Raw genomic sequence first — 287,310 nt, 5'->3', positions numbered from 1 at the left:
AAGTCAAAGAGGAGGTGATTCAGGCTATCCAGCAGTTAAATGTAGATAAAAGTCCTGGTCCCGACGGTCTTCCGACTGAGTTTTATCAATTATATATAGATGAAATGTTAAATCTCCTCACACATATGTTTAATGAAGGTCTGCACTCTGGCACTTTTGGTGACTCTTTTTATGAAGGTGTGTTGCATTTAATATTTAAAAAAGGAGACAAAACAGATATAAACAACTACAGACACCTGACTATAATGAACACAGATTATAAAATATTAGCTAAAATAATAATGAACAGATTAAATGACACTTTAGAAAATATTATTGAAAAAGAACAGACATGTGCAATTAAAGGACGTCTGATGTGGGACAACTTGTGCACATTGAGAGAAACATTACAAAAACGAGACTTTTTCATAATCGGGCTTGATCAAAAGAAAGCCTTTGATTATATCTCTAGAGACTACCTGTGGTCTGTGTTGGAAGCAAATGGCTTCCCTAACGATTTTATCCATATGATACAATGTCTGTATAGAAAGTCATGTGTTCGTATAAACGTCAATGGTGTACTGATTCTTTTAACGTAGAAAGAGGTGTAAAACAGGGCTGTCCACTGAGTGCTGCTTTATATATCTTGGCGATCAGCCCATTAATTAAAATAATAAATGCTGACCCTTTGATATCTGGTAAACTTATAAATAACAGTTGTAATGTTAAAGCAATGGCATATGCCGATGATGTTACCGTCATCATAAAGAATCAGTTAGAGATGGATACTTTACTCAACCATTTGTGCCTCTATGAACTGGCGTCTGGTGCTAAATTAAATCATGAAAAGACTGAAGGAGTTTGGATAGGAACAGAGAGTAAAAAACCTCACTTAAATATTCAAATAAAAAAGGAAATAAAAATTCTTGGTTTGACTCTCTGTAATAATGATTGTAGTGAACGAAATTGGGATGAAAAACTGAATATTGTTAAAGAAGAAATTAATAAATGGAGAAATAAAGATACTAATTATAAATCTAGAATTAATATAATGAAAACATACATTCTATCCAAACTCCTCTTTCTTGCCAATATATTTCCACCAACTCCCAGCATATTAAAACAACTAAACAAACAATGTGTGAACCTGGTCTGGGGAACCACTAGAGAAGTCACGAAACGTGACCTTTTATTTAAAAGCAGAGAGTATGGAGGCCTTGGAGCTGTTGATTTGAGTGTTAGATTGATGGTCGCTTTTGTTAAAAATGTGTCAGCGGCCATCTCTAGAAAAGCACCCTGGGTCGGTCCTGTTAAACATTGGGGGAAAAAAACGGGGCAATGCAAGACAACACCCTTATTATAAATTATTATATTCAGATTTTTTACATGAACACAGATGTGTACAAATAAACTGGGTAAGTGATACAAGTAAAACAATTTCTAATAAAATAAATGATTTTAAATATGGTGGTGTAATTAAATATAAAAATATCCTGGAGAGAGATTATATGAAAGTGATTAAAATAATAAATGACAAGAGATACTCAGAGAGCATCAGGGATGTCCGCTGGCTCATTTCAGTTTCCAGCCTCCCTGTACGAGCTGTTGTTTCATGGAGCTGTTATGTCACAACTACAAAATGTCCAATGATTTATTGTAATGAACAAGAGACACAACAACATCTGTTAATTGACTGTTATAGATCGCAGCAAGTGTGGAATATTTTACACGGACTTGGTCTATCTTGTGACATCAATTATAACTCAGTAACTTACGGACTCATAACAGAAAATATTCCACAGAAACACAAAGAACTGTATCAACTGGTCATTATTATCACTTCATACAAACTTTGGAAAACCAGATGTGCCATGTCCCTCCAACAGACTGTTATAGACGGAGACATGGTAATAAAACACATCCAGGCTGATCTCCGGAGGAGAAGGACATTAGACAAGAACCAAATTCTTCCGTGGAACATTTTGCACCTTTAATGCACTCTATTACGTGCAGCGTGTTTCACTATTTGTACTTCATTAATGTAAATTGTATTTTATTGTGAATCAGAGGTGTTTGTCATGTCTGATTTTCTGTGTCTTGACACATGTTTTGATTGTGCAGTGTAATCTTTTGTATGGAACTCAATAAAGTATAATTTAAAAAAAAAAAAAAAAAGAAAAGATTGAAATCGTAGACCAAGCTCTGGAGTTTTGACTTATGAAGTGAAAATGGGTCACTACTGGACTAAACTCTTAACGCGTGTAGAGGAACATGTTGTCATTTGTCGTTTAATCCGTGTTTTGGATCAGGTTATTAAAAACAAAATGACTGTGAATCTTGCAGGTTTGAACAGAGACGTTAAAGTAACTCGATTGGAATGCATGTTGGATATACAGTATAGGCCAAAAGTTTGGACACACCCTCTCATTCAATGCGTTTTCTTTATTTTCATGACTATTTACATTGTAGATTCTCACTGAAGGCATCAAAACTATGAATGAACACATGTGGAGTTATGTACTTAACAAAAAAAGGTGAAATAACTGAAAACATGTTTTATATTCTAGTTTCTTCAAAATAGCCACCCTTTGCTCTGATTACTGCTTTGCACACTCTTGGCATTCTCTCCATGAGCTTCAAGAGGTAGTCACCTGAAATGGTTTTCCAACAGTCTTGAAGGAGTTCCCAGAGGTGTTTAGCACTTGTTGGCCCCTTTGCCTTCACTCTGCGGTCCAGCTCACCCCAAACCATCTCCATTGGGTTCAGGTCTGGTGACTGTGGAGGCCAGGTCATCTGCCGCAGCACTCCATCACTCTCCTTCTTGGTCAAATAGCCCTTACACAGCCTGGAGGTGTGTTTGGGGTCATTGTCCTGTTGAAAAATAAATGGTCGTCCAACTAAACGCAAACCGGATGGGATGGCATGTCGCTGCAGGATGCTGTGGTAGCCATGCTGGTTCAGTGTGCCTTCAATTTTGAATAAATCCCCAACAGTGTCACCAGCAAAACACCCCCACACCATCACATCTCCTCCTCCATGCTTCACAGTGGGAACCAGGCATGTGGAATCCATCCGTTCACCTTTTCTGCGTCTCACAAAGACACGGCGGTTGGAACCAAAGATCTCAAATTTGGACTCATCAGACCAAAGCACAGATTTTCACTGGTCTAATGACAATTCCTTGTGTTTCTTGGCTCAAACAAATCTCTTCTGCTTGTTGCCTCTCCTTAGCAGTGGTTTCCTAGCAGCTATTTGACCATGAAGGCCTGATTCGCGCAGTCTCCTCTTAACAGTTGTTCTAGAGATGGGTCTGCTGCTAGAACTCTGTGTGGCATTCATCTGGTCTCTGATCTGAGCTGCTGTTAACTTGCGATTTCTGAGGCTGGTGACTCGGATGAACTTATCCTCAGAAGCAGAGGTGACTCTTGGTCTTCCTTTCCTGGGTCGGTCCTCATGTGTGCCAGTTTCATTGTAGCGCTTGATGGTTTTTGTGACTCCACTTGGGGACACATTTAAAGTTTTTGCAATTTTCCGGACTGACTGACCTTCATTTCTTAAAGTAATGATGGCCACTCGTTTTTCTTTAGTTAGCTGATTGGTTCTTGCCATAATATGAATTTTAACAGTTGTCCAATAGGGCTGTCAGCTGTGTATTAACCTGACTTCTGCACAACACAACTGATGGTCCCAACCCCATTGATAAAGCAAGAAATTCCACTAATTAACCCTGATAAGGCACACCTGTGAAGTGGAAACCATTTCAGGTGACTACCTCTTGAAGCTCATGGAGAGAATGCCAAGAGTGTGCAAAGCAGTAATCAGAGCAAAGGGTGGCTATTTTGAAGAAACTAGAATATAAAACATGTTTTCAGTTATTTCACCTTTTTTTGTCAAATACATAACTCCACATGTGTTCATTCATAGTTTTGATGCCTTCAGTGAGAATCTACAATGTAAATAGTCATGAAAATAAAGAAAACGCATTGAATGAGAAGGTGTGTCCAAACTTTTGGCCTGTACTGTAGTTAGGTCCCAATCTGTACATACACCCTGGGATGTGTTGTTACAGTCCACATTGCAACTTGTAAAAGACGGTTCGGTGGCCGATGCATTCTACAAAATCATTAAAGAGATGAATGCATCAAACGTAAGCCATTTGGTTACTCTGTACGCTTTGTTTGTAGACGCAGTGTGTTGTCTCGTACTTGCGGACACCTTGACTGAATTGAGAAGGTTGCATTATTATATTCACATTATCCACGGGACCTCTGCCATGAATTTGCTCTTGTCTGCTTTAGATAAATGCTATGTTGTTGTTTGTAACTGTGTATAGCTCGTATATCTTAAATGTTTTCAACATGTATAGCTCATATATCTTAAATGTTTAAATCATGTATATAGCTCATATAACTTAAATGTTTGAAGCATGTATACCTCATATATCTTAAATGTTTGAAGCATGTATACCTCATATAACTTAAATGTTTGAATCATGTATAGCTTGTATTACTTAAATGTTTGAAGCGTGTATACCTCGTATTACTTAAATGTGTGAATCATGTATAGCTCATAAAACTTGTGATTTGTTTTTGAATCATGTATACCTCGTATAACTTAAATGTTTGAACCATGTATACTTTGTATAACTTAAATGTTTGAATCATGTATACCTCGTATAACTTGCGATTGTTTTAAAATAAATGTTTTGGTAAGCGAGCGGTTGTGTTCATTATTGATTCAACATGTCGGAGAAACGTGTCATGAAAAAGGTTTACTACGACCCGTCTCACCCGGGTAGTTTAGGAGGAGTCGAACGACTCCACAGGGCCGTACAAGATGAGATGGGGAAAAGAGTAAACCCTGACCGAGTCAGAGAATTTTTAGCCGAGCAAGATGCATACACTCTGCATAAACCTGCCAGAATACATTTTCCCAGAAATAGGGTTTTTGCACTGCGATCTCTGAACCAATTTCAAGCGGACCTCTGTGACATGCAAGCCTTGACCAAGCGCAATGACTGTTTTAAATATCAGTTGACGGTCATCGATGTGTTTTCAAAGAAAGCATACATGCGAGCGCTAAAAAACAAAACGGCGTCCCAAATCACTAGGACATTTGATTCTGTTTTAGACGACAGTCAGACCCCTGAAAAGTTACAAACAGACGCGGGTAAAGAATTCTTTAACGGAGGGGTATTCCAGAAAGCGGGTTTAGTGAAAACTCTGAGTATGTTAACCCTGAGATGAGGGAAACTCTGGGTTTTCAGTTCCAGAAAGAGAGGTAAATCAAACTCTGAGTCAATCACCATGGCAACTGAGTCTGTGAACATAACCTGCTCGCTGGCAGGTTTTCTTCAAAAAACCCTGAGTTTTTCTCTGTCTCCTCCCTCTTGCACGCGGTTTCATTTCCTCATTCATTCAGTCCCTGTCAAAGCTTGTATCGAAGCGAGTTAATTAGCGGAGATTTACCGTCTGTCACAGTTTAAATCCTGCTGGATATTAGTTTGTTACTCAGGACTGTCTTAAGTTACTGAATTTATGCACATCAATCATTTCTTCATCAGTTTTTGTCTTTACATTCAAATATTACACAGCGAGAATTCACCCTCAGCTCAGAATCAAACCTCTGTCCTTTTATATGAATTATTTTTTATAACACTGCACAAGGATCAGACTGTCAGTCTGTTAGAGCAGCTCCCACATGTTTATTGCACATAATGTGTAGGCCTAATTATTTAAATTTTAAAAATCGGTATGAAGCTTTAGACACGTAGTATCAATGACTAATGATCTCTATCACTGATGTCATTGGTCGCACTGATGGAACATAATTCCTACAGCCTAATATTGGGGATTATATGTTAATATTTCTGAGTGAGCATTGGTGTTGCATTTCACTGTCTTTGAATTTACTACATTTGTAGCTGAAATAAAGTCACTGAATGCTGTTGAGTCAAGATACAAATAGAGGTGCAGCATTTTAAAATCTACTGTATTTTAACCTCAACGTCTTTTCAAGTGCAAATCACCAAACATATTATTACTGGGTCAGACTGTGAGTTTACAGTCATGTCTTTATGTCTTTGATCTATAGCCTAGCCTATATGTTTTAAATCTTCTGCCTCCTGTGTTTTTCCCCATCAGATTAAATCTGAACAAATATATTATGATATATTATTAATATAATGTAATGTATCTACAGCCTGATACACAGTCAGATTCCACCACTTCATCTTCATTAAGGAAATGTAAGTCTGATAAATGATGAATAAACATTTTTATTAACTTTATGGTTAACTTATTTACACTTTCCTCGCTCTGACTCAGGCTCTTCTTTTAAAGATAAATGTGCACCGTCTGCTACACATGCATTAATATCTCTACATCCACTGGATTAAAATGGAGGCGCTGTCTTTTATTTACCTGTTGCCATGGTGAATCGTGGAGTCGGAGCTCCATTGATAATGGCTTTTTATTGTCGGCTTAACTCAGAGTGAACATACTCAGAGTTGACTGAACTAATTCAAATCAGCTGTTCTGGAACCGGATACTCAGAGTTTCCCATCTCAGGGTAAATCAACTCAGAGTTCAGGGATAGACTCAGAGTTTGTTGAACCTCCTTCCTGGAATACCCCTCAGGACTTTTAAGGCACTGATGGATAAACGCGGTATTAAACATTTCGCCACGGCCAGTGATCTGAAGGTCTCGGTGATTGAGAGATTTAACCGTACGTTGAAAACTAGAATGTGGAGATATTTTACAGCCGAAAACACCCACAGGTACGTAGACGTCCTGCAGGACTTGGTTAAAAGCTATAATAATGGCTATCACACGAGTATAAAAATGGCGCCTATGCAAGTGACGTCCGAGAACACCCTGCAAGTTTTTCAAAACCTGTACGGCTCGATCCCCCTGAGCTTCCAAGAAAAGTTAAAGATGAATTTTAAACAGGGAGATCTGGTGAGAATATCTAAAGTGAGAGGCGTATTTGATAAGAAATATGAGCAGAGTTATACCGACGAGGTGTTTACGGTGGCCGAGTGCGTACCCCGAGTACCCCCCATTTACAAACTGAAAGATTATGACGGAGAACCTATCTGGGGTACGTTTTACGAAGTGGAGCTGCAAAAAGTAAAGATACCACGAGACAAGAGCTACGCGGTGGAAGAAATTTTGGACCAGCGTGTCGTCGGCAGAGAAAAACAAGCGTTGATACGCTCAAAAAACTGGCCCAAGAAATTCAACAGCTGGGTCAAGGTCGGCGAGCTGAAAAATCTATAAGAACGCGCCGTACGTCAGATTCGTATTCATTTCATCATGTCTCAGATCTTTGGCGGTTTTACATTACCCTGCTCTCCAACGCCAGCGCGCACGTATTTAAAAATAATACCGGTTCCAGTTTCCACGTCAACTTGGCGCAACATATTTACTTGGAGGGCCCGTGGCAAGTGGCCTTGACAAAGATTTCATACCCGCACATGTGGCATAACATTCCTCAAGACGCGGCCTACTTTGAGTGGAGAAAGAAACCCGCGACACCCAACGGGGAGACCGTAGTCAACCGTCAAAGGTTCAGAGGGGGATAATACACCAACTTTGAGCAGCTCAGGGCTGAGCTAAACACACATCTTAGAGTCCTCGACAGCGACATTTTTTTAGCGTTTAACAACATCCAAAAAAGATTTGAATTTCAGGCAGGCGGTCAGTATCATCTGCGCATTTGTCTTACATATTGGGCATGAAATCGGGAGAATGGTTCACGTTTGACGCCAGGTTGGCACCCCACCCGGCCGATATAAAAGCGGGGAATTACCACCTTTACTGCTACAGTGACGTGGTAAGTCATCAGCTCGTAGGCGATGCCTACCCTCCGCTCTTGAGGACCGTCCCTATACAAGGGATGTACGGAGACGTCATCATGCAGTGTTTTAATCCCGCCTCGTATCTACCGGTCATCAAGAAACACATTGAAAGTATCCACGTTGAGATTAAGACTGATCAAAATAAGCCGGTAAACTTTATCTTTGGCAAGACTATCGTGAAACTCCATTTCAGACGCGCAAAGACCTCGTTGAAACCATGACCCCTTAACACGATCCTCGTCGTTTTGTGAGCTACTATGAAAACCAAGCGGGCAGAGCTCTCCCCAGTTTTTACGGCTCCCCCGTCATGTACGGATGAGGGATAGGGTCTATATTTTCAAGATTATTCCGTTTTGTGTCCCTTATCGTGAAAAAAGGTTTTGCCATCGCTAAGCCTCATCTCAGGTCGGCTGCTAAAAACATAGCCTCGGAGGTCATAATCCACGCCGTAGGTAAAATAACGGGTCGAAACTCTGATCAGACGTTTTTGGCTATAAGAGTGAGAAAGAGACCTCCGGGGGAGCGCATTTCACGAGGATCTAAAAAACGGAAAACAAGTCTACCTGGAGCCCCTCAGCAGCGGCGATAAGGTCCGACAATATCTTTTAGGAAAAAACAAAAACAAATACAAAACAAATACAAAAAACAAAACATGACTCTTTTACATTACAAATCAGCCGAGTGCAGCATGGCGGAGCTGGATTTATTTTCAGCCCCCATGACGCAGCTGTCTATAGACGAAAAGCTCTACACAGAGATTTTGCCTTTATCGGCCATTACCGACTCTGGGCCTGTAGAGTTTTTCATTCCCGGAGACAGCGAAAAATATTTGGATTTGAACGACACCTTGCTACACCTGCAACTGAAAATTACCAAAGCGGACGGTAGGCACCTGGATAATGATGCGCCCGTAGGCCTCGTGAATTATCCTCTGAATACCATTTTCAGTCAGTGCAACGTTATTCTCGGCGATAGATTGATATCGCAATCCAGCGCCACTCACCCGTACAGAGCCATGATCAAAACCCTCCTCAACTTTTCAGAAGATTCTCTAAAAAGTCAGTTTACCAGTGGGTTATTTTACAAAGACACGGCAGGCTCTATGGATTCTGTGGTGACAAATAATGGACCTAACAAAGGTCTGGTGAAGAGAGCTTGGTTCACTGCTAATTCCCGCGAGCTTCACCTGTTGGGCCCTCTCCACGCCGACATACTTTTCTGCGAGAGGCTTCTCTTGAACTCTGTGGATCTGAGAATTAAACTGACCCAAGCTAGCGATGCCTTCTGTCTCATGCAAGCCTCTAATGCTAATTTTAAATTAAAAATATCGGGCGCTTCTCTGTTTGTCAAGAAAACGACCGTTTCCCCCGCGGTGTGTCTGGGTCACGCGGCGGCCCTGTTGAGGGGTAACGCGCTCTATCCTTTGTCCCGCGTCAACGTGAAAACGTACTCCATCCCGGAAAATACTCGATTATGTAATCAAGATAATCTCTTTTTGGGCACGATGCTGAAATATATAGTGTTGGCTATGGTGAACCCCAAAGCCTTTACGGGAAAAAATGACCTGTCACCCTTCAACTTTGCTCACAACGATGTGGAATACTTGGCCCTCTGTCAGGACGGCAGACAGGTGCCCGCCAAAGCTTTCCAGCCTCAATTTGACCAAGGCCAGTCAGTCAGAGAGTTTTACAACATGTATACGGCCACGGGAAGACACCTGAAAGATTTGCCACTGGGCATTGACAGGGGTAACCAGGGGTACTCGTTGTTTGTGTTTAATCTCAACACGGCCGAAGATGCAGACGCCTTGTCCCCTGTCTCCAACGGGTGCTTGAGGTTGGAAATGAGATTAAGAGTTCCCCTGCCGCATACAACCACTCTGATCGTGTACGCGTGTTATGAGAGTATTTTGGAGATCAACTCCAAACGTCAAGTGCTGGTGGATTATTATTGAGAAAAGAAAGAAAGAATATGAATAACCACCAACTGGAAGGTGTCATGCGACATTTACTGGGAGATGCGTTTTGCGGCATGTGGGCTTCGGACCAACTACCAGCGCTGACGTGCTCATTCAGGCGTCCCGCCTACATGATTGTCAACACGCACCCTAGTCATCAGCCCGGAGAACACTGGCTAGCACTCACTCTGGACCAAGACGGGAATGCCACTTTTTTCGACTCGTTCGGTCTACCACCCAAAAACCGTGTTACAATTTTTAAAAAGACATTTTTCTGAAAAAATATCAATGTTTTACGAGGATTCAACGAGCAGATTCTTTATACCATACCGCCTGTTCCTTAGAAATGTTCAAAGATTGTTACAGCTTGTTTAAGAATTAAAAAAAAGACAAGACAAACATCAATGTTGTTGTTGTTATTGTACTACTCTTTTATTAAAGTAATTATCACGCCGTATAATTAATCCAACGAGCGGCCGTTTTCCACTTTTTTCTTTCACTCCTTTTTACCGGCGTAACCCATTCCTCCTCCTCCTCCACCTCCTCCTCCTCCTCCTCCACAAATGGAATTAAATCTTGTTTTTTCCACTTTCCTTTCTCCCTCTCGACCGGTGCTACGGCCCCTCTTCTCCTTCTTCCCCTTCTTCTTTGCGGTTGCGCTGAGGAAGATTTTGCAGTACCTCGCAAGCCGTCTCATCCAGTCCTGCCTCTTTCTCGTCCTTTTCTTCATTTTCATCTTGTTTTTCTTCTGGCTCGTCAGAGTCGCAAGGTAGGCCTCTTGCCGTCTTTAGGTAAAGTCGACGTTCCTTCTCCCTTTGTTTGACCAGGGTGAGGTATCTTTGTAACAGAGCATTATATTTTTTAATTTTTTCATAAGGATTAAGCCCCCGTTCGTTTAATATATTCCTCATATTTGCATCTAAATCATTTTCAGCCGTACATCTCATGGCATGAGATTCACCGTCGTTGTTGTTGCCCAAAGTCTGACTCATACAGCTCAGCTGTTGAGGCGTGACCAGAAACATCTTTTGAGACTTTTTTTTTTTTTGTCTGATTAGCGCCTATTAATTAGTCCTCCTAGAAGCTGTCAAAAGATGGGCACAACCGCCGAAAGCAGAGGCAGTACAAACCCTCTGGACTGGGTCATCAGAGCTCGGCACTTGGTTTTTAGGCTGGCTTTTTTATTTGCCAGCAATTTGATAATTTTCTTTTGCCTTTTGAGTTTTTGATATTGAGCCCTGGTCAGGGGAATGTTTCCTTTTAAAACATTTAAAGAGAGTTCGCACAAAGACTGAAGAAAGTCGGAAGAGCTGTGGTTAAGAATATCTTTACGCCTCTGAGGTGTGGCGTGACACAAAGCACACAGTAAAGGAGCGTTCCTTTTTAAACGCGCAGACATGACGAGGAGGATGATGATGATGATTCAGGAAGACCGTGATTTAGGTAGATAGACGACGGGCCACTGCTTCGGTAACAACCCTGATCTCAGTCTGTATTGTTCTGGACAATTTGGGGTGAGATCTACGATTAAATAACCGTGAGCGTCTCTGGTGGCATCTTCAAAGCTTTCTGAAAAAAAAGTTTTTCTCAAAGGAAAAATTTGCTGAGCCAGTATATTTATCTGTAACCTATCTCTGGGGTTTTTAAACAAGACCAGGTAATTATTGTTTAAGCTGATGGTCCGACTGTGTTTGCCCCGATGAAAAACATTTTGCGTCAACATCATGACGCTCATGTTCCTGTGGTGTCTGTATTGTGTAAATCTTGACTACTTCGGGATGGTTGGAGGCCTGAAAAATGACGTTGTCCAGGATAATCAAGTGACTTTGATCGGGGGGAAACAGGTTCTCATCATCAAAAGAATCAGGCAGGCCTTCAACAAATTTAATCTTTTTATTCATCTTTTGCAGTTCACTGTACATAGGCTGGAACGAAGTATATATCCATACAATATTTTCAGGCACCTGAGACAAAACATCTTGACAGTTTTCCAATACACTTTTTACAAAATAAGTTTTTCCACAACCGCTAGGTTGACATGAGAAAGGCACTCACAGTCTAGGATCAAAGTCAATCGGCCAGTGGTCTGCAGAAAACATGTCAATAGCCAAACGGCAACATTTCACCTGTGGAAAGCAGCTGTCTCTTGTCAAATACCACACGAAACCTTTTTAAAAATGACGAGTTTTTAAGCAGAAACCCGTTTTTATCCCTCTTTATGCCGTGTTGAAGAGTCTCAGTAAACCCCTCCTCCTCCTCCCTCTCCTCCGTACGGTGGTTTTGCAGGTAACCCTCTACCAGCTCTTTGACGCTGTCAAAATTAATTTTTTCATAACATTCATAACATAACATTCGAGTAATGCCCTTCACCCGCAGCACGGCTCTTTTGTTTTTTCTGGTCAAGTAGGCGTAACTTTTAGGACCCGCCGCAGCAAACTCCTGTATGGTGTCGCCCCCCAACTCGTCAGTCAAGTCTCCCAAATAATTACCCAGTTTGAGCTCCTTCTCTCCCTCTTTTGCAACATAAATTTGAGAGTCGGTGTCGAGGTAAAGTACCTGATTTTGCAATTGATGCAAATAGTCGTATAACTTTAGACGGCTGTAGGCTGTGGTGAATGCCGCGATAAACATGTTGTCCGTCTTGTTGGGGGGTGCGATATACCGAGCGCCATGACACCACTGAATCAGAGCCGTGGTCCCGTTTAGGAAGGAAAAGTATCTGACTTTGTGTTTTTCTGAAAACATGTAACTGAAAAACTCCTCCGGTTCTCTGACGTCTGGTTCAGGTTACTTCTCTGGGCAAACTTTCCCCATAAGCTATTTAGACAAAGCTTAGCCACCTGTCTTTTAGCCGGGTTTGGTTGAATTTTGTCCGCGTCCAGCAAAATGCCCTGATTTGCCCCGTAGTCTGCAATGTACTTTTCTCTACTCTCCTGATCCGAGGCCTTGGCGGGGTAGCCCGAGGCCTCCTGTTTACCCTTGAGAAAAGTGTGCATGTACTCTACAAATACATCGTCGCTGCGTCTATCAAAGCGCCACACCTCTGTGATCTTACCTAAGCGGTACCCCAACTCCAAGGCTTTGTTAAATTCGGGAGTGACCCAAACCCCCATCAACGCCCTGGCCTCATCGTCGTGCGTACACAACCCGGCCTGAAAATTAAGATTGGCGCACGTTCGACAGAGGGTGAACCCCAGTTTTCCCCGAGGGTATTTTGTAGGGCAACATGGGGAAAAACAAACCTGGAGGCGGGTAGACAACGGCCCTGATAAACCCAAAGTAGTTTTGTGGCTCTTTGAAATCTCGGTAAACTATTTCGGGGTGTCCTAGAGGATAGGGAAAGGCGCAGTTAACGTAGGGATACAAGGATGTCACGTCCACGTAGTGTACAGTTTCGTTCACCGCCGCAGTGTACCTCAGCCTCACGGCGCTCATTCTACCGCTGTACAAAGCATTGCGGGGTGAAAAAGGTCGAGGGGTTTTGGCACGCTTGAGAAAATCTTTCAGAGGCAGATGGAATTTTTTCAACTCGAGCCAATCGTGTTCTCTCATCACGTTCACCTTGAGACCGTGGACGGACTCTAATGTCTGTATTCGCGCCACAGTGGAGGTGTGCACCTCGTCAAACGGTCTGCCCGTCAGAGGGCAGGTGCCGTGGGGCTGAAAGCAGGACGGACAACCGTGATAAAAACAATCCAGAAACTCCCAAACTGTTTTTCACCCGCGTTCAACACGTGCTGAATAAAGACGCGCTCGGTATGTGCCACCCACTCTAACCACTGAACGCCGCCGTTTGAGTAGGTTTTGCGACGTCTTCAATAGTCATGGTGTTCACAGAATAGCCAGGGTGTTGGGACGTAGGAAATTTGTGCAAAACACTTTCATGCAGACCGAAGCGATGGTGGCACAACTGAAAGGGTCCACGCCCGTTTCATCGATGTAACCTTTTGAAAATGTCGCAGGCTCGCACGAGAATATCCAAGTCGTTTTGACAGTAGCGGACGGCTTCTTTCTCAAAATTGAACATGCTGTGACGCACCGTCTCGTACCACACTTCAAATTCTCTCTTGCCCTCTTTACTCATTTGTTTGACGCCGTAGGCCTCTGGCTCGGGGTAGGGGCCTACGTACTTTAAATGATTTTGGGAGCTAAATCGATGGGGGAAAAAACGTTGTTTTTATCGGGAAAACCTAGGGCTTTGGGCAGAGCCGACAGAGGGCACGTCAAGAAACTGAGACTGTCGATGTGTCTGTGTTCGTAATCGGCATCGGTGAAACGTACGACTTTGCTTCCCTGCATTACAAGCGCCTCGGGCTTCAGGTTCAGAGACAGCATGGCGTTGAGCACAATGTATCCGTCAAATCCTCTAGCGTTGTGAGCAATAAAGACGGATTTTCTGTACAGGGGTCGTTTGAAATGCATAATAAACTGTTTGGCACAATCTACGCCCTGAGCATTCCACCTTTTGCCGTCGAGCATTTTTGTATACATCAGAAAAGGGAAATGCGCTCCCGACGAGTCTATGTACATCTCTAAATCGTAGAAAATCAATTTCTCTGTATGTTTTGTCTCGACGGGTAAATGCTGTATGTAACACAGGTGCTCCTCGTTCTCATCTTTTTCTACGGTTACTCCGCAGATTTTACATTTAACTTTTGGACACGCGTGGTGTTTACCGTTACCGTTCATAGCCATGTAGTATAGCATGTTGCATTTTTTGCGTCTTTTAATCAGCTCGCAATTACTGACGTATTTTTCAGCCATGGGCCTCTTTACGAGCTCTTTGTGTTTGGCTAAATACGACGCGGCAACAGCACGTTCTGTTACAGTCGACGCAAACTACAGGACGGAGCTCTCGCTCACTACAGGAGGGGTCCGAGTAAACGGAGCAATGACCCTCGCAATAGTGACACGCGATGGAGGTGTACCCCGTGTAGCAATACATGCACACGTACGGCGAGCCTAGGAAGGATTTCAGGCTCGTTATGCCGTAGTAGTGTTTTTCAAACAGAAACATAAACACCGTCTTTCGTCTTCTCTGTGAATCAGTAGCAAATTTAGATAGCGTTCGAGCGTCGTCAGTTCTGTAGAACACTACAATTTTGACGGTCGGACGTTGCACGTTGTACATTTTCTAAATGATTTACAGCTTGGTCTATTGCGTTGAAGACGCTCGTTTGATTTTGGGCACTTTGATTATTATCAAGTCGGGTCTCGGTTTGCAAATGCGTGTCATTTGAGGTCAAGGGTTTGGCGGGTATTTGATTTAACAAATCTTGACATTGGCTTAACGTATTTAAAACAGCTTGCGTATGATTAAGTTCGGCGATAGCAAAATCAATATCTCAGACTGGGTCAGGGATAAAAGAACTGACGGGGCTTTGTTCTCCGATTAAAGAGTCGTACTGCGTGGGTACGCTGTTTGAGGACGAGAGTATTTGATTTAACGAGACATGACATTGATTTATGGTGTTTAAAATGCTTTGAGAATGATCAAGATCTGCGATAGCCATATTGATGTCTGTGAGTGGGTCGGTGATTTCTACATCTTGTCGTGCCTCGCATAAAGACTGAGCGGGTTCCCGAGTTTCATTTAATACATTCTGGTTTAATTCTTGTATCATCACATCAAGTATTGAGGGACAGCGGTTGCTTTCATCCATGGTTACAGAAAATAAAAAACAAAATTAAAAAAACAAACAACAACAGCAACAACAACCCAAACTTACACTCAAACACCAAGGGTTAGCACAAAGAGGAACTCGCTCATGGCCCTTAGCATAGTACCAACAAAAAGATGTATTTTCTTTCTCCCTCTGACAGGTTGCGCGTTTGAAATTATGCATACATTTTCTGGGTCTTTTTGCTGAAAAGAGAGAGAGAGAGAGGATTATTCATTATTTTATTCAAATTGAATGCTAAATTAAATAACAAGTAATAAATATGAAATATACGTTTGTTGGTTAGATATGTATTCCATATCTATATCACTTTCTTGCTCCTCACATAAAGATTGAGTGGGTTCCTGAGTTTCATTGAATACATTCTGGTTTAATTCATGTATCATCAAGTACTGAGGGACGGTGGTTGCTTTCATCCATGGTTACAGAAAACAAAAATAAAAATAAAAATAAAAAACAAAACTTACACTCAAACACCAAGGCCCATCACAAAGAGGATTTCGCTCATGGTCCTTAGCATAGTACCAACGAGAAGATGTATTTCTTGTCTCTCCCTCTGACAGGTCGCACATTTGAAACTATGCGTACATTTTCTGGGTCTTTTTGCTAAAAGAGAGAGAGAGAGAGAGAGAGAGAGAGAGAGAGAGAGAGAGAGAGAGAGAGAGAGAGAGAGAGGATAAGATAAGAAAAGATACACCTTTATTGATCCCATCATTGTGAAATTCCGGTGTTACAGCGGTCAAGGGGAAAGAGTCAGATTAAAGATTTCAAAATTTAAACTTGAAAAACTAGCCATGCCAAATAAGTACAAAATACAAGAAACAGCGATAAATAACAATTATAATAGTAATAATAATAATAATAATAATAATAATAATGAGAAGCGGTGAATGAAAATGAGCTGTGGATAAAAGGGAGCGCATCTAGTGAAATTTGAATATTTTAAAAGTCATTATTTTATTCAAATTGTATTCTTAATGAAATAAAAACAAATAATAAATATGAAATATACGTTTGTTGGTTAGGGGGAACGTTTATGAGCCGACGCATGTTTCACATTGGACCTATATCACATATGCAATGTACATTTGTTGGTTGGGGGGGGGCGTTTATGTGCCGACGCGTTTCCCGTCGGACATATATCGATAATGGTCCGACTTCATGTTTGTAGCATTGCAGCGTGAAGCCGATCCTGCGATTTTATTTTTTTTAAAAAGAAAATAAAAGGTTTTTTGACTCATCAATTTTATGACCGTTGAGAGAAACACTTGGTCGTCCGTCGCTGTTGCTGCTGCTGCTGGTGCTGGGTGTCTGCCACCTCTTCCTCCTGGGTGCAGAAGAATGTAGCGTTTGTACAGGAGGGCGTGTACCGTCCTTCGCATGCTCCGGAGCGGTCTGAGATGATGGTTGGACCGGGTCAGCTCTTTTAACCACGTCGGCTGTTGAGGGAATTGGCGCCAGAGCAGAGTGCTTAGTTTCTTCGGCCTCTGCTTGACGAATGATTTCGCTCAACTCTTCCAGATCATCGACCGTGACTGTAAAACAAACAAAAACAACAGAATATATTGTGTATTAGATGCGTAAATGTGTATGAGATGTGCGTTAACAACATCAACAAGTCTTACAGTCGGACAGGTTGTTATACTCTGGGCTCATGAGATAACCTTCATCCGTTAGATTGATGATGTCTGTAAATAGAAAATAATAATAACTTAACGCATCGCTGTGAAACTTAAAGGACAAGCATGGAGGTGGAGGTGGAAGACGAACCCCGGATTGGAAGTGGGAGTCGAACCTGGTTGCAGTCCGGCAGAGAGTGGGTTCTGTTGAGCAAGCAGGTTAAGGGGCTATTTACAACGGGGTGAGGTTTGCTACGTGTTGTGCTCATCTCTATATGTGTGTGCGTGTGTGTGTGTGTCTGTGTGTATGTGCGTGTGTCTTTCAACCATTTCATTCATTTATTTACTGCATTCAACTGACTGAAAACTAAGAACAATATTACTGTTATCTTGAGAAAAGACCTTTTAAAGGGAAAAAATACACGATGTGTCAATTTTTTATAACAACATGAAATGCCAAGAGAATAACACTAGAGACTGAAGTTAAAGAATTTGTCCAGTAGATGGTAGCAGAAAACCATGACTTGGGTTCCAGCCCTGTGACAGGTGAGTTCAGGAGTGCTGGATCTAGTTTATCTGTAGGTACAGTTCTGTGGTCTGTTCTGCACTTAAATCACTTTAATACTTGGCTGCTGCTGCTTTTTATTATTGATTATAGCTAGGATGTGTGGTTTATGTGGGGTTTTTTTTCTATGTGATGCCCTGACCTTTGCACTGCTTTTAACCTAGGAGCACACCATTACGTTTCCTTGTACCCTGTACTAAGAAATGACAAATAAAAAACCTTTGACCTTTGACCTTTGAGTTCCTCACCTACCAGGTGAGCATCCATCAGTCCACCCATATCTGGATTGAACAGTAACTGATTATTCTTGTTTACTGCATTCAAATGACTGAAAAGTAAGCAACAATATCCGTCAGCATGATTAAACAAAATTCTGTTGACTTGGATGGGATTTTTGGAGCTGGGGATCCACTGATGCAGATTCACGGAACTCATTTTGGAAGTGATTCAAGTTAAACTTTATTTGAAATTTAAACAAACTGAGTAGAGTATAAACTAAAAATAAATAGAAATATCAAAAATAAATTGGAATAAAATTGACACATTTAGAACTATTTAAAAATGTAACATTTAAACAAAGCTATAAGTACAGAGCTAAAATTAGTGAAAAACTGAAACAATTGACACATTTAAGTGTTTAAAAATCGACTCAAACACACAAACAAAAATCACCGTATATACACAAAAAGGAGCTTTTACATATTCAAAACCATCACTGCCAGCAAAGTGATCCACCTTGTGCTGTCCTTACTGACCCAACCAATCCAAGTCCAACCCCTCACCTCCAAATGAGTGCCTTCTGACACCGTAGTCCCACAGTAATTCCTGATTCACAGGAATGTCCTTTATTGCTTCTAGTAAGATGGTGTCTCTTGGTCCATCTGGAAAGTTCATCTTGTACAGCACAGGCATGACATTAGGATTCTTGCGGGAGTGATTCATTCTCCTCCCATAAGTGTCTTTGTCAGGGTGACATTCACAAGGGAAGGTCTGTGCATCAATACAGCACTTTACACCTTCCTTGTTTTTGAAAAAAAAAAAAGGTATCCCATCCCTCCCTGCTGCCCTTCATGCATTTTCTTTCCTTCGGCTTCAGTGATGAGTTTCCCATGGTAGTCACATATGATGTCTCCCTTGGAGAACGGCATGGTCGTGTTGACACCTGCATAAAAAAGAGTAGAGCAATTTAGTTCCTGTTCTTAGCAAGCTGTGTCCAGCCCCACCTCCCAATACAGTTCTGTAGGCAAAATTGCTGACATGCTCACCTTTGCCCTTTTCACCGCCAAAGTCCTTCATGTCAACCCCCTTCCACCGCTGTTCGGTTATGGATGCTATAATGGTCTCATCACTCTCTATGGGTACAGAGACGGGAGGGGACCAAGCCTGAATGACATCATAAAACCGTGGCTCGTTTGATACCCAGTTTTCTTTCTGGACGATACTGCTCACTTTGGCCTCCGTCAGCGGCTGTCAGCCACACCGAGCTGTAAGAAAACATGCAGGACATTTGGGTTGGAGAGAGACTGAGTCAGACAAATGGACAACCAGACTATAGAGAATTATAATGTAAAGGGTACACTAATCAATTTCACATAGATAATCTGTTTGCTGAACAAAAAACAAGCCACATGTTTACCTAAGATGTACTGAACTCGCTGCTTTTGCGCCTCCCTCCACTTGAAGTAAAAATTTCTCTCGGCTCCGTACCCTCGGCTGGCCATGTCTGAGGCTTTAGGGGGCCTGGCGTGGACAGAGATGGGGAAGTCCTGTAGGAAACGGTACCAGGAATCTGCCGCCAACCGTCTTTCCTGCACCAGGGACAGACTGAAAGAAGTGCATGTGTTCAGGTTAATTTTGTTGCCAGCCCGTACGGATGCGTGCTTCAACAGGAAACCGTTCCTACAGAGACCACATACAATGACAACACTTACCTGCCTACCGCACTGGCCCCTGCCTGCATTTCCAACGTTGCGCTTGATGGCGGGGTGACCCCGCACTGACACTCCGGAGCTTTTCACAGCTGTGTATGAAAAACAAGAGAACTCTGATCACTGAGACAAGAGATTTGTGCACGCAGGTGAGGGCTGACATGATGTGCAGTTTCCATGAAGCCGAAAGTTTGGCTGGCCTTTGCAAATGTATACTCACTGCTTCCACAGGCATTCCAGGTCACTGCTGGGGTTCGCAACGGGAGCTCCTATGTTTCCCAGGAAAAAACGGCCCTCGTCATCTGTGTCTCCCGATTGCTTCTTCAGGCACAATGGCCGGACAAAGGTGAAGTAGCACTTTAGCCACTGTGGGTAAAGACTGGAAGGTTAACAACAGTTAAGCACTCCTTGACAGATTTTGCGTTAATGGTCGTACAACCACGTCACAGCATGTGTAGTGTAAGAGTTAATCCCTAATCAAGTAAAAGTGTTATACTGAATAAGTTGGTTAAGAAACAAAAGCCACATAACCATCATATAACCATGTTTTATGTATAAGTTCTTATAAAACTGATTGAGATGCATCTATATGTGTTAAAGCACTGTTATACATGTCAAAGTGTTCACAATACAGAATTATGAGCTGACATTGTATCCACACACTAAAGAACACACATATAACCTATCATGTTCTGTATATTGATAACACACACACACATTCAAAAGTTTGTATTACCTGATGCACATCTAAAGGTTCACATTGCATAAGAGCACGAGGGGCTGCATAAAGAAAGTCCCTAAAATTCACATGTTTTTTTTAAAAAAAAAAGTGAAACCAAATCCAAAGCTAAGGGTGGGAGATTTGGGAAATTCCAGGCTCAAAATGAAAGTGATACACCATTAAAAACGGGCCTGTTCATGATTGGACAAAAGGAAAAAGGTTGCCACCAATAGATTTGGATCTGAGTGGGAAGGATTAATAAAAAGAGGTGGAGACTCTACCCAGTCTCCACCAGCATAAAAGCAAGTGAACAGAGAGCGAGTTTTCAGTCCGGTTCCGGGGCTTGACTCATGAGTTGTATGTGCTGAAGCTTGTGAACACATTAAACTCAATTGCATCGGACTCTGCCTGTCTCCAGTGTTTCTTTGAGTATTAAGTAGCTGAATCCAAGGTACTAGATCGACATCAGAGGACAACTGAGAAGCAACGCTGAGGACAAGGTCGGGAGCCTCCAGGCCCAATTCCAGGCACCGACTTTTGCCTCTTCACATGCCAACCCACCTCTTCCTCCTCTTCCCTCAAGATGCAGCCCGACTGCTCCTCGAGCTGAATGAACACACCGCCCTTGACCGGCTTCCTGTCATTCCACTTGCTCACCTGTGAGAGGGAAGCATTAAATCTGCTACATTAGTGGCAGCTGACCTTTCGTTCTATGGGAGAGTTGTAAGGTGCTCTACAAGCTCTACAAAAACAGTTGTGATACTTACCAAAAAGTGGGTGAGGTCTCTCTCCCTTATTCCCTCACCCAGGTTCAGCCTCCCGCAGGTCTCCTGCATCCAGGGCTTTGCCACCTCTAGCAAGTCCTCTTGCTAGAGGTGGCAAAGCCCTGGCAAAGCCCTGGGCTTTGCCACCTCTAGCAAGAGGACTTGCTCAGCCCTTGCAGAGCTCACTCCACCCTCACATCTGAAAGGCAGGAAAGAGTCAGACAAGCACTGAACAAAATCACTTAAACAAATGTCATTGTCACATATATATACACACTTTGGGAAACCAACCCCTCTTGTGCGTCCTCGGCGAGCCTGGCCCGTGTGTGGAGGACAAAAAAACCCTTGTCGGTGAGCTTGTTGGCCAGGGCGTCGCAGGCCTCTCTGTCTTTAATGACAGAGAGCAGCTCCTGGTAGTCCCAGGTCCGGCCAACCGCGCTCCACCTCTTCTGGGATTGCTTTGCCCTCCTCAGCTCCTGCTCCCTCTCCTCCTGGGTGCTGTTCCGCATGCATTTGTTTTTGAGGTGGCTGGACAGCATCTTAAATGGCTTCTCGCATAGAAGGCAGTAAACAACACGCCTGTCCAGATGCTTATCCTCCCTTACGCACATGAAGAGAAAAGAAAGGGAAGTGAGTGGGAGCATGATATTGCTAGACAGTGTTGCGATATTGGTGGGACCTGATACCTATAATATAAATAAATACAGATATGTATACATATATACATATACATACACACACATACAAATACAGAATATCTGTATTGCACAGGTGCATTCGACAAGTGCCCAAAACTGCCTCTTGCTGAAAATGTCTCGTGTCAAATATGTCATTTAGGCTAACTGCTGTGACTGTTTATAAATACATGTCTGCTCACTTCTTCACTTTGACCATCAGACCATCTGTGGTCAAAATTTACATCAGTCACATCTGCATTAAATAAATTTTTGTTTGTTTGTTTGTTTGTTTTTTTCTTATGTGGATAATGTCAAATCTACTTTTATCTTTTTTTCATCAGGCTCTAACAGGGGTTCTCAAACTTATTTCTCGAAGTTCCATATCTAATAATCATTCAAGGTTAGAGGTCCGGAACAATTAGCAATAACAATAAAATTTAATTAATTCACTTTTTCACTCACATCTAACTTTTTTCCAACTAACTTTTCACATTTAAGCAATATACAAAGTGCAAAACCCTACATTACACCAGAAAGCTGGTGTTTTAATTCTGAAGCATTACTTACTGCATGTATATTTAACTTTGCCTAATAGGCCTATCATTAACATGCACACTTACCGGTTACTGCTCTCTGCTCGCTCAGTGTCAGCCCCATTCTGTGATGTTGCCATAACTTCTGACTTCAGCAGAGGCTTGATGAGGAACTGATCATTAGACACTGCTGCACATACTATGATATGGGAAGGCCCTGCAACATATATGATATGGGAAGGCCCTGCAACATATATGATATTGTAAGGGCCTACTACATATATGATATGGGAAGGCCCTGCAACATATATGATATGGGAAGGCCCTGCAACAAATATGATATGGGAAGGCCCTGCAACATATATGATATGGGAAGGCCCTGCAACATATATGATATTGTAAGGGCCTACTACATATATGATATGGGAAGGCCCTGCAACATATATGATATGGGAAGGCCCTGCAACATATATGATATTGTAAGGGCCTACTACATATATGATATGGGAAGGCCCTGCAACATACATGATATTGTAAGGGTCTGCTACATATATGATATTGTAAGGGCCTACTACATATATGCTATTATAAGGGCCTACTACATATATGATATCGTAAGGGTCTGCTACATACTACCTTTTACAATAAGAGAATACCCCACACTTAGTACATTCAAAGCTCATCTCAAAAACTGGCTTAAAACCAATCAACGTTGTAATCATCGCTAATCAGTACAGTTATGCGTGGTGCGTGTCTGTATGAGTGTAGACCTGCACCACATTTCTTTTCAATTATCATACACTCATCCCTTTTGTATTTTGTGTCCTGAATGTTTTCTGCCTTGTCAAATTTGATTGTATTGTATGTTTGGTTTTCTTATACGGTACTGATTAGCAGAACCCCAGTGGCTTGGCCTATTCCAGGCGGCAGGAATGGACTGACCCAACTGGGCAAACAGATTTATTTATATAGTATACTACCTCATATTACGCACTTTAAATAGGCAACCATGCACTTCATAAACTGATACTGTAAATTGGCACTTTGCACTTCATAGACCCATTAGCTGCTATGTTTGAATGTGAGATCCCCTGTTTTTTTTTATTGTTGTTATTTCCTACTTAAATTGTGTATTTTTGTTATCTGCCAAGGGACTCCGAATGTGAATTAGCGTTGCGCTAACTTCGGCACATTTACAGTGTTTTTACTGTTGTTCATTAATGTGCATTGTCCCTTTTAAATAAATAAATAAATAAATATGATATTGGTAGGGCGGCACGGTGGTGTGGTGGTTAGCACTCTCACCTCACAGCAAGAGGGTTGCCGGTTGTCAGCATGGGTTCTCTCCGGGAACTCCGGCTTCCTCCCACAGTCCAAAGACATGCAGATTGGGGACTAGGTTAATTGATAACTCTAAATTGTCCATAGGTGTGAATGGTTGTTTGTCTCTATGTGTCAGCCCTGCGATAGTCTGGCGACCTGTCCAGGGTGTACCCTGCCTCTCGCCCGATGTCAGCTGGGATAGGCTCCAGCCCCCCCGTGACCCTCAAGAGGATGAAGCGGTTAGAAGATGAATGAATGAATGAATTAATGATATTGGTAGACCATTCTGCACTTATGGCATTGGAAGACCATGCTGCACTTATGGTATTGGAAGACTATATCCCTGCACTCATCCCCATGAATCTATTCAAGAGAAGAAGTAAGAAGCCGTTTTAGCTTTCCTGCAGCGGTGCACGTCATAGTATGTGGAGCAGCTTGTAGCCCCAGAGCTGGATCATCACTTGTGCTGCCCCAGCAGATGTGCTGCTGCAGGCCTGCAGTGTCACCGGTTGACCTTTGACGTCTAAACAGCTGTAAGTCGGGGACGCAGGGGTCCACCGGCCCGGTGCCGACTGCTCCAGAAAGCTACTGTAGATGGTAGCAGAAAACCATGACTTGGGTTCCAGCCCTGTGACAGGTGAGTTCAGGAGTGCTGGATCTAGTTTATCTGTAGGTACAGTTCTGTGGTCTGTTCTGCACTTAAATCACTTTAATACTTGGCTGCTGCTGCTTTTTATTATTGATTATAGCTAGGATGTGTGGTTTATGTGGGGTTTTTTTTCTATGTGATGCCCTGACCTTTGCACTGCTTTTAACCTAGGAGCACACCATTACGTTTCCTTGTACCCTGTACTAAGAAATGACAAATAAAAAACCTTTGACCTTTGACCTTTGAGTTCCTCACCTACCAGGTGAGCATCCATCAGTCCACCCATATCTGGATTGAACAGTAACTGATTATTCTTGTTTACTGCATTCAAATGACTGAAAAGTAAGCAACAATATCCGTCAGCATGATTAAACAAAATTCTGTTGACTTGGATGGGATTTTTGGAGCTGGGGATCCACTGATGCAGATTCACGGAACTCATTTTGGAAGTGATTCAAGTTAAACTTTATTTGAAATTTAAACAAACTGAGTAGAGTATAAACTAAAAATAAATAGAAATATCAAAAATAAATTGGAATAAAATTGACACATTTAGAACTATTTAAAAATGTAACATTTAAACAAAGCTATAAGTACAGAGCTAAAATTAGTGAAAAACTGAAACAATTGACACATTTAAGTGTTTAAAAATCGACTCAAACACACAAACAAAAATCACCGTATATACACAAAAAGGAGCTTTTACATATTCAAAACCATCACTGCCAGCAAAGTGATCCACCTTGTGCTGTCCTTACTGACCCAACCAATCCAAGTCCAACCCCTCACCTCCAAATGAGTGCCTTCTGACACCGTAGTCCCACAGTAATTCCTGATTCACAGGAATGTCCTTTATTGCTTCTAGTAAGATGGTGTCTCTTGGTCCATCTGGAAAGTTCATCTTGTACAGCACAGGCATGACATTAGGATTCTTGCGGGAGTGATTCATTTCTCCTCCCATAAGTGTCTTTGTCAGGGTGACATTCACAAGGGAAGGTCTGTGCATCAATACAGCACTTTACACCTTCCTTGTTTTTGAAAAAAAAAAAAGGTATCCCATCCCTCCCTGCTGCCCTTCATGCATTTTCTTTCCTTCGGCTTCAGTGATGAGTTTCCCATGGTAGTCACATATGATGTCTCCCTTGGAGAACGGCATGGTCGTGTTGACACCTGCATAAAAAAGAGTAGAGCAATTTAGTTCCTGTTCTTAGCAAGCTGTGTCCAGCCCCACCTCCCAATACAGTTCTGTAGGCAAAATTGCTGACATGCTCACCTTTGCCCTTTACACCGCCAAAGTCCTTCATGTCAACCCCCTTCCACCGCTGTTCGGTTATGGATGCTATAATGGTCTCATCACTCTCTATGGGTACAGAGACGGGAGGGGACCAAGCCTGAATGACATCATAAAACCGTGGCTCGTTTGATACCCAGTTTTCTTTCTGGACGATACTGCTCACTTTGGCCTCCGTCAGCGGCTGTCAGCCACACCGAGCTGTAAGAAAACATGCAGGACATTTGGGTTGAGAGAGACTGAGTCAGACAAATGGACAACCAGACTATAGAGAATTATAATGTAAAGGGTACACTAATCAATTTCACATAGATAATCTGTTTGCTGAACAAAAACAAGCCACATGTTTACCTAAGATGTACTGAACTCGCTGCTTTGCGCCTCCCTCCACTTGAAGTAAAAATTTCTCTCGGCTCCGTACCCTCGGCTGGCCATGTCTGAGGCTTTAGGGGCCTGGCGTGGACAGAGATGGGGAAGTCCTGTAGGAAAGCGGTACCAGGAATCTGCCGCCAACCGTCTTTCCTGCACCAGGGACAGACTGAAAGAAGTGCATGTGTTCAGGTTAATTTTGTTGCCAGCCCGTACGGATGCGTGCTTCAACAGGAAACCGTTCCTACAGAGACCACATACAATGACAACACTTACCTGCCTACCGCACTGGCCCCTGCCTGCATTTCCAACGTTGCGCTTGATGGCGGGGTGACCCCGCACTGACACTCCGGAGCTTTTCACAGCTGTGTATGAAAAACAAGAGAACTCTGATCACTGAGACAAGAGATTTGTGCACGCAGGTGAGGGCTGACATGATGTGCAGTTTCCATGAAGCCGAAAGTTTGGCTGGCCTTTGCAAATGTATACTCACTGCTTCCACAGGCATTCCAGGTCACTGCTGGGGTTCGCAACGGGAGCTCCTATGTTTCCCAGGAAAAAACGGCCCTCGTCATCTGTGTCTCCCGATTGCTTCTTCAGGCACAATGGCCGGACAAAGGTGAAGTAGCACTTTAGCCACTGTGGGTAAAGACTGGAAGGTTAACAACAGTTAAGCACTCCTTGACAGATTTTGCGTTAATGGTCGTACAACCACGTCACAGCATGTGTAGTGTAAGAGTTAATCCCTAATCAAGTAAAAGTGTTATACTGAATAAGTTGGTTAAGAAACAAAAGCCACATAACCATCATATAACCATGTTTTATGTATAAGTTCTTATAAAACTGATTGAGATGCATCTATATGTGTTAAACACACTTTGGGAAACCAGCCCCTCTTGTGCGTCCTCGGCGAGCCTGGCCCGTGTGTGGAGGACAAAAAAACCCTTGTCGGTGAGCTTGTTGGCCAGGGCGTCGCAGGCCTCTCTGTCTTTAATGACAGAGAGCAGCTCCTGGTAGTCCCAGGTCCGGCCAACCGCGCTCCACCTCTTCTGGGATTGCTTTGCCCTCCTCAGCTCCTGCTCCCTCTCCTCCTGGGTGCTGTTCCGCATGCATTTGTTTTTGAGGTGGCTGGACAGCATCTTAAATGGCTTCTCGCATAGAAGGCAGTAAACAACACGCCTGTCCAGATGCTTATCCTCCCTTACGCACATGAAGAGAAAAGAAAGGGAAGTGAGTGGGAGCATGATATTGCTAGACAGTGTTGCGATATTGGTGGGACCTGATACCTATAATATAAATAAATACAGATATGTATACATATATACATATACATACACACACATACAAATACAGAATATCTGTATTGCACAGGTGCATTCGACAAGTGCCCAAAACTGCCTCTTGCTGAAAATGTCTCGTGTCAAATATGTCATTTAGGCTAACTGCTGTGACTGTTTATAAATACATGTCTGCTCACTTCTTCACTTTGACCATCAGACCATCTGTGGTCAAAATTTACATCAGTCACATCTGCATTAAATAAATTTTTGTTTGTTTGTTTGTTTGTTTTTTTCTTATGTGGATAATGTCAAATCTACTTTTATCTTTTTTTCATCAGGCTCTAACAGGGGTTCTCAAACTTATTTCTCGAAGTTCCATATCTAATAATCATTCAAGGTTAGAGGTCCGGAACAATTAGCAATAACAATAAAATTTAATTAATTCACTTTTTCACTCACATCTAACTTTTTTCCAACTAACTTTTCACATTTAAGCAATATACAAAGTGCAAAACCCTACATTACACCAGAAAGCTGGTGTTTTAATTCTGAAGCATTACTTACTGCATGTATATTTAACTTTGCCTAATAGGCCTATCATTAACATGCACACTTACCGGTTACTGCTCTCTGCTCGCTCAGTGTCAGCCCCATTCTGTGATGTTGCCATAACTTCTGACTTCAGCAGAGGCTTGATGAGGAACTGATCATTAGACACTGCTGCACATACTATGATATGGGAAGGCCCTGCAACATATATGATATGGGAAGGCCCTGCAACATATATGATATTGTAAGGGCCTACTACATATATGATATGGGAAGGCCCTGCAACATATATGATATGGGAAGGCCCTGCAACAAATATGATATGGGAAGGCCCTGCAACATATATGATATGGGAAGGCCCTGCAACATATATGATATTGTAAGGGCCTACTACATATATGATATGGGAAGGCCCTGCAACATATATGATATGGGAAGGCCCTGCAACATATATGATATTGTAAGGGCCTACTACATATATGATATGGGAAGGCCCTGCAACATACATGATATTGTAAGGGTCTGCTACATATATGATATTGTAAGGGCCTACTACATATATGCTATTATAAGGGCCTACTACATATATGATATTGTAAGGGTCTGCTACATACTACCTTTTACAATAAGAGAATACCCCACACTTAGTACATTCAAAGCTCATCTCAAAAACTGGCTTAAAACCAATCAACGTTGTAATCATCGCTAATCAGTACAGTTATGCGTGGTGCGTGTCTGTATGAGTGTAGACCTGCACCACATTTCTTTTCAATTATCATACACTCATCCCTTTTGTATTTTGTGTCCTGAATGTTTTCTGCCTTGTCAAATTTGATTGTATTGTATGTTTGGTTTTCTTATACGGTACTGATTAGCAGAACCCCAGTGGCTTGGCCTATTCAGGCGGCAGGAATGGACTGACCCAACTGGGCAAACAGATTTATTTATATAGTATACTACCTCATATTACGACTTTAAATAGGCAACCATGCACTTCATAAACTGATACTGTAAATTGGCACTTTGCACTTCATAGACCCATTAGCTGCTATGTTTGAATGTGAGATCCCCTGTTTTTTTTTATTGTTGTTATTTCCTACTTAAATTGTGTATTTTTGTTATCTGCCAAGGGACTCCGAATGTGAATTAGCGTTGCGCTAACTTCGGCACATTTACAGTGTTTTTACTGTTGTTCATTAATGTGCATTGTCCCTTTTAAATAAATAAATAAATAAATATGATATTGGTAGGGCGGCACGGTGGTGTGGTGGTTAGCACTCTCACCTCACAGCAAGAGGGTTGCCGGTTGTCAGCATGGGTTCTCTCCGGGAACTCCGGCTTCCTCCCACAGTCCAAAGACATGCAGATTGGGGACTAGGTTAATTGATAACTCTAAATTGTCCATAGGTGTGAATGGTTGTTTGTCTCTATGTGTCAGCCCTGCGATAGTCTGGCGACCTGTCCAGGGTGTACCCTGCCTCTCGCCCGATGTCAGCTGGGATAGGCTCCAGCCCCCCCGTGACCCTCAAGAGGATGAAGCGGTTAGAAGATGAATGAATGAATGAATTAATGATATTGGTAGACCATTCTGCACTTATGGCATTGGAAGACCATGCTGCACTTATGGTATTGGAAGACTATATCCCTGCACTCATCCCCATGAATCTATTCAAGAGAAGAAGTAAGAAGCCGTTTTAGCTTTCCTGCAGCGGTGCACGTCATAGTATGTGGAGCAGCTTGTAGCCCCAGAGCTGGATCATCACTTGTGCTGCCCCAGCAGATGTGCTGCTGCAGGCCTGCAGTGTCACCGGTTGACCTTTGACGTCTAAACAGCTGTAAGTCGGGGACGCAGGGGTCCACCGGCCCGGTGCCGACTGCTCCAGAAAGCTACTGAAAAGCCCTGTCACATATGTCAGAATCACAACTGTAAGACATTGTATGCAATTGCAGGGCCCTCAAGTGTTACCTACCGAGGCCCTGGGTATTTTTACATCGTGACCTCTTGACCTTTCATCCAAATGCTGTGTGTGTGTGTGTGTGTGTGTGTGTGTCTGTGTCTCTGTGTCTCTGTGTGTGTGTCTTTGTCATAGTCACGCTTAAAGGTGGGCAGTGACTTTCAGCAGGCCAGAGCTGTCCCACATGTGCAACCAGTCGTTGCAGCTTTCCGCAGCCAAATCCTAAGTGTGCCGTTGCATGGTATCGTATGTGTTAGTGCCCGTCGAATGAGATCTTGATCATCACAGGTGCTGCCCCACCAGATGTGCTGCATCTTTGCACCTTTGACGTCTAAATGGCTATAAGTCGGGGACGCAGGCGGCCACAAGTGTTTTTGTACATAAACATCCCCTGCTGGTTTTGAATAAAGTTCATGCTTTCTCGAGTAATTCTGGATGTTTGTGTAACATTTTCACATGATCTGTGTTCCTGTTGTGTGAGCATCGAAGGGCAAATGTTACCTTTTTTGTAATTATGTTGGTGACATCCTATAGCATGTGTACATATATGTGTGTGTATATATATATGTAAGGGAGTGAGTTTATGTTCACCAGCAGAGGGCGGTATTTATGTTTCTGTCCTTTTTGGCCCACTGTAGTTTTGAGTGTTTTTGACCCTCCGCAGCCACCGTAGTTCACAGTTTGTTTTGTGTCTCATAAGGTAAGGGGGGTTTCCAAACACTCTACTAATGAAACCACTTTATTTAAGTCATTAACATAACTGTCTGTTATAATTTTATTAAACACGCCAGTCCCAAGAGTGGTTATGTTAAAGATGGGACAATTCCTGTAATTTTTATCTTGAAATGTGTTTATACTGATGCACTAACCGTGTGGAGCTAGTTGTGTTGTATCTGGCTAATCAGTAATTGTAACAGAGGCAGCTGAAGTTTATTTTATTCTGTATTTGATATTTAGTTTAATTCAAGTGTTAATATGTGCCTTGGAAACTGAAGACAGTTTGTTTTGTGTCTCGTAAGGCCAATAAATGAGGGAAGTTTGCTCCGCCTCAACCATCAGTTTGAGTCCTGTTTCCCTGTCTCCCCTGCCACCCCGGTATACTTCACCTAACACAACGCAGAGACCTCGTTGGGGTTTGCTGCCTGAAAGATAGGGTTACATATATATATATATATATATATATATATATATATATATATATACATACAGTGGTGGAAAAAAGTTTTCGGACACCCTTAAAATTTTACACAATCTTGAATATTATCATGAAATATTTGTGGAAAAATCTTTTTTGTGTTTCCAAAGGTGTGGCTGCATTAGACAGATACAAACAAATACAAATTATATTTTTTTGTTTATTGTTTACAAGAAAAACTAACAAAACTAAATTCTTGACAGTTTCAATATGTCAGTTCTCAACATTGTCGGTATCAAAGTCAACAAATAACAGAGAATGTGTTCAAAACTGAACAAAAAATAAATAAACCATCACATCATCAAATTAATATTTAGTAGTCCTGCCATTGGCACGTAGTAGAGCTCTAATCCTGGCTGGCATGTTCCCCACGAGCCTTTCACACTGTTGAGGGGTAATCTTGTCCCATTCTTCTTGAATTACTGCTTTTAATTCTTCTAAATTCTTTGGTTTATGCTTTGAAACAGACCTTTTGATAATCCACCACAGATTTTCAATGGGGCTCATGTCCGGGGATTGAGCTGGCCACTCTAAGACCTGGATACTGTGCTCCTGCAGCCAAGCTCTACTGGCCTTGGATGTGTGGCAAAGGGCATTATCTTGTTGAAACATCCAGCTTTTACCTCGACGGAACAGTGCACACGCAGAAGGGAGCATGTGGGTTTGGAGAATGGTACAATACTTGGTAGAGTTCAATGTGCCATCACAGACAGTGAGATGACCAACACCAGCAGCACTCATGCATCCCCAAACCATGATACTGCCTCCACCATGCTTGACAGTAGGTACTGTACATGCTGGAGATAATGCTTCGCCTGGCCTTCTGCGTACCCTCACATTAGTAGGAGGAATATAAAGCTGGAAATTGGACTCATCTGACCACAAAATCTTCTTCCAATTCCTGGCTGTCCAGTTCTTGTGTGCCTGGGCCCAACGACACCGGGCTAACCTCTGTCTCTCATTGATCAGGGGCTTCTTGATAGCCTTGTAGGACCTTAAGCCATGATCTAAAAGTCGGCCACGTACAGTGCGGGTGGAACATTGGACTCCAGTTTGGTTTGACCACTGCTGCTGAAGCTCCTGTGATGTCATTCGGTGGTTTTGCCTGCACATGCGGATCAGTATGCGGTCATTTCTTGCTGAAGAAACCCTTGGACGCCCAGATCTTGGTTTGTCTTCCAAGCTGTTGGTTCGTCTGTATTTCTGCAGAGTGTATCCAACTGCTGAAGGACTGCATCTGCACTTCCTGGCTATCTGGTGGCAGCTGTACCATTCCTGGCTGAGAATCTTTATCTTCAGGCATGTTTCCTGCGTTAGGTTCCTTGTTTTAGCCATTTTTGTGTCTGAAGAGCTTTCAAATGTGCTGGCTTTATGTAGACACGAAGCTTGGCAACAAAAATTGTGTCTTTTAATAAAAAGAATGACCTTCATCACTGGTACCAAAATGACCCAATACTCAAAATTTCTTATGTATTTTTATGGAACCAATCAATTTTAAGTTTTTAATGGCTTTTTTTAGGATTTATTTAGTATTTTGGCTGTGACTGTACTAAAAGAAATTGCACTTGAAGACCTAAGAGTGATTCTTAATGCAATATTTCACAACTGCATGGGGTGTCCGAAAACTTTTTTCCACCACCACCATATATATATATATATATATATATATATATATATATATATATATATATATATATATATATATATATATACGTATATATATATATATAAAATCTGGAAAAAAGGCCAGTGTAAGAGGTACCTGCTGGACGGTGATTGTTCAGAATGGCTTTGTGCAATACATCCCCCTTCTGATTTCTAACCCTTTGTGGATGCAGTCAACAGCTCCAGGTGTCAACAGGTAAGTGAAAAAGATAACTGCTTAAATTATATCACAGCATGCAGATGCAATTTTTTGAAATGTTAGTATGGCAGAGGGGATGAACCACCACGAGTAAATTGATGGATTGATTGATTGATTGACAGATTGGGTACTTTTTATTTATTTACTAATTGAAATAAAGTATGATTAGCTATTCCTTCAAAAATAAATAAATAAATAAATACATTCACATTCAAAGACATTCAGGTCACTCAGGTCATCTCAGTCTTCAGACAGCTGGTTGGTCAGCCTGCGTTGTCTGGCTCGGTTGGAGGAATGACCTGCAGCCCACACGGCCCTTTGTGGAATCGTTTTTGACGTGTCTCTGGTAGTATGAAATGCATCCCGTGTCACCTGCTCTCTGTCTTAAGCATTTACTTGTTTATTCATTCACTCCCTCATTTATCTATTTGTTTCTTCTTTTAGCTGCTTGTATGGCAACAAATGTTTTCATCCTCATATCTGGCGATAACAATTATCCCACATATCATTATGGAATGTTTCACATGCAGTGAACATTTTTTACGCATGCCCTTATCCTGCAGTAGCAATGTTTGTCTAAACCCTTTGTTTCTCAAATAAATTACTTTGAGAAAAGACAGTGGCTTGTGTTTTTCACTTTGTTTTGTAACCCTTTCTATGTCAATATAATGTTAACAAGACTTCAAGGCATTGTCCTTTTTACCAAAAACATTTATTAAAAACATTATTCTAAACACCAACAACAACAACAACACGTGTGAACAACACAAAACAACAGCAACAACAACAAGAAGTGTGAAAAATACAAAGCAAACAACAGCAACAACAACAAATGTGACAAATACAAACCAAACAACAACAAGTGTCAACAATGAAAAGCAATCAACCACTGAGAGTAACAACAAACAAACAAACGTAACAGGAACTTAACAATAACGGTCTTCAAAGATTACACCACACGTCTTTTCAGTCATCCAACCAGACCAGGTCCATGTCTCCGCCTTTGAAGGACCCCCGTCTCACACCATAGTCCCAACACAGCTCATCGTTGACGGATATTTCTCTGCCACTCCCAGAGTGCGTTGGATAACTTAACAGTATATTCAGACAGTGTTAAGAACCGTCCAGTTTGTACCAAAGTGCACTCCGGCACTGAATGCACTACTCACATCATCTTCCTCCATTGTCTAAAACAAGCTGACAGAACTTGCTTGCTAGTTCTAGCCAATGTCTGTGGAGGATTGTTTGGCCTCCAGGCAAACCCCGCCCACCAAAAAATGTCATTTTGTTTACTAACAGTAAAACAGTCCATATAATATTCTCAGTGCCACTGAGGTCCACAGGTCAGCCCACAGGACAGAACAGGCAATAGGCTGTCTGCCCCTCCAAAACCAGAAATGCACTGAGATTTGTTACAAATTGTAAAACCCTCGCTCCTCACTGTACACTTTCTTACAGGGCTGGTTGGCCTTCCTTGACCTTTCGGCTCAGTCACTGGTATTTCTTCATTTATAAAGCCATACTGGTTTAACTCCCTTTGTAGATTTGTACTTTGATTGAACAGAGATCTGACTGCAGCTATAGTCTGAGATCTCAAGAGTTAGGTTTATTGTCTGTTCCGAGTGCACAGACTTGTGCTGGGAAAAAAAGCTTTCATGTACTCTGCTCCTCTCACTTAGAATAACCTTTGAAAAGATTAGAAACTACATAAATTGGTCTTTCTGCCTGATTTTAAAGCTTTCATAAGAACAAGGCTGTATGAGTCAGTTGGGTCGTGCGTAGGTGTTCCACTTTGGTTTCGCTGTGAATTATGAGGATGATGGTCAGAGAGAGTGGTGGATAAAAACACAGCAAGCCAAAGAACGAGCTGCTGCACAGCTACAGACTCTCTTCAGCAGCTAACCCTGTAGCACAGTAACATACATGACCACCGAGCTGGAGAATGAGCTGCTGCGCAGCAACAGACTCTTGCCAGCAGCTAAGCCAGCAGCACACACATAGTTACAATGCACAAGCCCCCTGATCCAGGGCATGAGAGCCGCTGCGAGGCTACAGCCTCTCGTTCAGCAGCCAACATTAGCACAAAGCACACATCCACAGCAGTGAGCAGCATAGCTGATTTGGTCAGACAGATTGAAAGGTTTGTTGTTTGTTATGGCTGTTTAGCTTGTGGTTATATAATTGTTGCATCAAACAGAGATGTTTAGGTTTATTCATGTACTTATTGGACTAAAAGAGCTCAGAGAGCTTGTGGGACTTGGGGGCCGACACAGTGAGTGGAAGAAACAACACTGATGCTTTGCTCTCTAATATTTGTAGTAACATAGTTTTTAAATGGTACACGTCTTTTCACATTTTCAACAAGTATTATCTAACATGTATAATGTGTTAAGAAATAAATCACTAATTTTGCTTTACCCAGACTTTCACAAGTCTGTTACAACCAAAATGTAATTGACTGCTGCTAGACTGCTTTGTACAAAAAAACAAAAGCACAGATTATGTTAAGTTTTTATTCATTTAAAATTGTAAAAATCAAGGAAATTTCCCTGGCATTTCTACTTTTTTACTATACTGAAAATGTACCGAACTGTGACACCACTGTATCGTATCAAACCAAACTGTGAATTTTATGTACCGTTACACCCCTACTCAGAAGGCACCCAAATACATCTGTCTACTGTATTATACGCCATAAACACATATTTTCAATGACAAGTTTTTTGTTAAGTGATGAAGATTTTACAAAGTCTAAAACTACTTATCCACAATGGCCTATACACTGTATGTATTCACTGCTGAGCAAAAACCTCATAAATTGGCCTTTTTGTTTGTTTTTATGTATATTCAAGGGCCAAGTGTTCCTAAAAATTCTGCAATCTAATGAGAAATTATTTAAAACCAGAAACACTGAATAAAGCTTGCTTAGCAATGTGTCAGTTCTTAAAAGCAAACATTTCTCCCCACTTACAAAAGTGAGCATGTTTATGTAGTCATACATTCAATAAGTGCTGGACATTTTTGTAAAATTTTGCAGGACTTAAAGCTTTGATTTTAACGTTATTGTCAGGCTTTTTTCATGTATTCTGTTCTAATTTAAATAAAATTACTCTGAAGTTTGTCTGATAAATGTATTTGGTTTTGTTAGTGTTTTTGTTGAGCTATGGCGATCTCTTGTGCACCTTTATAGAAGTTAAGCTGGGTTCTGGCAAGTGGTACATTTATAATGAAAATGAGAATACCTTCGTCTGATATATGGAGGGGAACTAGCTCTCCTAACAAGACAATGATTAATGAAGTGCATTTGTCAGCTATTACAATATGATTTAGAAAGTCTATATTAAAACCATATCTTAATGATAACTGTTGAAATGGTAACTGACAGCCTTGGGCAATGTCCTCATCAGCATGTCCTCAGGATCCCTATGGCCTGAGGGCAGAAGCTCTTCCTGAGTCTCTCAGTACCTTCTTCACAACCTCAACAGGGAGAAAGGTTTTTCTAGGTAGCTGGAATCTTTAATGATTCTCTTGACCTTATTCTTGCACTACCTGATGCATATATCCTTTAGGCAAGGCAGAGCAACACCTATTGTATGTTCAGTCGAATGAACCACTCTTCACAAGACCTTGCGGTCCTGTTTCCGTACCAGGCACTGGCGTTAATTCCTCAGTATTTGAGGGGATACCCAGAACCCCATTGCAGTTGTTCAGGTGACAGCACGCTCTATAACTTATCTAATTTATGTGGAGTTGGAAAAAGTGTTGCGTGATCATCCACCATTTTGCCCTATGCATGGTGACCTGTTGTATTCTCCTGACAGCGAGATCTCCAGCTGTACTGGCACAACAACCTCCATCACTTGCAAACATGTTACAGAACTGCTATGAAATGTGAGCACATATGGTCAGCTGGAGATGCATGATAGGCACAGGTGTGAACAGAGATGTGTCTTGGCTGTTCACTTGTGTTTGGCTCACCAAACTGCATGTTAATACCAGATCTAAACAGACCTCAGCAAGATGGCTGCATGATCACTCTTTCTGAGCATTGGTAGTGATTCTGCACTGTGCCCATTTTTGAATGATGTATAAACATGATTCAGAGTAATTAATGTCCTTTTGACACAGTCAATGTGTTGATAGAAGTCAGGAATAACCCTCTCATTGTAGCATCAGGATTACCAGTCTGCAAGTTAAAGTCTGCAAAGATCAGACAGGGCAGCTTCTGTTTTCGCTTGAGGTGGAATGCAGACCACTGTTATAATGACAGACAGTGTTTGAAGAGTTGCTTTCTCAGAAGCATTAAATCTGTTTTGTGATGGTATTTCTGGACTGTGGGTGTACAAGTGCAGTGACAGTTACCATTCAGATACTGGTTGGAAGGCTAAATATAAAATATAACTAATATATTTAGTGTTGTGTCCAAGGAGCTGGAGTGAAAACAAAGCAGTCCGTTTCCAGACATTTCATTCAACCACTGTCTTTTCATGAGTAGGCTATACTGACACAGGCTCACAGTGAGCTGATTGCTCCTGGGGACACTGGGAGATTGACAGGCATCCTGCAAGGTCATCACAGCGCCACAACAGAGAGACAGTATGTGCACTCCCAGTCCTGCCCTGCACACTGTTGGATTGTGCACTATGGGTGTGGTTTCTACCCCATTTAAATGTGGCCTACAAAACAGCATGTGGCTCTTTTGTCAACTTGAACCAACAGCTTAAACAAGAAGAAAATTAGGTACCATAGCACAGCAAGGGATGATTTTTTTTCATATGTCTGGATCCTCAAGTCATTATCAAGTAGCAGATTATTAATGCAGCACTCTGGTGAGGGGGGCATGTTGTTCATGTGATATTAAAGTACTCATGAAGGTGCTCTTGTCGTGTTTATAAATGTTTATAACCACACTTGAATTCTTCCCTCACGGTTTGAACAAAAAATCTTGATGGCACATACAGGCCTAAATGCTCAGACTTAATTAAGCCTGCATAGAAACCAGTTTCATTACCAACTAAGATGTGCAAGTTTAGAAAGCTTGCAAGATGACAAATACACATTTCTAATATTTTATTTTCAAGCAGTTTATGAATATGAGACTATGTGAGAAATGCATTTCTTTTACAAATAATTAAAAAATATATTAACAGTTGAATGCACTACGGTTGAATTCAGTACACTCAGTTTTTGCTGCCACAGCCTTACTTGGTCTAGTGAGAGCAAAAGCTTCTGATGGATTACGTTAGTTAATTTTAGCAAACTTTGGATAATTATATATGTGTAAAAGACATTACAGAGTCAGTTTGCTGCCTTAATAACACTCTGCTTGTTCTACTGTTACACCATGTTTACAATGACCCCTCAGGAGAGGACACATTTGTTGTTTCCTCTTTGTGGTCACACTTTACATGTTCTCACGCAGGTTGCGTAATGATGACGTTTTTAAAGTTACTGAAGTGAACGGATGACCTTGTTTATCTTCTTGATCTTTATCTCAGAAAAAGAAGGGAAATTTGATGTGTCATCTTATGATTGACGCAATACTGTTCAGCAAACGTCACATAGGCTCCCATACACGTGGAGGCTATTGTTCACACGCACATTCACACTTGTATGCTAATTATTCAATCAGTCGAATGTGCATAAACACAGTGAACCATGTGAACCACACCGAGGTCAAGAGATTTCCTTGAGGTAATTCGAGTTTAAAAAAAACAAAACAAAACCCTTTCTAGGCAGAGAATGTCTAAAGGTGCTAACATTAACTGCTCATTACTAAACTATTGTGGCTAGCTCCATTCTGTGACATTTAACGTTTTAAAGCCTATATCAGCTACATTACAATCTTCATCGTATCCCAGCTGCTGGGCAATCTCAAGCCATAAATTGTCCTTTATTGTTGAGGTAGTCATACAGTATTGGGAGTTGACAAACCAAGTTATCAAGTTATCTCAAGTTATCTGCAGATGATCGTCCCCTAATGAACCCTACTTGGTCTTGGTGTATTATTGTGGGGAGTATACCATTCAGTCTATTTGACAGTATTTTAGCAAGTATTTTACCATCTATATTTCCTAATGTAATGGATCTGTAACTGCCACACTGAGGTCTCTATTATTGAATCGCCAACGTATTGTTTGTCCAGGCTTGTCCAGGACAAACACTGTCCAGGCTTTTTATTATCATATCAACTGGTGCATGACCAGAAAGAACAATATTACCAATAGAGGCATTCTGGATCTGAGTAATGAGGCTCTTGGACATTAGTATATAATCAGTTTGGGAATGTGTTGGATGTGGACGGGAGAAGAAAGTAAAATCTTTCCCTAAAGGGTGAAGTATATGCCACATATCTCTTAAATTCAGCTCTTCCATGACTGTATCAACAGCTGTACATGTTTGACATACCCCTTGTCTGTCCCTGGATCTGACCAAATGAGTGTCCGTGACCTGATTAAAGTCTCCACCAAGAATAATATTATGGTTCCCGATGGTTCTTATGACATTGCAAATTTCATGGAAAAAATCGGGAGTTAACACATTAGGAGTATATATTCATGATGGTGACTCTATGGTTATCCAATTGTGCATCGAGGGTTACCCATCTACCTTCCTGGTCAGTGAGGCTTTTATGGACAATTAGACAAGGATGCTTACACCTCTGCTTCTGTTGTTATAGGCACTCGAATGACCAATCCATCCTTCCTCAAATTTTTCAGATATCTCTTCACTTCCATGGTTTCCTGTATCATAGCAAAATCTGATCCAAATTGTTTCAAATGACTGATTATTTTCTTACGTTTAATAGGGTGATTATAATGGGAAATATTCCATGAGAGCACCTTTATAAGTCCCATATGTAGTTCTTTTGTTTGAATACACTTTTGGGACAACCCATATTGTATGGCATAGTAATGTGACAAATATCTCCACTGATCATTACACTTCACGTTACTTATTTCCTGCAGTATGTTAAGCCAGCATGAAGGCGTTATAGTGGGGACCAAAATGCATGGCATGCACCTGACCTGCAAAGCAGGCTACCTTTGCATCATCAGCCCGTGGAGGTCTGCTCGCAGTTCCGTATATTCGGACACTGCGAGCTTGGACCTCCCGGACCAAAACATCAGTTTCTTCCTGGGAGAAGTTTGGCCGTCTGACGCTGCTGCTCTCTTCTGCCATGGCGAATTGAGTAAACTCACATTACGCCTTCGCGTGGCGCATTTAAGGGCGAGGAGAGGGGCTCATTTGATTGGTGTGATGTGTGTAAAACCCACTCCACTCCCTTTCTCCTCCCTCTTTCCAACATGCGCAGGTAGGAGGGATAGAGGTGGGAAAGAGGAGTAGCTGCGCCAGCGCACACGGTGTGCCAAACTTGCAAAATCCGCCTGGCCACACCCAGTTGGCGAAGCGCAGGTGCACTGCGCCTCCACCTCGCCCGGTCTGCGAAACTAGAGGCCAATATCTTCATGCGAGCTGGATAAAGCAGTCAAAGCTGCACACCTTTCTGGTAAAGGGCTTCCTTAGTGGGGTTAAACGCAGCTCATCTTTTACCGAGGGTGGTACTCAGGTCCAGGTAGACTCGGAGGTCACGTCCCTCGTCCCTCATCTGATATTGTCTGGCCCATCTCAATACCAGCTCTCTGTCACAGTACCAGTGAAAGCACATTACAAATGGCCTGGCAGGCTTGCCGGCTGCAGGTTTAGGTCCAGCTGAGGGGGAGATGTCAAGATGTCCGGGCCCACAATGTCCCTGAGTAACTCGGATACAAAAGTAGTGGGGTCTTTGCCATCTTCACACCCTTTTGGTACAGTATCTCACATAAGTGAGTACACCCTTCCCATTTCTGCAAATATTTCATTATATCTTTTCATGGGACAACACTATAGAAATGACACTTTGATATAACTTAAAGTAGTCAGTGTACAGCTTGTATAGTAGTATAGATTTACCTTCCTCTGAAAATTACTCAAAACACAGCCATCAACATCTAAACAGCTGGCAACATAAGTGAGTACACCCCACAGTGAACATGTCCAAATTGTGCCTAAAGTGTCAATAGTTTGTGTGCCAACCATTATTATCTAGCACTGCCTTAACCCTTTGGGCATGGAATTCACCAGAGCTCACAGGTTGCTTCAGGAATCCTCTCCCACTCCTCCATGATGACATCATGGAGCAGATGGATGTGATGCTGCCACCACTATGGCATGCTGAAGCATCATGGTTTGGGGCTGCATGAGTGCTGCCACCACTATACTTGACTGTAGGCAAGGGACAGTTGTCTTGGTGCTCTTCACCAAGGTGCCACACATGCTGAAAGAGCACCAAGACAACTGTCCCTTATATTATATTACATCATTATCATTATTATTATTAGTAGTAGTAGTAGTAGTAGTAGTATTATTAACATTATTATTGTTATTATTATTATTATTATTATTATTATTATTATCTTATATTAGGTAAGATCATTTTTCTAGCCATTCAGCTCCTTAGCAGAAACAGTTCGTAACTGTGTTGTTAATGGCAAAATCAGATCACTGGCATCTGCTTGTGTGAAGCATTAGTTCTTCTCTACACTCGCAGAATGTACATGCTAGTTGGCCTACGGTTGTGGTCTTTGCTGTGCGTTCAAGTGCAGCTTTTTGGCTTTTGTCCCCATTGGTTCTTTGGTGTTGGTTTGGTGTGTCTGGGCCCTAAGACATTCCCCCATTTTGGCAGCAAGCTAGCTATGATCTGGAGGTATGACATCATTATAAATAAAGCATTTAATTGGTCAAACATATATTTCTACAGGTGGAAATCTGCTGAAACTGGGTTCCTTTCAAAGATTTTTACCCCACATTAATGTTTTGCAAGGATGTGCAAGCATTCAAAAGAACCTACAAAATCAGTTTTTATGGATTTTCATGCAAATTTTTCAGATGGAAATCCATGCTTGGTGTGAAACAGCTCTTACCTTTCTATGTATTTTAGAAATGTAATACATTATAAAGGGAGAAAAAGCATCTTTCTTTTTTATATGCAATTAAAATGTGTAATCACTGCTGGCTATGCGTTACATTTTTTATAGCTACGTGCAAGTATTACCCACCCTGGTTATTACAATGTAATCCAATATAATTAGGTGCATTTTGTTATTTCATATCCTTTATTGTAACCCAGTTTTGCTTCTCTTTATTCCAGACACACCAGAAATATGAAATGCAATAGTCCCAGGTTTGTTGCATGGATTTGGAATTTACTGAGCAGAAAAGTAAATCTGGTAAATATTTAATGATGTAAAGCCAAAGAATGGGGGCCAGTTTCAACACACTTATCCTCTCTGCTTCAGTTTTGTCTTCCTGTTCTCCTCATCTCCTCTCATCTCCTTTTCAACTGTGACCTTTGACCCCAGCACGACCTAAATTTAATATGACTTCCTGCTGGACGACAGCAGCAGCCAGGAGCAGCTGATACTGCCAAGATTAACAGACACACTCACATGCATATGCATATTCTGGCTCCTTCATCACACACACACAAACACTCATCTAGAGACTACGCTCTAAATACACACATTCCACAATTTTCAAGGGCTCCGGTTCACACACACACACACACACACACACACACACACACACACACACACACTTCCAACATCATAAGTGCCTCCAGAGGAAGGATTCTGTTACAAAAACAAATACGATGACACGCAGAGAACACTTTTGTTTTTACACAAACGCAGTTTCATTTACAGCTCCTGATTCACCTGACAACTGTGTTTATTAATCTTCTAAAACCAATAAACACTAATAAGTTACATCCAGCCCACCATATCATCACACCACTGCACCAATAACTCAAGTAAAGAGAAAGAATACTGTTGTTGTTAATAAAATAAAAAAAAGCAGAATCTGTCAAAAGGAAAATGCTACAACTTATTCTGCACTTGCATAAGTTTGATTTTTACATTTTTCATCAAAAGATAAGTTAAGGAAGGTTTAAACCATTATTACTAACATGTAACCTGCTATAGTGTTTCTATTTGTGAAGTCTTGGTGCAATTAGCTTGATGACAAATGCAATCTTTGAATAGTCTAATAGGTTTACAACTGCTAAACAGCTTTTGTCATGTTGATTGTCTTAAGACTGATCTGATAACCGTGTGTTATGAGTGGTGGTTTCCGGTTCGTAAACCTGCATTTATTGATTGCTACATTTACATTTTATCAACATATTAGGGTGATTTGGTTAACATGTTAGCAAACAGTTGCTTATTTACACCTCCACCAGACACAGCATAACATTTTGGGGTGGCTGTGGCTCAGAGGTAGAGCGGGTCATCCACAAATCAGAAGATCAATAGTTCAGTCCTCCAGTCTGCGTGTCAAAGTATCCTTGAGCAAGATACTGAACTCCAGATAGCTCCCGATGACGCTTCCATCTGTGTATGTGAGTGTGTTAAGAACTGAGTGGTACCTAGCCTCGGCCACCAGTGTATGGTAGTGTAAAAAACGCTTTGAGTGGTTGGAGTGGACTAGAAAGGCGCTATACAAATGCAGGTCCATTTACCATTGTCATTTATTTGGCGTTGGCGTGTTTGCGTCCACCTGATGAATGTAGCCTAAGTCCAGGATTCATTCTCTTTTTACCTCTTGTTTGGTCTCTGCCAACTCCGGAAAAAAATATGTGGCAGTTTATCAGCCAAATGATCCACTATGTTCACCAGCTGGTTGCTAGGCTATGTTCACACTTCACATAGATTCAGATTTTTTATTTGGCTGTGGCCAATATCAGATTTCATTGTGAACTACTCATGGACCTGAACTTACCCACAAACATAAAAGAACGATAACAAAGAAGTCACATGCAGTATGTTGTTATACGGAAGTAAAAATGGAGGCCACTGATGCCAGTGTGTATGGTTTCATTTATAAGTTGATGTACAAAGGAAGCCAGTAAATTTGTGAACAGACAATAAAAAGGAAAAGCATAAACAAAGCGTCATTTTTATTGTAATTTTTGTGAAGCAATGGCTGCCACTTCTGTATGGAGGGGTGTGTGGATGCAGAGTTTGTCCTTACACTCAAAAATAGATATGTTGATTTCAAACATTGTAACTGGCACTGCCCACATACCTCCAAGTGTCCTCTATGTTGGCATGGATACATCCACTAGATGACACCAGAGGGGACAAATATGGCAATGGTGGAGGAGGCCATAATAATGTACCTTTTAGCAGAGGCAGCGTCATAGACGGCAGTGGTTTGTGGGGCCATTGAATACATTGCAACATGTGGGTAGAGAATTCTTCACTATATAATCTGTTCATTCCACTGTGCCATTTGTAGAATGTCTTCATCGTGTATGACAGTCATGTTTTGATTGAACTGCGCTTCACTGCCCCTACAATTTCTGGTGGTACTGCTCCATTTCATCGGAACCTGTAAGATTTCAGAAAATACTAAGGTGGAAAACGTGTATGCGCAAAAGGCTCTATCCATCCATGTCCATATACTTATCTTACACTGAGTATAACTGAGCCTTAACAACTTACTGTCTCTCCACTGACTACCTCCAGCACAGCTGTCTTCCATGTTTTTATTCACCAAGTGACTCTGGCCAGCGTATAACTGACCCTTCACTAATGATGGTGATGGTCAGTCAAGCTGTCTGGCTTGGAGCCCAGACTGTCATTAACTGTAATCCCTGAGAAAATATTATCGAATATTTGGAAAAAAGAAAAAAGTAATCTCAGAGAGAAGCAGACAGAGGGGTCTGCAATATGCATCTGAAGGATAAAAACAGGATGTTAAAGTCACAGTTAAACTTACAGCCTTTAACTACAGCCAAACAGATCCCAGTGCAAAACTTAACCACCATGTCACCTAGCCATCAAGATAGATGACGATGAATATAAAGGGAGAACTCAATTTTCAACTGGCTATTTGTCATCCCATTGTGTGCAGATGAACAGTGCTTTGCTGCCAGCACTGGGACCTCTGCAAGCAGACAAGTGGTGAGCTCCAGGGGAAGCCAAACGTCATTCATCTGCACACACAGTGATGCCATACAGCTGGTTGAATATTGGCAAAGTTTCCCTTCACAGGTTTCTGTGGAGCAGGGTAGATCTATTCAGTGATTCAGTGTCATAATCATCATAAAGCAAAGCAGCATATGAAAAGTTACACATTCAGCAGGCTGTACCTTCCATAGCTAGATAGCTGGGTAGCTAGCTAATGTTAACCCTTCACTTTTCAGGGTTTAATTTTGGGATGGGGATAAAACTCCTTTCAACCTCACCAGACAACAAGTGTTCGTGTGACAGGGGAGGGACACAGCGAAAGGGTCAGTTGTGACGAATGTAGAGTGACGTAAAAGGAATTCTGATATGACTCTACAGACTGAAGTCACTGTCTAAAACATTAGACCTGCATCTGATTTTGGACCACATATGAAAGTGGCTGTTATAAAACAAATCTGTCTGCCTGTTGTTAGGTGCTGGGCAGGTAATGAACAGTAGGTTTATCTGAGCTTTCACTGAAAACAGCCTCTGCTGGAAATGAGGTTGATGACAGCAGTGAAATAAAATGCATTACCACACACTGATTATGTAAAAGGTTGCAAGCACTGCAGACAGCAAAAATATTTGTAGTTTAGTCTTAAATATTGCACTCGTCAGAAGCTCAAGGCAGACTTCCGTCTGTTGACACTGCCAGCGTCAGAGAGAGAGGGCTGAGGTCACACTGAAACCACAGAGACAACTGAGTCACACACACACACACACACACACACACACACACACACACACTGCACTGTGCTGCTGCTGCATGTGTCTACACAGGGGCCACACATACCATTAAAAAATTAAAGGTTGTCCTTTTTATTATACAGTTTAGTATGAAAATATTCACATTTGTCACTTTAAAGATATCTCATTTTAACATTTATCACTATGACAAGATGCTTTGACCATAATACTATAGGTCTATAACAACTGAAGGTTTGACCATATTATATCTCTGTAAAAATTACATTTTCCACCATTAAGTCAGAGTTAATTCATATTTTTTTTTAATTTTGACCGTATGTTATATTTCCACAACAATTAAAACTTTGACAATAATTTAACATTTTTATAACATTTAAAGTAATGTTATTCTCTGATAGAAACTCAAGTTTTGAACATATCATGACTGTGGAGGATTTTGTTGAGGTTCTTTAAGTGATGAAATTTTATATATACTCCCCACACATAGATCTACAACACAAGTTGTGAACGTATAGTAGCTGAATAACAAATGGACTTACAGATTCTTAACAATATAAAATTATGACAATAACAATATGGCCATTCCCATGCATGCAAATAGCAATATGTAAACATTAGAGGTTGTTTCCCTTGATATTTAGTCTCTCGTGGCACAGATGTATGCCAATGTTAAAAACCACAGACTGCCCGTTTTAAAGCCTGTCACATGCTGCACATCTATCTGACACCAACATGAAACTTTTAAGTCACCCAGAGCCATTTGCTTTTAAAATGGTATCATTAGTTAAAATGACAAGTACTTTTCAAAAATACTGAAAAATAAATAGTAGCACTTTTTAAAACACATGTAACATATTAAAACCATTTAAGTTGTGGTTAAAGTTGTGAAATAAGCAAAACAGGAAGGACGGTCGGGTCAAATGATTAATGATGAAATTAGTGTTTAAAGCAAGACTGCGTAACTTTTGTCGAAAGAAATAAACATCCTTTTACTATTAAATACACTGAGGAGTTTTGTTTGCTACAGCCTTACATGGTCTGGCATGACCACTAGCTTATGGGGCTAATGTTAGCTACCCTGTATTGTCAGTAAACTTTAGGTAGCTATTGCTAACAACCTTGACAGAGTAAGATAGCTGACTGGACAACTCTTGTTCTGCTGTCACTCTATGATTTAGCATTCACCATTAGCCTTTACTTGTCAATTATTTTTTCGCAAAAGTTACACAATTTTGCTTTAAAGCCAAAGATTTCTAAAGAGTGATCCAGGGATGGTCATTTTCTGTAGGCCAACACAGATGTTAGCATGGTTCCCTAGTCAAAAAACCTGTGAGATTTTTCCATTGGATTTTGGATTATTGCAGAAGAAAGTCTCTGTGGCAAACAAATGTTTACACATTTTGTTAAGTGAGATAATTCTCACAAATAAACACCACCTGTATGATTTTTGAAGCATGAATGCAATCACCAGAAGTAAAAGCCACCGGTGGGCTATAAACTACTACTGCGACTACTACTGCGTGATGACGTTTTGTTGTCTCATTTAGCCGCTTGTTAGCAACCACCTTTTTAAGACACAAGCTTCAAAATTCATTAATGGGGTATTTACTGATGAATTTTATATTGTTGAAAAAAACATGAAAGTCTGTTAAGCAGACCTTGTTTCAGGCATCTAACCAAAAACACATTCATAAAATCCATTGAGTTTAACACCTAGTGGGAACTGAAAGTGCAAAAATGCTAACTCATTTCCAGGGTTTGGGTCTCAATCCTGGGGCACTCGATAATCAATGCTACTAGTAAGTCCATGGACATTACATCATAGATACAGTCTGTGTTTATGGAAACGGCCAAGAAAGGTCACATCCAAGTGGGAAAATTTAGCATTTGCTACAATGCTGAAAAGTTGCTGTGTGGCTTTCTGTGCATCAAATAAACCTAAAAATCTAGCATTAAAGGGTATTTTATTTTCTTTTTCTTTTTTTTGCATGTTTTTATGTCTAAGTGATCGATGGGAAGAACATTTTTTTTTAAAATTGGTCCACTATTGAGAGAGAGCAGCATTCGAGCCAAAGCAACACAACCACTCAGGAAGTATTCACACTGTCAATTTACATCCACTAAAAGTGCCCACTAAAAGTGTTTGTTTTTGCCACTGACAGGATCAGATTTCTATTATAAGTGTCTGACAAGATTATTGAAAGCATCCCTATAGACATTTTTGTTAAAGAGTATGATCCATTTTGTTCAATCAGAAACTGTCATGATCCTGTTTTCAGTTAGTTAAGTCACCCATTTTGTGTTCATGTTTTGTGTCTTGTCCTGTACTTCCTGTTTTATTTTGAAAGATTCACCTGTCTCTCCTTGTCCCCGTAGGTTTTACTTCCTGTCTGGCGCTGTCACACCTGTTTCCTGATTGTTCCTCCCCAGCTGTGTCTCATCACCCCCTTTCACCTCATGTATTTAATCCTCATGTCTTCCCCTGTCTCACTGCCAGTTCGTCGTACGTTACAGTCTTCGTCCCAGCACTCTTTCTTGTCTCGTCTTGCCGGTAATAACAGTTTTGTCTTTGATCTAGCTTTTGCCTCACGATTTGGATACCTTAGCCTGTCTTGTTTGATTCTCTGTGTACCGAACCCTGCCTGTCTTTTGGTAATAAACCTTGCTCTTGTCAAACCGGAGAAGAATTGAGCCTTTGTGTCCCTTCTGTGCCATGTTTATGATAGAAACAGCCCCAAAATTGCTTTCTTCAAACCCACCAGACTCTATTTAAATAAACAGTAATTGTATTATCTTACAACACACTTCATTTGAAGGCAACAGAAACAAAATAAAAGTTACAGAAAATGGTTTGTCTATCCACTGTTTTAACAATCACAAGTTCTGGTTTGGTTGACATAAACCTGTAATTCACCCAGTTACATGTGAAAATATGCTGACTCGATACACGCTAAAATTAGGCTACTGTTTATTTAAATTCAGTCTGGTGGGTTTGGCTTTGGCAATATTGGAGCTGTTTTTTGATAAACAAAAATAATCTAACGCTTTATCTAAACAGTGTTAGACTGTTTAGCCACTGGTTAAAAAAAAAATAAAAAATCATCCTCCGAGGACCTATTGTTCTTGAGGTTGCAAATCCCTGGGTGATAACATTACAGCACATTGTCAAAACATGGTCACATTGAGTAATAGCGCTGCTATACTGTCTGGTAATGTCCACTGAATTCACAAAAGCATGCTAGTCTATTACATCGTGGCATTAATGCCTGTAGGGTATTTATATTATGGTGAGTTTAATTAATCATAATCAATGTAGTAGTTTCTCATGTGACTAAACAACGACTGTATCTATGCTGAACAAAATACTGTAGAAGGTTGACAGATTTCTGTCATATTCATGTACAACTTTAGTACTTTAAACTTTAATGTCATTAAGTCCATTAAAGTCAGTAGCTGTATAGCTGCACCATCATTATTCCACCTTTTACCTGAGTGCAAAGCGTTGACGCACTGTTAAAAATAATTAGCTACCAAGCACAGGATGTGTTCTTAATGCAGTTGTGATATGCTATTAGCAACACTTCAAGTAAAGCTGTATGTTTGTACTGATACTGAACACTGTGTTGTTACTTCATCTCACTGAGTCAAATTATTGTGGAAAATCTTGTAGTCCTTTTCTTGGTTGTATAGCAGATAGAAGTGGATGGATTATGCTGGAAAATTAATTGATTTCTTTCCAATATTAAAGGGTTTAAATATAAAGGGTTATTAATATAAGATCAAATTCAGCTTCTCACTCTACAATAAGAAGATGAATATGTCCAAAAGTTAAATGTGACATTATAGATTGCTTTTAGGAAGAGAGAAGAATTAGCATTATGGAGCTTAAATGGCTGCACTAATACTGACACACTGACATCTTTTTAAGGGAACACTGGTACCACTTTCTAATAAGTTCCCTTTACCAGAAAAGTTGTAAGTTGTAACTAATAGGGTTATTAATGTTTTTCTGTCATGTTTACTGTCTTAATGTTCTGTCCATGATCCTCCTCTGTCACTCAGTACAGTGTCACACTACTCAGATCAGTGGTGGAAGTAATCAAGGTAATTGCTTTTAAATAACGATGAAACACAAGTTTGTCACAAGACGATGCTGTGGAGAACAAAAAAAAAAGCTCAGTTTCAGCCACAGTTGTCAAAACTGCACCATGGCCTGCGCTATTTTCCCCTTCAGACACTTCTCAATTTTATTTCTAAAGCCCAATATCACAAATCACAATTTGCCTCACAGGGCTTTACAGCATACGACATCCCTCTGTCCTTTGGACCCTCACAGTGGATAAGGAAAAACTCCCACCAAAAAAACCCTTTAATGGGAAAAACAATGGTAGAAACCTCAGCAAGAGAGACTGAGGATGGATCGCTCTTCCAGGATGGACAGACGGACAGACATCTTAAAGCTACAGTTCATGACTTCTATGAAAATAACTGAGGTTGTCATATTTGCTGAAACTGTCACTACATCCAGTATTATGTAAGACAAATGGTCTGTGAAAAAATTATGTCCCTCCTCCTAAACCTATTACCTCTAATGGAATTTGCTAGAATCTACCATGGCTGGAGGAAAACAACCAATCAGAGCTAAGAACTCTCTAACACAGCTGTTAATCATGTCAATCACTGCTCATGAACTGCAGTCAAACTGTCAAAGTGGGCAGCGCTGATCAAATATAAATCAAGATTCTGTTACTGCATTGCCTATTCCTCACCTCAGATCTTTTCAGAAACATACTTTAGTGTACTGTTTAGCTGTAAAATGAGAAAGTTTGTGACCTGGCAGCTATGCTGGAAACAGTTGAGTGGAGCACTGCCCTGCAGCCAGAGCAACTTTCCCATTTTAAAGCTCAACAACAGTACACTAAAATATGTTTCTGAAAACCACTGAGGTGAGAAATACGCATTGCAGTTCATGCAGATTCATGTCTAATCAGTGCTGCCTTGTTTGACTAACTGTCAAAACTACTGTTTGTTCTACTGTGTGGATTTAGTTGATATATACAGTGACAGTTTCTCCCTAACCCTTACCCTTTATGTAAATTACCTACTGTAGCTTTAGTTAAACACCATGTTTAAACAAGTAATGTTATGGTTATAGTTGCCTATTTTTGTCCTTGCAGGTGGACTGACATTATTTTCTCTATCCCTGACCATACATTGATACCATATTTGAGGCAACCCAAACATTTTTAATGGTTTCTTACAATTGACCTATAAAGCATCAATAAATAAATTTTTAACCATTCATAAAGCCATTACTTACAAGCACCTTGGGGAAAGGGTACCTTATTAGAAAGCGGCAGCATAACACAATTGTTTTAAAGGAAACTCCTTTAAGGATCAATAACTGTGACCTCCTGACGCATAGTAACCTCCTGTCAATTTCAAACTACACCTCCAATTTGCTCCTATCCTAAACCAGACAAATGTAAACAGGGCATTTACAGTGGCAAAGCAGATGCCAGATTTATGTTGAGCTCTCACACATTGGCTGTTGTTGTAGTAAAGCGAAGATAAATCACTTTTGAGAGAGACGAAACGGTTTTCAGTCTAATGCCACTGGACGATGATGATGATGATGATGATATGATATAATCTGATATGATGATGATGATGTAAACATAGCTTGGTGGGCGGCAGGCTCTCAGGGCCACTGCTAGACTGTGCCTTTACAAGCAGTCTTGCTCTATTGATCCCACTGCTCTGAGGCCTGTACTAGCGCAATTTGCTCCTCGGACTGTGTCAGCTGGAATTCTTGTCAGTCTCTTCAGTCCTCTCTGTGTCTTGGCTCTGCCCTTCCATGGCTATCACACAGCTGGGCTTTCCATCACTGCCCACATATTTGTCAGAGTGTCTATCATTTTGGACAATTAAGGTGTGATAGTTTTTTCATTAGTCTGTGTGATTAAAATTGTCTTTTTGCTGGAAGTGTCTGATTTTGAGTTGAATGTGCTGGTGTGCGTGAGTAGCATCACAGTTGGATGACCGTTGTTCTCATCAGTTGCAACCTCATGGGAATCGGTGGCTGGGTTGGCAGGGCTGGCATTGCCACGGCGAAGGCAGCAGCACAGTATCCTGCCAATAGGCTGGAATATGGCTCTGTACAAGCCATGGCGGGCACTTTCACTTACAAAGCAGTACAGAGCAGGGTCAGCCACACAGTTTAGGGTGGTCAGCAACAATGACAGGTGGTAGTAGTTAAATATTCCTGGAAGATAAGAATACAGGCCACATGGTCAAGATAAAACATTTTCATCCTTAGTCACTATATTACTTTGCAACATTACTTTGTACCTGTGATGAAGTCACAGTCCCGCTCAAACAGGGTGCGTACTAACAGGAAGACGTGGTAAGGAGAGAAGCAGACGAGGAAGATGAGGATGGTGCTGCTGACTAACTGCCTGACTCTCGTCTTCTGATCCGGCTGGGTCCCAGCGCTCCGACCCACAGCACGAAGGACACACAGGTAGCTGATCTGAACAGACAATTAGAATGAATACTTTGCAGCTGTATTTCTCCACAAACCGGTCAAGTTGCACTCACAGTTTACATCCATGTCTATGAAAACATTGGTGCTTCACACACATCTTCAACCCGGCAGCACAGAATATCTACACAATCAGCACAGTTTCAAGGTGGGCACCCAAGATTAGTGTCACCACTTCAGTATATGACCAGATGTCTCCCCTTCTGTTCCTGAGATATGGTGTTGAATAATGAAAAGTGTTTATGCAGGACATTGTGATGTCATCACTTCATCATATCGTATTAGAGATTTGTGTGTAATTTTGTCGCAATTAGCATTTGAATTCTTGAGTTATGGACAAAAACATATTTTGTAAGGACCACCAAATTCTAATCACTTCATCCTTAAGTCAAGCTTAAGTTAAGCTTTATAGACATCACCATTAGGGGCCTTACTGAGAGAGAGTGGAGAGAGGGACCACAAGTTCATCAAGGCTACTGAGCCTGCTGCTAGCAGCTAATGGTGCTAACTCAATCAACAGCACTCCTTCTCTCTCTCTCTCTCTCTCTCTCTCTCTCTCTCTCTCTCTCTCTCTCTCGTATTCTATTACTGCATCTTGCTAACTCGGCCATTCTGGATGTCACTAACTCGGCTTCTTCTCCGGAGCCTTTGTGCTCCACTGTCTCTCAGATTAACTCATATCGCAGCGGTGCCTGGACAGCGTGACGTGTGTGGTTGTGCTGCTGCCGTGGTCCTGCCAGATGCCTCCTGCTGCTGCTGCTGTTATCATTAGTCATTAGTCATACTTCTACTGTTATTATACACATATGACTATTGTCACACATGTATACTGCCAGATATTAATACATACTTTCAACATATTGTACCACAGTAGCCAGAACTATAACTATAATATTATTACTTTCAATAATGTTGTTGTAAGCTACTGTCATTACCTGCATCTCTCTCTCTCTCTCTCTCTTTCTGTCTCATTGTGTCATGCGGATTACTGTTAATTTATTATGCTGATCTGTTCTGTACGACATCTATTGCACGTCTGTCCGTCCTGGAAGAGGGATCCCTCCTCAGTTGCTCTTCCTGAGGTTTCTACCGTTTTTTTTCCCAGTTAATGGGTTTTTTTGGGGGAGTTTTTCCTTATCCGCTGTGAGGGTCATAAGGACAGAGGGATGTTGTATGCTGTAAAGCCCTGTGAGGCAAATTGTGATTTGTGATATTGGGCTTTATAAATAAAATTGAAAATTGAATTGAACAACGGTAACAGTGCTGACTGAGCCAACGGTGTTAACCAGGGAGGGAACTGGAGGATGGGCCCGATTTCATTGGTGACCACTGTGTGAGCACAGTGTACAGCAGCAGCGATGAGCTAGACAGTGAGATACACACATGCACTTACAAGCGTACATGGCTAGACTAGCTTACCACAACAAACCACAGAAAGCTAAGATTACGTAACACAGAAGTAGTGCGACTTCATTCTCTGCTCAAGATGCCATTACTACGCGATATCTTTACGCAGGTAATGGTGGTTTGTTGCCATAGAAATTAACTGAATGTCAAAAACAAAACCTTTAAAGCTTGGTGGAGTTATGCTTGGTATTACATAATGTCACAAAACTTGATGAACTGATAAGAATGAAACCAGGGTTAGCTTCTCACACTGACTGGTGCAACAAAACTAACAGGAGAGAGACGGAAATGACATTCAAGTACAGTTTGTACACATCTACACAGTCCTGACAAGAGGTCCAATCAGGCAACATACAGCACAGTAAGTGAAAACGTGTGTGGGTGAACCATCGGTGTGCTGCCACCATCTTCATACATCATTACTAATGTACAGATATCAGGCATAAAATATTGTATTACATAATGTGATTTTAAAAAACATTTTTGTAAAACAGCTATCCTACCGATAGAATAGCCAGTGGGAACATGAAGCCAATAGTGAAGCGGTAATAGTTGATTGGATACTCCCACGGCCGCATGGGGTAGTGCTCGAAGCACACTGATTGGTTCTTGCGGTCTTTGCTCAGTTCTTTATGGCGAAAGAAAACCACACCCACAGCAATCTCCTTCAGCCAGATGATGGCAGTAACAAGCCACGCTGCGCTCATAGAGCGAAGAGAAGTGAACCTGGAGACGAATAAACAGACAGAAAAGAAGAAGAGGTAATAAGCATTAGGGCCAAATTAACCTATTTAACACTGGAGGGGGAGCATTTTCATTGTTAACCTTAGGCAACCCAAACCAACTCAACAGCTAAAGTGATCATTTTAAAGCATTTTGAAACAGAAATCTTAGTGCTAAACGTTTTGATGACTGAGTGTCTTTTTAGGAGCCAGCATATGATTGAGGACCACACACGGAAAGTGCCCACACTATGACTTTTACTGACTTACTTTACAGTTTTTATGACATTTTTATATTAGCATCCAATGAGCTCGAAAAATATTGACAAAACTGCATAAGCATAAAAGAACTGTGATTAAAAAGTTGAAGAAGATTAACACTGACAGTGACCTACTGCTTGCATTTTTATCATGCCAAATCAAAATTACCTTAAAGGGTGGACCACAGCCAGGTAGCGATCCAGACTAATACAGCACAGGAAACCGATGCTGATGTAGATGTTTTCATAGAGCAGGAAGCCACAAAGCTGACATAGCCACTCCCTGTGACTCCAGTCATCATCCTGAAACAACAAGGCACGTACATGAAAGAAGACTTTAGGTAAATGTACAAGACAACAGGTGGGTGACACATGGATAAAAGCAATTGTAGAAATATCCAAATTGACAAAATGAGCCTACACTGTGTGAGTGATGTAGCTCATCAAAAACACTTTCTGATCAGATGTTCATTAGGCATTGGAGTCCCATAATCTATACAATCAGCACAGTTTCAAGGTGGACATCCAAGATTAGCTTCACAAATTCAGTGTCTGACTAAATGTATCCCCTTCTGTTCCTGATTTATGGCATTAAGTAGTGGCCAGAAAGGTGTTTTTGCAGAACATTATAATGTCACAGTGATGTTGACCTTTGACCTTTTGGATATAAAATGTCATCACTTCATCATTCTATCCTGTTAGACCTTTGTGTGGGTTCTTGGAATATTGCCTGCACAAGAATGAGATGGATGAGGTCACAGTGACACTGACCTCTGACCACCAAAATCTCATCAGTTCATCCACTACTTAAGATGGAGGTCTTTACTTTATGCTTGTAATAATGATCACATCTTTTTGTTGTTATAACAAAATAAATGAGTGTTTTTACTTTACCTGAAAGAAGTACTGTAGCCACAGTGGCAATGATGCCAGGTATAACAGATCAGACACAGTAAGGTTCATTAAATAAACTCCCAGCTCATTCTTCTGCTTCAGCTGCAGAGCAGCATGGTACAAAGAGTACAGGTTGGAGGGAACACCGACCTAGAATCAAGAAGATCATCTATTGTGATCATTTTGATTGTCTGACACCAGGCAGTTTTTTTCTTAATTACTTGATAACTAAAGCACATGTTTAGAACACTCCCCCCCTGCTCAGACAACCAAACCAGGACATTCTTCAAAACCCCAAATGAAGTTCAAAAGTTCAGTGCCTAAAATGTCAAAGTTTGCACTTTCTACAACATCTGCAACATCTGCTGTCTTTGGTGTGGTTATTGTCATGTACATAAGACACAATTCATGTACAGTATGGTCAAAGTTGGGGAAAGAGCATGGTTATGGCAAATAAACTATGTCAGGTTAGGGTTAAGCAGAAAACACTTGATTAAGGTTAGAGAAAAGATGTGGTGATGGTTTAAAAAAAGACAAATAATAATTACAGGTCTGTGATACCCTTTTCCACCAACTCAAAATGGATTCCGTTCTGGTTTGCACACCTAAATTGGAACATGTTGGTGTAGTAGTGTGGTAGTCTTCCACGTCTTCTTATCATTAATGCTTGTTTTTTTTTTGGATAAAAACGAATGTCTGTAACAAATAACAGCTCACAGGTAAACAGTGCAATCTACCATCTTGCTTCTACTGGTTACTTGCATTGTGCATTGTGGTTCTATTCAAAACTGCTTGAAATGGAGGCTAATTTGCCTGATAGCACGAATACTGAGTGGAACTGGTTCAACAACCAGAGCTTATTTGGTTGAAAAAGGGTATAAGAGGCTCCCTCTTCACCACAACAGTCTGGCGCAGTGCCTGCATCACTGCAGATGCTGTGCCAAACTGCTGATCCATCCCACGCTCCAGTCTACCCCCACTTGTGAACAAGACCCTGAGATACTTGAACTCCTTTGCTTGGGGTATTAACTCACTCCCAACCTGGAGGGGGCAACCTACTATATTCATGCCTTCAGACTTGGTGCTAACTCTCATGCAACCCCCCCCCCCCACCCCCACCCCCACCCCCACCCACACACACACACACACCCCACGGCTATCATTAGCTGGATGCATTTAATGATGCTTGCTTGTTGCAAAATGGCTTAGATTTGCTTGCATAACCTCTTTATCTTCTTGTGTATTCCTTGCAGTGCTGCTGCAGAGATCTGGAACCATCCTTAGCTCACATAAGGAGAGAGGCATTGTACTACCTAGTCCCATCTGTGATCGCAGCATCCTGTACATTACTCTGTGATTCAGTCACATAGCGTTACCAAGACAAACCTTTACTGGAAAAGTCAAAACATAATTTTTTACCATTATCCAGCAGCAGGTTGTGTCTACACAGGTACATTTTGTGCATCTAAAGATATCTATTATCTGGGCCTAGTGATAAAACATTTGCCTAAGCAAACTCAATGTTTAAATTCAGTATTTCCACATACTGCCCTGGCCTATACAGGTGACTTAACAAAGACAAGCAGAGCGCGGCAGCTGAAGTATTGAATTTAAACAGTGTTTCCAGGGCAAACATTTATTCAATCTAGGCAGAAAGTAGACATCTGTGGAAACACATAAATACTCGAAATGATGAATGTAACGAGCTGCTGGATATAACACAAAAAAATAACCTGACTTCTATTACAGCGCTGACACAGATAAGACAGCTTATGCTATTAACATTAGTTGAGGCTGTGTGTCAGTGCTGCAATGCTGTGACTTTAAGGAGGAACTGTTTTTCTGTCTCGAGACATGACAGTTTCCTGTGTCACTGTGTGTGAAACAAACCTTTTCCAATTACTTTTGCACTTTCGTAAAATATTCAGATGCCACAACAGTTTTGTGCAGGTAGTCAAGATGTACACACACTTACCAACAGCACGAGTATATACACACAGGAGAAGAGGTACTGGTGGATTTCATGGCTGATGGTGCAGTTTATGGTGTCCTCCTCTGACATGTTTAACACCATCACACTGCTCACAGTCACACTACTTCACCTTTGACATACACACACCCACAGTTATCTCTTCAAACATTTTCACACTAACATGTAACTGTAATGGAACAACACACACACACAAACACACACACATAAATCTTCATGTTGGTTGGAGCACTCAGCGATGGCTCAAACTTGTCTTCTCTGACTGGGTAGTCCAGTTTCATATGGCCACTGTGAAACACAGAAGAGGGGAAGAGGAAGTTTTTGTAAATGGAAAGCACCAAAATGGTACACAAAGAAGCCCAAATGATCAAAACCTGCCCAAAATAACTGTTGTCAACCTAAAAGTAGCCGATGTGGGTAAAGAAACACACAATTTTGAGCTGTTGTTCAGATCTTTACAAAGACTAAAGTTTCCTATATATGCCATCAGAATGTAGTCAGACAGGAACTACTTCTTTTCTACCATAACCCGGCCCTAAACCTAGTTCAGACCACAGATTGCTGACAAGAGAAGTTTAAACAGGCTTTCAGTGCGCTGTTCTGCAGTGTTCCAAACACCTGCTGGTTCACACCAATGAAACTAGATGAGACGGTGTATCATCTCTGTGCAGTACTGCTGTTCTTATTTTCAGATGTTCAGGCTTATTTTAAGACTGAATATAATTTGTTGGGGGGGTGCATAACCACATTCAGCAAGCAGCAGCAGCGTCCCACCATCCGACACCAGCACACCGTGCTAGGACTTTCCCCCGGGACACCAGTGTTCAGAACCATGTGAACTCGAGTGAACTTCATTGCCAAAACCTAACCTCTGTAGTTTACATTTATAACATCACATTACATTAAGGATGTAATGTCATTCCTGAGGCGCAATTCGTAGGATATCATAGAAACCGCTGTGTGTGCATTTTTGTAGGATATCATATGAAACGCTCCATGAGGACATGTTAAATTTATGCAGGTTCTCTGTAGATGCTTGTGAAGCTCAGATACTTGCCATACAAACATCAGTCTGCTGCAAGTGGCCATGTTTCACCATGCAGATGCACTGGGACGCATTTAGATCAGAAGCTGTAATACCAACTCAGAATTATCGACTTCCAGCTTGCAATGGATTACAGCATAATGATATTCACAATCTTTAGCTTTTTAATATGCTAACATTTGCCTATTAGTAACCACAAACTACTTCCAGTCTCCGCTGATGGAATGTCATTAGTTTTGGTCATGAACATTAAAGTGTTGGACAAAGTTTCACCTGACAATGGCGCTAGATGGACCACCAAAGTTATGACAATTCATCTTGAGGAAAATATGAACTTGTGCACCAAACTTCCTTACAATCCTGTCACTACTTGTTGAGATATTACAATGACAACTATAAAGCAACTTTAGGGGAAAAGTCAAGGGATCACCAAAGTTAATGGGATTCATCATTCAAAAAAAAAATCATGTATCCATATTCACTTATCTCACCTTCATTTAAACTATTTTTTGTGTGGTTAACACAGAGGATGAGCACTACATCAACCACATCCTGTTGCTAAGAGTATTTTCCATTTCCTTCAAATTTTACACATTATGATTAGATAAGTGTTAAAACTGCCTGTTGCTACTGGCAGTTGCTGAGGCCATTTACATTTATCTAGATGAATGTACCGCTATCATCTTGTTCAATGGCAGTGGTCTACAATTTATGCTGTCCCTGCTTGGGCACACAGATGACACATCCATTTTCAAAAAGGTCCAGACTATATTACTATATACATGGCCCTTAATCAGACATCCATTGTGATATGGCTTCTGCTTTTCAAGATCACGTCATAACACAATGACTAAAAATCCTTCAACATAAAAGCTTCAATTTATAAAACAAACTCCCACTGCTCGTGTCAACATGAGTTTTATCAGTACGGCTGAAAAAAACAGAATGTGAGAATTTTCTCATACAGGCTGCTAGACCGCATCAGAAGAAGTGACACTCAACTGCTCCTATATGGCAACTATGACAAACTGATAATGGCCGAGAGAAAACGATGACTGATGAGCAGTCATTGTGACGATGTGAGAGTGAGATGTAAAGCACGGCATCACTAGAAAAACATACCAACAAAAGTTAACAGGGGAAAAAAAGGTATGATCTATGAGCTGTATTCAGGATTCATCCTATCATCAGCAGCAATAACAATAACAGTATCAGTAACAGTAATAACAGTATCAATAACAGCTGTGCATGTTGCATATTTCAGGACTAACACATCTCACACACCACATGTTGATTCAACTGATGTGTGCTGACTCCTCTCATACTCTGACTGTTGTATCATGTATGTACTGTTCACACTCAGACATAAAAAAAAGGCAGTGAAAATGTATTTATTTTTATTTATTATTTAATGTATATGATCTGCTGTTTAACAGGATTTTTAATATTCTACACAAGATTCACTGCATGTATAAATTTTTAGTTTTTATATTTTGAATTTCCTTCTTGAAAAGGAAGCAAAGACACACAGTCCTGTCTACATCATGGAGCTGAGGTGGAGCAAGTGAACAGTTTTAGGTTCCTGGGAATCGGTATCACAGAGAACCTGACATGGTTATCTCACATCTACGGAGGCCCTGAAAGACAAGGTGAAAGAAAAAAAATTGCAGGCAGTGTTGGCCAAAAGTTTATCTAAAACATATGGGATATTAGGAGATAATATCCACCCTGTGACAAAGAGATTTAATATCCCAGTCTGTCAGTGCTGTTGCTGTTTTCAAAAGCACACCTTCATGTGTAAATGTGCACAGCGTCTCTGCTTCCTGCTATGGTCACATTTTAGAAAATGGAATTAATATGTTGCTCAATAATGATGTATTATTTCACCTACCCGCAGCCCATCCACTCTTAATCACATTGTTGTTGCTACTGTATGAAAGCTGCAACGATGATTTTGTAAACTCGGCCTGTTGACTTGTGAAAATGCATGCAATAGGTTATCAGTAGTATAACAAAAAAAAAGAACCAGTCTCTTTTTTATTGTTCTCTTGCTGGTGGGCGCCACTGCATAGTTCCATTTTGTTTAACAGTGGACATTTGTGGTTAGTAAACTGAGAAGCTAGAACCTTTTGTTTATGCTGCATTTGGCTGAACTTTTACTTGCCCTTTGTAAACATGCGCTAAGCCCTTCATTCTGCATGGCTTTGTCACTTTCAAAACAGCCTTATTAAGCCTAACAGTTTATCTCCTACATTGATGATGTAGGAGATCATCTATGTAAGAGATAACATCCTGTGCGTAGGCGATCATATCTCATACAGAGGAGATAATATCTCCACGTACCCACACATGAGATAAACCTTTGGTCAACATTGCCTGTAAGGTAAGTAAGCAGGACTATAACGAAATTCGTAGATAAGTCAGTCATTGTGAGTCTGCTGCATGACGAGTTCAGTCATGGCCCAGTTATTGATGACTTTGTCACCCGGGGTGGCCAATCTTTCTTGTGAGCTAAATATCTCCAGGACAAAGGATATGATCATAGATTTCAGAACTCATATGTCAATCTATGACACCACAATCACTGAAAAAACACTGCTGACTGTGTTGAAACCTACAATTATCTTGGGACAGTCGACTGACCTTTGGATAAGAATTGCGAGGCAGTGTGTGAAAAAGCCCATCAATGTTTGTTTGGTCTCAGAAAACTAATTTTTTATATTGATAAAACCTTGATGACCCTCTTCTACGGGGCTTTTATTGAAGCCATTGAGTACTTTTCCCTGGCGTCATGGTTTAGGAACCTGTCTCTGGGAAAAAACAAAACAAAAAAACTCTTAAACCCAGACTGTCAAATGGGCTAATAAGGTCAACCTATGGGTTCTTTACTCTTCACAGCTGCAGCATAAGGCCAGCTTGATGCTTGAGGACTGTTCCCGTCCCTTATATAATGAATTCCAGGCAGCTTCTTCATTCTGGCCATCTGTTTGCTGTCCATAGGTGCAGAACCAAACGATATAGAAATACTTTTGTACCAGCTTTGACGTGAGTATATGTAGAAGCACTTTGTCATGACATTCAAAGGAGTTCTTATACTTTTTTATCTTAGTATTTTAAAATAAGATGATACTTGTTTCAGTCCTTTAAATCTTTATTGCTCTGATGTCTTGTTTTGGAATGCTGAGTGTCCCATCTGGATAACAAATTTACCCTTGGGTACTAATAAAGAAACCTTGACCTTTACTTTGACAGTCATTGTTTATCTGTCAAGTGTGCAGCCATGAGTTTTCCACTGCAAAAACTACATCCTTCCTATTGTTTCACTAGTTTGTACATAGCGTACAGCGTCTACGCTAATTTTAGTGCTCGTATTGTTTGTTTCAGTTCATGCTGCACATCAAAATTATTTTACTGACATAATCGTAAATCACACTTTACGTTTTGTATATTGGATATTGTTCATGTTATACATACCACAGTAACATTTCTACGTACTATACATACTTCATATTGGTATGTTGTGAATTCTTTACATTCATCTTCTTCATTCATCTTCTAACCACTTCATCCTCTTGAGGGTCGCAGGGGGGGCTGGAGCCTATCACAGCTGACATCGGGCGAGAGGCAGGGTACACCCTGGACAAGTCGCCAGACTATTGCAGGGCTGACACATAGACACATAGAGACGCCCGGGATCAAACCGGCAACCCTCTTGCTGTGAGGCGAGAATGCTAACCACCACACCACCGTGCCGCCCATTCTTTACATTCATTCATTTTTATAAGTATTTACAGTATGTGCATTTTGTTACTGTTTGCTACTGCATTTCATTGTACAGGCATCGAAATCATGAAGAGTTATGAAATACACAGTGCATTCCATCCATCCATACATAAGCAATGAAAAATTATTAATCCCAACTCAAAGCCCACCTTTAAGCTTTTTACTGGGGCTTTCAACTGTATCACATGGTCTTCATCGACACATGGAGATGGCTTATCGAGATGGATCCATTGACATACCAAATCAGTGGAAAAACTGCTAATAACAAATTAATCTGGATTTGGATTTGGAAATCCCTTGCATTGCTATCCAGGACCAGGTAATCTATCTTAGTTTTGTTCCAGTTTTTCAAAGCAACAATGGACTAGATCACCCTGATCTTCTCAAGATAACCAGTGCTCTTAATGGGTGTTCATATCACAACATGCAGAATAGTTGGGTCATTTGTACAGTGTTTTTATTTGAAGAGACAGAAAACAGGGGATGCAGTTTACTTTTGACTGTGTCATTGTAAGTAATATAAAGTGAGAAATGAAAGTTAAAATGAAGCATTTCTTGCTTGATATTGACAGTTGTTTGGGGGATTATTCTATGGGGACAAAACCCTTTATTTATTTATTCTTTTATTTATTTACTTCCTTATTGTTCCTTCTTACTGGTCCTTACTGAAAGGCTTAACGGGTGGCCTTTATTACTACATTAGCATTATTAAAGGTAAATATTTGACTTTACATTTCCAGTAAATTACTAGCTACTAGCTGCATTAGTTTGACAGTAGGTTACTGTATCATTTTTACAGTAAATTATTGTGAAATGACAATGACAGTATACTGTGATCTCACAGAGGTTATGCCTGCACACTGTGATATAGAAGTATGCTCCTATGAAATTACTATATTGAATAGTAACCCCACATTATTGTGATTTAACAGTAGGTTGCTGTAACATTACTGTATCTAACTGTAAGTTCACAGTTTATGTGAAACAGTATGCACCCACAGAATTACTGTATTTCATAGTAATCTCACAGTTAAAATCCATGTATTACTTTGTTTTAGTAATGTTCTTCAGTAAAATTACTGAACTTATCACAGTTGTAGGCTTTAAGGTGATAATAATGTAATTTATTGTGAAATATTACTAATATTATTTTGTTCCTGAAATCCAACCTTCCTGATTTAAAAACTAAAACTGGATTATGTGATCTAGTCTGATTTCATAATCTTTTTTTTCTCCTGAACAGCCCAGTTTGTCAGATTACTTATGAAAAAATAGGTCCATCTGTGATAGGGTGGAAGTCATTTTTTTCCTTGGTTTTTAAATCAAAACAGGGGTCCAGTTAAGTGCGAAATGTACAGAAGTAGGTAGTGTGGTATGCCTTCTATGATCAGTTATTATTGCTTCAGTACAACACCCAAGGCAGAGGAACTTACTCTGTGGTACATCTGTCTTGTATTATATTATACTATGGCATTTCTCTCATCTTAAGGGTGGAGTAGTGATGCAGCAAACAACTTCCACAGACAAAATTTAGAACAAACATTCATCTGAAACCCACCGTCTAACTGCATGTTAGACTACAATCACCATATGATATGTACATGCACTTCTGTGCAAGCTTCCAGTCTTTTCCACTTTATATTTTGGAGTCATTTTCCCCCACTGTTGTTGACTTTTATATTAGCATATAATGTATAAATGCCTTGTTTCCCGTCACTGTTTTGACTGCACACATTTTTTCAACTACAGTAAACGGACACGTGTCTACAAGCATAAACCTACACGCAGTACATGTTCATCGCCAAAAAGTGTGTTAACCCATCAGTCAGAGTGAGCTGAGTTTATGAATAGCGTCTGAATTCAGTATCGCTTCCTTTCTGTGAGCTCCAGTGTAACACAAAGTCAACAGACAGTGAAGCTTCCGAGTCTATCCTCCACTATATTTCCCCCACTGTTGTTGACTTTTATATTAGCATATAATGTATAAATGCCTTGTTTCCCGTCACTGTTTTGACTGCACACATTTTTTCAACTACAGTAAACGGACACGTGTCTACAAGCATAAACCTACACGCAGTACATGTTCATCGCCAAAAAGTGTGTTAACCCATCAGTCAGAGTGAGCTGAGTTTATGAATAGCGTCTGAATTCAGTATCGCTTCCTTTCTGTGAGCTCCAGTGTAACACAAAGTCAACAGACAGTGAAGCTTCCGAGTCTATCCTCCACTATATTTCTTTGCTTTGGCCTCCCAGCATCTTTAGAATGGCTCCATAATAACATACTATAAAACCATTTAGAGCCACTTGAACACACACACTTAAACCACAAGCATCATCTCTCTTGCTCTCACTCAGTCTGTCCTTCTCTATGAGTCTCTCTGGTCTTCCTAAATAAACCACAGACAGATTAAGGCACAGCTGGATATACTGTGCATTCCTCAAGTGTCAAGCTAACCCACGCTTTTAACCCTTATTCAGCCAGGAATAAATACAAAGTATACACGTACAGTAACACCGTATGTGAAATTTCCTCTTTTGTAAAAAAAAAAGATATTTGCTCTGCGCACCTGCACCTGTTTACCCTGCCAGTGAAGTAAGTGAAGTGAAGTAAGGTGTCCCACAGCCGTGAGTTCAGTGGCTGCAATAATGCAACATTCAACCTGTGTCTCGTGGTCTTAATAGGCCCACACTGTGGCCTGCGTGGTTGTGTGTTAGAGTAAAGAAACCAGATGCTGGTTGCAGACACAGAGCTATATCGGAAATAGATATAGAGATATAGATCAGTAACCACAAAATAACTACCAAAATTATATCATCTGGCACACACACACTTGACTGAAAATTTTGTTCGAGTCACATATATGGATGTGATTGAGAAGGTGAGTTCCCTTCAGGCCAGCAAGGTCAACGACCATAATCCAGGAACTGTTGCCTCTGTAAACACTGCACAATCTGTCCTGCAGACTGATGTTACAGCGTCAAATGATGGTAAGTCTACAATGGAGCTACACACAGCAGGTGCAGCAGTCTAAGGACACAGAAAGGCACACTGCGTACCGGTGTCTCTGAAAAGTCTGTATGCAAAAAACAAAGTGAGTTGTACGACATGTCCAAAGGTAGGAATGCATCAGTGTAACTTTTTTCTCTCCCAACACTGATTCCAATACCAAACAAAGAATATCTACCCATACTGATCATTAATTCCCTACCGGTGCTTACTTTTTCTTATACTTAAAGATCCCCTCCAGACATGTTTTAGGACATAAAAAAGTTCAATAACCTTGTAAAAACAAATCTTAAAATAGCATCTACTTCTATGCTGATTTATACTAATTATTTATAGTGCTTTCTGATTAAACTAGAAGGACCGCCTTATCGTTGTATGCCTCTGCGAACCACCCCTCAAGTCAAGCGCTTGAAGTTTACATACATGTCTGTGAAAAAAAATGAATGTTTCACACACATCTTGTCCCAGCAGCACAGAAGACACCCAAGATTAATGTCACCAATTCAGTATCTGATTAAATGTCATTCTGTTCCTGAGATATGATGCTGAGTAATGGCCAGAAAAGTGTTTTTACAGAACATTATGATGTCACAGAGAAGCTGACCTTTGACCTTTTGGATGTAAAATTTTATCACTTCATCATGATATCCTATCTGACATTTGTGTGAAGTTTTGTCATAAATAGCATAATAATGCTTGAGTTATGGCCAAAAACATGTATTGGAAGGTCACAGTGACCTTGACCTTTAACCATTAAATTTTAATAATTTCATTCTTAAGTTCAAGTTGACATTTGTGCAAATTGAGGAAACTCCCTAAAGGGCTTTTTGAGATAATGCGTTTGCGATTGTGAGATGGACACAAGGTCAAAGTGACCTTGACCTTTGACCACCAAATTCTAATCAGTTCATTCGTTACTTAAAGTGGAGTTTTGTGACAAATTTTCCTCAAGGTGTTCTTGAGATATTGTATTTGTGAGAATGGGATGGATGCAAGGTCACAGTGACTATGCCTATACGGCTCTGGCAATGGCTGTTGTCGGCACAGAGGCATACATATCTAGTTTAAACATCCAAGACAAATTACAATAAGCAAAACACATTTTTGAGTGGAAGTAAATGGACTGCACTTGTGTAGTGCTTTTCTAGTCTTCTGACCACTCAATGTGCTTTTACACAAAATGTTACATTCCCCAATTCACACACACAGTCACACACTGGTGGCCCTAGCCAGCATACATGATGCCTCCTGCTACTCAGTAACCATTCACACAAACTTTTTTAAAGCATGACAATTGTTTCATAACCTGAACCACTTGGTTATTATTGTAACCATGATGATGAAGCTCCCCTAACCCTAAACGAAGAGATCTTTCCCTAAACCCAACCTAACCTTAACCACAGTGTTCACATCATGAGACAGATTTATTGTTTAACAGTGATTGTCACAGACAGAGGATGAGGTCCTGCTGATAGGGGTGTCAGATCAGTAAACACTAATATGTGACATGAATAAAAGTAATTAATTAACTAATTTTGTCATTTAATTTGCCTTGCAGGACTTTTTGGAAATTTCTACCTCTACCCAAATACAATGGAGGTTAATGTGACTCCATCTGTGATGCTCACAGCATAGAAAATTGTATTAAGAAATGCAAGCATTCACATCATTATACAGCTATGATGGTTGTATTATTGTATAGTTGGTTGATATATTGTCAACGAATAGTGTGCACTGGCAATATAGCTTTACACCCATTCAGTGTAGGCTTGATTACTTTGAAAAGGGACTTTTGCTCCCATGTTTGTTTTTTGAGTCTGGATTTTCAGATTCATCACCCTTTAATGGCACATTGAATATACTGTAATTAAATAAGTGAAAAGCGACTGATTTAGTTGACATTTTGGAGGAAACCTCAGACAGAATAATGGTATAGATGCCATTAATGGTACTCACTTTATATCTAGAGAGAGTTAATAGTGTTAGGTTCTAACCCACAACAACATCCATCCAGACTGTAACATAGACTCTGCTAACGTACAGCTGTGAGACATGGGTTTAATCTTTTATGGGTCTATGGGTATATGTGTGTGTGTGTGTGTGTGTGTGTGTGTGTGTGTGTGTGTGTGTGTGTGTGTTACGTATATAGTAGTGGGTGGGTATTGTTGTACAGTTTTACAAAGGAAAATGGAAACCCACTCCATTCAACCAACTGACCATTAATATGCCATTATATTATGGCTTTACCAGGTCCTGGAGATCTCCAAACTGGTTTGCTGTTGTCAAATTTTGTATCCTGTGGCACACTAGGAAAAATATATAAACATCTGGCCATATCTTTTGTAGAAATATACAACATCTGAGTCTGACCACCAGAACTGATGATTATGATGATTGGTGTTTGTTTACTGCTAGCAAAGATTTGTATTATATAAGAAACTCAGATACCACTAAAATTAGCTCTTACACATCTCCTTGGTGTGAATTCTGTGGTTTTCCATGGTATCTGTGATTATACAGTGAGCTGCGACCGGGAAATTATGTAAGCCCAACCATCAACAACAACAGCAGCAGAAAATAGCTGGGCTAATTCACACAAACTGCAACTTTCGACTGACATAGACTCTTCTAAGTTGACACAGCTAACATGCTAGCAAACAGCAATTTACACATCCAGGTGACAGACATTGTTCATCAGCCTGTAAAGATTTAAAGATGGAGTAGGCTGTTTTATTTTGGAATTATTGAGCAAAAATCCCCAAATAAACTTTAAGAATATTGTCATTTAAGTAGACTGAGATAAAACTAGACTTCTGATCTTGCTCTTGGCTCTATTTTCAGGCTTAAGAAAATCTAGTCTATGATCTATACAGATGCACTTGCACATCCCTTCAGATGTTGAAAGCTTGATACCATGGTGGAGAATCCTACAGAGGAAGTGGCTATTCCAGCATTGGCAACAACTGCCTACACTGCAAAGCAGCCCAAAAAAAAGAGGAAGGACTTATCAAAAAGAGAGTCTAAAAGAAAGTCTGCCAGTAAATAAAATAAAATGTGTCAATCTTGGCGAAGTATTTCAGAGATGGAGAAAAAATATTGCAAATAGCCTGCTGACCAGAGGTGCAGGCTCACAGCTGCGGCTTCATGTTCAGGTTTATGTAGTTAACCTTAGCTAGAGCCCCAGTGTGTCCTCCGCTTCACTCCCCGCCGCTAAGACCACCTTGGCTGAGGTTCCCCTGGCTAAACTTAAGCTGCTACAGCCACTGACAAAAGCTCCCGAGCTGCTGTCTGCTCTCCTCCAGGCAAAGCTGCCCAAGGCGGTGGGAAGTAAGGCGGAAAGAATGTGGGTTGGTACAATGTCGTAAGATTAAACAAATCAATGTACAGGGAACACTGGGTTAATGAAGTGTGTGCATACGCTCATCTGGAGTTAGGGGCTTAGGACAGAGAGGTGAGAAGGGTAAGTGCCGGAGGAGGGGATATATTTTCAAATTCTGCTTTTTTTTTTTTGTTTGGTTGTTTGTGTAGTTTTTTTTGGCTTTTCCACATTTCTGCCGACCAAGCTTTTCAGTCCCCAAAATGGAAGCCCGTCCTCAAATTTGTTTTCTCTTCTATCTTTGATAAGGTCTCCTCTAGCATTGCCAATAACCCTAAGCTGCGCACACAATCCTCAAATCTTACCAAAATTTCAGCCTAACCTTAAACCAAAACCCGAACATTTCCTCATGCCCAAGCCTCAGTTCTCACCCAGAAATAACCAGGAATTATGTTGAGGACAAACAACCGTGTCCTGACTATAAAGGATTCACTTACTGATACTCTCATACAAATATGAAAGAACACGAAAACAGGAGATGTGGTATAGCACAGGGCAGAGGAGGACACTTGCCGATCAGTGATCCACTGATAACAGAGCAAAGGTGAGTGTGATGGGCCAGAGAGACAGAAGAGACTCCTATGTAAGTTCTTTCACATGTTGTGATGTATAAGTTCACAGTTGAAAGATTTCTCAGCTCCACTACTTTATTATGTATTTTTTTTTACAAAAATAAAAAATCTGCAAAGGGTCTTAAATATGCATCTCATGGCTTCATGCATGATCATGCTAGTGATGATGCAAAGAAGACTTAGGCAAAGCGTACAGCTCCCAGACAAAAAGCAACTTTACCACCTAATACTGCTGGATAAAACTAGTTAAGTAATTTAGGGCAGTTCTATAAGAATAAAAGCTTTATTTCTAACATAACGCAATTTAGGTTTACTATAGAAACTTACAATAAAATACTTGTGCAAATATCATAAAGATTATTCAAAAAACTGAAGAGACCTCGTGCACAGCCGTGCCTCTCTTCCTGGGTGCCAGCCGGTGCGTGATAAATCACATGAATCAAAGAAATTGAAGTTCCAGTGCACACCAGAATACTCAGATGAAACTTATTTTATTTACAACTTAACATTACATTTTTAATGTAGGCTGTTAATAAACTAAGCGTCAACCTGAGAATCCTGGTGTAGGCTGGAACTCTAATGTTAAATCATACAGGCTATTGTTATGTGTTTAAAACACACTTTACAACACACTTTACAACGGATGAGCACAAGAGGCAAATTATCATAGAGTAAATTTCCCCAAATCCACTACAGAGCAGAACAAAGTAACTTACATGATCCAGACATGCTAATGTTGGCAACATATTTTAGAGTGGACAATCACACAGTTAAATCTATTCTGTGGGCTTTTGCACTTCTGTGTTTTTAGTTTTGGTAAAACAATATAAAATACATCACCCGTCAAATTCTGTGTACACTGAGTATCTCTCAGAGTATCGTACCTGGACACAGGCAGGGGGTATCAAAAGGTACAGATGACCCCAGCCCAAGGCCAAGGGACAGGCCCATGAAAGGTTGAGCCCTAAATGAGATCAAGTGCAGCAATTTACTTACTGCCTTATATACATATTCACATGATAAATAAATATATTGTTATCATTAAAACACATTTCAATGTGCCATCTGATATCTGAAATAGTACAGTCCATCTGATATATGTTAGGTGCGCGATGTGCACAGCCCCCACCCCCAATGGATGTGGATGAGGGGCCCACTACTGAAAATGTTGTCCTCATATCCATATTTCCTAGGTATGGGGTTTAACAAACACTGCTGAGAACCATAGTCATGGTAGCTGTTCCTCCCATGAGCCACAAGGGGCAGCAATGAGCCCATTCTAGCCACACCTGACAGACAAACTTGGACAAGCCACAGATGTATGGGATTTTGGATTTGTTGACTGATTTGAAAAATGTATGTTGGGTAAACCTCCCAAACTCCAATAAAGAACAGCAAAAACTTTTCTATGTGATGCATCTGTCATTAATTGTGTTAGTTCTAAGCTGCTACTCCTGTTAGTGATGCCTTGGCTGCTGCAGTTCCCAGGTCTGATGCACTGGCAAAGGCTTTGGTAAACAGAATGTGTGGATGGGTTTCGCTTTCACTGCATAACTATGTTTTACATGTTTTTCAGGCATTCTATCATATGTTATACACCTACTACAGTACATGTTGGACACCTGCAATGCACAGCTACAGCTTCTACCATACTGTAAGCCAAGCTGTGCAAGTACATATGACCGTATGTCCACAGAGTGATGTACACAGTCCCAGTGCAGAAGTCCAGTTCTACCAGCAAACAAATAGCAACTGAACATTGATAATTTTAAACTTAATCAATCCTCCAGACACCAGGATCAATAAATAAACAAATTACCATGTGATCGATACCTTGGCTTATTTCTCTAAGGCGGCTGGAATGCCATTGCTGCTCTGTGATCAGTGACCCTGACAGTTGTAACCATGTCAACAGCAGCAGGTTGTAAATCAGGCACCAATGAGGGTCCTGTCACTGCTTCAGGGAAGCTGCTGGTACCACAGCTGTTTCTCTAACTCACACTCCACTAGAATTATCTACCATCCAGAGTAATAAGTATCATCACCATTGTCGTCCATGACATTCCGTCCATGTTATCCTCAGCCCCATTTAATAATCATCTATTTGATGTTACAGTGTTAAACAGTATGATATTAGTGATAGACAAACACATCTGTTCTACATTGCAGGTTGTTCATGTTTCACTCTGCATCATAGCATCACTTTTCGTTACTTTCCTACACATTCATTCATTTTCCATTACCACTTACTCGGCTGGGGGTCGCAGGAGTTGAAGCCTATCCCAGCTGACCTTGGGCGAAGGCCGGGGTACATACTGGACAGGTCACCAGACTATCACAGGGCTGACACATAGAGACAGACAACCAGTCAAGCTCACATTCACACCTACAGGCAATTTAGAGTCACCAATTAACCTGCATGTCTTTGGACTGTGGGAGGAAGTCGGAGTACCCGGAGAAAACCCACGCTGACACAAGGAGAACATGCAAACTCGGCACAGAGGGGCACCCCTACGCCGGGGCTAAGGCCAGGAACCCTCTTGCTATGAGGTGACAATGCTAACCACTGCATTACTGTGCCTGCCCACTTTCCTATTCCCTGAGCTACTTGTAAACTTGAAAGCAAACCATTTGTGTTCGTTTGAATTTAAAAGACAGAGCTGATTATGGACAAAAAAACTGTCACCGTACACAGCACACAGCAGTAAACTGCTGCAATGTTAACTAACTTAAGCTAATGTTAGCATTCAGTTACTCAGTGTAGTTGATGTATTTCTGTTCATGTCAGCGTGGGCAATGTTTAGTATTAAAGCTAATGTCTTGTGTTAACTCTAAACTCCATCTTCAAGTGAGGCTGACAGCAAATTTTGACGTACACTGCATCCATTATCCTGTAACGTTAGCTAAAAACGTCATGTCCAGAGTCTTTCTCCAGTCATTGGTTTAGAAAGGTGTGGGCTTAAATGTTCATTGTTGACCTTGGAAATAATTTGCAATGTCCAGTTATTAAGTTTATCAGCACTTTAAGATAGCTACATCTCGGGGTGCCGGTGGCTTAGTGGTAGAGCAGGCACCCCATGTACAAGGCTGTTGCCACAGCGGCCTGGGTTCGACTCCAGCCTGTGGCCCTTTGCTGCATGTCACTCTCTCCCTCTCTCTCTCCACCCCCCTTCACACTTGTCTGTCCTATACATTAAAGGCTAAAAAAATATCTTTAAAAAAAGATAGCTACATCTTGTGGCTCTCTCAGGAAATGCCTCTAAAATGAGAGACAAATAAAACAAGTTTGAAAGCCTTAATTTAAAGATAATACTTAAAGATGGTAAGGTGATGTTCTCTGTGGCCCCTTGATCTATGAGACACATATAAATACCAGTGTCAGTAGTTGGGCGCCAGATGGGGATCTTGGCACGTCATGCACCTTGTTCACTCTCCTATGTTTCTGTTTATCTCCTACATCATGCTCCCCCAGAATAGTTGAACATGCTAAAGCTGATAGCATTAGCACAGCGTCTATTCATGTTCATATGTGTAAATGATGAGTAATTTTTAACTACAGCAGAAATGTGACTTAAAGAAGGATCATTGCTTAAACACCATTTTCTCTTTCATAACTTCATGATCCTTCATGACAAAACAAAGTGATTTTCCAAGGGATAAAATGTAACCAGTAAGAAAATAACTTCCTCCCACTTCTCCTCTTGGGAAATCATCTTCATTTTGTCCAGCAGGTTGTAAATCAGCTTTGGTATGTGCTGAGAAACGGATGTGATTCATCGTCTACACATCTAGAAAGCAGGGTGACATGCATCTTACTATACTGTTCATCAACCTGTGTCATATCAATCAAGTAATATGTTCAGTTCAAGTGTAACATGGGCTATAAATACTGTGCTGCTCTGTCCCACTGCATCGCCACAGTTCCCGTCAACATCAGCAAGTTTCATAATCACGCTCTTAAAGATTTGAGCCACAGATGTCTACATTTTCCCCAAAACAATTTACTTTCCAAAATAAACACCATCTCAGCCCATCCCAGCCTCAGAGCGCTGACAGCTACTTTACCACAGTGCAACTGTAAGATCTGGATCAGACAGGTACAATCAGATTTACTTCCAACTATGTCATGAAAAGTAATGTTTCTCATGACTTACTGTAACGGTAAATCAACTGAAATTGTGTTTTTCATCTGTAGCACACAGAGATCAGACCTTGAAGATGACATAAAATATGACTTCATGTGCAATACATTGTCATCTTACTCCATACCCTGCAGTCCTCTTTGATAAGTGTGTTCACTCAGCAGTGTTCGGCCATCGCAGCCAGATGAGATGACTGCCTCTGAGGCTGGTGAAACAGTCACTCTAAATCAGATTAATGTGTTACTCAGTTTGCCTCTTTGATACAGACAAGGTTGTACAAAGTCATTGTCTGTTGTTTTGTGGCATTTGGTAAGAGCAGATTTTGTGACATGAGCTACTGACAGACTGACTAGAGTGGAATTCAGCATGAAAAATGGCTGTTGGTGTTATCAGTTTTTTGGGCTGAATTCCATACTGTTGGCTTCTACTGATATGTTTTAAAGCTAATACAGACATCTTCTAATGTTAGGACTTCTCATTTAAAGCTAATGCCAGTGGGCCCTATGCTTAAGTTTAATACATTTGCATGCAACAAAAAAATAGGATGTGTATTATTTCCTTCCTTAATATCACAGCTGCAACAGTTAACACTTCTAAAAGAGCGTTAGACCATGTATGACGCATTTAAATCTTACTGTCAAAGTGTGATCACTTTTAAAGATACTAGCAAAACTAAGGGTCCTTGCACACCAAGTCTGTAGGTTTTTTTGCTGAAACTATTGCATGTTCAAAAATAAATACAACATCATGTTGCGTCAATCACAATTACACACTGACTTTGAAACTTTTATACATCCTTTAAGTTTATGGCAAAAGGTTTGATTATTGACGTTTTTTCCCCCATCCATCAAGAGCCTTTAAAAATTTGGAAAATTTGGTGTAACCTGTGGGACACATACATTCATAACAAGAGAGAGGAATGAGGCTCACAGTATCATTTTATAACTCAGAACGCCTACTTTCAACAGATTAGATAGTAATATTAAGGTGGGTGATGATGAGGAGAAAGAGGACCACACACAGAAAGAGAAAGCGACAGTGTGGAGACAGTGAGGGAGAAGAGGTCGGCCCCTTCATGGAGCCGTGGTGCTAAATGCAAGATGCAGGCAAAGAGTGGTGACAGCCAGGGGGGTACCTCCAGTGGAGAAAAGCACAAGAGCAAATGTGTCTTTACGTTTTGTCTTTTCACAAATAAGACAATAAAATGCTGCGGACTCTTTGTGCAAGGTTTCTGTGCGTCGATTTTTAATGAATGATGGATTTTAAAAAATGCATATAAAAAATATGGACTTGGTGTGCAAAGGCGTAAGAGTTTTGCCATGCTGGCAACTCTGAAGCTGTTCTTAGGCGCAAGGGGGCTTCAAACTAACAGAATCGACTAGCCTACATTTTTGGACTGCATTTATATAGAACTTTTATACATGCTCACAATGACAGCACCAACATGTTGATGTCAGCAGGTAGTGTTTACCACCTTAGTTAGCATGTTAGCTTACTAACATTTGCTAATTAGAAAACACATACTCCCCAACCTCAGCTAATGGCAGTATCATTAGCTCTGTCGGTATTTTGTCATAAAGTAGCCTACTGGACAAATTAAAATTTTGATCTGTTCATGGCGTAGAATGACAAGTCACAATTTATCCAGCGGGAACTGTCAGTCCCACAGCAGCCTTGCTCAAGGTGATACGCTATGGGCAAATCAAGCAATAAGGCAATACAATATGCAGTGCAACATGGCTTTATTATGTGTCCATCATAGAGCATAGAAAACTACATACATTATTCATATACTTCTTCTGCTTCTCACTATCTCCAAATACAGAAAGTGAATAAAAATATACTTTATAAAATGATCATGCCTAGACTGTTAAAAGCAGCAGTAAATGTGATTGGGTGTACACATGCCTCTGTATCCTCGCATTCCAAACAGTCTTATCTGTGGTATTCTCCTAATGAGGATGAAAGCCTATGCAGCTGAGTTTAAATAAGATATGAGCTTTACACAAGCCAACTTCAGTTCATAATAGTCTAGTATCCTGAGTGACAGAGAAGCAACAAGATACTTCAGGTATAATAGAGCTACATTTGGATCTACTGCTGGTTCCTTGCTTGACCCCAAACTCCTGCTACCAGTAGACACACAGAATATTAACTAAGGTACTCTCCAGAGATTAGCCAGAGACCTGATTGCTTGCTCCCTCTCACCCAGAGACTCTGAACACTTATCGGATAGGAGGAAAATGAAAGAGGCAGAAAGGACGAGGAGAAAAAACTTAAAAATAATTTGCAAACCATTCTTAATCCTATTGTGTCCTAGAACTTCATCGAGGCCCATTGCAGAATTACCCAAAAGTTTTTATCCAGGGTACCATATGGGAGTTACGTTGCTATTCAACAGTGATGGATTGGCACTATTACCTGTTAGCATTGCAATAATGAGCTAAATATAACATCCAAACACTCATTTCATCGAATCATGTGATGGTACTGAAAGCGTTACCTTTGTTGTGAAATAAGAAGTCACAAAGAAGCCCTGAACCCTGCTAGCTGGATCCTGAAGCCCCATTGCTGGGGCATTGCACCTTTCTTTGGCCCTGGTGGAGGGAAACCCAGGAAGTTTCATGGTCCCTATTTGCACCTTAAATACCCATCAAGGGTCCATCTAGGGACCCTGGAACCCCCTTGATGATGGAACTGTGTTGTTAGGAGTCCTTCTAGGGAGCCTGAAACACTCTTGAGAACCCCTGAGACCTTCACTGGGGTCCAAAGGTCTCCAATGGTCATGATGAAGGTCTCAGGGACCTTCAAGGGATTTCTGGTATTCTTCTAGGGAGCCTTGGGAGGATCCTAGGAGGCATTTAGCAGGACCCAGAACTCCTTTTGGTTGAGAGACACTATGGTCCTAGTGGAGGTTAGGGTCAGTGGTCTTAAAGGGATAACTAGAAGGACCCTGTCCTTTCCTGTAAACCCCCTGAGGACCCTGGGGATGAGCCACTTTGACCGTGGTATAGGTCGAACAGGTCCTCAAGACTATTCCCAGTCCTTAGAGGGTCCCTTGAAGACCCAGTTCCTTTGTCAAGGTTCATTCTATAAACCCTGGAACCCCCTTGAGCATCTTGCTGTGGTCCGAGGGTGACTCAAGGAGTTTTTGCAGAGGGACCCTAAAACCCTAAAACCTTTGCTAGAGCCACAAGGTAGTTCAAAAGCTACTGGAGGAAGTTTGAAGAGTCTTCAACCCATATGGAAAAGATATAGATAAATCTTATAAAGTTTGTATCTCTTTTGTCTGAAACTTGTATGTTATGCATTCGACAGTGAAACCAGATATAAGATCCTTATTAAATTTGTACAAAATGAAACTTATCGTATGATTTGGGTACTTATAAGAACATTATATGACAGTAATTCCACATACAATATCCTTAGTAGAAAAATGTAATATCAAACTTATATGAGGTGGACAATAATCAGTGAAACTAAGCTCTTGTAAGTATTATAGAAAACACTTACAAGATTTACTTGTGGTGCCACAAACATGAAACAACATAATCTGATAATAAAATTGACGGGAAAGGCATATGAGTTGACTGAAAGCAGGTTTTCAACATGTAATGATAAAGGACTGTTAAAATGTTGCTAAGTTTAGCATTTTTGCAAAACCAGGGATCATATTCTTATCTCTAAACGAATTAATTTTCCTAAAATTATTACATGGGTAATATTGTTTAACATTTTAGGAGCAATTATATCCAATAAGTTAGGAAAAATGATTAAATCAACACAGCAAATATTCCCTGTCGAATGTATTCAATGTAACGCAGAGATTGAAAAAGACTATTCATCCCATTCTTGTAGAAATAGATATATATATATATATATATATATATATATATATATATATATATCCACTGTAGATGCAACTCTTAAGAGGTGGCAGGGACCCAACCCTCCAGCATTGGCATCACAATCAATGCCAAGATCACAGAGCTCCGTGCCAAAAGTAAAGCATCCCCTTAAATTGAGCTTTGTTGCTGTTTGTTGTTTGTTGTGTAATTTCAGTACTCAGATTGTTGAAAACAAACACACACTGTTCCATGTGAAATGATTATTGTTCAGCAGTGGTAAATATTAGTCAATGTAAGTGACTATGCCTAATTTGTTTTGCGAATAAAGTTCGTTGAATTAAAAATTTGCCTAACAGCCATTTTTTCTGTTTTACAGGTATTGAAAGACAACATTCATAGACTGCATTTATGTAATTTGAATGGTAGAAAGTAGTTGTTCTGGGAGCTGACCAAGCAGTTAGTGCATTGCTAGTTTGTTACACATTTGATCCAGTTGCAGTAGTAAAGGGACAAATTAAGTCTTGTCACTTTCATATGTGAGTCATGTGTTTCTTATGACAGAAACTTATATGAAACTGACTGTATAGATTCGTACATATAAAGTATGTATTTTTTATAATCTTATTTCAAATTTCATAGGCTGACATTTAAGAATTCTTATAGAAAAAAACATAAAGGAAACATAGTTTATCATGACATTATATCCCTTAACATACAAAAAAACTATATGCAATGGTACATATTCATACATGTTTTTATAGCCTACTGGTTTTTATTAAATGACATATAACCAGCTTGGTGGCCTAGTGGTAGAGTGTCCGCCCTGAGACTGGGAGGTCGTGGGCTCGATCCCCGGCCGGGTCATGCCAAAGACTATAAAAATGGGACTCATTGCCTCCCCACTTGGCACTCAGCATCAGGGGCTGGAACTGGGGGTTAGATCACCACATGATTCAAATGTGGAGAACAAATTTCACACACTCAGGTGTGTGACAATCAGTGGAACTTTACCTTTACCTTTAATGAGCTTATATAAAGCATATAAATAAAGCATCATTCCCCTGCAAAATATATTTACATACTTTACATACAGAAAACATATATATAATGGTATTTGTTCATATATGTAAAGCATATGTCTTTAAAACAGACATATAGGAAAAACTCCAAAAATTATATGTAACATGTATGGAAAACATACTTTGACTTGTACTTTCCTTATATACCGCATACATAGATTTCACATGATTCTTATGTAATTCTTTTTATTTTCTTGTATGAAAAAAATGCAAAAGTGGCCACTTTCAAGAGTAAATCATATAAGCCTTATATGATGCACAATACATAAAACATACACTGAAGATGATGGAACTTCTTATAAGTTTTTTCTATTTCTTTTCCATATGGGAAGGTTAGGCAGGCTGTACTCTAGGTAGTCTCATACCCTTTCCACCAACATAGAACCAGTTCTGTTCCAGTTCCCACACTTAATTTTGAACAATTCAGAGCATTTCAAGTTGGAATAACAAAAATAGCAGGCCTCTGCTTAACCAAAGTTTAATAGTGTGTAAAGGATGGCGAGGGCAACAAGGGAGAAGTCAAGTGAGAAATGGAGAAAAAAGAGTTTGCAGTGGTCTCATTGATAGTTGGTTTGTGTTTGTCCGTTGCACATGCCCTCTGTTGGTAATACATCCTTGATTAAATTGGTTCCATGCTAAACTGGTTCACTAAAAAGCACCAAGGTTCTGAGAATCCTAAATGGAACCTGTTCAGAACCAGAGATATTTTGGTGGAAAAGGGGTGTCAGAGCTTGAGATAATCCTAGGAAGCCTTAACAAGATTCAGGGCGTTCTTGTTGGCCTGGTGTAGGGCCACTGTGGTCCTGGTGGAGGTGTCAGGGGTCCCCAAGGAGTTCCAAGTCATTAGAAGGACCCTTGATGACTCACTTTTATCATCAAGGGTCCTTCTAGAGACCCTAAAACCCCCTTGAGGACACCGGTAGACCTCTACCTTGGCCACTAGACTCCCTAGTGGTCCCCAAGCATAGTCAAAAAGGCCTCTTGGACTCCTCTTGAGGCCCCTGGCAGTCCCTGGTCTCCACATTTAGCACTCCCGCCTTAGCTCGATTCTGTATGTAAAGCCTGACGTTACAAATAGGCTTTGGCTTTTTCTGCCTTTCTGCTAATGTCTGCAGAGAGCTGAGATGGCCTTTTCGTGGATGAATGAGGTTAGTGTACACAAAGGGCCCCTGCAGTTGGTCCCTCTGGTGCCCAGTGTCTGGGCCTGGACCCAAGGGCAGACTGTAAGGAGATTTAAAAAGGGTGCCTGAATTGAGAATGAAGAGCATACGTCAAAAGTAATTACACTGTGATCAACAGTTATTTATGTGGTTGGAGGTGAGCTGCTGCGGAGTTGTGCTCTAACTGGTGATTGGAAAAACCTCATTATGAAGAAAAATCAATTACACTTACAGTTTATGTTTAAGTGTGTTGCTGGTTACAACTCGATTACTTTCTGTTTTATGTTATCTGGCTATAGTTTGATTTTTTTTAATTAGTATGTGAAGTCTCGTATTCATTCTCTGCTGTGACTCATCCTGTTTATGTAAACAGTGAGAGCTAAAGCTTTGCAGTGCATAGTAGCACTCTGGCAATAGTGCTCCTCCTCCATTCATGTCAGTACGGCTTACTAGAACTGAGTCAGTCAGTGAAAGATATCCTGACAAGAATGTGTCCATATGTGATGGATGATGAGTCTAAATACGGGCCAATTTAGCAGAACTGCTGGGCTGAGCCTCTGTTTTTGTGGGCAGAGAGTCAAGGTTTAGTTATGGGAAAATTAGAGTGAATCCCAAATTAATCAGGAAGTAGAAAGTCTTCATTGAATATAGCCCAACTTTTTCAAGTCCCTGTGATGCATGGTAGACTGCAGAACAACCTGTAAGCTAGTAAAGAGCTTCCTGGAGCTTATTAATAAATGCAATCTGACCACTTCAAACTCGTTCACACCTACAGACCTTAATTTGAAATTCCAGTTGAGCTGTTAAAGCCCCCCTTCAGTGTATTGGCATTTTTACGATATTTCATATTTTACTGAGTCATGTCCTGACACTATTGTTTAACTACACTGTTCGCCAAATATTTTTTGACAAATAACCTGATTTTGTGCTCAAGGTTAAAAGTAGAGGGTTGTTCCTAAAACAGGAAGATGGCGTATGACTATAGTAGAATCTAAAAGTCATACATCATTCTTTAAGCTTGTGCAAATGCTCCGTTATAAATACCATAAACATCACAGTAAACTCATCGACTTATCTTGTATCTTACCATAAATTGTAGCATTACAGCCTTAGTTATATCTCTGTGTAGTTGCTCTCCACCTTAGCTTGTTGTTTATTTTAATAAAGGCATTTGACAAATCCCACTAGTAGAGATAACACAACACAGCGACTGTCTCTCCCACTTGCTCTCTTCTCTCTTGGCCACAGCGCACTGCAGGAAGGATAGACGTGTTGCCAAGGTCCACCGTCTGAGATGCAGTTTTTGGACATGTTGAAAGTTGGCACCGTCCACCAGCATTGGCCTCTAACAGGTCCGGACACTGGGAAGTGCACAAAGTTAAGTCAAAAAGTCCAGTTAGAAAAAATAAAATGTATCACAGTGCTGCCTGGGGCGTTGGTGGTGCTGAGCTGAGGCGAGAGCAGCCATTGTTGGTGGATGGTGCGCCTCCAAATGCCTATAAGGAAAAAGCGGACCTCAGGAACATATCTATCCTTTCTCTGGTGCACTGTAGCCAGTGTGCAGCCATGTGGCTCCCCGATCCCTCATCACTACACAACTGACAGGTGCAGCAGGAGGAGATGTAAAGAAGAGAACGTGAGAGAGAGAGTTGGTGCGTTGTGCTAGCTGGTGTCTCATTTGTGCTCTGATAAATGAAAACGGTCTCACTCCGTAGTCATCGAAATCCAGCGCGTGGGCAGTGACTTGCAGCGTCAGAAACGGAAGCAAAAAAGGTGTCCTTTAACGCAGCCAGTTGCCCTTATAGTTTAAAGGTGCCTGGTGGCGTCAGGAAGAAACGCAGTGGGACAAGGACGAAAGTTAAGGTGGCAGAATCCGAGTAGGGCGTGTGGTGGAGCTGGTGGATGAGTCCAACAAACCAGGACTGTTTGCATCCTGTAAGATTCTAAAGCCAGGCCCTGTTCTTTTTTCCTAAACCTAACCACTTTCTTTGTTGCCCAAACCCAACCATGTGTGTTTGTTGTTGAAGGAAAAAAAAAAAAAGTCCATTTGCGGTGTTGTGCAGACGTAGTGCATTTATTTTGAATGAGACTGTTTGTAAAGGTTACATTTCCTGTGAAAACATAAGTGTATCTAAAAGAGTAGAACTTGACACGGTGTCCCAGAACCTCAACAACCACGGTACCTTCCACGTCGCATGTGGACGTGACACACCAAGCTGACAGTTAGCCAAAGTCAAAGTTGGGTTGTTGTTGAGCATCTGCCATCCTCATCAGTGCGGTGTGTCCTGTACCTTTGGCCCTTGTCGGTGCTAGTTGGCTTTTTTTTCCGCCAATTCCGCATATTGAATAGGTGCTGGTTTGTGTTATTGTTCACTAGTGCATGGTAAACATGCTCTGTTATTTCAACATTGGATTGTGTTGTTGATGTGCTAACTGGCTATGAGCGTCAGAACAGTACTCCGGTTTCCCTTTTTTAATGACATTACAGACCACCTGCTGGTCTGGAGGGGTAAGTCCTCTCCAGACCCTCTTCCAGCCCTGCGATAGTCTGGCGACCTGTCCAGGGTGTACCCTGCCTCTCGCCCGATGTCAGCTGGGATAGGCTCCAGCCCCCCCCTACCACCCCCCCACTTGAGAAGGAAAGGGGAAGTCTGTGTGTGAGATTGAAATGCATCTTTGCACCCATCGTATTTCCGACAGAGCTTCGGTCTCATTTGGTTTGGTTCAAAGATATGAGCGCAGAGAGTAAAAGAGTAAAATCTCATTCATCTCTGCTGTTTGGTGTGATGGCAAAATCTCAGCAGTGAAGATCTCAAAACTAAAGCCTATCAAACGACTGGACACCAAGTGAGGATATAAGCTTGTTCTGTATTTTGGTTGAAGTCACTCTTTTAAAATGGTCCAGTAATCCATTCATTTAAAGGTAGGGTCTGGAGGATTATCCAGTTGCTGTTTGTAAACACACATTCAAATTTGGCCCCTCCTATCAGGCTCAACTCTCCCAGGTGTAAGGAAGAAGGCTTCACAGAAGAGGTTCAGGCAAGGCTCACGCTGGCGCATGCTCGGACACGGCACCTGCGCTCTCTCATTGGCTGGGGAAATCTCTGCCCAGAAGGGCAGGAGCTCTGCAAACAGAGTCACCACCACACATGAGTAGAAGCCCATAGGTGATGATTAAGCAGGATTTCATTTGTATATGTCTATATTTTTTGTTTGAAAATCCTCCAGATCCTACCTTTAATCAGTCACTCAGTTACTGTTCTTGTCTCCAATCAACCAGTCATACATTAGCCAGTCAACCTGTGAGTCATTACACTGAAACCCAGAGGGAACTTTACCCTATTATATTTTCATTTTCATATTTCGTATCTGTATAGCTGAATACTACAGGGAAAGGAATGGACCACAACATATTAATATGAGGTACATGCTCCAACACTCCTTTACCAGTCACTGATCCACACATGGTTGCCTTGCTCTATGAATATTACATAAAGCTCTACAGTCAGCTTGTGAAAATAAGAATTGCCATATGAAATCTGCAGTAGCTGCAGCTTTTCCTCCCTCAGCTTCACACAGTACATTAAGTCTAGTCAGAGTGATGGAAAATGTTCCTGACTCCAACAGTGTTTGTCTCCACACCAGCAGCCCACTGACTGACACCCCTTGATAGTTCAGATAAATAATTAATAACTCTGGACTAAAGAGCCCGTACAGGCATTCTGACTACATTTCACTCTTCACACTGAACGCTCCATAATGATCAGCATTCAACAGGAACCCGCTGTCACTTCAGCTGCCAACACCAAATATCTGATAGAGCTGGTAAACAAACTCTGTAGTTAGTCCGCAGACACACATCAGCGCTACTGTTCAGTAGCCTATTCGGTATTTAAAACATACAGAGATGAAATAAAGACGCTTATTTCTTACCGTATCTCTCCGGTCTGAAGGTCTGCATCAAACTGACCGCCAGCTCTGCCTCTCTGTCGCTTACACACAGGCGCGCGTGCTCTCTCTTCCTGAAACACACACACTCTGCCTACACACACTCAGTAAATGCCAAATATGTGTCAAGATGAAAACCACGTTTAAACCACGTGCTGTTTAAAATAAATCCAGCCTACTCTACTCTGTATATGCCTATATGTCTATTACCATCTCATAGACAGACCTAAACGGAATCTGCGGACTTTTTTTTTTTTTTTTAGTTTTCAGCAGCAGTGATCCAAATAAAATATCTGTCAGTTTCTTTTCTTTTTTTCATATGATTTGATAGACAACATGCAAAAGAAATATCAGTGGAGGTGTCGTCAGAATTCTGATTCCCCGCAGACTCCGCGTGGGCCTGTTATATATGACTAACAACTGCCCTCCTACATGGATGTAATAATGTGGAGGAGCCTATGACGGGCGACAAATTAAAGGAAAACCAACAGAATGTGTTAGTGAGGTGTCGCTGGGCCACCGTGTGCTGCCAAAGCAGCTTCAATGTACAAAATCTCACAAATAAATAAATAAATAAATAAATAAATAAATCTAAGCATGAGCCCAAAGCAAATTCCCACCATAGAAAATTCTGTCTACAAGTTTTTTTGTTTAATTCATTTGGATTGTTAAAGGGTACCTCCGGTATTTTTCAACCTGGCCCCTATTTCCCATGTTTGTGTGTCCAAATAATAAATGGGATAAACACTTTTTGAAATTGGACCAGTACTGAGCAACTGGCAGCAGCGAAACAGGCTGCAATGTATTCTCTAAGGGCAATTGTGCACCATCAATTTACATCCACTAAAAGTGCAACATTATGGAAAAGATCTCTACAGAGACAGACATCTTTGTCACAGGGTAAGATCATTTTTATTTAACCAGAGACAGCCCCCAAATCGCTATTGTCAGACCCACCAGACTTTATCTAACTTACAAAAGCCATCCTGTTGTCATTCCACTGTTCCAACAATCACCATCTCTGGTTTGGTGAAAATAAACCCTGTATACACCCCATAAGATGTGAAAACATGCTGGCTGAATATATGCTAAAATGTTTAGTTAAACTGAGTTTGGTGTGTTTGGTGAGAGTGATTTTGGGGCTCTTTTACAAAAAGGTCTATCTCTGTATGGATCCTTTTCATAATGTCACCGGACACTTTTAATAATAATCTGAGCCTGTCAGTGACAAGCACTTTTGTTGATCATCATCAACCATCATCACCATAATGCCTTGTAACTGTATAGTGACCATGTTAGGAAACAGTTGCCCATTAACACATTCATAGTCTTACACATTGATTAGGAACAAAAGAGTGCATGTCAACATCACTGGATCACAATCTGTGGCAGCCTGGGATGCTCACGGTGCCTTCAGGTGCTCTGAGAAACATTAGGTTAATCAGTCGATTTTTTTGTCACATGAAATCATATCAGATACAGTGCTTGTGAAGTGTAATCCTGTCAGGTCCTTTAACTTGCGCATTAAAAAGACTTTACATCAACTTTGGGAACGAGGGACAGGCGTAAATAATCAAATTCAATTAGCTGCTTCAGTTTCAGAGCCCTTGTATTATACAAGGTGGATCACTGCAGGGTGGCTACAGGTATCAGACAGTTATGCTTTTTATGACCTTGATAGTTTTTAATCAAATTTAAGATTAATATTTTGGGCAAATCACCCTTTATTTATTCAAGCATTGCTGTGCATATAAAGGCAGGTAGTATATGTGTGTGTAGAAGCTGGTTTTATAGAGGACTATGGTTATTAGAGTGAGTTAGGTTACTCTACATTTTGCCAAAAGGTAAGTGCAAGTGTTAAGTATTAGGCTCAGTGGTAGGTTTAAAGACACAATGGAATGTGGACTTTTATATTAGCAATATTTTGAAATTAAAATATGAAATTTATTAAACTTGAATTTTTAGATCTGAATCTGACCATTTAAAATTGAGCAACTTGAATCTGCTTTATTTTTTGAAAATTTTTTGAATTTGGATTTTTGAACACTAAAAAAAAAACAACTTAAATTCAGCTTTTGAAATTTCATGTTTTGATTTAAATGAGAACAATTTCAGAACAAATAAGCTCAGACACATGGTTTTCAAAATAAAACATTTCAATAATATGAATTCAGTGGCATTTAAATCTCAATAGAAGTATTCAGTCCCTTTTAAAATTCAAATGCTTGCGTCTCATATATGCTTCCATACTCGTCAAGCAGAAAAGCTTGACTCATTTAGACAAAAAGAAATTAAAGATGGATAAATGAAATTAGCTGAAATATACATGACAATTCAGACCTCACTAATTTACATTTAAGACCATTTCATAACCTTTAAAGCCAAATATTTGTAACATTTAATACATTTTTAAGGACTTTTTAAGGAACTGCTGACACCCTGGTCTCACTGTCATAACATTATGGTTTACTGGGACACGTAAATAGGACAGCGCCACCAGTAATATAATTCATACTTTAACAGTTGTGTGGAAAAAGCCCTACAGCCTGTGAAAGCAGCATCTGACACACCACCTATGAAGAACATTTGTCCTAAAAAAAAGCCACTCAGTTAATGCACCAGCTGACACAATGAAATTGAAGTTTATAAATCTTTATTACCAAAAAGCTTTTGGGTGAAATAATATCAACCTCAGTTTCTACTGAATCACACTAGTAGCCTTATTACAGTAGTCACATCACAGCATAGCAGTCAGCGATGGTCATAAAGTGAACTAAAGTTATTCCAGTTACAGCAGGAAATGTCAGTGACATCAGTTCTATTTCATCTTCTGCTTTCACTTCCCTCATGTGGCGCTGAAACATCCTGCAGCAATTTGGTGTCCTCTTTAATCGTCTGGTGCTGAGACCCACACACAGAAAATACCAAGAGTTCAGGAAATCAGCCTGTTGGTCCCCTGAGCGGGAAGCACCAGAGTCAAGCTGAGGATTTTGGTGTGTTTTAAGCAGGTTAAGCAGACCAATACAAACAATCTCACCCAAACTGGTGTATAATGGATCCGTAGGACAGGTGGACAGATTGGTCTCCAGCAAAGCGGGCACAGAGACAACTAGACACACAAGAACACACACTTTTCACAAAGCCACTAACTGATAATGCGAATCACAAGTGTGTGATGGTGCTATTTCCTCTAAAGAAATATTGTTTTTCAGGGTTCAATATGGTTTTCTATTGACGTCAGCAAACTGTAACTGACTGACATACACTCACACACACACACACACACACACACACACACACACACACAAATGGCCTGAGAGGCTTTGGAAACTAATAATGCAGAGGTGCTTTAAGTGCAGCACAAACAAGGCAACACACACCAACCCCACAACAGGCAGACAGTTTGCAGCACCATCGACAGCATCAGCCTGCAGTCTACAGTGAATCATATCATGTTACTTCATCTGCTAACATCTTCTCACTACTAGCATTTTTATTTATTTATTTATTTTTTTAAATCTACAAATCTTGGGACCACATTTTTTTTTTTTTTTACCAGTTTACAGGAATTAATATGGATTTGTTTTTTGGTATCAAACATTTTCAAAATGAAGCTCCAGACAATTTTACAAAAAGTATCCCCAGTCTCATATCTGCCCAGTTTATAAAATCTAATATCATGTACAAATGTTACAGGTAAAATAATTTAGCTCTTTGCATATTGACATGTGCTTTTTGTTCAGAAGGTGAGCGGTAAGGTTAGTGATGGATTCCAGTCAAATCTTCATTTTCATTAACTCCAGTGTTACATCTTCTTCTTCCTCCTCATCATCATCATTCTAGTGCTTTTAGGAATGTCTTTACTGTCAGTTGTTAATAATGCACGAGGGACAGGTTTGTATTTACAGACAGCAGTACAGACAAAAGGTCAGTTCATCAGCATAATCAGCATGAGATTCATTTTTTGTCTCCTATTAACATCATCATCTCTCTCCAAGGCATACTTCAATTCAGTTCTCCCACCTCTTCATCCTCCTCTTCCCTCTGTTCAGTGGCCTCCAATAATACACCAAGTATTTGAAAATCCCCCAAACAGTCATCACCAGAAACCATATGTGAAACCATACGTGCGTCTCCAGTAAAATCTCAACTTTGTGTGCGTCTTCCTTTTGTGTTTCAAGTTTCAGACAGGAAGATGAGTGGTAAGATATAAAAACAATCCAGTACTGAGATCATGTAGTGTGAGATGATGTGTGATTCTCAGTCTTAACTCAATTCTCTTATGTGTGCCCTTGTGTGTGTGTGTTTCAGACACATTTCGGTTAAATGTGGCACCATGAGCTACAGTTATAGCTCTACTTGGCCATTTAACTGGACTACTGTCCTTGTCCCAGTATACAAGCACGGGAGGAGAATCAATCTATTGACCAAATTATGTCCGACTCCACTACGGTAGGTGGCGATACGCCCCATCAGCTTGTTAGTATTGGACCTTTCTCCAGCTGACCTATTACATCACAGACCAAACAATTGGTAAGCTACGGTTAGCTAGCGGCAAACTGGTACCATGGTGGACAACTTTACAGCTCTGTACATTTAGTCTGTCCAAAAATGCACGGCTCTGGATGTAGATTTCACCATGTTGTTACTGGCTTCTTGTGCTGTTATGTATTTAATGCTATTTGACTTCCAGGTCAAGGCCAGAGGCCAAAACTGTGGAGCATGCACAGAGCACCTAGGCCAGTTTGGGTCTGCCTGACTGTATACATGCGGGAGTAATTCGACTCCCAGTGGCATTTTCTGGGTGTGTTACTCCACTATGACAAATCCGATTTGGTCCAATTTCAGTTGGACGAACATGTTTTTGAAAAATCTTGTTTTAGTTGGACTAAAAATAAATTGGTTTGCTCTACTGTCATGTAAACGCAGACACTATAAGATTACTGTTGTTACTAAAGTGAGAGAACATCAACCTGCTGTGTGACCAATCTGTTTATCATTCCTTCTTTTCATATTCAAAATGGAATCCAAAATCGGAAAATGTAAAGACAATGTTATGTTAGTCATTAATGAATAAATAAAAAAAACCCCTCATGACAGCTTGTTTTTTTTGTACTTCGACTTTATGCTTGAGTCAAAAATAGGAAATGAAAAAATTGACTATGATCCATTATGTCTGATATGTGTGACCAGGTCTTTGCAAAGAATATAAAAACACTAAAGTCTGACAGCCTCTGACAGCTAAAGAAAAGTGAGCTTTTAGTCTCACATTGTAGGATTTTACTAAGACTGTGGGTTTTACAGGGTCAATATTTGCAAGACTACAACTAGATTCCTCGAGATTATTTCCCATCCTGCACCTGGTGGGAAATATTACTCTAAACTCCCTTTAAAAAACATGACATATTTACCATTTCTTACACGTCCACAAATTTCCCTTTAAGATACTAACAAAGGAAGGCCCGCTTCTTTAAAACGCATAATTCTGGATACACAAGATACAAGGCCTCATATGTCGACAGTATTCTTGTAAATTCAGCATCAAAATAATCCATTAAATTAAACTGTATTTGCATACAAACTTAATATTTGGGATTTTGTCGCCTCAGCTTGCTGTCAGTCTATTGCTTAGCTGTGGATCAGATACACGCAGATTTAACACTGACTGTTGTTTACTCAACAACTCCATTTCTCCTCCTTTTCCACAGAACAAGAGAACAAGACCTGTTCGCATTCTTGCGCCTCCTCAGAGTCCCCTCCATGATTACTGCTGACCCCATTTGCTGCTTCTTGTTTGGTGCTGTAGAGAGCACAGCTATGGATTGTTGACAATGTTCACATCATTGAACTGCAGTATTTACACGACCTAAGACTAAAGACTTGTAATAACATCAAGATGAGAAAAAGGCGGATTTAAGACAGCTTGGACTGAGTTTTATGACCGCCTTACACCAAATGACTGACACCACGGGAGTGCGCACCAACTGAGGTAAATCTCATGATTTTATTCCGACCTTGAAAAATATTTGCGACAGTGAAATCGCTTGAAAAGTAAGGCGGCCTTATTTTGCAGCAAATACACTTGGGCGATGGTGCCACCTGATTTAATGTACTGAACAGAGTTTGAACATCAACATAAGTGTTCTTTTCTTCCAACAAAGTATTTTGGAAAATGTCACGTTAATAGCAGCAGGACGTATAACATCACCATGGATACAGCGAGTTAGACTGTAGGCAGTAACTTTAACCCGTTTTCTATTTGCTACATGTTTATGAAGTACAAGACACAAAAAAAGCCTAGGACTTCCTTTTCACACAGATCAAACACATTACATCAGGGTGTCTACAGGTATCAGAAATTTACATTTAATGCTTTTTAAGACCTTTTGAAGATAATTCTTACCAAATTTAAGACTGATTTTTGGGCAAATCATCTTTCTTATTCAAGTACTGCAGGTAAGTATAAAGGTGAACAGTATAAATGTGGTCCTGTGCAGATTTAAGGTTTATGTAGGAATATGGTTATAAAAGTGAGTTAGGTTAATCAATATTGTGTCAACAGGTAAGTGCAAGTATAAAGTAATTTCATGACTATAAAGGTCTAATATTCATATAACTAAATATAAGACATTTTAAGACTTTTTCAGGAATTGCACAATTGTATTAATGATCATGATCAAATTTGCTCCATGGCCTGTATTTGCATTAACTATTTATGACATAAGCATAAAATTTCAAGTACAAAAACAAGATAAACAAAAATTTATGAATGAATAAGGAAATAACATTGTTTTTCATTTTTCTATTGAATATGAGTAGAATAAATGATACATGACGTGTTGACCAACATAACGGTGTGTATGCTGGTGTAAAATGTGAGCATGGTGCACCAAAGTCAGAGATTCACCAGAGCCACTTGGACCCATTGTGTAATGAGAACAAAGTCATTTTTACCAACAGAGGAAATTGTCAAACACTTGGTGCATTCGCACATTATAAAACAAAGCTGATTCATGACATACATATTCTACCATCCAGATTACAGTGGGTCTGGATTCAGTCTGAATCTCTCTCTCCCTCTTCCTCTCTGTTGTGCAGTGCTTACAACTGTCTCGCTAACTTAGCGTGCAGCAGTACACCCAACCAAAACACAGTGGTTTACCCAGTGGTGCGTGTGTGTGTGCATGTGTGTGTGAATTACGTCCAGCTCAATGGTCAGCGAAGCCACAACCAACCCCTCAAGGACAATTCCTCTGTGTCTGTATATATCATTATGTGTGTGTACGAATGCGTATGGGTGTGTGTTTGTGAAACTAGTGTTGGCTCAGACCGAGCAACATTTCCAGTAAAGTGTCAGAGTGTTGCATGCTGGGACAGAATCTAAAGATGGAGGGAGAAAGACTGTAATTTAACTGGGAGGAGCACCACCATCTCGGTCCTGTTTATCTATGCGTCCTCCCGTCACTCCGTCCATCTCTATATCTGTCCACCGCTCTCTATCCCAGCATCCCTCAATTTACTCTCACCCTCTATCTTTTTACCTCATTTCTCCTTCACTTTCCTCAACTCTCTTTGCTTACATTCCTTCATTTCCTTCCTTTCTCCCACTGGTCTTTCCCAGTGTTTGATCTAGATAATGAAGGAAAAGGAAGAGGACAAAAAAGGGGGAGAAATCTGATACATTCAGTCGCTCTGGTGCTTCTGGTTGCCTTCACTTTAGTTCAATCACTCATCTTGGTGCCGGCTAATTCCTGGCATACAGTTCTGCTGAGTTGGTAGCATCCAGGTAAACATTAGCAGGACCGGACAGCGTGTCGGTCAGCAGTCAAAGAGTTCCAGCTCATAGACTAAGCCCATTCTTAGTATTTCGGTCAACAACTATGCATGTAGCACTTGTCCTCTGTTCCTGCAGGCTTTAAGTGTTATGGATTCTCGAACTTTAGACATCTCAGCTCCCATCTCCATTTCTGTATTTGTTAAAATTAGCACTCTTAAAAAAAATCTGAATCATCATCTGGTTAAAATATCCACTGTTAATTTTTAAAACATGGAGTAATTACAACACCTTTTTAAAAAATCTCTTTTGGTGGCTCCTTTGCCCCAGAACAAAAAAAAAACATCCTGTGGGCTCTGGATTTTTGCTGGATCACAGTAAACACAGTGATAATAAAACAGCAGAGACCAATGATTTCCAGCATTCTTAGAGACCATCTATAGTGTTGTGATGTCCATGTCTAAATCCTTAAAAAAAGCAATCAGTGATTGAGCTCAAATCTATATCCCATCCTCTTCAGAGAGATTCAGCTTGAGATGAAAAATGCCAAAAGGAAATTAACTCTATAGATCCAGTATTTAAGATGTGATGTGATTGTTTGTGTTAAGCTTCCTGATAGACTGTTTTAATCAGCTGTATTGGCAGGTGACGTGTATGGTATCAGGTTTGGTTACTTGTCTAAAAAAAGTTTGTTCCCGAAAAGACAAACTGAACTCTTTCATGTAAAGATTTGTTTAAAATGTGGCTTTGCTTTTCAGGATTTAGTCTTGTTTCCAGTTGATGTTGTGTATGAGCAAAGCTTAACCGTACACTTCAAGAGTCATAACATTTATCCACAGTACAAACAGCACAGTCCAGAGACTGATTACTTGTGTCTGAGGGTTTGGACTCAGCCCGTAAAGCTCCAGTATTCCCGTCTTTAGTCACAGCCACACCCATAGACGTTCATTAGTGTCAGTGTTTAGACACAGCCGTACTCATACCACACAGTCTGAGGGTCGTTGTTGGGGTCAGGGGAAGCAGGAGTGCTTTTTGGGCGTTCCACAGAGCCACACCTCGCTCTGTCACTTTCTTTCTTTAAGTGGGAGGAGTCACCTGACCGCCCCTCCCTTAACACTTCCCCATGCTCTGAGGCTTCATCAGGTCGTGGGGCAGGCACGGCCCTGACAGGGGTTACCATGGCGACCTCTCCACGGTGGTGGTAGGAGGAGGAAGCAGTGGGGCCGTTCCGAGAGACGGGAGTCCTCCCTCTGTCTCTTTCTCTCTCTGCGTATCTCTCCGTTTGCAGATTGAGAGAGGACGAATGGTGAATAGGCGGATTTAGAAAGCTGCTATCTCCATGCTGATTGGTCGGACCCGCCAGCCGAGCTGACAGCGGCCGTTCTCTCCCACTGGCCCCTCCTCCTTGTCTCCTAACGACTGTGTCTGACTGGCCTTCATTTCCACGGAAACTGTCTGGTCCGTTGGAGCGTAGCAAATCAGCTGAGGCTAGGCTGAAAGCTCTGCTCAGTGACTGGCTGCTTCTCTGGGTGACAGGCTGACCTGAGGCTGGGGACTGACCTACAGGCTGGCGAGGTGATGGCTTGACGCTCTGGCCCGGCCTCTGGTTGGATGACTGTACAGTTGGTGTGACATAGCTGGTGGGAGTCACCTGATCTCTGCCAGCTGGAGCTGAGGGGGCGGGACTTCTGGTAAAATAGTCGGTCATCAAGTCCTCCCTGCTTCCTGTGGACACCTAGAGAGAAGAAAAACAAACAAACAAAAACAGAATAAATAGGGAAAATTTTATTTTTCAGGGGTTTAGCTAAGAATGATTTTCCAATTGATTCTGAGCCTGAAAAGTGGCTGATAGAGTAACACTGCTGTTTTAGTGGTACGTGGCACACACGTTACTCCCCACTAGCATATACTGAGTGATCTGACTGATTCACATACATATGGTATGCTACTTATGTTCCACTGACATGTACCACTAGCAAGTACCGCTGAACACCATGACTGAATCAACTTGTTTGAGGGTCTTGGGTCAAACATTTGCTGTTGGGCCCCATTTGAACCAATTCCTATCCTTTGTGAAGTGTGTATATCCTGTCACCTGCAGGTTCCCAGAGACTGTTACATGTTTGCTGGATAACACTACCTTGCCCCTGGTTTCCTGTGTGTAAAACGGTTTGTGTTTACTTTATTATAGTAAACTTAAAGGGATACTTAATTGATTTTCCACCAGCTTTGTATCACAACAATGTGGGTAGGTAATGTTGTGTAGATGAACTGTTGTAAACTCACTGCTATCTAACCAGTGTCTAGATCTACTTGCTACCTGGAGTTTTGCTGGCTCTTGGGCTGTTGCTCCAACTACAGGTTGTAAATCCACATTTTGGTATTGCCCGCCACCCATACCTTCCCACAGACACAAAAAGTATAGAGGTGGATGAAGAGATGGTCTCGTCTCCCTCTCTCTCTCAAACTTAGACCAAACTTAGATGAAATGGTAAAACGAGGCAGTGCTCATCTATTATAAACCAAGATTCTGTTACCACAATGCCTACTTCAGAAATGTATTTCAGTGCTCTGTTCTGCTGTAAAAGTGGGACTTTCTGAACAGGAAGTGGGTGCCATACTGCTTCCTGCATATTGAAAAAGTAGGCCGAAAAACTGAGATCAAACGCTGATCAAATATAAACCAAGATGCTGTTACTGCGTTGCCTATTTATCACCTAAAATGTATCAGGAACATATTTTAGCTTACTGTGTTTGTTAGCAGCCGGCCGCCATTGTGTGAAATGGACCAGTTTGCATTATGTCACCCACCAGTGTTTATTGGTCTGGAGCGGCGCTGTGCATTCTGGTAGTTGTATGTTCTTTACCTCCTGAGCAAATGCAAGTGCTACAGCCCTTTTTCTCAGTTTTCTCTGATGCTATAGCAAAAATGTCAAAATTATTTGCATCTTTCTACTGCATAAACAGCCTAGTGTTGTGAAAAGACCATCTTTCCAGCAGTGAAATACTTCTTTGAGTTAGGCATATGGAGCATGTAAACATGACATGAAATACTGTGGGCCCACAGTATTATATATGAATTATTTTTACAATGTTAAATATGCAACATGCGCCAATGATTTGACCATTGATGTTAACTTGAAGCCAGTGGCCATTATGTAAAATGTCATGGAATTTATTTAAATTTTCATTATTCTTCAAGCCAGTAAGAAGTGGCATCTGTTAGTGTAACAGCACTGTATGTTAGGCTATACACCATAATGTCACCACAACAGTGGCATATGCCAGTGAGACATAAGCCCCGTTTCCACCTAACACTTGTAATCCAGTCAAAATTAATGTATATTTTTAAAGACTTGAAGATCCACTCATTACTAAAAGTGTACTAATATATGTAAAACTTGACCAAAAATGGGTTCCATTGGAACAATTCCACAACTTTTCACTGTAGAAACAGAAAAAATGTGTACTGAACTGAACTGCTTGGTGGAAATGGGGCTTTAGCATATGCCTATGGGGAGTGGTATCTGCCGATTAAACACAAGCAACATGGTGTTTATTAGTGCCATATGCCAGTAGAACAGCAGCAGTGTACAATTAGTCAACAGTAGCAAAACACTAAGAATTGCAATATGCTACTATAGCCAGAGTGGAATACAATTCTCTCTTTCCATGGACTTTTTGCTGTAAAAACAATCATTTCTGATAAAAAAGAATGAACTTGCATGTGGCCAGCCTAGATTAATATGTCTGATGTTGGTTGAATATTGTGAAAACTTTGATGTAGGGGTGAGAATCGATGTTTATCATATTCATTTATAATAATGATTTAAACTTGGTGTCATTATTGGAGTCATCCTGGATTTAATATTGTTTTGTCATAGGAATGTGTGTTGTTTAGAGGCAGCTGTGAAGCCTGTTCCCTCTCTGTAGGATCATCAGTAAGAATTATTATGGGTGTTGCAGTTCTTTTTGTGAAACAGGAAATCTGTTTGTACTGAACAGATGGATTACAAATGAGATGTTCACTGACTTACAGTAATATTCTCACACCGATCTCACGTCTGCTGAGTCTGTGCATATGCAGATGACAGACTGAAATGAAACATCTGATTTGTAGGCAGGAGTCTGCCTCAAAACACTTAGATTAGAGGTGAAAAAAGTACTTTCATTAATTTGAACAATGACTAATAATGACTCTTGCTCAGTCAGATACATCACTTCATGAGCCAGCTGTGTGATCATTGGCAGATGAAACTGCATTTATAAATAATGACCAATGGCCGGCATACCTCTATGATGAGATAAGATACACTCTCTAACAGAATATGTGTCATGGTTTCTTTGTTTTACTACATGTAGGTTGCAAAAGTTTTCGGAGAACGTAACATCATTTCCTTGAAATCAGAGGCAGCATTGTAACAGAATTTGGGTGCTTTTCAGACTTAAATTAACCACACGGGACACCTATATTTTGTTGGGCAGTCCAAACAGGCCCCTCTCAGTCAGAAAACTCAGTCACACTATAGCATTCTAACTCAGATTACACACTGTATTAAATTAAAAACTGATAACAGACATTAACACTGAAGGACCAATATCAAAACATTTTCCAATGTCCATCACTTGTGATTGTTACAGAACATTTTTAAATACATGCATTGAAGTTTATGGAGTAAATACATAGCTCCTGATTTTCAATCAGTTTGTCCTACACAGTCTCAAGCTGTGAAGTATAAGCCCCCAGGAACACCGCTCAGCCTTGTTACCAATTTTTCCCAGTGGCCAAAAAGCCATTTCCCTATAGACCACCACTGTAAAGAGAGGTCTGTAAAACTGTTGACGGCACATCTCAAACTGCAAACAATGTAAGTTATGGCTCTTTCCATTATGAATTTTTGATCCATGGAGGTTTCATATTTGTAAAACTTAGCTTGAGCCGAAAAAGTCATCATAATGTAAACTCTATAAGCAAAGCCGGAACTTGCAGGCAGGGTCAGCACAAGAAGCACTACTGTCACAGTGTCTCCTGGATTATGGCTGTCAGCCAGGTTGTTTGTGCCTACCCACTCTGCACTCTGCCCTCTGCCAGCCCAGCAATCATCTACACCTGTTCCTGCCTCTGCTGCCTCACATACCTGAGCCTCATCTCATCATCACCCAGCCACTACAAGAGCTGAGTCTGACCTGCAGTCCCTGCCAGATTGTCTTCAACACACAGTTTGTGTATTGTGACACCAGCCAGCTTTAAGCAAAGATTTTTGCTCCTTCAGAGTTTTTTGAAACTTGTTTTGACTTTTTCTTCTGTCTGCTAGAAAGCTAACCTGCCAGCCCTGCCGGACATTCGAACCACAAGCCCGCCAGCAGCCCTCCTATCCGGAACCATTCATCTGCTTCACCCGGCTTCCACACCATTCCCTCCATTTGTTCAGATGAACTTCTGTAATAAAGACAGTTAACCTGCCATTGTCTGCCTCTGGGTTCTTCTGCACTAGATGTGACAACTACTGCACATATTCAGTGAGCCACATAACCTGAAAGTAAACCCAAATGCTAGAAACTTTTTTTGGCATATGTGGCAGGCAAGCAATTCCATTGGACTGAATAGACGCCATCTTGGGGTCCAGTTTCTAGTTATTATCATACATCTATGGTGAACTAACACGATTAAAACTTCACTGTCTCTTTTTATTATCCATATTGACAATAGTCATATAGTCTGTCCTTGAAAGGTCTCCACAGCCAGACCTGCAGAAATATGCTGCAATGTCTAGCCTCAAGAAAAAATGCTTCACTGACTCTTGTGAGCAAATAAAGAAAAATGGCTGTCTCTGCCATCTGTCTTGAGATTAACTTTATGATTTGCACAATGCTGTCATTTCAGTTTTCATTACTGTTAACACATGAACATACAGAACAAAGGTTAATCAAAGGAAATTGCATTAATTTCAGGTTTGTTGTTTTGGTTGTACAGGTAGTCTTTACATTTGATGAATGCCCTGCAGAACCAAACAGCAGTGGATCTCAGGGGCTTGAGGCTCCAATGAGAAGTAAACAAAAGCTTGTACCCATCATATTTATGAAGTTACTGCCTTCAGTCTGCAGGCCAAATGATCAATCAAAAAACTCACATTTACTCCAACTGCTTGACAGAGAAGAGTTTCAGAGCAGTAAGCTAAATGACCAACAGCAGCTGGTTTCATCATCTGTGTTGAATATGAACATTAAATCCATCAGCCATTAACTTCATGAAAATAATTTAAGACTAATAATTTTTGATGGCATGAAAGAAACCTTGATAACATTTTCAGATACATGCAGTTTTTTATGTAGATATTATTCAAAGAATGTTATTACTGTATGAGTTTCTACCAGCTGATTTAAATGTCGATGTGTTTAAGGCTGATTCAGAATGATTCCTTGATCTAAAAATTAAATCTCTTCGGGTTTTGTTTTTTCTCTTTCTTAGTGGATGTCTGGTCCAAAATTGATTTCAGCTGGACTAAAAACCACCATCAAAAGCAATTAATCTGTGATTCATATAAAAAACACACACATTCTATTTTCTTTTAAAGTGACTCAGCTGTATTTTTTTTTAAATATTTCCTCAGACTCTCCGAGATCATTTATTATATTCCCCCACATGACCTTTACAGATACTTTTCTGTTGAAATTCAATGAGACATAGGAACTCTGTAATAGTGACTTCTCTTGTCTCACTGATGAGGGTTTGTTACTTACTGTGAGGCAGTTGTCTTTATCACCTTTTGCTCAGTTAAACCCATCAGATTAACGTCTCCAAAAAGCCACAACAGAACAGGACTCTGTCTGTATTTTATGTTTTATTTGTCTCAAGGGATTAGATGTGTAAACAGGGGGGTGTTTAAGCAATATCACATGAGAGGGAGTGATTTTGTACTGTATATCGTCACAGCTATAATTGTCTTTGGCACTCGGCCTGCGGTCTTCTGCCTATGACCGAATCACAGCCGTGACAATATACAGTACAAAATCACTCCCTCTCATGTGATATTGCTTTTATACAACAGTTCAACAACAGCTTAAACAGCAATGCTGAGTAAGGAAATGTTAACAAAAGGTGATGAAATAAATTATTTAAGTATGCTATGTAGCTCCGCAAAAAACAAAAAAACAGTTCCCCCGGTCTGTTGCCAGGCAACGCAGCACACACGCCAGGAACTCACAAGCTAGCCTACTTTGTATTTACTTTGATCTGCAACCGTGTAACTTTGTCCAGTTCGGCTGATGAAACGTTGGCATACCTGGATGATGGCACGGCTGGATTCAGCTTCCACTCTCCCTCATCCTCATCAGTACCTCATCAGATGATCATTGATAATTCCTGACTGTGTTCGCTTAATTTTTGCTCCTCTCCGGTTTGTTGAGGTTGGCTGATGTTACACAAACACACCTGGAGGTCTGCACAGAAGAGTCCTGGCTTTCCTTTTCCTCGTCCTCTTCTGACGACCACTCATAATTTAATTCAAATGTAATTTTGGGGAAAATATCCATCTTCTTGGTGTAACGCTATAGTGTCAGTTTGCGTCAATGTAACGAGTGTGACAGTTGGTTAATTAACGGTTGTATTTATATTTATAACACCTGTGAGCGGAGTGATTTTACTGTTACATGTCCCAGTGATGTTATACTATATATCAGCACTCACGGAATGCCTCTCGTCCAATCAAATTACTCGGTCGGAACTAACTGTTATATTAACATATTTAAGTGGATACCAAGTGTTATTTCAGTACAAGTATATTTCCATGTGACTACTGGGTGGGTGTGCCTTGTCAGATGGGGCTATGCTGAGCACAGGCCAAAAGACTGACATGGAAGCGCCGCCCTGTGGGCCAACCACTTGCAGTTACTGGCATTGGTTTTGGGTGCATTGAGCTGGATGGCAAGAAGTGGCAGGGACCTAGTGCTGAACACTGACATAACAGACTGGCTGTAGGGACGCAGAATGTCACCTCTCGGTTGGAAGGAACTGGAGATTGTTTGGGCGGTGGAGTGCTACCAACTAGATATAGTTGGGCTCACGGTATAGCACCAGTTTGGAGACCAAACTCCTGGAGAGAGGCTGGACTTTTGTTTTTTGCTGAGTTGATCAGAGTGAAAGGCGCAGGGCTGGTGTGGAGATACTCATGCCACTGTATAAGGGTTATCCCTGGGGAATAAGAGGGTCGCCTCTGTGCGACTGAAACTTACTGAAAGGAAGCCTCTGACTGTTTGTGCTTATGCACCTAACAGCAGCTCAGAGTACTCAGCCTTCTTGGAATCTCTAGGTGGTGTCCTGGAAAGGATACCATCTGGAGACTGGCACTATACGTGCTTGGGGACTTCAATGCTCACCTGGGTAACAATGAAGAAACCTGGAGTGGGATGCCTGTGTGAAACAGCCTGCCTGATCTGTACCAGAGCGATGTTTTGTTATTGGACTTTGGATTTGGATTGGCTATTACACACACCATGAGCACAGGGTGATTTAGACGGTACTTGGCCTTAAGGAAGATGTGGCAAACTGTTCAACAACTCAGGAAGGGAATACAAAACTTGTGACCTGGAATGGGAATATTGTCGAGTGATGGAAAGAGGATTTTAAGGAGCACCTGCATCTGATCATCATGTTCTATGGAGAAGACACAGTTTGAAGACCTAGGGGAAGCCTCACCCATATACTTGGCAGAGGTTGCTGAGGTAGTCAAAAAGCTCCTCAGTAGTGTGGATGAGATTTAGCTGAGATGCTGAAGACTCTGGACAATGTTGGGCTGTCTTGGCTAATACACCTCTTCAGTGTCTTGTGAAAGTCACAGTGCCTATGGAGGGGAGACTGGGGTAATGGTTTTCATTTTTAATAAACTGGACCGGAGGGTTTCCTCAAATTTTTGGGATATCACACTGCTGCGTCTCCCTGGGAAAGTTTATTCAAGGGTGCTAAAAAGGAGGCTTCAACTGACTGTTGAACCTAACATCCTTGAGGAGAAATTGTGGGGATCATCAGACTGAACCCAGCAAGTCCATACATGTTTTATGGACTTGGAGAAGGCATACATTACATGCATGTCCTCTGAGGAGTCCTGTGAGTCCTGTGGAAGTATGGGGTACCATTACTTTTGCTATGAGCCATCACATCTTTATATAACCAAAGTGAAAGCTGCTATGTTTGTATTCTCAGCACAAAGTCAAACGTGTTTTCATCGGGTGTTGTTCTCTGTCAGGGTTGTCCCTTGGAACAGATTCTGGACAGGATCTCAAGGCATAGCTGGGAGCAGAAGAGTGTCTGCTTTGGGGTCCTCAGAACTGCACCTATGCTCTTTGCAGACGATGCGGTTCTGTGGCCCTCTTCAGATCATGATCTTCGGCATGCACTGGAATGATTTGCATCTGAGTGTGAATCAGGCAGGATGAGAGTCAGCACATCCAAGTCTGGGACCATGGTTCTCTGCCAGAAAATAGTGCATTGCTCTCTCTGGTTTGGGAGTGAGTAATTGCCTTAAGTAACTTGAGCTCATATTCATGAATGAGGTTGACATGGAATGTGAGATGGGCAGGTGGATTGTTCAAGCTTAAGCAGTGATGGGGGCTTTGTACCAGATCATTGTGGTACAGAGAAACTGAACAAGAAAGCAAAGCTTTCAATTTACCAGTTGATCTATTTTCCAACCCTCACCTACGGTTGTGAGCTTTAAGTGATGACCGAAAGAATGAGATCAAGGATACAAGAGGCTGAAATTGTGTTTCTGCCGCAAGGTGGCTCGGCTCAGCCTTAGAGATACCATGAGGATCTCAGACATTCAGAGTTTGCTCGGAGTAGAGTCAAGATTCCTCCTGGATGCTTCCCTTTAGAGGTTTTATGGGCATGTCCAACTGGAATGAAACTCCAGGGTAGACCCAGAAGACGCTTAAGGGTTTATTTATCTCATCTGGCCTGGGGAAAACCTTGGGGTCCTCGTGACCCAGCCCCAGGAAAGCAGAAGAAAATGGATATATGGATGGATGTTTCTATTCTATTTGGATGTTTCTTATTATTTATTTATTACCACATCAGCTGACTTTATTTCTTATGTGTGTACATATACAGTACAGGCCAAAAGTTTAGACACACCTTCTCATTCAATGCGTTTTCTTTATTTTCATGACTATTTACATTGCAGATTCTCACTGAAGGCATCAAAACTATGAATGAACACATGTGGAGTTATGTACTTAACAAAAAAAGGTGAAATAACTGAAAACATGTTTTATATTCTAGTTTCTTCAAAATAGCCACCCTTTGCTCTGATTACTGCTTTGCACACTCTTGGCATTCTCTCCATGAGCTTCAAGAGGTAGTCACCTGAAATGGTTTTCCAACAGTCTTGAAGGAGTTCCCAGAGGTGTTTAGCACTTGTTGGCCCCTTTGCCTTCACTCTGCGGTCCAGCTCACCCCAAACCATCTCCATTGGGTTCAGGTCTGGTGACTGTGGAGGCCAGGTCATCTGCCGCAGCACTCCATCACTCTCCTTCTTGGTCAAATAGCCCTTACACAGCCTGGAGGTGTGTTTGGGGTCATTGTCCTGTTGAAAAATAAATGGTCGTCCAACTAAACGCAAACCGGATGGGATGGCATGTCGCTGCAGGATGCTGTGGTAGCCATGCTGGTTCAGTGTGCCTTCAATTTTGAATAAATCCCCAACAGTGTCACCAGCAAAACACCCCCACACCATCACACCTCCTCCTCCATGCTTCACAGTGGGAACCAGGCATGTGGAATCCATCCGTTCACCTTTTCTGCGTCTCACAAAGACACGGCGGCTGGAACCAAAGATCTCAAATTTGGACTCATCAGACCAAAGCACAGATTTCCACTGGTCTAATGTCCATTCCTTGTGTTTCTTGGCCCAAACAAATCTCTTCTGCTTGTTGCCTCTCCTTAGCAGTGGTTTCCTAGCAGCTATTTGACCATGAAGGCCTGATTCGCGCAGTCTCCTCTTAACAGTTGTTCTAGAGATGGGTCTGCTGCTAGAACTCTGTGTGGCATTCATCTGGTCTCTGATCTGAGCTGCTGTTAACTTGCGATTTCTGAGGCTGGTGACTCGGATGAACTTATCCTCAGAAGCAGAGGTGACTCTTGGTCTTCCTTTCCCATGTGTGCCAGTTTCGTTGTAGCGCTTGATGGTTTTTGCGACTCCACTTGGGGACACATTTAAAGTTTTTGCAATTTTCCGGACTGACTGACCTTCATTTCTTAAAGTAATGATGGCCACTCGTTTTTCTTTAGTTAGCTGATTGGTTCTTGCCATAATATGAATTTTAACAGTTGTTCAATAGGGCTGTCGGCTGTGTATTAACCTGACTTCTGCACAACACAACTGATGGTCCCAACCCCATTGATAAAGCAAGAAATTCCACTAATTAACCCTGATAAGGCACACCTGTGAAGTGGAAACCATTTCAGGTGACTACCTCTTGAAGCTCATGGAGAGAATGCCAAGAGTGTGCAAAGCAGTAATCAGAGCAAAGGGTGGCTATTTTGAAGAAACTAGAATATAAAACATGTTTTCAGTTATTTCACCTTTTTTTGTTAAGTACATAACTCCACGTGTTCATTCATAGTTTTGATGCCTTCAGTGAGAATCTACAATGTAAATAGTCATGAAAATAAAGAAAACGCATTGAATGAGAAGGTGTGTCCAAACTTTTGGCCTGTACTGTATATTACCATTGAAGTACACTCTTTTACAATATATGCATATTTCTTACCATAGGCGGTGACTGTAGGTTGCTCTCGTGTAGAAACTCTTCCAGTGTCACCATCTCACTTCCGGGAGAAGATGGACGGGTCTTAGTCCTAACCGCACCTCCACGCTGTGGTTGGGCTCTTTGGGGTGTGTGGTCGTATGGAAGGGTGGAACTACGTGACAGAGTCTGTTGTGATTGGCTGAGACCCATGACGTCATCACTGGAGAGGCTGGCTGAGCGAATTTGACGTTCTGACGTGTCTAAGATGGTCAGAAATATTAACAATAATAAATATGTTTTGTGACACAATACTGTGTGTAAAATCTGTATGAACTGTATTTAGATTTGCTCATTTCAGTCTATTATCTAACTTATATCTACTATCAGTAACAGGTAATAGCAAAATTTGTACCTATTTCTACAAAATATTCTGCTAAATATTGCTTCAAGCAGAATTAATAGTTGTAATGTGCGTGTACCTCTGCAGTTGACAGGTGAGTTGGAGCTGGAAGTGTTGTGGCTGAAGTCTGCCGACCCCGGGCGACCTCCCGTGTTGCCATGTTGACCAAAAACAGAGTCAGAGGTGTTGTGGCGGGAGTCTTCATCAAATAACGGACCTGAAATGTTTTACGCACCATTATAAACACACTCATGCTCCCGCTGTATTTGAAATAAGATGTTTTATGTTAATTACCAAACATACCTCTTTGCCTGCGGCCAGGGTCTTGTCCCATTCTGGAGCTGGAGTTGTTAATTAGGCCCAAAGAGGATGACGGATGGATTGGAGTGGAACTCAGAGCTTTATGGCTCTGACCTGGGGGCAGGAAACTCAAAGAGGTTAGTCTGCTAAGAGCAAACCAAAGTCTTATCGCAGAATAATTCATTTATATACTGAACAGGCTACCTTTCACCTTTCATAATATAATACATCTTTGCTTTCTTGATCAAGGAAGGAAGTGGAACAGGACAAGGGAAACTGGTCTTTACTTTGACAAAATACACATTGCTTAATTTTCTTCCTTTTCCTTTCTGGTGCCTCAATGTAGGTTTTCAAGCAACAAATGTAAGACCAAACAGCCACTATCAACACCAAATTTGAACAAGGCCTGATTAAGTAACAGATTGAAATTTGTGGACTAAATAAAATTCCAGTTGCTGATGTCTGTAAAAATGATAACACCCTAAACCTCAATTTAACTTGCATCTTTATCAAGTTGCTCAGGTTTCCTGGTGGATTCACAACATTTTCATTGAATGTTCTGGTCATTAACTATTAACAGGTTCATTACCTTGTCCATGGCCATCCTCTCCATTGACACTCTCATTGCTGCCTCCTGGAGTACTGCTACGATAAACCCCTCGGCCCCTGTCAGTCATACCTGCAGACCAATCAGAATGTTGTAAGAAACCATTCTAGACCTGTATGCCAAATATGACCATAAGACGTGCGGTGTGTGTGTAACATAAAGTAGCAAGAAAGCCAAGCAAGACATCAGGAATCCATTCATTGATTCAGGTGCATGGTAAGCTTACAAATCACTGTGGGCTGTTATTATTCAGTGAATGTATCATTCTATTATGACTTGATATTTCTCATCAATGTCAAGGGACCGGGGTCAATGACTTCTCTGTACATCACAGTGAGTCATCCAAATACCAAGCCAATAAAAGTGTGAACATGGATGCACCCAATAAAATGCAGCTTTGCTAATGCAAAGTCCTGCCATGTGCCATCATGAAGATAGAGTTTTTAAATCCCAGTGACTGTCCAAATTTTTATCCAGAGAACCCAGGAAAAAAAACATCTGAGCCAAACACTTAATCTCTGTAAATCTCTTTTGGCATTAAAGGTTCAAAGTAAGAGCTAAACTATCCAATTTTACCACAAATTGCCGCAAACGGCAACAAAAGCTACAAAAGATTAATTTTTCAGACTTCTATTGAGCAGTATTTATGACCTAAGACACTACTAATAATAACAATACAATCGATAACAATCGACAATTCCTCTGGAGTCCAAATGTCGCTGGATATAACAAATATAACTCTCTGTTAAGAGACAGTCTGGCATTTTGATGCAATAGTTATTTTGGTCGATCTTTGGTTCTTTGACAGTAACAACATCAAAATGGTAATTTTGGGAAGGTGGGGAAACTCTTTTCTGGTAGATTAAAGTGAGACTATATAACTTTTGCTGAACAACCATCACTGCGGCCCCAGGTCGAAATGACAGCATTTAAAATACCTTTTTTTTTTTTTTTACCACATGTTGTGAGGCAATCTATCAGAGATCTAATGGGATGAGAGCACAAGCAGGTGATGACAAACATGCCTCAATATGTTGACTTCTTGTTTTACATTTGAGATAAAGTTGATGAAATGTTTATCTGGGACATGCTGAAATGTAGAGTAACAAGTCATAAAGTCAGTGAACTGACTTGAGTAATGTCAGTGACACTGCTAAATTTAAGCGAAAAACAACAGCTAGTGTTAGCCACTGTATGCTACTGGTCATACCTGACCAAGTGTCTGTAGAGACAAACCCCCTGTGTAATGTATTAATTTTTGCCTGAGTGTGCTTTTTAATGGTTATGAATTAAACTTTTCATTTGTAGAAGAAAGACATTGTAATTTCTTCTTTTTAAAGTGATAAATTCTCTCTAAGTTGATGCGGTGTCTTAATTTTTATCTTAGCTAGCGTAGCTTTAAAGATGCTGACATTAGCGTAAAACACTTATGGTTAAAAACCCATACAGGCTTTGGCGATTAAAAAGCTAATTTCAGACAGAGGATGGATAGACAGAGGGTTAGAGTAAGTACACAGACAGGAGAAGCTGAAAGAGAGGTGCTAGGGTTGCTGTAGTGACCTGTCACTGTCGAGTGAATTGAAGGCACAGTTCACCCCAAAATCAAAATATTTATCTTCCCCCTTACCTCTAATGCTATTTATCTGTTAAGATTGTTTTGGTGTGAGTTGCCGAGTGCTGGAGATATTGGCCATAGAGATGTCTGCCATTTCTTCATATGATGGAACTACATGGCACTCGGCTTACGGTGCTCAAAGTGCCAAAAAAAAAATACATTTAAAACAAAACAAAAACAGTAATGTCTCCATCCAGAAATCATGACACAGTTACTGACCTTGTTGTGAGCAGTTTGATGTAGAGACTACTTTCTTTCTACTAAACAACACCCTCAAACCATATCACTGCACAGAGGGAAGGGTACATCTACTGCTAGCTCACTTAGCATCACTGAGCTAGCTAACTTTACAGCTCAGCCAAAGAGGACACCATAAATGTTCACATCTCGTGCTGTAACGAGCACAAGGGTCTCATCCATAAGTAGATGCGTGTTTCCTTCTACGCAGCGATCAACTGGCGGGTGTAGTTTGGTAGAAAGAAAATGATTTCCTACATGAAACTACTCACAACAAGGTCTGAGGATTATCTTAAGTAACCGAGTCATGATTTCTGGAAAAAGGCATTGCTGTCAAATCTTTTTTTTTTTTTTGGCCATTTGGCACTGAACGTCATCTAGTTTCATTATATTGGAGAGATGGCTGGTATCTCTAGACCAATACATCCAACACTCTGCAACTCACACCAAAACAGTCTAGATTGATAAACAGCACTACAGGTAAGAGGAATGTATTTCTGATTTTGGAATGAACCGTCCCTTTAAGTGAAAACTCTGCAGCAAAGTTTTGTGAAGCAACAGATCTATCTTCAAGCAACTCAGCTCAGAACAGACTGAGATTTGCTCTTAACACAGAGATCAAACCGCACCGAGACACTCGCCAGATTAAAGACATTAGGTGAGGTGACAGCACACAAACACACAATTATTATTTATACAGACAGCAATCAAAAATAAACAACTGTTAAAGGACACGCAGATATATGCAGGCATGACTGGCTTGCTTGGAAACAGCTGCATTTGCGCACACATTCTCACACACACACACACACACACACACACACACACACAAACCGTTTCTACACACACTACTTACTAGTATTACTGGCTGGCTCTCAACTGCTACATGCACCTGTTTGTGTGTGTTCATCTGTACGCTGGAGGAGTGTGCAACTTGCATTAGTGTTTATGAAGTGCATGCATGCATGATATGTGCGTTTCTGTGTGAAGTACTTAGAGTCACAATGAGGAGTGTTGTTGGACAGTCTGATGTGGAGGTGGCAGTGAAGAAGATGATGATGATGTGTGTGGCTAAAAAGGGTGATGAGGAGGATTTTAGAATACTCCGTTGGCTGAGATTGGCTGGCTACTGAGGACGTCAGCTGTGATGTCAGTGGAAGACCAAAATCGCAGTCTTCTGGTGAGAGAGAGGGAGGGACGGGAGGAGGAGGAGGATGAAGAGGAGGATGAGGAGGAGGAGGAGAGGAGTTTGTCTTGACTTTTACTGCGGAGGAAAGTGAAGCGTTTTGGGGTGGGGGGAGCTGAGATGGAGAGAATGGAGAGAGATAGGAGGGAGATGTGGAGAAATGTAAAAGAAAATGATGAAATAATGACAGTGAGTAGAATAAAGAAAACAGATGATTAAGTATTAAGTTTGTGATTGACAGAATGCAAAATAACAGATATCATGCAAGAAAATCCATTAAAATAGAACCAGAATACAGAAATCCATTGTCGAAAAGAGTCATGCATTAGAGAAAAGACTGAGCTCAACTCACTCTGAATACAATCCAAGTGTGACTACTGGTGCAAAAGTTAACAGGAAATGAAAGACATTGTAGGCAAAACTCTCTCCACTGCTGGGGAGTCATTTATGCCTGACCAGCAAGACAGAATAGTAGAGCAACTGGCAAGATTTATTGTTTATTGTTCAACTTATCTTCAATAAGCTAAATATTATAACTTCCACATGCCAGTGGAATTCAATTTAAAACCCACTTTGTGAATTGAGCTCAGCCATGAGTAGAATTCCATTTAAGAGTAGGGCACTAAAAAGAAAACCCATGGACATAAAACCATAAACACAGTTTGGACCATGCATCAGAACCCAGTTCTATTGTTAGGGCAGAATGATGAAAAGTATGCATCAGGTAGCTGCAGAGTAAAGTGTTTCTGTGTCTTCTTTGTATGTCTAAGGCAAGGCATGTCTCCTTGTGACCCTTGTCACAACCTGGATTAAAGATGTGGTGATAAACCTGTTTTCCTATTTACAAACCAAAAACTTCTTTTCCTGTCATGAGTATGACGACAGTCATTTCAGTGGGCTTTCGGGGGTTTCCTGTTGTAATTACCAGCCACAATGTCATGACAGGTAGTATTGTTTTCACCTTGTGACTGTGTGTGTGAGTGTGTGCGTCATCATGTGTCCCGGTGGCACCTATTGTAATGAGAGGCTGTTTTGAGTATTAAGCCAGGTGTTTATATGTCTGTCTGTGGACAATGTGATAGCATTGCTGCTGTGCAAGATGCAGTCACGAACCCTTACAAGTGTGTAGTTAAGATTAAAACGAAGGCCGAATTTGAGGATGTGTGAGGTCCAAGCAAGGGCGCCGGAATTAGAGGGGTAGAAAGTAGGGAAGGGGTCATTGCATTCTTTTCACATTGTCTGCTTACAGTCGGGCACCAAGTCACTACCGTATCATTAAGTCCAGCCATCATCTGAGCTCTGTGGGGGTACACACCCATAGAAGCCCCACACACAGAAAAATAAGAAGAACATTGGAAAATGCAGCCAGAGGGCACAGTCTCTGCAGATAAATACACCTCCACACACTGAGAGTGCGTCATAAGCAGGCCCATACAGAATCAGCACCCACAGAACACCGTGTATTTTCTGCAGATTTTAGGAATACAGATGGTGCTTGTAATTCTCAGAATGCTGTCACTGTCTCACCCACCTCCTTGTGGGTGTGTGTGACAATCGTGTGTTGTGTTCAGTTAGCATTCAAATTAAAGTTAGTGGTGTAGTGACAAGAAATGTCAAAAATAAGATTTACTGTTAATAGATTAAATTAATTATTGTTCTCTCTCCATATTGAACCTTCTATTTTAATGGCCATGTGTCCCACATTTTGCTGATTTTCATTTCATTTTGGATCACCGTTTAAAACAATTAAAAAATCTGTGGATTCCATCCGGGTCTGGTTATGAGTGAAGATTGCGAGGGATTGCTTCTGTATGAGTCTATACGCTGTTTTTGTTGGAATTTTTGTTCGGAATATCCTGCCTAGCATATTTTTAAATAAGTGCTGCGTGGATCTAATTTATGACAATATTAAGATTGGTTCAAGTGGATTTCAAAAAGTAGCTGATGAACATTAAGAAAAGACGGCTAAATATTTAAGTAGGATTTGGTTTGAAAAAGCAGTCAACACACTGATTTAAACTTACTGTGTCACACATTTAAAATTGTCCTTTACTTTTAATTTTGTCTCTCTTTTTTGAGTTGGATTTTACAAAATGAGATTTGAAAACTGTGTCATTTACAAAGTGTCAGGAAACACCTCAAAGTGTAAAATATAACCGTAGATTGCGCACATTCCACATGCAGTACAAACCTACTTTAAATCATTCACTAATACCTCAATGTACTTTCAGTATTTCATGTGCAGGAGCAGAGTCTTGTTAATATGGAAACAGTGGAGAACAGATGCAGTGGAGGTTATTAGATGTAAGAAACTGAGGTGTAAAGTCAGTTATGTGGTGGTCAACATCGCCCTCTATAGGACTGGATAGGGCGGTGCGCCTGATCAGAAGTCCCCATGTTCCATCAGCTTTGTGGTTTTGGAACCAAAATATTAGCAAAAAATATACTTGATTCATGCTGTATGTGCATTTTATAATGAATGACTTGATACAGTTTCCCTCTCTATCATATTCCATAAACAGGATAATATAGACATTAATTCCTCCTATGTCAAATACAAGTAAAGCAAACTTGTCAACGTGTGAAATTCTCAGCATCCTGAGATGAATATGACTCATCAGCAGACGCTCCTGGTAATTAATGCTGTATAAAGAGGGGTTTCGTTATTTTTAGATGTGTGTAACAGTGTGTTTACCTCGGCTGACGGGTGTCAGGGCTGGACTCTGGGGTCCCAGGCTGGTGCTGGTGGTGTGGTTGTTATGGTTACTGTGGCTAAGGCCACTATCCTGTGTGTCACTTCCTGTGCGCTGGGGAAGCGGTGGTGGGGTTTCAGGGGGGAGGAGGGGAGGTGGGGAAGGCAGTGGGATGTCTGGGGCACTCTTTGCTCGTTCCCTGTCTTTGGCTCCTTCCTTGTCTCGGTCCGCTCCTCTCTCCCTGCTGCTCTCCTTTCGGGGTTTGATCAGTTTGGCTAAAGCTTTGGCTCCAGACCACTGACTCCTCCTGACGGGACACCATGATAGCAACCAGTTATATGGGGCTGATACTGTAAACAATAGCAGCACTACACACAGTTATTCCATATTTTCTGTAAAAAGAAAACGATATGTGTTGATAAAAAGATTACTTTTTCGGTGTGGGGTCATAGAACTTGTACTGGTCCATGATCTTCTCCTCTAGTTTCTCTTTCTGACGACGAAGAGCGTTCAGCTTATCACTAGATGAGGAAAGACACAGACGGAAAGAAACACAGAAACACATTGGAAGTTACTTATCATCAGAGTTTAACATATCAGTATATGTGTCATTTTTTAGAAGCAGATCTGGATAAGGATATAATGGTGGTGTCTGCTCTATAGTTACACGTACAGTTTCTGTTACTCTTCAGGTTCAGTTCAGTTCAGTATTAGCCGATATTGTCCTTGTTGACTGCCACTGGCCTTACGGCAAATAAGATGACATTCACAGATGGCAGTGGCCGACGTTTTCCTATTGTCTTACGTCAATTTTACGCAGGCTTAAAAAGTAGGGCTTGAGACTAATGGCATCCCGTCGTCGCACGGACAATAGAAAACGTGTCTGGGACAAACAGAGTTCTTCTCCGGAACACCTTTAGGTGGAAAGGACGCAGTAAATTCACCATCAACACGTCAGAGGATGCACCCTTTTGTTTCTCTGATAATAAAGCCCATACAGAATCTGCGCCTGCAGATTTTCCGCAGCTATTACAATCAGTTCATCCCTACTCAATAATCTTGTACACTACATAAGTCCTGGTGTTATATGATGTACAGTTTGTTGTCTGTGTTGCAGGTGTTGTGTGCAGTTACATGTAGAGTTTCTGCTCCTGGTGATACAGCTCTTTGCTCTCCATGCTCCTCTCTAGCAGTGTGTGGTTCTGCTGACTCAGCAGGTTGATCTGACTCAGGAGGTGGTGGTTCTCCTCTTCCAGGTTCCCTTTCAGTCGACTCAACAGCTAAACACACACATGCGCACACACGCATGAGTAAGTTCAGGAAAGGAACAAAGAAAAGGTGAGCAAGACTTGTGTTAGATAAGGAAAGTTGAAGAGTTTTAAAGTCAAACACTACCTCATGGTAAAACAAAAGGCCCGGTTTACCTCGCAGTGGTTGTCTAGTTTGGTCATAGTTAGATCCAGGCCCTGGTGTTGCTCCATTAGCGAATCGTATCGTGCCATCCATCGGCTCTGTTCCAACTGGGCCGTGCTTAATGAGCTCTTGAGTTCATTCAAGCGCTGCTGCAGCCCCTCACTCTGCTCTGACTGCTGTGATTGGTTCTCTGTTAATCTAAAGGGGGAGACAGAAGAGGTAAGACAGGATAGAGAAAGCACCGACGTGAGGAAAGTCAAGTCATCAACTCAGGTAGTTTTCAAATCTGGAGCTGACTGTGCCTCCAGGTTCTGCCCCTGACCTTAACCACACTGTGGCTCCACTGTACCTGATCTTAACCATTCCAAAATTTACCAGATACGGAAATAATATTCTTATGTCATACCTGTTCTAACAAGCAGTAACACAGACATCAGACTGGATGATATCTGTCTAACATGCCATCTGCCATGTCTCTCTGGGATGTCAGTTTATCATTTTTCCAGAGCAAAACTATCTACCACAAACTTTTTGTCAATGTCTGACGGTGTGACTGTGAGTACAGATACAGTACCTGTCCACTTCTGTTTTCAGTTGTAGATTCTCTTGCTGTAGTAGCCGATTCTTCTGGATCTCCTGGTTTAGTTGCTCCTTCTCTTTTCGACCATGCCCCTCCTGCTCCTCCCATTTCTCCTTCTGCTGCAGCAAATTACAATACCTGCAGACAGACAGACAAACATAGCCAAGGGATTACTACTACTACTTGATAGTGTCTGTAATTACAACTTGAGCGAGCCTCATAGTCATGTTTATTTACACTGTTTACAAACACACTTGATGCCATGTAGCAGAGTATGGTGCCTACAGTTTTGCTTTAATACAAATACAGAATAAAAGTATGAAAAGGTGAGCAGGGATGCATAAATATTATGTTTCTTGGAATAAGAACATCAGATGAATTCCCTAAACTGTGATGTAACACATGAGTCAGGCTGGCAGTATGAGGATGATGGTTAAAGATCAGTTACTGAGGACGTGCCAGCCAAGACTGAGTCAGCCTGAGGAGATCACCAGACTAAAAAACACAGAATTTCCATTTCTGTGACTGGTTAAACATTGGCAGTCATGTTTCCATTGTGGGGCCTTGGGGAGTAAACAAGTTCAGAGTCGACTCATGTTAACACATAGTGTAGTCAAGGAAGTGTAACAGCAAATAATAGATATCTACAAACACATCTAGATGGTTAACAAAATTAAAATGGAAGGTTCATTCTGAGTAAAAGCTCTGACTTCTGTACTTGTTCCATACTGTTTGATGTGGAGATGTCCCGAGCTGATCCTAAGTATCAATATCAGGGCTAATCCAGCATACTGTAATGGATTAGTATTGCAGAAAATAAAGCTGATCAAAATCTGATCCTTTCTTTCCTGTACTCTACCATGTTTTGTCCAACTTAGCCTGCTAATATTTTTGCAGTCCCAACAACTCCAACAGAGTTAGACATCTTGAACTAGGGCCTTCAGTATGACCAAGTCATTGTCTTGCAAGTCACAAGAAAGTCTCAAGTCCTTAATGTTGAGTATCGAGTCCTTAACCAGTCATAATACGCTCTTCATCAAATGTTATACCATTTTAACAACAGAGTAATAATATATGAAATTCAAATACAACTTTGATGTTCTTTAAAATTTGTATTCATTTGTTTGAACAATGTTTTTTTTTTTTAAATGATTTAGCCATTAGCTGCTAATGTTAGCTAAGCATTAGCTCCCTAACTACGTTAATATTCGCCTTGACTTCCCATCCTATGTGTAACTTTATACGTTAAAGGTTGGAAGTTTTTGCATTTCCATCTGTAATTTTCGCCCCACATGTCTTGCATACTGTAATTCTTTTTTTTTTTTCAGATTCAGGTTCAGAATACTTTATTAATCCCGGGGGGAAATTGTTTTTGTTCCAATGCTCCGTGCAAAGTAGAAATAGAAATACAGCATGAATGGAAACAAGAGATAAAGATGAAGATATAAATAAGATACTAAAATAGACAATGAAATAAATAAAATAAAATATTAAAGTAGACAATAAAATAAAATAATAAAATAGTAAAGTAGACAATCTGAAATATATACAATATACAATGAAATGGTTGTAGCGTTATAAATGAAATAAGAATGAGTAGTTATATTGTGTGTTTTGTTTTATAAATAGCCAAATGAGTCCGATCATCAGAGGGAGGAGTTGTACAGTTTAATGGCCACAGGTAAGAATGACTTCCTGTGGCGCTCAGTGGTGCATTTAGGAGCAATCAGTCTCTGGCTGAAGGTGCTCCTCTGTTCGACCAGAGCGTGGTGGAGAGGGTGAGAGCCATGCTGAAGTATCGCCCACACCTTCGACAGCATCCTCCTGTCTGACACTGCTGTCAAAGGGTCCAGCTCCACCCCCACAACGTCACTGGCCTTTCTGATCAGCTTGTTGAGTCTGTTGGCATCGGCTACTCTCAGTCTGCTGCCCCAGCACACCACAGCAAACAGAATAGCACTGGCCACCACAGACTCATAAAACATCCTCAGCATAGTCCGGCAGATGTTAAAGGAGCAGAGCCTCCTTAGAAAATAGAGGCGGCTCTGTCCCTTCTTGTAAAGGACTTCAGTGTTCTTAGTCCAGTCCAGTTTATTGTCAATGAACACACCCAGGTACTTGTAGTGTTCTACGATGTCCATGTTATGCCCCAGGATGGAAACTGGGGTCACTGGTGTCCTTGTTCTCCTCAGATCCACCACCAGCTCTTTTGTCTTTGTTGTGTTGAGCTGCAGGTGGTTCAGCTCACACCATTAGACAAAGTTATTCACCACAGCCCTGTATTCAGCCTCCTCGCCCTTGCTGATACATCCAACTATAGCATGGATGTATATAGAGTCATCAGAAAACTTCTGAAGATGACAAGACTCTATCTGGTAGCTGAAGTCCGTGGTGTAAAGGGTGAAGAGGAAAGGAGAGAGGACAGTACCTTGTGGGGCCCCGGTATTGCTGACCACTGTGTCTGACACACAGTGCCACAAGCGCACGTACTGTGGTTGGCCAGTGAGGTAATCCACAATCCAGGACACAAGGGGGGGGTTCACCAGCATCGCCGTCAGCTTGTCACCCAGTAGAGCAGGCCTGATGGTATTGAAAGCACTGGAGAAGTCAAAGAACGTGACCCTCACAGTGCTCCCCGGCTTGTCCAGGTGGGCGTAGACGCGGTTCAGCAGGTAAATGAGGGCATCCTCAACTCCAATCCGGGGCTGGTAGGCGCACTGGAGGGGATCCAGGTGCAGCCTGACCATAGGCCTGAGCTGCTCCAGGACAAGTCTCTCCAGGGTCTTCATGATATGTGACATCAGTGCCACTGGTCGGTAGTCCGAGAGACCGCTGGGCTGCGGCGTCTTTGGCACTGGAATGAGGCAGGATGTCTTCCATATCACAGGGACCCTCTGGAGGCACAGGCTCATGTTGAAGAGACGATGAAGCACTCAGAGCTGTTCGGCGCGTTCAGAAGTGGTGGTGGCTGGAGACAGTCAGCAGGAGAGCCAACAGGGGCCGGGGCAGCAGTGTCAAACCTATTGAAGAACAGATTTAACTCACTGGCCCTAGCCACACTACCATCAAAAACACGATTTGAAAATCGTGGCAAATATTCGACAATTTTTCGAATAATCGCACCCCCCCGATCCACGCACACAGAGATCCATTCATCTTTAAAGGCGGCAAATAGTAATAGTCGCATTAAAAAATTGATTTTTCAAAAATAAAACGACTATTTGAAATTCGAAAATCGTGACCCATCCCTAGTCTGTAACCGGTGATGGTCCTCATACCACTCCTGACCTCCCTCATGTTATTCTGCTGGAGTTTCCTCTCCAGCTTCCTCCTGTAGCCGTCCTTAGCCTCTTTGATCTTTGCACTCAGCTCCCTCTGAATGTCCCTCAGCTCCTCCCTGTTGCCACCTCTGAAAGCCCTCTTCTTCAGGTTGAGTACGGCTTTGATGTCCTTTGTTACCCAAGGCTTGTTGTTTGGGTAACAACGCACAGTCCTTGCTGGGACAATGCCGTCCACACAGAAATTAATGTAGTCTGTAATGCACTCAGTAAGCCCATCAATGTCCTCTCCATGTGGCTCACAGAGTACATTCCAGTCAGTCTCCTCAAAACAGCCCTGCGGTGCCTCATAGCAGTCCTCTGACCATGTCCTCACTGTCTTTGTGGTCACAGGCAGCCTCTTCACTAGAGGCACATAGCAGGGGGTGAGAAGCACCAAGTTGTGATCTGATCTACCCAGCGGGGGAAGGGACGTGGAGGTGTATGCGTCCTTTACATTAGCATACAGCAGGTCCAGGCTCTTCTCCTCTCTGGTTTTATAGGTCACATACTGGGTGAATTTCGGGAGTGTCTTTTTAATAGAGACATGGTTGAAGTCACCTGAGATTATAATGAGAGCACTCGGGTGTGCAGTCTGTAGTCCGGCTATTGTGGAGTGGATGATGTCACATGCCGACGTCGGTTTTGTCGATCATCATGTAGTTTTTGTATGCAAAATTACAAAATTATCTTTGGTATTATTTTTTCCCAAGTAGTTCCACCATCAGTTCTTCATGGTTCTCTCCTGCATCTTGATTGGATGCTGTAGTTCAAACAAAGTGGATCATCTGTGGAATTAAGTGTGGACTTGTTGGGAAAGAATAGTGTTAACATTAATTGATTCACAAAATGAAGGGAAATGAATTAATTTGTGGTACACTTACTAAATAACACACATTTAAATCTTTGGGCTTGGGGGAAGGTATCAAGTATTTTAATGACAAAAGGCTCAAGTCCAAGTGAAGTCACATCTCACTGGTGTTGAAATCCAAGATAGGTTACAAGTCTTCTTTGATTTTCTCAAATTGAGTTTAAGGGTGCTTTCACTATTTATCCCGTCTCTGTTAGTCATTATTCATAACATGCCATTGATTTGCAGTCTAATATTAGCCTACTAATAATGTTTACAATCAGTTATTTCTCTATGAGCTCTTTGTGAAACCAAAGACCATAAATATAAACACTTCAGAAGCATTACAGTGCTCCTGCAGAAACTTCTGTCAGTCACCAGAATCTGGTTTCCCCACATGGGTCCTGATGATGCACTGATGACGCAGGATGACAAACACCAAAACTATCCAATCAACAAGTTACCTACGAGCCAGTAGAACTTCATGTTTACTCCATGTGAATGGGAACCGAACCAAAACTACAATGCAACAGTGTATCATTTTTTCTCTGGTGCGGACCATATGAACAAAACTACAGGTGTGAAAGCACCCTTAAGTCCATGAAGCTGTGACTAGAGTCTGACTCTACTTCAAGTCATGTGACCTGAGTCCACACCTCTGGTATTTGAATCATGTAGCTTAAGAAATTTCGGGCGAGTTAGGGATCTGATCTGGTGTTTAAGATATGCAATATTAAAGGACTCAGGAACGTTAATCAAGGCCAAAAAACCCAATTGGGTTACCGATGATTGTGCAGAAAAAGAAAGGGGAAAAAAAACCTTGGAGCAAAATGGAACTAACAACTAGAGCAAATGTAGGACATGAGGAGGGTTGAGCTGTGTTTATTCATAGTCACAATGTGTTGGTTGATGTCTCCGTCACTGATCAATAATACTATGACCTACAGCCACTGGTGGTGGTAAAACACAATATGCACAGGCGGCCAATAATCAACAAACTAAGCTTGACTGAGAACACTGGATGTGTGTGTCCATATGTACGATTCATGTGACTCTATGCATCTGTTTACATACTGTATATAGAGTTCAAGTAAAGTTCTACTGTGCAGTATAACATTGCAATGCATTTTTGTTACTTGTTTCTGTAATTAGAAACTTTAGTTATGACCTAAATATAGATTCAAATCTACTCCACCATCTTCAGGCTATGTTGTTTGGAACTACTAAGAAACAATGGTACATACTGGTTAATGTACTTAACATTTTTCTGCAAGCTTATATACCTCCTTCTTTTTTAAACATGTTTAACTAGTGTCACAGCATCATCTTTAAAGATAGTCAAACGAAATATTTTGCAAGCTCTATTCCCTCATCAACTGTTCATTTATCTCCTGTTGCATGCTAAATATGTGTTAAAGAAAACATTTTGGAGCAAGATTTATCTCAAAACCCCTCTCTTTCCTCTTCCTGTCAAATGTAAAATTATTTCTGAAGACTCATCAGCTCATCCCTTTTATATCACAGCAGGAAGTGTGTGTTTAGATTTCAGCTGGCAGAAACTTGGTTTACATTTCCAAAGAATGTGGTGCACATCTAATTTAATCAGTTAACCTTTATCCTCCTTGTCCTGATCTAACACTCCAGAAGGGGGAGGAGAACAGTGCTACAGCTTCATATCTTTCTACAGCTCTGTATATTGTGCTGTAATTTGCTCAGCGTATTCACGAAGCCCCTTTTTTACAATCCAATCCAATTTTAAGGATTTGATTTAAATCCCTCTTGTAACTAAACCCCACCCACTTATTCTAATTCACTACATCACATTAGAGAAGTTTAAAGGGATTGTGTACCCACAAATGAAAATTCAGCCATTATCTACTCACCCATATGCCGATGGAGGCCCTGGTGAAGTTTTAGAGTCCTCACATCCCTTGCGGAGATCGGCGGGTGGAGCGGCTAGCACACCTAATGGTAGACGGCACCCCAGACTAACATCCAAGAACACAAAATTGAATCCACAGAGTACCTCCATACTGCTCATCCACAGTGATCCAAGTGTGCTGCAGCCGCGACATTAAAAGTTGTTTTGAAAAACGTCATATGAACTCTGTTTTTAGCCTCACTGTAGCCTGTAGCTCTGACTGCTTCTCTGTGCTCCGCACTCACGTGTGTGCGCCTACGCGAGACCAGCGAAAGCATGAGCTTTGCTCACCTATGTTTACATCACGTGACACGTGCACCGCAGGGAGAGACAATGTAACCACAGAGCTAAAAGATAATTTGCACTACGGTCTTTTAGCAAAGGACAGCCCAACATGTCTGAAGACTTTGAAATTGAGGAGGAACAGCATTTCTTTGTTGAGCCGTATTTGTTTGAGCCCGAGTATACGCACGGAACTCAGGCTACTGGACAAAGTAGCCGCCGCAGCTCATGAGCCTAACCCTCAGCCAGCCGCAGAATACCGGAGTCGAGCACTGGAAACCTGGTGGTGTAGTTGTTTCAAATGCAAAGCAATGCCAACGGATGAGGAAAGTCTTTGCTTCTCAGACTGGGAATTGGCGATGCCTGCACTTGAGAATCTGGACATCTGTACTGACGAGACTGCTGCTCTTCAGAGATCACCGATCACCCTGAGCACGCGCACACGTGAACGCAGAGCACAGAGAAGCAGTCAGAGCTACAGGCTACAGTGAGGCTAAAAACAGAGTTCATATGACGTTTTTCAAAACAACTTTTTATGTCGCGGCTGCAGCACACTTGGATCACTACGGATGAGCAGTATAGAGGTACTCTGTGTATTCAATTTTGTGTTCTTGGACGTTAGTCTGGGGTGCCGTCTACCATTAGGCATGCTAACCGCTCCACCCACTGATCTCCGCAAGGGATGTGAGGACTCTAAAACTTCACCAGGACCTCCGTCGGCATATGGGTGAGTAGATAATGGCTGAATTTTCATTTTTGGGTGCACTATCCCTTTAAGATGCTCTAATTGCCATTTCACTGTGACTTTAATGCAGGACTAAAATCACCTGAGCTTCTTCCATTAAATTCATGAGCTTATTATCTACAAAACTGTCCTCAGTGATAGTTTTCCGGTCATGGGTTCACCTCACAGTGTTCTTTCTGCAAACTAAAGATTACCAAAGATCTTCTATCTCTATATTGTTAGTAAGATTTGTATGTTATTCACTTACTTGCTGTGCAGCGTCCTGTGTTCGCTCTCTAGCGTTCTCTGTTTGCCTTTCAGTGCGGCGTGCTGACTGATCAGCTGCTCGTACTCATGTGCTTGCCTCTCATGAACGCTCAGCAGGCGTTCATGGTCACTGAGCACGCTTTCTCTGCCCCGCCATGCCTCCTCGCGCTGCCTCTGCCACGACTCTACCTCCGACTCCAAAGCGGTGACTTGGCCCTGCAGCACGGCATTCTGGGCCATGAGAGATGCACTTTGGGAAGACAGCGTGGAGTTCTCCACCTAAGACACAGTAGAAGCCATTAAAATTCAGTGCTAAAAAATTATCTGGAGAAATATAGTACAGAAAATGTTACTTATTAGCTCAGTTTTACAGAAATACTGTGTGACTAAACTGGATGTTGTTCACCTGTATTTTTGCTGTTTGTGTGTGCAAGCCTGAATTCTGTTCCTGCAGAGTGGTGACGTGTCGCTGCAATGCCAGCATCTGGTTGTTAAGAGATGAGTTCTGGTTCTCCAGCTGTTTGAGCTGCCCCTTCAACAGACTGCTCTCTGTCTGCAGGGAGGCATTCTAGAGAAAACAATGACACCAAAACAATTAATAACTCAACAAAAAAAATTCCAAGTGGTAAATAAGAACACATCAATGAAATCCTCTGACAATAATGGTCAATTAATAGAATTACTCGCCCCCATGTTACATTGAATTTATAATGAAAACTGTTTTTTTCACATGCCTCCACAGTGAACAAAGAATCCCAAAACTGAGAAAAGTCTTGATGAAATTAAGTCATAGGGTTTGTGTTTAACAACAGCAAAACTATATCAAAACATACTCTCACAAAACTTGTTGAGTGTAATCCAAGTCTCATTTATCCAGTCGCATGCTCAGTACTTCCCAAACAGACAGCCCTCTCTGATAGCGAACTGAACAGAAAGTGAAACTTCTCTATGTTCTTGATTAAACAAGAGGGAGGGGGAGGATTCCTTTGATATACAAAATACATATGAACATGTAGTGTACATTGTGTGAAAAATGTGAATTATAAAAAATAAATAATAGGAAAATAAACACAAATGAACATTAAATATGCAAACAGAATGATAACATGTACTGTGAGGTTTTTATTCAGGAATTAAACAACAAAAATCTTACATTCTTTTCCACGTCAATGAGATGATCTTTCATTCGTAGAAGCTCAGCAGTAGCTGACCCTTGACCCCTGTCACTTCCTGAGTGATGCTGGGAGTTGTGGTTTTCTTCCCCCTGGAAAAAAAACATATATTGTCACACACTACAATACAACATCTCATAATGGGGAAGGATTTTTGGTAAGAATTTGTATGCATGTCCGTACAGTGGCTAGCTCAGCACGTAGTTTAGTGTTGAGTGTCTTGCTCTCCTCGAGTTTCTTTTCTAGACAGGAGATTTTCTCCTCTTTAATCTTCATTGTCTGTTGGACAGTTTCCTCAAGCCGAGACTCCAGCAGCCTGTACCTGCTGACATGACATGCACACCAAAGAAATCAATCAGTCAATCAATTATTCATCTGAGCTTCATCTCTACTAAGGCTGTTGGCGTCAACACATATGTCGTGATGCGACTAAGGTCAGATCATGACGTTATTTTTTTTTAATCGCATATATTGTGTGCTGCTATTTTTGTCTCTTCAGGGCACTCTCATCAAACCGCCACAGTGGCTCTCTGTCTCCTGCTGCTGCAGTGATGGAAAATAGGCAGTGTTGGGAAAGTTACTTTTAAAAAGTAGTGTTTGCTCGTTACTCGTTACTTCTTAAAAAAAAGTAATCCCTTACTTTACTTAGTTACCCTCTGTGAAAAGTAACTTTTTATGTTACTCGTTACTTTTATGGTGCTTGACTTTGGGTAGAACCCCATCTCATTTCATAAATGTGAAAAAATCTGAGTTTCCCACTGGTATTTACCACTTTGGTGATAAAATAAAGATTAAAGAGTGAGAGTTCATTTGTGTTAACTACGCTACATGAATTTGTGACATGACAGATTACTACTACTAACAGCCTATTTGCCAGACCTGCTGCATCACTGAATGAGGAAAATATTAATATTCACAGACACTATCTTTGAACAAATAGTGTCATATTCATGAATAAATCATTTTCTGTTCTGTTATTACGTGTGTAACTATGACGCCGGATTTCCACTAGATGCGTTTCCGTTGCGGAACGGCAGCGCTGGTTATCCGCTGCGTGCTCCGCCGTCCGTCAATACCCACCGGCTGCGTTGGCTGTGAGGTGCGGTGCACCGCCGGAAGACATCTCGGTGCACTGCCATGATTAATATCTCCTCATCCATGGTGTTCACGGGGTGAAATGACGTCTGAAAACCTCTGACCTGTTGACTTCAGGCCTGCCTCTGCCCATTATGACATTTTCAAGGTGTAGTGCAGGGAAATATGATCTGCTGTGAACACTACGTATTTTATTTTGAAAATTAACCGGATGTTTTAATGTGTTTCTGTGCACGACTTCCTGCCCCGCATGATCTGCTCTGTGCTTAATTGCTGCGTTGTGCTCCGGCGTCCGGCAAAAATATAAGTCCTGCGTATCTGTTGCGGAGGGCTCCAGAGTGCCGGAGCTGAGACGGAGCCGGAACGCATCACAGCCGCAGCTTGTGGAAACGCACACATTGACTAGAATGGAATCCTATCAGCTCCGCTGCCGTGCCGGAGCACAGACGCAACCAACACGCATCTGGTGGAAATTGGCCTTGAGAATGTGTTTGTGTAATAGACTCATACTTTGCAGTAAGCTACAGACCTGCACGAATAAATTAATTCATTTTCTCTTCTGGTATGGTATGGTAGGTACTTTATTAACCCCTCGGGGGGAAATTTCAATGTTACAGCAGCAATTTAAAATACACAAAATAGGAGCTGCTGCAACAGGCTGCTGTTCACACAGCGCCAGGAAGGTAGGCAGGTTATGATTGTTCTGTTTCTGTTAACACAATGCTGCATTTTATTGATGTTTTGGGGGTCGTTTTGATTTCCTTTGAGGTTCCAGGGTCGTATGTTGCCCATGTCTGAGGTCTGACTAGTGAGGTTAACGTTACATTAAACAACACTTACCCAGCCATACAAGTGCAGTTCGCTGTCAGTATATAGTTGGTTGACTTGTTCAGAATCGCCCAGGTCTTGTACATTAGTTAACGTTACTGTTTTGTGTCCTTGTCACTGGCTTGGCAGTACTTCGGTCCGTAGAGCACAAAAACCACCAGATAAATCCCGGTATTCAATATCTTGGACATGACCGCAAAGTACAAAATTATACACATCAAGGGATTTATATGCCTTGAGTTTTTCATGCGTATAAACGCTGGGTTTCTCCACAAGATATAAAAAAATGTCCGGCCACTGTAGCTTAGGCCATTTCGTTGGGTCGGAAACCTCCAAAGATATATATACATAGATGCTGCACCCTGGCTTGTGGGATGCGTCAATACTGCCACCATCTTGCCTAGGTGCTCTGACCGGTTCAGACCCATGTCAGACTCGGCAAAAATGCCACATTTTTGCTCTGCATTTGGGTGTACGAACGAAAGAAGTGTTAAAACCAAGCAGAAGGGAATAACATTACACAGATAAGAAGTTGTTTTACAATATTTTACTGTTACGAACATGTTTAATGAGATATATATCTCAAAAAGTGATCCTTCTTTTAAGCTAATCAAGTAAAGTAACTGTCCTGATCTGGTCCTAATGCCAAATTAAGCTAACGCTATGTCACACAACTTAAAGAAAAAAGGTTAACATTTATATAATATTACTTATAAAATTATGATGCTTTGTCAAACAGCTATGTCGGTGTATGTGTTATTCCAAATTGTCAACTATCTGTTTTATGGCACCAACGTGACACAACTTGTGGCCTGAATTGTAACTACAAATTATGTGGAACTGCGTTTTTCTGACACACTTATTTTGTGTGTAGTTTACCAAAAAACACTTTGTCCCGAGTGACTCCTCAGTCATCTGCAGCTGTCACTTCAGACCTGAGGACTTCGACAGGACTGGGCAGACTCCTAAAAATAATACTAGCTACTGTACACTGTGTATATTTTTTTGTAAATATGACCTAATAATGTAAACAGTTCTGTGTCCAGGCTCCCATGAGCACTGTGGTGTTATACATATGAGATTAAAGCAAAATTTTGTGTAAACATGCAGCTCTAAGTCATTTATTTTCACTTGTTCAAAACCAACATTTGTTAATCAGAATGTGTAACTACACTGCAGCTCGGCACAACCCTGCTGATACACTATTTTTTGCACACTGTGTGAAATGTGAATAAACATTTATAGTCAAAATTAATAATTAAATGACATCATGGTGGACACTGTACATCTAGTAAGAAAAAAGAATATTTATTACATGGGGAACGTTTAGTTTAAATGTGTTGTGGAACTATTACAGTTACTTTATCTACATAAGATCAAATATTTTGGTATGAAAAGCTGCATTTTTTATTTAACCAAGTATCCTGTTTCATAACTACGTCTGACGATTGTAACAAACCAAACCGCATGAAAATCGGTTGAGAATTCAGCGAGTAATGATGATTTTAATCATAAATATTCTCCTGCCTCAATAGACATACATGCATTAGGCAGCGCGGCTCCACCTGGGCAAGATGGTGGCCGCGTTGACGTATCGCTCCAATGAGGAGCACCGTTGAATGCGGCATCTACGTATATATATCTATGGGAAACCTCACTCCGTTGCTAATTGTTAGCTTATTACAATAAGCTAACCTGTCTTCGGTTGACAAACCGTTAAAATAATCCGAGGAGGCGTGTGTATCTTCTATATTCCTCATACGATTCTTGATTTTGGCGCTCCTGTCTGTACTGTTGACATGGCAACTGTCACAGTTCCTGCCTAGTGCGCAGCAGAGGCAGACAGGCAGTGTCACCGTCAAATCTGTCCCCGGGAAAAGTAACGTTGTTGTGCCCGTTGTGTTACTTTGTAACGCGTTACACACAACACTGAAAATAGGACACCACTGCGCTTTTAAATGTCTCATTTGGACAAACTACCAGACAGTTGACAAGGGAACAGTAATATGCACCTGCAGAGACAAAAACATTATTGTCTCTTGTTTTGTGGGGATCCATAGTAAAACCCAGAGTTGTATTGACTTTTGAGCTGTATTTCTTTTTGTGGTTAAAAGCTGGACTGGGACTGAACTGTGAAGGGTTGTCAGGAAACAACCCTGGCCTGTGGTTTGGCATAACTATTTTCTATTTTATAATAATTTCTCAGATGTGACACTGATGAGTACCCCACTTCATTTAAAAAGCAACAAACCTTGCATTAATTTGATTTCTAATCAAGACACTCTAGTAAGAATGGCTTTACGTTGTTTATATAGAATTCCCCGAAACTGTTTCGAAATGCAAAAAAATTGAATTTTAAACATTAAATTTAAAAAAGCAATTAATCATTAATAAAATTCATTGTTTGACAGCCCTGATTTCTACACATATCATTTCAATCTGATTAGTCACCCCAGAATGAGACCCAAAAAAGCACCATATCAAAACTACCTGTCCTCCAGTGTGTGTTCTTGCTGTAGTAGTTTTTCTCTGTTCAGTCCGATCTTCTCCAGTTCTTCATTGAGTCTCTCTAACTCAACACTCTGCTGCTGAACACTCAGCTTCTCTGACACCAGCTCCTGCACACATAAAGATACATGACACACAGCCATGAAGCTCATATACATCAACATTTCCACGCAGATGATGTAATGCATGTCAGGGTTAAGATCAATGCCAATCATGGAACCCATCAGCTACTGATCTAATGAAGATAAGCCTCTTGAGGGAACGGCTGATATTTTGGGAGTTCCAGTGTTTTGAGCTGATATCCAGGCCAAGACTTCTTCTTCTGTGCAGCAAACATTTTGGCTACTCTGGGGCTGTACCTGACTCAGATATCTGCCCTAAGAATCAGATTACGCTGTTTAAAACAAATATTTGACTATTCATTCCACTTTTTTCCCATACAGAGTTTGCAAGTTTGAACGAGTTTCACGTAATACAAACAAGCCATGTTAACCCTCCAAGTGAATTCATGCTAAATACACTAATAAGGAATCAGAAATAAGCAAAAAATAAATAAAATTCCGACACTAGAAAGCAAAGAAAAGCCAGAGACTGTATCATATTAAGTTGCTGTGAGTTGCATATGAATGCAGATTAAGTCTTAAAAAAGCTATAAAAAAAAATAATCAAAATTGTCATCAGACAATAGCCAATGGGTTCCTAGATTGCATTTCGGCCAATGCATTCCACCTCTCCACACAGACTGTTACCTGTAGGGTTGCAGCAATATACCTAAACAGACAGTTATCATACCTTGTATATTTATTATCTAGGATATTTAAAAAAAATAAATAAATAAATAAAAAAAATACAACCGGATGGAGAATCCCCCTTTATTTTAGTTATTTTCAAAAGGGAGACTTTTTATACATACTTCTATAAAAATGATTTCAAGTGTCACTTATAGTTATAAACCTTTATTCGACCATAAATGACACTTCCTTTTCTGTCCTTTAAGGATCATTCTAATTGATGATAATAATAATAATAATTCTGTAATACTGTGAGGCCACTAAATTTTCTGAGACGGTTATTGTACTGTGAAAATCTTTACCGCTGCAACCCTAGTTACCTGCAGCTCAAATGTGTTTGGTCAGTAATGCTAATTCTGATAACAAATCTTGTCACGTTGCCTACGGATGCAAAACTTGTTAATAAAGATATGAACAATGCAAACTGTAGGTGTTGGGCCAATATTAGTCTTGTATTGAAAACCTGACATAGGGCATATGGATCAGTACTATTTAATTTTGATTGTTAGCTCATTCTGGACTTTTTCACTGTCCTGGAGGTATGCATCCTCATGAGATGGAATTTGCTAAGTTCAAATTCAAACATCATTTTTCCTCTCACCTCTCTCAGAGTGGCCAGAGTCCTCTTGTCAATCGTTGCCTGTTTCTGCAGCTCCTTGTTCTCCCTCTCCAACTCCTTGGCTTTGACTGACACTTCCTTCAGTCTATCAACTTCCTTACTCAGAGCCACGCCCTCTTTCTGCTTTGTAGCCAATCGCCTGGCTTTCTCCTCCAATTCTGTCTCTTTACCCTCGAGCTGGGTTCTGATCCTCCAGCTCTCCTTCTCCAGGTGTTTCCTACCCTTCTCTGACTGCTCCAAGTCCAGCTGGAGCTTCCTCCTCTCCTCCTCAACTTCCTCTCTCCTTTTCCGCTCCTCCTTCAGTTCTTCCACTTCTCTTCTCAGCTCCTCCTCTCTGGCCTGAGTCTCCTGCTTCTGTCTCTCTTCCTCCTCCCTCTCCTCTTTGCTCTTCTGTATTTCCTCCTCTAAGCGATGTTTCTCCTGGTTCAAAGCTGCCAGGTTCAGCTCCAGCCTCTCTACCTTCTTCCTCTCTCCTTGTGCCTCCTCCCTGGCCTCTTCCAGCATCCTCTGCAGATCCTGTGTCTCTCTCTGTGCCTCTTTGTGCTCCTCCTGGAGGGTGGCCAGGCGGGCGGATGAGGAGCGCAGGTTTTCCAGGGAGCAGCGCAGGTCCAGGTTCTCCTTTGACATTAGGCTGTTTTCTGCCTCATACTTTTCCAGTCGCTGCTGCTCCCGCTGGGCCTCCTCTGCCTCCCGTTTCAGCCTGTGCACCTCCTGCTCCAGGGAGGACACCTGCTTTTCTAGAGTCTCTGACCGCTCGCTGCATGCACGCAGAGAAGCCACCTGGAAGCAAAATACAGATGTTGGTCCCATGATTTCTGTATCAATTCATTTAGCTTTTAAGAATACATTCTACATAAGATGTATATTTAATATACTGTTATTATTATTATTACCTCTCTGTTCAGAGCATCCCTGCTCCTCTCCAGCCTCGCCACCTCTCGCTCCACCTCTTCACACCGCCCTGCCCTTTCCCTCAGCCTCTCTGCATCCTCACTGGCTAGTTTGAGTTGTGTCTCTAAGCTGGCCAATCGGGAGCTGGTGTCAGTGATGTTCTGGTGCAGCAGACGGTTCTCTGTTTCCACCTCACGGACCCTTGCCTCGCTGTTTGACTGAGCGCGCTCTTGTAGGGACGCCACAGCATCAGAGAGGTGCTGCTTCTCACTCTCCAGCTCTGAGATCTGTTAGACAGGATGAGCCGGATACAGTGTGAACAAAGGATGCATTTTTCTTTGTCTTATAATAAACAACTTTTTCAGTAAAGAGCTGATAGACTACTTTATCAATGTTCAGCAAGTGGATAGCATTCTTTCAATCTGCTCTCTCCACAGTCTCTCATTCACCGCTGTTTTTATTCTGCTTCTGCAATACTGATGTTCCTTGGTCAGATATCCAACAATTTTTTTTTTTTTTTTTTTTTTTTTAAATTTCAAATGTGAAACGATAAACATTGCTACTTTTACTATGTCAATTTACATTTGTTAAAAATTTGTCATTACAAAAAGCTAAAAAAATTTTTTTTTTAAATTGTCAGTGGGTTGCTTGCTGCTGAAAATGTCTGGCCAAACAACATTTTCTGGTTTTAAAATCTGGCCTACTTGAGATTATAGTTGAATAGCCCTGCTATACACTTTTAAGGTTTTGGTCATTTTTTAACTATATGTTTTACTGAGTGAAGTATTTTAGTCTTAGACATCTGGATCCTAAGTTAGCAGAGAAATATGCTGAGCTAATGTTAGCAGTAGCTTGGCTCCAACCCCTGCTGTGCTGAAAAGCATTGGAGAAACACTGATTTTTTTTTTTTTTTTTTTTACTGCTTTACAAGTGCTTTATTGAGTGTTTTAACTAGCCGAAGTCACTGGGTGTGTTTGCTTTGGAGAGGAGAAGTTACCCGAGAAAAAATGTGAGCACACATTAGCAGGTGCTGGGCAAGAAGCTCCACCGAAAAACTGCTTTAAAAAACTGCTATGAGACTGCTTTATTGGGGTTTTTTTTTACTGCCATTAATCACCATGATTGTTGAAAAACTTTTATCTGGATCAAAATGATCCAGACTTGGAAATTCCACCTTTTGCTGTCCAGGATCATACAATCCATCTTACCTTTGTGCTGAGTGGATTGGATGAACCTGATCCAGGTGCAAATGTTTTAAATCTGCAAATCTCGGCAAATCTGGATAACCAGTGCTCTAAATGGGACTACATATGACAATGTAGGCATGTTTTGTTTGATATTGACATTTTATGAGGACATCATCCTTTTTTTTAACTTTACTGTACTGAGAAGCTTAATAGGTAGCCTGATATCTACTTCATCCATTTTATCACAGTAACTGTCGAACAAATCAAGTGCAAAGTATAGATAGATGCATATATATTTGAGCAATTTAAAAGTTTTATTCCAATTTGTTCCTGAAATTCACCCTGAATCCATCTTTCAGCTGGGATCAGGATAATCCTGATTTTTTGGATCAAAGGTATTCCAATTATACCAAAAGGTTTTGAACAACACAAACTGAAAACTTGATCTGGATCCAAACCAAGATTGAATTACATGATCGAATACAATTTCAGAATCCTTTTTTCCTTTTTAACAACCCATATTCAAGATTTGATCCAATCTGATAGCTGAAATGTGATCAGATTATTTCTAAACAACTGGGCCCAGGAGAGGAGGAGACCTTTGAAGATAATTCAGCTCCTGGTAGAAACCTCCTATATATGAACACTGAAGGAATCCTAACCGTCTTATTGTTCTTACTGTTTTGATTGAGAGATACCTCATGGCAGAAAATAACTAACCTGTCGGTCTTTCTCAGCCTTAAGAGTGTGCAGTTCTCTCTCCAGACTCTGCTTTTCCTTCAATATTTCTTCTCCCAGCGACTCCATGTCCTGATTGGTCAGTCTCTCCTGGTCCAATAAACCCTGGAGCCGGTCCAACTAACAAACAAACAAGTTATTAGTACCATACAAATGAGTAACAAGTTATGGAACATGATCAGTTCTTCCCTGTTATACTCAGGCCTCCTACCTTCTTGCTGAGGCTTTGGTTCTCCCTGTCCAGCTCCTGGGTGTGGAGCTGCTGCTCCTGCATGAGGTGGTTCTCCTCTTTCAGTCTTTCTATAGAGGCCTGAAGCTCCCGGTTCTCCTTTTCCAGCTTCAACACCCGACTGGAAACACACTCGTTCAGCTCATGGACTAACGACTTACGAGCTGCAGCACAGAAAAATACTTCAGCTTGGACAAATATAGAGACCAACATTTCTGGACTCAGACATAGAACAGGGTATAACAGAAGAGAAAACAAAGTGGATGTCTTACTCTCTGTGTTAGTGTTGTCATGGTTCTTGGTCAGCTGTTCCAGCTCCCAGCCCAGATGAGCTGACTCGTTCATACTCTGTTTCTGTCCAATCTCCAGCAGCATGTTCTCTTCCACCAGCTCTTCCAACCTCCGACGCTCATTGTCCCTCTCCTGCACAACACACACACGATTAGTAAACCAGCAAACCTAACCTAAAATATCTGATGCATGGCATTTAGACTGATAAACTCTTGATAATGCTGTAGTGTAATACCATTTCCAGGTCGTGTATTTTAGCTCGAAGTAATAAGTTGTCTTTCTCCAACGTGTGTAGTTTATCACAACGCCCCCTGGAGGCTGAGAGCTGCTCTTCTAACAGCACCTTTGTCTCCATGAGAGTCAGGTTGTCCTCACGAAGCTCCTGAATGACCCCACACACACAAACACACACACACACACACAGTGAGAGGGCTGCCAGTGCCAGCTGCTGAGTAAGTGTGGCTGCATTGTGTGTTCATGTCTTCTCTGTCTGCTGAAAGGTTTATGCATTTCAATAACACTAATCACATCCATGCAAATTAGAGATTAGGATTCTGTATGAAGTGTCCATGTACATCATACAGTTTTAAGTCAACCTGGTATATCAACTAGCAGTAAATGAGTATTAAACAGAACACTTAACAGAAGAACATATTAGGTCAAAATATTTATAACAAGACATTAAGTACAGCATGAAGTAGAACATATCATCACTGACAATTATGACAGTGTATGACTTTATGAAAATATACTAAAACTATGAAAAGCAGTGCAACATGAAAATAAATATGTATCAGTGAACCTTCACAGATCCAATATAGGGCCATAATGTCTCATAGTATCTACAGACAGAGGAGGTGAATCTGATGGTGTACTGATGTGTCGAGTGAAGCTGTGTCGGTACCTCCACTCTGGTCTTGTAGAAGTGAACATCATTGAGTTTTTCTTTGCATCTGGTCAGTTCAGTCTCCAGTCGGTCGACCCGCGCTGCTTTTTCCCTCAGTGAGTCCACCTCGTCCCGGTACACTCTGACTGAACGAGCCTCACAAGATAGCGACTGGTTCTGAACCACACAAATTAATATGAATTTAGATTAACTTAATTTGTTTAAATAATTTTGTGTAACCATTACACATGTCTCACACATAGGCAAGACAGGGATTTGGCTGATTTACACAGTAAATACTATAATGACAATATAGTTGAATTGAATTTCTACAAAACAATTTCAGCATTTTAGCTTAGATAAAAAAAAGACCTGTGTTAACACTTGTTTATTCTACCGACCAATAAAGCTATTATTACTACACTTCCTTTAGTAAAAGGTAACAGGCCACTGTGGTGCAATAAGAACCAAACTGTTTGAAGCAAATCAACAGGATTGTAACAGGTATGATAAAGTCATATAAATAGATCAGCATTAATTGTTTTAACTACATTCTATTTCTGATGTTTGTGTGCTGTTACTTGCTGTGCTGAGGCCTGTCGCCTGTCAAGGCTGTACTGACAAAAAAATAAACAGCAGCCAGCTGTTTGACTTGGAGATAATCACATTGGCAGTGTAATTCAGCAAGTGAGGTAAGCAGATATGCTTTGCCTTAAATGGAAACAAAGGCTGTTTAAAAAAAAAATATTATTCTGGAAGCGATATGAAACAGAAAAAATACTGCAACCTGCTCATACACAACAGAGTGTATAAAATAGTGGACGTCACATGTATTAGCAACTGTGACGTCATGGTCATCAATGGATGATGTCAACCACTGGTTTGTTAACTCCCGTTTTGAAGCCTCAAGTTTGGCATTTTAGATGTCGCCATGTTGGATTTTTGGAGCCAGAATTGTCCATATTTGGATGAGAGGGTCGAGCTAACCCTAACATTAGCTGCTAGCTTGGTTAGCATATTGCATTAAAGGCTATGGTTAAGAGTGATAATGCTAATGCTAATTTTCGCTTACAAATAATAGGCTTAAAACCATTAAAACAAAATTTACTGACTGGAAAAATTGAATATCCAACTCCTTAGAGGGTTTTTTAGTACAACCAAATGCTGAACAAGGCTTGTTTAAGCAAACAAAATGTCACAACAGTGTTCATTGTTATTCAAATTGAATTTAACTTGTATTTAAATTGCAAATTTTGTTGTCATTCTATACCCAATTCATATCACTACTGGCAGGCAGTTACTGTTTACTGTGATGACACTACCACCAAGTGGTTTCATGTACATGAGCAGGTTGCAGTATTTTTTTTCCATGATGTTATAAAGCCTCCAGAATAATACAGATACATTTTCATTACTGAAGTTGTTCACCTTCAAAAAACAAAAACAACCCTTAAATCCTGTGGTTACATAAAAACTGCATTTGAACTTGTGTAGTTTGTTTCAGGTGGGGACCTGGTACAAACTTCCATATAGGTCTAATTTAGGTTAAATGTGTTATGTAGGCAAGTAAAAACATCTTATCAGACACTGAATCAGTATAAAAAACTCATCTAACTTCACTGTACCATTCCTAATACAATTAACTCACTTATCAATGCTGGTATCGAATCTATATAAAATTTGTGTGGTGCATCCCCCACCTGAGACATAAACCATTCAGTCCAAATTGCTTTTCATCTGTCTGTTTTTCTGACCCCACAATTTTCCTCTAGTCATACAGATGTGACACTACTGATTACAAACAGGTCCTGACCTCTTGTTTCTGTTTCTGTAACTCCTGATCCAGTCGCTCTACTTCATGTTTAGAATCCATCAGCTGCTCTGTCTTCTCTTCTCTGCAAAGACACACACACACGCATGCAAAAATAAAAATTTAGCGTCCATGACATTTTTTTTTTTTTTTTTTTTAACAATCCATCAAGTTGTATAATCAGCCCCACACCCTGGTAATGTCTGGACAGTTGATAGTAATTAAAGAGTTTGACAGCTGACAGTAACGCCTCTTGAGAAACACACAGCAGACTTGTCTCACTGTAAGTCTTTAATATAGGCCAGTAAAAGAATCCAGATAGTATATTCTGCAGAACAACTTCAGTTGCTGTGTGTAAAGTGGGAGTGTATAGTTTATCTGTAAATAGATGGATTCTGTATGTGATTACATTGTATATCTATCCGAACTAGACAGCATAATAAGCTCTGTTGGATATATAATGACTTCCAGCTGCTGCTTGTATCACCACAGTTTAGCATAAAACCAGTGATACCCACAGAAACCATTTGGACTCTGGTGTCTAACAGTGTGCAATGAGCTGCTGCTTTAGCCACATTAAGATTTGTTTCTGTGGCTTGTCACTCTGAGTGACACCTTTCACATTACAAGCAGTCATGTGATCCAGTGTTAATGTAAAATTGTTACAGCGGCTTGAAATGATTTAAGAGTTTGTGTTTAGGTTATCAATATGTAGTAATTGACTTTCTTGTGTGACTGAGACCCACAGTTCCTGTCTGTATCTGCGGAGCTTAGCCTTGGTATCAGCGAGCTCCACAGACAGATGCTGCTTCTCCTCTTTGGTCAGTCCAGACACCGTCACAGCCGATCCACCGTCATTCACTCCCCCACCTCCAGCACTCTGCCCACGCTCAGGGCTGCTCAGGCCCAGGTTCCTGCACCCCTCCTGCGGCTGTTGACTGGACAGGTAGTCCCTCTCCTGGGTCAGATCAACAATCACCTGGAAGACAGAAGTGTTTTTGCTAAATTCCCACTGAAATAGCGCTACTAGCAGACTTCTGCCCACTGTCGTCTTTAAATGTGACCCATTTCCCAACATAAAAGTATTCAACAGTGTGTCCAAGTGGAAAATCCTCTAAAACAGTGGTTCCCAAACAAGGTCACGGTCCAAAGGTGGGTCGCGAGTGACTCACAAATGTGTCAAGATTGTAAAAAGCACATTTTATTTTGGTATGGTGACTTTCTGGAACAAAGCTCTTATTTTGAAGTGTTGTTTCCTGCTATAAAATGAGTGAGAGAACAGACAGCTACTTGTCAGAGACAGCAAACTAGCTTGACGACATGGCCAAATGCAAGTATGATTCTGAATATGTTTAACTGTGTGGACCTTGAACCAGTGACTAAGATAGAATCTGGACCCTGTGACTGGACCAGTAAGGAACCACTGCGCTACAACAGCATTACACCATTTCACACTGCAAAGTGGACTTAAATCACAATAACCAAACTAACTGCATTATATCCATCTCAAAAGAAGTAGACGACAATGACTGGTCTTTGATATTAAAACCTCTGAGAGCCGTGAGAGCGCTGGCGATCCCAGCCAACATCACTGTCTTGAAGAGGCTACACGAAGGTAGTGATCATGTAAAATTGAGACAACCTAAGGTACCCATTGGTATCAACAATGTCATGCTATCTTGTTGGGAAAGGGGCTATATAAAGCTCTAATTTTGGGCAAAAGCTTGGCAAGGAAAAAAACGGAATGGCCATTTTCAAAGGGGTCCCTTGAATTCTCACCTCAAGATAAATGAAAATGGGTTCTATGGGTACTACTGAGTCTCCCCTCTTCAGAAATGCCCTCTTTTTGCTAGCTCCATGCAGTTTTTGGCAAAAACCAAGCAGCTTTTTGCATGCAGTATAAATCTGTTATTTTTGCCTGTTCTAAACCTCTGGTTGACCTCTAGGATAATCACAGCCTCATGAAACTTCACAAGCACAAAACTAGAGACCTCGGGCATTCAGAGATGTTTGGCTTTCATAGGTACACTGACAATAATGATGTTTCTCAGCAGTTTCCAGAACAGAGGAGCTTGCCATCCAATCGGCAAAAAATGCAATTCTTACAGAAATCTCTTCATGTCAGAAGTTGTGGATACCAAATCAGATCATGGATTTTTCTATGGAGTTCCGGGGGTATTTTTGAGGGATTTTTGGCCGTTTTTTTTTTTTCTCAATTCCGCAATGTTCAAAAATGCTTAAATTTAGACCCAAATCTGTGTAACAAATGGTATGCTGCAGCAACTTAAGAGACATAATTGAGCATGGTATGGCAATCAAATACTTCCGTCATAATGTTCTAAGCCCCTATACACTCTAAACTTTAAAGTTTGAATAGGTGCCTAACCAAAACACAGTGTTTATTACAGATTTATGACTTGACAACCCTGACACACAGTGCTGAGCTGCACCTCAAAATAGTCTTCAGGTTCTCAGCTTTCACATGCACTTACACTTACCACTCCTACATGGCATATACTGTTGACCTGCTATCTCCCCCTAAAGATCCTTATAATATCAGCCTGGCAGTGGTTTGTGTGTGTGTGTGTGTGTGTGTGTGCGCGTGTGCTTGTGTGTCTCAGTACCTCACTGGCTTTGTCTCTCTGGTCAATCAGTTGCTGTAGCGATGCAGCCATGTTGCGGGACAGCGGTTCCAGATCTTCGTGTGGGAGCTCTGATCCTTCCTCCATCCAGGACAGGTCAAGAACATTCAGCTGGTTATGGGTCACCTGCAACACACAAAATAATGTTACAAAATGCAGCATAAGTTAGGCTGGATACAGTAGTACAGTGTAAAGTGGCTTCCTCCTCGCACATAAAAACATTGAGCGTTCATTCTAGCGCTTTATTATATCTACTGTTAAGAATTTTTATATAAAACTTGACAATTTTTTACACTTCTTACTGCTATAATTTGGCTTCCCTCTTCAACCTCAGGATTTCAACAGGACTTTAAAACAACCTGAACAATGCTTGTCCACACAGCAAGTAATGACACACTCTCCAAAGTGTCCCTTGGGCTGGAGAGGTTAACTAGCATGGTAACATCATTAGCATGACCTCATCATACAAGTAATCAAACAAATAACAGCCTGTCTCAGAAGTAAAGGGCCGACCTGATATGGATATATAAAGTAACTGAGCAAACTGTCTGAAAATAGAACAGAGCTATAATGAACATCACACTGATAAAATGAATGACAAATGAGTCTTTAAATTGATTACTGCTGATCTAGCAGTTGTTGTTCTGTGATGTCAGCTGATGTTGGACATGTTTCATGCTGCATGGAGATAATACAATGCTCACCATTTTAGGGCAACAGCTAACAATTATTTTAATTTTCATTTAATCTCTCTATTTTCTTAAATAATTGATTATTATTAATTATTTAGTCCATAAAATGTCAAAAAATACTTAAAATGCTTGTCACAATTTCCATGAGTCCAAGTTTCTCTCTTCAAAGCTACCAGACTCCACATACCAGAACAGAAATTTTAGCTTGCTGAGCACAGACGCTGCTGGTCTACCACTGCCTCCGTCATTTAGTTTGTTTGTGTTGTCGTGTGACTTTAGTGAATCGAAAGTAACCCTTTAAAACACTACACTCACACAGTGACACAAACAAACCGATCAAGGCAGTGGCAGACCTTCTGTGCTCTGCGAGATAAAATTACTGTTTTTGTGAATGTACTAGTGTTGCACGGTATACTGGTACCAACGGTAGACCGCAGTACTAAAACACCACGGTACATATGATACCATAATGTTGGAGTACCATAGTACTGCGGTACCTCACGGAACCACTACTGTGGGATAAGTTCAAAGTCCAATCACAAGAGAGTGAGTGTCCATGCACTGTCCAATAACGGCGCGCGCTGGCCACCTGGCACTCAATATGCTGCTGTAGTGGTAGTGCAGTGTAGGCTAGATTTGTTGATATATGCTACAGTGATTTGTTTTCCAGAGCTCTATGGTGTGAGCACTTTACTCGCATTTGCGACTAAAAATAGTTTTGTGCGAGCAAAAGAAATCATTCAGGAGCATGCTGTGCGAGTACAGATTTCAACCAGCAGCAGGAACTAAAGGCAAATCCTGCCAGTTGTGGGTTGAACGGGGGTCACAGACACAGACAGGAATACATGTTTTGCTGTTTTTGAAGTATGAATAAGTCAATAAGCAATTTATTCCATTGAAATATCATTGATGTATTATAGAAAAGTGATTTATCTTTTTATAAATAACAAAAGGCACATCTGCCTCATTTTGCTGTGGTATCGTGATACTACTCAGAACCATGATACTTTCACTGGTATTGTACTGTGGGTCCCAATTTGGTACCGTGACAACACTAGAATGTACTCTGGCTTTGAAAAGAGTGAAATAACAACTTCAGTTCCTCGTTGGAAACTGCTGTCTGACAGCAAGGTCAAGTGGCAAAAACAATTCAAATATAGCATACACTTGAACCAATACTGATGTTTTTAGGTGGCTAACATTTGTTTTGCCTAGCTTCCGTGGCAGTGCTCCTGCCTGCTTCTCCAAGCATATATATATGGATAACACTGATTATGGATAGGTACCTCATAAAACCCCACTCCAAAACATCTGAACCATTCCTTTAACATAAGTGGAGCAGGCACAAGTATTGATATGGACAAGATGATTAAAGGGTGTGTCTACATCACTTACAGCTCCCTGTTGAAGTAGAAATAAGGCTTGTGCAAGTGTGCACAGCTCCACAATGACTGAGATTTATAAAACAGATACATGCGTGCACAATGCTTCATATTTCTGATGAAAAAAATGCATATGCATACTTCGGTCTTTGTGTATACACAGTTTGAGTCATGATTCTACAGTTTTATGCTCCTGCCTCCCTCGTCAGTAAATGTTTAGAAAAAGCTAAAAAAGGGACACCACAGACCATCTCTGAACAGATACACAGGTCTCCCCAATACATAACCACCTCTTATCATGTGACTACTTACAAGTATTGTGGGTATTTATGTCAAATATTGACAACTGAGCCAACTTCATATAGTAATGAAGACTGAAATGTGGTCAAAAGCCCCAGAGGAAGTCATGTGGACCTTGAGTTGAGACTATAGCTGTTCAATTTTCTGCTAGTCATCATGATTCATGTTTAGCAATGATTTCAGTTAGGTTCGGAGAACACCACGACAAATTTCTGAACTTGTGATCTATGTTTATCACTGTCATGTTCCAATCATAGAACTGAGCTCTACTGACCTCCTGAATGTGAGAGACGATGGCAGCTTGGGTCTCAATGTCCAGCAGCTTGATCTTCTCTATCATCTCCTCTTTACGCTCACACTGAGACACACACACACACACACACACAGATTTGAATAAAATTGTGGTTGTTAATGTTTCTCCATAGCCCCCTTTACACCCCCTGTTTCAAGGCGGGAATACGGCGCCATTATGCTGCCTCTGTGTTCTGTGTAAAAGACACAATCCCAGAGTAGAGGGACAGAGTTGTCTTGCCTTTAAGCTGGCAGGAAAGTTGTAACACTACGGAAACAATGACTGTGTAAAAGGGACAGCCGGCAGGACGGGATCATCAGCGGGGCAGTTGTGACATGATACTGTGGGTGCGACCCAAAGTGAAACATTTAAAAAGCAGCTAGAAGCAGTTACTAGCTAACTCAAAGAGGAAAAAAAGCAGCCGAAAATGTCTGGAAACTGGGAAAGCAAGGAGGTTCAGGAGCACCTTAACTTCTGAGCAGAGGATGAGATCAGTAAATAATTGTTATTGCCATTTTAATACCATTGTTATTGTTTATAAAGCGCTGCTGATATGTATTTCATATGTCACACTAGGGGCTGACGCTATCTAAATCACACACTGAGGCGGCGTGATGTCCCCACGGTTTGGTTCTGTGAAAAAATGCAAAGGCAGCATAAAGACAAGACTCTGTAGCGGCCCTAACAATCTCTGTGTAAGAAGGGCCAATGCTGCTGTTATACTGGTGTCAAGCAGAAGAGAACCATGGGAAATGTAGTATGATGAAGAATGCAAGTTCTTCTGGCAAATGTTTATTTGAACCCTGCTGGTTGGAAGAGTGTTTTTCATGTGGCTTTATCCACCCCTCCCTCCCTCCCTCTGTCTCTCCATTCATTGCTCCCTCCTGGGCCTTTCCAGGAACCAGTAGAACCAGTGAAAGGAAGGGAGGGAAATTAGGAAGAAGGGAGTGATGAAGGGAGAAACAAAACAGCCACGTGCAAAAATAAGAAAATGAGAAAAAGGCCTAAAGAAAAAAAAAGAGCTGTGGGGTTCAGAGCCACGGGGAGAGGTAGAAACGAGAGACAACAAAGAGCTGAACAAACAAACACACAGACAGAGAAAGCACCTGCGCCCCCACCTCCCACATGAATAGCCCCTCCTCTTTAATCACAGGTAACCCAATTAACTCTTTCCTTGCCATATCTGGCTGATTCTTAAATTGAATGAATTTGAAAAGAATAGATCTTAAAACAGATTCTTTACACTTCCAAACTTGTTCACTTAATAACTTATACAAATATTTACTCATGCATACAAAAACATCTGTATAATTACAGTGCCCTCAATCAAGGCTCTTAAACCTTCAAACTGTGCTGACTAATACCTAACATGTTCATTATATAGAACCATAATGGTTATTACTGTATACAAAGCACTGATGTAACTCCACGTGCATTTGGATCCTGCAGTCCCACCCTGCAGCTTATCAGCAAGCACAATGAACGGCTGTGCTCAGACATGCAAAACTAAACAGACACAAATACACTTCCTGCTGAGAGACTGGGTGGTACAGTAGAGCTGGTCTGTTTGGGCGCGGGTGTGTGTGTGTTGTTACCTGGACAGCACAGCCTAATATCAGCAACAAAAGTCTTTTCAGCTCCTCCATGCTCTTTGCTGAAAAAACAACAACACAGAGACACACCGGATGTCAGAATACATACTAACATTAAATACATTGTGGAGAAGAGTACAGAGCACAAAGTACTCCAAATCAAAGCAACTATCATACATATCAAAGGTTACTTTAAGAGAAAAGTTAAGTAAAAGTCACACAGCATGTCTCTGAATGCTGTTCTTTACCTCAGGCAGTGTTACAGTTTACTATGCTACAGCCAAGCTCACACTGCTCACTACACACACTCTGTTGTTATTCAATATAACACCAACAGCGTAGGGCTGGGTGATATGGACAAAAATTTATATCACTGTATTTTCTACGAAATGGGCCACATGTTCATTTGCAAGTCAAAGCCACATTTGTTTATTAAAACAGACTGTGATCAAAATAAATGCAAAGACAGGGATTTTTTTTCCCTGTTTGTAATCCAGTTGGCCTAAATCCATTGTAGTTTGAAACAATTCAAAACCTTTGTAGGGGGAGTTGAAAAGTTGTTTTCCATGGCCTGTCAAATGAAACTAGTGCTGGAAAATGATTTAAATATTCTTTTTTCTTTAGGCTATTATTCTTATTTATGTACATAGCATCAACAGAGAGGCTGAAGGAGCGAGGGACACTGTCCGTGTTATGTAGGACTTATATATGAAATGTCTGTTGATGGCTGCATTTTTTTTTAAAACCCACCTGTTACCTGCATCCAGTCACTGTCTCAATGTTACACATTAGACTACAGCTACCAAGAAGAACAGCGATGCGCTATAATCCAACTCACATACAAACTAGCAAACAAACACTCACCTGACACAATCAAGCAGCTCTGTCGCCCACACATGCAGCACAGCGCTGTATTGCATGTGTGCTACTGTGGTCATTACATTCATCTCACAGACTGCGTAGCATGTGTAACATATAGACCGATGTGACACTGTAGACTCACTAACAGACAGATTAAACACAAAAGCAGCTCTATGTGTCTCTGAGTGTTGCTGGAGAACTTGTAAGTGAGTGGAGTGGAGCTGTGCAGGGAGTGTGAGAGAGCAGAGATGCACACTGGCACCCGTTACTTAACGCAAGTTGACCTTCTATCGATATAAACGGTATTGTCTACATCTATATCTTGCTTGAAATTATATCGATATATTGTGCATAGTCGTTATATCGCCCAGCCCTACAACAGCACAGTTTGGAACTCAGCAAAGATGCAGTCAATATCAACAGGATCTGTGCACTACTACTACTGACCTGGCTTTTAAAGACAAGAGGAGAGAACACTGATTGGTTGAATTCATGTTACGCCCCAAAACACATATAATTAATTAAGGAACGAAAATACAACTACCTTGCACCTTAGTTTGCATCGTTTAACAGAGCAGATTGCTCACTCAGATTATCATGTTTCTGTTGCTGCCAACAGCCTATATCACACATTTCTTTTTTTCACCTTTATTTAAACAGGAAAACCTCACTGATGTTAAAATGTATGCTTTGCAGATGAGTTAGGGCTGCAATAAATCGAATATAAAATATAATAAAAGCTTATAGTTAGGGCTGGCTCAGGCTTGTCCTGTACCAGCCCTTAGTTAGGCTGACTTAGGCCTAGTCTGCTGGAGGACCCCTCTATAATACACCGGGCCCCTTCTCTCCTTCTCTCTCTCTCTCGTATCCTATTACTGCATCTAGCTAACCCGGCCATTCTGGATGTCACTAACTCGGCTTCTTCTCCGGAGCCTTTGTGCTCCACTGTCTCTCAGATTAACTCATATCACAGCGGTGCCTGGACAGCGTGACGTGTGTGGTTGTGCTGCTGCCGTGGTCCCGCCAGATGCCTCCTGCTGCTGCTGCCATCATTAGTCATTAGTCATACTTCTTCTGTTATTATACACATATGATTATTGTCACACATGTATACTGCCAGGTATTAATACATACTTTCAACATATTGTACCGCAGTAACCAGAACTATAACTATAATATTATTACTTTCATTAATGTTGTTGTAAGATACTGTCATTACCTGCATCTCTCTCTCTCTCTCTCTCTCTCTCTCTCTCTCTCTCTGTCATATGGATTACTGTTAATTTATCATGTTGATCTGTTCTGTACGACATCTATTGCACGTCTGTCCGTCCTGGAAGAGGGATCCCTCCTCAGTTGCTCTTCCTGAGGTTTCTACCGTTTTTTTTCCCCGTTAAAGGGGTTTTTTGAGGAGTTTTTCCTTATCCGCTGTGAGGGTCTTAAGGACAGAGGGATGTCATATGCTGTAAAGCCCTGTGAGGCAAATTGTGATTTGTGATATTGGGCTTTATAAATAAAATTGATTGATTGATTGATATTAACCATGTCCACGATTTTGGCTTCCCACAATTTAATATCAGCTGCGATACAGACTTATAAAATGCATGCTCCACTTATAGAAAACTCCACTGCATATAAAATCAAGTGTTCCCTAAACTAATAGCCAGCCTCCACTTTTGAAGAGCTGTCATGCTGCTGTGCGTGCAGTGCACCCTGCAGCAGCAGCCTCTGAAAACTTTTACTGAAAGTTGCAACTACAGACGGGCAAAACAAAAATTATCCTTTCATCAACCACCACCATTCAACGTTTGGACTTTTTGGGATTTAGGAGAGAACAGATCATGTGCAAGGAGTACATGAGACTTGTGTCTGCACAGCAAAGCAACACAACTAACCACCTGAAAAGCAGCACAATAAGCAGGATGATGAATGCATGAAGGTCACGAAGAACAACAATGCTAACGTTACCTCACTGAATCCCTGTCCTTGACCGTCATCAACACATACATCCATAACAGTCCCACTGTACTGTTACTATACTGCACTGTCATGATACCATAACTGGAAAAAAAGTGGTGGACATATATCCATCCACTTCCAAAGACAGACTGAAATAATCAATGCAATCGTATGCCATTTGGCCAAAAATATGCACCCAACTAATACTTTCATTCAGTTGTATACTGTAATGGCCTATTTATTTTAGTTAAACTATACTCAGGCACAAGTTTTATTTTGATGCAAAGATTTGTTAATTATCAGGAATACAGCATGACACAAAAGTAAAAATAGTGCACTGTTGATTTGATTTTGGGTGAAAGATTTTGTCTAATGTCTAATTTTATTTTGGCTTATCTGCTTTTAGGAGTGTGTTATTTTGATACTTTGTACATTAGAAGGAATGCAGCACAACACAGAAGTGACAGCAGTACTCTGTTAATTTAAAAGTGAAGGTGCAATAAAAATAGTTGTCTCTAAAAACAATGAATAATCACGATAAATAATCGTGATTGCGGTATTGATCAAAATAATCATAATTATCACATTGACCATAGTCATGCAGCCCTCAGATGAGTATATAAAGTACATGCAGTGAGATCAATTAAAAAATATCATCATAAATGGTCTTCATCAATATTCATTAATCACTACATTATTAAATTCAGAACTGAACAAAAATCAATAAAGCATCTAATCACCCAGTCATGTGCCCCGGGCAGATACATGTGTGTAAATACATTTCTATGAAAGCACACACAAGGAGGCGGTGCAAATATGCAGGACTTGATGAGTGACAGGGTGTAGGATGTGTGGGAGTGTGTGTTACCTGACAGCGGATCCTTGGCGATGCAGAGGATGTTAGGAAGAGGCATGACTATCAACTGCTGTAAGCTCTCCTGTAGCAGAGAAGATGGGGTTGGTGGGGAGGAGTGGGGTATAGAGAAAAAGATCAAATACATTTTCAATTTTATGGTCATAATGATAACTGTGCAAAAGGCTGTGTTACTGACAAGCACTAAAAACTGTCCATTAGAAACCAAAAGGGGGCAACAAAAGCATGGAGGTGGGTTCTCCAGTCGCCTGAATGACACTAGATTTTTGGCTCTGAAAATCTGAAATCTATATTTGAGAATGACAAAAATCCAACAATTTCTGAGCCACTTTGTCACTGGTATTTCTGTATTGCGATGTTCATGCAGCTTGTAGGCAAATGTATATGCCTAAACATCAGTGATAAACTAAAATCACAAATAGTACTGGTCAGTTTTTGTTTTTGTTTTACAAAAAGGTAAATATTATATGAAAGCAGGACTAAAAAGTGTCCCAGATATTTGTATATAACAATTTCTATATTATTTTAAGCATCAACTTGAAGGAAGGTAGATCATTCACAGGACGTTCCCAACTGTTTGCCTGATAAGTGACATGTGGACAGCACAGTGTCAAATCATCCCCAGCAAACTAATGAGCACATAAGAAGACATATATATATGTAATGTTGAGTATGTTAACTAGTAGTTGCTCCTCTAACAGCAGCTTCTTTACTGTGCTGTATGCTGACATAAACAGTGTGGGTGTGGGAGCAGAGCTGCCCGCTGCTGTTGTTGTTACAAGAGCTGCTCAGCTCTGATCTGAACACATTTTGTAGAAATGAATCAAAGTCCACCACCAACTGACCCAGACTTATGCACCTACATGTTTGTGTGTGTGTATGTGTGCATAGGCGAGCAGCCAACAGGAAACACCCTGCTGTCGATAAAGAGACTGTGTATGTGTGTGCGTGTGAGTCAGGAAAGAAACAGCCCACTAGGAGGGAATGCTTTCCATTCCAGCATATCCTCTACTGTCTCCCACAGCACACCTGGTTGTCCAGACAGGCAGAGAAAATTCGAGACAAATAAAAACACTTTTAATATTTTCTTATCAACTCTAATTACAGTTTTTTTCATCGCTACTTTCTAAAAACTCTTCATACAGTCTGTAATAACAACATACATTTCTGCCAAACAGTTAATCTCACCTTCAGAACTCACTCAAACCACCAAAACACTTGATACATGTCTCAAAATAAGCTCACTCCACCATAACACTAGCAACAATTCTCCCTCAGAGAACACACATTGTCATACATAAAAAAACAAACAATGAGGAGCATTACATAAATGATGCACGTTACCTTTGAAGTTTGAATGTTTTTTTTTCATAAATCAGTATTTCATTATAGAATACATATAATATCTTTTCACTTAATTGAATGTAGTGAAGTATATGTAACAAGCGCCAGTTACAGAGTTCAAATTTTGTATTGGTGCTAAACTTTGGTGCCACTTCTACTGGAGTCAACAAAGTGGGTGTGGCAAATCACAGTGTTACCATTCATATCTGTGTTGTTTCACCTCTGACTGAAAAGTTCTTCCACCAATATAAAAAACACACATTACGTCATGTTGACTGGTGTGGTTTTTTTTTATCTTAACGGATGTGTTTGTTTTCCTTGTTATTGGTCTACAAGCAGGTCATGGCTCTGCCCAGCAGCTGCATCTCAAGCCCCTGTTAGGTCCAAAATAGCTGACACTATTAGCTGGTACATGTTTTTGATTATCAAAAACTAACAAAACTTCAAACTGTTAATGATATTTAATTATATTCAGGAGGTCTTAATCAGAGCCAATAACAACTGATCTGAGTGCAGTCTGCTCAGAATAACAAGTCAGACCTTGCCCTGTTTGGTCATGTATCATGATGTAATGTTAGCTATCCTGGACCAAGCAGGGGCTTGAGTCAGATCTGTGATCTGTTTGGAGACCAGTAACAAGGACAACAAACACCCACATTTAGATAAAAAAGGTCAGTCAACATCCCATAATGTGATTTTTAATCTGATGGAAAGACTTTTCATTTAAAGTTGAAACAACAAAGATATGAAGCGTTACGTTGTGTTCTGCCATGCCCACCCTATTCACTTTAGAAGTGGCACCAAACTCTGGCTCCTAAATTCAAATGTTGTCACTGACGTCATGTCCTTTCCTTAAATTATTATTTCCTTGTATTTGTTTCTCTTTCTTTGCATATGGCTATTTATCGGCCAAATAACTGGGAGAAGTTTTTGTGATTTCAGTTTTGACCAGTGTATGTTAGCTATCTAAAAAAACTGTGATTAAATACAATCACAGAAACCAGTGATAGGGGGAGGCAGAGGTGCAGTGTCTTCATCAAAACATGTCATTTGACTGCCAAAGCAAGCTGTTTGGAGATGAGGAAACATGACAGAGGAATAAGGTCACATAGGAAGACATTAGGTTAACAGAAAGGACACATGGGAGGAGACATGCGTATAACCTCTGGCTAAGGAGAAGGGAAATGTACACACAGCTGCAACTCAAATTAAAACAATCTAAATTGATAAACAGCACTACAGGTAGGAGGAAAAATATGTATTTGTGATTTGGGGGTGAACTATAACTTTAATGTGCTAGTGTACATTTGACCACTGTCAACACAACTTGATGAGATATAGGGCTTGGGAGTAGAGTGTCATCTGCTAACCAGGCAATTAAATGCACTATCAGCTTACTCCACTGTTACAGCTGAGCTGCAGGGACAGGTAGGGAGCGTAGAGGTACTGCTATACCCACAGATACTGTTACACTTGCCTATTCACTGGGAGGTAATGAGAGACCCAACCAGTCTCTCTCTGTTTTACACACACACACACACACACACACACACACACACTGCACCGTGTGAATAAAACATGTAAGCTGGCTACCAGATGTCTTTAAGTCACAGCAGGAATTCAGTTAAAACACACCGTCAGTCTGGAAGCTTTGCCAACAAGTTTTTGTTTGTTTCACGGAGCACTGCAGATTAAGTCAACAACATCCATTACACTAAATATACTCTAAAAACAAGTAAGACTGGATTTTGCATGAGATGTGTTTGGTTTTCCAGTCCATCCCTGACTGACTGATACTTTAGGTTGGCTTATAAAATACTTTCTGAACCAGAAAACAAAATTGAATGAAAAATAGAAATACAGCTTTGCTCTTTTTAGATCCTTAACACGAATGGGACAAAATCTAATGTGTGGCCCGAATAACACACTGGTGATACCAGAGGAAAAGCCATGCTGTTATTTAAAGAATCAAAGGGTTTATTCATTATAGGCCATTTTTAGACTTGGCAGAACTTAAGATACACTAAATACAACATTACCTGCTTAGGCTCAGCTGTGCTTTGTCTGACCTCAAAGAATTGAAAAGTCATAAATAAATTGAGTACAAGTTCAAGGAGTTGACAGTGTGGCGGATGTCCTCGTCCTCTCACAACTATAAACACTCAAAAGAAATCAGAACATGTGTCAAAGCATGAATGAGTGCATAGAGTCAAGGAGGAACAGACACTGTGTTGCATTTGAAGTAAGGATGTCAGCTTTAGTAAATTTTGCTTTTGGTAGTCCGACACATATTAACTGGAAACAAATGCATAATGACATGACTTCATCAACTCAATAAGCTTTTGCGCTGCATTTTAAAGCACTTTCCATTTACAGGTGAGAAAATGTCAGTGTTTTGTGATGTAAATGTTTTGCCTTTTTATTCTGTTTTCTGTTGGCTTTGCTGATAGACAGCCGGCTAGCAGCGTTAACATGCACAAACATAGTGCCCCCTGCCCACCCTCCACTCTCCACTGTTTAGCTAACATTACCCTCGGCTGCTCTGCACTGTGCGCCACCCGGGTCTAGTGGGAGCTAGACAGCATCACACACAGGGACGGCTTTACCAGTGATATCCGCTGTTAAAGTCGTCCTGATGGCGGGAAGTATCTTAAGCCCCTTTTTCACTGCCAGATTTTCCGCGAATGTTGAGACATTTTGCCAGCAAGCTGCGAGCGTTTAGACACACAGAGCTGGATTAGCGAGTTGATCCGAGGTGCCCAATTTTCCGCCTCGTAGGGTAGTCGTATTGGCGGAACCCTTTTAGTTTAAACAGACCAAGGCGGCCTTCCGTAACAGTTTTGTTACTTGCTCACGCCCCCCATTGCCCCAAAAAATGTGCATTCTGTATAAACAAAATTAGGTAGGCGGCATTTTACCGCACTCCCCGATTTTGTTTTTTTACTGCCAGTGCTGAAAAAAGACTGATTGAGCTTTCCTGCAAATTTGCACAATTCCTATCTAAAAAGGGTTTTACTTCGGAAACATGGTGGCCACCCTCCAGTCTCCCTCCAGGTAACCCCAGTGAATAAGCAGCTTCTGACCTGTCAAGAATATATGCCTTTAAGTTAAAAAAAAAAACAACTTAAAGGCAGCTTTGTTGATGGCGTTTTAGTAGATCTGATATAGCAGATTCCAGCAAAGCTGTAATATACAGTTCCCTGTTTAGTCTATTAGGTTTGGATAACTAAAGATATTTTTTGGGGCTTTTTAGCCTTTTAATGGACAGGACAGACAAGTGTGAAAGGGAGAGAGAGAGAGGGAGCGACATGCAGCAAAGGGCCACAGGCTGGAGTCGAACCAGGGCCGCTGCGGCAACAGCCTTGTACATGGGGCGCCTGCTCCACCACTAAGCCACCGCCGCCCGATAGTAGTACTTTAGGATGGTTTGATGATTGTTTCTCTGTCCACAATAATCGTAGCATGAAGATTTGATACCAGGAGGAAAGAGAGAGTAATTCTAGTGGTTTCAGGCTCTGTGATTTGTTAAAGTCGGTGTTTCCTTTCGGAAAAAAGATTATGGCATTAATGCTAAGACTAAGGTCAGCGCTAACTACCTGGCTGTTTATTATAAATGGTGGAGTCGGTGTCTGTTCAAAACGCACTCTGTTTGACTTGTGTGTGTGGACTGTGTGAGCGTGTGTGTGGTAATAGCTCTGATCTATAGTTATTCTCCTGCAGCAACATCACCAGCAGGATCTCACACTTAAAACTGACAAGGGATCAATACAGCCTGCTACATGACCCATTTAGATGCACGCATACACGCAAGGCCTAAACCCATGGCCCACTAACACACTGGGCTCACATTTCTAATCCCAGATCAATAAAATGGTGGCAGCTAACCCCAGATCTGACTTTAAGCTACCAGCTTCTGTGTTTCACAACTTTCTCACCACTTTAAAATCCAAATCAAAACCCATTCGTCACCTCCTGACAGGCTCTGATCCATAGTGATGCTGAAAAAAATGAAAAAAATGCTGAATTTTCAGAGAATATTGTATTTGTGTCCAATTTATGACCATTTCCATTGGGAAAAAAACTTAATCATAAGATCAAGGACAAATATGTTCCTCACCAAATCTGGACACTAAGAAAAAATATGCGTCTTTGCCTGACAGTTTATGAGTTATGAGGAAAAATATAACCTATTCTACAAATGGTCCTATAAATAGTCCCTCAGTGGCCTAATCTGCAAGGCTGCAACAAAAACTAGTCCTCTATTTCATAACCATGGCCTTATGTTCCATCTAATTTAAGTGAAATCTTCCATGTAGGTCTTAAGGTATTCTATTGACTGGAGGACAAAAGGGACCAAAAATATTAAATCCTTGGCAGCAGTCAAAATACTAACATTTAGGCTTAATGTCACTGCACAATAGATTACAAGTAGCACTGGACAAGACTCTCCTGTAATATGTTACATGACGTCCCACTGTCTGAAAAACAAAAACTTGCAATAATTTGCTCTTAAATTGCTCTGGTTTTTTTTAATGTTTATTCAGAAACTAGTTAATTTGCTTTTCAGCTCAGTTGACGTAAACAGTATTCCAAAAGTTTGCCTAATATGTAGGGGAACACAGCTGGCAGCATTTGCTTAAATGCTGATATAGACAGTTGCTAGAGAATCATGGAGTTACAGTGTATAGTTCTGCTGGTAAACAACAAACTGTTTAGAGGGCGGACAGAGTTGGAGTTTGCAAAGACCAGATGACAGAAACAAGTGAAGGCTCATTCCTTCCTCCATAGTAACTCCTCTTCTTTCCTTTCTTCTTTGTTGACAAAGGGAACGTTAGCACTCTGTCTCTGAGCCCCCACTTGTTCCCCTCCAGTAAAAAGGTCTGGAGCTGACCACATAAACACACTCTCACACAGGATACATTAAGGTCCCTGTTTCAAAGACTGTAAAATTACTCTGCTTTAAGTAATATTTTGAGGAACATGGTTTTCCAACATAAAAAGTAAGGAAAAAAATCTCCAAAGGTGCAGGAAGCAGATCTAGTCTTCCTCGCTCTCATTGAGAATAAGGATAGACCGATACATCAGCCGGCCGATACATCAGCCGGCCGATATATCGGGCCGATATTTGAGTTTTTTACTTGTATCGGCATCGGCCGATACACACGTGGGTTCACGGATTTATTTTTCCCTGGCACGTTTTTTCATTTGAAAGTATGTGGTTAAGTTGAACAAAGCTGTTGAATCCTACTGTGTACAGTAGTTGTTGTTTTATTTATGCTTCAGCTTAAATATTTGTTTATTTTATAAAGACATTACTGGAAGATTTAAGAGCACTGAACTCTTTTTTTTATTTGAATGTATAATAATAATAATAATAATAATAATAATATTCCACCTGTTCTACCTCAACTTTCCATCTTTTTTTTAGTATTTTTTACTGTTCAATAAATGTTTCTTATTTTAAACTTGAGACCTGCGATATTTGTTATCATTGTGTCATTTTTTTGATGTAAATTGAGGGAGCAAAAGCAGTATCGGCCCCAGATATCAGCTCAAGAAAATCAGCAGTCCATAATCGGTCATCGGCTAAGGGTGATGGAATCGGTATCGGCATCGGCCCTAAAAAATCCATATCGGTCTATCCCTAATTGAGAAATTCCGAATCCGGCCTCTGCCCCACCCAGCACCGCTGCCTGCCACTGCTGTATCTATTCCGCCTTCTCCAGCACTGATATAGCACTATAACGAAGTATGGAGATAGCTCTGGCTATGCGGGACTAGCGCTAGGCTGACCAGTGCAAGAGCAGTGCGCATTAAGATTGCATTAGCGTTAGAAGATACATTGGTGAGACTCAGATATAGTACATGTTTGAGCCTCAGTGAGACCCAGACTGGGGTGACCTGTCTGTTGTGCACCAAAATTGGCAACTAGTAGACATATCAGATTGATTTATGACCATTTCAATTGGAAAAATGGAAAATTAAAATCTGCTCATATGATCAAGGACAAATATGTTACTCACCAAATCTGGAGTCAAACTCTTTCAGAAAGTGTAGTTAGCATCCCTTATTGGTTTATGCTGTTTGTTAGCTTGTTAGCATGTGTGCTTACTGGCAGCGGCTGGTACAGCTTTAGTTGTTGTGAAACATACAAGTACATCTGCTATGATGCTTAAAAAAAATATCGCAATATTATCGTTTACTGTGATAGACTGTTCCCATGTCAGTATGTGTTTCTCATAAAAGACAGCAATGCTTTCGTATTAGTGACGTACTTAATCCAGCTTGCCCAGCGTACATTTGGATCTAAGATTTAAGGAAAGTGCAAACATAGACCGCTTCAGTGGAAGAATGTGAAAACTCTAGTGACAAACTCTGCACAGATACAAGTCAGTTACGTCAGGTCAGGTCAGACATTGTAGGGGACCTAAACAGAAGAAAACTTTTTTTTTGAGTGGAAGGGGTCTTTGAGTTAGTCCAAAATCAAAAAGGCAACACTACTCTCTAGAAACGTCATGGTGCAGCCTCACCCCTCCAACACACACACACACACACACACACACACACACACACACACACACACACAAAACAGCAGTCATTCCTGACAGTGGCTGGCAGTTAGGTGGGGCAATAAAACACTGCTGATGAGTTTGACCAGGGTCAGTACACACACACACACACACGCACGCACGCACGCATGCACGCATGTATGTGTGTGTGAGTGTGTACAAAGTAGGCCAGAGGATATGGAGTTCAAAACATCCCATGTAGGCTCAGGGCTTTGTTCTGCAGTTCCCACGGTAACCAAGGAAGAGTAAAGTAAAGGGGAAGAGGGGGGTGAGAAAGAAAGCAGGAGAGAGTTCTGCTTAAGTTACTACACAACAATAAAATCTTTCTCACAGGAGCCAGAGTTTCACAATTCTAAATGCAGGAGCTGTCACACTCAGACACTGTCAAACTATTACACACACCCTGTGTGTGGAGAAAAAGTGAATAAAAGTTTGGAACCCAACAATGTCCTTTCTGGCTTGCCTTATCAGCTAGTCACTGACATAGTGATGTCTGCATTGTGATGTTCTTCTTTTTACACCCACAACAGAGCTACTTGTGTCAGATCTACAACAGATACGATCTCAAAAATTCCTCATGCTCATTCAAGTTTCATTCTGTGATATAAGAGGTTGCTTGTATTGCTTGTCACTGACAGCCTGCAAATAATTGTAATCCGACTAAGCTATGGATAAACTAGCATCTGTTTTTATCCAACAATTCATTTCTTTGTGATTTGGTCCTGTCACTGTAGCACTGTCTGTTTCAGTTTCTGTTGCACCCTATCCTCATCATGAGAACTCTGGCTGTTTTACTGTCAATGAAGTGTGTTGTCACTGGTTAACATGTTGCGAGTTGTCCTCTTGTGTCAAATAACAAATAAAGTCTACATCTGAACTAATAATATGACCAAATGTATCCACTGCTTATTATCATTCTATTGAAACTGCCATGTGTATCCCACAGGGTTTCCCACACATTTGTTTGTGGCAACCCGCCACAATATCGGCACTGCCACCACTAGGCGGTGGGCCGAAGGTCGCTATCTGCTTTTGTTTTTGAAATGATCGATCCTCAGCGATAGAGTAGCTGCTTTTTTAACATTAACTTAATATATTTTTTCTGAACACGTTTCCGTTTGTTGGCAGTCTCAATTTGATCATATTTTTATGAAAACTAAACTTACGTTTGACAAACTAATCAGGCAAACGCTATGGTGTACTATACCGCAAACCAATCAACAACAAGTTCCAGCGTCACCTGACTTGAAGTGTGCCAATGATATTTGCCCAAATAGGAAGTAAACACGGCTCAGAGGAGTTGAACGGAATTGACCGGAGTTAACCCTAAAAAGTATGTAGTCTGTGTCTTTATGCTATCTAACCGACAGTATTCACCTGGACATTTTCTGCATATCTTCCGTGAGAAGCTGAAGACGTTTCTAACGTTAACTTAGTTGAAGTGTTTTGAACAGTTATTCACGTTGTGTATTAGCTCATTCGCCACCGATGTGTTGTTAGCATTCATCACTAGCAAAGTGAACGGACTTTTAGCCGCAGTACAGCCTCCATGAGTGCAGCTAACTCAGCTTACTAATGAGGATGCAGTTCATAGTTTCTGATGAAGAGAACCTGTGCTGTGAGTAACCCAGCTAACACTCAGAGTATCCTGACTGCTCTGCTCGGGCCCCGCTGTCATGGACGACATCGACGGACTGTCTTCATCTTCGCCACTGACTGAATGAATGACTGAAAGGCTGTTACACATCGTCTGGACAAGTGTGACATCTTGATCCTCGCCTGCTGGTTCGAGAGACCATGGAGTTGACAGGAAATCAGACGTAAACTATCTAACTATCAAACTATGAGATGACTATGGTATTAGTACTTTTACTGAACAAAAGGATCTGAATACTTCACCACTGTATGATACATGAATAACAAAAAGATCTGAATACTTCACCACTGTATGATACATGAATAACAAAAGGATCTGAATACTTCACCACTGTATGATATATGAATATTTATGAAAATTGAAATTGAATGTACTGTCCAAAGTCAAAACCACAATGTTGTACAAACCAATCTGCTGTATTGCCCTCTCTTTACTCTTGCGAGCTCTCTCAATGTTTCTTCTGTTGGCATATTGCATATAACATTCTCGGTGGTAGCCAACATTAGCTGGCACACAAAGACATTTTCCTTTAACTCATATTTTTCTACAGCTATTGCTGCAACTTGGCTTTCTTTAGTATCAAAACTGACCCACTCCAGAGAACTTCTTACAAACACTGTCCAACTTTCGTCTGAAAACCGTATGATATTAGGAGTTGTGCTGCCTGCTACGTGCATACAACACTCCATATTTTCCAGGATGCATCCTTAGCTGCAGATGTGCTAGCTAAGGTAAACATGTGTTTGGGTTGATGCAAAAAAAAATCAAATCAAGTGGAGAAAACGACTCAGACTCATCACTTGTTGTATATTGTAGTTTATTAGGTCATTCTTTAGACTCTAGAAGCTTATAAACTAGTCAGTTTAGGGCCTATTATTAAGAAATATATACATATCTATTAAAATTACTCTTTTGTATAGTATTAGAACAATATGAGAAGCAGATGTAACATATGCTTCTTGCATGTTACATTAAATACATCAGTTGAGCTTTAAATGGTCACTATGTCGAATAGCAAAATCTTGTAATATAGAATGTAATTTTGCCAGTAATTTTACCTTTATTTAATAGTTGTAATGTGTACATATTTGTGTTATTTTCATATTTTTATGCTGTTATCTTATATTTCAAATTTAATACTTGGCTACACAGTATCCAAGTAGGGATGCACCGAATATTCGGTAACCGAATATATTCAGCCAAATATTGCAAAAAAACACACATTCGGTATTCGGTGGAATAAGTTAAAAGCAAGGCTGAATAATAGTGGCATTTTGATAACGCAATCAAACGGTGTGCCGTGACGGGTGGAATAAAATGTCGGTAGTGTGGCGATCTGTCCGTCACGGCACTCGCATTTGCAACTAAAAATAGTTTGAGCGAGCAAAATAGGCTTAAATCATTCAGCACGCTGTGCGAGCAGCCTACAGATTTCAACCACCAGCAGAAACGAAAGGCGAATCCCACCGATTGTGGGTTGAACGGGGGTCACAGACACAGACAGTAACGTTAATGTATTCCTGTCAAATATGGCGGCCATCGGCTTACTGGGCGACGGAGAAGTCGGTTCCAATAATATCCTCTTCTTAGTGTCATGACTGCCCAGAAGTACCTGAACAGCCGAGCCAGCCTAACACAGGTATGTGACGTGTCAGAGGAGAAACGAGCCTTTCACATTTCTCTCTGTGGCAGGTAACGGCCCACAAACCTCACCGCACTTTAGGGAATGTTCATTACTTATGAAGGGACTGTTCTTTACTTGTCAGGGGAGGAGGGTGGCTGGTTGATTCTTATTTTATTTATTTATTTTATTTTGATCCCCCCTATGTTAATCACATAATGATGCTGTTTTTGAAGTATGAATAAGTCAGTAAGAAATTTATTCCATTGAAATATCATTGATGTATTATAGAAAAGTGATTTATCTTTTCATAAATGACAAAAGGCACATCTGCCTCATTTCTGCTGTGGTATCGTGATACTACTCAGAACCATGATACTTTCATTGGTATCACACAGTGGGTCCCAATTTTGGTACCGTGACAACACTAATCTGGAGGGGGTTCATCTGCAAAAACTAATGAAAAACTAAACAATTAGCGTTTAATAATATTCGGCTTCGGCCACAAATTTTCATTTCGGTGCATCCCTATATCCTAGGCAACGATTCAGCTATAAAGCCCATCACTGGGGGAACAAGTCAGACCGGGCTTGTATCCCCCAGGTGAGTGTGTGACTGTTAAATGGAAACCTGTAAATATTAATGTATAGCTGATCTGAGAGAGACTTTATTACTAATTATAACTATACTGACATTCAGAGTGAATATCAATGTGTAGGCCTACTGGTTCATCTGTATCAATAGTGTCTTTTATGTAATTTGTAATATAGTAAGTCTTTGACATAGCTGTCAAGTCTCCGGTTTTGGCCAGGAAACTAGCATATTTTACCCCTCTTTCCCGCCGTCCTCCCGTATTAGTATTTTCCCGTAAATCTCCTGTATTATAATAACATAATAACCCTGTATTATAACGTAGGAATGTTCACAGCATTTCAATGTCAACAAAGGTAGGCCTATCAGATTCTGATCACCTAACTGTAGTTAGTAAGTGGTTGACAAGTGGTTATTTTAGATTTCCTGTACACCTGTCTTAAAATGTAAGGGATACTGGAGCTTGGTTGGGGTGGTGGGATCCAAAACTTGACAGGTACGGTCTTTGATCCTGGTCAAGGTTAGACCATTGACCATGTAATTTGTTATTTAACGGTTATTAAGCTTCGTCATGTTGACATCATCTATTAGTATTGTAAGTTTCCTTTGATTATGATTTTATTTATATTAAATAGTTTTACTGAGACCGGGCTTGTATCCCCCAGACCCCGAAGTGCTTGTAAGCAATAAACAGTCATCATTAAATCGACATCGGAGCATCTGTGTGTCTTTGTTGGAGTCAACTGACGTTACTAACTGTTAGCCGTTAGTCCACCATCATTATCACAACACAACGCAGAGACTGTAGGCTGCCGCTATTATCAGCAATATAAAAGAAACTTAACGGGGGCATACATAGAAAAATAAATCACAACACTGGCCATTTTTAGCACCTGCAAAGGGATTTGTGTAGACCCTAAGATTATACAATCATGTTACATACGTATATTAATGATGATGGTGATTATATACCATATATTTACATTAAATTGTTCATTTTGACACAATAAGAAGTCAAAAAAAGACAGAGCTGTCAGTTTTCCCTATTTACATTTTTGGGTCCTAAGGCCGTCTGCCATTGGTTGATATTCTCTAAACTACAATCTGATTGGTTCATCAGCTAGAGTTATCCCGCAAGTTGCCTGAGCAGAGTGACAATTAAAATACAAGTTTGTGAAAATATATGATCAAACCAGAGCTGCCAACAAATTTTCCCAGACTCTATACAATTGTTTAATATCACACACAAAAAACTGTGTACTCTATCGATGGAGATCGATCAACAACACGAAAAACGCGTTCGGCCCACCGTCTACACATATTAGGGGTGGGAATCACCAAAGGCCCCAGGATACATCAAGATACTTAAGTCATGATACAATATTATTGGGATTTTTAATGTTTTGCGATATGTCGAGTACTGCTTTAACATATATTGCAATACATTGTGATTTATTACCGTTGTTTAACTACAAATTACGTAGCATAGAGTTTGAAAACAGTAAATAGCTTAGTATTCTGAGCCTGTGATATCAGGTTACTGTGTTTTCTACAATAGTGAGAGAAGAGAAAGGAGGTGACAGACACCCCCTCCTCACACTCACACTTACACACACTAACGTTTCATGCTTTGTCACTAGGGAGAGTGGGAGGAGTCAGTGGACCAGCCTGTGTGTCTGCTGAGACATCATCTAATTAGCAGAGAGCCAACGCCTAACCCCTTATGAACAGCTGGACATATATGTGTGTGTGTATTTTGTTCTTGCAGCTTATCCAATTGGAGGCTCATAACTTACTGACTTGAGGTTATACTGTGAGGTGTGTGCATGAGCATGTGTGTGGCTCAGTGTGTGTTAAGGCCAGAGTATTTCACTGTGGTTAGAGATTAACCATCATGGACAGATTAACCCCATACTACCCAGAATGACCCACTTCACCGAGTGTATGCGCGTGCACACACACACACACACACACACACACACACACACACACACACACACACACACACACTTAGCAGCAGATGTGGTCTTTGTTGTGTCTGATCTGCATGACCTTCACATGATCTGTGTTATGCTGAAGTATTCTGTATTATCTGAGACACTGACACTGACACACTGCATTTGGTTACACAGTGTATCAGATAAGGAGCATCTTTGTTTTGGTTGGGCTGAAGGATTATGATTAAATGGGATGTTTCTGACTAATATTATGAAAGCAGGTTAGATTGTAATTGTTTTCCATAAATCAGTCTGTAGGTCTGTATCAGTGGACAACACACTGTCCAACATCTATCAAGCGCAACTACAAACTTATCTCAATTTCTACATGAACAGATAAAAATCCCCTACAGTGCTATGATGTGCAGCTTAATATTTACAATATTAACTTCCTCAAACATGAGTAACACACACACACACACACACACACACACACACAGTGTACAGGGACACACTATCAAATTATCTTTCTAGATATCAAAACACCAACAACTAAATGTTGTTCCAGACTCTAGGCTTAAGTTTATATAATCCAGAAAAGCTTTCCATATTGTATCAAAGGTTTCTAGAAAGCTTTATATTAGTATGTAGTCTTCCTAAGCTTATCATAACTCAGTACTCCCTAAATCCATCTTTTAAATTTAAACGGTAAAGCATGTTTCCATTTAAAGATAAGGTGCCATGCCAGTAAACTCACAAACGCAAAGATCCTCTTAAGTGTGAAAGGACAATTAGTATTACACTTTAATGATTATTCTATTAAAGGTAGATCTGTGTTAAAAGATAGATTATAGGTGGTGTAACACTTGGCTAGCTGTGTGCAGTTACTTTCCATAACTGGATTACTTCTAGATTGTGTACTGACAGTTGTATTGTACTGTCGTACATAGGGTTGCAGCGATGTACTGGTTGAGATGGTTATTGTACTGTGAAAATCTCATGCCACTGCAACCCTAGTCATGCACTTTAGATGGGTAAGAAATTAGAGCAGCCAGATGTAATAAAACAATACTGTGTACTCCACATGTCGTATTACAGAGATTGCAATGAAATTGTCTTCATAAAAGACAAGTGTTGGCAGGGACAGATGGCAATATTTTTAAGCGCTGGCCCCACAGGCCACCAAGCCCCTAAATTTGGTGACCAAAGTACATTTCTGATGGCCCAAATGTTAAAAGTAAAAAGGAAAGTCAATTTAACACAACTTAACAAAGCCTTCCTTGACTGTGACATGTTATTACATGACAAGGCATCAACAGAATTATAATACATACTGTAACTACTTATTTAAACTGAAGACTCAAGTTCTTCGCAAACATTTGGTTTATTTGTATTTTCTTGCAGTCTCTTAGTTCACACTATCTTTTTTTTACATAAATACCTACTTTCAAATGTTTCAATGCAGATTTGTTTTTTTAAAGTCCACCTTCTGTGTCTCTTGTTCTTCTGTAAAGATCACAGTGACAGTTGGATTAGGCATCATGAACGCATACTTCAGTTGTCCAAACATATTGGGAGCTAGCAGGTGTTTCAGTTTAACAACGGACAGTGTTAACTGTTGAACTTCAGCCAAATTCCTCTGTTGTTTCTTGTAGCAGCATTAATGGTTGGTGTAGATACTAGCGCAGAAGAGTGTTATGTAAAATTGATAAAAGAAAAATTTAAGGCTTTTACAAGGACACCTGCATGTTCTGTTTCCAACAGCTGCCATCACTACGAGCAACCATAATGCATTTGTCTGATAGTCACCACTTAACACAGTCAATTGTTAAACCGAAACACTGGCTACAAGTGCTGTTTGTTGTTTTTGTAGAACGTTGAAGTACAAAGTTTGAATGAATCAAGCTGTTTGTGGATGTTTTTTTCAGTTTATTTAACCTTTACTTAGGCAGACAATTGAGACACACGGTCTTATTCTCAAGAGAGGCCTGATAAAACTTGGTGGCCACAGGGGGCCACTAACAGGGATGTTTGGTGGACACATAGTAACTTTTTGTGGCCACGGGTTATTGAGCCATGGTTAATGTTGAACCCTGGTTGGCAAATGGGGTGTGTGTGTGTGTGTGTGTGTGTACTGTCTTTATGTCTGTGCCATGTGTACTGATGCCAGGCGCATGATGTAATGTGACCCTTCTCTCAAAGCTAATCACAGCTCTTTGGTTAGAGGCATAAATCTTCGGTGCATGTGTGTGTGCACAAACACAGTGTGTCTTTTTATAAATCAGATATAAGGAGCTCAGATGCAGTTGATTTGGCTGAGGTGCAGTCATATCCTGCTGACACACACATACACACTTCCTCTGAGCTCTAACCCCACACAGTGATGTGAGTGTATTGCTTGCATGTAGTAAGCTACTTTAATACTGAAACCCTTTCTGGATTAAATATACTTTTGCTGCCATCTAGGAAATCCCTCATTCTTTTCTGGTCTGCTAATATTACACAGCCAAAAAGCTATTTGATTTTTCCTCCAGAATGATGCTGATTTTTCTGAGCTTTCATACCACGAATAAAGGCATTAACCAATCATGCTGGTTACAAAAGAAATTAAGCTGCTGCTGCTGCTAGGTGTGAGCTTCACTTCAGGGAAAGTTGTGAGAGTACACCCAACCACATACACACTGTGATGGGGCTAACTGTTAGCATCACATAGGTTTAACAACAGAGTCGTCGTCAGTGTGAGTTTGTTGGGACAGTTCAACATCTCAGTGTTGGACGTTAACTGCGCTGTTGCGGCAGTGTAGTTTGTGCTTAATGGACAGACACTGAACTGACCGTTCACCGGGATGATAGCAGCTCTGGAGGTGGCTGTAACAGAAAGTCTGCTAGTCTGACAGGGAAATGGTACAGTATGAGATCAGACCGCGGGCGCAAAAAGGATCAATGCAGGTATCATTTGACTGGAGATGTGTAGATACTACTTGGTACAGAGTTATTTCAGGTATTGAGTACCGATACTCTGCCCTAGCTGTAGCTGCAAAATGTTTGGCCAAAATGTGACTCAGACATTATGCTTATCATTATGCTGCTGGATGTTTCTGAGGATACTTTTTCCCACTGTAAAAACATGCAGTATCAGCATTCACTGTAGTGTAACTGTTGTGAATCTAAGCATTCCTTTATAAAAGGAGCAAGCCACAAACTTATAGGAAACAAAAATATGTGATGTGTAACTCAAAAATACTGGGAATCAGTTAGTGTTTCACAGAAAATCCAACTAAAAACTGAAAAAAAAACTGGTTTGAAATGACTCAAACATCAAAGAAAAAAGAAAAGAAAAAACAACATCTTCTACCAAAGTAACTAAATGCCTCACACTGAGCATGACACTTGTTCTCAATGATCTCATCATACTGTGTAACTTCCTGCTAGTATTGATTGCTGCAGATTACTGGTTGCCGTGCAAGAAAACTACAGAATGATCGTCTAGCAAGTTCAAAGTTGATCTACACTGTTGGAAACTATCATCAGTACGGCACATAAGTGACACACACGTGTGTTGTTTGTGTCTGCAGGGCCTGTTCCTATTCTTAACACCCAAGCTGAAATGCACACACCAGAAGACACATACATGACAATCAAATGGCCGAAAGACAAGATGAACACACAGTGAACACATATACAGTACACTTGCAGCCCCCAGGCAAAGTAAATCAACTGAGGATACAGTAATGGCTGTACCTCCAAACAGAAAAACAGAGACTCAAACTGAGCAGTAGTTCAGTAATATCAGTTCAATTAAAACAAACAATACATCAAACCACACATAATACATCATCTACAAATGGCAGAATATGGAGCTATTGATTAGCAGATAATATGTTAATTCCACTTTAAGATTTTTTTTGCATGGGTGAAAAGAAAAGACAATGTGGAGTGCTGCTTGTCTGCTGTACTGCAGTTTGAGCCAGGCATGTTGCCCTAGCACACCACCAGCAGCATGAGTGTTAATTACCTGGTAGTACGTCCTGATGTGTCTGGTGAGAACGTTCAGGTTGTGAAGACGAAGTGACACATCATTGTTCACATTCTTGTTCAGCCTTTGATTGGTTGGGCTGGGGTCACTATGGAGACACACACACAGCAAAGGAGCGCTTAGATTGACGTTACTTGTTGGTACTTAAGACAAAGATCTTATTACACCCAGAGACTCACACACACATCCCAAGTGTAGGGTCACTATTGTGCTGGAGAGAAATTTATGCTCACATCAACACACTGCAGCCTGTGCCAGACTGATCTGCATGTGAACAGAGGGTGTGTAACGCTGTCTGGCTGACCTACTATGGCTGTCATGACGTCAGTTTGATGCCTAATGGAAACTATTCTCAACATACAGAGGCTAGAAAACAGACTGTCACTTTGCTTGACCTAGCACTGAGATGGAGTCTTTACCATCAAAGCCCCTGATTAACAAGTTAATTATAGATGTACAAATGAAATCTCAATATTACAACAAATTTTGGCCCCTGCTAAGCCTTTATGTTGAGACAGGTCTGAAGAATAACAGACTGAGACTGCACTTGATTTCCTCTCTTCCTCTTTAATTTGGCTGTACCAAATGTCAAAGCGTCCACTGAGATTTTCAAATGAAGCTTCAAATGTCTGACATCATATTTTATGATGTCATCAACCTAAAAAATGTGTAAATCCTTGGACAAATTCCTAAATTTGAATTAAGTGATTCATTGCACTTTAGGCTTACAGCTACATTCTCCTATAACAGATATGGCAACAAAATAAATCAGAACATTTCAAACTAAAGTGTCTGCATTTTTATTTTATTCAAAATCTGAACAGTCTGGTGCAGACGTTCACTGACACTCAAACGAGTTAAGAACTGGGCTGTAACCTGCTAAACTGCCCTACGTGTCATACTTAGTTTGAGGCAAGCAGGAGGGCCATTTTTGATGGCAGTGAAAATGTTTTTGAAAGGCCACCACCCACAAATATTTCAGAATATTTCATTAGATTAAAAACCTGTTGTGAACTTTGGAAATGATTTTAATAAATTTTGACTTTTGGACTCTGCAACACTCTGGAGTTATTGGCAAGGTTGGATCAGGACTTGGAAATGTATACATCCGGAACGGATACAGAATCTAATTCTACAAGTAGTACAACATAAACAACACTAGAAAAAGCAATTTCTGAAGAAAATGCTGTGTGAATGCTGGATGTTGAAAAGCTGTTACACAATTAAGCCACCTTGTGGTTCTGGATAAAAGGTACGATCACAGCATGGGGAGACAGAGATGTCTGAGCCACAAACAGAGGTCATAACAGCACTGAAAGGGCCTCTAAATAAACGGGACAGCCAGCAGAACAGGATCCCAGGTGGCATGGGTGTGATGTTTTGACAATGTGTTATGCCTGCGACCCATTGAGGGAGATTTAAAAAGTAGCTAATAGCAGTTAACAGCTAATTCAAAGAAGAAGAACAGCAGCCAAAAATGTCTGCAAGTTGGAAAGCAACAAGGTCTTTACCCTCCGAGCTGAGGATGAGATCAGCCGCCATGTGTCAGAGACTGAAAATGATTGGTATTGCCATGTTATGCAATTGTTTATGTTTATAAAACCCTGGAGCGGCATGACCCCACCGTTGTTTGGTTCTATGTAAAAATGCAAAGGCATCACAAAAAAGGGACTTCATAGCAGCTCTGTCGCGCAATCTTTGTATGAAAAGAACTAATATGGATGTCATTGAAAAGTTGAATAATACTTATAATGCATGAAAGATGAGGGATAGTTTACGTTTTTTGGAAAAGCTGACACCAAACTGAAATGCTGAAACTTCAGCGATTACAACTGACATCTTCTAATTTCTTTCATCAATTAAACTTCCAATGACACTTCCGGCTCAACTAATCACTTCCAAAATTATACTCCTTTGTGCACTTGAACTTGAACTTCACTCTGAACTTACATTCAAATTGAAGTGAGAGAAAAACTCTCAACTCTTTTAACTTCCCCAGTTTTACACATACTATGATACATAATGTACTCCAATTGCTTTCAGTGCTTTCACTTCAGCCAAAACTTCGACTGACATCTTTTTTCATGATATACACTTCAAGTGGCACTGATTTCTTTTATGATTTCCTTCCATCTTAATTTATCACTTACACTTTTACAACTGTAACTCCTGTCAGCCCTTTAACTCCAAATGATAGTTCTTCCAGCACGTCCATTTTAAATGTCACTCAACTCCTCTCAGTAACTGTATTTTGACCAACTTGAGCCAATTTCAGTGTGTCAACTTTTTCTAATGTTTCAACAGCAAATAATTAGCAACAAGCTTACTAAATGTTCTTCAAGAAATGTCTATCTAGTTTAATTCCAGTCAACAAGTCAATCATCACAGCCAAATAAAGATGGCTATATTAAATGGCAATTTTATTGAAAATTTTGCCCAGATCATAATTAATTTTTCAAAGGTCAGAATAGACTGACTGATGTAACAGCTGACTGGTTCTTTGACTCACTGATTTACCAACGGTCTGCGAGTGGCTTTCCTGTAATAATCCCTATGGCTCCTCCATCCTGGCCTCCTCCTCTGTAACCCACTTTCCCATAAACCCCTACCAAGTCCTAATCACCCCCCAGTTAGCCCAGCCTACATTCAGTGTTTAGAGAACAATAGCATGATTACCATTGTTTCTGAAGACAATAACTAACATATGAACATGTGGTCTGATTGGGGACAGTGGGTCATCTGGACAGGAGAGGATTTAGATTCCACACAAGTATGTATGTTTCATTATCATCATTGTGAACAGTATTAGTGTCCTGTAGTCCACATGCTGTCTGTCCAATCCACAAAGAATTAAAGGATAAGCCTTACAATATTCTTTATCTTTCATTGTCAAGAAGTCCAATGAAAAGACCACAAACCATCGATGACAGTTCCTTTAATGGCCACTTGAGGCTGGTTCCAGTTACAGAAAGCCAATCTTCACAGACCCTTTTGATAAAACTTCAAAGCTGAAATAAACATCTTTACAGCCTGGAACAAAAATGGTTTTGGTCTCTTAACCTAATTTCCCCATTCATGAAAACTCTAGGCAATTTTATTTCCCTAGGATGGCGAAAGCATGAACCGCTGTACTTTGTCTTACTCTCTCCCCCTGACTGACTAGTACTCGTTGCCTTTGATGCTTTGGTTGTTTAGAGTTAAGCAAGAGGAGAGAGAGATTGATTAGGGTAAAAATATCAGAGTAGACCAATCAGAGGCAGAGTAAGACAGACTAGGATGGGGCAGGCCTTCCACAGCCTAGGAAAAAAAAACAGTATGGGGGTGAAATTTTATATAACTCAACGACTGAAATGTTATTAGGGCTTACACTTATGCATTATTAAGGGCATGGCCGCTTTGAGTGACAGGTGGTTGCCAATGTTGGTTTGGTAATGTAACCATGGCGTAACCACAGATTCACAGAGCAAAGGATTTGCTGTAGCTATCATTATTTCAGAATGTTTTGAGTTCATGAAAGTTAACATTTTGGTCACCTTAAAAAAAACTCTTGTTCAGCATTTGGTTGTACTGAAAGACCCTCAAAGGAGTTGGATGTTGAGTTTTTCTGGTACGTACATGTTGATTTAATGGTTTTAAGCCCATTTTTCACTAGCAAAAATTTGTATCATCACAGTTAGCCGTAGCTGTAAATGCACAGTGCTAATAGGCTGCTCAGGCAGTATCATTGTGTTACAGTATACCAGGGTGTTTTGATATCCCAACAGAATGAAACACTCCTCTTTCCCTTAAACTGATATGGGGCTGCTGTGTTGAGGTGATGTAGTACACTGCAAGTGCCACCAGAGGTCAGTCTCTTCTGGTGGAAAAGGCAGCAGATTTAGAAATATAGTGACTTCAAGTGGTGGGAATAACGTTACAGGTCTAGTAAATTAGTTCAGCTAGTGGGCATACATGAGGGGAGAGACAGAACATGGGGAGAAAATGAAGAATGAGTGATGATAAAAAAACGTTATCATGTATCAGCGTATATCAGAGCTCCGTTACATGGACAGCTACCCATTATAAATCTGTCATTGTTACATTACTTGGAAGGTTAATTTCAGGAGAATTACTCTGATAGTTTCATTACACACAGCAAGGGTCTAGAAAATATGACTGTGAAATTCCATGACTTTTTCAGGTTTTCCATGACTGTGGGAACACAGCTGCAGCTGGCGTTAGGGTTAGCTCCAATCTCTCGTCAAAATATCATCTTTTAATTACTTTGGCTCCAAACCTCCAAGATTGCGACAGTCTAAGGGTTAAACTTGAGGCTTCAAAACGGGAGTCCACAAACCAATGGGTAATGTCACACTGGCTACATCCATTACTTTCATACAGTCTATGGTGTGTATCCAAAGCCCGATATATCTTCTACCTCTGTGCTATAGAGCTCCACAGTTGTCCAAACCTGAATGCATGTCAGGGAACCACACTGTTGCAGAAGGTGACAGGTTTCTTAATTATCTTTGGTTGTGCATGTTTTGTTGGCATAAGAACGGTCATTTACAAAAACTGGATACTGTCACAACATACTCATAGTATAAGAGGTATCATTCTTAGAAAAGTCTTATCAAACCATGTTGTGTTGCATCACCTTCACAGTTGTGGCTGATTCTCTCTGTGCATTGCCAGCTTTTTTTATTCTATGAGGAGATATAGGTGGTAAATATCCATCACCTGAACCTGCTGAGAGTTATTGCTTGACAATTTTATAATTGTTCACACCTCAGTATTAAAAGGGACTGTTAATGGTCTGATTTGTGCTCACTCTCAAACTCCACTGTATGTCTTGATGCAGACTTTAGCTGCACATCTGGCTGTGACGTTTACAACATGAAACCAGCCCGTCAGGATGTGGTCGCACACAACACACTTACACAGGAAACACTGGATTAACTCACTCACCGTTCATACACCCAGTCCAGAAACACAAAAATACACACGAAAGAACTTTGTTCACTGACTCATGCAAATCAAACTCTCACTCTGTTTGGTGTCACCTACATGTGTGTCATGATCTTGTGCAGGAAGACGCCGTCCACCAGCTCCATAAACATGTTGACCCGCTCCTCTGAGCCTACGTCGTCACTTGAACCCAAAGGACCCAAGGTGCGCACCTAGAGACAGAAAGAAACATCAACCACACCTAGAAATATAAACTTAACACTCTTGATGTTTTTTTCTTTCAGTTTAATATGCTGGTTGGCATTCTGCTGAAACAAGTAGAATCAACTGGGTATCTTCCACAGTTAGGGTCTGTTCTAGTATTCCTCCTTATGCCTCCATAGATAGCGTTTCCCTGCTCAGATGCAGCAGAGGCATGATAACACAAGGACATTTAGCATTAAAATGACTGCAGCCTTAGCTTCATATTAGCTTCAGCTAAACATTAGAATGCATCTCTGCACAGAACAATAACTTTAGAATTTGCCTCCATCACTTTAAATGAAAGAGGGGGTGTCATCGTGGCCAGTGTGGGCAGCAGGAACAATTACTGTCACCAGTAACCTTTCAATGTACACAAGGGTATATCAGCTACATTTAAAGACAGATTTGGAAACAATGTAAACCTTTCTTTAAAAGTTATATCGAGCGCATTTAATATTTCTTTAACCTTTCTTTATTCAGGGGGGGTTTTGCTCTCTTTTTGAGGAACGCCCTGCTCACACAGTGACACAGCTGGAAGCTGCCCAGTATAACCACAGTCTGATCTGCTCCTGGCCACTGAGCAACTCTACTGGAGTAGTTGGGGATTAAGGGCCTTCCTAAATGTGAGCGCTACTCTTTCATTTTCTCCACCCAGACATACCCTAAAATCAGGTTTCAGATATCCTATCGGCAACATTCTGGTCACGAACCCCATTTCTCTAACCTTGGATGTGCAAATAAAGGAAAAAAAGAGAATGAGAAACAGCTTGTGACTTTCCATGCGTCAGCTTCTGCAGCGTGGCTGTGTTAAATGTGTTTGTCTGTGTCTGACATACATGAGAAAAAGTGTTGGTTGACCGGCCAGGTCAACAGGATGGGGTCACAGCCAAACAGGAAGTACCGCAGAGGTAATAACCTATTGACTGCTTTGTGGGTTGTCATAGTCTGGGCTGGAAGCCCATATTGGCCAGCAGGAAGATTAAAGTGGGTCCCAAACAAACTTTTAACACACTGCTATCTATAACAAAATCTACTGAGGAATTAAAGTATCTAATCTACATTTTTTCTATTTTTTGCTTCTGTTTCTTAATTCTGGATTTAGTTTCCATTACTTTTAACCATTTATTTGCTCAGTCTCTGCTTAAAGCTTTGCTAGATAAGTGAAATCAGCTGCAGCACTTTTTGCTCCATAGAGATAGTGACTCTTTGGGACATGCAAAACAGCTAAACCCACTCAAACAGAGAGAATGTTTGGGTTGACAAGAGGAAATTCTTTCGTACATCAGTAAATTAAAAATGGCAAAAGTCGATGAAGAGGTAAAGAAACAGCACTAACTGAGGAACAGCAGCTGCAACCAGTGAAGCAGAGGAAACTGAGAATTAACTTTTTCTCCCTGACAGTTGAAATGAGATCTAAACTTGGAAAGCCCCAGAGAGACCAGCCAGTGTCTCTCAATGAATGATTTAGGGACTGTTTGTCACTTATGTGAGGGGAGGAGGGTGGTGAAAAAAGAGGGAGGTATGTCAAATAATTTTTTAAGCTCGAGGGAGGACACGTGTTTTTTTTTATTTTGACTTAGAGGAGGATGCAACTGGAAATTGTTGTAATCTGTATTTCTGTTACCACTTATTTTTAAAGAAAACATAGTGGGTATGGAAAGCATGTTTTCTTTAAAAATTGCCAAATTACACCTTTTAAAATAGCCAGAAACTGTAAAAACAGAAATTATCATTGGATTTTTTTTCCAAATCTGAGTTTAAATTAGTGATGTATTTTATCAAAATCACTTTATTCCACATTTCTCATTCAAATTTTGCCAAAAGCAGCCCATCTGCAATTAAGTAACCAACATGCACCACAAGAGTGAATAAAATAGCTTTTTTTTTTCTCTTAACTTTTAAGCATCAATTGATAAGTTTCTAAAATCTCATAACTAATTAATGGTTGATGGAGATCATGCGATTTCCCAAGTCACTCAGGGAGACTCGAGAAAAATATTTGTAGCTTCGAAAAAATAAAAAATAAAATAAAATGAAGTCACACCCCAGGCACCCCCCTCATCTGATACATAGAGAACAGTCCCTTAACCAGGGGCTTTTACAGTGAAACTCTTAACCCTGTCGCTGTAATATAACAGTCTGAACTGTGTCAATAAATGGGTTAAAAGTGCAAGAGAGCAAAGTATTGCAGATGGTGCTTTAGAGGTCAGTGTTGTTTGTTTAGACAGTTTAAACTGGTTGGTCGGGTAGTTCTCACAAACAAATGTATCCAAAGTGAGAGAAACAGAGAAAGTCAAACAGAGGTAGGTCAGCAACTCGTGTGCATCACCGCACAGCCGTGTGCGCGCGTGCTGCTCCCACTCACCCACACCACCAGCGGTGACTCCATGAAAGTGGCCAGTAACTCGGACAGAGTCACGTCCATGGTTCCGAGTCCGTTTATCAGTCACCAACCGATCATAAATCCACCGGTCAATCAGTCGATATCCGCAGCAGGCTCGCGGTGGGTCACCACACAGGACAGAACAAAGCCCCCGCGAGGCATCGATCCCCCCCTGCACGAGCTCTCTCTCACACCACTATTGTCTCGCGCTGCCCCGTTTCCCTAAACAGTAGGTTTCCAGTGGAAAGCGTTAAATATGAATAAAACTGTTAGAAACACTTCCACAAACGCTCTCATGCAGCCCGGAGTCTGTTCCGTTAGTTTAGCGGGTAAATATCCAGTTTGTTTTCCGGCTGAAGGTGGAACACTTGATCCAAACTTCGCAGGACAGTTGTTCGCGTTGCCAAGGATACACGACTCTGACCGTAAAGCGGCAAAACCGCCGTGAAATAAGAAAGAAAAGTAAACAAAGTAGAGAAAAGTCAAGTGTACGATGGAGGGAAACTAAGAACATTAAAATAGTTGTTTCCGTTGTTTGTTACATCTCCACCACGTCGCTCTCCTCTTCTCTCCATCAACCTGACTGTGCGGCGGCCACTGAGACAGGGGGATTGACTGACAGCAGTACCGACCAATCCGCTACTGCAAGAAGCGTGCTCCCCGCCCTTTGCGATAAATCAGCCAATTACAGTGCAGTAATTTGGTAGCATTTTCTCTGAGTCTGACGTCACCATCAGACGGACTCAGCCAGCCAAAGACCAAAGACGGAACAAGATAGTGAACATCCGAGAGTTGTTTCCTAAATAATAATTTAAAAATACCTTTTTCGGTACTTCTGAATTAGTAGGGTTTTGTAAGTTAGGTACAAGTAGTGAGTGTAAGTAAGTGATGTTATAATAATAATTATTTTTGCGTAGTCTTCATAGAACGGTTTCTCAAAGCAGATTACAATAGATAACAATAACAAACCATTGCTGTATATATGATATTAGTGACAAAATATTGGATGAGAATGTACACTGACTTAATGTACTACCATACTGATAGCTGCTTATCCCTTGTTAGTTCTTTTCCTGTGTTAGCTAGGTAGCAAAATTGCAGTTTTATCTTGTAAGGGACTGTTCTTTACTTATCAGAGGAAGGGGGCGGCTGGCATGTGACTTAAATTATTTTTTTCACCCTGTCCGAAGCTACAAATATTTTTTTCTTGAGCCTCCCTGAGTGACTTAGGGAAAATGCATGAGCCTTCCTTCACCACTGATTAATTATTAGACTTTAAAAACGTGGCCTTTGATGTTTAAAAACCCTTGGTTTTTCACTCTTGTCATGCTGCTGGTTAGTCGATGCAAATAATTTATTTTGACAAAATTTTAAAGTGATGTAGAATAAGGTGATTTTGACGAAATATTACAATTTGAAGCCCAGATTTGTTTTTTGGTTTGTTTGTTTTTCCTGTAAGTGTTTAACTCACATAATGTGTTTGATGACCGTCGGAAATTTGAAAGTCAAATGAGAATTTCTGTTGTTACAGTTTCTGGCTATGATAAATGAAAACAAAACATGCCTTTTAAATTAAAAAATGAAATAAATACAAAAAACAGCCGTTGATAGTTTTATGCCCCTCCCCAAAGCCAAAATAAAAAACACAAGTTCCTTAAAAATATATGCCTCCCCCTTTTTGCACCACCCCACCCATAGATAACAAACTGTCCCTAAAGCAACTATTTTACCATCTATTGTTGCTTTTCCTTACCTCATAGACTTAAATATTTTGTATATCTTTTGTATATTTGTATATTTTTTTGTATATTCCACTTTCTTGTCTAATTTTTGAGTATATGTCAATACTGGTACATTGAGAGCAAAGTCTACCGAAGTCAGATTCCCTGTATGTGCACATGAACTTGACCGATAAAGCTGATTCTGATGGAAGTGACAAAACACAGCAACAGTTAGCTTACCTGATATGCGGTTTGTTCCATAACTAATGTGCTACTATCATATAAACGTCAACATATTTAATTAATCATACTCATTGTGCTCAGTCATGCACAACAAATCCTTTTCACAGCAGACATTTGTTTGTTATGACATTAAAATCATAGGCATAACGAAACATTAATATGTTTAAGTGTCCCAGTAAGCCAACATGCCCACATGCCCACAAGCCCACAGCAGGGCCCTAGAACTCAGACATCTAAATGGAATGCAGCCTTCATTTTACAAAACATGTTGCACCTGTGCTTTTCTTGTTGTGAAAGGTCAACATTTCTGCTGTGAAAAAGTCTGTCTGTACCATTTTAGTGGCAAGAAAGTCAAACTTAAAGAAAAGTTTTGCACAGGATAATTTAGAAAACTTTCATATTTACTTTTGTCTAACTGACGACAAAATGAATGTTTATATGTAGCTGTCAGATTTTTGTTATCCAACATCATAACTGCTTTGATAAATATCAAAATATTTGACCATATAAGTGTGAAAAAATAAAGAGATACATGACCAAACATCAAAGTATCCCCAGCTACCTGGCCCAAATACACAAACTTTGCACCCTGTCCATGGTATGGATGCCTATGGAACCCAACCCACCTGTTTTACACAGGTTGTAGACTCCCAGTAACACTGTGAGTTTTTCCTTTAAACTAACAGAGACAAAGGTTGGGGGTGAACCTCTTGCTGTGCGTTGATAATCTCTGACTACTCCTCAAACAGGTTAAAAAGGAAACCAAAGATCAGCTCAGATCAAAAGGACACAAAGGCCACATGCAAAGGAGCAGAAACCGATGACTGTAAAATTCAGTGTGACACTTGTACGTGTTACAACCCGGCTGTTAGGCTGCAACCAGTAGTGGAGCGGAGGGGTCGTCACATACTTTTTACAAAGTCATAAAGTTTTCACAAAGGCTACTAGCTGTAAAGTGAAACATGTAGTAAACATGTTCCTCAGGCCCACTCTAAGCTTACTGACCTTTACAGAGGAATTTAATGTGAAAGTGGGGTGAGATATTTAGATGCTGATCTCAGTGCAGTCTGACAGGATTACATGTGGAGGAGTGAAGGGTGGATCTCTTGAAGATTACACCCAAATCCAGAGTGCTTTTCACTTGGCATGATCAGACAGGAGAGAGGCAAGTTCACCAGCTTCATGTCCAGAACCAGACCAAACATGTAGCCAACACAAGTTTCAAAATAAAAGGCACAGCTCTGTAACAAAGCTGGAAACAAAGCTCTTTTGTAAGTGAAGTTATCATACACGGCAAGAGTAATCTGTAGAACAGCGCCCCTCTGTGGCTCCCTTATGTTACTACACATCCTGCAAGAAACCAGTCTGTCAGTATGTGTATCCTGCATGAGTGTTAAGCTTTGTAGCAGCTAGTGTTTCAAAGCTACTAGTTGTTTCACACTTGAGAAGGCGGCTGAAACCTCCAATATCCTTTATCACACTAATAGCAGAAGTTGTATTTCTGTATCCTTCAACTTTTTAAAGAAATATTTCTGACTTTACATTGACGTTTCGGTTTTCATTAAACTGTATGATGGGTTTGAAACTTAAAGGGACAGTTCACCCCCAAATCAAAAACATATTCTTCCTCTTACCTGTAGTGCTATTTATCGATCTAGATTTTTTTGGTATGAGTTGCTGAGTACCGGAGATATTGGCCATAGAAATGTCGGCATTCTCTCCAATATAATGGAACTAGATGGCACTCGGCTTGTGGCAATCAAAGATATATTTGAAACACTCAGCAACAATGTTTCTTCCCAGAAATCATGACCCGGTTACTCAAGATAATCCACCGACCTTGTTGTGAGCAGGAGGTATTTTCTTTCTACCTACACCCGTCATCCATATCAACATGCAGAAGGAAGTGTGCATCTACTCATGGACGACAGACTAATGCTTATTACAGTGTGGGATGGAAACATTAAAGGGATAGTTCCAATTTTTTGAAGTGGGGTTATATGGGGTACATATCCATTGACAGTATATTACATACAGTAGACGTCAGTCGGCACATCCCCAGTTTGGAGTAGCAGGCTGGAGTCCAACAGGGAAGCTCAGCAACCCACTGCTGCGGGGTTGGCAGAAACAAAGCATGTTAGCCCTTCAGAGAGGTCCTGAGGTGAAATCTGTTGCTGCAGGTGTCGCTTCTCTGGGATTCTTTCAGAATACTGAAATCTTATTTAGAGGATACTTTTAAGTATTAGTATGTGACTGATGAAATCACAGCGGTTTTCCTGTATACAGACTTTATTGTCTATAAATTCTTGGGCTGTATTTAAAAAAAACATGAATTTATTTTTATTTCTGAACCAACAAGAAATAAAGCATTCAGCTGGATGGCAGGTTAAATTAAAGGGTTTTGATGGGAAAGTGACAACAAAAGAAAATTTAAAATAAAGCTCGCATTCAAGGCCAGAAGATAAGAGCCATGTTTGTAGCTTAAACTAAACTTTAACTAAACTTCACAGTCCTTCATTTATACACAATAAAACGTGTGCCAATAAGTCAGTCTGCAGGAGAATAAATATTTGAAAGCGGGACAGAATGCCTGAGAGTCTTACTGCATTATATTCTATTTTTATTTTGTTTTGTCACATGCCACCTGAATTTTGTTTTCCTTTACATAAATAAATACATTTCCACCATAAATTGATGCAGAAAAATTCACTAGAACACAGGACCCCCAGATCCCCCCACTTAATATGTGTCCCTCAGAATTTTTAAACAAAATGAGTGGGTACTAAATCAAATATGGAAGTAAGCAAAATTTGTTACTGTATATAGCTTTATTATTTAAAGTTATAATTATGCTTGAGCACCTGCACCTGAAAATGACTGTGCATGGGACTGGTCAACAGTCTTACAGTCTCATATTGTGATGCAGTTCATTTCATTTCTACTGAGTGTCCACACCTTACAGGCTCACAGAAGGACAACCAATCACATACGTTAGAAGAATGTGCCAGACCTTGCAAAGGGGTCACCCACACCACCTCACTAAGGTCAAAGTTTCTGTCCCTTACTTGCTCAGATTTGCTCTGAGAACTTTTCTAAATCACTCCTAAGCTAGGACTCCTTAGTAAAAAAAAAACATTAGGATAAGTTAGGAGCTCTTGGAGAGCATACTCAGAATGTTTACGAATACGGCCCCAGGTCTGCTTTTGAAAAATTGGTACTTGAGAAAACCTTAACAGGATACTTCAACCCCAAAATGACCATTTGTCTATCAATTGCTCACCTTGTGTTGTGTTCAGTTCATGAAAGAAAACATTGTTTTTCTTACATGCCTCAACATTGAACGAAGAATCCAAAAACAGAAATTGATGACATTGACATTGACATTACTGATAAAGCCATTCACAAAAACTACGTCAATGTCCACTGGCAGAACCTGACACAACCCATGCAGTGTAATCTCATATATCCAGTTGTACACTCAGGACTTACAAAATATACCACTGTTCATATGGGAGTGTTCTAAAACAATTGTTTTTAGCAAAAATGCATGTGTTTGGGAAGTGCTGAGCAAACAACTGGATAAATGACTCTTTGATTATACTGCATAAGTTGTGTGAGCATTTGTTAACTGATGTTTTGATATAGTTTTGCTGCCCCTGTCACTCTAGGTCATCCCAAAAAAATGTTGTTTTTTTTTGATTCTTCGTTCAGGTGGAGGCACGCTAGACAAACAAAGTTTTCATCACAGACTCAACGTAACAGTGTGAGTAACTGATATACAAATTCTGGGGGTGAAGTATTCCTTTAAACAAAAAACACAAAGTCAGACATTTTCTATCAATCATCTATTTCTTTATTTATTCATTGTGAATATTCATACAAAAAGCAGATTTACTCAGGAAGAAGTGATGTCCGATAAACAACAAGTGGTGTCAATTAACTTTACATTCAATACAGTTAATTCCACTTAGCCCCACCCCCACTCCTGGACCAATGGCAGTTGAGACGAAAGGTGAAACCTGTAATCCTAATGGTGCATTCTGGACTTCATAAATCTATTTTCAATATATCAAATATATAAATGCTCTACCCAGTGATAACAGTATATTTTGTCAGGTCTACTTCAGGTCATTATAATAATACTTAACTGTCTTCAAAGACAGGCGCTCACACACACACTCGTACACATTCATTCCCACGCAACCACACACTAAATATATAATAAATTCAGCATCATGTGCCGATCAGGAACACGACTAAAAACTACAACTTATCACGTTTGTTTACCTGCTCAGCCCTCAGGGCTCAGAGGTCGATTCTACTCAAATGTGATCAGACAGGACAGAAAGGGTCGGCTGACGAGACAGTCAGAGGTCAGTCAGAAAAAAAACAGAGTGAATAAAACAGGAAGTATCAAGTGCTGTGTTCATTATTTTAGTGTTTATTGTAATAGTGTGCATTTTAACAAGAGAGCCAGTCAAAAACCAGTCAGTCAGTCAGTCAGTCAGTCAGTAGGCTGCAGCTTCAGGCCATACATCAGCAGACTTCCAGTCCAGAGGAAAGTCAGCATCTAATGCACTGCTGTGATGTGTACATACAGGACTGTGTGTGTGTGTGTGTGTGTGTGTGTGTGTGTGTGTGTGTGTGTGTGTGTGTGTGTTAGTGAGGGTTCTTCATAGCAGTAGATGCTGTGGCTCAGTGTGGATTTAAATGAGTACTTAGTGTCTGTGTGTGTGATTTTCACATTTACTCCTCACTAGGGGCCTCATCTCTACACCAAGCCTGAGTCATTTAATAAAAAACACTTAGAAGCTTGAATACCTATAAATCGAATGTTTACATGGATTCTCGGCACTGCAAAAAGTTAAGGTAATTTGACTGTCGTAACTGAAACAGTTTTAATCAGACTGGTTGAAATAATCACAGGATAAAGGCAGACGATGCTTCGCGAATGAGGCCCCGCTTTTCTGAGACAGAACAACTCTTACAATAAAACACACAAAATGAAAAAAAAAAAAAAGAAAAAAAAAGTATTTTCCAGGTCCATATTTTGGTCTCACTAAGAATTGTGATGATAAGAAAAAGACATATAAGTGTCACTGCTGGATACAAACACTTAGGACCAGTTAGGCACGATGTAAGATCACTTAGTTGAGGGTTTTCTCCCTTTAAGAACACGCAATGCACAAAAGTTTAGATTGCATGTGTGTGTCATTACCAGTGCCAACAGGTGAATACATTCTAAAAGATGCTGAGTATCTAGTTTCTGCAGTACAACAGAGTATTAGGGTCAATGTTAAGAAAAACACTAACCTGAGATTCTGAGAAAAAAGTCACAATGTTATGAGAATAAAGTTATAATTACAAGAAGTTGTAATGTTTCAACAAATAAATTGTGATTTTACTGGAAAAATCTAACAGATATAAAGTCATAATTTTTACGAAGAAAATACAGTGTTGTATATTATAATTAAAGTTGTAGAATTACAAAAAAGTCATCATTCAAAAAACCAGATTTTACAGAAAAGAGTCATAAAATGACAAGAATAAAGTTGTAAGGACAGAGTTGTGCTTTTTTGAGATATAGTCCTAATTGTACTAGAAATACAGTCATATTTTGAGAAGTAATATCAAGAGAAAAAGGTTACTTTGAGAACAAAATGTTCCATGTTATGAATAGAGTAACAGAATTAAGATAAAGATTTACAAGAAAGAGTCCTAATATTATGGGATAATACTGTAATTTTAGAACTAATTCTAATATCATTCAAACTGAAGTTGTAGAATTATAAGATCTTATTTTCATAGTCAGCCATAGCAAACAGATGAGGGCAGTCTTTTATGTGTCAAATGAGGGAATGTGATGACCTGAAGTTACAGGTTCCACCAGTAAGCACATTAATATCACATCTTGCAGGATACTGAAATGAACTGAAACCAGTTACATGAAGTGTAAGTCATAAAACTGGATGTGTTGGAGGTAGCTGCTGGAGTTGGGACTCTTCCTCCAGACAGCTACGCCGAAGTGTTCTCAGCATCAGAGAAGAATATAATCCAGTAGGCTTTGTGATGAAAGGCAGACACAATCAACTGTCAGAGTAGTGTGGTGTGTACTGAGTGAAGATTAATGTTCTGCTCATGACTAAACTCATTCTGATAGAGATGCTGATGCCTCTCATAGAAAAGAGACAGATAAATTAACATGCATATGCAATCTAATCTATGCAAACTGATAATATCATTTTGTTAAAAAAAAAAACAAAAAAAAAACCTTTCTCTAGAATATTATGACCTTTTTTTTCAAGTGAAATCACAACTTAATCCCTAATTTTATTTTGGAATTTTTCAAGTAAATTTACAACTTAATCTGATTACATTAAGAGTTGTCTTTTACAACTTATTCTCACTATAGTCTGACTTTCTTGTGAACAAATTTTTTCATAATGTTATTATTTGAAAGACTCCACTCTGCATGTTCTCCCTGTGTCAGCGTGGGTTTTCTCTGGCTTCCTCCCACAGTCCAAAGACATGCAGGTTAATTGGTGACTATACTTTGCCTATAGGTGTGAATGTGAGCGTGAATGGTTGTCTGTCTCTACGTGTCAGCACTCGCCCAATGTCAGCTCCAGCTCCCCCATGACCCTTATCACAATAAGTGACTAATGAATGAAAATGAATGAATGTTCTAATTTTCCTCATTAAATTACATTATCTTTATAGTTTTTTCCCATAAAATCATGAATTTATCTTATAATATTATGACTTTTTCAACTACAACGACAACTTTATGTTGTAAAGGTACACAATGCAGGGGTTGTTGGTTAGGGTTTGTAAACAGGTGGAACTCTTCTTTTTTCCTCAGCAGCAGTTTGGAGAGTTTTGAGTCAAGGGTGGATAACTGACCATTCCATTCCATCAGAGCTGATCAGATCAGATCAACAGATAAGAGGAGCAGTTGCTTCGAAGTGAAAGCAAACCTCTACACCCTGCACAATGGTTAAGTTTCACTTTCACTGCGCTTGTGTTCTGCTGCTACGTCTGTGTCCAAGCTCTGCTCTGTGAGTGTGGCGTAATGAGTAACTGAATGGTAGGCTATATATATTCCAACAGCACACCTAATGAACCGTCCAGCTCCAAATACAGAAGATTACTTTTGTTTGAATCTCTATTGTTTTGAGGAAAATCCTGCATAGTGTACCTTTAATATTGTGATGTTTTCCCATAAAAAGTCAGCTTTATATCACAACATTGCAACTCTCAAAATCTCATGTCAGTTTTCTCCAAACAGTAACCCTAATAGTTGGTTGTAACTCTCGCACAGTTATTTCAGGTTCCAGTTGGTTGAGTCTCTATAGATGTGTACTCCACTGTCGCTCTATGATTGGTGTGTGAATGTGTGTGTGTGTGTTCAACGCAGCCAGGAGCAGGGCACCCACTGGGGTTCAGTGTCCAGTTTGTTGATGAGTCGTAGCAGCTCGTTGTAGGCTTTGTCCTGGTCCGTGTTGACGATGACAGCGTCGAACAGGTGACCGCAGCTCTGCTCCATCTCCCGCGCTTTCTCAATGATGTCCCGCAGCTCCTCGGGCTATGCAACACAGATACACACACACACACACACACACACACACACACACACACACACACACACACACACACACAGATATTACTGAGGCACACATAAAGATGTTAACACCACTGATATTTATCTTTGACCAAGTGCAAACAGACAGTGTAGACAGTAAGACAGGAACCTTGGGGTTCTTGTTGTCTTTAGCCAACAGAGCTCGGAGTCTTTCCTGGGAGGGCGGAGCTATGAAGATGATGTAAGGCTTTAAGTCTGAACTCCTCAGCACCTTTAGAGCCTGTGAACACACACACACACACACAAAACACATAAGGATTCAACATAACCTTAACCAACATTCTGCTCAGTCAGTGTGTGTGAGAGTACCAACCTGTGTGTGCAGACAGAGCACACAGATTTTTCCAGTGTTGATGACCTGTCTCACTGAGTCTGTACTTGTCCCGTACAGGTTCTTCTCAAACTCGCCAGACTCGATCAGCTTTCCTGGGAAAAACACACGGGGAGGTGTTGATATAGAATCATTTCCTCAGACTATGACAAGTGCAGATCCAAGACATCCAAGTATTCCTTTACAAAGTTATACAACATTTACAGCATTGGGTGTGTTAGTAATTACTTGTTGTGACATTTGATTTCTCCTTCCCATCTGAAAATTACACTTAAACCTTTGAACCTTGGCTGTTTCTCTCACTCACTGTGGTTACAGGCTTATGATACTGTCACTACATGTCTTAGAAAGGCACACCATTATTGTATTTTTTCCAGGCTTGAAATTGTTTATCAAAAGAATTAGTCTTTCAGTCTATCTCTTTATTATATTCTGCTTCGTTTTGCTGCTCCCTGATTATATTGCTTTGTGTTTTTATACTGTTTCATTATTTTTTGCCCTGTGTACAGTTTACTTAATATACTGGTCTGTGCTTCTTTCTACCCATACATACTTTTATATTGCTTTGTGTGTTTTTCTACTGTCTGCAGTATCCCTTTCCTGCTGTAATGCTGCAAATTTCCCCAGTGTGTGACAAATAAAGGATTATCTTATCTTAAAATAAGACAATATACAATTGTGTGGGTTCTTTTACCTATATGTGGACACTTATGGACACTGAAGAAATCCTCTAAGTGTCATTACAATGTTATGAGGCGAGGAATGAATTGAGGTTATACGGGCAGACAGTGATAGTTCTGTAAATACTAGTAACCTGCACAAGTAACACAAAAAGAAACCCTGTAATTCTCACAGAACTGCAAAGGGTGAAATGCACCAATATCTGCACTGCCAAGCCAATAGTGTCTCTGTGCTTGTGTGCTATTTGCACCTATTTAAATATGAAAACATTTGGGGCAAAATTGGCCCCTTTCATTTACTTGTCTGTCTAGTAAAATTATTTAGTGTTAATTTAATAAACATTTCATTTGTAAAGAAACTTAATCCTGTGTTTTGTGTGTGTGTAAATATTGAGTCACTGTACACTAGGTCAAGAAGATTAGAAGCCGTTATTTAATAAACTAATTGAATAATTGTCTCTGATGGCTGAAGTTGAGTGCCCTCACTCTCCATCTTTGGTCTTCTTTTATGTGTTTTTGATACATTATTTTGAGTTATTAGTTACTGTTGCATATTTTGATATTAACTACAGATTAATTGTTAAATCTGCTACAAGCATTCTGCCACATCAGCGACAAAGAACAAGCAAAGTGTGACACTGACTGGAGAATGTCATGTCAAATGATCCATTTCTATATGTCAGAATATTCACTAACATGAAACGTTACCTGCTGCCAATTCTGCCTCAAAGGTCTGACGAGACACAAAGTGGTAATCTCGACCACTCAGCTCACCATCTCGACGGCTCCGCGTGGTGTCTACAACACACAAAGGCACACACATACACGTCAGTAGATCCACAAACACATAAAGCATGTGTACTGTGTGTGTGTGTGTGTGTATGTGTGTGTGCACGAGTCTTACGGGGTACAGCTCCAGCAAACCGTTCTTGTTGACTGTTGAGCAGTCTCTGTCGAAGCTCTGCCTGCCCGCAGCTGGTTGGACCAATCAGAGCAATCGGCCGCTTCCTATTGGCTGGTTGGTGGTATAGAGCCATCTCCTCATAGGTGAGAATCTCCTCATTATCAATATCTGGGCAAATGGAAAGAAACAACCAAATCAAAGTTACAAGGCCCAAAAGATAATCTGTGATGGTGTGTTCACACCGAGAGCGGATCAAATTTTTGCGTTGCATTACTCAAGTATATATGAATGCTGGACAGTTTGTGGAGTATTTTGCGGCTGGGGATTATTCAGCTGTGCTAATGCTTGTATTAATGCACTGGGGAAAGTAGCTAACTCGGTTTGCAGTAAAATACAATCAATTGCTGGAATCAAATGATGTAAACACAGAGGCTCAGTGCTCTGAAACCGTGTGAACAAAGACAGCAACACACTTAATTATTTTTCATAATGTCACGTTTGTTTATCAACACTTTGCCCCTTATATTGTTTACTTTCCCCAATGAAAGACCAACTTACATTATTGAGAGCATTTTGCTAAGAGGCTACTCAACAAAACAGCTTATACAGGTCACAAATACACATTTTCAGAACCTACCAATTAGTGCTATGGCTTTGTTTACTTGTCTCTAAGCTCTTTCCTTTTTTGTTCTGTCTCTGTACATTACTGATGTAGAGTGGTAACACTCTGGGTGGCTACAGATGACGACTTTGTTTGTTCATTGTTCGTTCTGATTCTCTGTAACGTCAAGAGAATCTCAACTAGCTCTCAACACAGATAGGCTTTTATGACACAGTGTCGCGCAAATTTCTCGCTCAAATTTCATCTTGCGAAATGATGCAAAGATGCAAATACCACAAATTAGTGTCTATTTGCATCTTTGCATCAACTTACAATGTAATCTCACTGCAAGAAACACTCGTATCGTGTTTGGTGTGAACACACCATGAGAAGACGTCACTATTTGACAGGTCACTATTTGCGAGACTACAGCTAGATTCCTTTTGAGATTATTTCCCATCCTACTCCTGGTGGAAAATGACAAATATGACAAATTCCTTACATGTCCGCAAAAATGTATAACTCTAGAAACACAACATAAAAGGCATTGTATGTTGACAGTATTTTTGTTAATTGAGCATCAATATAATCCATAAAGATTTTGGATTTTGCGCCTCAACTCGCTGCCATCCTCTATTGGTTAGCTGCAATATTTTAGTGGTAGGAGACTGTGGGAATGAGAGGCGTATCATTTCAAAAATTCAGATTTTTTTTAAAATAAGTGCTGGTTGGTGGATCAGACACACAGATATAAACACGGACTCTTGTTCCCTCCACAACTCCACCAGTTTCTCCTCCATTTCCACAAAAGAAGAGAACTGAGACTAGTTTACATTCTTGTTCAGAGAAATATGTTGTCCATTAAAATAAAAAAAAAAAAAAACATGATACCCATTCATGCCTAATTCAGTCTATTTTCTTCAGTCTTTTTTGTCACAGTTGCTCATCCATGAATACACTGTCATGCAGATGTGTGACTACGTAGCACAAGTTTATATGCACATGAAAGTTGTGTCACAATTACATTTGATTCAAGTTTGGTGAGAGTCAGAGAAAGACAGGAAGTCATACCATCATTCCTGTGAGCATTGTACAGCAGCTTCTTTCTCTTCCTTTTGTTCTTCTTTGCGCACCACAGCTTCCCTGTTAACAAACACACAATTTAATACACACTTTGGACTTACAAGGCTTATTGCATTGACTGGAACATGTCTTTTTACTACATCTATTATTATTTATTTTGGCATGAGAAATGCAGTTACAGTGGAAATGGAAAACTGGACACTTAAACTCCCTCAACTGAACAAGATATTTCCTGCAGTCCCTTAAGACATCAAATAAATTATAATACAAACTACATACTGCACGTTATCTGTAATATAAATAATACACAGTATTCTATACTCAAACTATAACCTTAAACTGGCTATAGTGTAGAGAGTAGAGCAACTGACCTGACTTCTCAGGCTCCTTGTCTTCTTCTATGGTCTGTTTCATTGCTTCTCTCTGCTGCTGGAAACTCTTCCCTGGGAGAAAAAGAGTATATGACAAAAAAATAAACAGCAATCACATCATGCAATAGAGTGAACACAGGTTCATGCGGAGGAGAGTCACAGCCAGCCATCTTATGCATTTGCCTCTAAGACTTCAACTGAGCAGTATTCAAATGCTCTCTCAAAAACACTCAACACAAAGACACAGACAGAAATACCTGGTACCAGTCCAGCTAAGGGCTGGTTGTCCTCATCTCCATCCCTGTAGGCCTGCCACCAGTTGGGGTCTGACTGGCTGATAATGTGGAGAATATCTCCTTTCTGGAAAGACAAGCCCAGCTCTCTGCACGGCACATACGGGTCATCTGATGGGTCATAGTCAAAATGTGCCTTCACATGAACCTGGAGGAGAGAAAGAAGAGAAACACCAGTGACGTGGAGAGACACAGACAGGTTTATGAGACTGGGTTTGGATCCAGTTTACATTTCCAACAGCAAATATTTGAACATTTTCCAACCTCATTTCTGTCAACAGTTTTTGATCTGTTGTTTGACAGAATTTTTGTTCAACCTCACGCCGTCAGATGTTGACAACTCAGCACTCACCACAGATTCTTTGACAGGAGGAGGTTTGCTCTGAGTGCTGGGAATAAGCACAAAGGTCAGGAGGCCGTGCATGTCCGCCTGACAGAGAGAGGGCCAAAGAAAAGCATGTGTTATTTATCAGTTTTGTCAGACTGTCCTTTTGTTCTACAAATTATCATCTTGACACAAATCAAGAATCAGTGGGATGGAAGAGCAATGTGGATGTTGGAGCGTAAAATGTCTACATAACATTTAGAAAGCTTAAAAATGTATGTGAACATTTATATTTGTTAACTGTAGTATAATAACTAAAACTAAAATTCTTATTTATTACATTAATCACTCTATGTTACCAGTGATGGTAGGGCTGTCATGGTTTGTGTATTTGTGCTGAACTGTCACAGTATGGTCACGGTCCAGTGCACGCAGCATACACAGTATGCAGACTGATGCACATAATGTGGAGTCTCCAAAACAGTTCTGCCTGGACACTTAGCTGTACGCCAATGGCAACAGGTGGTTAGAGAAACAAGCTGACTGGCATGTGAGTCAGTCACACTATGGTGAGCGCAAATGAAACGGCAAGTTTCCGGTCAACTTCAACTGCACCGGAGAGAGAGATGTGTAGAAGACAAAGACGGTGTAAACTTTGCTCCACCACTGTAGGCGATGTGAATGTAAACACATCAAGCATGCTAACACACATTCAACAGCATCACCCAGATGCACCAATCACCAGGAAGAGGGGGAAAAAAAACCAAAAAAACAACTGGATTCCAACTCCCTCTCGCTGCTGCTTTAAAGCAAACTATTGACGCAAAGGCAGGAAACGACAAAACAATTACAAGTTCTCTTTTTCATTATTTTATTTGTTTTATATTTTCAGTTTCATAGCATAAGAGATGCTTTTCATTTTTATAGCCCGTTGTGACCCTTTGCCTTTTGGGAAAGTGTTAATGCAGTGTTATACAGAGTAGAGCTCTGACTCTCTGCCTGAGCTTCACTGGGTCCGACCTGACCGCTGGATTTGTGCAAGGTGATTGGTGTTTGCTTCTGCCTCTCTAGCAGTGGTAGAGATGTGTGTAACATGCAGCAAAAAGCAGAGCATCACTTACACACTGCATCGCCATGGACCACCGTGTGCACTAGACGCACTGAGGGCCACAGCCAGCCCTGCCGAAAAATGGTGTGCACAAGACGACAGACGATTTAAGTGAGGAGAAGAGGGAGAAGTGGTGCAAGGTAGCGTGTTGGCCCTTAGCTTGTAATAAATGCCTTAATTTAAAAATATATAGTATAATACATAAAATGCAATATTTTTATAATATAATATAGCACATATATATTTTACAGTAGAAATTTGGGTTTTTAATCAACCTTAGGCCCAAAACTGTTGCTGTGGTTCGGGCTCGGGTCGGGCTTGGACAGAAACTGTGCGGGTTCACGCAGGGTCAGGGCTGAATTTTTGGGCCCAATCAGAGCTCTTATACAGGAGCATTTAAAATGTTCCTTATTTTTATAATGAAAATAGTTTATCAAAGTCACCAGTGGGCAAAATGTTACCTGAGTCCCCAGCAGGAGGATTGCGTATGTTTTTGACACATGCATTACGGTCTCTTTAAAATAAATGAAAACAAATGGATGCATCCCTATTGGTTTTTCCTCTGTACAGAACTCGCACCATACTGTGACTCCTGTGTGCAGTTACACCCCTAAGTGATTGTGTCTCTCAGAAATGTAAAGAAATGTGTTTACTGTGTGCATGTGGATATACTCACAAGAATATCAAAGACTTGGTTGACATCTTTCCCTCTGATCTCTATGCCATTTATCTCCAGTATTTCATCTCCTTCTGATAAAAGTCCACTCCTTTCAGCTGCTCCACCCCGAACAATACGACTGATGATAACACTGTCCATTTCATTTCTGACAGTTGCCCCCTACGGAACACACACACACAGTGGAATAATGGACATACATGGACATGACTGCAGGCCTGTGTTACTTACAGTATGTTATATACAGTATATTGGCTCCAGGGAAGAAAGAGCTGGTACTGCTGCTGGAGATAATCAGAGATTCTAATAAAAAAAATGATCTACAGACACATTCATTACAAAGCACTTATCCTAAAGGAAAGCTCACAATGCTTTACAGAGAGCAAAGAAAAAAAGCACGTTATATTTAAAGGAGGGCAGATAATGTATTTGTCTGAGTTATCTTCAGTTAGACTACTGTTGATATTTCCCACATCCTGTGAGTCTCAGCCACTTAGGCGCCAAAGCTTCACAGCCTTCCAGGAAGCCATAAGTGTTGATAACACCAGGAGCAATGTGACCTCTGTAATCCATATCACAATTCAGTAAGGACAAATTACACCATATGTTTTACATGTATATGTACTTTCCTTTGAAGCTACAACTCTTTTCTGACAGTATTTACATTTGGCTTTATTTTGTCCTGTATCATGTTAACTGAAGCAAAATGGTGCCCACTCGATTGACAGGGCCTTTATCTGTACCAGCAATTTCTTTTCACTGGATTTACTTTAAAGGTGAAGTAAATTAAAACATTGCTTTTGCATGGTTAAGTAAATAATTGGTGTTTTACCTTTTGTTAAAATAACAAGGTGTTCCCATTCTGCTAGCCAGTAGTAGATGCCCATTTAGAAATATGAACAGACTCACAGTGGATTAATGGAGGGTGTTGTTTATTAATCTCTCCATAATCTATACCAATTTATCCAGTACAGGGTAACAGATGGGCCAGAGCTGATTCCAGCTCAAACTGGATATCCCAGGACTGCTATATATGGACATATTACCATTCACACATTCACATGTACAGTACAGGTAATTTAGAGTGCTTGGTCATAACTTGAGTGTGGGAGGAAAACCAAGGAGGCAGTGGGAAGACATGCAGTCTCCACAGAGAGAACCCCCCCTCCATCCGTCTGCCAGTAATTACACTGAATGATTAAATCTACCGGAATAAAAGCTAAACTGAGTATGTAGCAGGATGTCAGCGCTCTGTACAAGAGCCTTCTCATTGATTTTGAGTGAACATCAGTCTTACCAGTGGTATGTCTTGGGCTTTCTCTATGCGAACTATCTTGACAGTCTCTCCTCCCCACTGGGTCAGTGTTTCTCCTTGGGTGGGCAACGACTCAGGCTGCATTTCCATCTCTGCTATGCTGTCATGGGCCAGGAGCAGTGACTGCAAAACACACATACACACACATGCACACACACACACACACACACACACACACACACACACACACACAACTCAGCAAAAGGATTGGAGCAATGACAATCACTACAGGATTCTTTTGTTCATTTGCTAATACATCTTTGTGTGTGTGTGTGTGTGTGTGTGTCTACCTGGATGTGTGTGTCTGACAGTAGGCTGTAGAGTTCGAGTCCCTCTTTGTTCTGACTTGACTGGATGAGATTCCTGGCCTGGATCCATGGCAACATAAGACATCATTGGCATCATCACCAGAAGTATTAGCATAGCAGTAGTACATCATCACCGTAGCAACTGCAGATATTTCTGAACATAGCGCAGTCATTTTGCAATAAGTTATTATATGCCTCATTATATAGCACTGCCCAAAGCAAAATTCCTACAAAATAATTATGGACTCATCTAAAGCTGGGCTCAGGTTCCAAGGATCTGAGTTTCCTTTTCATTACAGTCGAAGGAGTAATCTGGGGCCTCATTACGAAAACGTCCTAAATCTATCTTATCTCAGTTTAGGATGACACTTAGGACTGTTAGCATTACAGAAATGTGTCTCCTGACTGCATTTATCTTATCTAAGGAAAGGAATTTAGCTATAGTCTGTTCCTAACTTAGGGAATAGTTTGCAATCATGTGACTATAATGACATGATTCAGATGGAGGGCAGGAAGTAAGTTGGATATAGAGGAAAGTGACTACATAAATAAGTTTGATGAACCTGCAGGCAGCAGGTATGATGAGAAATTGTGAGTTCACGTTGCATGCTACTATGTCCTACCTACTGGGTCAAGTGTTCCCAGAAGTCCAGTGAAACGCTTTTAAAAATCTGGGTCGTGACTAATTGTAGGTGCATCCAACTCCAAGTTTGACATCAGCAGACTTTTTGATCTACATCTGTTGCTGTTTCTCAGCAACACTTTTTTTCTTACTTCTCCCATTTATGTCCTATAATTTTCTGGACGAAAAGCGACCTTTGTTTTTTCTCTATTAAATTGGAACAGCCGTAAACAGTGCAAATCATAGGCATTTGTGCAGTGTTGGTAGACTTTGCCTCCAGTTGCTCGCCCTCCATCTGGACAGCGCACTAATGTATGACATCACACGCAAAGAAGCAATTTCCAAGTAACAGATCCCACATGAGGATGGCATAGAACCTCTCCTAAATTCCAAAGAACTGCCCAAAAGTGGCAGCCACACTGTTGTTAGGTCTGTATGGCAATGACAATGAAGATGGGGAACAACATGAACCCCAAAATATAATGACTGAAAGTCTACTCAAAATATATGATGACGTTTAAAAAGCAAAAAAAACCCTAAACATCCCTAAAAGGTGGGGTTTCCAACTGTTCCGCCACTTCGCCATTCTGTGTTTTCCTCCCGTCCATATACTTTAAAGTATTTAACTCTTTCAGCTGACACAGCATGAACTGTGTCTCCTCGTCTGTCCAAAAATGCATGTCTCTAAATGTAGATTTCACCATGTTGTTACCAGCTTCTTCTTCTATAATTCATTTAACGCTATTCGACTTCCGGGTCAAAACCTGGGGCAGAAACTGTGAAGCATGCAGAGTGTCTAGGCCAGTTTGGGTTCAATTGACTGTGTACATGCAGGAGTAATTTGACTCCCAATTGCATAATCTGGGTGTGTTAGTCCAACTTTGAGAAATTCGATTTATTACAATTTCAGTCGGACTAACATGTCAAATGTATTTTAAGTAAGACTAACACAATAAATCGATTTTCTCTAATGTAATATAAACAAACTGAATGAAAAGTAAGAATCGTTAATATTATGGCTTGCCAATCTCGAGTAGCCTACAGGTACATTTTAACCAAAGATACAAGCAGTCTCATGCACATTCTAAACATAGATATAGGCATCGCAAGTGCTGATTTAAGAACTGAATTTACATTTATTGTTGGGATTTTATTTTTTTTAAGTTAAAGCTACTCTTACCTTTCTTGTATTTCACACAGCACTTAGAAACAATATGAACATCCACAACTCCCACCTGCCTCCAAAGTCCCATCCCCCTCCTCCTGCAACTCCAACTCCCTCCAAAAGCCTACTCCCCCCTCCTCCATTACGTCCTCATCACGTCTATGATAGACATAGGCGTTGGCAAGGTAATGTTAGATACACGAAAGAGGAGAGCGAGTGTAACATGCCAAGAGAATAGTATAGTATAGTATGGTATACAGAGAAGGTAAAGTTAATGTTTCAGAGGCTACGCTACTGTAGGCTAATGTTAGCCATTAGCAACTGGATGCTGTGTTGTCATAGAACATTATATGTTATATCAGAAGTAAACTAAATATAACGTTACCTGTCCTGCACAGTCAAACGCAACCCTGGAGTTTTGAAACTCATCCAGGGTCAATGATGACTGATGAGTTTTATAATATAAAGTAAAGGGGGGGGAAGAGATGTTATGTGAGCGGTTACGTCAGTCGGTTGCCTCCATGTGGGGAAGTCAGACAGGACACTGGGCCAATACTTGCATTCAGTCCGAATGCAATGATTGGTCGGATTTTTCTTAGAACCATATGAGAATGGTACAATTATGAGTTTTTATCTCTGATGGAATTCACTTACATTTTAGTGTGCCATCAGCTTATTAATAGCATTTTAACCTAAACAAAGAAAAGCATAAAATTTCCAGAAAGGTAAGTGTCGCTTTAATATAAGAGAGGAAGTCTGAGACAGGATAGGACACAGCAAGGTAATGTGGTACTGCTTCTGTAATAGGAGGATAGGACAAACAGTAGGAATAGTTTTTGTAATGAGGCCCAAAGTCACATGGAGATAACATGTTGGAATAACAATGTTATGTTCTAGGTTAGATGGAGCAAAAGTTTGTTAAAGTGTGGCAGGAACCATCTATTGTCTGCATTATATATCTTCTGCTATATACTAGTACTGTCATATGAGAATGAAAAGACAAAAAGATTTGTGAAAGTTGTCCTTAATTTCAAAATTGGTCAGGATTTAAAATAGTTTCAGTCTGCAGCTAAGAGGAGAGAGGGTACAAGCTGGGCATGAACTACAGTAAGGTATTCTGAGTTCCTAAAATCGTGCTGCCCACTGTGACTATTTTTATTTTTATCATTTCTTTTCCACTTCATTATCAATGACAAAGGAACGTGGTTCTGGGAGTGCAGTATGAACGCTGAAAGCTTTTCTGCTTTAAAGCCAAATGCAGGGCAGGGGGCGGAGATGCCAACATGGAGCAGAAATAATGTGCTGCTCTTTAATGAGATTCCACTGAAATGAGCCATGAATAGCTCTTACAGCTAGCCAACTCAACACTGTGGCAGAAAAATAATAGCAGCACTGATTGTACTCGCATCCTGAATGTTGGCTTTACTTGAAATGGTTACAGTCAACCTGGTGTCACCTGATAGTCACCCATAAATAATCTAACTTTACAGAGTTAGAGTCTCTGCTTTGTTTTACAACATTTCAGGCTGTCCAGCAGATGTGGCTTTTCCTTTTTGCTGAATGAACTCATATTTGAGCTAAAACTGAAAAATGAATCATTAATGAAACAGACCATTGTTCAAAAATATGATTACAAAATAGAAGAGTTGGCTGTAAGGAATGTGTGTATGTGTTTACATGCACATACTGTAAGCACTCATGTTTCAGCTCTAATTGATACTGAACAGAGCTGCTCTGTCTCCAACCTCGTTATTAGGGTACACACTCGCTGACCTACACCATCACTGTGTGTCTGTGTGTGTGTGTGTGTTAGCCTTCTGTCAGATGAGAGAATAGTCAAGGCATTAAGCAAAAGACATTTTGAAATAAAATTAATTAATAATTAATTAATGTGGATATACCTCCATGGCCAGCTGAAGTGCCTGGTGTGTGTGCGGGTATGGAGGAGAGGGTCGGTGCATGCTGTTGGCCACGGCATTATGGATCTTCAGCGCTGACTGGAAGTCAGACTAAAGGAGAAAACAGACACCAGCATGTTCTGTCAGATTCCTTTCAACTGGAGCTCACACATTCAGTACATACATACATGAACCCCTTCCACATCACTATGCCCGTATTCATTAGGGGTGAAACAATACACACATTCATGTTGAAACATTTGGTGCAAGGTACACATTACAAACCAAATTATATGGAAAACAAAAGATACAGGTTGCATTGTGTAAAACATAATCTCAGTGCCACTGTGCTCAACAACACAGCCCACACGTCATAACAGGCAACATGTCTGCCCCTCCCACCCCCAAACCAAACCATTCTACTCCAATGAGACACACTGGGAGGCAGCTACACTAAGCTAGCTCGTTGTAATATGTAGAGTAACACCATTGCCAGACCAGAAATAGAACATCCTCTGATAACCTACAGGTATGATGTTTGGAGCCACTTTGGTTTCACTCTGAATTATAGGAATGTAGGTTACACCAGTGGGAATACTTCAAACATGTCCACTCATTTACAATGACATCACCCCAGTGTGTCAATCAGTGGAACCAAGTGAAAACAAGGTGTGACTCATGCTACAAGCTAACGTTAACCCCGCAGCATTTAGGCAGCCATTCCTGACTGATTCTAACAGGGAAAAATAAATCATTGTGGTGTTTATAGCTGCAGATATGAGACCTTACTCTGTAGTGGAAAATGTATAGGCTTTAGTTTAAGTTTAAGTTTATTTCCTTTATTAATCCCCCTGAGGAGAAATTCAATGTTTTCACTCTTGCTTGTCAATTACACACAGGTCCGAAAGACACACACATGCACAAACAGGACCTATACATGCACAAACTGGAGAGATGTCAGAGTGAGGGGGCTGCCCTTGGTGGGGCGCCCCGAGTGGTTGGGGGGTTTGGTGCCTTGCTCAAGGGCACCTCGGCAGTGCCCAAGAGGCGAACTGGCACCTCTCCAGCCACCAGTCCACGCTCCATATTTTGGTCCAGACGGGGACTTGAACAGGCGACCCTCCGGTTCCCAACCCAAGTCCCTATGGACTGAGCTACCGCCGCCTCCATTTACAAGAATGCTAAATGTAATGAGCCCTGTTACAATAATTCCTCTTGAACCCATTTCAGCCAGACCATAACTCCTGCTTTGTAAAAACAAACAAACATACAAACAAATAAAAAAGCCAGCATTATATTGGCTTTAAACGCTTTTTTTTTTTTTTTTTAAATTAAAAAAGGTCATTTTTTCTGGAATTACAGAAACAGAATTGCTTCTTTTCTTTGTATCACAGTAACACTACTTTTTATATTTTATAAGTAGCTGTTTTTGTTCAATATGCTGTTAAAAAGACAAAAAGGGAGGGTCACTAAGGTGTAGCTCAATCATTGTTCAAAGTAAAAAAAGAAAAATTATAGTTTATAATTTCAGTTTTAGTAAAATAAATAATCATAGAAATTTCTTTGGCATTTATACTTTTTTTTTTTTTTTTTACTGTATTGTAAATTAACTGTTAAACCCAAAGTCTTTATTTACACTTTTTAAAAGTGAAATCAAAGTGCAAATGTCTATACTTTTCTTCCTGTGCATCACTGATTGATGAAACAAGTGTTTCAGTTTATATGCTATTCATGAAGCTTTTCCATTAGCTTTTCTTGGAAAAACTTGTTTTGATCATTGACAGTTATTTGAGAAATGAGAGAAGGACGGGGATACTACGATGAGCACTGATACCTAACCAACAATGACTGAACAGACATTTTGCCAACCTCACTGCTAATCAAACTGAAACTGAAAATTCAATGGATACAGCTGTTCTAGACACAACAGACTGAGTTTATAAGAATTATGGTTTAAAGCGCAAGCCTGAACTTTTTGTCTTCCCCGTCTGGCAGTGAGAGTAATTGTACATTGTCAATGCATGTGAGCTCTGCAGGTGAGCTCACTGCATCTCCCCGCCCCCAAGAGCGCTGTCTTCAAGTTTGTTTGTTTTTTACTCTAATTTTTCCTCTGATATATATATTTATATTTATCTGGCACATCCACACCAGAAGCTGCTTTTGGATGCTTCTATAGATTTGCTGCCATAAGTTCTGCCGCACTCCTGCTGCCCTACCTTAGCTCTGTCTGGTTAATGTAAAATGTAGCCACGTGAAACAGCTACATGTTTTTGAGTTTCTGTTGTCAGACAACTAAACAAGCATAGTAAACAGTGATTTGATCTGAGCTGATTAATGCTACCTGTTGACCAACAGTAATTCCTGCACAGCTGCACTGAGATGTTGCTGTTTCACATTCACAAAGTTGTCTGACAAAACAAACTCAAATACGGGTTCATGAAAACAGCTGTAGTGTGTCATCAGCTACGATATATGGCTGCAGCTAACAACTATCGTCATAATCCATTAGTCTAACATTTATGATTAATCAGTGTCAGTGAACAATGCCCACTGTAATGTCACAGGCAGAGCCCGAGGTGACTTCTTCAGATAGCTTGTTGCTTGTCCAACCAAAAGTCGTTAACTAAAAGACATTCAATTTAATGTCATATATGACAGAGAAATCAGAAAATGTTTAGCAACTTTGCTTGAAACATTATTAATCAAGTATTAAAATAGTTCCTAACTCTTGTTTTTGAGATTGAATAAACGTTAACACAACTAATGATTGCAGCTCTATTAAAATGTAATTTAACATGAGTCATTACGCAGACGATGACAGGTGACACAATGGTGGCTGCTTAAGTGTACCCCTACACAGTTACCTGGAGAGCTTTCCCGAAAAGCGATAAAGGGCCATTCGTGGCTTTTTGATCCTAACAAACGGCAAAACATTCCAGGATAAACACAGAATTATTAGTTAGCTGTGGGCATAAAAATATCCAACTTAAGAGTGTTTCATACTGGCACAAGAGCTCCTATCTAAAGATAAAAAATATCTTTCTGTATCCGCCAGCCTCCCCTCCTCTTACTGAGGCCTATCATTCCAACTGCAGGAATGTTGTGAGGCCCATGTTGTCATGGATGCTCCAGCTCAGACAGTGGTGACAACTCTGCTCTGTCTTTGTAAATCCCTTCTATGTGGGAGGCCAGAAAGTCTTGAAAAATACCACAATTACACATTGACTCAGAGCTCTCTGTATCTCCTATATTCCCTTTATATTACCTTGTTTAGTAGTGCAAGAACCAGCTCTATGTCATTCTGACTCTGCTGGTCGGACAGGCAGCTCCGGACCTGCTTCAGTGACAGCAGCAGCTCCTCTAACTCTGCAAGAAAAACACAGGCACTCACATTAAGAACTTCTGACTCTGACATCCATACCTACACAAGAGAAAAGATGGTAAAACTGCTCCAAATCAGAGATTACTTTATGATGATGGCAGAAGAAAGTCTGCTTGACCTGGCTTCAGATTAATGTGTATGTGACAGACTGCATCTCATTTATTACTCAAGACTTCAGTTCCACATTGTGTGTACCTGTTTGTGTGTCAACATTACCACCCATAACAAAGTTTTAATTAAGTCGCCTTCAAGAGCCTCTCCGGTCCCTCTCTCCCTCCCTGAGGAATTCCCTCCCTAACGGCAGACATGTCTTTCCTTACATTCCTTTCCCTCCAAGCCAGCTTTCTCTCACTCTCTCCATCTCTTTACTCCTTTTTCCTCTTCTTCATCCCTTCTTTTTTGCAAATTTAAATGATCTTCAAAGTTTTTATGTCCCTTTCACCTCCATCTTTTTATTCTTTCCTTTCCCTCTGAGAGCTTTACTGCATCAATGATCAGCAATTCTACTCCCATCTGTGTGTGTGTGTGTGTGTGTGTGTGTGTCTTACCCAGCAGCGGATGTGTGTGCTGGCTGCTGAGTGCTGGTTGCTGCGGTGTGTATGAGTCTTGCAGGAATGTGGGGTTGTCGATGCCGACGTGGGGATGCTGGGAGAGCTTCCTGAGTCTGAGCGAGGCGTTCAGGTCCAGCTGCCGACCCTCCTCCTCTCTACGACGCCGAAGATCCTCCTGACACACATATGAACAAATAAATGTATCATAGATAGAAATACAACTGAACTAATTAATGGACCATTTGACTATTCAGAAACAAAAACTCAGATGACTCTGCATGATATGAACATGTACAGTAAGTTTTTCATGGAAAGGAGTAGTTTCAACGTATCCACTTCAAAATAAACTGACTCTGGATCTGTACTTATTAACATGTGATTAGTTTAATAATTGGTCACTTCTAGCTGGTGGTAAATGAAGAATCCAGATCGCCCACAAACCATCTTTGACCCTGGCAAACAACAGTTTTTTGTATTGTTGTTGATGAAACAGAATTGGCTGTGTCTTTTTACTGTTCATACAAGTCTAACAGAGTGAACAGTCTTTTTGTAAATATACCATCTGTCCACCTGATTAAAAGAAAGGGGCCCTGTGAGGACCTTAAAACCACCAACTACCCAAGTTTACTCTATAGAAAATATTTGACAATTCAAATTACCAGTGCAATGCTGACTGGAAAAATCAGATTTGTATACTACTACACAATATTTGTGTATTTATACATGTTCATTGTGTGAGACTAGGTGCAGTGACTTTACGGCAAGCCGTTTTAACATTTAATCACTAAGTCCGACTGTCCGGAATTACCATTACAGATATCTATAACGTCATTTTGACTAGTAGTAATGTCATTGCGACGAGTATGAATTTTAATTTAAGATATCTGTAACGTCACTCTGACTAGTCAAAACTGAATTATAGATATCTGTAACTGAATTATGACTAGTGAAAATGACGTTGTAGATATCTGCAACGTCATTTTCACTAGTCAAAATGACGTTGCAGATATCTACAACGTCATTTTGACTAGTCACAATTCAGTTGCGGATATCTACAACGTTATTTTGACTAGTCATAATTCGAATTCAAGATATCTACAACGTCATTCTGACTATCAATTCAAGATATCTAGAAAGGACCATGTAGATATCTTCAATTGATGATAATTAAAGATATCTTGAACTTGAATTATGACTAGTCAAAATTAAATTGTAGATATCTCAAACTGGAATTACAGATATCCACAATTCAGTTTAAATAATAATGACAAATATATAATTGATGACAATGACAAACCCCATACACATGAATGGCAAAAATAGTTTGAATCTTAGTAGTCAAAACTTAACTACAGATATCTGCAATTAGAGTTTTGACTAGGCAAAATCTAATTACAGATATCTTGAATAAGAGTTTTGACTAGGCAAAATTATGTTGCAGATATCAGTAATGAATATCCAGTCTAGCGATTAAATGTTAAAACGGCTTGCCATAGTGACTTAGCCTGAAGACATGGCACACTGCTGGAGATGCACCAGCTCATCAGCTAAACATCAATATCAGCACATTATGAGTAACTCTGAGTGACATTATGATGCGTTCAAGCTCTATTCAGTAACAATGAGTATTAGGCAAAAGTAAATTATGTTTTCATGACGTATTCAATGTAATCCTGTAAAATGTAGTTTATAGCGAGAAACTTTAATATATATAGCTGTTTGAAGGAGAAATTTGCCAATGTTTTCAAAGCAATTTAAAATAGATATTAGAATGATAATTAAGATATATACTGTAAAAAGGTTTTTAAGCAGTTTTTTAAAAGATGGTTTTTATGTGAAAGGTTATATTAAAGGTTGTTTTATAAATCTGTATGACTGAAATAGTGCAGATGTCTGTGTTTCCCTGGCACAAAAGGGGGAATGAATAACAACAAAAACAAAACAAAATAAACAACAATACAAAAACATCAGAATAGACTATCGGCCAAATTGTTATTTTAAACATCAGTATCAGCCCAGAATTTCAAAATTGGTGCATCCTTACACACTACATGCACCTGACCAATTATAGTTTGCCTTCTTTCACGAACAGGGGTGAGTTACCAAGGATGATTTCACAGGTGTTTTCACCATCTGACTGCAATGTTTGCATATGTGGAACCATGGAACCATCCACAGTCACTACAAAGTGGAGAGTTTTCAGACATACAGACAAATTCAAATATTCTCAACTGAGGTTGTGCTTGTCAATGTTGCCTCTGGCCCAGACAGCCAATCAAATCAACAAGGAAGCTGGAAATCACTACTGATTTAATACCAGAGGTTCTGGTAGGAACAGTGGGACAAAGGCAAATGCAGTAGCCTGGTTCCAGACCATAGACCCCGCCCACTCAACTGAGTAGGCTTGCATCTCTGGTCTGGCATACTTCAATGAATTTGCGATTTATCTCATCCAAACACTGGAAGAACCAATGAACGCTGGGGGTCTAGCGATAAGCCAATTAGCGCCACGTTGATGTCAAGCTGTACGCCGGTGGGTAACTGGTGAGGATAGCAATAATGGCGACCGCTACAGATCCTACAGACCACATTAACGATGCTATCGAGGTATTTCGCCACTACTCGCGTTAATGGAGGACCAAATTAAGGAAGCTACTAACCTGGATTTAACGGCGATGCAGCTGGGCGTGCACGACGACGGAGACATTTTAAACGGGCAATGCTCGCTTGTTTTCGGCACCCCCGAGGCATGGATACTAATGACATCAGATTCTGGGTGAATCGTTGATCTCTAATGATTGGTTAGGGAAAAAAATCAAATTCCCTTCACCTTGTAAATCGCCTTCAATGGAAGCCATGTCAGACTGAAGGTTCTGGGAGCTTCAGTCTGACACTCAGGCTACAAATGCAGATGAAGTGTTGATATTAGCAATGTTTAATAACGATGATGGTCACCCCATTATTTAAATAATAATCGGCAAACACATGCATGGAGTTGCATGAACAGCCAGGTGGATCTTTCTGGTAAGGATAATGCTGCTTACTATGCTTATAAACAGACTAGCTAGGTAGTTAGCCATTGGACTGCGACAGCTCATCACACTATTAAGCCCAATGTGCTTTGGCGCAGTTGTGCGCGTAGCAACACTTCTCCTGTGATCGGAACCTAAAGTGAGACTAATGTAGTATAACTGGTATTTCACAGAAATAGGCATTTAGGAGGCTGGTGTGGGCACAAAGACGCTGCTGTGTTTTGATGAGGGGAAATGCAGGATCCAGTTTGTCCTATATCAGGGACTAAAAGGCTCTACTGCAATGATTCTGACCATTGTTTGTTCTAAAAATGTGCCTTGTGAGTCTCCCAACTTCATGGACGTGTAATACGAAATTGCTCTCTCTTTGCCATGTTTACAGTTCTTCATGGAAACATGGCTCTTTGTGTCTCTATTGCTCAACATCATAGAATGGTGGTCAAGGTGGAGCTAATTTAAATTATATACAGTTTATCATACACTTATCATATGTTTTCTAAATTCCTAACCTGCAAAGTAACAAAGATAACGTACTTTATTCTGAAATCTAGCACACTGGAGGTTTAAAATAGCATTAAATGCAAATACTTAAGCACTTACACCTACAGTTTCACTTGAGTATAGCACCTGAGAAAATGTATTTGGTTACATTCCACCACTTCTGTTAGCTCTTGTGGAGTCGGCTGGTGCAAAGATATGCAGAATATGCTGGTGCTGGGTAGTGACTATGACATAACACACTGGTCTTTTATTTGTTCTCTGTTTTCATTTAGTTTTACACTTACTACAACACTTTAATCAGCTTTGGTTGTTATTAAATTCACTTTACAGATAAATGTGACTTGCATTTTTGTTGTAGTTTTAGTGTTGAGTAAAATAAGCACAAGTAACAAGTGTGTTTGTTTGTATGTGTATGTGTGTACATACCTGGTGCTGTCGTATCCTCTCCAGCTGTGCAGATCGTCGGACCGGTAGCGTTCGACTCCCCAGGTCTCCCGGACAGTCCACAGCCATTTCTCGGTGCTGCTGTCCTCCCCTCAGCTCTTCATCTCCTCCTCCTCCTCCTCCTCCTCCTCCTCCTCCCTCCCCAGCAACATGGCCGTTCAGATGGGAGGTTGTCATCCCTCACACACACACCACGAGTCACAGTGAGTGTGTTTGTGTGAGTTGCAGAGATTTTAGGGTACGTGTATATATAAAGCAAGTCTAGGAGGGCAGCTCAGTAAACATGCCAGCCATGACAACTTCACCTGAGGAGATAACAGAAAGACGATGTCATTAATTAAGTTGGCGAGATTCTGCATCCCAACATTCCTCCAACATGGATTTGGATAACAAGAGGAGGTGTCCTTATACCATTCAGCACTGAAGCTGACACTATCAGACCCAGGTCTCATGTGACTATCAGGTATCTATTTACCTGTGATCAACAGTCAGGTATGACCGGTCAAACACAGGATGAATGAGTGTTCAGTGTGCCACAACAAACATGGTTTGTGGCTTTAACACGTCATGATCAACAAACCAGTGCCGGACCACAAAACTGACTGGGGGACTGACCGATCTCTTCATGCTACGTAACTATTGTACCACAACTTACTAACTGGTTACTGATAGGAAGGCTTAAATCAGAATTCCTGTCTATTAAAATTTGGGTCTTAATTTTGTAATTCTGGCCATTGTTTCTGTAATTATGATAACAATGAACCCAATAAAATAATTGACAAGATTTGGGAACAGCAATTCTCAGCAATTACCTTTGTGAATATAACCTTGTTATTGCCAACAGGAAAAATACAAAATGACAAAAAGTTGGCAGAACCAGCTGAAAGAAGGCCTTTTTACAGCAAACATTTGCACTTGTCATAGTAGTAAAAGCACAGGTGTTACTACTAACTAGGGCTGGGCGGTATGACCTAAAATTTAAATCACGGTATAAATCGAATCCCTTCACGGTAACGGTATATATCGTGGTATAAATTTAAGTGTAAAAGTTATAACAGAAGTGTTTCTGAATGGGTTTTGTAGTCCCTTAGCAAAGCTAAATTGATTAAAAAAATAAACCAACAACAACAAAAGCAAAGATATAATGTATTTTTTAGAGCATTTATTGTGCAGAATGCAGATCTCAAAACTCAAAATTAAAACCCAGTACTCTATGGTGCAAAATGTCTCCTGGGATCTATATCAAAAGGTAATTTCCTTCTTTTAGCAAAATCCTAAATGACTGAGTTGTGTTTTTTCCACCTGGACCTTTATGCTCTGCCATTTCTCCTCTAATCATCACGCTGTAACCTGTGACAGGCTGCTATAATACCACAACTATCACACATTCACATATGGAGTTTTTTGTGGAGCCCCTAGCGTCACATAGGTTTACATTACCAAAGGTTTATGACAAACTCTCTTGCCGAAAACCAACTCCCGTGTGCGCACGGCGAGAGAGGAGAGGGAGAGACGCTGTGCTGCTGCCAGAGGAGACACTGAATGAGTTCCCTCTGAGCGGTAAGTCGTTACAAGAGGCTGTTCATAAGACATTAACTCACTCACTCACAAGATCTCCAGCAACACATGTTGCACATGCTACGCTAAATCACGGACGTGAACCAGCTCTTCTTGCTCCGCTGTCTCTGTGCTCGCAGCCATTTTCACACTGAGGCAGGTGCGATGACGTCATCGACGATAGGACGGTAGAGCGCAAATCTCTACCGTGGGCCAAATTTATATGATTTCTACCGTCTACCGCATATACCGTGCAGCCCTACTACTAACATTAACAATCAAGTGTCCTAGTAAACCCTAACAGTGAGCCAGCTCTACAGTATCAAATGGAATTTGGCCATTCATTTATTTATTTATTTTACTTTACTTTACTTACACCTGCTTTTCTACTATGCCATGTCAAAAGGAGGATTACAGCACCCAAAAACTTTTTTTTTTTTCAAAATTGTTTCTCTGAAATATTAAATATTTTTGACAAGATAAACAACAAACAAAGTTTAAGTTTGGACAGAAACAGTGACACACTGCTAATCTGCCCTATCAGGACTGTGTTGATGTGGTTTGACCAGATCTGATTGGCAGTGGCTTGGAAACAGAAGTAAACAACCACACAGGTGTCATCACATTGTAATTCAAGAGTTCGGAGCCCACTGGTCAGGTGATAAGACCTGGACAAATTGGGTTTCTGATACATATCAGGTAAAAACAGACATCTCTCTCTTTTGTCAAACACAGCCCCACACTATTCAAAATCTATCAGGAGAGTAAACAGAAAAATATAGTAAACAGTAAATAGGTCTACAGAATTTTGCTCATGTTAAAACAGTTCTAACTTTGGCCACTTGAGGGTGGGCAACCCGGTTTTTGGACCTACTCCGGAGAAGGTCCATGAACTAATAATGGAAATGCAAACCCGTGTGGCATGGCTTGACTTGGTATGGCCAAAAGTGACAGTGAAAAAGGCCCATAATATGGCCAAAACTATAAAAATAATGTCCAAGTTGTAATGAAACAGAAATATCCTTTAATGACTGGCAAACAGGTGGACTGACACCTTACTAGTTTATTGGTCGAGCAAGTGACTGATTTACTGAGTGTCCTAACTGGTTTACCTGCTGCTTTATGAGCTGACTGACTGACTGCTGGTTCATAACCTGACTTAGTGCTAAATGAACAACTGGTTTACCAGCTGACAGTACATTGTGGAATATGATGGGCTGTGTTAGGCTGACTAACTGGTACACTGACTAACAGACTAGTTTAACACAGTTTATGACACAGTCAGTTTCTCTCTCTCTCTGCATCTTAGTCATTCCTAACTCTCTCTCTTAAGTAGTTCAGAGACAACAACGTCATTACAACCCCCCACTCTCCACACATAACCATGACAACGGCTTTGTCAGCAGCCGGGTGGTCCCCCCCGCCACACAAACCTACACACACACATACTAAAGGAACTGAGTACTGTGTAGGGAGATGGTGGGAGGGAAGATTGGATGGATGAGAAAACAGAGAGAGGGACAAGAGAGGGCGAGCAAGGTAGACATTATTAGATGAAGGGAGGGAGGGGGGGGGTAAAAATAAACAGGTGAGATGGATGGATGCCTTATCTTTCAGTGCCACAATAACAACAGCATGTTGATATGCTATCTCTTACCAGCAGGACTGTAAACACACACACACACACACACACACACACACACACAGCGGTCCCATGATGCAGCAGTGAGGAATGCCAGGCAGCCCTGGGAACAAAATTCCACTGATGGGGGAGGGGAGTATGTGTATATATGCCATGGATGTATTACAGAACTGGATATGGTGCCACAGCTCAGCCGTACTTCCAATTTTCCCCAGTGGCCACTTGCAGTAGTGCAACTAAAAATTCTCAGCAGCCCAAATAGCATTTTCCCCATAGGCCACCACTGTAAAAGAGACGTCTGTGAAACTGTTGACAGGACGCTTCCAGCTGTAAACATGGTTAATTATTACTGATTGTGTTGAATGTTTAAGAGCTGTGGCAGTTTAATCTTTGTAAAACTTATCCAAAGCCCAGAAAAGTAATTATTTTTGTGAACTGGTCATGTGTTAACCTTTGTTCTGGAAATTAATTGTTTTGTTTATCTATATATTAGCCACGTAATGACTGGATTCGCTGATTAAACACTGAAGGTGATCTTGTTCCATGGTTATGATTTTTCACATTTCTTCCAGATACTTTAATTTGGTTAGTCATTTAACTTTTATGGGATATATTATGTGATCTGTGTGATATGGAAAGTGGTTCGCTCATTCACGTGGCCCGTCTGGGCCACAGGCATGATGGGATTAACACTACTGTGCATATTCAGCAGACCACTAAACCCCAGAGGTAACCCAGAAGTTAGAAACTTGTTTAGTGTATGTGCCAGGTGAGCAATTCTCATTAGACTGGAAAGGTTCCGTCTTTGGGTCCAGTGTCCAGTTCTAAATAATTCATCCATGATATACACCTACTGGTCAGACTGAGACATCAAAACTCACTGCTTACATTCTCAACATCTCTGTTCTGATCACCTTGAAGCCAAATTCTGACATGTGACTGCATGTGTTGTGTTGTTTTTGAATTAATCAGTGCAATAGTTACAAAAAAGATATTTCAGTACTTTTGCATATTTTTCAAAAATATCAATCATTTCATTTTCCATGTGCAACATTTTGCATTTTTTCTCTTTTTACATCAAAGAGCTCTGACTTAGCAGCTGTTTATTTTACACAAATGCCTCAAACTTGATAATGTACTGCAACCATGATTTTATCAGATACATCCTGGACAGCATGACTTGTACCGAACTTGACAGATTGGTGTTATCGCACAGCGTATAGGTGCCTTAGAATGCCAGTGAAAAAAATAAGCAAGGGTTCGCCATGTTAAACTATTATCTGCCTGCCATTTGCCATTTTCATCCTTTCCATTATAAGCATAAATCAACAGTGTCAAATACCAGTATAAACAACAAGTTAATCCACATCCTTGTTTTCTGGTGCGGAAGCTTCCTCTAGATGCCTCTGTTTCAGCAGACAAATATGTGTATCCTAAATCACTGAACAATCCTCCGGAAATTCATATTGGAGTCATTTTACTTTTATATTGCTTTCAGCACAAAGGCTGGAATATTGGCCTTTTATTAAAAATGGGACTTAGTTCAGTTCATTCACTTCGCTTTTGCTCAGCATGCAGTTTCTCTGATTATCTCTGTGCATGATCAATTATCAGTGCTACTTTTTTTAAAAGCTTATTTATATCTTCACTCTTGGATCCAAAGAAATTTATTCTTCTGTAATCCAACTTTCCAATCCAAAAGGATTTTTAATAATGAAAGAAAAAAAGCAAACAAATAAATTAACAAAAAAATAAAACCCCAACAAACCCAGATTACGTCAAACATTTTGGGCAAACAACGTCCAAAATGTAAGATAATCAAGTCTGTGTCCTTAAATGTTTTCTTCTCTGTCTGAACATTTTCAATTTAAATGAAGTCAAAAGATAAATGTCTTCAAGCTTGAGTCCCCCAAATAGGTTTGACCAAGAAAATGAAAATATAGCCACAAGACTCAGCAGCAGGTGAATGGAAGCAAAGCAAGCAGACAACCTCATGCTATAGTCTTATACATACATTACCAGAGCACTACCTTTACACTACCCTTATTCTCACTATAGCCAAAAGTTTAGAATAACATAATAATTAAAAAACACATACTAATATGTGTACATCACACATACTACTATGTGTATATCGACAGTCACAACTGTATTCCTATAAGTATTTATAGGATTTTTTAGTATTTAGTTTTCCTTTTTATTTCTTTAGTGCTACTATTATATGGTTTGTTCTAGTATTTTATGGTTTTATTCTATTCTGATTTAAATATTTTGAATCCATAAATAAATATATATTTTCTGTGTGTGTACCGTGGAGGGGGCTACAACTACATTTTATTCTGCAATCTATGACAATAATAAATTGTTGAATTAGGTTTCTGTCTGAGAGGGAGAGGAGCCATAAAACAGTGCTCAGGGCCTGAGTAGCCTGTGTCTGAGGCTCAGACATCATTGAGCAGAGGTAAGTGCAGGAGGATTTAAGCAGTTCCTCTTGAGGGCTAGCTTTCCTCCTTTAACAACAAACATTAAACTGCTGACATCATCATGAGGGATTCAAAACTCAGCAGGGATAAAAACGAGGCTACCGAAACTCATTCAGAGGCCTCAAGCAGGGAAAACAAATGACTGGAAATCATCCTGATGGATTAGTTGTTCAAAAAAGATACAAACAGCCTGGGATAAGCATGTGATGATAACCACTGGAGACATGTACATGGACCATGACCACGGGTAAGGAGCTGGTTAGCATCTAATTTATTTAAAGCTGTAGATGTGTACATTTGAAATCTGCCGTTAGAGCCTCCACTGACAGAAATGAACAAGTAAACACATTTAGCCCTAACATTATGGAAGAAACTGGGTAGTGTCAGGTTCAAGAAAGCTCAGCTTAAGATATTTTAATGCTTCTCATGCATTTATTAAAAGTTGCCCGTCACACAAATGATGAAGGCACAGCTGTCTTAGAAAATGTAAACAAACACTGATTTACTAAATGCATAGCATATTAAAAGTGCATCTTCAGAAACTGACATCACATGTTTGAAGAAAATGACAAGTGGCTTATCAGCTGTTTCTGACTGCCAGGACAAGTTTTGTCGCAGCTATGCAATTCCCATCTAAGTCATCGGACACACCACTCTCACCTGATACCTCCTCAGGTTCAAGTCCAGTCCACCGCCAGTTACCTGGCTACAGGGACAGTTCAGAGAGAAACAGCAGCACACTGGGACACATTTCCTTATGTAGAGAAACAGAGGCATGGCAGTATGCTTACTGCAACTAGCGGGCATGCACGTCACTTCAGAATGTTTCTTGTGATTCACAACACTCGGTACACACACGCACAAGTCGTGAATCCAAGATTAATTTCACATGCTTACTTACTGCGTGTGCAAAGTAAGAACATCACCCTCACTCTCACCCTTACATATTAGTGTTGTACCTTTTTTTGCTTTACAACATTACTGCTGTGTCCTAATTCCATCAGGTGAGTACTAAATACTTACTTTTACAGTGTACTTTTATTTACAGTTACAATACAAGTTAAACATATTTTACTGTTTTATCCAAACAGTAAAGGACACGACATATGCACCATCAGAAATCAAACTGCTCCTGTGTCCCAATTCTATACTATATACACTACTAACTGTATCCAGAATGCACCAATAGGCTATTTTCTCAGCATACATTTTAACATGTCATACTAGGAAAAGCACAGGTGTAATCAATAACAATAATGATGGCTGCATTCCATTTAGATGAGTCAGTGTGCAGTTGGCAGCGGTAACATGCAAAGAAACATTAAAACATAAAAAAAAAAACAGTTTTAAGGAAGTAAATGTGTTCAACATGTTTATCAGGTCTGAGTGATACTGAATGAATTTGAATGATTTTGTGTTTAAAGGAAAATTCCAAAAAGCACCTTTCATTTTGTCACTTTTCCAGTTGAAACACACTACATAATCAAAACCTGCTTAGAATTAAAATGTAATATGGGAATTTGACACAGAATATGAGTTTAGTGACATCAACAAAGTCCCACCTGACCTCCAGCGAAAAAAGAGCTCTAATCAGCTGGAGTAAACACTTGTTTGGGTAGGTAGAGCCTTAAAACCTTGATGATTTACTTTACTTCACTTTTTCAAGAACCCAAGATTCCCCGAAAGGGGAAAAAAAATCCTTAATGAGCAAAGGCAAATTTTCTTTTTCTAGGTTGGCATTTAAATGTATCCATAATACTGTTCACATGGTGGGGAACTGTTTCTATACCACAGTACCCTGTTTAATAGGTAGAGAGCCGGAACCTTATTTGAATATGAGGTTTCCAGGTTGTTCTATCTTAGTCGTGATGCTGACATGAGCTGTTACCTGAGTAACCGGCTCATGGCCTGAAATTAACACAAATTATATTAACATTACAAATGACATGGTTAAGTTATATACAGCCTTTGATCTGCGTCTGCTGTCCACCTTGCACTCACTCTGAATGAGACAAAATCCCATTAAAGAAGAATGGCTGTAAGGAAGGCATATGATTGGCTATGTTACACTTCCTTACATTAAGAGACGGGTTTGTTAACGACAAAATGTAGAAGGATTAATCATTGATTATCAAACTGTCTAACATCGCCTTTTTAACTGCATGTTTAAGTTTCAATACACGGAATGTGTGTTTATGGACAAAAGAATACTGAAAATTGAGGATGCACCGATTTTGAAATTCTGAGCTGATACGGCTCCTGATATTTCACAGAAAAATTTGACCGACAGCCAATACCAATGGTTTTATACAATTTATTTTTTTTTTTTTTTATTAATCTATTGCACCCTTTGTGCCAGAGAAACAAAGAAATCTGCACTAAAAAAAATAACCTCACAAATTTCTCCTTCAGACAGCTGTATTTTTTAGTTTCTCCCCAAAAACTACTTCTTAAAAGATTACACGAAACACATCATGAGAATGTTATAACTTTCCTTTGCCCAATACTCAGTTTTACTGAATAGAGCTTCAACAAATCCTAATATAATGCCTCCAACTTAGTTGTGACTGAATTGTGGCCGCAGTCACCACCAGTCTCGAGCCATGTTCTACAGCCTACAAAAAACTTGATGTGACAAAACAGAAAAACTTCGGCCAGTGCCATTGGTGGATGTCATCTTGTTTGTCGACAGGCTTATGGCAATCAACAATGCAAATATTGATACCGATGTTCAGCCGATAAATCGGTGCATCCCTACTGATAATAAGTTGAATGCCTTCTGTAAGACGTGTATTGATAAAGCTGGCATGCAGGTGCCTAAACTGAATAAATGTATTTTCTTAAACTCAGAGACAGGCTCATTAAAATACTATTAATCTAATGAAGTGGGAAGCTGGTGGAAACAGATCCACGACCTACTTCGAGTAGTGATCCATACACTGGGACTGTAAGGGGTGTAAAAATCAGTGTTTTGGGCTGAATGTGCTGTAGATGCGGGAGAGAGGATGAGGTGGGGTTTGGTTTTGACACCCAGTTTGGCTGGAAAAGCCTGTATTATGGCTGATGAAGACCTGCAGCTGTTTCCTACTGGATCTCTGCCCTAAGACCAGTGACTAGTTAAATAAGACTTTATCTAAGACCTGCTGGACTACACACTGCTGAGCAAACATACAGTGTTGATAAGCTATAACCTTACATGCCGACCCCCCCCCCCCCCCCACCCCCCCACCCCCACCCCCCCACACACACACACACACACACCACCATCTGCTTCCACAGCTTACCCCCTGGAGTGCATGTATGAATGTGTGTATGCATGTGTGTCTTGCTGAGACAACAGTTCAAGGCAAAACTATGGGAAACAAAGAGCTCTTCCAAGGAGGGATTGGGAACACTGATTAGGTTTTTACTCCTTTAAGCTACAGGCTCTAATCAACATGTAATAGTGACTATACCATTGAAGAATATATAATAGATAATATTTAGGACTTTTTAATGTTAAAATTTATTTGTGTTTCTTAACAACATTTACTGAAATAATCTCCAACAGCTCTTTATTATTTGACTGTCAAATATACCTAAAGTCACTCATTTGTTTGTTTGTTTGTTTGTTTGTTTTTAAAAATGGGGAAACGAAAGAAAGTAACTTTGTAAAACAAAAAAAGTTGCAATTTTGCCTGGAGTGATGGAAAAATTACAAATTACAAAATACACGACTCAATCACAGTTTGACTGGATGGTGTTGAAGGTCACCCAGCAGTATAATCTAGGGCAGGGGTCTCCAACATTATTTCAGGCCAAAGACCACTTAGCTCACAGAGAGATGGAGCAGGAACCACTTACTACATTGTATAAAACTGAGTTGCATTTGAGACAATTCTCTGAATATTTCTGGGTCTCCTCTCCTTTGTGCTTGCCTGCAGCTGCTAAGTCAGCATTGGTTGTTGCATGGCCAGACGTGCTAGCCTCAACATCTGCACTTTTGCCAGTGATTTCTGAGGTGGACGGTATTTCAGTGTCTCTAACCGGGAAAGTAAAAGAACAATCTAATTTATGAAAAAAAAAATCAGAAAAAGTAGACAGATGGGTCTACAATGTGTGTTTGAAGGATACATCCAGGACGTCAAACTCACTCAGCAGCAAAAACAAGGCTGTGGATCACAGAGTGAACCACCACATCATCTAGCTAGCTAACCCTACACTTTTCGGGGTTTAAGTTTGGTTTTGGATTGTAGAAGACACACATATCTCCTTCCACCTCTCAGGATAACAGGTATCACTATTACTCATTCCCAAGGCACAACATTTAGCTCAAAATCCACAAAAACAGTGTGAAAATGAAGAAAATCTGAAATGATTGCATGAGAGCCTACTGAGCACAACTGTGTACTTGTCGGAGCTGGCTGATACTACACTATGATTGGCCACTCTGCGTTAAAAGGGTGGGACTTAGCAAAGGGTCAATTGTGTTTGCTTGATTCCTTTGGCAAACAGAAGTTCAGAGTTGTTTTCTGCTCTGCTCAACTACATGGAAGTAGTCAAACAAAAGAGAGCGACAGCTGATCATTGTGGTCAGCAGCTTCCCTATGATATCAAACAAGCTATAAGACAACAATGTGTGGTAACACATTACTCGGGAAATAAACTGCTTTCTCGCATGCCCGTATAGTGAGATCACAGAAAATAATTGCCCAGTCAAAGTTGTGAATGTCAATTACTAGCTCAACGCTAAGTCTTTCTGCCACTTTGAATCCCTATGTGTGAACAAGAGGTTAAGTACTCTAGTTTACAGGGGAACACAAGCATCATCAATGTCAGAGTTAAAATACCATTAATACTTTCTTTATTTCTACATTTTGTTTAACAAAGATCGGTATCAGGGCTGATCAAAGCATTTTTAACAGATCAGAATTGGCTATATTGAGTTACAGTTCCCTCTCCAATTCTCTGTCTCTCCTCCAACGCTCGCCACAAAACGCCACATGCCATACACAGCAAAAGTTGTATCAGACTGTTGATTTATGCTATTAACCTAAGTTGTAAGCACTCCTTTCAGCTCAGTGTGACAGTCTTAGACAAACAGCAGCAGAGAGCCAGACACAACGCAGCACCTTGGGGAACAGCTTGGATGCAGGGATTTCTTTTCTTAATGCATTGCAGAGCTTTTCAATTATAATGCATTTACACTAGATTGACTTTAATATCTTTAAAGTACTTCAAGTGTGCACTGTGCAGCTGTATTATCTAGGAAAATAGAAGTTGGATTGGGGCTCAAATGATTTATATTGGGTTTGGGGGCAAAAAACTTGACATCCGTATTTCAAAACATTTTTCAATGACCGCCTTAGAAAACTAGAATTAGGAAGCCTCCTGTGGATTTCAGGTGATGGACACAAGACAATGAAACTTGGCATGTCCCACTCCCTGAGCCAGTGCAATGCATCATTCTTTGTCCTGGCAAAAGTGTAGCAATAGCAACAGCATTGTTAATTCTACAAGTGGCTTACATTCTACTGCTGATCAATCCTTAAAACACTACAAAAATCACAAAATGAACTGATTATTAGCATGACCATTACAGCATTTTGAGCCACAGTTTCAATGGTGTTATCAAAAATATTAATTTATCAATACATATCAATTCCGAATATTTGAAACAGTTTCAATACTCATTTTCACAGTACTGATGCACTGGTTCTAACTACGCCTTCTTGCTCTCTCTTATTGCCTACGTTTACCAAGGTTGGGTACCGTTCACATTTGATCCTATACCGGATCTGGTTCCGGTATCTGCAATTCAGTATGGGTACCCATTTCACTACTTTACTTACTCTGTAATAACAAAAACATAATTTCTGAACAAACTGCAGGGGTGACATAGTAGACTAAAACGCAATTCTGCTCCTCTGCTCTTTGTCAATCATACATTTCTGAACACTGTTATGCAGATGATAAGCTGCTGTAACTCTCCTTTAAACTAGATGACACAAGTAAGCTCTCTGTCCTGCATGACTGTTTAAGTGTCATCAAATAGTGGATGTCAAGCAATTTCCTCAAGCTTAATCCAGCCAAAACAGAAATCCCCATCATAGGTCCTGACAGCAGTTCAGGAAAAATAAAGCATTTTATGGGTCCTTTGGCAGCAAATGTTAAGCATGCCTCAAAAAATGTGGAGTCTGCTTTGATCAACAAATTAATTTCAAATTACATGTAGAAAAAATAGCCCAATCCTGTTTCATTCAACTCAGAAACACTACAAAAATCAAAGCTGTATCACACTTTCTGGGGAAAATCATTTATGTTTTTGTCTCCTCCCATCTTGATTATTGTAATTCATCGTTCACTATCCAGAGTTGTGTCTGTGTCTCGGCTCCGGTTGGTCCAATATGCAGCCACTAGACTTCTGATACACCACACAGGTCACACATTTGACTAGTGTTGGCCGGTTTTCACTGGCTATGCATAGAGTGCACAATTGATTTGAATTAATAACCTATAAAGCACTATGCAGGCTGGCCCCACTGTGTATTTCTGAATTACTGTGTTCCCTAGCCTAGCCAGAGCAAGATCACTGAAGTTTCCTGACCAAGGCTTTCTGGCTGTCCTGAAATCAAGGATTCAACAAAAGAGTGCTATACGCTTTTGTAGTAGTGGCTCCGACCCTCTGCAACCGTCTTCCCCCACTTCCCCCATAAAAAAGCAGCGGGCATTTTGGCTTTAGGGCACTTCATGGCACTTCTGCCTCTTACCTAAACCCAGTGTTCTTACCTAGATTCGCTCTCAGGTACCAACATTTGGCACAGATGGATTTAACATGAACCTGTACTCTGTAGTACCGATGCAGTTCGATCGGTACCCAAAACTAATGTTTACTAAAGTCATTCTGCTATTCTCTGCTACTAACCAAGAAAAGAAAAGTCATTATCTCATGTTATAGCCTTGTTTGCGTTCAATGTCAATTTTTCCCCTCTGTATTGAAAATGGTATTGAATATCAATTAGGGATGCACCGAAATGAAAATTTGTGGCCGAAGCCGAATATTATTGTTTAGTTTTTCATTAGTTTTTGCAGATGAACCCCCTCCAGATTAGTGTTGTCACGGTACCAAAATTGGGACCCACTGTGCGATACCAATGAAAATATCATGGTTCTGAGTAGTATCACAATACCACAGCGAAAATGAGGCAGATGTGCCTTTTGTCATTTATGAAAAGATAAATCACTTTTTTATAATACATCAATGATATTTCAATGGAATAAATTACTTATTGACTTATTCATACTTCAAAAACAGCATCAATAAGTGATTAACATAGGGTGGATCAAAATAAAATAAATAAATAAAATAAAAATCAACCAGCCACCCTCCTCCCCTGACAAGTAAAGAACAGTCCCTTCATAAGTAATGAACAGTCCCTAAAGTGCGGTGAGGTTTGTGGGCCGTTACCTGCCACAGAGAGAAATGTGAAAGGCTCGTTTCTCCTCTGACACGTCACATACCTGTGTTTGGCTGGCTCGGCTGTTCAGGTACATGTGGGCAGTCATGACACCAAGAAGAGGATATTATTGGAACCGAGTTTTCCTCGCCGGTAAGCCGATGGCCGCCGTATTTGACAGGAATACATTAACGTTACTGTCTGTGTCTGTGACCCCCGTTCAACCCACAATCGGGGGGATTCGCCTTTTGTTTCTGCTGCTGGTTGAAATCTGTAGGCTGCTCGCAAATGCGAGTGCCGTGACGGACGGTTTGCCACACTGCCGACATTTTATTCCGCCCGTCACGGCACGCCGTTTGATTGCGTTATCAAAACGCCGCTATTATTCGGCCTTGCTTTTAACTTATTCCACCGAATACCGAATGTGTATTTTTTTGCAATATTCGGCCAAATATATTTGGTTACCGAATATTCGGTGCATCCCTAATATCAATATTAGTCAAGGTATCAAGTTTAGAAATTTAAGTTTAGTGAAAACACTGAATTCTGATGAAAACTAGGTGCAAAAGTGATATTCACTTGTTGATACATATGTTCTGCTCAAAAGTCAAAATGTACAACTAACATGCTTACACTTATGGATCAATGGACCAGGCCCAACATGGGCGTTCACTTTAAATGTAAATGCCCTATTAATTGTGTCCATTGACAATTCCTATAAAATTTTGTCAAACATCCCGAATTATGTTTAGAAAAAAAGAGAAAACCAGCATTACTTTGTCAACTTACTTACTTTGAGACGTATAAACAACATGGTTCCTCTATTCTTCAGGAAAGGTTGTTTTTTTTTTTTGTCATAGCAAAGTCAAAGTAAAGTCTACAGTTATAGCTACAACATGTAAAATGTTACTCCAATAAGATGGAGATCATTAAGATTGTTAATCATTCAGAAAATGAATCAGATGTCATGACCCCCCTCAAACTGCACGTCAAACAACAGCAATTCTGGCAGAAATCTGGCCTGATTCTAAACAGGTCATGGGCAACCAATTCTGGATTAAAATTTGGCTTAATCTGTACACTGTACACCCAAAAAGTATGTATAGTACAAGGCGCAGTATTCCTTAAAAACTCTTAAACCAACCAACATTATGTGACACAAAGAGTAAGCAAAGCTGCAAGTGTGTGTGTGTGTGTGTGTGTGTGCTCGTGTGTGTGCATGTGTGTACCATGAATTTCATTGGGAGCAGAAGCAGAGCAGCCTCTTATCTTATGCTTAACAGTACACGTACACACACACACACACACACACACACACGTACATTCTTAAAAAGGGCTGTACCACCCTGTACCAGACAAAGAGAAAAGGAGCCCAAATGAGGGAGTGAGGGGAAATACAGACATAAGCTGAGTTTCTTTTAAAATATTGTAAGTAATTTACAATGTACTGGATTAGAAAGGAAGAATATAGATGACAGATTTTAATAACCTTTTGTCAGTGTCCTGAAAAGCTTTTACATATTTGAAGTGGGAACAATTTCAACTATGGCATAATAATGCAATAAACAGTAATGGAAACATATTTGTGGAATTATCAGTGTCAGATATTTGCAAAGTTCACCACACCCTTTAGAAATATCAGGGTAAATGCCTGCTCTGATTTGGCTGTAGCCTATATGACAAAATGACAACATAAATAATGTTGTTGTTTTTTAAATGGTGGAATAATATTCAGATGTAGCGTCTTTTGCGCGCACAAATCCATTAGTTTCAATGTAGATGCGCGTCAAGCATGCTCACAACCCAAAGCGACGCCGTAGCGGCGCGCATTCAGTGCGACGTGTCTGTTTTTTCTTGCACATCCGCGGCGCACAGAGATGGAAATATCTCAACTTTTTCGAATGCAACAAGCGCACTGCATGTCATGTGATAAGAATTAACCAATCAGCTCCACGGACCTGCTTCTTCCTTTCCGTCCAACGAACTTCACAACATTATGTATCTAATAACACACGCCATCTCTCTACCAGCATCTCCCTCTCTCCCTCTCCTCCACCTACACACATGCACACACCTCACCTCCTGATGCTTGCTGGAAATCCATTTAACTTTTTTGTAAACTCTGTAACTTTTTTACTCCCCCTGTGAGTGACAGGCGGTTTTGGTTGCTTAGTAACGGCAGGCGCGACAGTAACGCAACCTCAGAAGCGCCTTGGATAAAAGGATGGAAACGGCACAGCTGGCGTTTTCCACGCGCTTTTAGACGCTACATCTGAACGGGGCCTAAGATGGCATGATCACCCAACTCATTGTTTGTGCTGGCTGAGGCAAATTTCACTTACTGACAGCATGAAACTGCCCCAAACAGCTCACTCAAATTGAACACACTGACTAACCAGTGCCAGGAAGGAACCTTTATCATACCCAATCCGGAGGTCACTGACCAGGTGACAATAGCAGCTCCAGTGTAAGTATACCCCTGATGTGGTGACACATTTTGATTTGGCAGCAGCCAACTTTGGCTCCCAATCAGGCCAGAGAAGCAGAGTGAGAATGAGAGTGAGAGAGTGATGGAGAGAGCATTCCAGAGAACAGAGGACTTCTGTATTTTGCTGGCCTGTGGCCCAATGTGCCTGTCCTCACCTCTCTGCTTCACTTGCTCGCAGTGCGTGGACATGTGTGTCCGTAAAAGTCTGCTTTGACCCTGTCACCATAGCGATGTGGCCATATACCTGCAGTAAAGCCTATCTTAAGGTCAGTTCAGAACACCTGGGTGTTCACAAACTGTCCTGTACAGTGGACTGCACAACTGCAGACCATAAACCAAACCACATGCACCTGCAGTTCAGCGGCTAGGCTAGCAACCTACAACTACTCTCAAATAGCTAGCCATTATTCCTACCATGTATTGAAAACCCATGTCTATATATATCCAACAAAAACCTATTCACCATTTTGTAGCACTATGTACATCATATAATTTTTCACTGTAATAGCTTGTGGAATGTGATACATGGAAAAGCCTTCTCAGCTGCTGATAAAAGCAAAAGGAAATACCAAATTGGACCTCCCTCTGTATGTCAGTATTTTTCTGTCTTAAATTAAGTCAAATTAAGCAAGGCTTAAATACAAATTTGCAGCAACATATTAACAACTAATAATTATGCCACTATGCAATATAACAAAAAAATATATATATATCTTTTCGGGTTAAACTCTGCACGGATAGGGCTCTCAAGCTACGGCTACAAACGCAACATACAAACGCTTATACTGGAACCAAAACACAAAAACACATTAATACATCACTTTAAAAGACACTGTCTTCTCCATAGTTTGAACCAACATCCATAAATATATAGATCCAATCTGTCAGTTTCCTATCCTGTTAGCATGTAGTAACATGCGATGAACCACAGCATTATGAAATATTAAGGTTTTACTCCGAGATTCTTTTTCTTGCCTTCGTTTAAGAGGACAAGACTTTCAGGTATCTCAGTCAGTGAAACTGAGATACTAAAGATTAATTGGTTTCTTGCCCTAGGGCACCACAACAATGTTTGTTTAAGAAGAAGTGAGTGTAAGCTTGCCCCAAACACACCACGCCACCTGGCTACATGAGCAGCTACACCGAGGCAATGTGTCAGGCTAACTGCCAAAGCAGCATAGATCATTAAATCCGTGCTGACAGCTTCAGGCACCCTGCATGACACACTGCAAATGGAGAATCATTCACTGACATTAGGTGCTTTGAGTATCAGTGCTGTTCAAGAAAGCGCCTTGTGACTACAGCCATTAGGTTACATGTTTGTCTTACTCCTCCTCCGTCTTTTCATCTTTGTGTCTGGATTTCATTCAAACCTATCCAGCCAAACTTTTCAGTATCCAAGAAACACAGCATGGGCTTTCCCCCCTGAATCATGGAATTACTTAAAGGTTAAGTGTGTAGGATTTAGACGGGATATATTGGCAGAAATGTAATATATTGAATAAGTATGTTTTCCTTAGTGTATAATCACCTGAGAATATCAATCATTGTGTTTTCATTACCTTAGAATAAGCCGTTTATATCTACATAGGGAGCAGGTCCTTGTTTATGGAGATATCGACATATCAGATATCGGCAGGAAATCCAATATCGTGTAACAATTCATTTGACCGATATTGATGCGACGCCAATGCTGGCCTAAACCAATGACGTACCGATATCATCTGCATGGTGGCCGATTCCAATATTTAATTTTAAAGCCAATATCAACCGATACTGATGATGTGCCAATATTATCGTGCATCCCTATTATTCAGTGTATTTACTGGTTTTAAACACCTTATCTGTTGTTTTCGAGAGGAGGAGATCTCTGCGGATAATTCGGCTCACAGTAAAAACCTCCTGGACAATAAACACTGTAAGAATTCCAACTGGGAGAAATCTGAGCTGGCTGTAATCTGCAATTCACCGCCAGACACCACCAAACCCCCCTATATCTTTCACACTTCACCATAAATAGAAAACAGCCTCCAGCCTTGTGATACGGTAACATTTGGCTAAACAGTGACACTGTAGTCACTGACATTCACAATCCTGACTCATCTGTAGATTTGAAATTTTTGAAAATTTTAAAAGATTAAGAAAAACACACACACAGGAAACTTTAAAGAAACAATTACACACAACATGGCAACTATTAATACTGCTTTTACTAGTATTGGTCTATCTTTATGTTGGCACAGCCCATACCATTCTCTAATAATAAGAATCAAGGTTAACATTACATCATTTGAAAAATATGGCTGTCACGTCTTGTCCTCGCACTGTAGGTACACAGCAGATAAAGGCATACGTTCTTGAATCCCAAAGGTACTGATATCAGTTTTTATACTGAATTAGGGATTGCCCAGTCTGGATTCACAGACAGTCTCAGTTACTTATCTCAGGGTGTGTATGTCTGCTCCCATAACCCAAAACCATCTTAAAATTTTAATATGAGTGGAGTTCAGCGTCTGGTAGTGTTGACACCGACTTTGTACAGCAGGCAGAAACTAGTTGTCATTAACAAAACTACCAACCTTCATAATAGCAATGTAACTTTCGTAAGGAGGACCCTTGTGAGTGTTCCGTCAAAGGTACATTATTCCTAATCATACTCTAGCAGCCAACGCTGCGGGATTAAAACTGTGCGCTAACCATAGACGACAAAACGCAAACTAAACCCAGTCCTCTGTGGTAAACACACAAACAATTACAGGACGTCAGCGTGTCATTTTATCCAACGTGGTAGTTTCTTTTTGTTTGTGACAGGGCGGTGTGACAGCTAGCTAAGGGACTAACCTTAGCTCAGAGAAATGACTGTTTTGGTTAGCCAGTCCCACTATCACAGTAACCCAGAAGTAGCTCAGCTTTAGGCTAATTAGCTTCATTTTTAGTAGAAATAAAGTTCCTTCGGTTGCTGTAAACCTTTCACATCAGCTTGGCGAGTAACAACCCTAACAAAAACTTTCTTTATCCAAAAGGTGTGGGTTCGTTTCACTTCACGTTATCAGGCTAATGCTGGCAGCTAACTAGTTAGCTTGCTGCTTCCTGCAGCACCTGTTGATAACAAAGCCGCTTCAGAAAACACTGGAATACTCACTCTGTTCCTGAGCCGTCCGCCAACTCCTCTAGCTGCTAAATCCAAGTAGGAACTCGTAATTAAAAGTTCTTTTTAATCCAACCAGTCGTAGTTCGCGTTTTATTTCTTTAATTCACAGTTTCACTCTAGCAGACTTGTTGCTCGTTTATCGACCACAGCAGCACAGACCTCCCTCTCTCCTCCGTCTCCTCCTCACAGACTGTCAACTCTAGACAGGGGGAGGAGACAACATGCCACACTCTAGATAAAACAATGATGCTGATTGGATACAGCGATGAAAGGAATCTGGTTTAAGCCAATCAAACACGTTGCTACATCCGTGGAATGCTGCACGTAACAATACAGTGGAATTATTACTATTGATGAATTAGTATCAAAGAAATCAAACTTAATATAATCATAAATATGAGCACAACCAACAAATATGCATCTGAAAATCTATAGCTCATTTAATCTTTCAGACATTTTTTCCTGGCATTTATTGAAGATAACATTCTGATATAAATTAGAAATCTTTTTGAATATTTAAATGAATATTTGTTAACCTGCTGTTCAGTTCTCTGTACCTGTGAGGGCTACACTTGATATTCGACTGAAAAGGAAAAGAGTGTTTCAACACCATTTACAATAAACAAAAATGTACTTTTAATACTGATCCTGATATATATTTTCATCATGTCAGTACTTTACTGGATCCCATGGCCATACTGGGATCAAATAACAAGGTCAAGCCAACCCAAAATACTGAGCTACCATGGTAAAATGTGGTCCTGGAGACACTTACTGTACTGGGAACTACCACAGAAGCTATTTGGTGTATTTTCCCAGGTGTTTATATGTCTGTCCATCTGTCTGTTTCAATCAATTCAATCAATTTTATTTATAAAGCCCAATATCACAAATCACAATTTGCCTCACAAGGCTTTACAGCATACGACATCCCTCTGTCCTTAGGACCCTCACAGTGGATAAAAAAAAACCCTTTAACGGGAAAAAAAAACGGTAGAAACCTCAGGAAGAGCAACTGAGGAGGGATCCCTCTTCCAGGACGACAGACGTGCAATAGATGTCTTACAGAACAGATCAGCATAATAAATTAACAGTAATCTGTATGACATAATGAGACAGAATGGGAGACAGAGACAAAGAGAGATGCAGGACAGACAGTAATGTTAATAGCTTACAACATTAATGAAAGTAATAATATTATAATTCTGGTTACTGTGGTACAATATGTTAAAAGTATATATTAATATCTGATAGTATACAGATGTGACAATAATCATATGTGTATAATAACAGTAGAAGTATGACTAATGATAACAGCAGCAGGAGGCATCTGGCAGGACCACAGCAGCAGCACAACCACACACGTCATTATGGACAGATATTGCCACCACAATAGTATCACAAATGTGCAAGATGCAGTCAGGAAACTTTACAGATTTGTAGTTAAGATCAAAATGAAGGCCGACCTACAGAGGGGCCTTAGGTAGAGGAGGAGATGTAGGGAAGGGGCAGTTGACCAACACAACTTTTACACCCCTGGCTCATGAATTTTTACAGGTGTTTAGTTGAGATTAAAATAAAGGCCAACTTTAAAGATGGGTGTGGTCTAAGCAAGGGCGTTGAAAGTAGGGGGCTAGGAAGTAGGGAAGGGGCTTAGGGTTTATATTCCTGGCCCACATTTATTCAATGTAACGGATCCCATTGCAAGATGTCTCTAGTTTTTCTCATACTTTTACCTGTATTGCTTACTGTATCTACTGCATTTTTCATACTGTTCATACTTTATACATATATTGTAGCTTATTCATAAATTCTCCTTACCTTGTATTTGCACATTCTCTCTCTCTCTCTCTCTCTATATATAGATATATATATATACATACATGTTTATAAATATTACTCTTCTGTTTATAGTCTTCTATTTGTGCTTCTGGTTAGATGCTAAACTGAATTTCGTTGTGTACTCTGAATTAGATTAGACTGGAATTAACTGCATTGTCATTGCACAAAACAAAGTAACAGTATTAAGTACAAATAGGGCCACAATGAAGACACAGCCAGTTTTTCAGGAGAACAAGTGTAGCCTTGTTAGGGTAAAAAACTGGTCTGTAGATTTGGGAAGTGATCTAAATTGAGTTTGAATCCCAGGAACAATTCCATTTTCATTGTCATTCACAACATCACAGGCCGAATGACATTTGTCTTTCTAATACAACACAAAAGAAAACCAAAAAGGGTAATTTGCATTCCCTGTGAGTACAAAAATGATAAAAACAAATTCCAATATTCTGCCAAATCTGTTTAAGATAAAACTGATGGAACATGGCCATTCTCACATTTTTTATTAGGGAATTAGTTTATGAAACTTTTATTTGGAGTGTTTGGCCAAAGTATCTGAGTATTTTTATATCACGGTGGAAAGTAAACTAAACAACTGATGCAAAATTATGAAACAGGAAAATCTGATTTATACATATTACTAACTGAAAAGTTGTGTTTAGTTGTATTTGTATATGGAATAATATATTTAGACATTTTTCACAGTCTGTCTGTTAGGGAAGTTGTATCCTACATCTCTTAAGTTATGAAAACAAAATGCCTGTCGATCTAAAATAACTCCATCAGTAGTATTTCCAGCTTTGCACACCTTGTATCACAGCTTTCCCTCATGACTGAAACTAGCAAAATGATTAAATATTCCACATTTTCTGTCATTATATTACAGATAATTAGAAAACAAAGCAACTTGCCCAAACAGAAGGTACAGAATAATCAGGATTATTTTTATTAATTCATCTTCAGTTTCAATAATATCATTACAGAAAAAAACATCCTCTTCATTATATTTATACAGTAGTAGTAGAATGCTGTGTCATTGCTTCATTACAAGTGCTGGTCATAGTTTATAGTGTGTGCAGTGTGACACTGAGTTCAGTCCAGTGTTACGAATCACTCAGTACAAAGGCAGTTTAACAATAACCTGCTTCTTCTTACTCAAATGGATCTATCTGGGTTTGATTGGTCCTCCTTGGGCAGGTGCCAGGACGTGCTCTGATGCTGTGTTCATGTCATAATGGGTTTAGCGTAATTATGACCTGCCTAAAAAATGTGGGAAGCATTTTAATTGAATACTTTTAAAAAAAAAAAAAAACAAAAACAAAAAAACAACAACATAATTTGGATGTGGTCCTTATAGCGAATAAATGTCTGCCTTTAAACTATTACAATAAAGTCACCCTGTTCTTCCTCTTTGTCTAACATGACATGAACCCAGCATGAGCCATTGATAGATATATGGTGCATTTGAGGTAACTGGGAAGTTTCTGACATCTGAGCTAGAGGAATATATGAGAAGACAGTGTTGGTACCAAAGCTTGGACTTTGAAAACTGCTCTCACGTGCCAAAAATCGCATCGAGAACTGCCATGAATGTAACATATAGTCAGATCAGAAGTCCTGCCCAGGTGCTGCACCCCTCGTCTCATGCCTGGAATGAAACCTGCCCAAAGAGAATGACACGCCCCCTTTTATGGGCATGCAAGTGTGGAGAGGGAGGGGAGGAAAAAAGGAAGATGAAGAAGAGAGGGAGGAACGAGGGGAGGGGTGGAGGAAGACTGCATCAGCCTGTCAGGAGAGGGGTCAAAGCTCAGAAGTTGTGACTAGTGCTGCATTAAGGTCAAAGAGGAAAGGTCGTAGACATGAGCTTCGGATCTGGAAGTTAACACTTGATATCTGTGGGGTTAACTGAAGCGTGAAGACTATCAGCAGCAAGGAAAAACACCAATGATGTCATCTTTAGTACCAATAAATTCAAATAAGTACCAGAGTTTTATACCATTATTCCAATATGACCTGAACGCAGCATTCCACCTTTGACCGAGTGGGTTTGTTTGGCACTGATTACACTGATAGGAAGAATATGAGGAACTAGAGGAGTTAAGGTATGGTGCATTGGTGAATGCTTGGGACTCACAGATTGCATATGATGCATTTGGACGGTCCTTGTTAATTGGTAAACAATTTAAGTTTCAGTGTTGAATCAGCAGGATACAGCAGCCAACCAGCCTACTACCTTGTTAATGCTAATAATAAACTAAGCTTCTTCTTTTTTTTTCTTTTTTTTGTGGGCTAACTATCAAACAAGGTCTTCTTTATATCTCAGTGTTGCTCAGACTATGTACAGTACATTGAGAGAAAAGCAGTCAAATGATGTCGTTTATTTTACAGCCTTGAACTGTGTTGATTCTTTTGACTTTAACAAGCACCTTAACACTGTCATGGTAGAAATACACCAGTTGTGTAGTTTACGAGCACCTGAACGCGACACCCTGCTTTCAAGTGATGTCGGGTCGGAGTTTTCTCTGAGTTGGGAAAACAGTATGTCACAACTCACTCAAACGACTCTTTCGTTCATGTTTGTATGGTATGAAAAGAAATGGGGGCAGCCGGAAGCCAGCCTTTTGAGACTAGCTGTCGGTTAGGTATAGTTATTCATCTTTGGCTACTTAAAGAATAATCTGATGATATTCTAGATTTTTCTTACTGTCAACAAATCACACAAAAAGACCCGGTGATCTGATCATTCGAATAAGTGCTGTGTGTGTGTATCAAAGCTTCTTCCTCTGTGCCACAGAGCGCAATTGTTGTCCAAAGGCTATTGAAAACACATCAAAGAGCCACACTGTTGCACTGGGTGACATGTTCCTCCATTACCGTAAACACACACACACATACACTGTTGTTGATCTGGACTAAATCCCACATACACTGCAAAAGAAAATTGTTTTAACTTTAAAAAGTTAATATCGAGGCTGCTGTAAAATTTTAAGTTGACTCAATTGAAGAAGACAAGTTGAGGTAATTTCGTAATGATTCCACACAAATATATTTGTTCTGCTGTACTTAAGTATTTTAGTTATGTAAACTTAATGATTTACCATTCAGACATCAAATTGTTCAGTGCTTTAAGGATATTTATGATAGTATTCATTATTTTCTATCAGTACAGTGCAGTCCATTTGACCTGAAAGCCTTTTCATGCAGTTAATTTAAACTTCCAGGTCTGACATATACCTTCTGCTACTCCAAATACTCAAATACGCACCATATGTATAATAATCCGTGGCTAAAAATAGTTCCCCACAAGTATGCAGTGCTTGCTAAAAATATAAGGCCCAGCTGTTTTATGAGATTACTCAGCCTTTTTTTTTTTTTTTACTTGGAGCTTTTTTAAGGAAAAGTTTGATTTTTTGGTAAAGAATCCTATCAAAGTTAGATTAAAAAAAGGCAGATCTTTTAACATGAAGCTCTTTCTACCACTTTCACATCTGTCACCAAATATGAAGCTGAAGCCGGCAGCCAGTTAGCTTAGCTTAGCATTAGGACTGGAAACAAGAGGAAACAGCTTGCGTGGCTCTGTCTGAAGACAACACAATCCAGCATCTCTAAAGCTCATGAATACCCTTTGCCCATCAAAATTAGTGTATATGCAAGTTTTTTAAATGTGGGAAAACCTGCTAAAATAGGCTAAGACTCCTTTGCCATTGCTAGTAGACCAGAGCCGGCAGACGAGTATGCCTTTTTTTGTGTGTTACGTTCAACCCCACAGATGCACCAAAAAAAAAGGTTCACACACAGCAGAAAGCAGCATGGAGGCCGGTGAAAATGTTACAGCGGTTGCTTTGTTTTTGTTTGTTTGTTTCTGTTACTTATTAAGTCTCTTTCAAACTTGGTAGTGATCAAATCTGAAATGATGTTCGAGCAATGGTTGGACAGAAACAGATGAAATTTGTGGCAGCTCATCGTTGCATCGCTCCGCAAAAGGGGCAAAAATGAGCATGTTCACCCGTATATCCATCGTTGCCTGTACAAGCTGATAAATTCCCATGACTACTGCAGAGTAGTTTGTCACGTGAATAAAGGCATTTTGTAACCTTTCCCACTAAAGACAAAAGACAAATGCTAATGAGTTTTGTCCAGTGAGGGAGGGGCTTTATATTGGTTGTCTAATTTGTTCAAAAATTTAAGTATAAAAATGCCAATCTGTGTTGGTAGGCAGATTTAGTTAAAAGAGATATTATTATTGGTCATTTTATGGGATTTGTTGATAAAAAGAAAAACATAAAATATCGCAATATCCTCTAATAGCTGTAAAAATGCAAATACCGCATTTATCAAAGACTATTTCAATTCTGTACTGTATGTTTTATGGTGTAAACTATACACTCGTGTAAATCAAACACCACTTGAGTGCAGGGTTGGGGTTATACCAATAGTGTTTATGTGGCCCACCTGGGATGGAAGTTCCTCCCTGACTACAGATCTTAGAAATCATTATGTATTTTATTATAACAATTACGATTATATCTGATGTCAGACCACAGAAATCATCCCAGTGTGGTGAGGATTTCAGTCAATGAGTTGTGCCTCACCCTGCCTTAAAGCCAAGCCACTGACCCACCTAAGAGAGTTTCATGGCTTTCATTGAGAGTCATGATGAGTTTTAGTGTCTTAGTATGGTTTGAAAATGTTATACCTAGAGAAAAAAAAACCCAAAAACAAATATCCTTGTATTTTTTTTTTCCTTTTTTTAGCAAAAAAGTCATTTTTTACTGTACTGGCACAAACTATATCAGCAGCTTCAATCAAAAGATGTTTTTATAAGTCTTTAGTTCATTTTCTGTCAATACTGATGTTAGGGTCAGTGTGTTTCAGGAAGAGATGTAGTGATACTGCAGGGAGGGGGTATCAAGGAGTTTCTATATTTGGGTAGAGGATGCCAGAGCAGAAAAGAGGAAGAAGAGAGAAAGAAGGGGGAGAGAAAAGGAAAAAAGATCAGGAGGAGTGGAGGAAGGAGGACAAAGTCTCTATATCTCTATATCTACCAGGGAAAAATGTCGAACGCACAAAGCAAATGAACAGGAGAGAAGAGGGCATGATTACTACTAAGATGATAATATTCAATCAGAACCATGATAATAATAATAAATAGAATATTAATTAAGAATATTAATAATCATTATCATCAGGATAATAATAATAATATTACAGAATAAATCTCATATTTTATATTTTTTTTCACATTTTTTCTCCATTGAAATACAGTGATCTCCTCAGAGCAGACCAATGAGGTTTCAGCCTCCGCTGGCTCCGATTGGCTGTTGCATATGACATCACAGCTAATGGCGACCAGGTAGACATGCATCACTTCCTGCCCCCGCCCGTTTCCTGTCCAGACAGGAAGTCCTGGCACTGCCATGGTAATCGGTAGCGAGTGACATTGAAGTCTGGGGAGGAAATATTTTGGTGTTAAAGTAAAATACGTGACCTGTGAGACTGGAGGTGACTTGGATAAACTCGATGAGAATGTAAGGTACCTGCATCATAGCCGTCCGATGACCATGACGTCCACAACCTCGCCCTTATGCAGCTCCACGTACTGCTCTGTTTTCGGAGGCAACATCAGCAGACCATTGGCGCTACGCATTGACATTAGCCTGCTGGATACCTGGTTGCCTGGAGACAGAGGGACAGAGTGTTTATGTGTGAGCCTGTGTTATTACCCTATTTTAAAAATTAATATATACATAATATAACTTTGATTCTAACATTTAATACACAACATCATTTTTGTTTCAATCAGTGTTTACATGTGTAATGTCCCTTCCTTAAACTAACGACTTCATTTCTGGTTGGTCCACCAATAATTAAAGGGACAGTTCACCCTAACATCAAAAATACATATTTTCCCTGTTATCTGTAGGGCCATTTATCAAACTAGATTGTCTTGGTGTAAGTGTTGGAGATACCAGCCGTAGAGATGTCTGCCTTTTCTCCAGTATAATAGAACTAGATGGCATTTAGCTTGTAGTGCTCAGAGACAAAAAATACATTAGAAAAACTCAACAGCAATGTCTCTTTCCAGAAATCAAAACCTGGTTACTCAAGATAATCCACTGACCTTGTTGTGAGCAGTTTCATGTAGGAACTATTTTCTACAGTACTACACCTGCCAGCCATATCACTATGCAGAAGGAAGAGTGCATCTACTCATGGACGAGAGACTTGTGCTCATGACAACATGAGATGTAAACATTAATGGCATCCTTTTTGGCTGAGCTGTAATGTTAGCTAGCTCTGTGGTGCACGCTTCCTTCTGTGTGGTGTATTGGCGCTTGTTGCCCTTTTTAGCCTCAACATCTCAGGCAGCCAAAGGAGCTGCATGTGTCTCGGTTTCTGTGTGAAAGAATCAGGTCGTCTTACACAAAAACATGTTATTCAGACCAAGTTGTGGTATTCAGCCTTTCACTCTCAGTTCCCAGTGAACATGGACAGTAAACTTGTCTGGAGGTACAGACAAAATACTGTGTGTTTATGAAAAGACACCTGCTAAGGATAAGAACTAAGGATGTTGTGACTCATGACTGCCCGTACAAGTACTGGTGATGGAACGTTTTTTCTCCATCTCTTGGCTGACCAGCTTTGGGTTCCATCTGCAAAAACATTAACATGAATATTGCAAAGACAAATTTGCTCTTTGTGATCTCTAGACTGCCATCACAAACGTAGTGATGCAGCTGGCGGATGTAGTTCAGTAGAAACAAAATAGTTCCTACATGAAACTGCTCACAACAAGGTCAGTGGATTATCTTGAGTAACCAGGTCATGATTTTTGGAAAGTGACATTGCTGTTGAGTTTTTCAAATGTATTTTTTTTGGCACTTTGAGCACCACAAGCTGAGTGTCATCTAGTTTGATTATATCTGAAAGAAGGCAGACATCTTTACGGCCTTTATCTCAATTTTTGTGATTTTTAGGGTGAACTGTCCTTTTAATGTCCCATCAAAATGGACACCATTTTCACAACACCATCTGTTATATGGTGGGTTCTGAGTATATAGATATTGCTGTTACCTTTGCACACTGTGCATTAGACATTTTATTCATTCATTATCCGTAACCGCTTATCCTGTTAAGGGTCGCAGGTAGGCTGGAGCCTATCTCAGCTGACACTGGGCAAGACGCATGGTACACCCTGGACAGCTCGCCAGACACAGGGCTGACACACAGAGACAGACAACTACTGATGCTCACATTAACACCTACAGTTAATTTAGAGTCACCAGTTAACGTAACCTGCATGTTCTCTCCGTGTCTCACACAAAGTCCAGGCAGAAGGGCCCCAGCCGGCTGGTGGGTTCAAAACCAGAATTTATTTGACATTTTGTAATACATATATTTTTCCGAGGTGGCTGTGATATTACTGTGATGGTACACCACAGATATAGTGGAGTCACTGATGTGTGTGTGTGTATGTATGTCTGGTGCTTACCTGTGCTTTGTGCCCAAGGCAGTGGCTCCTGGTGATGCCAGGTGAGAATACAGCGGTGGTACTCTGGTCTGGGATCCAGCTTCACGTCACAGGAAAGCTGAAATACACATAAACGATGAAAAATGATAAATGATTTTAATTGGACAAAAAGATCAATACCTTTCTACTGTCTGCACACTACATATGAAGCAGTTTAAACAAATTAGATATAACGTGTTTGTTCTGACCTAGCTCATAAAGGGAAAGGGACGCAACATAAAACCAGATCTCTTAGGTGAAATAAAGGTATTAACAAAGGAGTTTGGTAACTGATAGAAAACAAAATGTGAGGCAAACTACAAAGAAAAAAGGGCTTGTGGATGCTGTTCAATAAGTACCTCAGAATTAACTTTGACAAAATGTAATTCAATAATTAATAATACACCTTAAAACAATGATGAGAGGCATTAAAGGCAATCAGTGAGCTTAATGCCCAGTTCAGATGAAGGATTGGCTATGAGACGAGTTGAAACAGGCAGCTACTTGCAATGCGCCGTTCTGCAATGTTGGGCTCTTAGATACATTTTCTAAACAGTGGATTTTTCATTTGGGATAAATAGTTGTCAGTTACTTAATGTAACACAATAAGATGATACATTATCGATCACCCGTACGTATGTTCTGCTTTATCTTGGCCTCTCTACAGTGAGGGCAAAGGTCAGTCGGAACTTGTAGGAGTTCTGTGTACTGATAGGTTACTTATCAGCTTGGGTTGGTGAAATTCTGTGTGTGTGTGTGTGTGTGTGTGTGTGTGTGTGTGTGTGTGTGAGAGAGAGAGAGAGAGAGAGTGTATGGGTTACCCTAGCTTTAATAATTGTAGGTCTAGGGTCCAGTATGCCTTGCATCTTCCTCAGAGCAGGAATCACAAACAGGTTACATGTCACCACTGCAGACACTGGGTTACCTGGAAAATAACACAATTCTGGGTCAGTAAGGAAACTGTACAGAAGAACACCCGCAAACCACTCACTACAAAGCCAGATAATTAGTCAATATTTAATAGAATTTATAGTAGTGCATACACAGGATCTACTATATGTATACACTAATATTTAGCACTGTCTTGCACCGTCTCCATTTGCATTAAACATATTATTCCTCTGTGTGTGTGTGTGTGTGTGTGTGTGTGTTAGCTGTTGATGTCTCTTCACACCAGTGTAACCCAGACACATTCAAGTAAATGTACAGTATCACTTTAAATATATCTTGCTGTAATAGTCATAACAACACAGGAGACCTTGTACCAAAGCTTGGGGTTCAGGGTTAGAACTTAATAGTTCATATTGGTGTGACCATTAACTGCCTGTGATCACTTATTTAGTGTTTTACTACAGCGTGTTACACAATACAGATGTCATTGGGGGTCACACGGGTACAGAAACTGACTGAGCGACGTAATTTCAAATTCCTGGGCTACATATTTTAGCTTCCTGACACTATAACAGTGACAACACCTGCATAGTGTCAAAGGTGTGATTTCTTAAGGCAACAGTAAAGTGACCTTTTAACATATGTGCAAACAGAAACCCTGAAATTGTACACCTTGTACATTTTTGGTTCATAGCTTATGTTCACTGCAATACCCATGACATCTTGCATTAGAATGTTTTAGCCATAATATCTCATGCTGTTTGGGGTAAAAGGTAATTTAGAAAATATAAGGACATCTTTCTCCCAAGCTGGTGAAAGTGGGGTCTGTGCACTCAGAGGTCATTTATGGGTAACTGCTGGTTGAGTTTAAGGACCTACTTCCTCTAGGCACAGCGGTTAACACTTGTCTTGCCTGGGTCGTACTTGGGGCAACAACCTCCAGCAGGAAGGGCCCGGTCTCTCTGGAGTTGAAGTTTTCTTTAATAACAATAGCAGCACATACACAGTGCCAGACTGGAGCAAAGACCAACACACTCCAAATCACAGGGGTCCAACTGCAGCCACAGGACACACTATACTGTAGGATTCCTTACATTACCATGGCAACATACTGACATCCAGCACTGAAAACAACAGTGCAACTGAGACAAAGTTTTAAACAGCACAGCAGTAAAGGACTGCTGTGCTATAGTCAGAGAGAGACTGGTGGTTCTATAAGGGCTTTGTAAGCCAATATATTATGCAGATATACAAAATCTTGTTGTTGGCAGCTCTTCAAAGGACAGTTCTGCCCATTGCTAGCCCTTTTAATCTTTTCATTGTTTTCCACTGTATCAGTAGATCCAAGCAAAAACAATGTCAGTTGCTTCAGTGAAGCGCAGAGGGAGAGACTGCATGTGGTGAAATTTACTTGGAGTAACTTGCAAGGAACTTGTTGGAGTAACAAGCTACACTGAATTACAAAAGGTAGTAAAAGCCCATAACACTTTGGAAAACATTCACAAGGTAAGGTTAAAAGTTTAATACAAATGCAAACACTTAAGTGTTTTTGTTTTAGACCTGCGACAGAGCTATCCAAGTTTCACTCAAAATGCTGCATGCAGCTCCAACGCAGAGTAAAGAGCAACATACACAGATCTATACAATCAACACAGTTTGAAGGTGGACACCCAAGATTTGCGTCACCAATCCAGTATCTGATCAGATGTCTCCCCTTCTGTTCAATTAGATATGACGTTAAAGAATGGCCAGAAAAGTGTTTTTCACAGAACATTATGATGTCACAGTGAAGCTTATCTTTGACCTACAAGATATAAAATGTCTTCACTTCATCATTATATCCTATTAGACATTTGTGTCAAAATGATATCATAATTAGGGTATGAATTCTTGAGTTATGGCTAAAAACATGTTTTGTGTGGTCACAGTGATCCTTGACCTTTGACCACCAAATTCTAATCAGGTCATCGTTGACACCAAGTGGATGTTGGTGTCAAATTTGAAGAAATTCACTCATGGTGTTCTTGAGATATTTTGTTCACAGGAATGGGATGGATGTACAAATGTATGGACGTACAGTTGGACAACCCGAAAACATGATGACTCTCATGTTATCGCTGACTTGGAGGCATTAAAACAATATCAAGTTAAAAACAAAAGAGTCTAAACAGAAGAACTAAATTCCTTAAACAATACATCAGCCAAGCCATACCATAAACAAACAATACACAGCATGGATGAGGACAGCCAGAGTACAGACACATAAGACAGGGGTTGATGCTACATGTGGGTACAGGGCTGGAGAAAAAAAATAGGAATGGCCGATGTTGACTGCACTGGCAACACAGGACGCTAACGTAGTAGCGAATCAGTGGGTAAGTCTGGGCACCCATTTACCGTGTGGACTGACTCAAGTCTAGCTTAAGCAGGTCAGATGGTCAGAGTACACTCCCTGGAGGTTTGGCTGCCACACTGCTGGCTTGAATGAGTCACATCCGTGTCAATATTTGCAAGATGCCTTTATGATAGTGTCACTGTGGCCAGTAAAACTTAAGCTGCATCTGTAACCATCATGGGTGTGCCTGCTACCTGAGTGCTGCTGAGTTTCACATGCTAGTGTCAATTTAGTAAGTAACCCTAAATAAATTCTCAATGTAGTGTGATGTACTGACAAACTGCACTTAACTCCTTTCCAGTGTGCCTACTGGTGCAAAGGGTCAGGTGACACAAAGCAAATGGGACATGGCTTCAGATGAATAATCTTGGCTGGCCTTGAACCAAAGAAACACCAAATAGACCATCAGGGCAAAGCAGTGGGATGTCAGAGATGGTCCAGGGGATTGGACAACAAGGAGATACACACTTACTGACACCCAAACAACACATGACCGATTACTTGAGACATAAATATATTACCTGGCAGAGCAAAGATGAGTTTCCGTGCTCCATCAATGTCAACTGTGGCAAAGGTAGTAGGAAGACTGAGGAACAGAAACCCACAGGTCGTTAGTTTTCCTCCAGACTTCATAAAAGTACAAGAAGCAGTGCTAGCATTAGTAATAACACTATAATCATAGGCAATAGTGGTAGCAGCAGTAGTAGAAGAAGAAGCAAAATAAGTGTAATAGTAGTTAAAGCATATTAGCAGTAGTAGAAGTAGTAGTTGATGGGGCAGCAGTAGAATGAGGACTAGCAATAGTACTTTTGTAGTGACTAATAAATACAGTGAAAGTTGCAGTAGTAGTGGCAGTAGAAAGTGCAGCAGCATCAGTACGAAAATATATGAATGAGTTTGTGTTATTTATCACCAGGGATCAATAAGAAAACGAGTTTGCATATAGAAAAAAAACATTCCCCCATTACACATTACCCCCGTCCCCAATCTCACCCTGGCTTCATGAAGACTCGTCCAAAGTGGATCTGAGCATGAAGGTCAATATCCAGCACCTGCTTTAGGTAGTCCTGATAAGACACACAAACAGACAGATGGAGAGTAACAAACTGTGAGACTGTACTGTTTTATATATGTTGTTAGAGCAGAAAACAAACCTGGAGGATAAACAGTACGCAAACAAATATACTGTGAAAAAAGGCTGGAAAGAATTTGGCTTCTTCCTTATGAAAGATCAGAATATCTACTCAGCATGTCAGTCAATGAGAGGAGCTTGATCTTAGGTGAGAAGTTACCTTCTCTCCCATGGACACACCCCCTGAGGTGATGATGACATCGGCGCGACTGATTCCCTCATGGAGAGCTGACAGCAAGTCATCAGGGCTGCAAACACAAGTATGAAACATTAAACTTTACCAAGTTGTGTTACTCAGCCTTCTGTGGCTGTGAAGGATATTCATTTCGTAAGTCTGAGAAAATAACCTTGTTGATGTCACAGTGATGTTAACGGGATTATATTGGATTGGGCTTTAAAACTGAATACTTCATCCACAACATGACCATTTATATATATCAATCACAGTAACACATCACCCTGTGTTATGTCGAATTTGTGAAGTAAATGCAGTTTTTCTCACATGCCTCCACGGTGAATGAAGAAAACCAGAGAAAATTCTTGATGAATTTAAGTAAACAGGGTCCATGTTATAACAAAAGCAAAACTATATCAAAACATCTGTTTAATAACTGTTCACAATTCACAGTTCAATTCAATTTAATCGTATTTAAGTATATTCAAATGTTGGAGAGCACTGAGCATAAATGAAACTTGGATTTTACTGCATGAGTTGTGTAAGGGTTTGTAACAGATGTCTTAATATAGTTTTGCTGTTGTTAAACTCCCACTTTTGGATATGCTTATTAGTTTTATTATTAGTTATTTTGTATAACATTTTTGTTCTTTTAGCCCTTTTCTTTGTAACAGGCTTTATCTACATCAGTCTGCTGCAGTAAGCAGTTTCCAACATTTCCCAGTGTGCCTGTGCCAGGGACAGGGCATGAACTTCTTCGATTTGTATAAGCCTAAAATGCTCCTACTTGTCTCCAACGATGCCCAAGTTGATGGTGGGATATCCGTGTTCCTGGATAGTGGACAGCAGAGTTGAGCGGTTGGAGTCTCGGATTTTCCCTGGGTGGAGGTCATCCTCTGGATTCAACAGCTACACACACACAAACACAGAGGAGCTCAACTGGTATCTTGAGTAGAGACACAAAAATCTAAATGCAAAGATCAAAAGAAAAGTCTGTGTGTATTTCCATCCGTTGGTGTGTATGTACCTCGTTTCCAGTGGACATGACGGCCACCACAGGGAACTTGTGCACGCTGACCTCAGTCACTCCCACTGTAGCCAGCAGGCCGATCTCTGACGGGCCCATATGTGTCCCTTTAGCCAACACACACTCCCCTCGCCTGATGTCATGACCTATTGGCCTGTACAGACACACACACACACACGTTATAATCAGAATTAGCCAGCAGCTCTGATAAATATTAGCCTCCACTTATTTCCTTTAGCAGAATGTTTGTTTTTACCTGATGTCCTGTCCGGGACGGGCCTGGACCATAATCCTCACCTCCAGCTCCTCAGTGCCCTGAAATACACAGGCCTGTCAGTATCACCATACCTGCTAACAAAACACAACCTGTCCAGACACAGTGGTGAAGAAATGCCACCACCGAGCCCACTGGCAAGCACAAAAATTCAAACTAGACAGAATAAAGGTGACTTACATCCTCAGACTCCCTCAGAAGCTCTGTATCTTCCACCTGGACCACAGCGTCGGCTCCACAAGGAATCGGAGCCCCGGTTGTCACCCTCATCACCTGACCTGGCATCACTGTATGGGTGGGCTGCACACAAACACACACACACACACAGCTTATTGATGCTGATGCAAATTTATTACCACAAGATAACTACCAACATTAGTGGAATAACATGATCAGACTTTTAATGTCTCCACACACGTAAACTCAGTCATAAAACACACCATCTGCCTCTAAGTTTTGATTTGTCAGTACTGTGTGTTCACGTCATGCAGCTCTGCAGCAACCAGACGTCTAATGATTTCCTGGAGGAAGCTCGCTCCGTAGACATTTATACATAGGGGTGATACTTATACATTTTTTTTAGCAAGATCATTTTCACAAAACAAGAGAAAGCTATCATTAGGTTATAAACGAGCTACACCAAAGCTGCATGACTTCAACATCACCACAACAAGGAGGATGTAAAAAAAATAAATGTTGAGCATGATGACGTTTGTAGTCTCATTCAGCCACTTGTTAGCAACTACCTTTTTAAGACATGTCAAAGCTTCAAAATTCACGATCGGGGTATTTACTGATGTATTTTATGTTGTACTAGTACTTGTAGTGAAGGTAGTATATTTATTTAGCAGTGTGACTTAATGCTTGATATAGATGGTGGGATTCGTAGACGTGCTAATAGTTGTGTTGTTAGCAGTGCTAGCTCCTGTGCTGTAATACCTATAGTACTAGGTTTTATTATTTATTACTGTAACATAAGTGTTAGTGTATTAGAGCTGACCTGTTGTCCAGCCTGTGATTCTCCCATGATGAAGCGATCTCCTGGGCCGTCAGCAGCTACAGGTCAATGACAGTGTTATTGATTAGTTTAATTATTTCAATTAGACCATGACTATTAATTTTTAAACTCAAGTGGCAGCCAAAAGGACAGTCTATATAGAGAATACTGTGTGAAGAAGTTGCTTTTTAATTAATTCAGTGCCAACCAGTGAATAAATGTAAATCCACAGATGAGTGTAGATGTCAGTTAAGCCACATTTAATGGCATTGTGACAGATCCTGGTTTACATTTATACCCCTGATATAATGTTAATCTTACGCTGTATAGTAACAGATAGTATTAGTGGTCTCACCTCGTACAGCGTAGCCATCTTTAACGGAAGCAGGGAATGGAGGAAGGTTGTCTTTGGCATAGATGTCCTGAGCAAGCACTCGACCCAAACCGTCTAAAAGAGTGAGCCCAAGCTGAGTCAGTAACAGCAAACACTACGATCATACCAACAACACACACTGGGCCTCATGCATCCTAAGTGATACCCGAACACATTTCCTCTTATTTTGTCCATATTCATGATTTGTTCTTATTTTCTTTGTACCAACTGATTTCTGGGATTCACCAATGTTTTCTTATTTTTGCTCTTCTCTAAGGTACGAGAAAATTGTACGAGCGGCTGACAGCACTTTAACCAAGATGAGAAAAAAACATCTTGTTTTCACAGCCCACAAATTATTTGTCCAACGTGAAAAAATATTTTTAAATTTGAAGAACATAAAAAACTAAAAGACTACTGGTCCACTGATCCCAAAGAAGACTATGAAAAGCCTTGGATGATACTGTGTTCAGTTTCTGAATAGCTTCCATACACAGAGAGCACTTCTTAGAGATCGCACAGATTGGTTTGATGAGGTGGATGAATGGCTGCTAAGCTGTTTCAGACTGACAAGAGCGCTGCTTTTAAAACCATTTTGTTTCATTTCAGTCCCTATGCATCTATCTGCTGAATTTTTTTTTTCTGCACTCAGCACTTTTACTTTTAATACTTAATACATTTTCCTAATTGTACTTACAATGTTTTCCTTAAGTAACATTTTCAATGCAGGATTTTTACTAGAGTAGATTTTTGAAAGTGTGGTATTAGTAGTTTTACTTATATAGATATATATATATATATTTTCACTGCTGGAAAGATGGTCTTTTCATTAAACCAGGCTGTCTAAGATGCAGAAGGATGCAAATACTTTTGAAATTAACTACATGATCAGAGAAAACATGGAAAAAGAGACTGTGGCATTTACTTTTACTCAAGAGGTAGAAAACCTACAAGTACTAGAATGCTCTGCTCTGCACCGGACCAATAACACTCTGGCTGGTAGGAGATGTAATGCGAATTTGGCCATTTAACACAATGATAGCCGTCTGGGAACAAAAAATCTCAAATTATAGTTAAATGGAGACAAGAACTAGTGAGCGCACTTACAGGATCTTGGTTTATTTTGTTGAGTGCTGCTTAGTTTTACCGTTTGATCTCTTTTTTTTTCAGCCTTTGTTTTTATTGTGCAGAAAATAGTATGGTGCCCACTTCCTGTTCACAAAGTGTCGCTATTACAGCTAAACAGTGCACTAAAAGTGCAGTTACAAAATCTTGATCGGCACTGTCTAGTATTACAGTTTGACTGGAGTTTGGAGTTTGAGAGAGTGAAAGGCAGGTCTGTCTCTTGTGTCAGCATGGGTGGCGGGTATTACGGAAATGCAGAAGTACAGCCTATACTTCAAGCAACAGCCTGGGAGGACAGCGAAACTCTGCCAGATGACCTATTTTGCATCATCCGCATCACCCAGTGGAGTTTTGCTGAGAGCAGTGCAGAGGGATCTAGGTCCTGGTTACATGAAGGGAAGTGTACCGCAGTTCATTTACACAAACTATTCACATTGTTGTGATACAGAGCTGGTTGAAAATCAGCGAAGTATCCTTTAAAGTAAAGGATCTGAATACTGAGTCATCACTGCTGCTGAAATGGCATTTACAGCGTCACAAATGTTTGGTCATTGCTGCATTTCTGATTTTCCTGTAACACCAGTACAGACATTCACAAATTAACTTGCAATTTGTTTAAGCTTGTTTAACAGTACATTGATTTCACTACTGCAGAAGTTCTCCTTCTTGCAGCCTTTTTTGGTATCATCTCTCCATCCTTGGGCACGTGCCAGAGTCTTTGCACACGGCACAACACCAGCCCTTATGTAGTGTTTAGGGGGGTGTTACATATGCTAATAGGTTACATGTGAACAAGTGGGATTCGTCACTCAGCACACCTGGGTAAGAGGAGATTTGGACAGTTAGGAACATTTGGTACATCTGGAGTTGATTTCTCCTAATTATTTTCCCCTCTTAACAGAAAAGAAAGAGGAAAAGGAAGAAAAGAGAAAATTAAAGAGACATTTAAAAAAATGCTGCTGCATGAGGCCCAATGATAATACGCCTATATGCCTGTGCACAGACAAATACCTACAGTACACACACACACACACACACACAGTTCTGGAGACTCACCTCTGTAGTTAATGACTTCAATTCCCAGAATAGGTGTCATCTCTAGAACAGTGATGAAGGCTTTGTCCATTGACGTCAATGGGAAAGGAGACATGCGATGACGACGTGCCACTTTACTGATGTCCACCGCACTGTGGCCTGCACACGTGCACACACGCACGCACACACACACACAATTAAAGAGAATGGGTGTGAGTAAGTAGTGAACATGATACAATAAAATTTGCCACGGTGAAGCAAGTTTGTGTTGCAAGGCTGGCATGTTAATGACACACACAGACACACAGACACACAGACACACACACACACACTCTCTGAACTTACTGGCTCTCAGAATGTTCTCATTACTGCCACATCGTGACTGAACCTGCAGAGAGACAGACAGATATTCTATATTTGGTCATTGTTTGATGCATATATATGGAAGGGATGATTTAAATACCTCTCCTTCATAGCGGGGCAGTCTGGCAAAGGTTTTTATGTTGATTTATCTATTAATAATGTCTAATACACAGGACATGGAAACATACATAACAGGAATTCTTGCTGTGACGTTCAAAACCAGCACACCAGCAGCTGTGTGTCTAATTCCGTGATTGCACAGAACAACACAGGATTATTAAAAATTAAAACAGGAATCAGTATGGAGTCTGATGAATATATCAGTCCAATTCTGTTCCTTAATCACATACCAGATATCAGCTGGTGTGCTGGAAGTTCTCCTCCTAACACAGCTTTATCAAAACAGTTTGTAAAACCTGTGATGACATTTTACTTTCTCCATATACCATATTTGTATTCATTGTTATTTTTAATACTATGCACTGACAGATGTAGCATCTTTTTCTCAAGTTGTCTCTGTCTTGATTTTAATGTGAAAACTGTGCTTGACACTGAATACAAATTGAATTCCATAAATTCTTTAATAAATTCAGTATTCAAATACAAGCCATGTCCGGTGCAAAAAAAATAAAGGTCAACAATAAAGGTCAATTAAAAAAAACATTGAGGAGTTTTGGAAATTCCTATAATCTTATGACTAACATGGTAAATTCAACATCAAGAAAATTTCAAAAGCACTAAAGCCAACAAAGTGTGTCCTGCTCACCACTGTGCTGCTCTCACTATTTTAATAGAAGTACTATTTTCATTCACTCATTATTCCAATCTCCTGCTTTTTTGATCAATGCTACAGAGAAACTTCAGTGTTTTTTATCCTGGACCCTATTTTCCCATGATTTTGTGTCTAAGTGACTAATGCTAACGACTATTTTTGAAATTGGTCGAGCACCATTAATGTTCATCTGCTAAAAGTTTTTTTTTGCCAGTGACAGGCTCAGAATGTTATTAAAATGGCTGACAAAATTATGGAAAGGATCCCTACCCTACAAGAAAAAAAAATGTTTTCTTTACCTTTCACTTGATCCAGTCTATTGGTTATTGCTGTGTTTAGCCAAGTCTCATTCTGAGAGAAGTGTCATTCTGAAATCTCATGGACTTTCCCCACATTGTTAAAAGCAGCTCCATATTAAGCCGTGACATCAAAAATCTTTTAGAAAGCACTAAGTTTTCCACTGTTGTATTCCTGCAAAAAGTCACCTTTCACCACATTTTTGAACAAGACTTCAGCAAGACTTGTTCACATACACACACTAACAATCAGATCAGATCAAGCAAAATGTGAAGAAAAATGTTTAATTTCTCTGTAGGGATCCTTTCCATAATGTTGTCTGACACAATCTGAGCCTGTCAGTGGCAAAAACAAGCACTTTTAGAGGACGTACATTGATGATGCACTTCCAGCTGCAGTGCTCTCTCCCAGTTTCAAAAATTGTTGTCTCCATTAGTCACTTAGATACAAAAACATGGGAAAATAGCATCCAATATATATATATAAAAAAAAACAACACACAATTTTTTTCTTTAATATTGATCAAAAAGAAAGAGATTAAACATTGATCTTTACCTTTTGCCTGATCCGGTCTGGTTGATAGTGTGTTTGACTGAGTGCCACTGAAGGAGAAATCTCGTTCTGAAATCTAGTGAGAGGTGACTTGTTGCAGGAAGACAGTGGGAAGCTTAATGCAATCTTTAAGTTTTTTTGATGACATGTTGAATATTTAGCTGATTTCAATAATGTGGGAAAAGGCGTCAAGATTTCAGAACAAGACTTCTCCGAGAGCGAGACTTAGTTCAACACAATAACAACCAACAGACCGGATCAAGCTGAAGGTAAAGAAAAAGGCTGTTATCTCTGTGGGGGTCCTTTCCATAATGTTGTCAGACATTTTAATAACAATGTGAGCCTGTCAGTGGCAAAAACGAGCACTTTAAGTGGACGTACATTGATGGTGTGCTATTGCTGCGAAGATTACACCGCAGCCTGTTTCACCACTGTGGCTGCAGTATTTTTCTTAATACTGGACCAGTTTCAAAAGTCGTTGCTCCCATTAGTCACTTAGACACAAAACATGGGAAAATAGGGTCCACCTTGAAAAATACCAAAGTTACCCTTGAAGTTATTGTCAATGAAAGTCAACACGTCCTGCACATTTCAAATTGAAAGAAAAGCAGACATAGTCCATACACTGAATCATCAAGCCCCCTACAATTTAATGACATAATTCAACATTTCGGCAGATTTGCCTGATCAGGACATTGTTGGTCAAAATGTCAAATCATTACATCCTCATTATCACTATTATTTACTTATTTCTAGGACAGGAGACTAATTCAGAGCAGCAGGGTGGTGAGTGAGACATGACTCTGTTGTTGTATTGATGGAATTAGTGCTGTGGAAAGTTTTGAGTTTACATTCATAGAAAATTAAAATGCAAGCGTTTAAAAAAAAAACAGAGGTTTGTTGCTAAAATATGACAGCATTTAAATAGGAATAAAGGCCTAAAAAATGGTTATATAAATTAAGGCCTGGATCTCTTTGCTTTTGAGGTAAATAAAGGCCACTATTTACACATGACCTTTGAGACAATTCCAACAAAATTTGAGTTTTTTCCATTTCCATTGCCAATCCTGCAATATCAATTGGGACAAATTTTACGTGAATGTACCACAACTGAAGATATTTATATTTCAGTTTCTGCCAAACCTCACAGTCTCATTCACTCCCATTCAATTCCAAACAGCACACAAGTCCCGAGACTTCTAACCTAAGGGTAGTCCATCACTGTGAGCGAGAGGCCGACAGTCACGTCCGACTAACTTTTACATTCGGTCTCATTAATACACCCATTTGTAGGTCAAACTGAGACAGGATTGGGAGTCACATTTAGTATGCCAATCCATACTGTTGTTAGTGATCTCAATGGTTACATTGGGACCGAATTGGCAACCTCTTCTTCTCTGGGAGTTTGTTATAATTAGTGATATCACCATCAGAAATAAACCTACAGTGACCAAAACAGTTGGGGAATCCAGGAAATAAGCAAAAAAACTCTAATCATGCAGGAACTGTCCTTTGTTGTCTTTTTTTTCTATCGGGAAACGCTGAGACAGCTTTCCACTATCAGCAGTAATGATGCATTTATTCTCTGCATGCGTTATGAATCTTGCAAAGCATATATAAGGAGCTTTTAATTTCATGCAAAGTGCCACGTTTTCATATCTGTTTTTATGGTTGAAAGATTTTAATTTTCAGATCCTTATTTCTTAGTGCTCGTGTGTGTTTGTGTGTATGCATGTATGAAAGTTGGTGTGTACCTTGGGTGTCGGGCATGAGGCGGTGGAAAGGCGGGAGGTCGCCTGTGTTGCCCGTGGTGACTCGGAAGGGGTGGAGCTTAAAGAGGCTGAATCTCGAGGAAGCACCTGAACGCCTCGAGAAATGATAGAGTCCGGGATCTACACACACACACACACACACACGCACACAAACACACACACACACACACATACACACACACTTAATGCTAGTCAAGGAATTTTCTTCAGTTGTTTTTCTGTCAACTAAAGCTGTGTCTACATGACACATGGATTTATGATGTGAAAATTACTAAAGCTCTAATCTGGTGAAGCAACAAACTCGTATTACTGCACATAACTGAAACAAATAGGGGAGTGCCCTATTTTTCCTTTTCATTCATGTTAGATTTTTTTCCTTGTGTTGCATTCGACTTGGTGAACTTTCACCACAAGTTACGAGAACATACACAGCAAAATCATCCATGTGTCCTGACAAGATCACTGCTGCTCGATACTTAGCTACACTTCAGCATTTTGAAGAAGAAACACAGTAACTGTGATGGCAATATCAAGTGTGGCATATCAAGATGCTGATTAAACAGCATGATTACTACAGAGGTGTGGCTTGGGATGGTCACATTAAAAGGACACTCTTTAATGTGCAGCGTGATCACACAACACAATGCCACAGATGTAAAGTTTTGAGGGAACGTGCCATTGGTATGTTGACTGTAGGAATGCCCACCAGAGCTGCTGCCCGTGACCTAAATGTTTATTTAACTAACATAAGACATCCCAGATGTCATTCCTGTTAATTTGGCAGTACATCCAACCAGCCTAAGAAAACTGTGGAAGTTGGTTACATTCCTGCAGTCAGCATGCCCATTGGCAAAACTTTGGACATCTGTGTCACTGTGTTGTGTGATCACACTGCACATTTTAGAGTGTCCTTTTACTGTGACCATCCCAAGGCATATCTGTGTAGTAATGATGCTGTTTAATCAGCATCAACATCTTTATATGCCACACCTGTCAGGTGGATGGAATATCTTGGAAAAGGAGTAGTGCTCACTAACACGGATTTTAACAAACTGGTGACCAAAATTTGAGAGAAATATAATAATCTTACATCTTTAACATAAACCTGTGGAAAAATGGAGGCAAAAACAAAAGTGTTGCGTTTAGGGATGGGTCACGATTTTCGTATAGTAGTTGTTTTATTTTGAAAAATCGATTTTTTAATGCGACTATTACTATTCTCCGTCTTATTTCTCCCCCTTTATTTGACATGCAATTCAGCTCCTAACCGCACGAGGGCAGTATAGGATTGCTACAGCGGTGTGAGATGGGCTACCAGCTAGTTTGATGCTCTTCTACAAACAGGAGAAACATGCAAAGACTACTACAGTCATCAAAAAGTTCCATGTGGAACAACTTCGACAAAATAAACGAAAATGAGGTGCAGTGCAAACTCTGTGGGGCAAAGCTTGCTTATCACAAGTCTACAACAAATATGCACAGTCATTTGAGAGCGAGGCGCGCAGGAGGCGGCGAAGGACCGTACCGGCCGGGCTCCACCGCGACACGTCTGCAGCGCGAGTCCCGTAGCAGCTCGCCCCCTTGTTAATCAATTACAGCAGCTCCACCGGCAACGGGAGCAGCGCTACAACCCCCGTCTGCAGCGCGACAGCTCTCTATTTTGCGGCTCTTCTATTTTTGTCGCGCTACGCTCCTCTAAGCGACCCTCCAGCAGATTAAAAACTACATGAAATAGTGTGCTAAACGAGCACAATGTGTTTTTAAATGAATAAACCATTATCAGAGGGGATATGTGATGACTTTTTGCTGCCCATCCCTAGTTGCGTTAAAATTTTTGTTCAGTGTATTAGGAGCTGTGGAGGCACAGAGGCACATCCCCACTATTGACATTCCTTTGCTCAAGGTCAGCAACCAGGGAACTGGGGACTTCATGTGATTTAAGGAATTCAGCCCCACGAAAATGTGTGGCACATTCACATGGGATAAACAAAGGTCTGTGTTTTACATCAATTTACCAAGCAAATTGCTGACCAAAAGATTATCTCCAGATACCTCTTTCTTTTAGTGGGTCTTCAGTGGCATCCAAAATACAATCAAGGCTCTCATTAATAGTTTATACTGTAACTTTACGAAATTTAAACCTCAGTGTCTGGAAAGAAGTAGTAGGCCATTTAACCTGGAATAAGAGATACACTGAATTCATTGTAACAATTTATGGTGGATTAAGAACAAACAGAAACCTCTGCAGTAATTATAATCATGTGAGGACACCAGGGAATAAGACGTCCCAGGTGAACAGGGCTTAAATGTTCACTGTGGTATCTACAGCTATCTGCAGCAAGTTTCAGGTCTCTGCAGACTGATTCTGCACTAGAATTAAGTGAAACCAATGGATGCCTGGAAGGTAAAAAAAAAATATTCCAAAAATATATGCAACGCTTTGGCAAATTGTCAACACTAATACAATGCTGACCTGTGTGGTAATGAAGTGGAAAAAACACTTCTGAGAAGGAAAGATTAACAATTAATAAGAATTTCAACTGATTTACACAGGTTTATTTGTTAAGGAACTAAATCTAGTTTGGACAGTGGTCACACAAGAGAAATTGGAAATCAATCTGATTATGTATGTATTATGTATATATGCGGCATATTTAAGTCAAATAAAAGATGTATGAGGGATATATGGATGCTTTTACTGTCTATGTTCTCGTCACTGCATTGCCAAGTTGATCATAAAAATAGACACAATATTTGTCCAATTATTCTAAAGATACATTAAAGCTTTTTCCCAGGTTGTTTAGCAGTAAAGTAAATAGCCATCACACCTACAAACTGCTGCTTTTAACCACCAACATCACCCTAAATTTACCACAGTTAAAGGTGGAGTCAGTGATTCTGAAGATTGTGCTGATATTTGAACTCAACACCCAAACAAATACACCCCTGCTGTCAGTGCTCCCTCCAAGACTCCAGTGATATCCCAAATGTTGTTTATGTTTCATTAATATCATGCAGTACGTTTACATATACGTGAATAACACCTTTATGAGGCTTATCCCCGTTATGTTCGCATTAGGGATACAGGGTTTACATGAGCAGAGAAGTCCAGTTATTCTTATTCCCTGTATATGAAATAGCTACACCTGTGCAGAAAGTCAGCAGCCCTCAATAACCGGGATAAGGTGTATACATGCCACAGTATGCCCATTTCTTTTGGAGTACTCCACCTCGCATATTTGGGTTTCTCATAAACAAGATAAGGTCTTATCTCGGGTCCTGTAAACAGGACATGGTGTTTACATGCTCAAACACACAAGTAGGGTACTCCAATAACCCATAAAATGGGTTATTCATGTCCATGTAAACGCACTTATGGTGTAGCTCTTGTGGGTGAGGATGTGGAGGAGGGAGAGTACAAACAGTGCACACACAGAACAGACAGCTAGCTCACAAAACAGTGAGGAGATATTCACTGAATTTGACAAAATGAAGCACTGACTGCACCTTTAAGGGACGCGTTTCACACACACAGTTAAACTAATCTAGGCTAATCCAACATGGTATCAGTCAGCTAATATGATCATACGTATTCCTATCTAGCTACCTGGGTTTTACAACAGCAGTTGGGAGACTCAGTGTCATTTCTTGAATGATTGTGCATTCTTTGATATAAAGGCAGAGAGTCAAAACCATGATGAGCACTAATATGATTGGTTGTGAGCTAATCATGTGATTGCGCTCATGACAGACTGCCATGGCACTATAGCTAGCTGCTTAACTGCAGTTAATTCAAAACTTTGGAATCCTCTGTATCTTATATTTAAATTTTCTCTTTATGATGCAAGTACATTTTATACTCTTTTGTAAATAATGACAAATCTGACTCATATCGCCCTTATTAAATTGCGTATTTACAGACTTAAGTTTGATAACCAATAGTATCCCCAAAAAATGCACTGGTTCTTTTTATAAGCTGCAGTAACTTTTTGGGGGCAGCAGAAACATGCTGTTAATATAACACTGACATATTATCACCTTAAAAAGCTGTGACAACATGACAAATGACAAATAAGTTAGCAATCGGTTGTCTATTTACACATCCAGCATTTTGAAGCACAGACTGTATAACAAAAAGGGACAGCTCTCATTACAGCTCTCCAAAAGTGAAGCCAAAACAACTCCATTGCCCCCTAGTGGCTGGCTGCAGTACAGGTCATAAACCCCGCCCCCTCCATGTTAAAGGATGGAACATGCCTATCTGAGAGATCGAAGTACACGTCAAAGTAATTTTTTCTGAAAGTTAGTTTCATGCTGATGTATGTTTCAGTGTTTATTTTTCTTAAACGTTTGGTTTCAATTAGCTATTTAATGCTTAAACAAGGGGGTTTGACTTGATGATGGACAGCTGTGTGGGCCAATCGATGCCGTGATCAGTGGCACTGCTTGCAATTGGTTGGATGGCAGATGCCAGCAGCTGTATAGGAGATATTTTGGCATCATTTTTGTACAGTGGAAGGTCATTAATTTGAAGTTATGTTTGTGTACACCTACAGAATCTAATCAATTTTCACTCTTCTTGTCACCGGTTTTCAATCTCATTCAACTCCTGAGAGAACTATCTGGCTGGACGCTAGCTTTTGTTTGTCTGCTGTTTGGTAGTGGGCAGATAGTGTACAATGGGTTTATCAGAGCTTTTTCGCTGACACTCTGAATTTTAAGCATTTTAGGAAAAGGCAGATTATTCATGTTATCCATTTATGAATAACAGGGCCCTGCAGTGTGTGACTGACAGACGTGATGAACTGACCAATGACAGGAGAGGAGGGGTGTGTGTGAGAATGTCTCACCTGCTGGTCATGGGTACAGGAGCAGGTGAAATGAGTGGGCGGGTCGGGTGTGTTGCCAGGCAGGTAGGGACCCCCCTTAGCCATGACCACAGCATGGCTTGTCTGATGGACACACACACACATGCATGCGGACACACAACCCCACAGACAGACAGACAGACAGACAGACAGACAGAGAGACACATGTCCCCATGGAAGACAGGTGAATGAGATGAAATGGATGCTTCAACCTGGTTAATGAATGAAGTCACAAAAAGTTGACATTTTCATGTAGCTGCTAAATGGACCACTTATAAATATTAACCAATAATCTGGATCCTAATGATTGCTACCTGTTTTCTCCTACATGGCTTTAAAATCCAATCACGTATTTGGGATTGGCTTGTGACAGGAGGCCATCTGTATTATTATCTGGATAATGACATCCGTACATAGGCCCATTTACACCTGCAGCCTACTGCACCAGCTGAGAGACAGCTTAATCATAAGTTTTAGTGCACAAACACCACCATATTCAAAACACTGCAGCAGTGAGTACATTTTTTTTTATCCAGTGCAACTATTGCTGAATGTTGAAAAACTAGTATTACCACCTCAAGCTGCACTTACACTTTACATCAATGTCTGTAAAAACACGGATGCACAACAGGCAACTTCCCCCCAGCAGAACAGAGGATCTATACAATCAGCACAGTTTCAAGATGAGTGTCACCAATTCAGTATCTGACCAAATGTCTCCCCTCCTGTTCCAGAGGCAGCATGTTGAATAAGTGCCAGAAAACTGATTTTACAGGATATTATGATGTCACAGTGAAGATGACCTTTGACCTTTTGGATATAAAATTTCATCACTTCATTATTTTATCATATTAGAGATCTGTGTGACATTTTTTTCATAATTGCATTTGTATTCTTGAGTTATGGCCAAAAACATGTTGTGTGAGGTCACAGCAACCTTGACCTTTGACCATACAAAATTGTTATAAGTTCATTCTTGAGTCCAAGTAAATGTTTATGCCAAATTTGAGGAAATTCCCTCACGGCTTTCTTGAGATATAGCCTTCACAAGAATGAGATGGATGCAAGGTCATGGTGACCTTGACCTTTGACCACCAAAATCTAATCATTTCATCGTTAAGTCCAGATTTACTGCTGCACCGCAAGTCCACTCTGACTCAAAACTTAACACGGGTTAAGACTTGACGTGAGATTTGAGCATAGCTTCTGTATGTAGATGATTTTTTTCTACATATTTTTAATACTGTATTGTTTACATCCATGTTTACTAGCTTACAGTCTTCTGTTTTTGCTGGCTTGTTACCTCCACATGTACGCAAGTAGAAAAGTGTGACACGATTGGCAGAAGTGTGTACTGTGTCACCTGTGTGCATCCTCGTGCACAGCCTCATAGCTCTACTAGGGGTCAAAATATCCACAGGGGACTTGTTCTTTAATCATTTTTCCTTTGCCTAGGATAAGAATGTGGTTACACTGTAAGGATTGCAACTGCAATAATAATGGGAGCCAGACCACTTCCAAAAGTGGTAATCCGATCACAATGAGTTTTGTGTCATCCAGATAAGGTACTCAGATACAGATTTTTTAGCAGCTCTGACTGGGATCTCAATGTCTCATGTTTGGGCTTAAAAGTAACATGTTATTATACAAATGGAATTAGTTCCCCATCAAATTTCCCAAGAAATTTTATAAAAAATTTCAAGCAATATTTTATTCATCAGCAAATTTCCTTAGCTGGCCTAGACTAGGCTTTTTTTCTGAAAAGTAACAAAAAAAAAAAAAAAATAGGAAAGTTCGTGAACATTTTCTGGAATGTCCTGTTGCCTATCCTATCATTGTTTTTTTGTTTGTGTTTTTAACAACTAATAAGTGAATTTTTTGGTAGTCTTGCAGCAGCCTATAGCATTTGAGCAGCAGTTGTCTGTGGTACAGTACCCTCCTACTGCAATGACCCAATTTCCCCACAGGGATCATTAAAGTTTCATTTATCAGGTTTCCAGCAGCAGTGGCAGCAGCACTGGTCGTGGTGTGTCCTGTCGAATGGTTACCTTGGCAGCGATAGCAGCTGCGGTGATGTGGGAGGAGCCGTGCTGGTGATGGTGGTGGTTGTGCACATGCCGACCTCTCCTCCTGTCCTCCTCCTCGTCCTCCTCTTCCTCGCACTGGGTGCCACGCTCCATGGTGTGCGTGTTGGTGTGCGTGTTGATGTGCGTGTTGGCCAACAGAGGAGAAGGGGAGGGCAGCTGCTCCAGGGCAGTGTGTGTGGATTTAACCCTGACTGTGGCTTCACGCAGCAGGTCGATGGCGTGGGGCAGAGCGGGCAGGATGAACTGAAAACACTCCTGGAGAAAACAATACAATGCAGCAGTTTAACTCTTGAGTACTTTGAAACAGAAACAAAAGAGTTGGCATCAACAGTATGTTTGGAACTGGCCATCTGTGAATGCTGTTGTCCCACTAGTCAGGAACAAATGTCATGTTCTTTACCCTGTATGTGCAGCGTCCATAAAAGTTTTGAAACACTGTGGTGAGATGTAACTTCAGAGCCATTTAATCATTACATCATGTCAATGTTTAACTTGTATTACCCAAGACACTGGGTGTGATGTAAGAAAAGGAAGAATGAACAGTTAGAAAATGATTTAAGGACAAAACTTTTGTTTTTGCTGCCACTTTTCACAGGTTAAAGTTGAAGATCTCAGACATTTTTCATGCACTCAAAAGATATATTTATCTTAAATTTTGGTTGCAAATTTGTTAAAATAAGTGGTGATGAGCACTTCTTCTTCCGAAGATAATCCATCCACCTGACATGTCATATCAAGATGCCGATTAAACAGCATGATTTCTACACAGTGGGGCCTTGGGATGGTCACATCTAAAGGACAGTCTAAATGCTGATTGCAGGAATGTCCACCAGAGCTGTTGGACTGATGTATGTTCATTTCACTATCATAAGATGTCTTGATGTTACCTCCCTTAATTTGGCAGTACATCCAACCAGCCTCACAACCACACAAGTCTGTTATGATGACAAACTGCTGTCAGGTCACAACCCCAGTGAGGACAGTTAGCATGCAGATGGTGTCTGTTGGTTTCTGCAGTAATTTTTTGGCTGTGCAAACCAAATATTGCATCAGCTGTTTGGGTGGTTGTTCTCAAACAATCTTGCAGGTGAAGATGCTGGATGTGGAGGTCCTGAGCTGGTGAAGTTACATGTGGATCACAAGTGGACAAATACAAGTGTAAACGGCATCATGATCAGATCACTCAAACCACTTGCGAGGGTGGTCTGGGACGCATTTGACCTCTTATCATTTTTAGTGTAGTACGTTTGTCATCAAAGAGGGCATGACATGTTTTTTGTTTTTGTGGTGCACTAACGCTCAATAACTTGGCCAGTTTATGACAAGTTGGACAAAGTTTTATAAAACTGTCCATCATTTTGCCCTATGGAAGGAGCTTTACTGACTAGTAAACATTGCTAGCGAGCAGCTATGGAGAGTGTGGTCAGCTGGAGAAGCATGACAGATACATGCGTGAATATAGATGTGTCTCAGCTGTTCACTTGTGTTTAGATCACTGAAAAGCATGTTAATAACAAGTGTAAACAGCCTGTAAGTTTCAAGTCCAAGTCCTAAGCTTTGAGATTCAAATCCTCAAAAAGTCATTTTGAGTTCTTCACCAAATTAAATGCCATTTTCAACTACATACACTTGACAAATAACACTTCATAGTTAATGTAAAGCAATATTTATTGCTTTTATTATTCTTGTTTCAATTCCAGTCAAAACATATCACATGCGTGACTCATACAAGTCATAGAGGGCTATAGATTCTCATAATAACCAGTGTATAGACATGCATTACATGATTAAGGATGTATACCATTCTAGCAGAGTTCAGAGAAAGCACAGTTGAATTAAGTCAAAGAATCTCACCTGAGAGCCCTTCTTGCTCCCTGGCAGGTTGATGATCAGGGTTTTACCACGGATACCACAGACTGGCCTGGAGACAATGCAGTGGACAGTGGATTAGAGCAGGGGTAAATACCACACACACACACACTAATCTGGTTAGAATAAATCGGTTACTACTGCTCATCCTGGTCTAGACAAAACGTTTGACTAAATTTAAAGTTGTGGGTTGGCTCTACGCAGACCCATGCCATAGTGACCATCTATACTTGTGCAGTGTCTGCATCACCACGATGTGTAGATGGATTTCTGAGGTGGTAGGCGTAGGCTCTGCGTAGACTCGTAGCCTACGCCATAGGGATGGCATCAATTTGTATAATCCCGCCAAACAGTGAACACAGTCATGAAAGTATCCAGTCTTCACCTGGACAGCATGCCGAGTGGTGTAACATTGAGTGATCCCATCAGCATGGCAAGAGCCATACCCGGAGCCTCTCGCTCTATCACCTCTCTGGTGGCCTACAACACAAACAGCAGGTCTGAGTTAGTTAAGACATTTCAAGTACTTGAATATTGATCAAAATATGGATTACACTTTCACATACATTCAGTTAATTTCTTAGACTGGCCTGCTAGTTTAGTCTCTATTTATCCAATTTTATAACATGGTTGTCAGTACTTATTTATTCAATCTAATTTTAACTTTTGATTAAGTTTTGCAGTCTCTGGCTCTCTGTGTTTGTACCTCAGGTGTAACATCTCGTGGTGCAAAGCCAGTTCCTCCGGTGGTGAGAATGAGATTCAGCTGCTGTTCATCGCACCACTCCAACAGAGTGTCCTGTACACATGAAAACACACACACACACACATACATAGTTTACAACTGCACCCTGCATCCAATTAAATACTACTGGCCCAAAAGGCAGCTGCAATGGATAAAGATAATTTTCTTTACAGAAATACCTGGGATCAAACTCCAGTGGTGACAAAAATCCACCCTGCTCAAGTGCCCTTAAACAAGATGATCCCTACCAGCTCTTAGGTGCTACTCAGTGCCTCAAGAGAGAACTTCACCACAGGGATCAACACAGGATCATATTCTTGCTGCATTCAGTGGCTAAAAAAGCGTTAGGTGAGGATGATAGATGGCTGGTCATTGCAACTGCTAATACGACTTGTAAGCCAAACAAGCAATGATTCAGGAAGTATGTAAGGCTATATTTATCACTGTTTTTACAAACATCTACATGCATGCTAATATTACACTATTATTCCAAAGAGGTTGATAATCTGAATTTAATACGAGTCATGTAAACAGCATATTCCCTTTGGATATTCCAAATTCTGCCTTTTATCCAAATGTCGCATTTTCTGATGAAGACATAGGGTATGCTCCTATTATTCAGGCTTCGGGAGCATTCTTTGAACATGTATACATACAATTTCAGGAAATGCATCTCAATTAGGGTTTCTACCACAGCTTACAACACACAGCCTCTTGCCTGTTTATGGTCAGCTCTGTGCGTTGTCATGGATGTGTGGTACACACACCAACTAGCCAAAGGTTTGCAAAGCTGGGGTAGAAAATCCCACATTTCTGGTCAGAAGGAGAAACACACCTACTTTTAAACATTATGAAAGACTTGGATTAAAACAGATTTCTGGATATGCACAAATATTGTAGCACCGAACTTTTTAAGAAGGTGGTTGAAGGAATGAAAGAGGGTGACTGAGTTTGAATGGTTAAACAAGTCTGCCACCAGTGGGAAAACTTTGAAAAAACCTTATTTTGATGCAAAGAAGCAAAATGACACAAGCAGCTTTGGCTGCACTACTGTTCTATATTGTGATGTGATAAAGGACATGTAAGAACACTTTAAGTGAGATATGCATGGCTGAATGTAAGTGTAAATATTGATGGAATATTTATTTTTAAAAGCTATGTAAACAGCTTTGTCAGAATATTGTCTTTTTCAGAATAAGGGCAAAAAACAGAATATTTTGTGCATGTTGATGTAGTCATTCAGTGTTGCAGCACCTGAATTGATATTTCCGTTATCAAGTGTCTCCTATGACACATTGAAACACTTTTGAGCGTCAGTGGGTGAGTGTGTCAGACTGTGTCTCATAAACTGTGAGTGATGTGATTGCTGTTGAGACACATACCTTGATTTCATCAATCTCATCTGGAACGATCTTGTAGGCTGCTATGACTCCTCCTAGCCTGCAAGAGGTGACAAAGATAGATTAAGTGGAATGTCAGTGTGCATGCATGTGTGTGTGCAGTGCATAGACTATGTGTGTAGACTCACAGTGAGGGATCATGGACCAGGTCCTTCAGGTTGACTCCACTCCTGTCCTCAGCCAAGTTCTTGAAACAGCTGTCACTGACTGAAGAAGAGACAAGTTCAGGTTACAGGACAGAACACCTCTGACAGGATGAATCAAATTAAACCAATCACAGATACACTGCTTGTCCACTATAAGAGTGGAACCTCAGTTGTTACTAATTATTTACATTTTGATGGAAGTTCACACATGTGCACTTAATTAATGTTATTGCCCAGAATTTTAACTGGGGATGTTTGAAACTCTTATTGTCTTATTACCATTTCAATGGCCTGGAACGTGATTGTGTCAGTTTTCCAATGAAAATTGGCGCAGACTAAAGCCCTCTTCACGGGGGTATCACTACCACGGGACCTCATGTGATTGAGAAATTAACCCCCCATGTCTGTGTTTTAAGATGAACATTTGCACCTGATGAGCAAAGTCTGTATTTTAATCAGATTTACTGACATCCCCTTGGTATGCGCAGTCATTTGTAAACCCACTCAACGCAACACAGAAACAGGACACAGCACTACTACCTGTGACGTACGGCATTAACCTCCTTTTCTTTTAAATGTGGGTTAAACAAATAGAACCAACTCTGCCACATATTATCACATTATCCATCTCATAATCTCTCAAGATGTCATTCTTCTGGTGGATTTAAGCTTGCTCCTTTTGTGAACAGGTCTCTATATTGTGTAGTGAGATGAGCCTCCTGCACCCAAAATGCTTACAAATCTTTCATTTGTTATCGCCAACGCAGCCTCCATAACTCTTAATCAGTAAAGAAAGAAAACAAATAAACTAAATACGACTCCAAAACACCAAGATGCCAATTTGCATGGGACTAATACTATCATCACTAATATATTCATATGGTAGGTAATTTTATGGATTTTTATTAGACAAATTAATGATATGGCAGATTCGCAGTGGATTAAGATCACAGACAACCCCCACAATTAGGGTTGACATGAAAACCAATACTTCGGTACCAAGTCGATGCCAACACGCAAAATTACGTCAGTACTTGTTTTTTTTTCGGTACCGTAAGTACAGGATACAACTTTGCCCTCAGCGGGCCGTGTCCATTCCTGTCGGAATTGACGATGGCAGTAAACACGCGTCAGTCTGTGCCGAGGACGAGCGCCAAAGAAGAACGCCTGTTCTCCATCGTCTTTGCTAAAAACAATGTCTTCTACAAGTGCTAGAGCTTAGATCGGGTCCAAAAAATCCAGCCCGACCCCACCCGAATCCGTGCATGTTCTTTCCGAGCCCGGCCCGGCCCATCCCTTTAGCTGTAATTATGAGCCCGAGCCCGGTTTAAGCCCGACAATTTTTTTAAGGATACGAACGTGGACATTGAAGGCTGACTCATGTCTTTCTTTCCATGGCAAGCCTTCGTCGAGGTCAGACACCCTGACTTGTATAAAGAATTCAAGGTGAGTGAGGTTCACTTTTTTTTTTTTTTTTTTTTTAATCGTGGTATCAAATGAGAATTGTGGAAACTCACTGGTACTGGTATCGACTAGTGAAATTCTGGTATTGTGACAAGCCTACCCGCAATACCATGGAGCTTACCACTGGGGCCATGACGATAAAGGCATTACTGTAATAACATGGTTATGTGACGCAACCATGGTAATGAGGTCATCATGGTTTTTTTGTGTTTTGTGTTTTTTTTTTTTTTAATCGATATGATACAGTCATTTAAAAATGTGCAACTTTGGCTCTAATGCAGCCCCTCTGTCTGCTGTCACCATTCTGTAGCCTCGCTCAATGTCCCGCCCACAGCACTATCTGATTGGTTACACATCACGAGTAATCAACACTGAAGGCTACTATGCCAATGACAGCAAAGATGGACAGCCGAAATATATGGGGCACAGATGCTATGCATCACATTAAGTGGAATCTGAGCAGGTTTTTATTTTTTACCTATTATACTCCGTCTTAGTTTTGCTAAGTGATAATACAGTTGATTATGTGGGATTAGGCAGCCCATATTAACTGGTACTACTGATTAATTAACTGGATTGTTTTAACACCAGAATGCATTGATTTGATTGATTTATTTTAATGTGAAATGCAAAAATACACGCAACTTTGTTCTGCTGTGTCATGTTGCCTCTGATACAACGATGTATTCATTTTATTCACTTTACACATTACACATAAAACATTATACCAATTTTTTACACAGTTCTATTAGGGCTGGGCGATAAATCGATTTTATCAATTAATTAGAATTTGTAGTTTAGGTCAATTTGTTTTGATGAAAATCGAGTTTCTCTTTAACATCCGCCACTGATGCACTGCGCTGGTCTCCGTAGTTCAGAGTGGGCTCCCCCACGGATGCAGTCGTGATGTATATTGCAAGAGATACGGTGCCCATATATACTGTGGAAAAGCTGGGGTTTATTCACATGCTGAATGTGTTGGACCTCAGGTACCTGCTAACTCTTAAAACTTGTTTTTTGAATTGGATTTGTTGGGAAAAAATCTGAGATTTTTTTTTTTTTTTTTTTGAGGCCATATCGCCCAGCCCTACGTTCTATGTAGTTTTTACAGCAGGACACTAAGAGCTTTCATCAAGCACTCAATGGGGCTGTGGGAAACAACTCTGGAGACCAACTCAAAGCCAACTGCACAAGTTACGTCCAAGTGCTGCATATACCAAGGTGGGGGCGGCAGTAGCTCAGTCGTAGGGAGTCGCAAGTCATAGGGACTTGGGTTGGGAACCGGAGGGTCGCTGGTTCAAGTCCCTGTCCAGACCAAATATGGAGCGTGGACTGGTGGCTGGAGAGGTGCCAGTTCACCTCCTGGGCACTGCCGAGGTGCCCTTGAGCAAGGCACCGAACCCCCCAACCGCTCGGGGAGCCTGACCAAAGGGAAGCCCACTCACTCTGACATCTCTCCACTTTGTGCATATATAGGTCCTGTTTGTGCATGTGTGTGTCTTTCAGACCTGGGTGTTAATGACAAAAAAGAGTGAAAAAATGGAATTTCCCTTCAGGGGGATTAAAGTATATAAAATAAAAAAATAAATAAAAAAGTGATGCACTGTCCCCGCTACTGTTCTGCATAGGCCTGAACCCCTCAGCCAACTCAACACAAAGAGTAGCTACAGATACCAGTTCCAAAGTGGAGCAACCATCAGTCATCTCCTATACATGGATGACATCAAGCTGTATGCCAGGAGTGAGCGAGACATCAACTCACCGATCCACCTCACCAGGATCGACAGCAATGACATCGGAATGTCATTCAGACTAGACAAGTGCGGTCGATGGTGTCAAAGAGAGGGAAGATGATCAGAACCAAGGGGGTTGGACTACTAGCGAACGGTCCCTAACTGCGGGAAGAACGGAGCAGGCTTCCCCGGAGGTCCGCCGATTTTCCCGGTCCCTCTTCTCCACGCTTTGGGCTCTAGTTTCGCAGACCGGGCGAGGCGGGACACAGCGCACCTGCGCTTCGCCAACTGGGTGTGGCCAGGCGGATTTTGCAAGTTTGGCACACCGTGCGCGCTGGCGCAGCTACTCGTCTGTCCCACCTCCGTCCCTCCTACATGCACAATTCAGAAAGAGGAAGGAGAGAAGGCGTGGAGTGGGTTTTACACACATCACACCAATCAAATGAGCCCCACTCCTCATCCTTAAATGTGCCGCACGAAGTCGTAATGAGAGTTTACTCAATTCGCCATTGCAGAAGAGAGCAGCAGCGTCAGACGGCCAAACTTCTCCAAGGAGGAAACTGATGTTTTGGTCCGGGAGGTCCAAGCTCGCAGTGTCCGAATATACGGAACTGTGAGCAGACCTCCACGGGCTGATGATGCAAAGGTAGCCTGGGAGGAGCTCACCACAATTGTAAATCAATGATGCGTTTCTCTCGTGCGCGTGCGCTCTCTTTCTTTCTTGCAGTCTCACTCTGTTTGTTTTCTTTTGACTTTTCTAAGATGACAGATGCTGAACATATACTCCCTATCTGATGCTGTGGCTGTTTGTGGTTGGCTGAGAGGGATGTGAACTCATTAGTTTGCAGTTAATCAAATCAGATTGGGTTTCCATTACACATGCCAAACGTGCCAAACGGTGCCAATCCCCTTTGATCTGACATCAGATGTGACGGGACAGTCGGTATAGAGATACATTTATGTGCTGATTGCAGATAGTTGCATTGAATAATGTTTTTTTGGGGTATTTATTGCATCGTTAATGTGCCTGACATTCTGGAAACCTGCCTGTGAGGTTTTGGTGACGTGTGCGCACTGTCCGCCAGTCAGCCAAACTTCGGCTTACACCGGCTGCGCTCCCCCTGCGCTGACAGTAGACCTGGTTTCAGATGGCGAGCTTTTAGCGCACCTTCGGCGAAGCCTTTTGGCACGAAACTGTCACTGCGCCAAGCTGGATCTGTCGACACCTCCTCCTGCTGCGCCGCCACACCCATCTCAGCGCACCTCGGTCTGCCAAACTACCAAACTGAGCGCGCCTCGGGTTGCGCTGCTCGAAACTAGCATAGACATATATACGTAGACGCCGCATCGAGTGGGTTTGCCCGCTGCTGCAATACGTCAACGTCGCCGCCATATTGGATGTGGCAAGGCTGCGCTGTAAACTAATACAAGTGAATGGACTTAATTTCATAAAGCGCCTTTCTTCAAAGAAATTTACGTTAATGCCTCTCGTTTATTCATTCACACACACACTAATATACTTGGGAAACAGTTAGGCACCAAAAACAATGTATTTGATCTTCTCAGATGGCTAAGATAAGAACTTTATTGATCCCCCACAGGAGTAATTCACCTTACATCAGCTATACCTATATATACAGTACAGGACAAAAGTTTGGACACACCTTCTCATTCAATGCGTTTTCTTTATTTTCAGGACTATTTACATTGTAGATTCTCACTGAAGGCATCAAAACTATGAATGAACACATGTGGAGTTATGTACTTAACAAAAAAAGGTGAAATAACTGAAAACATGTTTTATATTCTAGTTTCTTCAAAATAGCCACCCTTTGCTCTGATTACTGCTTTGCACACTCTTGGCATTCTCTCCATGAGCTTCAAGAGGTAGTCACCTGAAATGGTTTTCCAACAGTCTTGAAGGAGTTCCCAGAGGTGTTTAGCACTTGTTGGCCCCTTTGCCTTCACTCTGCGGTCCAGCTCACCCCAAACCATCTCCATTGGGTTCAGGTCCGGTGACTGTGGAGGCCAGGTCATCTGCCGCAGCACTCCATCACTCTCCTTCTTGGTCAAATAGCCCTTACACAGCCTGGAGGTGTGTTTGGGGTCATTGTCCTGTTGAAAAATAAATGATCGTCCAACTAAACGCAAGCCGGATGGGATGGCATGTCGCTGCAGGATGCTGTGGTAGCCATGCTGGTTCAGTGTGCCTTCAATTTTGAATAAATCCCCAACAGTGTCACCAGCAAAACACCCCCACACCATCACATCTCCTCCTCCATGCTTCACAGTGGGAACCAGGCATGTGGAATCCATCCGTTCACCTTTTCTGCGTCTCACAAAGACACGGCGGTTGGAACCAAAGATCTCAAATTTGGACTCATCAGACCAAAGCACAGATTTCCACTGGTCTAATGTCCATTCCTTGTGTTTCTTGGCCCAAACAAATCTCTTCTGCTTGTTGCCTCTCCTTAGCAGTGGTTTCCTAGCAGCTATTTGACCATGAAGGCCTGATTCGCGCAGTCTCCTCTTAACAGTTGTTCTAGAGATGGGTCTGCTGCTAGAACTCTGTGTGGCATTCATCTGGTCTCTGATCTGAGCTGCTGTTAACTTGCCATTTCTGAGGCTGGTGACTCGGATGAACTTATCCTCAGAAGCAGAGGTGACTCTTGGTCTTCCTTTCCTGGGTCGGTCCTCATGTGTGCCAGTTTCGTTGTAGCGCTTGATGGTTTTTGCGACTCCACTTGGGGACACATTTAAAGTTTTTGCAATTTTCCGGACTGACTGACCTTCATTTCTTAAAGTAATGATGGCCACTCATTTTTCTTTAGTTAGCTGATTGGTTCTTGCCATAATATGAATTTTAACAGTTGTCCAATAGGGCTGTCGGCTGTGTATTAACCTGACTTCTGCACAACACAACTGATGGTCCCAACCCCATTGATAAAGCAAGAAATTCCACTAATTAACCCTGATAAGGCACGCCTGTGAAGTGGAAACCATTTCAGGTGACTACCTCTTGAAGCTCATGGAGAGAATGCCAAGAGTGTGCAAAGCAGTAATCAGAGCAAAGGGTGGCTATTTTGAAGAAACTAGAATATAAAACATGTTTTCAGTTATTTCACCTTTTTTTGTTAAGTACATAACTCCACGTGTTCATTCATTAGTTTTGATGCCTTCAGTGAGAATCTACAATGTAAATAGTCCTGAAAATAAAGAAAACGCATTGAATGAGAAGGTGTGTCCAAACTTTTGGCCTGTACTGTATATATATATATATATATATATATACACATACATACATACATATAGGCATATATATATATATATATATATATATATATATATATATATATATATTCGGCTGATTTTTTTTTATGCGCACACGTGCCCTTAAATATTTTTTACAGTTCGCACACACGTATTTTTAGTCGAGTGAAACGCTCGCACTGCGAGCGCTGGATCTGACAGCCTGAGCACATCGGCACAAAACGCTACGGCATTTGAGATATTAGTTATATCATGGGAAGTCAATACTTTCAACAGCTTAAATCTTTTATTTAGAAACTACGGCGGGTCAAATTAAACTATGGCGGGCCGCCATAGTTTCGTTAATTAATGGGAAATACTGTAGAGGAAGGCAGGTCCTAACAAGTTGGCCAAAAGAGGTGACAGAGGCCACTGATATCAAGACAAGGAAGCTTCTCACAGTGCACGGAGGGTTTCATCCCAAGTCCAGCACCCTGAGACTGTACAGTACACTAAGCGTAGCAAGGGGGGCTGTGAGTGTCAGAGCCACTGTCTTGGACAAAACAATCAAGATCCATGAATACATCAGGAAGTTGGCCCTCAGAGATGACCTGCCAAGTGAATACCTCAGGCAGCAGACACCTGAGAATGCAGAAGAGAAGGATGAACTATCATGGAAGGACAAGCCCCTGCACAGCATGTACCACCGACAGATCAAAGAAGTGGCCGACATCAAGAAATCCTACCAGTGGCTGGAAAAGGCTGGACTGAAAGACAGCACAGAAGCACTAATCATGGCAGCACAGGAACAGGCATTTAGTACAAGATCAATAGAAGCAGGGGTCTACCACGTCAGACAGGACCCCAGGTGCAGGCTGTACAAAGATGGTCCTGTGACAGTTCAGCACATAATAGCAGGGTGTAAGATGCAGGCAGGAACAGCGTACATGGAACACTAAGTGGCTTGCATAGTGTATAAGAACATCTGCACTGAATATGGGCTGGAAGATCCAAGGTCAGAATGGAAGACATCCTCTAAAGTGGTCGAGAATGACCGAGCTCAGATCCTGTGGGACTTCCAGATCAAAACTGACAAAGTGTGGATGGCTAACCAACCGAACATTGTGTTGATCGACACAATGGGGGAATTTTTATATGTATAATTTCTTATTTTAATCAATATTGACATGGAATTTTGAAAAGCTAGCCACATTTTGCAGAACATGAATCTAAGTGACTGAGCTAACTTCTGGCCAGAAAACCCAAGCTGTCTAAAAGTCAACATTAAACACATAAGTATTAGAATTAGTTCAGTGCTAGATATTACACTTGATTACATTTCAGGACTTTTGTAGCAACTGCAGACATTTTGCTGCCTGTCATTACAGTCCCTTGACACATGAACAGGAAAACAAACCTGATTGTGAAACGTTGGTAAACTTTGGTTCAAGGGCACAAATAGAGATAATCCAGGCTATCAACTTTGGTATTTAGGTGAAAGTGAGTATGTTCTCAAACGTGTCATTTTCCTCTATATCAAATTGAAACCAGAGACACCATGAAATGGGGATCTTAACTAATCTTTATAGTTTCATATGCTTGTCTTACTACATATATTTTTACTGGGGGCTTTGCAGATAAACTGCAATTTAACTTAAATATATAGCTATAAATCCTATTGTTTACATTGTTTTATAGTCACATACCTCTGTTTCAAATAATATCAAAAGTACCACAGCATAAACATGCTGATAAAGTAGCTCTGGATGTCTGGATGCTCTCCAAGAAGGTAGGAGAGGATCAGAACAGGCATTGGAAATTTTCGGTATCGACACATAGTTAAAAATAGAGTCAATGTGGTCACTTGGCAGGGAGAGTGAATAGAGGAATCCACCTAAACCAAACCTGGACAACTTTTCAAAACATTAAAATTTCACCCTCTGTAAATGGATAGTGCTTTGAAATGCAGAACCGAAGCTCAGTGAGTCAATGGAGCGGCGGACTTTAAAGGAAAGGCCTCTTGTATGTCATGTCAATTTTTGTTTTCTTTTTTTATTTATTTTTTCTGAGAAATTAACCAGTTGATTGACATCCCGAAGTATTTAATTTAAAATGTTATATGGGTGTGTTCCGGGTGAGGCATCAGCAGTAGGAGTGGTAGGAAGGAGGAAAGGGGCTGTTCACCTCCCCACTTTATGCTCCAAGCCAACATTCGTTTTAAGTTACGGATTGCTGCATCGTGGCTGGAGTGACCCAATCGCAAGATAGTCTCTAGTTCAATATTTTTTCATTGTCAACATGAAATGACCAACACCAACAATGTTTTAGTCCTTCACGAAGTACTTTCCAATGTCCAGCTCCAGTTTTTGCCTCTCACAAAATACCATTACTTTAAGCTTACAGGTATCTGTTTTTCAGAAAAAGTATCCCTCGATCTTTGAAATACCCAGAAGACTGTTTAACAAAAATGAATGGTGTTCTGAAGTTATTTTCAGACTCCTCAAAGACTCCTAACCTCTGGATAAAAAGTATTTGTTCTGCTGCATAACAAAAAAACATTTGGTAACCCTTGACACAATTTCAACTGTTAATTTGTGAACTAAACAAAGTCATATGTCCTTGTTCAATTTGTACAACACATACCAAGATTAAAACAATTTATTAGTTAGTCTATATGTTGTGAATTTCTATCAAATTTTCAACAAAATAATGCATTTATATTTCCCCTAGTGTCATGCTAAACAAGCAAGGAGATATAAAGATTGTCAAGTATTTATTTTTCCAAAAAACAAAAAACAAAAAAACCCCTAATGTTCATCTGTGATTCAAATGTAAATATAAACTGTCCTACATTAAAGGCATAAACTGGTGCTAGTTAGAACTAATTTGTCCCTACTGAAGATGTAAATATATATAATGTCCTGAAACATCTGAGCTCTGTGGTTTTTCACAAATGCTACTCGGACAGGGAGAAATGTTATTGGGGACTATTTTTGGCTGCGGATTAATAGACTGTGGTGCATTAGTGAGTATTTTCAGCAACAGGAAGGTGTATGTGGGATTGAGTCAAGACAAGCGTGCATTCACTATAGCTGCAACCACATGCATGCATCCACACGTTTTGCACACACACAACCTCACAAACCCTTGCAACTAGTCCAGTGATGCCTCCCTGTGATAACAGGTTCCTGAGTTATGGAAGGAGGAAAGTGGATGTGTCAGAATGGTGTAAGTCTAATAATATACAATCGAAACTAGATACTGGACCCCAAGAAGGCACCTTTGCAGTCCAATGCAATCTCTCCCCTGGCACTTACACCTAAAAAAATTTTAGCTCCCGGGTTTACTTCTGGGGTAAGTCACCCACCGATGTGTTGTAGTGTTTCTCCTGGTGGCCCCACCCATGACTCCTCACTTGACTCATAGTCTTCACATTATAATAATGAAGGAGAGATTTTAAAATGGCTTTTCTCCACTCGAGAAGTTTTATAAACTTACAATAACAGAGGAAGTCATAATTGACCTTTTTTGCAGTTTGAGGTGTCCTGTCAACAGTTTCACAGACATTTCTTTTGGCCAACAGGGAAAATGCTTTTTAGGCCGCAAGGGATTTCTTCATTGCAATACTGCAAGTGGCCACTGGCAAAAATTTGAAGCAAGGCGAAGTGGTGTTTCTGGGGGTCTAGTGTATGTGTTTCGAAGAGTATGATATATCAGAATTTGGATACATACACACTGCTTGTTAGTACGATCAATTCAATGTTGGTTTGGGTCTTTTCATGGAATTTGTTGACAATACAAAAATATTGCATTTCTCCAGCTTTAATGTTTCTTAAAAGAGATTAAAATTTAGGGAGATTTGGGCGTCGGTGGCTTAGTGGTAGAGCAGGCGCCCCATGTACAAGGCTGTTGCCGCAGCGGCCCAGGTTCAACTCCAGCCTGTGGCCCTTTGCTGCATGTCACTCCCACTCTTTCTCCCCCCTTCACGCTTGTCTGTCCTATCCATTAAAGGCTAAAAAGCCCCCGAAAATATTTTAAAAAAAAAATAAAAATAAAAAATTAGGGAGAGTGGCATGTAGCAGTGAGGACTGCAGATTGCAACCAGCTGAAATTTCTCCTTTTTTTCCTCCTTTTACTGAGAGCCCAATTATCTGTAGAGGTCTCCTTCTCTCCAAAATAAATGCACCAGGTGATTAAAACCAATAGATAGACAGAATAAAGCATGTTCATGTTACAAATCAGTGTTTCTCCTATACTGTTTATATGTGCTCACCTACTTCCGATCAAGACACTCAAAAGGTTCTGTAAGTGAGCAGAGAGGTTTCCTTCCTTCCAAACAAATGGACCTTGAGATTTAAATCATTAAAATCAGTGAATAAAGCACCTTTAAAAAATAAATAAATAAACACTGTCATAACAGAGGGGCCGACACAAAAACACAAAGTTTGGTTTGTCCATTCTAGGCTACTGTACAAACATGGCAGCACAACATGGCGATCTCCATGGACGAGGACCCGCTCCCTATGTAGATATAACAGCTCATTCTGAAGTAACGAAAAAACAGCAAATCTTATTTTAGGTGATAACACAATAAAGAAAACATTTTTTACATTATATTCCATTTCTGTCACTATATTCCCCTAAATCCTACACACTGGACCTTAAGTAGTTTCCCCTTTGGACACTACTTCCCTCTCTGGCAAATCCATGGCCATTATTTGAAGTATTTCCAAAGGTATTAAATTTAGCACACCTTGTACAGTGTATAGCATTAATCTGGCTCCTTCTGCCCAGTAATCACAGGAGGAAAACCTCATCACTTTGGTTTCAGTAATGCTAATTGAACAATCAGTCTATGAGACTTTGCCTGGTAGAGCAAACAGTTCTTAGGGACTGTTTGTTATTTATGAGAGGAGAGGGGGAGAGTCATGTCAAGTAATTCTTTAAGCACTGGTAAGGGACATATTTTTTTTATTTTGGCTTAGGGGAGGGGCATACAAATTTAGATGGTTGTACTTTGTATTTATTTTGTGGACAGGCTCAAAGGCATGTTTTCTTTAAAAATCGCCAAAATTACACCATTTATCATATCCAACAAACTATGCAAAAAATTTTGATCACCGTTAGATACATCATGTGCAACACATGCGTCCATCAGAAGAAAAACTATAAAATATATGCAAAACATTTCATTTAGTGATATTTCATCCAAATTTATTCTATGTCTCCTTTAAAATTTGGCCAACAATAAACCATTTGCACAAACTAACCAGCAGCATGAGAAAAGTGAAAAAATGAGGCTTTTTTTTTTTTTAACAACTCAAGGATTTTGTCTTCAACTTTTAACTGTCAAACATCAAAGGGTAAGTTTTAAAAATGTAACTTATTGATGGTAGAGGGAGGGTGATGCATTTTCCCCAAGTTACTCGGGAAGGCTCAAGGAAAATTGTCAGTAGCTTCAGGGAGGGTAAAAAAAAAAAAGAAGTCACATCCCAGTCACCCCCCTCCTCTGATAAGTAAAGAACAGTCCCCCATGTGTTCATTACCAATATTAAATCATATTTTCAACCTTTGCTGCACATATGTAACCTTAAGGCAAAATTTCTAAACCCCATATTTGACCCTAAATTTGACCTAACTCCTCAGTTAAAATGTCTACCCCATAGTAGGCTTGATGTGTAACCCAGACAAAACACATATTCCAACATACACACCACATGAATGGGTTGGGAACGTGTGTTAACATGTGACAGGAGGTTGTGGTTGTCAGCTGTATGGACAGCAGGGTTAGCTGCTTTTAGCCCAGATGCTAGCTCATCAAAACCACGACAGACTTCCCAGCCAGCTGCTGGGGCGCATCCTCTTAGCATTATTCTCACGTCTCCCCCTGCCTTGGCAAGGAGGCAGTAGGGCTACTGGTGACTGGTGGCTGTCACACGACTGTATACTGGTCCCAGTCCTTCTCTGCACGACTCAGAGGCGAACATCAGCTGAGCTCATTAGAGAAGCTGCTAAAACAATCTGCACAACAGAATTCATTTCGCTTTGGTAATGCGCCTTGCCTTCTAAGTAGCTTTTAATAGCCACCAAACGTACGATTTATGATTAATAAATGTAGATTTCTGAGTTCAATCTTAAAAATCAGAGACAGAGCCCAAAATGAATGGCCGTCAAAGGAACCATAAAAGAAATGTTCATGAAAAGCACAGTCAATAGCGGCCAACATATCGGATCTGCAAAGGGACATGAATAATGCAGCTGATGTAGGCTCGGTATCGCTACATTGCTACAAAATATAACGTTCACTTGAGTCAAGGTGGCAACATGCAGCACCGCCAGATCGGAAGAAAGGTGCTTTTGCTTTCAAAATAAAAGCGCCAATCTCAGTTAAAAACTCACTGCAGTCCTTAGTCGCCAAGGAATAGACCCCTAATTTTGAAAGTCTTTGCTGGGCGTTCTTGCTCCTACTGTCTCACTTGACGCTGATTAAAATATCTCACTACAATGTCGTGTAGCTAACTAGTACAACACTGAATGTGATAGCAAGCGCTCACATGATAATATAAACGTTACAAACTTCAATATAGAGTCGCAAATAGCGTTGTTACAAAGCAAATTCCGCATCTGTCCGACCTGTCAAAATGCAGGCAGCTAACGCTGGAGCAATCACAGTCAACCAAACCGGTTAGCTTAGCATACTGGCTAACGGTAGCTAGCTCGGCAGCGAAGACAGCTCGTATCGTAACACAGACGTGCACAGGCAACCGACGGCAAAACGCCACACAGGTGCACAATTGAGAAGCATTTTGTCGCATTTTATCACACAGACTCCTTACCCGTCAGAATCCCTACTCGGGTCTGATGGTCGTGGTTGGTGAGCACCATCCCGTCCGCCGCCATGTTTACAACCTCTGTCTGCACTGAGCCGGCACATACATAGAAACAGTGTGGTGGTGTGCGGGCTGCTGCTGCACCTCTGGAGGACGACTCTGTATGTGTGTGAGCGTGCGTGTCCTTTGGTGTAAGTGTCCTCCAACTACTAAGTGAAGATTTGGGGCTGCCTCAGAAAACACTGGGAAAAAATAGAATAGCAGGACTGGTACTTTGTGAAACCCCCAAATAAGAGTAAGGTGACCTGTGTATGAAATATCTTACATTGGTTCAGTAGTGTCTGGTCAGTCATCATCCAGTGCTCCATTTTGTACCAGATTTAGTCTATTTTGGTAGATTGAGGTGGGAAACTGTCGGAGCAAAAAGTGTCACATCCCCAGCAATAAAATCTTAATCACTGTAAAAAAGAAAATGTTTAATGTCTAGTCATCTTTAAGTGTACATTTGGGCCTCTTAGCCACACATGCAGTGAAGAGGATATGCAGTGGCGGACTAAGGTTGTCTGAGGGGCAGGGACAAAGAAATGAAGGATACCAGCTGCATGTGGAGGGGCACCAGCATCAGACGATAATCTATCATGTCTGACAACCGAAATTAGGTATCCCTCACTGCAGTGTGCAATAAAGTGCCCCAAGTATGAGTCCTAAAACCCAGAAATGAGTTAGCATCTTATGGCCGGTATACACTGTGCGATTTTAGGCTGTCCCAGACGAAAGATGACCATCGTGGGAGAAACGTGGCGATATCTTTGGTCGTGGCTCTAAAACGGTGGTCTTGCTGTGAGACAGGTTCAAGGACGGCCGTTGTCAGCGTCTTGCGACCAAAAATAACCTGAGATAAAATTCTGACGGTGTCAAAAATTTAGGATGACTTTCTCACAGTGTGACAGCTGCTACGACCTACGTCTACTAATCAACCAATAGAAATGCAGCATGAAATGACGCAATGGTCACCGCTACACCGGCACTAAACCCAAAGAAATGATCGCTTGCCATGGAGGTAAAATGAACAAAAAGAAGTCTGTGGAACTCCCAGAAAGAGGAAAGTTTGGTGGAGCTGTGGCAGCAGAAGCCTTGTTAATTTGATGTTTCCTCCAGCTGCTATCATGACCGCGAGAAAAAAGACGCTGCATGGAAGGAAATTGCGGAGAAACTGCAACTTCCAGGTGAGCAAGCTACCTATGGTGGTGCAGATGGATGACGCACGCTGATGCAGTGCATGCTGATGACGTTGCATATTGACATACGTCATAACCTGCGATTCACTAGTTAACGGCCATCGTACAATCTGCACACATCAAACTTGACGTTGTACCAAAGTTTATTGGATCCACGTCTCACAGTGTGTCATGCAATAGTCTTAATAAGATTGTTAAAATCGTACAGTGTATAGAGGGGATTACACTTGGTTCCTGTGTCTCAAAGTCAAGGGGTTTTTTTTTGTTTGGTTGGTTTTTTTTAATAAATGCCTGAAATAAAGTCTGTGGTTCACACAAGCTTAAGGGCGTTTTCAGACCTAAAAGTCCAGACCGGGTTTCTTGGTTTTGCATTCACATTGCAATTCTGTGAGTGGACTAAAGAATTCTTAGCAGGACTAGGTGTTACAATCCCTAATGATTCAGTTCGATGCTTTACCTGAGTGGGTTGAGAGAGAGATGTCCTCTGGGTTGGGTTGAGCTTGATGATGACCACTTAGTGATGTTTCTTCCCATGCAGCACATCTTCAGTTGTGTACCTCAGCTTCACTGGGTGTTTCAGCCATTTATCACAAGACACTCTCAGCTGAGGCAGGCCCACCACAGGCTGATCAGACCTGGGTGTGTGCTGCATGGGACTAAGTGGTCATTTAACTCCCCACGCTGTCTCCTTTCTTCTTAGCCACAGCCAGTGACTGCTCTTCTCTGCAGCTATGGCAAGCTTTTTAATGGTCTTCCTCAAGGTCTGCCCTCTTATGCCAACTTCCTTCAGGAGCCTTGCTGTAGAGCTGGCAACAGAGCCCCTGCAGCCCACCTCTACTGGGCGTACCTTCATGCTCCAGCCACGATCTTCTGCCTCAGCTGCGAGGTTGGCATAGCGCAGCTTTTTCCTTTCATGAGCCTCGTCGATGGCATCTTCCCAAGGGACCGTCAGCTCGATGATGAAGACACGGTGGCAGAACTTTGACCAGAGCATGAGATCTGGCCGCAGGTTGGTCACTGCGATCTCTGGGGGGAAGGTGAGTTTCTGGCTTAGGTCGACGCGCATTTCCCAATCCCTGGCTGCATTTAGTGGGCTTGGGTCTGACATGGAGGCGTTGGTCCGTTGTTTCTCCCCTTTCCGGATGAAGGCTGATGTTCGTGGGAAGGTATTCTGAGCCGATTGCAGGATGGCATTTGCTGTGGTTCTCCTGTGCTCAATTGCAGAAGCTAGGCACTTCAGCACTTGGTTGTGCCGCCAGGTGTACCTTCCTTGGGTCAGACAGATCTTACAGCTCACTAAGGTATGTTTCAAGGTTGCTGGGGCAGCGCACAGGAGACATGCTGGGTCTTCTCCAAACCAGAGATGTAAGTTTGCTGGAGAGGGAAGAACATCATAAGTAGCCCTGATGATGAAACTTAGCCTGTTGGACTCCATATTCCACAGCTCGCTCCAGGTGATTTTCCTCCTCTCTATGCCGTCCCACCTCATCCACCGGCCTTGCTGTGCCTGGGAGACTGCTCTGGCACATCTGGCTGCTTCCTCCTGATTTCGCACTTCCACCACCACCATTTTCCTCCGTTCGACTGGAGTAGCCATCTGCCATGTGGGTGTTGTTGTTCCCAGTCCGAACCCTCCTCTGCCATGCTGGACGTGACCCACAATGTCCCGGTGTTTGAGGGCAGCCTGTGCGTCCGCCACTGCAGCCTGTGGCTGAACTTTACATGACATAGTTATGTTCATCTACGAGGGTTGCGTCACCTTATATTTGACATCGATTGGTTTATAAATGGGTGGGAGTCTGACGTCAGCGTGTTGTCAAGTAGGCAGGGAGAAATCCCTTCAGTGTTTACAAATATTACCTCATGAAAATGGACGAACCGATTTTAATAATCGCCATGTTACTCATACTATTATGGCATTGCTATCAGCTGCAGCACCAACGTAGAGCACAATACTCGTGGCTCGTACAAAAACGAAATATAAATCTACACCTTGTGCGAAGATGTCATTGTCGCCGGCAGGAAAGGAGGAGGAGGAGACAGCTAGCAATGTTAGCAATGCTGAGAGTCCTGCCAACTCGTGAGCGACCAGTGTCGAGGTGAGTGACCATAGACGGCTCATTTTTGATGGTGGACTTGACTTCTCCTCTGGCGGAAATGAACAACCGGTGCACCAGAATTTCCTGTCAATGGTCCAAAAGTCTGAACCATCCAAAAAAAATGCTTTCACACTAGTAACAGACCAGACCATGGTTCCGTTTGGTCCGGACTGAGACCACCTCTTTTGGCCGGACCAAATTTCGGCCGTTTGGTCCGGACCATGGTAGTTTTCACACCTGTGGACCAAACTGGAAAGTCCAAAAGTCTGGACCAAATGACCTGGGTGTGAAAAGGCCCTAAGAGACTTTTTTTGTGTAAACATTTTGTTGTATGACATAAAATACATCAGTACATATGCCACTCGTAAATTTTGAAGCTTTAATGTGTCTTCAAGAAGGGGGTTGTTAACAAGTGGCTAAATGAAACTACATAACTCATGGTGTTCATTTGTGAAAATTATCTTGCTTAAGAAGACATGTAAGTATCATAAATGTTTGTTTGCCATAAAGCTTATTTTCTGCAATAAGTTAAAATCCAGTAAAATAATCCCATAGGCTTTTTGACGAGGGAACCACGGCAAAGCTAACTTCCTTGTCAGGCCATAAAAATAAGTCATCCCCAGAGCACTCTATGGCAGAAGGTATAGCTGCAACTGCAGCAGCTACGTGACCCACCCACTAGATACATGACTTGCGCACCATACCTACACGTCAGTCCACGATCAGCCCCCTTTGGAAAGTGGAATTTCAGACGAAAATGTTAAGTTAGCGAATCGCTAACAGTGAAGTTTTAGGTTAAAAGAGAGGGGGATAAGGCTAGGGTAAGGGTAATGGTCAGGATTACATCTCATTATTTAAGAGTGAATCAAGTCTTCATGTAAAATGGATTATAAAGTCCATTATTGCTACCTTTGGCCTTGCATATATTCACTGTAGTGAATGCCGTGATAGCAGGGTTCAGATAACCATCGCAATAGTGGGTTTGTCTTATACTTTTGATGGGTGCAGTTTGTAGGGGCATGTTGTGTCCGCTACAAATGGAATGTGTCTGCAGCTATACATGTCACAAATCAAGCACGCCTCTCTACAGTGTGCAATTTATTGAGGAGCTGAATATGGACGACTAAAAAGCATCCTCAGCCTTTCCTCTTTTTTTTGTGCTTTTTTGAGGTTGACGTTAAATGTAACAATCATGAACATATGTACATGTTAAATATAAACGTGGTTACATTTTGGAGGGTTATAAGAAATATTTTCTGAAGTGGTAATTGCACAACAAGAGTCTAATGCAGTGGTCACACTACCAGTGACACAGCAAGAGGCTACAAGTTATTTTCAATGAAAGCTGGTGACAAAGCTACAAACTGACACCTGGCACTTGTTGCTGCCGACGGACCAACAAATTAAAGTTGAGTTGGCCTCAACTTTTTTCTGCGCTCCAATGACACATTGAAGCATCAATCAGTCATATGGGGTTTTTTTCTAGCTGAGGTACTGTGTTATTAAGCTATGTTAGCTATCTGTAAATTGCAGTGCACACAGGGATGCAATGGGGTGAAATGTGATGTTAGAATGGGACTCAGACACTAATCATAAGCACAGATGTTTTTCTGACCAAATACATACTTTAGATGACTTTCAGTCAAGGTGCTTTGTTGCAAGTAGCAGACACACACAAGCCTGTGATGACAAAACTACGTAAACGGGTGCTCAAGCAACTTGTCAGCAGCCATGACTCAGTGATAATATAGCTGGTCAAGCTGTTGTGTTGTTGCTGGTAGTATGAGCACTTCGTTAGGCTATAACACATTTTATTTCAACATTCACTGGGTGGTTGTTTGTGCTACACAAGGCTAATTCAACAAATACAACTATATTTATACTGATATTTTAAAAAAAAGTTATTAAAATATTTACAACACAATCAACTAAGAATTGTAGTGTTTTTGTTAGGTTAGAATTGTAGTAGTGGATCCTCTTCCGTGGAGTCCGCCATGTTCATCTACAGTAGCCCAGAACAGACAGACCAAACACTGGTTCTGCAAAGGGTCAATTTGCGTTTTTCGCTTCTGCCACTGTAATTGTCCTTCACACTTCTCACACACGCATGTCAACAATTTCTAGGATGCCAGGTGGTCATCTGCCATCCAAAAACTTCAAGGGTGAGAAATGGTTGGCGCACAGTATTGTCATTTGATGGGTGTGTGACTGACTGTAAAATCAACATGCTGAGTTGAACACAACATATATTCACTTGTCACCACTGCGGAAAATAAGTGCTAACAGAGCAAGTAAAGGGGGTGGCTGCTGTGTATCCGGGACATCCTGCTCCAAGAGTGTCCTTTTGACCTGTTATGTCTGAACGAGACAAGTTTTAAAAGGCCAAAAATGAAAAATGTCCAACACAACTGCTAATCTGATTGTATGATATCTTCAGTGTAATGAACTGAATCACAAACAGGCTAATGTGTAACAAATGTGGTAATGACTAGGTTGGTACTTGTAAAAATAAAAATGTGTGAAGGTAGGGTGACCATATTTTGATTTCCAAAAAAGAGGACACTCGGCCGGCCACGACATAGCCTACTTAAATGATACTCGCAGTTTACTCAAAGATGCCTTATCATTTTAATATATTTAAAATGTATATGTATGGATAGAAAAGTCAGTTATATTACAAAATAATATCTCTCAAAGACAGAAATTCAGATAGGCCCCAATAGGGACACATACATACACTAGAGTGTGGCAATCCGAGCCCGACGGTACCCCACGGGTCAGGCCGAGGTTGGTCAAAAATGTAGCTATAAATTGTATTCGGGCTCGGGTCGGATTCGGTCAGCTTTCAGTGAAAATACAGTGTAAAAATAAATAAAATCCTATTGTCTGTCCTGTTTATTGCTTGGGCACTGTTATTTACGTGACAACACCTGAACATAACACACACAGACACACATTGGCTGTTTGTTTCTACCTCTCTCCTCGCTGGAAGTCTCGGACCTCCAGCCGCCCGCCTCCACCTTGATTAAACGCTGAAAATAAAATAAAAGAGGGAGACAGGTTTTTGCTATTTTATCTTATTTTGTTATATTTCTCCCTCTCCTCTCGCTAGAAGCGTCGAACCTCCCGCCTCCTGCTCCCGTCTCAAACACGGAGGTCTCCCTCTCCACAGCTGAGCACCCACGGCGCACGCCCGGCCTGTTAAATAGCCTGTTAACATAACAACTATGTGACACAAACTCAGTGCTTTGGTCATTAAATAATGTCGGGCTCGGTTTGGGTTCGGACAGAAATATGCTGCCCGTGCCGCACTCTAACACACACACAAACAGAAAACTGGACATTATCATCAGTTTATAAAAACCCCCCGGACGCCCCGGACAGGACGTGAAAAGTGGACATGTCTGGGCAAAAGAGGACGTTTGGTCAGCCTAACGTTAAGGTAACATTAATGTTAGACTTGGGTAGGTAACAGTTATGTCAGGTTAAAAGGTTGCAGACTTGTGTGCAATTACAATAAGGTTTATGTGTGTAACTTAAATATTAATGTCACGTTTCAGCATGGTTCCAGATATAACGTTATTCTAGCTACAGGCTGCATTTTTGGTGAAGCCGGAGTTAGTCATTGAGGCTATACTGTAGTTTCACATAAAATTTGGCAGTTGACAAACTCAAACTTTGTTATTCTTCTTAATATTATTAGACTCACAAGTCAGTCTTTAGATGCTTTGCTTAACTAAAGACTGATGACTTTCTCCCTGATTTTGTGTTTAGATGGGCGGATACAATTTCAGAGTTTAAAAAAACTCCTTACGTTGCAGAACCAATAGTAAATCTGCAGGGCAGTCCTTCGGTGGCTCGCTGAACTCTTGTGCTTGTAAACATAGTCCCACTAGAAACACGTATAGCGGTACAAAATGGCTCAGCCGCGCTTGCAGAAAACACCGTCAAAGTTAGTGGAGTCGCATTTGCAGCGACACATTCTCACCAACTAAAAGAAACAAACATAATCTTTTACAAGGCCATGACTCATCCGTCTGACTATAGAGGGATTTGCCTTGTTGTTTACAAATAGTCTACTTCCGGGTAGAAAACCAGCAGAGCTTTTAGCTATATATATATATAGCTAAAAGCTTCTGGTTTATATATATCACATTTTTCACATCACTGTATCACCGTTTAGACTAATCCGATGTTTGTAAAGTCTATAAACACAATGATTGAACAAACATTACTATTTCTTAGCTGTTAGCGGTGTCTGTAATACGTAATAACTCATTAAACGGTCCGTGAAAAAAATTTTTTTTCCAAGCGATATCTTAGTTACAACATGAATGAGCTAGCAAAGCAGTTTTGTGTTGCTACGTGTGGTATTTATTCAGTTTTGGGAAATCACGATGTCTAGAAAGCATCAGTGGCTGCAGCTGACAGGGACAGCTAACACTAGCAGCAAAGCTAACATCAAGCCGTCATCTGTTAAAAGCCTCCCGTTGTCGGATATGACATTAAACTACTCCAGTTAGCTCAATCATGTTGTAACTAAGACATCCGCTGGAAAAAATATTTTCTTCACGGATGAGGACACGTTTGATAAAACGAGTTTAATCTCTCTGCATCCATTTTCAAGCTCTCTGTGTGTTTGTTTCCTTGTGGACGAGAAAAGGGGGAGCGCACATTTCGGGGAGGGTGTGTCCTTTTCAAAAATGCAAGAGGCGTTGCTTTGTTGCCGGCCGTTTTCGCCGGTGTGTTAAACACACTTTAGAAAGGAGTGTCCCCAGACTATCAGAAGGTGGAGATCTCTGACTGTCTGGTGGCGAGACTATAATATTATTGCTAAAACAGGCGACTGATTGTAGTCAGCTGGAGGCTTAAATGTCAACACATATCATGTGCAGCTTATCTGCTGCAATCAGTTTTTTTTATGGTCTTTAACACTGAACTTCATTGTGCATTACATGAGTGATTAGGGTATGACAAAACTACATTTGACTGTCACATATGAAAAATAAGTGTAAATGCATCAGATATGAATATGAGGTCTGTGCTGTCTACCACCTCTTTTAAGCGAAAATAAAGAGGTGACCTTTTGGACATTAAGAAATTTAAGTTGTAATATTTTCATAAAGAAAAAAGTCTGTGAGGGAGGTAACCTAACACATATATTCCTTTACATATCTATTTGTCTGCGTTAAGTTTTCCTCTAGGTGATGCAGACAGGCTGGACCCTTGGATACTCAACATGAGAAGACGGAACTGAACTCCTAACAAGACATCTCAAATGTTCTGTAAACATTTTGAGACTCACCACTTCAGTGCTGACCTCAGGGTACAAAGACCTTTTTCTATACTTCATAAAGAATCAAGCAACTTACTGGTTTAAATTAATGAAGTAATGATCAGTGTTGTGTACAATACAATGTATAGAAGACTATTTATTTTTCTATTCAGGAGTTTTGTTCACCTAATACTGTCAGTGTATACAAGGTAGTTAGTCTTCAACTGAAGCAGATATTTATGCACGTATCCTGTCAAGGTATATATGTATATGATCCAGTGTTATCCACCATGTCTTAACAAAAGTGTTTATCTTTTACTGTAATTGAAAAGTTATCCACACTGTGAAGCGTGAATGACCAGTGCCAACAGAGGGAAGACCTCATGTTTGGAACAATGTATTTGGTGCCATTCATCTGGACTGTGAAGAAGGGAGACTGCATGGACAACATCCTGAGCTCTTAAATGGGTTGTGATGCCCAGAAACAAAAGACAACAAAAGGACATGGTTAGGTTTAGGAAAAAAGAACGGGGATTGGCTTTAGACTCTTAAGGGACACAAACACCTCTCTCTCGGGTGAAAGTTGTGTTTGTTGGACCCATCTGCCACCCCTCCCACTCGCACCACTCGGACTTTCGCCGCCTTAACTTTTGTCCTTGTTCTGCTGCATCCCCCTGACGCCACCGGGTGCCATTAACTATAACAGCAACCAGCTGCATATCATCCCGATGTTAAAGGATGCCTTTTTTCATTGGTTTCTGACACCGCAAGTCAGGGGGCGGTCAAAGATGGCAACAATGACGGGGAGGAAGACCACGATAGAGGAAGACAACAAAGAGAAGGAAGAATAAAACAACAATGAGGGGGAGGAAGAAGAAAATAACAAAAAGGTGGAGGGAGAGGAAGAAAAAAGAAGGAGAAGACAACAGACAGGGGGAGGAAGAAGAAAACAATAAAGGGGGGAGGAAGAAGAAGACAGCAAAGTGGAGGAAGAAAAACAAAAGATAGGTAGAGGATGAAGAAGGCAACAACTGGGAGCTGGGGGGTGACAACAAAAGACACCAAATAGGAGGAAAAAGACAACAAATAAGAGGGAGAGGAACAAGGATGTAACAAAAAGGAGGAGGAAGAGGAAGAAGTAAAAGAAAAACAAGTAGATAAAGGAGAGGAAGAAGACAAAGAAGAAGAAGAAGAAATAGGAGAAGAAAAAGACAAAGAAGAGAAAGAAGACAACAAAGAGGAGGAGGAGGAAGAAGACATCAAAGTGGCAGATGAAGAAAACAACAAAGGGGGGGGTGAAGATGACAAAAGGTGGAGAAAGAGGAGGAAGACAAAGAAGAAAAAGAAGACATCAAAGAAGAGAAAGATGACAAAGAGGAGGAAGAAGACAAAGAGAAGAACAAAGAAAACAACAGACAAGTGGAGGAAGAAGAAAACAAAAAAGAAGGGGAGGACAAGGGAGGCAACAAAGAAGTGGAGAAGACAACGACAGAAGAAGACAATGACAGAAGAAAACAACAAGGGGTGAACAAGAAGATAAAAAAATGGAGGAAGAAGAAGAAGACAACAAAGAGGATAAAGACGAAAACATAGAGGAGCAAATAGGAAACAACAGACAGGTGGAGAAAGAAGAAGGGGGGAACATGAAGAAGTAAACAAAGAGATGGGCAGAAGACGTCGACAGGAGGAAGAAGAAAAAACAAGGAGGGAATGAACAAGAAGATAAAAAAAACAGGTGGAAGAACTGAATTGAATTTTTAACACAACCTTTATTAGCTATCACAAGAAAAAAGAAAAAAAAATCAACACAAACACCAGCAATCAACAATCAAGACAACTTAGTTTTCACAAAAAAATGGTAATATCATAATAATATTGTCAGATATCAGCCTGCCAGGTCAACATGAATGACTTGCTCCATCACTTTTCTCATCCTGGTGGCCAACACCTTGGACAGGATCTTGTAATCCGTGCAAAGCAGCGCCATGGGCCTCCAGTTCTTAATGTCCTGCAGATCCCCCTTCTTGGGAAGAAGGGTGAAGATGGCCCTCCTGCAGCTTCGAGGCAGCTGCCCCCTGCTCAGACTGTCTCTGAGAACACTCAACAAGTCCCCACCAATGACAGGCCAGAAAGCCTTACAGAAGTCTGCTGGCAGTCCATCTATGCCGGAGGCCTTCCCACTCTCCAGGCTCTGCAGCACCTCATGCAGCTCCTCAGCAGAGATCTCAGCCTCCAGCTGTGCATTGGCCTCCACAGAGATCTTTGGTAGACCTTCACGGAGGGACTGTAACACCCCTGGATTTTCCAGAAACTTACTTCTGAACAACTTCTGATAAAAACCAACTGCACACTGACCTTACTCAGCAGACTCCTGCAGCAGCTGCCCAGTGTCAGACTGTAGGGAGTGCATTCCTCTGCCCATTCTTTCATTCCAGCCCAAAGAAAAAGTGAGAGGGAGCATCCATCTGAGAGATATTCTGAAACCTAGATCTGACCAGAGCCCCTTAAAGGGAAATTTCAGTTTATTTCAACCTGTCTCCTATCGTCCTAAATTTGTTTCAAGTGACTAGTGACATAAAAATAATAGTTAGCATGTTAGCCGTTAGCCTAGATACAGCCAGGGCGCATAGTAGCGTCAGACCTGTTAAAACGTAAGTGAATGGGCAACCTTCAAGTGCAAAGTTAGTCCACTAAACAAGCTTTTTTTCCACAACGACCGCCTCATATCGTTAGGATAAATGTCAGAGAACATATAGAAAACGACATGTAAGCGTGTTGTCTTACCTTACCGGTGTGGTGCCATGTTTGTTTACCATTTAGCTCTGCTTTCCAAAGCGCAGCCGAAATATATCTCGCAAGTTCTAGATAAAGCCCAGCTGGATACTACTCCAGGTGGACGTGTCTCGTCCTTGGTCACATCCAGACCTTGAAAATAAGGCTGCAACCGGTCCCATTCCTTGCAACAGAGACATTCCTCTTCTGTGGGCACTGGGGCACAGCATTCACAGGTACACCACCAATCTCCAGAGCTACGCAGCCTTGCAGCAGCCATTCCTCCTCTCTCATCCTCTACCTGTTGCGCCTCTCTCTCTCTCTCCTCCGTTCTTCAGTTTCACAAAGCTCTTCGTCAGTGTATTCTGGCTCAAATAAATAAGGGCGGCCATCAAACTCTGCAAAATCAAATTCCTCCTCCACAAAGTCGAAGTCTGGCAAAAAGTCAGCCATTATTCTATAAATCTTTCATAAAATAAATGAATGAACTTTTCAGGCTACTGTCCGGTTCTGCCTTCCAGCTGTTGCTGCTTGTTCTCGCGAGATTTCGGCCGCGCTTTGGAAAGCAGAGCTAAATGGTAAACAAACATGGTACCACACCGGAAAGGTAAGACAACACGCTTACATGTTGTTTTCTACATGTTCTCTGACATTTATCCTAACGATATGAGGCGGTCTTTGTGGAGAAAAAGCTTGCTTAGTGGACTAACTTTGCACTTGAAGGTTGCCCGTTCACTTATGTTTAACAGGTCTGACGCTACTATGTGCCCCGGCTGTATCTAGGCTAACGGCTAACATGCTAACTATTATTTTTATGTCACTAGTCACTTGAAACAAATTTAGGACGATAGGAGACAGGTTGAAATAAATCGAAATTTCCCTTTAAGCAGAAGAGTCATGACTTTTGGAACATCATCATTAATCACTATATCATCATCATCATCATCATCATCATCTAGAACACTGGTGGCTGAATGCCCAGCCTGTTCCTTGACTGTGGTCTGATCTCCCTGCTCTCCCTGCTGACTCAAAAAACCATCATCATCCTCACTCTGTGGTGCGTTTGAATGTGCATTTTGTTGTGCGTTTGGTTCACTTTGAATTCTGTTTTCCTCCTGCATGTTCTGTGAATCGAGTTATGTCAGTGACGCTTCTGCGGCATCCACTACCACAGGCGGTGGCTCCACGTCAGTCACAGCTGACCGGCGCTCACCTGCTCTCAAACGAATCAAATGGCCTTCAGTTCCACATCCAAAACATTTCATCGTCTCAGAAGTAACATCAACAGTATGGTCAAAATCATCAACTCTGAACTTAAAGACCAGGTTAAGTTTTTCCTCATTCTTTTTTAACACCATATGAACCTGTCTCCTGAAAAACATGACATGCTTCAGATGAGGAGACTTATCTGAAGCATAGGGAAGGGGAATCATTTTAATCTGGGTAACTAAATGCCCATATTGGGCCAGTTCCTTTTCTAACAACTTGTTTCTGATGAATGGGGCCATGTTAGAAATGATAACTCTCTTTGCTGGATTAACAAGAGACAACACGGGAGTAAAAGCATGAGCAGATATCACCAATGAGGAGCGATGTGGCAAACCCGGTCGCATAACACCTGACAGTCTAGCTCTCAACTCTCCTCCAGAGCCAGGACACCTCTGCCTCATGCCTCTCTGAACCCGCACTGGAAAGCTCAGCCCACCACCCATCTTCAGCAAACAATTGTGTCCTTATAGAGCATGAGTCCCTCATGAGGAAGAGATTGTCCATGATAGATCTGTCCACTACACAATATGACTGGTCCCTGTGAATTAATAAATCCATAAAGTTTTTCAGCCTGTCTGAAAGTACTTTGGAGAGGAGTTTATAGTCCACACACAGCAGAGCCACTGGTCTCAGTTCTTAAGAAGATATTCAGATTTTCTAAATTTCCCTTTTTTTGGCAGAGGTGAGAGGACTGCATGGCGACAGGAAGCAGGTAACAGTCCCGTCTAAGAGCACTCCTTCACCACCTCCCACAGAAGAAGAGGAAATGGATGAAAACCGGCAACAAAACAAGAGGTGGAAGAAGAAGAACAAGGAGCAAAAGGAGAACAAGTAGAAGACAACAAAGAGGAGGAAGAAGAAAACAAGACCGAAGCTCTCCTGAGCTCTTTGGTACAGTACCCTCCACCTGAAACCTGCCATTGTCTTTTGGCAGAGGTGAGAGGACACACCTGAGAGTTTTGCCAAGTCCAAGTCATGTTACATTAAAGGTGCAGGTTGTCATAAATTGAGTGACCTGGTACACAGTAGGCCTTGTTATAATGTATAATCTTCTCTAAGTGTCCCTTCAGCCAATTGGCCAGACTCTTGGAAAAGATTTTAGAGTCAACACAAAGCAATGCAACTGGCTGCCAATTTTTTAGGTCACTTAAATCCCCTTTCTTAAGTAGTGGTGTCAGGACCGACCTACAACAGCTGAGTGGCAGCTCTCCTACTTGAAGGCACTCCAAGATCGACCAGAAACTTTTATTAAATTCTGCTGGCAGTCCGTCCATCCCCGGGGAACATCCAGACGCCATCTGAGCAGCTGCCTCAACTCATGAAAAGTAAAAGTGTCCAGAGCTTTGAGATGATGGGAGTTGTGGCAGGTTCTCCAGCAGTGCTTGAGTACAAACTGGATCACACTCCTCTGCATCTTACAAAAAACAATTAAACAATATATTATGAAATACACGTACAATAAAATACAGAAAAGAAATGTCAAATCCAATGCAATTCACGCTGTGGTTGGTAACTTTCATTAGAATAACTTTCATATTTGCAATCATTATATTCACACATCACTAAATGGAACAGATAATCAGAGAATAGGATCATATTCTGCCCACTCCTTTGCCTTGTAGCCCGACATTATTTAATGACCAAAGCACTGAGTTTGTGTCACACAGTTGTTATGTTAACAGGCTATTTAACAGGCCGGGCATGCGCGGTGGGTGCTCAGCTGTGGAGAGGGAGACCTCCGCGTTTGAGACGGGAGCGGGAGGCGGGAGGTTCGACACTTCTGGCGAGAGGAGAGGGAGAAATAAAACAAAATAAGATAAAATAGGAAAAAACCTGTCTCCCTCTTTTATTTTCAGCGTTTAATCAAGGCAGAGGCGGGCGGCTGGAGGTCTGAGACTTCCAGCGAGGAGAGAGGTAGAAACAAACAGCCAATGTGTGTCTGTGTGTGTTCTGTTCAGGTGTTGTCCAAGCAATAAACAGGACAGACAATAGGATTTAATTTATTTTTACACTACATTTTCACTGAAAGCTGACCGAATCCGACCCGAGCCCGAATACAATTTATAGCTACATTTTTGACCAAACCCGGCCCGACCTGTCGGGTACCGTCGGGCTCGGATCGCCACACTCTAGTGTGTGTGAAAGATATTATTTTGTAATATAACTGAATTTTCTATCCATACATATACATTTTAAATATATTAAAATGTTAAGGCATCTTTGAGTAAACTGCGAGTATCATTTAAGTAGGTTATGTTGTGGCCGGCCGAGTGTCCTCTTTTTTGGAAATCAAATATGGTCACCCACTAATGGGCTACTGGTATTATCTGTGCTATGCTCAGTGTATCAGGAGAATGCGATCATAACTGACTTGAAAAGGAAAATCCACGCTGTGGAACATTAACCAGGCATACGTTTGACATATTATTTCTAAGTCGCCATGACATTGTTTGAATGACTAACTGGTTGTTATTGCCTAAGCCATTTTCTATCAGCATACATTCTCCTTACAGCATCTCAGCTATTAAACCATAGCTGTCAGTAAATATCATGCAGTCTCATTTATTTCATGAAGGAATTCTTGGGAAATTTCTTGTTTAGATTATATTCTTACACCACTAAGACAATTTCACACTGATTAAGACACATACTGTATGCTGTTATTGGCCACTTTAGAAGAAATTGCCATAGGGGTATTTTTTTCATGGTGATCTATCTTCAGATAGTCTGAAATAGCATTGTCTGTATATACTGATTATATCTAATACAGTTTGACGATAAAATTCAGCAGTAGTGTAAATCCACATTTGGAGTTTTTTTATATGCCAAAAGGGGGCACTATATAGAAATTTATTTAGCCTACCCAGAGCCGGCCATCCCTATAAGTGAATTGAGCGGCTGCTTAGGGCCCTGCAGCCACAAGGGGGCCCCCCAGATGGATGCACGTTAAACTGAATTGACTGACTATATTGACTACATAGACTTATGTAACGGTATACAACGAGCATTGGCTAGCTAGCCTACGGTACTTTCATTATATCCATTAGTGTAAGAACTCCTTCATTAGGCCTTACATACATACCTGGAGTAGATCTCTTCTCTGCTTCACCGCCGATGAAGTGCTGGGTCCGTCTGATTCTTCATACACCATGGATGTTTCTGTAACGGTAACGCTAGAATTTGAACTCTGGCGAGAAGCTGTATCAATATCACTCTCTGAGGTTTCTATGCCGGACACAATGGCAGTGTTTACAGGTGAACCACCCCATACTGCTCACAAAGCTTTAAGTATAGAAGAACCACTCTGCCAAAACCACTTCTACGACCCTTGTCTACTGCATTCCTATATTTGCTCCGTATTTGCTTCAGCTTATTGGTGATGATGGCCCTGGTTATGTCCTCCTTGCGATGAGGAAAGTCATCAGATGTTTCACGGTACTGCTCAATGAAGAGAGCTTGAATATCGGCATACTTTGCCCGAACAGATTCCCAATCCACATTTTCTTGTATTTTATCCACTTTGTATTCGTTTGTTACCTTGAGGAGCAATTCTACTTCGCTATCTGTCCACATGAAAGACTCTGCCCTGCCTCGATTTGCCATTGTTGGCTAAAAAGAAAGAAAGAAAGAAAGAAAGAAAGAAAGGTAAGGTTGTTTAGTGCTATTTTTGTTATTTTCTGCACTTCCCTATTCCGGTATTGACTCTCACTTCTGATTGGTTAAAATGGCCTTTCTGTTAGAAGTTACATCGCCACCTACTGCTTTGGCATGTGTATTACATCACTTGGTAGCGGGTTTTGCAGATTTGTGTGGATATCATATTTTTTTTATCACACCACTCGTGTGGAAAATCTTTGGTTTCAGAAGTATACGTGTCCGTGTGGACTAGGCCTGACTGTCACACCTCTGCGCAGACCTGGCAACCCCATCATTTACAATCAACTGCAGCCTACTTGTTCATAGGGCGGCATGTGATGATCTTCATGTTTGTTTGATCCAAAAGTCTATTGAGTCATCATCAATGGTCAACATACATAACGTGACCTTTAGCAGGGCGGGGACCCTATGGACCAGGGGGCAGGTATCGTTCACTGAACGGAGCATGCTGAGTACCGTCTATGAAGATGTCGAAGCGGGCATATCCCTCAGGAGCGGAGAAGAGGAAGAAAAAAAGATCGAAGAGGCAAACAAACAAGCTCAAGGTAAAGTCAAATAAAGCAACATTTATCACTTGCCAGAATGGGTGATTAGGTTAGCATGTGCAATATATTTTTTGTAGTGTCTGTTTGAAATTTACAGACCAGTTTGTTGTTTTGTTGTTTGACTATGCACTCACACAGTGTAGAGTTTCAAATGATTATGCTGAAACTTATCATTCAGCGAGATTGTTACATCCTTCACTTTCAGTATAATTCATGGAAAAAATTAATAGCAGCGTTGGTCGGGATGCACAACATATCTGTGGTTCATATTTCTTGATAGTGTCTAATAATTAAGGTTCAAAAACTACCTGCTCCATACTGTGAAGGTCAGAATATCAACAGTATTAAAGCATTAAATAAATCATCTTTTATAAACTTGTGCTGTATTGGTGAGTAAAATTTTCTTTTAGCTTTAATTAATTAATTAATTAATTTAATTAATTGTAATTGAAATAGATAAATGAAGTCATTAACATATCACTTTTTCACAAAGAGAATACTTGAATATTTTGGTGGTGGTGGAACTAGAGATAATGAAAGCAGTGGTAAGTGAAAATTACTGTCTTCTTGTTCATGGATGTTATTACGATTTATGATATATGATTATGATTTTAAGATATAATGATTAAGATACTGATATAAAGTAATAGACTCCAAAATTTAAAAAAATGTTAATGTTAAATGTTAAAAAAAATTAATGTGTATATTAGTCCTATTTATTTGTTACTGGTTAGAATAGTTTGAAGTTTTTTTTGCCCATTAGATGGGCATTAGATATTTTATGTAATACTTAAGGTTTGGAGTCATCTGGTGGTCAAGCAGGTTTAATGCCATTTTAAAATTTTCGACACTAAGCAGCATTCAGACATATAGTAAAGGTAAAAAAGGTAAATGCAGTTAGTTAGTTCTGTGTTTCAGTGAGTGTGCTCAGTTAGCAGTAAATTATGGCCCATCATGTTGATAGAGGTAAAAATTTAATGCATAAGGTTTATAATTGCATACGGTATCTAGTTTTGTGTATCCTTAACTGTCTATTTATGGCAAAGTAGGGCCCCCGAAACTTAGCCTGCTTAGGGCCCCCAGATGTCCAGGGCCAGCCCACAGCCTACCGATCTATAAATGAAAATCATATGGTTAAAATAACAAACTTTATTGAACCCACACAGTGGATATTTGTTTAAGATACAATAAATAAAGATGAGATTAAATTGAACTTTATTTATCCTGAGATTAAAAGCAGTGCAGCAGAGTGAGTTTATCTTCTCTATCTCCTTTAACTTCAGCTTATATTGGAGTTATGCTGTGTAACGTGAAATAGAGTATGGTGAATGTGCTAGGAAAGGTAGTATCGGCACGGCCTCTACCTGGAGCTGGCATGTACGGAGCCTGGGTTTGGTTGAAGGTGGCAGTGCTATTTGGGCTGAGAAAGCTATGTGTAAGTAAGGTAAAGGAGGTTATTGGGTTGGTGCGGGGAGCAGTGAGACCAGGCATTAGGGGAGTGGCTCTGGGATGCCAGAGATCACTGTCTAGCCTCCTGGAGGTGTCATGGGACCAACTAGACAAAACACTGGTGAAAGGAGGTTCCCACCCGATGACCCCAAAGACATGTTAGTTATTACTGCTCACTGGTCTGTATAGTTAAGCCTTGCCATAATAGCTTATCATAGGGCTTAGGAGGTTATTCACTGAGCGCTGATCCTTTCTCTAGAGCACAAACTTCTTGTGTTTATTTGAATGCTGTGCAAATTGAACATACAGATGGATGTCTGAATCAGACAAAGACATGCTGACACACACACAAACTCACATGCGTACATGTACACACAATTATGAATTGAACTGATGTACAGAGGTTGGTGAGTGGGCACAAACAGGCAACAGCATAAAAGTTTTTAAATATATGATAATATCAATAATTGTGATAACTGCCATAGTAATGAAAGGAAACATTCATATAAATATATAAAAATTAATTCTTCATCAGCATCTGCTTCTGTCATTAAATGGGTTATGGGCTGGCTATGGGTTATACAGTTGTTTAAATTATGCAGTGATTTGCACAACAGGTCACTGAGTGATATTGTTAATAGCAGACCATAAAACTTGTCCGACACCCTAGTGTTGCATACTCATAGCCTTTTTGTAGCCATACAGTGACATTGCTGCTCCAGAAGCCCAGAATTTTTTCTTATGCCTGCAGATTTCACCCCTTTTATTCACTGTGCCAACTTGCCAAAACGGATCTTGCAAACATCCATTGATCACTACATAACTTGCAAGTACAATGTTTGGATATTTTATCAAGAAGCCAGTCCGATCCCCAGCAGTTCAGTGTCATAAGCTTGATGGCTGTCCAGGAGGAGGCAGCAGTGTACAACATTCTGGTTGATGAACTGACAGCCATCACCTTCAGTGGGTCCTTCATAGTTACCACAGGGCAGCAAACCCAAGAACACTGGCTCCACTCCTCTTCTGGGCCTATAGGTACTTGTGAAGCCCTGTGTCCCTGAGCCTGCTGTGGTGATACAGATAATATATATATACTGACAAAAATGATCTTATGGTTATCATGGATTTTTTTTTGCATTTCAAAACATTTCAAATCATGTGGAACTAAAATAATGTATCCAAGTCTTTGATCTTTTTAAAATATGCTATTTGTAACATTTCAGTAAGTCATTATTGGCTGTCAAACAATTACAATAATAAAGTGATCTGTAAAAACAAACTTGATAGGAGAATGGGTGCACCTCTATGGGAGCTCTGACCCATGCGTACAAACATTTTGGAGACAGGGGAAATTGGCATTGCAGATGGTGAGATGGTGAATTCAAACCAGATTGTAGACATTAAATGTGAGAGGGTTCATTATGCTCACACATTAAATTTCGCTTCATATTACACATAACGTATAGAGTCACTTTATCATGAACATTCAGTGTAGCAGTGTTATTTATAATTATCAGCACCTTTCTTTGGAAAAAAAATCAAGCTAACTCAGATTTAAAATCAAATTCAGCTCATTATTTCATCTGTGCTGTCTCACTTTCCTGCCCCTGAAGCGCTAAAGACAGGGTCAGACTTTGTGCTGCTGACACTTGTGGCCAGCTGTGAAGTGCACAGCAGCTGTTGAAATTGCAGAAGGCAGTGTTAATAATTTTCAATAATATCTTCTAATACTGTGCATATATCACCAAGTACAACTTTAGTTGTCATGTTGTTTTTGTGTGTAAAATCACTGCAGTAAATGCAACTGTGCGATCACTGGAGACACTATGGTGGCTGCAACTCACTCTTTGCCCTCTCCATCCACCTTATATACACCTTCATCACCTGTACATAGAAACTGAATTAATTAGCAAGGTCTAGAAATAAACTCACAACAGTAATCACACAGTTATTATATTCCATAATCTTATTATGAGTTCCAATCATAATGCAGGACAAGTTTGCCATAACAAACTTAATTAAAAAGATAAATTGTGCTCATCTATCAAACTTCCATTTTCATATGATATCCCAGGGTGTGGAATACCACTGATTATCGCAATCATTTTTGGCAAGATGACTCATACCAGTGTATGGAAAAGTGAAAACTTATATTACAACCAATGGATTTATGATATGCTGACCTCAGTCAACAGAGATAATGGCCAAGGTCTAACTAATTCTTGTCATTACTATACACAGTAGTGTGTAAAAAATTTTCAACAAGTTCAAATTTTTGTCTGTTCTCAATTGTAAAAATGAACAACTATCATGCACTTATAATACTTTATGGGGAGGGAGAAGGACTTCCCATGTGGAATCCAACAGTGCCGTCAGCATGCTGTACAATTGTTGAAACAAGGACAACATCAACACAAATTTAAAGGCGTTGTATTCTATTATGATGAAGGGAGACAAAATTATGCCTGACAAAAAGATGCAAAGATCCATCTCTCATATTACTGAGGAGAGACAGTCCACCTTTTTATTTTTCTTGCACTCATAAGATCCACAACAGAGTAACAGCAACACTGGAATAATTTTGAAGGCAGTGGGAGCTTGGGCTGCCCAGTCTTTATGTCAGAATACTACTGTGCTGTATGCCCATTAGTGCCGATGGGATCAGATAAGAAACAAACTCAAAATTCTGGAAGAACCACAAGTTGAAAAAGATTTGGGGTTTTTTTGTTTGTTTTAATGAAATTGACCCAAAACAGAATGATAGCAATGTAACATTTTTTACAATGAAATGAATCCCAGTGAACTTTCACAAGCCATTTAATTCTAATGGACCAGTAACAGAGGAAACTGGCACAGCAAAATGAATCTGTGAAATATGGGGTTTGAGTAGCTTGATGACCTGGTTCCTGCAAAATCTTTGGAGCCAGCTGGGAGGAGTCAGTCATAAATATTCCCCAATACCCTTTTTCCACCAAAGTAAGCACATATATGCAAGTTTTTTAAATGCTTGAAAGCTGCTAAAAATAGGCAACAGAATTTTTTCCCACTGCCAGTAGATGAATATGTCTATCTGCTTTATCTGGTGTTACATTAACGTCATGAACATGTGGTAAAGCAGGATAAGTACACAGTGGAAAACAGCATGGAGGTCAATTAAAATGTTATGGTGATTCAACCTGGACTCCCGCTGAAGTCATTGAAATCCGGAGCTTGGGCAGTGACTTCCGGCATCAGGCACCAACAAAAAAAGCCATCCTTGAATGTCGGCATGATAACCAGCTGGTCGCTGTCATAGTTTAATGGTGGCTGGTGGTGTCGGGGAAACGCAGCAGGACAAAAACGAAAGTTAAGGCTGCAAAAGTCCAAGCAAAGTGGATGGACCCATCAAACACCTTTCACCTGGGAGAGCAGTGCTAACATCCCATAAGACCATAAAGCCAAACCTAAACCACGTAACTTTGTTGCTGTAACCCAACTTCATGTTTTGTTGCCAAATCCAACCACATGCATTAGCTGCTGAAGGAAAAAAAAAACATCAATTCAGGATGTTGTACCGATGTGGTGCACTTATTTTGAAAAAGACTGTATGCAAACGGAAAATTTCCTGTAAAAGGTATTTTGAAAGAAGACAATGCATGCAAGAGACAGAACCATTTAGTTTCCCTATTATATTTAGTTCTCAGGGTTGTACACCATTTATGCAATAACTGAAGGGGGATAAAAGCTCTATCTTAGTTGCTAATAGGACAGTAAGTTTACACAGTTTATTCAAAAGATGTATTTGTACCTTCAACTCATATCTCATAACTGTCTGAAAACCTCTTTTTTGAGCAGTTTAGAGTTTAAAGGGCCAGTGTGTAATATTTGGCATGGTTTATTGTCAATCTGAATCTGAATCTGAATATTCTACCCATTAATATGTTTGTACAAGTGTATAATCGCTATAAAATAAAATTCGTTTGGTTTTCGTAGCCTTATAATTATGATTTTATATATATATATATATATATATATATATATATATATATATCAATGGCCTTGCTTTAGAGAGGTCACCATCTTGCGCCGCCATGTATGTAAGGCAGCCCGAGCGGACAATCCAGCCAGCCAGAGAACGCGTTTCGCGTGTATAAATGAACCAACGAAGACAGCGGAAGGAAGGAAGAAGGAGGAGGAAACAGCAGAGTGTTAGTAGTTCGTCGATAGAGAGTAGTGAAAAGTTTTTTTAGTTATAAAGTTTGCGAATGGACCACACTTACCACGCAACAGGAGAGAATGAACCCGAACCGTCATCTGCGAGGAAAAGAAGACGCAAGTTCACTCCTTGTGATGCACTCTCTGCGGCGCTTTTCCTCCTGATGATATATCTCCCCAACGATGGTAGCACCGAATCCCATTCTGTGCATTCAGCCTCTCTTCTCGCCCGCTCACCATCAAACACATGGAGTTCCTCATCTGCTCCGGCTCAAACAGGTATGGCTCTGGGTCTGTGTCCGCTACAAGAAACTCTTCAAAATCACGTTCAAAGTCGTCCACTGCAGCTACTATAGTCCGGAGATATTGCTAGGCTAAATAAACAGCTGAGCTCTGTTTACTGGCCACGCTGTCAGTCAGTGTGCGGGCTGGAGGTTGGTGGAGCAGAGAGGGGAGGGGGGTCCCCACTCACATGGTAAACGAGTATTTGTGTAAAGTTATGGAGTGTGTGTGTTACGCCAGAAGAGTGAGAGTTTGGGACGGAGTCTTTTACCCTCTGGGGTGTTACTGGAGTTTTTGGAGTGCTCAAATAAACAGGCCTTTTTCCCGAACGCTCCTCTGGTCTCCTGCTCGTGAGGGATTCATTACAATATCGTAACATGGTTTAGATTTCTAAATAAACATTCACCTCGTCGCTAGATAGACCTACTCCTGAAAAACTTGTGCGCAAGGCTTTTTGTCCCTACGAGGCCACCGTCATTTACCCGATGGGAGGGGTGAGCAAGTGAGCCCTGCAATCTAGAATTTGACCACTGATGTCACTGTTTTCAACCCATTTTATACACTGGCCCTTTAATTTAATAGTATCCAAATAAAACAGTGGTATTGCAACTGTGAATCAATGGAGGGTCAATAGCAATAATAATAATAATAATAATAATAATAATAATAATAACAACTCAAGGTCCACTTAATATTTTTTCCCCAGATAAACAGTAGAGTGAATGATAGTCATGTGATGGAAGACAGTGGTAATGCAGTTGGAAAATAAAAGAAAAGCTAGTCAGTGGAACAAAAATAATGCTATATCAGTCTCCACTGTAGATTATCTTTATAGTCGCCACATCTTGTTCCTCTGCAGGTTTTGAGCTTTTCAGCTCATCATTTCCCACTGAGAAGAGGCTGGAGTTGACTTTAAGGACCCACTCTGTAATCCTCTGGTTAGTGTAGTACTCATCATCACTGTCCTCTTTTAGCCTCTCCAGACGACCTTTGTCTTCAGAGCCCTCAGATTCTGTTTCAATAGCTGAGTCATCGGAGCAGAAATCTCTTTGTTGCCTTGCTTTGCCAAGACTGGCATCATGTTTAACCCTGACTGGCATCATCGTACTGCTGTCATTGGCACCAGGATCACTAGCGTCATTCTGCTTTTGTCGTAGCAGAGGGTCCACTGGTGCTGGAGTCAGTGTTGCAGCTGGCTGACCATCAAAGGTCTGTTTAATCAATCTGCTGCTAGTCTCTGAATCCTGGACGGCTGCATTGTTGCACGCTGCAAGAGAAACACTGATTTTACTACATTTGTTAGACTCCTGATTTACTTTCCCACATTGTGCAACCAACAAATGAAACACTGTATTTTTTGTCATCACTTCACCAGTTGGTAAATTATTGCGATATCCTTTTGGTTTGGCTGACTTCTTTCTGAGTGCTGGTAGAGGATCAGTGCGTTCCACTTTGCTTGAGATGGTTCTTGATCGGCTGATAG

General features: G+C 40.6%; 4 protein-coding genes across 6 annotated transcripts; all 4 read right to left on the bottom strand.

Moving 5' to 3' along the window:
• Positions 1–45,631: 45,631 nt before the first annotated feature.
• Positions 45,632–83,654, bottom strand: LOC125900973 (ovarian cancer G-protein coupled receptor 1). Its single transcript, XM_049596315.1, has 7 exons — positions 83,282–83,654; positions 57,322–57,624; positions 55,347–55,496; positions 54,622–54,755; positions 53,974–54,196; positions 51,871–52,051; positions 45,632–51,784 (listed from the first exon to the last, which is right to left on the bottom strand). Exons 2-7 carry the CDS (start codon positions 57,418–57,420, stop codon positions 51,447–51,449), a joined length of 1,125 nt encoding a protein of 374 aa, XP_049452272.1. The 5' UTR covers positions 57,421–57,624; positions 83,282–83,654; the 3' UTR covers positions 45,632–51,446.
• Positions 83,655–86,554: 2,900 nt separating this feature from the next.
• ccdc88c (coiled-coil domain containing 88C) lies at positions 86,555–168,772 on the bottom strand. 2 transcript variants are annotated; one of them, XM_049596216.1, is made up of 31 exons: positions 168,157–168,772; positions 165,648–165,760; positions 160,581–160,689; positions 142,841–142,910; positions 139,156–139,214; positions 137,543–137,626; positions 134,877–135,020; positions 132,999–133,231; positions 132,256–132,337; positions 130,461–130,619; positions 129,792–129,938; positions 129,538–129,688; positions 129,248–129,429; positions 129,019–129,156; positions 127,114–127,398; positions 126,203–127,000; positions 124,793–124,920; positions 120,563–120,704; positions 120,361–120,471; positions 119,614–119,775; positions 119,209–119,486; positions 111,841–111,984; positions 111,278–111,464; positions 110,988–111,133; positions 110,285–110,374; positions 109,856–110,160; positions 104,105–104,194; positions 103,519–103,629; positions 103,295–103,432; positions 102,837–103,075; positions 86,555–92,805 (listed from the first exon to the last, which is right to left on the bottom strand). In XM_049596216.1, exons 1-31 carry the CDS (start codon positions 168,214–168,216, stop codon positions 92,032–92,034), a joined length of 5,859 nt encoding a protein of 1,952 aa, XP_049452173.1. In that variant the 5' UTR covers positions 168,217–168,772; the 3' UTR covers positions 86,555–92,031. The 2 variants fall into 2 exon arrangements, with proteins under 2 accessions (XP_049452173.1, XP_049452174.1); XM_049596217.1 differs by lacking the exons at positions 86,555–92,805; positions 102,837–103,075; positions 103,295–103,432; positions 103,519–103,629; positions 104,105–104,194 and adding an exon at positions 106,834–107,275.
• A 5,215-nt stretch (positions 168,773–173,987) lies between these two features.
• On the bottom strand, positions 173,988–216,305 carry pals1a (protein associated with LIN7 1, MAGUK p55 family member a). The gene is made up of 17 exons (XM_049596263.1): positions 216,119–216,305; positions 197,353–197,675; positions 193,391–193,568; positions 192,726–192,826; positions 189,464–189,571; positions 185,758–185,835; positions 185,450–185,590; positions 184,153–184,314; positions 182,396–182,473; positions 182,008–182,191; positions 181,751–181,822; positions 181,368–181,439; positions 179,696–179,863; positions 179,500–179,589; positions 178,094–178,206; positions 177,890–178,000; positions 173,988–177,723 (listed from the first exon to the last, which is right to left on the bottom strand). The coding sequence occupies exons 2-17, from the start codon at positions 197,545–197,547 to the stop codon at positions 177,547–177,549; spliced, it is 2,028 nt and encodes a 675-aa protein (XP_049452220.1). The 5' UTR covers positions 197,548–197,675; positions 216,119–216,305; the 3' UTR covers positions 173,988–177,546.
• Positions 216,306–218,889: 2,584 nt separating this feature from the next.
• Positions 218,890–263,192, bottom strand: gphna (gephyrin a). 2 transcript variants are annotated; one of them, XM_049596253.1, is made up of 24 exons: positions 263,054–263,192; positions 249,754–249,832; positions 249,608–249,665; positions 248,187–248,279; positions 247,866–247,960; positions 247,466–247,532; positions 245,573–245,866; positions 243,507–243,608; positions 238,639–238,776; positions 235,246–235,288; positions 234,922–235,059; positions 232,723–232,815; positions 232,371–232,426; positions 231,551–231,670; positions 231,353–231,411; positions 231,097–231,250; positions 230,857–230,978; positions 230,055–230,142; positions 229,756–229,829; positions 229,284–229,348; positions 226,298–226,401; positions 225,459–225,555; positions 223,504–223,642; positions 218,890–223,413 (listed from the first exon to the last, which is right to left on the bottom strand). In XM_049596253.1, the coding sequence occupies exons 1-23, from the start codon at positions 263,115–263,117 to the stop codon at positions 223,509–223,511; spliced, it is 2,337 nt and encodes a 778-aa protein (XP_049452210.1). In that variant the 5' UTR covers positions 263,118–263,192; the 3' UTR covers positions 218,890–223,413; positions 223,504–223,508. The 2 variants fall into 2 exon arrangements, with proteins under 2 accessions (XP_049452210.1, XP_049452209.1); XM_049596252.1 differs by lacking the exon at positions 243,507–243,608 and having other exon boundaries at positions 263,054–263,191.
• Between the last annotated feature and the right edge of the window lie 24,118 nt (positions 263,193–287,310).

This window comes from Epinephelus fuscoguttatus, linkage group LG14 (genome assembly GCF_011397635.1).
Source record: "Epinephelus fuscoguttatus linkage group LG14, E.fuscoguttatus.final_Chr_v1".
Classification (NCBI taxonomy): domain Eukaryota; kingdom Metazoa; phylum Chordata; class Actinopteri; order Perciformes; family Serranidae; genus Epinephelus; species Epinephelus fuscoguttatus.
Note: the sequence above shows the minus strand (reverse complement) of the source record. Positions and strands in the feature narration are given on the sequence as shown.

Bases quoted from the DNA above. Each gene is read 5' to 3' on its own strand.
- LOC125900973 (XM_049596315.1), bottom strand. From the start codon at position 57,420: ATGGTGTTAAACATGTCAGAGGAGGACACCATAAACTGCACCATCAGC. The intron at 54,756-55,346 runs GTAAAGTAAAAA...TTGTTGTTTCAG, and splicing joins GGCTACAGTACTTCTTTCAG to GATGATGACTGGAGTCACAG. The intron at 54,197-54,621 runs GTAATTTTGATT...ATTCGTCTCCAG, and splicing joins GCTGTGGTCCACCCTTTAAG to GTTCACTTCTCTTCGCTCTA.
- ccdc88c (XM_049596216.1), bottom strand. From the start codon at position 168,216: ATGGACGTGACTCTGTCCGAGTTACTGGCCACTTTCATGGAGTCACCG. The intron at 132,338-132,998 runs GTGGGTCTCAGT...GTGTCTTTGCAG, and splicing joins CGCAGATACAGACAGGAACT to AGAAGAGAAGACAGAGCAGC. The intron at 110,161-110,284 runs GTAATCTTTTTA...GTGTCCCGTCAG, and splicing joins TATGACCCCACACCGAAAAA to GAGGAGTCAGTGGTCTGGAG.
- pals1a (XM_049596263.1), bottom strand. From the start codon at position 197,547: ATGACAACCTCCCATCTGAACGGCCATGTTGCTGGGGAGGGAGGAGGA. The intron at 185,591-185,757 runs GTAGACACACAC...TGTGTTTTGCAG, and splicing joins TGTCAGACACACACATCCAG to TCACTGCTCCTGGCCCATGA. The intron at 182,474-184,152 runs GTGAGTATATCC...TCTCTCTGTCAG, and splicing joins ACCAAGTCTTTGATATTCTT to GCGGACATGCACGGCCTCCT.
- gphna (XM_049596253.1), bottom strand. From the start codon at position 263,117: ATGGCGGCGGACGGGATGGTGCTCACCAACCACGACCATCAGACCCGA. The intron at 235,060-235,245 runs GTAAGTTCAGAG...GCACGTGTGCAG, and splicing joins TGAGAACATTCTGAGAGCCA to GCCACAGTGCGGTGGACATC. The intron at 223,643-225,458 runs GTAAGCACCAGA...CTCTGTCTCCAG, and splicing joins GCCTTGGGCACAAAGCACAG to GCAACCAGGTATCCAGCAGG.